The following is a 248,454-nucleotide window of genomic DNA, read 5'->3' on the forward strand; positions in this document are numbered from 1 at the left end:
AAAGTCCCTGTTATAATAATAACTTGCCCCTTTATGTGCTATAATTATTATACAGTCAACTTCGCTTATAACGACACCCGGGGGGGGGGGGGGGGGGGGGCGTCAAAAAGGTGTCCTTATTCGCGAAGTGTCGTTATACCCGAAGTCTCATTATATGTATTACAGTGGGATGGGACTTTGCTCTGGGCATGGAAATTCTGTCGTTACTCGCGAATTGTCGTTATACCCGCAGTCGTTATTAGCGAAGTGACTGTACTGGTAGTGGTTGGTCTGGTAGTGGTTGATACATTTATCTTGGTATGGCAATATTAAAGATGCATTACATCATTTTGAAGAAGAGGTTAGTGTGACTTCGGCGATAATTGAGGAATTGTGTGTTGCTCCCTACGTGGGAGCTTGTGCTACATGTATTTCTGCCGACTTGAATTCTCACTTGACTGACTCACGACTGCCATCCAGACCACACAAGAAGTCCATCGAACCGTCCACTCGGCAAACCTGCAAGAAAGCACCTCTCCCTGCTCAATACACGGTGTTTTGGGGAATTCACTGTGACCCCTCATCAGTTGAGCTTGAGTAGGCTGAGGAAGATTATGCCTGAAGAGCACCACTTATATAGCGCGGGCTTGCGAATTAGATGGTTTGGAGGCAACAACATTGTGAATGGCCAACGGTCCTCAGCATCTGTTCAGCACCTCCATGAGCGACACTGACTCACGCTGCTATCTGGTGTTCACGAGGTGTTTGTCGCGCTGGAAACGGAGCGTCTCTGTAAGTTTTGTATCCCTGGTGATGGTTTTGCCTGGAGAGCACTATATAAGTGGTACTCTTCAGGCATTATCTTCCTCAGCCTACTCAAGCTCAACTGATGAGGGGTGAATTCCACGAAACACTGTGTATTGAGCAGGGAGTGGTGCTTTCTTGCAGGTTTGCCGAGTGGACGGTTCGATGGACTTCTCGTGTGCTCTGGATGGCAGTCGTGAGTCAGTCAAGTGAGAATTCAAGTCGGCAGGAATAGCGCAAGCTCCCACGTAGGGAGCAACACACAATTACATCATTTTTTTAATGCCATATTAAATGAAATGTAAAAATGTGTCCAGCTGATTAGCATTGTTCCATGGGACAGCCTACACAGCCAATAAGTGAATTGCTACTCTGCCATATAAGCAAGAGCTTCCATTCAGTTCATCCTCCAATTCCTACCCGATTACTGTAATTTCACAAATGTTCGGTGTACTTTGATTTTCGGTACTTTCGGTGCGTCTGTTTCATACCTAAAATTTCTATACACCGAACAACCACTAACACACATAATCCAATAGGGAACTGCTTCTCTGTACCTAAAATTTCTGTTCACCTAACCTGGCCTTTTGCCCTCATACGGAAATATTGAGCACCTAAAACTTCTGAAATTAGACCTAACCAACACTGCTCTCCCGCTGACGCATGTAAGCGTGCATGGTGACAGCAGTTAGATGAATCACAGGGAGAATCAAGCATTGCCGTACACATCAACGGCTTGTCCAATGACATCCTCGCGTAGCTCTACACCAAGCCCAGCCTGGTCAGATGCTTCCATCGTGCCGTTTCGTCTCTGTGGAGCTCCAGTAGCTGTGCTCAGCGTGACATAGGAGTTGAAATCCGTTGATGCATACAAACAACGTGTTGGTGTTGAAGCAGCTAAGTGAGAAATAGCTGCCGTCACAACATCGCCACCCCAGCTATCCTCGATTGTCATGGCGTAACCAAGTCGTGCGCCGAGATCTCTAATTTGACGTGCACGCGTCAGTCCGCCCACCTTGCTAATCTTCAGGTTAAACGCATCCATTGCCTGATCAGCATGTGCTCTGAGGAATGCCTCAATCGAGTCAATACTTTCATCCAACACAAACGGATGTCGTGTTCGCTGACGAACCTTCAGGCATTCCTCATAGGTGTTGCATGGCTGTTCAATATAGATATCCAGATCCTGAACAGCGCGAACTACACGTGTTGCTTCTTCCGCCAACCAGCCTCGATTGGCATCAGCAACTAGGGTGTCTCCGCCAGCAATATCCAGCTTTGACACCGCCGCATGGATTCGCGCCTTGTCCAGGGTAGCATCGCCGCCAACTTTTAGCTGAAACTTGCGATAGCCCTCTTCTCTGTAGCCAGCCACTTTATCTGCCATACTTTCTGGACTTTCCTGGGAGATAGTCCGATAGAGAGGAATGGTTTGTGTGAATCTCCCACCCAGCAACACGCAAACGGGCAACTTGCTAAGTTTGCCAAATATATCCCAGCATGCCATGTCAATGGGAGATTTGCAGTAGTTGTGGCCCATCAGTACTTCGTCCATAGTTGCATTCAGTACCTCCAGCTGAGTGGGGTCCATGCCCAGGAGGTGTGGGGCCATGTGACGAATCCCCTCTCTTGCACCTGGTCCATATGCTGGCAGATAGAAAGGACCGAGTGGAGTAACCTCGCCTATGCCATGGACGCCGACATCTGTGCTGATCCTGACCAGTGTGCAGTCGAACACATCCACAAACTTTCCGCGTGCCCATGCATAGCGGCCTTCTTTCAAAGGCAAGTCAACTCGAAACACCTCAATTTTGGTGATGACCACCATGACTCACGTCGGAAGTAACACTTAGTTCCGATAATTATGGTCTAGTATAGGTAGTCCGGTTATCCACCAGAAGATAGCTTCAAGCCTTCAGCTCAGGTAGGTCAGACCATCTATTCACGGTGGTGCTCGTTGAAACAGGTAGATACATGTAGCTGCTGTTGCGGAAAAGGAGGACACGGCCGGTTGCATGCACATAATTATAGCGGCACAGCACTCGTGGCTCGACCAATCACGCAAAAACGTGACATACATGTAGTAGATCTACGTACTCGTACCAAGTACAATGTAGCAGATCTACTGTCTGTGCTTGGTCTGTGCACCCTGCTTGGTCCGTGCGGTTTGTCTGCACCAGGGAGCTCCGGAGTCGTACTTGACGACTTCGCATTGTCCTTCCTCATTTAGTGAGAAAATAAATTAAATAATTGCGCATCACCGGAGACTGTATACATGTAACGTAACGTAACTCGTTACATGATCTGCATCGGGGCTACCAGCCGCCGGTACCCTCCTTTTCCACCGTGAGCAGCAGCGACCACCCCAAGTACCGGTATGCGGTAGTACTGTGAGCACAATGCATCCGTATGACTGTAACAAGTGGTCCATTTCAGCTACACATGCCGTAGTCCATGGTAGTCTACGTAGTGTCAGCAGCACTACTCGTAGTCAGGCCTCAGGGCATCAGGGGTCATTTTCAGGTGATAACGACCACTCAGTTCAGTGGCTGCACTAATGTGTCACGCTAATCAATTATTTCCAATGTGGAAGTGGAGAGGTCCTGGAAGGAGTCGAACTGTCAAAAGGCTCTTCATCATGTTGCCTTTCTGTCACTGTATTCGTCACATTGCCTTCTTCATGCATTTCCGGCCAGCGCTGGGCAGACATGGAATGCTCTGCATACCCTACACAGGCCACAGCATACTGCAGAGACTTACCTCCCAGGGTGACACGTATTCTGTGTGAGTATTCATGTCCTAATCCTTCAACTACTAAGTACTAGTACTAGTAAGTAACTAAGTTACTTTCAAGTGTCAACATGTCCTGCCCCGCCCCCACCACCACCATGTACCACCACGTAACTCCAGTTGCAACACTGGAGCTGGGTGATTGAGAGCCTTGGCTCTGCATGGACCACTCCAACCCATTCCAGCTGAGTTTCAGCCTACATACAGTGTAACATCTAGGAGTAAGCCTACATCAAGAGTAGGGGGCTATGTACTCTAGCCTACATCATACATCATGTATAATGGTACATGTACATGTATGGTAGAGTCTACACCAGGGCCGTACCATCTGGCCTGACGGTGACCCATATTTCGAAAAAGGTTGACCCAGCCCATTTGTGATGTATGTAATCAAGCACGCTCAGGAGGTCATGATGGCTGAATCTTGCCCGAGCCTGCAGCCCAAGGGCCGTAGGCCCGAGGGCTGCAGGCAAGGGCAAGATTCAGCCATCATGACAGACAGAGCGTGCTTGATTTGATTTCTTACAGCGCGAAGCAACATATTACGGAAGGTGGAAAGGTCGAAACATTATTCTCGAAATGACGTCAAACGGTCCGAACATTCCCGAAATGACGTCAAACGGTCCTGAAACTCCCGAAATGACGTCAAACGGTCCTGATGGCCTGATTATGCCCGCGGCGGGAAGATCGCCTATTGGCCATGGCCCCGGCAACGATCACGTGTCATGTAAGAAAATGAGGTTTTCAATAATGGCAAGTACCCCATTTGGCCGGACCACCTGAAATCACAGTGCTACGGCCCTAGGCTGTACACTCACTCGCGGCGACTGCTCCCCCCCCCCCCCCCCCCCCTGAGACAGGCCTCTCCTCTAGCCCACATTATTATTATTATTATTATTATTAAATTTTGAATAGGGCAGTCCCACAGGCCTAGGGCCTTTTTACAGGGTACCCTATGAATTGTTGAATAGATGAACGGAAGTTTCTGAGCAAGGAGATTGTGCGAATATCAGCAGGAAGCGCGTTCCAACGATCGGAACCAAGAAAGCTAAGCGAGTATAAACCATAGCGGCGAGAAGCTAAAGGAAGACTAAGTGACAAAGTGGACTGTGAGCGTGTATGGGCTGAGGTTTGTGAAGTGGCAGTGCGAGGGAGGAAGCAGGTCGAGAGCAGTGGACTGCATAGCTTATGGAGGGCTCGAAACACCAGTACAAACAGGCGAAATTGATATCTAAGGGAAATAGCAGCGAGATAGTTCCTAGCTAGAACAAGAGAAGCATCGTAGTACTTCGGGTAGCCAAAGACAATCCGAACAGCACGGTTAGATATACGAGTAATGCGGTCCATTTGCGAGACTTGGAGGCTGTGCGCAAATGCATTAGAGCCGTATTCAAGTTGGGCCTGAATGAAGGAACAGTAAAAGACTCGTTTGGCAGCAGGTGTTAGATTGTGTTTGATTTTCCTGAACACAGCAAGTTTAGTGCCTATCTTGCGTTCCAGGAGCGTGATGTGATCTCGGTACGTAAGATGCTCGTCGAACAGGAGGCCGAGGTATTTTATTGTGGCTGAAGGCGGTATGCTAGTGCTATCAATTGACAATTGGAGATTAGCTGGGACAGCCTTGGACTTTGGGCGGAATATGATGAACTGTGTCTTTTCCGCGTTGAGTTTAAGGCCGTGGTCCCGGAGGAAGTTGCGGATTGACAGAACGTCTCTGGCCAAGTCTGCAGTGAGCTTCTGTGGATCCCTTCCGGATTTGTAGACAGAAACATCGTCAGCAAACTGACGGACCTTGGTACTAGCAACACACTCTGGCAGTTTGCGGACAGCAAGATTGAACAAGACAGGTCCAAGGATAGATCCTTGAGGTACACCTCTGGAGGCAGAATAACAGGCACCTCTGCTAGACTTGGTGACAACTCTCTGCTGGCGGTCAGTAAGGTATGATGCAAACCAACGCAGTGCAACCCCTCCCACACCAATCTCGAACAGTTCTTGGAGGAGCAAACTGTGGTTGACAGTGTCGAACGCTTTGGACATGTCGAGGAAAGCCGCAGCCACATACTCGTTCTGGTCTAGACTTTGACTCCAATCATTTGCCACCAGAGCGAGAAGATCGTCGCAGGAGTGGTTTTTGCGGTACGCAAACTGAACTGCAGGGAGGGATTCCATGTGACTGGCGCTATCCATGTATTGCGTAAGTTGCTCTAGCGCACACCTCTCGAGAAGTTTGGACATGAGAGGAAGGAGGGAGATGGGTCTGTAGTTGCGAGGGTCGGAAACGTCCCCACGTTTGTGGATCGGACGGACGTGTGCTAGCTTGTAGGGCGTTGGGAATTCACCAGTTTCAAGGGATATCGACAAGAGAGAGGCTAGCGTTGGTGCAATTTGGTCAGACACAAGTTTGTAGACGAGCGGGGGGATGGCGTCAGGACCGCTTGCTTTGCGACTGTCCATAGCACGGAGATGGAACTTAACATCCCCCGCTGTGATTCGGGTAAAAGAAACTAGAGTGCCGTCTGACTGGGGGCCACACGGCAGAGCAGGCGGAATGTTGGATGGATGATCAGGCACGGATGCCAGCGTCAGGGCGTCAGAAGTCTCTGTTGGCGGCAAAGGCCCAACTATTTCTGAGAATATAGATGTAATGTCTGCAATACTAGCTCCAGGCTCACGGCTGACTTTCGTTCTGCCAAGTAGGCTGTTCATAGCGCTCCACTGACGTCTAGGGTTCCGTCTGTTGTTAATAAACTCGGCCTGAAAGTAATTGGCTTTCTTTCGGCGCATGGTGATTTTGCACTCTCGCCGAAGCGCTCGGAACAACTGGATTCGTTGCTGGTCACCCGGCTGTTTCAGCAGGAGTCTATGAGCTCGTTTTCTGCGGTAGAGCAGTTTACGAAGCTCGTCGTCGACCCATGGTGCGGGTTTATACTTGGTGGAAAAGGTAACTATCCTCACGGGGCAATGATGATCAAGTGCTTCGGTGATGGAGCCCTGAAAAAGTTCAATATTTGCATTGAGGTCAGTTGGTTGGTTCTCGACGATTGACATCTTCGAAGTGATCTCTGTCTGGAATGTTTGTGCATTTATGGTTCTTATTGGAGGTTTCCGGGTTCTGACCGGTGGATTCTGCGGCGCAGAGTGCAATGTAGCCAACAGCTCTAAAACTACTAGTTGGTGATCGGAAGCGTCGCATGGCTTAACGGAACAGCCTTGGTAGATGATGCTCTGTCTCCCTGAGGAATAGGAGACACGTGCTGGTGGATAAATTGTACGGGGTAGTAAGATTAAGTCTAGCACCGATTGGCTCGGAAATCTGGTTGGGGACGTAACTATGTTCTGTAAGTTGGTAGCGTGGCAGAAGCTTAGGAAGTGCCTGTACTGCTGGTGTTGGTGGTCTGCGATGTTGACGTTGAGGTCGCCTAGCACAATGGTATGAGCTTCTCTCGTGTGTGATTCGATGTCATCAACGGTGTTGAGCAACTCCTCCCAATATGTGACGGGGGATGAAGGGGGTCTGTACGTGCATACTATGTTCATGGGATTGTGCGGCAATAATAACTGGATAGAAACGGCTTCGATATCTTGGAGGATATGTAATTGTCTGTGCTTAAGTTTGTCATTGATGTAGATACATACACCGCCTCCTGTCTTTAGCTTGCGGTCTCTTCTGTGTACTTCGTATCCAGGCAGTTTGATTAAGCCGTCAGGGATTGCTGTTTTCAGCCATGTCTCCGAAATTGCTAGGACGTCAATTTTATGTTTGAATAGAATGTATTCAACTTCATGCAGTTTATTTAAGAGGCTACAGATATTTATGTGGGCAATTAACAAAGGAGAATCTATTTTAGAAATGCATGCACGGGTGATACTTAGCTTTCTGTCGTTGGTGTCAGTGGGTGGTTGTATCACTGCGGTGTTTCTTATTGCGTGTGATGGAGGGACTGCCCGGGCTGATTCCTATTGATTGAGCAGATCCTCGATGTCTGCGTCAGTCAAAGGCTTGCCATTCATGACGATGACATCCTTAGGCAGGTGGCATGGGTTTCCCTTAGCTCTCAGGGCCTTGAACTTCGCCACCAGCGGGCGTCTCCTCTGTTGCTGCTGGCGTGTCAGATCGTGATTAACGTAGACCGGCTGCCCGTTAATCTTTGCGCGAGTTTTGTTGCGCATCAGGTGCGATTTCCCACTTGCCGTGAGGACAGCTCGTACAGGGCGTGGTGGGTCTGGTGGCTGAGTGCTAGCGCTAGCACTGGCGGAAGCAGAGGAATCTGCCACACGCTGCTTTCTCCCTTCGAGTCGTGAAACTTGGATAATGTCGTCCCGTTTGAAGTCGGGAACAAGTGCTGCAATAAGTGCGGGCAGGTCTTCGCGCGAGTTTTCCTTTAGGCCGCGAAGTATCACATTGTTGTCACGGGTGCGCTGATCCGCGATGTCGTCGACCATGCCACATATTTTCTTAGAGTCATGGGTGACCTCGATCTATGTAGTGGTGGCACATTAGCCCCCCCCCCCCCCCCCCCCCCCTTGTAGCCCTTGACGGATGTTCGGTAAGTCGCTGAATTTTGCTTTCCATTCATGATGCCCAAATTATGCCAGTGATTATGCTACATTATGCTGGAATTATGCCAATGATGGTGATACTCATGATGCTGCAGTCCAATCTAATGGTATGGTGAACTCAGTACAAACAATCTAATGGTATGGTGAACTCAGTACAAACAATCTAATGCCGTAATGGTATGGTGAACTCAGTACAGGTCCTCCCTCGTTAGTAGATAATCTCTGGGCCATCGAAAAAAGTTATCTTATAAGGCCATGGTAAAAAATAAAGTTGATTCTCAGGTCATGAGCCTGTGAAAATCGGTGCGAGCGAGCGATTTTTTATTTTAATTCCCACAATTTTTTTATTTCCAAAGATAGGGTCACACATGTGTACGTCAAAGGTTCATAATTAATTTATAATTATTTTATTATTCAGGCCAGGGAGTAGAAAAATACCGGTATTTTACTACTCCCGGATTCATGCCTTTCGCATTGACCGTTTTCATGCACGCATATGCGCATGCATAGAAATAAAAAAAATCGTCGGTGCGCCACCAAAAATCGATGCGCGCGTACTTGAGAATCAAAGATATTTTTTACCATGGCCTAACGAGACTTATCTTGTAGCAGGACTTGCAGCTAAAGGTGAAATAGGCACTACTTCGTACTTACCGGGGCTACCCTCGATACAACATAAATTATCGATGCTTCAACTCGTTATAAGATAATTGAAAATCTCCAAGTTACTCCAACATAACTCTTCCTTGGATGCAAAGGATCGTCCATATTCACGCATACATAGACATAATACGTTTCCTCTTTCTGCTTTATCCTACGTGTTTTGGCCTTGGTCCTGCATGGTCAATATTATCTTATACTGAGGGTTTGGCACTCCAGGGACCTGGGCAAAGGGTCGTTATAACGGATTTTATGTACAAACGGATTATGTTGTAACCGGACCTGTAAACAGTTGTATAGACCACGTTTTGCCAGGGGATTTCAGATTTCTATTTACAAACGGGGTTTATGTAGTAACCGGACTCGTTATAATGAGGGAGGACCTGTACAAACAATCTAATGGTATGGTGAACTCAGTACAAACAGCCCTTGGCGGATAATGCTCCATTTATGCCGCTTCCATTATGCCCAAATTATGCCAGTGATTATGCTACATTATACTGGAATTACGCCAATGATGGTGCTATACTGTACCTTTACACTCTTGTTGCACTTTGCAACATTACAACGACTCTGGCACCACAAAAACGTATGGTGTGATGTACAAGGACATAGTTGTGGGTTCGCGTATTCAAGGTATTCCACCATCTGCCGTCTCCTTGCGCAACCAAAGCGGCAGAAAGGTGCCACTTTAGGGACACCCTCCCCGAGAGACATGAGCTCTCGCTGCCTTGCTGTAAGGTTTACTGGAGTGAATGTGATCGGTGCTGAACAACATGGCCGTGAGGAAAATACTGAGAGACAAGACAAGGGAGTAAAGTTGCGACATTTCTGCATAGCATCCTTAGATCAACCTCCCCCCCCCCCCCCCCCCCGAGGAAACATGTACTAGTAACTGAAGACGGGTGACAGCAATGTACAGGTGTGTGTGTCTGTCTGTGTGCGTGCGCACACGCATGTGTGTGCATGCACGTGTGTGAGGTACGTGTATGCATGTGTCTGTGCTACGCTGAGTCGCTTTGATAGTGGGACCCCAGAACGTTGGAGCTGCACTTTCCTACGACATGTACTTAAATTAAAAAATCTAATTTAAATCTTACATGCTTGCATCAGCACAACAGGAGTCAGAGATTGGCAAACACCGAGTTCTCTTAGTGAACTCGTATAAACACAGTTACACAATGAATCGCTTCAAAGCAGACTGTATAATAAGCAAGCCAGGTGTAATCTGTCACTGGCTGGCGATAGCCACACGGCCAATACAGGTAAAATAACTCCTTAAAATAGACTTGTAATCTTCTCGCATACAATTTTAATTGATGAGCAGCCATTGGTGGGACTCAGTACAAGGATAGGAAGTATCATGTTCCAGACACAAGTTAAAACTTACTTCAACAGAGGCCAGCACACTGCAGCTGCACAGTGCTAATGTGCCCTTGCTTTAGTGGAATAGTCACATAGAGAATCAAGCATTGCCGTACACATCAACGGCTTGTCCAATGACATCCTCGCGTAGCTCTACACCAAGCCCAGCCTGGTCAGATGCTTCCATCGTGCCGTTTCGTCTCTGCGGAGCTCCAGTAGCCGTGCTCAGCGTGACATAGGAGTTGAAATCCGTCGATGCGTACAAACAACGTGTTGGTGTTGAAGCAGCTAGGTGAGAAATAGCTGCCGTTACAACATCGCCACCCCAGCTGTCCTCGATTGTCATGGCGTAACCAAGTCGTGCGCCGAGATCTCTAATTTGACGTGCACGCGTCAGTCCGCCCACCTTGCTAATCTTCAGGTTAAACGCATCCATTGCCTGATCAGCATGTGCTCTGAGGAATGCCTCAATCGAGTCAATACTTTCATCCAACACAAACGGATGTCGTGTTCGCTGACGAACCTTCAGGCATTCCTCATAGGTATTGCATGGCTGTTCAATATAGATATCCAGATCCTGAACAGCGCGAACTACGCGAGTTGCTTCTTCAGCCAACCAGCCACGATTGGCATCAGCAACTAGGGTGTCTCCGCCAGCAATATCCAGCTTCGAAGCCACGGCATGGATACGTGCCGCATCCAAGGTAGCATCGCCGCCAACTTTTAGCTGAAACTTGCGATAGCCCTCTTCTCTGTAACCAGCCACTTTATCTGCCATACTTTCTGGACTTTCCTGGGAGATAGCCCGGTAGAGAGGAATGGTTTGTGTGAATCTCCCACCCAGCAACACGCAAACCGGCAACTTGCAAAGTTTGCCAAATATATCCCAGCATGCCATGTCAATGGGAGATTTACAGTAGCTGTGGCCCATCAGTACTTCGTCCATAGTTGCATTCACCACCTCCAACTGAGTGGGGTCCTTGCCCAGGAGGTGTGGGGCCATGTGACGAATCCCCTCACGTGCACCCGGTCCATATGCTGGCAGATAGAACGGACCGAGTGGAGTAACCTCGCCTATGCCATGGACGCCGACATCTGTGCTGATCCTGACCAGTGTGCAGTCGAACACATCCACAAACTTTCCGCGTGCCCATGAGTAGCGGCCTTCTTTCAAAGGCAAGTCAGCTCGAAACACCTCGATTTTGGTGATGGCCACCATGACTCACGTCTTCCGATATGGTCTATGCTTACTTGCCGGTACAGTCCGGTTATCCACCCGAAGAGAGCTTCAACTAAGTCTAAAGGTAGGTTAGACAAGACTATTGGTGTTCGTAAATAGCTAGCAGCTGTTGTGGAAAATAAGAAAAGTACTTAGCCATTCAGAGATACACCATACGTACTACAAAAAGTATTGTGTACACGTGCAACATGTCGCCAGATCAAACTTCAAAGATAAAGATCAGCAGCTAGCTAGCTGTAAAATCAGCCAACCAAATTTGCAAAATAATTTTTAAATTCATTGCACTCGAAAAATCGTGGGTAAAAGTAACCAGGGAGTCGTATTTTACGACTCCCTGGTTGTAGTCTTGACTCTTGCCTTGGTAACATTACTTAGGCCACAACAAAAAGATTTCGTGTTTCCGGTCGGCACCCCCCGAAAAAATACGCCCGGTCGGTCGGAAAATTATTATTTTTTGGTTTGAAAGTTTATTTCCCTGCTGTATTCATAGACATGAGCCAAATTGAGAAAGTTTGGATCAGACACTGGTGATACACAATATATACATATTTACACATGGAATATGGAGTAGAATACCACCGCGGGACGCAGTAGCTGCTGCTCCCAGAAGCACATCGAATGCCGAGGGACGGTCAGGGCACGGTCGCTTGGCAGCAGGAGCTACGTCCACCAAGCGAAAATCCAGGAAACGGCATCCAAATTCGTATTACGACAACAAGGCCGACAGTTTCAGTTACCTCTACATCTTTCCACGTTCCTGCCCCACCATTGCTGCTTGCTGTAGCTGCGACAATCCACTCTAAAGACGTGACGTCCTCAGGCAAGCGAGGCTGCACTTCCTCACAAAACAACTCCTTCAAAGTGGTTTCATGGGAGACGCGAACTATCCTTTGCTGAAGAAGACACTTCGCACCCCGCCAGCACTGGACACAAAGCGGGCTGCTCTGAGCAGCCATCGTCAGCACTGGACACAAAGCGGGCTGCTCTAAGCAGCCATCGTTCTTGGCGACCTTTTCTCCAGCTCCGGAATTTTCGTCTCTGCATTCAGTCAAACTTTTATTTCGGTTCGAGCAAAGCACGCTTTCAGTGTTTTTGCTTGTTTTTCTTTGTTTTTTTGTACTTGTCGTAAACCAAAAAAATTCCATAATTTTTGAAAAAACGGACCCGGTCGGCCGACCGGAAACACGAAATCTTTTTGGTGTGGCCTTACAATACCGGTACTGAACATAATAATTATTACGGAGGATTAGCAAGACGAAATTCGTGTTCGCGTTCGCAAACATTTTTCAGGTCGCGAACTGTATTGCGAACTTTCGCCTTTTTCGTTCGGAAAAGTAGTCGGAACACGAATCGCGGATTCGTGTCAGAGCAGTCATAAATTTACCACGCTGTACCCGTACATCGTGTCAACGTCATGCATGTGCTGTTTGCTAATCCTTCTCATAACGCGAATTCCGTCACCGAGTTCGACTTTCCTTGTTTTGTTTGCTATGATTCCGTGATTTTCTGTTGGTTGCTTTTCTGCTGTGCGAATAAATGCAAAAAAAAAACTTTCCTGGGACTGTGGAGTGCGAACGCGAACGCGAATTTCGTCTTGCCAATCCTCCGTATTATTACACAGCAAAGAGTAACAGTTACTGGTCATTGAACTGTTCATGTACTCTTTGGAAGCAGAAAAATCAGGCAGTTAGAGTAAAAATCCTCGTTCTTGGATCAGTCTTTTTTCTCCGCATTGGAATTAGACAAAATTCTCTAGAACTATTAGCAAGAGCCCACAACCCCAGAGGTTATGGAGTCTTCGGTAAAGGTATAGTTTAGGGTCCCAAATTATTTTAGTGGGTCAGCATGCTCTACAGAGTCCCAGGCATGCACATTACACATAGGCCTTGGCCACAACTGACATCGATGTGGATGGACAACCATTGGTGTATGCAAAATCACCTTACGATGCGAACGAAGACGGCGCAAAGGACCATGAAAATCGCCTGAGTTTGAAGCTCGGTGACGGTGATGCCGTGCGTGTCTTGAACACCTCCATGGGCAAGGGATGGTGGTGGGTAGAAGTCGATGGCGAGTCTGGCTACGTTCCATCATCATTCCTTGGCACTGAGGATGACCTGCGCGGCGCGGAGGAAGCCTCCTGGCAGAACGACGAATATTTTGACTTCTACCCACCACCTTCCCTTGCCCATGGAGGTGTTCAAGACACGCACGGCATCACCGAGCTTCAAACTCAGGCAATTTTCATGGTCCTTTGCGCCGTCTTCGTTCGCATCGTAAGGTGATTTTGCATACACCAGTGGTTGTCCATCCACATCGTATTCGATGTCAGTTGTGGCCAAGGCCTATGTGTAATGTGCATGCCTGGGACTCTGTAGAGCATGCTGACCCACTAAAATAATTTGGGACCCTAAACTATACCTTTACCGAGTCTTCCTATTAGGAAATTAGGCCACCTGTCTTGTACTGCTCTTTCCCCGGTCTCCGAGACTCAACACTTGCACGCCAGATATGAAAGAAAGAAAAAATCAACTGAGTCACACCACCACGACTCGGACCAGGGACCTTACTATTTGCGAGCAATGCTAGAGAGGCTAACCAACTAGAATGACCAGGGAGTCATCAAATATTCGACGATTCCCTGGTTACGGTTAGAGCCTTGGAGTGCGGCGTTGTCTTCTCGCCTCTGCCTTAATATGCCGCACTTCTCTCACGCCCCTCACGCCGGGGGTCCGCCAATATCAACTGTGGTGATCAACAATCACTAATGACACAATACAAAGATCATTAGAATTTAGAATGAGACAATGCGCTACAAAGGAACATAAGAAAAAAAGAAACTCAACATCTTGAGTCTGAAGGATGAGCGCGAGCCTCTGCACGTGGGGTAGAAAACAAGCAGAATGTGGGGTCAAATGTAAAGCCAACAGGACCATGCATAAGCAACACCGATGATAAATCTGTCGACTCAGGCACACGGTACTGATTGCTGTAACTCAGCCGGGGAAAGTTCGGAGTTGCAACATATCGCAATGCACAATAAAATAGCGGTGGGCGTGAACAAACCTGCTCACGGCAAGGCAGAGGCCCGAGAAGAGTTGTAAACAATAGATATCCTGGTCAAGCAAACCATTATCGTCACGAATACAAATTAACTAACATGTTCAATTCCTGTGACTAGAAAAAAAGAGTATGTTGTCATGAATGTCACCACATCATGAAGACTACTTCATATCAATTTGAAGTTGCAAGTATAGACTCCCGCATTGCATGATCATATCGTAATTAATCAACAGACAGTCCAACTTGCCATAACATTTTATTATCATATTCCAAATACATTTGAGTTGGGACTTACGATGTCCAACGACGACTCTGATTACCCAGCTGATGGCACGCGTACATTGTGAATCCGAGTATTCCCAATGTCGCCTCCATCTCATCATATAATTATACTCTCCTGCATGTTTGTCTCTGCTGCTCATCACAAACTACTTAAATCTGAACTTGTTTTCTTCTTCTCTGAATGCACTCGTTGCTAGCTGCCGAGATTTGTTTTCTTGTAGTTGCATCATTGCATTCCGCTCCGCGCTTGCATGATGCACGCACGCACACACACATACGGGGGTGGTTGGCAAGTTTTTTGATTGTGGTTGAAGGTGAAGTTTTTAGAAAGGAAACTGTGGTATGAGAATGAGTCTGATGAGTCTGTCTTCCCCTACCGTTCTCGACATGGTGCTGTAGAGACCAGGATTTGGAACCAACGCGTCCAACAACTTTCGTTTTTTTACGATGGACGGAGAGGTTGAACAGACAACAACGAACGATGGAGAGGAGTCCTTGGATCAGACGACTGAGAAGCAAAGCACATCTCACGTCCTGGACCAAGTGGTTTACAACGACCTAGTCAAGAAGCGAGGCAGGGCCAAGGGAAGGGTGACGCGAGTAAGGAGGAGGATCGAACATGAACTCCGTAAAACGGAGGAGAAATTCGTTAGTCTGTTGTCACTTCAGAGTGATGTTGAGAAAATCCTACCCTTGATTGACACAGTGAACGACCTGTCCGAGCAGATTGGTACCCTGCTGGAGAACTGCGAGGCAGACGAGCGTGTGGAAGACGCACTAATTGATTTGGAAGCCTGGGATGATGGCTTTGACCACGAATGCACAAGTGTGTCGGACGCACGTGCACTACTCGACTATAGAGGGGTAGGGACACATTCACCAGTGGTGACGGAGCTTGCTGCAGAGGCAGCAACACCCCAGAAGGCCACCCGGCACGATACAACACAGGAGGTAGTGGTCGTGGACAGTGATGGGACGGACAGGCCCACGGGCGAACTGCTGGAATCAAAGGAATTGCCGGCAACAGGCACGGGCGACACGGAATCTGCTGCAGGCAGACTGGACAGCCCTAGCACGGGTGTGGAGGCAAGGCGTAGCACAATGTCCACAGGCACGGACATCAGTGCTACTACTCAGAACCCTGTGGCTCAGGCTCAGCATACGGATACAACACAGGCCCAGCCAACTGTCCCGACACCAACCAATTCCCCGGACATGATACAGGCCATGGCATTAGCGGCAGCCCACGCTGCAACCGCGGCAGCTGGCCTCAGTACTGCCCCACAGCCATCACGCCTCAATGTCCAGCTGCCAAAGCTGACTCTACCGTCCTTTTCTGGCAAGGTGATTGAGTGGCCAGAGTTTTGGGAGCGATTCCAGTCTTCCATCGACAACCAGCCCATTGCGGATGTCAGCAAGTTCTCATACCTGAAATCTTGCCTTTCCGGCGATGCGGCGAAGGCCATAGCGGGCATCTCATTGACAAGTGCAAACTATACCACCGTCAAGGATCTGTTGAAGACGAAGTATGGTTCAGCGGAGATCATCATTGCATCCCTGTACAGCCGTTTGGAAGCACTACCGGCACCACCCAACAGGCCCATGGAGATCCATCGAAGTTTCGAAACTGTGGAGTGTCTCCTTCGACAGCTGGAAACACAGGGAGAGAAGTTGGCAGATCAACGTCTCCTGTGCCAAAAGCTGTGGGGCAAGGTTCCACTCGAGGTTGCCACCAAGTTTGAGGAGTGGCGTGGTATCAGCAACGCCGGCCAGCCCTGGAAACTAACCACTCTACGAGAGTATATGGCCAAGTACACAACTCTACAAGAGCAACTCCGCCAGCGGACTGGCCAAGGCCCTCCGAACAAACCTGACGCTGTTGGAGTGCAGCCAAAGCAACTCTTTAGCACAGCGGATGCACTGGCAGCTCACCCTGATACCCAAGGACGACCACAACGTTCCCGTCGTGGTTGCATATTCTGCGATGGCCAACATATGGACAACGATTGCTCACGCTACACATCTTCTGCTGCCAGGAAACAACGATTAATGGAGCTACGTCGTTGCTTTATTTGCTTGGGTTCCGGTCACCGCAGCCAGGAATGTTACCGACGGCAAACACAGACCTGCCGGATGTGCAAGCGCCCAAGTCACCATCACCATACCATCTGCTCGCAGAGTCGCCAGCCATCTGGTGTAGGTTCACATTCCACCCGACGAGCTGACGGTTCATCTTCCACGGCAGCGGTGGCAGCTTCTGACACTACAACCGCTACGTGCACACCCACTCAGGTTCCAGGTCAGGCAGTTGCTTCGGACCAGACAGTTGCTTCGGACCAGTCATCGTGTCTCCTGCAAGCAACAGGATCAACTGTCACACTCCAAACCGCCACAACGAATGTGCAAGGCAACAATGGTACAATCACCACCGCTCGCGTTCTTCTTGATTCAGGCAGCCATCGCACGTACTTCACGGAGGCTTTGGCAAGGCAGCTCTCCCTGCGCCATACTCGCCATGAATGGCTGTCCGTGTCAACCTTTGGTGCCACCAAACACCACACAGCACAGGTACCGATCTCCGACCTGTTCATTCATCTCAAGGATGGTACAACGAAGGCCATCGAAGGCAGCGTCTTACCGCACATCACAAACCCGGTTCTCCGTCCTGCGGTTGCACACCCCGACATCACGACCTTGCAGCAACTGCAACACGACAACCAGTTAGCTGATGCGATTAACGCCGAAGATGAACGGCTAAAGATCGACATACTCATTGGGTCTGATTATCTGTGGGACTTCGTGCAGGGCCATGTGCAACCTCTACCATCAGGCCTCAACCTTCTGCCAACCTCCCTCGGCTACGTGGTCACCGGCAAGACGGACACCTCTCCCACCACTGCCCTACCGGCAACCACTCTGATCGCAGCCGCAGCCGACGTTTCACACGAGGAGGTTCTGCCTCTTAAGCAGTCCATTCCGGATTTGTGGAGCCTCGAAACGCTTGGGATAGAGCACCCGTCTCCCGTGAAAGACGATGACGTAGCCTTGCAACATTTCCACTCAACAGTGGAGTGCACCGATAATCGCTACATCGTTCGCTGGCCATGGAACGGCCAGCAGCAGTTTCTCCCGGACAACTACGGATTGACGTTGGGCCGGTTCCGGACTCTATCGCGGCGGCTAAGCACCGACTCGTCACTACTTGAGCAGTATGACAAGGTGATCCAGCAGCAAGCCGACATGGGCATCATTGAGCAGATGACACCGGATTCTGTCACTGGTCCGCAACTCCATTATCTACCCCACCAGCCAGTTCTAACTCCAACGAAGACGACGACCAAGTTGCGTGTCGTTTATGATGCCTCGGCCAAGGCACGGCGTCACAACAAGAGCTTGAACAACTGTCTGCTACGTGGACCCGTGTTGCTCCCCAACCTTGCCGGAGTTCTTATGCGACTCCGCATCACACCAATTCTGCTGGTAGCCGATATCGAGAAGGCATTCTTGCAACTTGACATCTGGCCGCCAGACCGGGACGTGACACGCTTCCTATGGTATCGCGATCCAACTAATCCCACAGCAACTCCGGACAACATCGCGGTCTATCGGTTTCGGAGAGTACCGTTCGGCATCGTGAGCAGTCCATTTCTGCTAGCGGCAACAATCCAACACCATCTAGCAAATGATGAAGATGCGGATGTCGGTCGCTTGGTGTCCCGCAATATCTACGTGGATAACGTATTCATCGGTGTCGACACCCCGGAAGAAGGGTACGATATGTGCAACCGAACTACATCCGTATTCTCTCGCTCGTCCATGCGGCTACGTGAGTGGGCATCTAACAACAGCCACGCTACGACAGCTATGGATGCCAAGGAAAGGGCACAGGGCGACAGTGTCAACGTTCTTGGAATCACGTGGCACACCAAGGATGACAGTCTACAGCTCGCTTGTCCTCGAACCCAACCCAGCACCGACCCGGTTTGGACTAAGCGCGCTGTCCTGAAGTATGCTGCATCATTGTACGATCCATTGGGACTGGTTGCTCCGGTCACATTTCGTATCAAGGTCTTCTTACGCTCTCTGTGGCAAGCTGGTATGGACTGGGACACTGTCTTGACTGGACACCTACTGGACACCTGGCTGACCCTCCATGCAGCCTCGAGCGAGGTCAGCTCGTTATCGTTCCCCAGGCAAATCAACCCAATTGCTAATGGAACCGATGCTACCTACCAGCTACACGTCTTCACCGATGCGTCACAACTGGGCTTTGCAACTGTGGTCTACCTCCGCACAACCATAGCCATGATGACAACCTGTGAGCTCCTCTTCGGCAAGACACGTCTTGCACCGCTGAAGTCCAAGGACGGCAAGCCTAACGGTCTCACCCTGCCACGGCTGGAACTACTTGGCGTGACGATTGGTTCACGGGCAGCCCGATTCTGCAAAGATGAACTCGATCTCCCACTTACCAGCATCACCCTATGGACGGACGCGCGTTGTGTTCTGCATTGGATCAAATCATCCAAGCCACTGTCCGTATTCGTGGCCAACCGTGTGTCAGAGATTCGTACTTGCGGCGAGTTCTTGTCCTTCCGCCATGTTCCTGGAGAGTGCAACCCTGCTGATGTCGCTAGCCGAGGCGGTTTGGTGGCCGATCTTCAGGAGTCATGGTGGCACGGTCCGGACTGGTTACGCACCACATCAGATCACTGGCCAGACGAGGACCTCACACTCTCAGCTGACGAATCCGACCTAGCCAGCAAGGAGGAGCAAGCACCAACGCTTCATACCGCAAGCCTGGTGACTGGTGGCAGCGATCGTGCTACTGACCAACCTAGTCCACACACCATTCCATCTGGTCTCGGCAGCGTGCTTACGAGAGCAAGCAGTTTGAGGAAGGTCCTGAGAATCACTGCTCTGTGCATGAAGTTCCTGAAGAAACTGCGTCCCAACTCACCACGTCTCTCTCAGATCAGCAACAGCTACGACATCGTGTCACAAGACATACAGGCTGCGCGAGATTGGTGGACTCGAATGGTACAACGCGAGGCCTTCCCTGACATCTTCAAAGCTATCAAGACCAATGCCAAGCACAGTTCAGTTGCTAACCTTGGTGTTGTGATCGACGACAACGGCATACTGCGATGCGCCGGAAGACTGAGCAACGCTGAACTACCAACTGACCAGAAACTACCGAAGCTGCTACCAACGTATCACGCGTTCACGAAGCATGTCATCAGCGAAGTCCATGGACGGCTTCTGCATGCAGGTGTTCGACACACCCTGGCCCAGACAAGGCAAGAGTTCTGGATCATACGTGGCCGTGCTATCGTTCGCCGTATCCTGGATCAGTGCTCGGTTTGCCGAAGACACGAAGGGCGTCCGTTCAAGTTGCCGTCCATGCCCCCATGGCCCAAGGAACGGATTACCAGAGCACTTCCATTCACGTACGTTGGTCTTGACTACCTCGGACCGCTATTGATCCGCACCGGCACGGAGAAAGGCAAGGTATGGATCAACCTAGTAACCTGCCTAACCACACGAGCTGTACACCTGGACATAGTCTCTGGCCTATCTGCAGCAGCCTTCTTGAACAGCATGAGACGGTTCGCGGCGAGACGAGGCAAGCCAAAGTCTATTGTGTGTGACAACGCACCCCAGTTCAAGTTGGTACGCTCTGTCCTGGACGATCATCTGAAGCTGATTCTTGCCAACCCAGACCTGCTATCGTATCTCTCAACGGAGAATATCGAATGGAGCTTCACAACAGAGTTTGCGCCATGGAAGGGCGGTGTGTACGAGAGGCTGGTGAGCATTGTCAAGAGAGCCTTGAGGAAGAGTCTTGGAAGGTGCCTCCTGACTCTAGACCAGCTCGCAACCCTGACAGCCGAAGTGGAAGGCATGATCAATACGAGGCCGCTCACATATGTTGACGACGACGATGTGTCCTCATTCTCACCCCTGACACCGTCACATTTCCTCTGTGGAGGAAGAACGGCAACCGGTTTTCAGACGGACAGCGACGAGGAGGACGGTCCGGAGACACCAGCAGCCAAGGTCACGAGGATGTGGAAACGGCAACAGATACAACTGGATGTAGCATGGAAGGTGTGGGAAGATGAATACCTCCCTGCTCTGCGCGAAGCATCAATGAGTCAACACCGACAGTCACGGAGTAGCATCTCTCGGACACCAACAGTCGGAGAAGTGGTCGTAATCCAAGAGACCGGCCAGCCACGTGGAAGTTGGAGACTCGGCAGAGTGGTAGAAATCTTACCTGGAGTCGATGGCCAAGTCAGAGCTGTCAAGCTGAAGACGGCTAAATCGAAGGCAGTGTTGTCGAGACCGATCAGCAAGCTCTATCCGCTCGAGCTGCACGTTGTGGATGACGTCGGAGCAGTGGAGGCTGGTGATATGGAACACCGCCCGGCACCGGCGACGGCTATGGAACAGGCAATGGCGGACGAAGCTGCTCCAACCATGTTCCAGCCTAGGCGGGCAAATCGCAAAGCAGCAGAGAAGGCCCGTGAGCGTATCGCAGAGTGGGTAAGATAACTTTCGTTGTCGGGAATGTCATGAATGTCACCACATCATGAAGACTACTTCATATCAATTTGAAGTTGCAAGTATAGACTCCCGCATTGCATGATCATATCGTAATTAATCAACAGACAGTCCAACTTGCCATAACATTTTATTATCATATTCCAAATACATTTGAGTTGGGACTTACGATGTCCAACGACGACTCTGATTACCCAGCTGATGGCACGCGTACATTGTGAATCCGAGTATTCCCAATGTCGCCTCCATCTCATCATATAATTATACTCTCCTGCATGTTTGTCTCTGCTGCTCATCACAAACTACTTAAATCTGAACTTGTTTTCTTCTTCTCTGAATGCACTCGTTGCTAGCTGCCGAGATTTGTTTTCTTGTAGTTGCATCATTGCATTCCGCTCCGCGCTTGCATGATGCACGCACGCACACACACATACGGGGGTGGTTGGCAAGTTTTTTGATTATGGTTGAAGGTGAAGTTTTTAGAAAGGAAACTGTGGTATGAGAATGAGTCTGATGAGTCTGTCTTCCCCTACCGTTCTCGACATATGTACTTGGGAATGTTGGGGTGAAAATTGCCTAAGAAAAAATAAGCCTAGAAATTGAGTGATTTGAGTCTAAATTTCATGAAAAGATAGATGGCACCAGAAAGGGCATGGAATTATAATGTGATGCAAATAATTTTAAGAAGCTGCAACAATTTTTCAAGGCAAATACGTATGATAAAAATCCACAAATTTGAAGCAGCTCGTGATGTTAAATTTGAAGCTCTCAAAAATCATCATCGTCACTCACTTCCCATACCTGGAGAAAGGAAAGCACAGTAATACGTGTCACTAATTCAATCCAAACACATCTGACTTGAATATTGAGCTTCAAACACAGTATGGTACCGAGAGGTTTTTTTAAATTTAAGATTGTTGTTTGTTTTCTTTTTCTTTTTCTTTAGTTGTTGTGTCAGGCCAGTGATATCATGTTCTGTGATTGCCGGTATCAGAGGCTTATTCAATCTAAAAACAAATGGTACCAAGAGGAACTAGCACGTAGGTATGGATTACTAAGTACTGGAGGGGCATGATCAGGATCCGGTATGAGGTGTGTGTGGGGGGGGGGGGGGGAGGGGGAGGGTTCCCAATTATTAACAAAAAAATACCAAAGGCATTATCCCCGCTATGTTTCGGGTGGTGCCAAGGCAGCGGATATCTTCATTGTTCAGCGTGCCATTTGCAAGGACATTAGGCATGTAGGGCCACTTCCACAGTACGGAGTACACAGGCATCAGTGAAAGATTTCCATTCACAGGGTACTGTAACTCTTGGTAGATCCGGTATCACGATCCGGTATCACGAAACCATATGCCTTGGCCAATGGATTCGAAGTACTAATAACAGTCCTACACAAATTGAAATGGCAAGAAGGAAAACTTCCAAGCATATATAGGAATGATTGAAAACGGTTCACCCATTTTCCCTTTTCTTTCTTTTTTTACATACGCTCGTGATCACTCAGTGGGTGACATCTTTCTTTCTCTTTTTAATTTGGACAAAAGAGAAAGACCAAAGGACTACAAGTTACGCTATACTGTCCACTAACACCACCAGTTACTAAACAATCAGCTCATGCGATAACATTGCACGACACTGACCGACGGTACAGACGTTCTACAACCAACTTCTCTTTTGTATAAATTAAACCTTGGCTCTCCATCTGAGTCCATTTTTAATTTGGCTTGACATTTATTTCAAAGATTCTCCAAAGGTAATTGGATTCCAAGGAAAGGGAGTCCCCTATGGAATAAGAGATGAGAGGGTTACTTGCTATGAGGGAGGGAAGAACGATATGCGATAAACAACCGGGGACAACCAATAGCGGAAAAAGAAGAAGCAAAGGCCTTCCCCAAAAGCCTTCTCCTGACCATTCATAAAGCACAGTCAAATAAGTTTACTTCAAGGACAGTTGGGGCCTAAGAAACCCATTGTTTTTTTACCATTCATGATGTCATTGAAATGGAAATGCAGCACTACTGTTGACTCGCCGGTCGGATGTCATTCGCCACCACTGTACACTGTTGAGATTTGAGGAGTGCTGTCAGACCTCGCTTATCCGATCCTCTTTTATCCGGATCCCTCGCCATCCGGAAGAAAATCGTTGGTCACCGATTTACAGCCTGAATTCTGTCTGGGCACATTGTATGTCACTCGGTCGATTATCATAAGTGACAGGCAAACAATTTCAGCTGGAAAAATGCTGCAGAGCCCATGCAAACAGTATGTGCGTGGGAAAGAGTCAGCTTCACGAATATCTTCTTTCAGATTTTGAGCAGAATGTAGTTTTCAAAGATCAAGTTCAATCACATTTTAGTGGCTAACCTCACTGAAGGCCTTTCAAATCGTTGAGCGCCATGGGTGCGTTGAGTTCATCTATGTCAAAACATGTGAGGGGTGCTTGAGTACGCCATTGAATGGAACGCACCGAACACAACCTGACCAGCATAGTGTCAAGCAGTGACTACTAAACACTGGTAAACAGTATACACGTACGTATACCTGTGTACATGTACACAATACCCCCAGCGAATGAAGAAAAGCTCCACACCCTAAGAATACTAAGATGGAGCTTGCTCACACAGCAGGGAGAGGCAATATATGCTGTTACACCTCTGAGTTTCATGCTTGGCCACTCAGCTTACATAGACATGAAGCAAGTACCATGAGAGAATATTTTAAAGGCATACCGTATTTCCCCGTAAGTAAGTTCTCCCCAATGACTTAGTACCCCCCTATAAAAAATACACTTTACACTGCCGAGGTTATCACCCCGAAAGACAGTTCCCCCCGAAAGATAGTAAGTTCGTACCCGCCCTACATGTACAGACACCGTACAGTACATACATCATATGCACGGACACTAGAGTTGCGCAGGCTTCCCACTGCGTGTCATTTACGATAAAAAAGTACTCCCCGAAAGATAGTACCACCCCCGAAAGTTAGTACTCATGTGGCTGCTAAGTTCGAAAGTTAGTACGTACTAACTTACGGGGAAATACGGTATTGTGCATCTTCTGGAACAAGACTTCATAGATTCTCCTCATTCTCTGTTGCCTTTGGTCCAGACAACATGGTCGTGCCGGAAAGTACCATTTCAACTTGATTCAGTAAGTGAGCATGCAGACGAGAATGCACATCTATGCGCACACACTTCAACATTCCCAATAGGACGCCACTATGCCACGAATTTGGCAGCACACACCGTCAAGTACACGCGCCTACCTCAGCATCCATCGTTTCTTTGTGCAATTCTGTCAGACCAGTGACGTCCTCTAAAAACGTTGGTGAATTGAACGCATTCAGAAGGAAAGAGAAACCTGCAGTGCACAAGATCAAGAGACTAGATGAGCCAAAAAAAAGAGAAGCACTGGCTATGTATCTGACCAGGCAGTGAGTTCAAGTAGATACAGACATCAATGGTTCTCAACACGGACAAAGCCTGCACTAAATATGGAGATAAGAAGGAACGACGACGACGGCGACGATGACGACAACAACAACAACAACAACAACAACAACAACAACAAACGACACTCTTCTTGAACAGGACAAAAGGACCAGAGGAACAGAACAATTACCTGTATTTCCATGTCCAGCTAAAATTTCGATATCACTTTTAAAACGTTAGCCAATCCCCGTATCTATACTAAGAAGTCTTCTTCTCTTATTGGCCACATGCCATCATGAATAAAAGATTTCGAACAAACAACAACAACAGCTCATATTGGCCATAGTGAGAATATAGATCGGAAATGAGAACAGATAAAGCACCAGCTACACTACTGAGTACTGAAATGTACCTTCAGCTTCATAGCGCTGGACTACAAGTGGTGAGCAGCCGGTGCACTTGGAGAAAGCTATGCTCGGAGGCAAGACGGTCTGGTAACGTGAAAGGAAGCCACGGATCTGCAGCCAGATGACATAATAACACAGTGCACTGGTCAGGAGATTGGCACTGAATAATACTGAACTTCAAAAATACAGTACTTGTACAAAGCTGCTCCGATATACACGCATTGAGATGTAATTGCCAGGGCTCTCTCTATCAGTCGATAGTCTACCCCATACTGCAAGTAGAATAGTCGTACGCATGCACTACAGTAACTCGCACAGTGGGAGAACTCTGCCATGCATACTCATCTCACGTGCGTTTTGATCAAAGATAACCAGCTGAGTGCATCCTCCATGATGGTACCTATGGGGAGTGATCAGTATTCCTACCTGGTGGGGTACAAGGCCGAGTGCCGACGTCAGCGGAGCTTCCAAATGGCCTTCATTGGCACTAGAGTCAGCCGCAGCATGTCCACTGTTCCACCAGCCAATGAACAAAACAGCCAAACAGACAGACACACAGACGCATACACAAAATAACTACACGAGTGGTAAACAATCATGTCCCATCCTTCTGAGAGATTAAAGTCACCAATCGGGCTCATGGCAGCATCACGCTGATTCATGAGTGGACCTACCATTCGCACAAGTAAGGGGTCGGCGCAAAAGTTTTGTCGTCCCGGAAACGAACATCGTTCATTTCGTACTCGGACCACCTCCCCTCCCTCTAAAACGAACACAGCTTGCAATGCTGGACGATGAAAATCGCATGCATGTACATGTCATATGTACAATGTTGGTCGACGTGCGTCTTTGCCCCCCCCCCCCCCCCCAACCAATGATGTTCGTTTCAGGGGACGACCCCCCCCCCCCCCAACCAATGATGTTCGTTTCAGGGGACGACCCCCAACCTTACACTGTGGCATGGGTAGTTGGACAGTGTAGGGTAGTGAAGAGCAAAGGCAATTTTCACAGCTCAATTCAGGCTGCACAGGGTCCTAGCTAAGACAGTGCAGCATCGAAGCAAATCACGATATCAGTGACCACCACCATTGCGGCACTGAGCTATTGCAACGCACGCACACTTACCCATCTGGATGCTGGAGAACCGAAACCATGAGCTCAACAGCTAGGGCGCTGGCAATCATAGACACGCCTGGCCTGGTTACTGTACATTGCTGATCAAGAGTGCGATCCCGCGTTGACTGCAGACAATACGTATGCGCACACAGTGACACACAGGCACACATGCCATTGGAGGGATGGTGTGGAGAATACGTGGATATATCGAAACAGTCATAAATAAAAAGAGACATCAACTGTAATAGAATATCAATATCCCAATATGATAGACAGCCACAGCAAGTACAGTGGACTTCTCAACACGGCAGATGTGTACAACACAGAAAACAGCCTGTGGATGTAGCACAACAGTGCATGTAATGAAGCTTGCCAAGCCCTCTCCCACAGCCAACATGGCAATGCGCCCATCTGCAAACAAAACAAGTACCGGTATGAACAGCAAGGACACAGGACTAGCAGAGAAATAGTTAGTCTTCAGTACAGGTACGAGTCATACAGGTACAGGTACAGGTACATACATTTCCTGGAGCCACAACATCATTGCAGAAGTAGCAGCCAAGATCGCCTCCACTGATCAGCTTGCCACTGAGCGCTTGCTCAGCGGCACTCAAGTTGGTGGCTGCAGATCCAGCGCCACCACTGTCTTCTGCTGTCTTGTCCGGCTTGGGACCACGGAAGCCATGCCGCAGGACCACATACGTGTCAAAGCCGAGCGCTGCATTCATAACGAGCTTAAGAGACATGCCCAAGCAGAAATATACGCACATACCAGAACAGCATTGGTACGGCAGTATAAATAGACCAGAGAGTCAGAGACACACTTCAGTGCAGTTTGAAAGCAATCACAACTTCCCCGCAAACACAATATGCAGTTGATGGCAGTTGGCTGCATTTTTTTCAATGGGCTGTGCTCCGAGGACTGCCCTAAATTGTGAAATACATTGCTGCTCTGCAAAACACAAACAGGGAGAGCGTGACCTGCATACCTTGCCCTTGGATGCTGCTACCACTGTTGGAAGCCAGCGACTCTCACGGGTGTCCATCAACAGGAAGACAACATCATGCTCATCAATCAGCTGCTCCAGAATTTGAACATCCTTGCGTACTTGCTCCTCATCCTGGCCTGTATCGAGAGAGCAATGGATCACCGTGATTTAGCTGCGGGCACTACAAGTTAGCCTACTTATAGACAGCCATCGCGCAATATGAGACACATGGCAATAAAACAACAAGCCCAATAGAAAAAACAACATTAATCTGTAAAGCAATTGAATGCTTCTTACCAGCAGCCACAGCATGTCCAGGCATGGGTACGGACAGAGACACACCCTTGGTTTGCTACAGCATGACACCATAGTGCAAGAAACAACAAGATAACAACAGTCTCAAGGGAAACATACATGTATGCATTGCACACAATAATTATACTAGTACCAGGAACAATAGGGCTTGAAAGTGATGACGTCAAAACGGCCAGGGAGTAGTAAGTTGACAGCAGATTTCTATTTTTGGATCCACTAAGGTGTGACTTTGCTATTGCCTAAGTATGTGGGTGCATAGCAACCCACTCATGTCGCATGCAGGTGTGACTTTTATTTCGCCACCAGTTGTAACCCCGCCCCCAGTAGCCAAATCAGTCAGTTTCACTGGCTACATCACCATGCTGTGGGTAAGACCGCTTGAAATGTGCTTGGATCCATACAAAAACTGGATCCAAGTGGATCCAGTTTTTGAATTTTTTGAAATTGTTGCTATGCTGTGACGTAGCACTTTCAAGCCCTATTCAGGAAGTTGGTTTGCTCCAGACAAAGAGATGCGAATGCTGGAGCACCCCAACCGCCTAAAATGAAGAGATCTTTTGGAAAGCTGCTTGTTTGGCTCCATACACCTCATTTAGAGATAGCTAAGCTCAGCAAAATTTCACCAAGGCTCCAAATAGAAGCACAACGAATGCCAGCATAGTTCTACTCTAGACTAACCATATAAAAAAAGGTTCTAGCAATGCCTTCATAAATGCTACACAGGAAAATTTCCTGACAGGGGTGAAATAGCACAAGTCACACCAAACGGGAACAGGGTGACTGTCGACCCAATCCTTCTAATTTCGGTAAAAGAGGAGAGTAGGCCTCAGACAGGGCTAGATAACGGGCCTGGGTGGCAAGGGCAAGTAGGAGGCGAGCTAGCTACCCTGGCCCACGGGACAGAAGGTACAATATGATGGGAAAGGGAGAGGCAGGAAGCTATGGCCTATGGGCACTGGTGGCCAGTGGTGGGGTCACTGGACTGTCGAGTACATACACGGAAAGAGATGCAGGCAGCTACGTGTACAGGGTCACTAATAGGGTGCCGCTGGCATGTAGGGATACATGGGAAGTCAGATGTGCAGGGTCACTAGAGTGCAGAAAGTAGGTTGCATATAGCGGAAAATAGTGCGTGGGTGGCCATGTACAGGACGTGGGAACCAAACACAAGGGCGGAAAGGACAATACCAAAGGCATGCAGAGGTAGGATCCTGGGAAGGCCACAGGCTCTGAATGACTCACAACGCCAGGAAAGATCTGTTTCAGTCTCTCAGCAGCTGTCTGCGCCTTTGGCTTGCCTCCATTGATGCAGTCCTCGAAGGTGAACAGGGTCTGCCGCACTGGGTTGCTGTACGACACTTTGCCATTGTCGACAAACGTGATCTGACGCACACCCCAAGCCTGCAAAGCACGACACACCAACATACGAAATACTACATCATCATTGACTTACTTCTCCTAGTATGATTGTGTCAGGGCGGTGAAATCTTCCAATACAATCTTCGTCTGGCACACAGTACTGTACTATTAAAGCACCAGCACATATCTCCATGTGGCTGCATGGAAACATATAGGGCATGTATGCATAGCAACAGCACACTTTTAACCGAAATTCACAGCTCTGGAGTGAGCAGACGACATCATGGACTGCAGCCAAACTATGAGAGAAACTTACCAGCAAGCTGCGAGCCACATTGCAGCCCAGTGTACCAGAGCCCAGAAGAAGACAGCGGGTGGATGCTATCTTCTCCAGGTTCAACGAGGGCAGCAGGCGCCACCGCATCAATTTCAGGTTCAAGTCAACAGCAGACTCAGCTAGCCTAAAGCCATCACGGCAGGAAAACAAGACGAAGGAAAGAAGGCAACAGAAGAGGACTTGAAGGAGCATGTACCAGTACTCCAGAGTCAAACGACCTGGATTACATGGTTTTCCCAATGCAGTGCTTTTTGGAGAAAACCTGGCCAATCCTATTCTTGCTATGGCTTGCTTTTTGGAGAAATAGACTTTAGAAACATCATCGGAAGAGCATTCCACAGGGAATTGCAAAAGAATTCTGAATAATTCAAAGTTGGACTCATTTACGGCCAAAAGAAAGAGGTATCATCTATGAACTGTAGTGGAAATATTCCAAAATTTCGTCATACCAACTGCCACGTTACCTCAAGAAGTTTGGCCAACAGACAAGTCCTTACCTGGCAGGGTCCATGCTTGTACTCAGGTTGACCATGCGCGGTCCCAGCTTGCCACGTTCATTCTTCTCCCACCCGACCACTTTGGGACACTCTGCAGGGTACCGAATAAAGCACCAGTAAGCCGAGAGAGGAACTCCCCTCCGAAAAAAAGAGAGCAGAAAAGATGACAAGAAAATACAGAGAGCAAGCCTGTCATACCTGTTGCTGTACTGTCTTGATCTAGCTTGGCCAGTTTCAGGTTTATCACCAAGCTGTGTGAGGTCTCTCGCTTGCCTTCTCGTGTCCGATCTCTGAAGCAAACCACGCGTAGCACTGTCACGGTGTCCCGCCTTACAACAAAACAACAAACAACCAAATATGTACGTGTAGACGATGAGGAATTTTAACACTATTGGCTCATACGTAACAAATCTTTTCACTCATTAATGCATTGATTCATTCAGTCATTGCCACCATTATTATACTTCAAGTACCTTAGCTTCCCTTCATGGATCAGGAATCAATCAGAACTGAGTCTACCACAAGTCAATGGACAGGTGCCCTGGACTTTCCCCCACTAAACAAAGCTAAATTCTGTGGCAATGCTGTACATCTTGTCTGTTTTCTTCCGTCTAGACAGTAGAGCAGGCTGCGTTGCACGTGTAGCTATCCAATGCACGGAGCTATTGCAGACTAATACTAATAATAATAATTGGCCCATGGCAACCTACCTACACATAACTACAGTCCACCAATAGAGAGGTTGCGCACAACGAAAATTCGTAGCACCGTAACGAAAATATTTAACGAAAAAAGCTATTCAACGAATATTCGTAAAACGTGAGGTTGCGCACAAGGTGTGAACTTTTTCGTAGTAGGTCGATGCAGGTACGAAGAGTCAAGAGAGGGGGTTGTAAAATATCAGTATTTTAGTACTCGACGCAACGAAAACTATTTTCGTATAAGGTTTGATCTGCTCTGTTTCGGTTGCATTCGGATGAATCTTCGCAGCAGCTTTCGTTACTCGAACCCGGACGGTCAAGCTCTTACGAGTTTTCGTTGTGCGGAACCTCCCTAATAAGACTTGACGACTTTCGCCCCTGCGGCTTTAAAGGGGAAGTTAAGGCAAAAATTAAAATTTCACCAGTTGTAGTCTTCGGGGTGCTGAGTCGAATGGTCTTGGTCCGAGAAAGCTGAGACGCTCCCTTCCTACTTGAATCCCAATCGAACTCGCGCACTTCCACCGAAACCGGGTGACTGCGCCCTACTAGATGGGGATTTGTATGCAAAATGTCACTAAAAGCGCCATTTCGTTCTTATAAAAGCACGGATGACCGCGATTGGCCCATATGTTGTAGTCTTTTGGACGCTGAGTCGACTGGTTTTGGTCCGAAAAGGCTGCGATGCAGCGTTCCTTCTTTATTCCCAATCGAACGTGGTTGAACAAGAGGTCACGTGCTCCTGGGTGCCCAAATCACCTGGTCACCACGCCAGCAGGCGACAACTTTCACACCAAGGTTCAACTCGAGTGACAGGACTGCACCCAAAAAAGGTCAAACAGGCTAGTAAGTTGTACCCTGCAGGCACGGTGACCAGGTGACTGGTGTACGCAGGAGCACGTGACCGCTTGTTCAACCATGTTCGATTGGGAATAAAGGAGGAACGCTGCATCGCAGCCTTTTCGGACCAAAACCAATCGACTCAGCGTCCAAAAGACTACAACATATGGGCCAATCGCGGTCATCCATGCTTTTATAAGAACGAAATGGCGCTTTTAGTGACATTTTGCATACAAATCCCCATCTAGTAGGGCGCAGTCACCCAGTTTCGGTGGAAGTGCGCGAGTTCGATTGGGATTCAAGTAGGAAGGGAGCGTCTCAGCTTCCTCGGACCACGACCATTCGACTCAGCACCCCGAAGACTACAACTGGTGAAATTTTAATTTTTGCCTTAACTTCCCCTTTAATAGGCTCCGAATGCTGGATGTGAATTGACCTGTTCTACAGCACTCTGTGCATATAACGCATGCTTGGTGTCATTCAGCTACGTTCCATGTACTGCAGTCTATCATTGTACTAGCGTGATGCTTCTACATGTTGTCAGTTCTGAGTGAAGGACAACCTAGGCAACTTTTGAGTTTTGTAGAACTTTAGTCGTGCCTCTCGCCTAGACCCCGGTACAGCTAACACACTGGAAAATGCGGTAAATGGGCCAACACTACGTGGACCTGGATGTGGACCTGGATGTGGACCTGGACGTGCATCGGTATGCACGCATGTACAGTACTGCTCAGCAGCTCAATGAAGTCCGATCAAGCGAGTGAATGTCACTTTGTAGACCTGCAAACACTGGGGAGGTAAACGGGTACAGGGCGCAACCTTGATTCACACGATCGGATTTCATTGAGCAGGACAGTGCATGCACGAGATGTTTTGTACGCACTTGACCTGGCCATACATGGCACTACCTGGTCTATCGCTTTTTCAACGATGGACATGTGCAGAACTTGAAGTTTCATCCCCTGCCTACTAGTGATGGATTTTGCTATGTCTGAGCTGATGTTTTGTCATCAATAGTGAAAAACAAGAAACACAGAGTAGTCCTCTGCTTCAACCAGGTGGCCGATGTCACGTTTGGACGGTGTGTATGTGTTGCAGGGCTGGCAGGAAACTGCAACCATGTAGCAGGTACTTTGTACGCCTTAGAAGAGTATATGAGGCTTGGTCTGCGAGACGAGGAGAGGCTTGCATGCGGCAGTAAACTCCAGAAATGGAACAAGCCACGGAAGCAGAAGGTTCCACCGTCCAAAGTCTGTGACATACGATATGTGAAGGAGGAGCCAGGCAAGAAGAAAATGCGCCGCACCCCAGCGATATTCGATCCAAGACCATCTAACCTTGCACTTCCCAATCCACAGCGCATCGATGGTGTCATTCAACATCTCCGTGCCGAGCATCACAAGCTAAAGGGAAAGGACAAGAACGGACTTGTTGATATGTACGGCGCCAGATGTCGGCTGAAGCTTCTTGAGAAAGACACCGACGATAGTGATGACGCTGACCAGGAGATGGATGATGAGCATGATGAAGCCATGCAAACGGATGGCAGCAGTTCTTCTGAAGGGGAAGATGACGAACGTAGCATATTATCACAAACCTATTCGCAATATGCCACGCCAGAGAACTACTATGAGGATCTGGTGACTGTTGACCTGGAGGGTAGAAACGCATTGAAGAGCAGACCAGGCAGCAATTTGATGACAAGAAGTGGCACAATGAGCGGAGGAAGCGGGTTACATCGACAATGGTGAAATCCGTCATTTCCCGCTGCTCCAGCAATTTCTTGCCGGTCGTGCAGAGGAAATTGTCGTCCGATTTCCGTGGAACAGCAGTCACCCGCTACGGGCAAAAGCATAAACAGGAAGTGCTGGATCTGTTCGCTGACCACTGTAAGGATTACGGCTACGCTCTGCCTTCAGAACATCTGAACACTCTCAGCACACTGGGTGCATCCTCCGGTGCTATTCCATAGCACATGATTTGTTTTGTAATAATCCATTGCAATCCATTGCAATCCATTGCACATTCCAATAACTAACAGAACAGCCAGGAACTTACCATTTAGCCAGAGCTAGTGCGAGAAGATTTCTCATTGGCCATCCAGGATTTAGCTCCAATGTGCAGGGGTCACAAAACCCAACAGTCAACTGCACACATATGCATGTACACAGACACACAGACACATAGATACACCTTGATCAGCATCCATTTGCCTTTGGAGAATCCTTGAAATAAAATGTCAACGTCAACATGCGCGAGTGTACAGAGTACGTTAGCCACCAAGTGACCACAAAGAAACGTCCCAAGTGACTTTACAAATGCAGGGTGCTTGTGGAAATGCCCTGCGGTCATGCCCTACTTGAACCTGGACAAGTTCGACAAGGATTTATGTCATTCTTGATCTAGCCGGAGATTCCTATGAAAAGCAGAGGGCGATGAGTATTGTGAGACAGGAAACCATGGAGAAAATACTTTCAAAATAGGTAGCAAGTTGGCAACACAATAAGTCAGAAGATCGTCAATACAAAGCATTCAAAGACTCAAACTCACACAGCCATCAACAATGGCAGATTCCCAGTTACTGAGAAGGTCAGCTTCAAGACTGGTATCACCGGAGGATCGAATCACAAAGTAGCTGTGCTGCACGCCTGACAACAACAAAACACAAAGCATATGTTTTGTGTCTCAATGTGCCGTGGCCATGCCTAAGATGATAACGTTGTGTGCGTGCGTGTGTGTGTGTGATCTCGTGCCGATCCCCAAGAAAGGGAACCTCGCCATTTGAGACAATTGGCGGGGGATCTCATTACTTGAGGTCGTGGGCAAGGCAGTGGCTTCTTTGATCCAGCAGCGATTGCAGATTCTTGCCGAGTCTATACTAACCACCCAGTGCGGTTTTTTCCGTCGTAGCTGATCGTGTGCCAACATGGTTTTCACAATAGGTCAAATTTCAGAGAAGTTGTATGAGCATCGATGCAAAGGGTTCCTGGTGTTTGTAGACCTACGTAAAGCCTATGACTCTCTGTCAATCGTGAAAGTCTGTGGTTCGTTTTGGGAAGAGCTGGTGTCCCCGATTGACTCGTCCACATCATTCAAGCTTTCACACCAAAATGGAGGCATCACTGGTACTGGCGGGAGCTGACGTTGACCCGATTGATGTGAACAATGGTTTGCGTCAAGGATGCTGCATGGTCAGCTACAGACTCACAGCACATGACCGCTTGCCTTTGGTGGTAGCAAGTGATGTTGTTGAGAGTGTGACTGACGTCAGGTATCTCGGCTCCATCGTACATCATCGTACATACGGATGGTCGATCGGCTCATGATATCAAATCACGCATTGCTGGAGCATCGAGGGCTTTTGGGGCACTGTGCCGTACAGTTTTCGTGGATCGCAACCTTTCGGTTGCCCCCAAGCGCCTGGTGTATGAGGCGTGTGTGATGTCCCTGTTGCTCTACTGCTCTGAGTGCTGGGTGCCGCTGAGCCGGGATGTAGCCACCCTCTCTACGCCACCAGCAAGCCAGTCTGGGTTTGTAATGCCCCTTTGGGCCGATGTACCTTGCATCGCATGATGCAAGACATTTCGCGAGTTGCGGAACGGACCACAATGTACACAAAATAATTGACTGAGGGCGACAGTGGTATCCATGCTGTCAGCGGAAGGAATCGAGGAACGCCAAATAATGGCTGTGACAGGTCACCCCAACGCCAGAAGCCTGTCCAGTTACTCCCGACCTACTTCAGCACAGCAAAGGCCAATGGCTGATATCCTGGACGGAAAGAAGTCATGTACTGCTGCTAGTAAGCCAGCAGATCCAGCAGTCACACCGGCTCCGATCTTCAGTGACAAAGAGATCGACTCGATTTTCAATGTAGACGACATGTTCAAGCCGGACGAGGTAGACATCGACTCCTTCCTGGAGACTGCATCGGAGCTGGAGCTCACCCAGCTGGAGCAGCCTCCACCAGCTCAGATTCACAGCAACAGCAGCAGCAGAAGCAACAGCAGACTATCGATTTTGGAAGTGCAAGTTTCTCCGGTGCTACAGTAACATTCAATTTCAATTTCTAGTGCTGTGCTACTTTATCAGATAACTGTTCAGTTTGATCACCACTGCACTCTCATGATTATCTACCTTACTTGCCCTTGTAGTTGTACTTTCTTGAGCTGGCCTCAGAAATTCGTGTACACAAGGTGAACTGATCCTAACTGAAGCTGGAAAACTGTGTGTAATGACTTACTGCATGCGTGCAAACCTGAACCACAATCATGGAGGGGTAGCATGACTTTATGGCTGAACCAAGCCCTCGTACGCGCTGCATCGGCGGCAGTCCTCGGCGCGTACATAAAGTCATGCTACACCTCCATGATTGTATACTTATGGCCGAAACAGCTTGCTGTCTACAGCATTGGGTATATATTTTAAATATTGGACCATTGGAATTTGGGGGAAATCAATGGTGTTTTGATTTCAGAGAACCATGACGTCATACACTTTCATGACAATAATTCAAAAACAAGGGAAGGGGCACAGCCATGGGGTCTTCTCCAAAAGAACACATGGAACCCGAAAGTCAGTTTTATTCCATAAAAAATGGGCGCCCGGGAAAACCGCAAACAAAACTTGGTATTATCTAGGGCTTAAACGGTCACAACTTTTGCACGACCAGGTATCCTCTAAAGTAACGGTCGGATAACCGGTTATAACCAGTTATTGCAGCACATGTACACGAACATGAACCACACACCATTTTTATTAAACACGATTGAGACCTATACATTGACATCAAAACTAGGCTTCCTCAACTTCAAGCTGAATTGTGGTGAAGACGGTTTCGTCTTCAGTGTCGAGCCGAAATTCTATAATTTCCTCCCCACTGGATCTACAACATGTAGCTGTCACTACACCTTTCTCCAAATCAAACGCTCCCGCCAGTGAAAAGACATAAGTCTTCATTGTAGACACGTGCCAACGGCTGATGAAAAAACCGTTTGAAACCGAAAACGTAACGGTTTCATAACCATTACATTCTAGCGGTCGGATAACCGGTTATCCGGTATAACCTTGTAAGCCCTAGTATTATCAATATGCAATGATACCCCATTTTCAGGGGCAGGGCATGTGTCTGTATCAAAACCGGCTTCATAGATACTACTGACACAAGCACCAGCACCGCCAACGCCACCACCACTGATGTTGTAGTTCTTCTTATTGCGGACAACATACCTTTGCCAGCATTGATTAGTGCATCCACTGAGGACTGCAGTGCAACAATCTGAACACAGAGAAAAAGAAGAAGAAAAGATCAGAGTTCCAACTGATTTGTTGCAGGCCTATCAAAACATGACAGTGCTGCAGAAAATGATGTCGTGAGTGCCCTGAAAGCCATCTTCCCAAATCAAGAACTCGCTCTGATCCGCGACAGGACACACATGGAACAATCCGTAATCAACAATCAACAGCTCGTGCACAATCAACAATCAACAGCTCGTGCACAATCAACATACCTGATCTGGGGAATAGACATCGACAAGCTTCTTCGGTGTGTCCGACTCAAATGTACCCTCCTCGGCAGCCAGTGCAGGAAAGGCAAACCAAAAGTAGTAGTAATACTTCTTCAAGTCCTGAAGGCAAGCAACACAAACCACCCAGTTGGCTTCCTGAAGATCTTTCTTGTTTTTTTGTTTTTTTTTAATCATAGAGGTACTAAATCTCTTATCATCGAGGTATCAAACTGTTTGGTTTCAATGTCAAGGTGCTGCAGTGGCCAACATGTAATTTCCAAAGGCTGGAAACACATGTGAATAAACTACTATACTTTTACCTGAGGATTGCATTGTGCATGAAACTCAACAAAAAGGTTCCGTTATGCTCTCTCAGCAAGGAATTGCCTGTAAACAAAGAATTGAAACTAAATTTCCTATCAGGTGTTGAAAATCTGCTCACTCCACTTAAGGAGTTGAAAAAAGTCAGTGTGTTCACTGGGAAAAGACGGACTCAATGGTAAGCAATAGAGCTGTTGCATATTTATCACATGACCATGCAGGGCACCCATCCGGTTCTAACATCACACAGCCCTGATCTATGAGTCACGTGATGTCGACCAGGTTGCTTCCAGCGTTCACATATGGTGTACAATTTCTACACAAATAGTCCCATGAAAAAGATGGGAAACAACGCTATCGGCGAGGAGACAGGCAGTGAAATATGGAAATGAGCAACTGTTGCTCTGTGAAGGTTGATGAGTGCATTGGCAGCAAAATCAGGCAGAAAAGGGTGTAATAGAGGTTACAGGTTTGCACACTGGGTTGGTGAGGGACTACCTTTCCGCTTCCGTGGGACGCCACCGGCCCATGATCTGGGGTGTAACCATTAACACGTATTCAAGAATAAACGACTCCCCAAGAGTGCACGATGATTGCACATAAACATCGATCATAACTCGCTTTCAGGATTACGTTCTTTTTCGTGATAATGATGGCATAACCTCCGTCACCTGACTGCACCCGGTCTATGTTGCATCTTGAACGTATGCATCGAGCTGGCTATATGGAAACGGTGTAAATTCTGAAAACGAGTCTTGACAGCAGCCGATCAGCAGTTGCACATTTTAAGGAGGTCTGTGCTCATGCCACATTATTATAAACATGTATAGGCTCGCGAGAACGCAGTTCAAGGTGCGCTAAAGAGACATCTAAAAAATGGCAACGTGTTGCTAGCTATGATGTGACACTCACTGCAAAGGTTAGGAGAGCAAACCGACTCAACAGACTGGGATTCTCAAGGACCGCTCCACTTTGGATGTCATCCCAAATCTGCAGAGCAACACAAATGATGATATGTATCAGACAAAACAGTGTGAAAAATCCAATGGTGGTACATTTTGTCGTCAGCATTAAAAAACAAAGAAAGCAAAGAAGAACAAAGTCTGAAAGTTACTAAAAAACTAAGGGTGCGTTCGTATGTCCTCTCCGAAATTTTGGGGAAGTGCTCTTACATCCTCTCTGAATATTAGGAGATTCTCCAAAGCTCTTAAAGCTCTCCGAGCATCAAAGGTGATTGAAACTTGAAGATTCGGAAGTTTGGGGTCCACGCATGCGAACTACTGCGAAAAGTCATGTGTTGCTCATGAGCGTATGACACTCCCTTTTTCGCATACGCACAGTGCACACTATATTCGAGTCACTCAAGATTGTTGGTGCTTCGCATGTGCGAAAGATCTCCAAATTCTTTGAGACCTGTTCCTAAATTATTCCAGTTTCTTCGACTTCCAGGATAAATTTCTCCAAGAAGCTAGAGAAAATTCGAACGCACCCTAAAATGACTGAACAGAAACTGCAACGAGAAGGGCGATTTTGATTCTGAAACCACCAGGTAAAGAGAAAAGAAAGAAAAACATCACCAAATTTGCACAATCGTCATGCTCTTGATTAGATTCCGGGGGGGGGGGGGGGCACTTTTCACTTTTCAAAAGAGGGCAGCATTTTTCTCAGGTACAGCTGCACTCGTACTGTGTATAGTGATGCTTCCGATTGCGAATGAGGGGGGGGGGGGGAGACCACATTTGAATGGGGGTGCAGTGCCACTTTGTGTTGCTTTTGTCTGTTAACTTAAAAGGCTGACTTACTTGCTTGCCAGCCTCCTCAATGATCTTCTTCTTGTCTGCTGACTTGAAATCATCCATAGTATTCTTCAGCAGAAGCATTCCGGGTGCCACTGATGCACGGCGTGGCACGGACCCATCACTTTGCCAAGAATAACAGAAGCAGCAGCAGCAACAGTAGCAGTAGTGGTATCACTGCCAGTCAAATGAAAACTGCAGAGGTTCAGTTTGCTCTCTTCGACTTCACAGCGCTGCTTGCTACATTCAGTAAGTAAAATTCCTGTGACGTGACCTCACAACAGCATGCATGCACACACACACACGCACGCACACCACACACGCACGCACGCATATGCCCCCCCCCCCCCATGCACACTTACCTCTCAAAGGCATCAAAATCGATGGACATTCGACACGGCAAACCTTGCTGGTCACCTACATGGACAAGTAACGTAAGGCGACAACAAACAAACACATATTGCCACAGTCATACCACTCTGGCTGAGCTAGTGTGGATCACAAGCTAACTACTGTTGTGGACATGGAAATCCGGTCGCACGTCTAGCTGCCCCAGGGCGCTGGCCATGCAGTCGTGGATAAGCAGTACACACATGCATTTATGCGCTGCAGCGCGCTGGTCGCATCGGATCAACATGTGCACTGCACGCAGCGTTCAGTACGCGCTGAGGGTGCCGGCCCCGGTCAATCGACTGGATTTGGATTTCCATGTCCGCTACAGTACATGACAATGTACAGTCATGTACTAGTATTGCATCCATTGGGTTGGTGCTCAGTGTTTTCATGCAATTAATTAGATTCTCAAACAGGTAAATTCCTGATGCTAGCTGCTGTGACTAGGGGAGGGCTATTTTCATCAGTGGAGCCTGTGAAGTCCAATTTCATAAAGTAGAGCTGGATTAGTTGCATAGTCCCCCCCCCCCCCCCCCCCTTCGGACGCCTGTGTTTGTGGTGATGGGGGCTACACAGCACTGGAGTTATTTTTGTTCATGTGGTCGGATTTCATTTGCTACCACTGCACTGTCCACTCTGCACTGTACACAGCCCGGTAGAGACCCAGGGAAATTCGTATTTTATCATACACAACACAAACAGCACTTGGCTTTTATTTTAAATTTGAAGAGCGGAAATGATTATATTCAGGGCTGAAACTATTGTACCGATAACTCCCATATTGGTCGATATGAGTGAAATCGATAACTGTTAGTGTTCAAAACGAGTGCTAACGATATTTATGCACGCATATCAGTGACAGTATTCTAGCCCTTGCACTCCATCCAATAGAGAATAATAGTGCAACCATGCACTTAAAAAAGAGAAAGAAACTTGACGTGTGGTTTCGAAAGAGATATGGAGAGAAGACTTTGTCTTTTCAGCCGATACGTGAGAGATGTCAGTGATGAGATTATTCCCTGTCCAGCGGCGTTTTTCCTACTGCCTGGAAATATGCTGTGGTTGTGCCCATATACAAGAACAAGGGAAGCAGACATGATCCTGGTAACTATCGCCCTATCTCTCTGCTGAACACCTGTTCCAAGATACTTGAGAGAATCGTCTATGATCGGCTGTACCATCATCTGGCACCTCTGCTCCATGATACGCAATGTGGGTTCCGCCATGGTGACTCTACCTCTACATCTAAACAAGCTTCTCCAGCGACTGTGCACCCTCCGAGACCACCGTCATTTACCTTGGCCTGTGTTTCTTCGACCTGGCGAAAGCGTTTGACTCAGTTTGGCATCGGGGGTTACTAGCCAAGCTGCATGCACATGGGGTCACCGGACGCCTGCAGTCATGGCTCACCTCCTATCTCAACAATAGGTCTCAATCAGTCAAGCTTCGTCCAGTCCTCTCGGATTCTATCCCTATTTGCTCCGGTGTACCGCAAGGGTCCACCCTAGGACCGCTACTTTTCCTGGCCTTCGTCAACGACCTCCCTGTCTTCAACCCTGGCGTGTCTCTGTTTGTAGACGGCACTTGTATGCTGCGCAGTAGTCCCTCTGTTTGCCGTCTTTTATTGGACCTCCAAGCGGGTATCACGGATATCACCTCGTGGATGACATTGTGGAAGCTAAAACCTAACGTTGGGAAGACCAAGGTAATGATCATTCCCCCACTGTCTACTACTCTCTACTACCCTCTCCCTCCCCTAGTATTCCATTTCTGCACCACTCCCATAGAATATGTAGATCATCACAGGCATCTTGGTGTCATTTTTGACACCAATCTCTCCTGGACTCACCATGTTGCCCACATATGTAAGAAGACTGGTCAAGCCATAGGTATAATATACTCACACCGCGCCCATCTTCCTGACAGCGTGCTCTTTTTTATAATGCCTATATCTTGCCGCATTTCGACTACTGCTGTACTGCCTGGACAAATCTATCTATTGCCCAACAGCAGAAACTGGAAATTCACAATCCTTTCCTCCTTCACTAGTTTGAGGGAAAGAGACAAACGGGAAAAGTCTGAAGAAAAAATTGACTGTCACCACCAGGACTCGAACCAGGGACCCTCGCTTGTAGCCTTTCCTCCTTAAGATTCTTTATCACATGCCCAAGTCCCTTTCCAGTGTCGCTCTCTATATGTTATCCTCGACCAGACCTCTCCTAGAAAGACGACGAATCATGATGTGCTGTCTTGTCCATCGTATTCGACTGTCCAAAATACCCCGCATCTTAAACCATTTGATTGGTTCCGACGGGATAGCCCCACTAGGAACCAACTCTCCCTTCCTCTAGCCCGCTCTTCTGCATTGCTACACTCCCCCCCCCCCTTTTCAATGGCTATTTGCAGTAGCTTTTGCTGCACCATGAGACAAAGGGCCTTTCTACTTTAGCAGCATTCAGGAACGCCTTGCTTTAGACCACAGCTTTAGTCCATATTTGCTTCAGGCTTTCTTCTTTTCCTTTTCTTTTTGACTTCTTACTCTTTTCCTTGTTAGCCGTGGTTGGCTATAAAAAACCCTGCAATCGCCACGCAAAGTGGTCATTGGCTACCCCAGCCATGTATTGCTTGGAATAAAAAATAAAAATGAGAGCTACAAGCCACAAAAACGTTGGCTACATAATTTCAGTCATAAATCACAAAGACGTTGGCTACATAAAGGAGTTGCCAGTCTGGGCGCATTTTAATGATGCTGGTCAGACATTCAACAACATAGCACCGCGTACACGCGACAAAATAGAGAAACACCGGACAGAACAGCTACGGGCTTGGCTTTGAAAGGAACGGATTCGACTCAATGGAGACGGGTGACAAGATTGGCAACGGCGGCAGCGGCATCTAAGGCACTGACAGAGTCAACAACTACGGCTGAGTTGACTACACGACGTAGCCATGTGATATCGCATGTGTCCACCGCCCATAGCGATTGTCTTGATGTTAGGTCTGATAAGTACGAGTCGTCCATTGCTAGTCATTCGTTGGAGCATCCTGAATGCCGTGCTGTGTATGCAGATGATCGTTTCTCTATTTTGGAAGCTGTATGTACTATATTTCACGCTTGTTAGGTTGCTACACGCTTGCACCTGTTCACCATTCTTTCTACGTGTATGGGTCACACACTTATCACTGTTGTGAAGAGAAGGCACGAAAGTAAGTTTACTCCTGAAAAACATTTCTAAGAATGATGTAGTAGAACCTGATGTTCGTGCAATGCAGCATGCACCTACTAAATGTTATAGATTTGTTGTCTCCGAGGAAACTTTCATTGGTTTGAATTATTTCTTTCATTCACGCTACTGCTGTAATAGCCGTTGTCCAGTCTATTCTCTGAATATACAAGTACAAATATTCAGAACACATAATGTATTATAATAGCTCTACAGGCTACGTGTTAAGTGTGTGAAGACTGTACCATTGCTGTAGCTGCCATGAATAACACGCGCCTCGTCACTCAAACGAAATTCTTCCAGCTTCTTGCGCGTCAGGACATGCCAAAAGCCGTGGTTCAGAGCACTTGAGAAGGGTGCGAATTGCAAACTGGCCATTCCTTTGAAAATACGGTACTAGTATAAAAATACTCGCAGTAAGGTGAACTGAATAAAAAAAGCACCACGCTTCAAAGACTATGCAAGCTGTCCAGGAAATGGCTTCAACGAATACTCGAGTACACACAATATTAAACAAGAGTACATATAAACCCCCCATGTACTCTTGACAATAATAATGCGTGATCGAATTTGTGCATTATTTGCCTGCTTTCAAATCTGTTTGAAATTTTCAGAGAATCACACTGCACTGTACTGCCTACTGGTCTTTCGGCGTTTCGTATATCTGATATGACCTGTGCATGTGACCAAGAGTCCATATTTATGCACTCTTGATGTGACATGACCGCATGACTTTATGAGCGCAAGATCTTAATTAAGACACGTCACGATGATGTCAGAGAAATACGGGATCACATAATTATTATAATAAACAGTAAAATCGTAGTTGTAGCGTGATTGCTGCGCGTGAAAGATGACAATCTCCCTCTACTGGCTCTAGCTCTGATGATGAGTCTGATCCGTTTGGCCACTTTGGGTTCGAAACTACTTTACAAGTAGTCTTGTCCGACTTTCACTTTCAGGTGATCGTGACTGTACATTTGCGGTACTAGTGTGGCGGTGTGAGTCACAGAGTGCAGAGTGCATGCAAGTGGTAGCCTGGAGTCGATTTATACAAGTAACAAACTTGAAAGTTAGTTCAACCTACTGTACAATATTTTGCAAGTAGCGAGTTGTGGGAACCAAGGCCAGGGCCTAGGGGCTGAACAGGGGATATTAGCTGGATTGGATATAGTAGCAGTACCAGTATATATGTACAACAACATTGAAATCGAGGCTTTACTTTTCCTCATGATCACGGACAATCTCTTGGGTTTACGACAGCAACACTACACGGTTTGTCTGGACGCCACTTGTCAGTAATTGGTGACTTCAAGCATGGTTTTCGGCAGAGAAAAGCAAGCTTACACGTCCTCCGACATACGCCGGCCAACATTCTTTAGGTCTGAGTCCGAGTCATCAGCGGAAGTGACGGATGTGGACCACCCAGCTGAAGACGCGACCACGCCAAGTAATATCAATTATGAGTGTGCCATGGAAATGGAGGACCTCGGCAGGAGACCAACCGATACCAAAAATGCAAATGGCATGCATAGCAGGGCACTGGAACCACTCTCTGACGTGAGTGAGACAGAGCAAGAAGTGGCATCACCAGGTCCAGCTGGGATGTACGAACTTGATAAAGATGCCGCTGAAGCTCCCACTCAAGAGCGTAGCTCTGTAACTAGTCACAAAGGGAAAAAGGACCAGACGACCAACTCAGAGCCTCCACCAACATACGCCGAGGCCAGTAGCTCTCATAATAAGATGTCATCATTCTTCATTGGTCTGCCAAGGTCACTGTCACTGACTCGTGTTGATGATACTCCTGAGTCGGTACCACTTTCCTCCAGCATGCATGGACCAACGAGTTCATGTACAGCTGAGATCCCTCAAAGACCCAGGGTCCCACAGCATTCAGATAATATTATAACAGCTGCAGCAGCCAACATGCGCTACCCTAGCAGCAGACCCGAGTATGACATCAAGAAAGTTCACGTTGCACCAGTAGCCAAGTTCTTCCTCTTCTTTTCGAACATGATAGCCTCCGTAAGTAATGGACAAGTGCAGAGGCCTTGGTGTGCTTGCATGTGTGTCTTGCATTGCTTGCAGCCTTGTAGGCAGCAATGCTGTGCTCGATAGTGTGCGATAGTCATGCCGCCATATATACATACATACATACATACATACATAGCAGACTCAGCGGAGGACGTTCAGGTTGGTACATACATACATATGTGCACGTGCGTGCCTGTGTCTATTTGTGTATGGGTGTAATTAGGTGTATGGGGAAGGGGAGTCCCCGAGGGAGGTGTTCATGTGATGGTTTCAGGTTTGTTGTATTAGAGCCGTTGTGCATAATGAAGGTTTCGTAGTGTTCAACTGGTCAGGCACCAATGAAAAAGGCTACTACAATTGGTTGATTCGGAGCTTGCCCAAACTGAGTGGAAACTTCAAGTTTCTCGGAGTACAGGAAATTGGTCTCGGCAGTAAGGCTTCCACAGTCCCAATGTGCAACAGTACGCAGTTGTCGTACATCATTGCTTGCTAGTACAGTACAGTGGTTGCAACGAAAGCAGTTTCCATTGTTGAGCTCTTTTTCCGTCGAAAGTTGTCGAAAGTTCATACGATTTTCGTTACTCAAGGCCGTAATGGCCAAATGTTACAGATCCTGCTGTGCACAACCTCTCTACTTTCTATTTCTAAGTGCCTGCAAGTAGAGACATCTGCAGTGAAACTTGTCTTAGGCGACCGCTCAAAGGACCTTATAAATGCGGTCTCCGTGTGCACATTGTCCCCGTATCCAGGGTAATTTGACTGGAAATAACATCTCTTGGTCCTATTTGTTGTGGTCCTCTGGGACAGGTGATCGCCTTATCATGGTGGTCGTCTTATCATAGTGGTCGTCTTATCATGGTGGTCGTCTTATCATGGTGGTCGTCTTATCATAGTGGTCGTCTTATCATAGTGGTCGCATTGATAGGTTTTACTGTATAATATGTACTGTCAGGGGCATCGGAGGGTATTTTTTTTTTGGGGGGGGGGGGGGGGGCACGGTCAGCCACCTCCTGAAGTGCAATTTACTCGTGGGGTTAGGGTGGCTCTTATGAAAAGTTTCGAAATTTAGACCCCAGATCACTGCTTTTGATTGATTCACAGGGTACCCGGGATGAAAAGTGGTACGGTCAGTACCGTAGTGACCGTAGCGTGTCCGACGCCCCTGACTCTCTATTTGAACTATGCGTGCCTGTTGACAGGTAGGCTTCTGGATAGCCTGAATCATATGCAGCAAATGATTTCAAGTATTAAAAGTAGATACAATATTCAGTTTGGTTAGAGTTAGAGCAATCCGTGCTTGTATCAAGTACCCTTCATTGGGGACGTAGGTAAATGCAACTGGATCCCAGGACGTGTGCCTTAGTGCTGGCAATCTCTTTTCTTGGGTAGACTGCAAGTACTTTGTAGTGCAGTCAATACTCTGTGTGTGTGTGTGTGTGTGTGTATGTGTGTGTGTGTGTGTGTGTGTGTGTGTGTGTGTGTGTGTGTGTGTGTGTGTGTGTGTGTGTGTGTGTGTGTGTGTGTGTGTGTCACTGCTTTGCAATAACTTATTTGCCCATATTTGCTCAGTGGAGCCTCCGCATATTGAAGAAGTTATTCGCCTATATTAAATATAAGATTTCATGGTGGTGTGTATGCGTGCATGTTTCTGCTTGGAACATTATGCAGTTTATTGGCCTGGCGACGGTAGCAGTTGGCACATATACATCGATCACGCAGGGCACATTCACTGACTTGAGTGGATTCGGTACAGATCCTGCGGCTTTGCTGATAGTTGCAGGGTGCCTAATACTTTTCGTCGGAATGTGCGGTCTAATCGGCTCCTTGAGGGAAAACTACATGCTACTTCGAATTGTGAGTTACTTTCGCATTGCACATGGTCTATTGACTCTATTTTGCATATTCTTCGAGAAGCCTTTCTTTTTTCTTGACTCTACTCTGGCAAGTGGCCAAAAAGGAACTCACACTACAGCACAGCGTTCTCCAATCTAAGTCAGTTGTGTCTGCACGGTAAATGCATTGGTTGCCTCCCAGTGACCCACTTCTAAATCATCACATTAAATTTCGAGGTATGGCAGTAAGTGCAATTGTAGGGCATATCTGCTGATTCATGTTTCAAAGCTTCCTCGGGCCAAGACCAGCTGACCCAGTGCCCGAAGAAGTACAGGTTCTGAATTGAGGCTGAAGTGTTCATCATTTATACCGAAGTTCCTCCTTTACTGTTTCCTACTGATGATAGCCAAGTGCATGTTGCTCGGGTGGGTCGAATGGCTTCTTGTAAATTAACCTCTAACATTCCTGAGGGCGTGTGCTAGCCTGGAGCGCGCCAACACGCTATGAGGCCTGAGCTGTCATACACTACTTTACAAGTAAAGTAGTTTTTAGGATGGGGTTAGTATTCCTTCAAACAGTCCGACACTCCAGAACAACCCCAGCATTATGACTACAATAATGAGCAATAATAATGGTGTTGAAACAGACAATGGGAGTGACCTCGTACTATAACATGTTCTCATAATGTTATTATGTTGTGTCCGCTCTTCTTTTTGGCGCAGTTTCACGGGACTTTGATGCTGATGCTGATGTTGCAACTTATTGGAGGACTCCTAATCTACTTCTTGCAGGCGCGGGTAAGGCTCCCTGTTGCTTTCTGACAAATCATACTTTGAAGTACTAGGAGGGGGTGGTGACGGCGGGGTTCTTTGCTAGTTTAGACGTTGTCTACTCTTTTGCACTCTCCGTGGCTAGTACTAGAGCTGCGCATTGGGGAAAAGTCTCTGCCAAAAGGAATGCTGTTTAGCGTAGCTGTTGTTTGTGTGGACTGCCCATTCATTGTGAGGCAGCTTGCCATGCGACCATGTTTGGATCGTTTGGTGCTATGTACTCTGCTGCAGGTGAAGAATGCAGCTGGCAAGGAGGTGGTTGATGCCATCAAAAAGTACCAGACCGCCCCGCTTCCAACTGCGCTAGATGATGCCATCATTCAAGTTCAGCTGAGAGTGAGTGTTGTTATGTGCACTGTTCATATCCGTCTGCAGACCTGCATGAATTGTGTTCATGTGTTGTTACTTGTACACGACATGCATGCCACCGCAGATGCATGTGCTTGTAGTCATTCAACGTTCCACACGGAGTATTGATACTTGACAGGTGGATCATCTACGCCATGCTCCTTTTGCGGACAAGTGAGCTGTCTCGGTGTTGTTGGACTATACAGCAAGGTGCTGAACCAATGCCTCGCAAGAAGTGACCAAAGCATCAGGACAGCTAAGCACACAGCAGACAGTGACAGGACAACTTTAGTTTGTTGATATTCCCAGTTTTGTGATAGGTGTATAAACGTCACACAACTATGGAAGTGAAATAGGTGCCCGGAGATGAAAATAACTGTATTCCTATAGTATGTTTGGCTGGTGTTGATTTTAGACACGCAGTGACACTTGTGTATGCTATGCACACTGTATTGTGTGTATGTGTGTGTGTGTGTGTGTGTGTGTGTGTGTGTGTGTGTGTGTGTGTGTGTGTGCGTGTGTGTACGTGTGTGTGTGTGTGTGTCAATCAGTTCCAGTGCTGTGGTGCAACGCAGGCAAGGGACTGGCGTGATAACAGCCCATACTTTGCCTGCAACAGCCAGGAGGTGTTCGAGACCCTCTACAGTGCCTGCAGCGTCCCAGCATCCTGTTGCCAGACAGATGTACGTCCACTTGTCAGTTAAATCCTTCCCCTCTCTCTCTCTCTATCTATATATTAACTGGTTTGAGGGAAAGAGACAAACGGGAAAAGTCTGAACCAAAAGTCTGATCTATATATCTATCTACAAAGGAGTGAGTTTGGCAATTGCCGGCGAAGTGCTGAGACTGAACTGTCAAACCATGTGTGGAACCTGAAGCGTACGGGGACGCCATTCTCTGTTCGGTGGCATATTCACACAAGGACACAGGCATACATGTATTCCAACAAGTCGAAAAGGTGCAACCTATGCAGAATCGAGAAGCTTACTATTGAACAATGCCAACAACCCGAAGAGCCTGAACAGAAGAAACGAACTAGTGTCAAAATACCGCCATGAAAACAAATATTACATTAAAAAACGGCGAGGAGACAATAATTTGATAACCGCAATCAATAAAATGAGCTGAACCGACATTTGTGTACTTTGTACTTTATTCATGCAATGTAAAAAAACAGTGGAGACCAGGGAGTCGTATTTGACGACTCCCTGGTGGAGACGATGTGCAATAAAACGATCGTTTTTTACATTGCATGAATAAAGTACACAAATGTCGGTTCAGCTCATTTTATTGATTGCGGTTATCACATATTAAAAAAACTTCACACCTAGCGTGACATAGTAGAACAAGTAGCAGCCAGTCGCAACTGCCCCACAAGGACAGTACCCGGCACAGTCATGACTGGTTTTGGCCAAGACTGGCTTAGCACACGTCAGTGCCAACATTATCCCTCATATTATCCATCACATCTGTGTGATATTGGCCTTCATTCGTGAATCGCGTAGAGTAATGACAATCTAAGCGCCAAGTATCAAGCATGATCTTATTAAATGATTAGTCTTAGGTTTTTATTATCAGTCGTCTGATGATTGCAGTGGCATGAAACTTTGAGTCACGACAAATCCAAACTGGACCTATTTCTCTTTTTTCGTATACTGTACATGTATCAGTGTCTGCTCCAGCGCCGGGTGAGCCGGGTAATCCACCTGGTTGGGCGGCGCTTGGACCCGGTTGAAAAAATAAAACCGGGTCACATGTGACCCGGTTGGTACTGTCGAACTTTGAAAGGACTGACTACATGGCTTGTATGTGTCAGATACTTCTTCTTCTTTCGTAATTTTCTAATTCCTGTCCTCTCTTTTCTAAATGCGGCTTATCCATTCGCCTTTATATCATTGGGCCTAGTTCCCGTTTATTGTCCGAATTAAAATAAACCAACCAACCAGTTAAAACATGTGACTCGGCTGGTGAGACAGCGCCAGGTACATGTGTACCCGGCTCCGAGCCGGTTGAAATGGTTGCGCCAGGTACACGTGTACCCGGCTGTCCTACAATCCTAGAGCAGACACTGATGTATATCTATCTCTCTCTATCTCTCTCTCTCTCTCTCTCTCTATCTATCTATCTATCTATCTATCTATCTTTCTGTCTCAGTCTGTGGGATGGTGTGTGTCTGGGAGGAGGCATGATTAATTTGGTTTCTTGATAACTGTTACATGTATCTCGCCAGCAGCTCTAGAGCTAGAAGCAATATTATACAATGTACTTTGATCTACATGTGCCTCTGTGGTGTATGCAGTTCTGTACCGATATTGAATGTTAATTGTTGTATGGCTGCCTACAGGCGTTGACCAATGCTCAGTGTGGCTACAAGGTGTTCGCCTACCCCAACATGACTGCAACTGAGATTGCAAAGTACCCGAGAATAGTAAGCCACCTTGCACAAAGAGACTGATTAGGATGTACTTTGCAGAGCTCTCAAGTAGTATGATTGTTTTCATGGTTTTAGTAGGCAGTATGCCTTGATCGTAATCTGAGGATTCTGTAGCCTTTGGTGACGTTACTTCTACACTCTTGATCTAGCCAATTGCTTCAGCTGAATCGGAGGAGAGAGGTGTTGTGGCGACCATATAGATGTGGTCACTATAATTATACTTCAGAAGTAGCAATGTTCCGTTCCTGTGTGTGTTGCGTGTTTGTGTATTCAGGGCGAGCGCAACACCATCATCTGGAGTACTGGCTGTGTGAATGCCGTGTACGACTGGCTGAAAACAAACTGGGTCACAATAGCTTGCGCCTGTGGCGGTGTATTCTTGTTTCAGGTGAGCTTGCTTGGATGGCACGTTGCCGACCTTGTGCTTGTGTGCTTTCGTGCCTATGTGCAGAACAATCTGTTGGCTTGGTGGTCAGAGGCAAGCGTAGTAGTACCGTAAAATCCCACCAGAACGCCCCTACTTCCGCGACCCTTCGAGTAGGTCCAGGTGGGGAGGGGCGGATGGGCGAGTCCTACTTGACGCATTCGATACTGCAGTATAACCTGGTGTAAGCGACCTCTGTGTTTAGCGACCACCTGCTCTTAAAGGGGAAGTTAAGGCTAAAATCAAAATTTCACCAGTTGTAGTCTTCGGGGTGCTGAGTCGAATGGTCTTGGTCCGAGAAAGCTGAGACGTTTCCCTTCCTACTTGAATCCCAATCGAACTCGCGCACTTCCACCGAAACTGGGTGACTGCGCCCTACTAGATGGGGATTTGTATGCAAAATGTCACTAAAAGCGCCATTTCGTTCTTATAAAAGCACGGATGACCGCGATTGGCCCATATGTTGTAGTCTTTTGGACGCTGAGTCGACTGGTTTTGGTCCGAAAAGGCTGCGATGCAGCGTTCCTCCTTTATTCCCAATCGAACATGGTTGAACAAGCGGTCACGTGCTCCTGGGTGCCAGCAGGCGACAACTTTCACACCAAGGTTCAACTCGAGTTCAACTCGAGTGACAGGACTGCACCCAAAAAAGGTCAAACAGGCTAGTAAGTTGTACCCTGCAGGCACGGTGACCGGGTGACTGGTGTACGCAGGAGGACGTGACCGCTTGTTCAACCATGTTCGATTGGGAATAAAGGAGGAACGCTGCATCGCAGCCTTTTCTGACCAAAACCAGTCGACTCAGCGTCCAAAAGACTACAACATATGGGCCAATCGCGGTCATCCGTGCTTTTATAAGAACGAAATGGCGCTTTTAGTGACATTTTGCATACAAATCCCCATCTAGTAGGGCACCGTCACCCAGTTTCGGTGGAAGTGCGCGAGTTCGATTGGGATTCAAGTAGGTAGGGAGCGCCTCAGCTTCCTCGGACCACGACCATTCGACTCAGCACCCCGAAGACTACAACTGGTGAAATTTCGATTTTAGCCTTAACTTCCCCTTTATTTTTCCATGCACCAACAGTTCTACACAGACTCTGTGGGACCTGCGCTTAAACCAGGTTTTACTGTACATAAAAAAAGTACTCACCCAACGAAAACTGTGTGTGCAACTCGTACACCCACCAAAGGTCAAGAGCAGGAGTTGTACAGACCCATCAAATCCCAGGGTTTGTGCGATCCCTGGTCAAGAGGGTGTGAACTGTTGCTTACATTTCCAACGGGGTAGAGCCCGCGGCTGCAGTGCAGTACAGCATCACACTTCACAGAGTCATACGAGGATTCTCACTTCCCTGACAAGAAGTCAGAGAGGGGCGCATGGGAGAGATGGGGCGCTCTGGCGGGATTTTATGGTAGTAGTAGTAGTAGTAGTAGTGACCTGCTGATTTGTACAGCCGTCGAGAGTCTGCATGTAAGATTGTGTTGCAATAGAAAGAGATCACTCAGTGCGCATACAATTGAACTCACCTACATGCAAGTATAGTGTGTACTCTGATATTAGACATACACTTCCTTACATTGTAGTGCCAACCTTAGAGTACGCGTGTATCGCCCAACGATGCAGTATGTTCAGATGAGAAATGCTTCGGATGCTAGTACACTGCTGTATCATGTACTGTACCTCACGGTGGTACATCTAATCAGGGTTCCACTATACCTAGTTAGATTGTCTGCGAGGACTGATGTGAATGGCACTGAATGCACCTTGCAGAGTCGCTGCACATCGTCAGCGCCCATGTGTCTTGATATTAAAGGGGAAGTTAAGGCAAAAATTAAAATTTCACCAGTTGTAGTCTTCGGGGTGCTGAGTCGAATGGTCGTGGTCCGAGGAAGCTGAGACGCTCCCTTCCTACTTGAATCCCAATCGAACTCGCGCACTTCCACCGAAACTGGGTGACTGCGCCCTACTAGATGGGGATTTGTATGCAAAATGTCACTAAAAGCGCCATTTCGTTCTTATAAAAGCACGGATGACCGCGATTGGCCCATATGTTGTAGTCTTTTGGACGCTGAGTCGACTGGTTTTGGTCCGAAAAGGCTGCGATGCAGCGTTCCTCCTTTATTCCCAATCGAACATGGTTGAACAAGCGGTCACGTGCTCCTGCGTACGCCAGTCACCTGGTCACCGTGCCTGCAGGGTACAACTTACTAGCCTGTTTGACCTTTTTTGGGTGCAGTCCTGTCACTCGAGTTGAACCTTGGTGTGAAAGTTGTCGCCTGCTGGCGTGGTGACCAGGTGATTTGGGAACCTAGGAGCACGTGACCACTTGTTCAACCATGTTCGATTGGGAATAAAGGAGGAACGCTGCATCGCAGCCTTTTCGGACCAAAACCAGTCGACTCAGCGTCCAAAAGACTACAACATATGGGCCAATCGCGGTCATCCGTGCTTTTATAAGAACGAAATGGCGCTTTTAGTGACATTTTGCATACAAATCCCCATCTAGTAGGGCGCAGTCACCCAGTTTCGGTGGAAGTGCGCGAGTTCGATTGGGATTCAAGTAGGAAGGGAGCGTCTCAGCTTTCTCGGACCAAGACCATTCGACTCAGCACCCCGAAGACTACAACTGGTGAAATTTTAATTTTTGCCTTAACTTCCCCTTTAAAGATGGGTGTGTGTGTGTGGGGGGGGGGGGGGGTGTAAACAGTTTCTGCGGCAAGCTGGCACAAGAAGGCAACTGGCGAGTAGTTTCGTGTTACCTTGCGAAGAGCAGTTTCTTTTGTGGTTCGACTCAGCACCCCGAAGACTACAACTGGTGAAATTTTAATTTTTGCCTTAACTTCCCCTTTAAAGATGGGTGTGTGTGTGGGGGGGGGGGGGGTGTAAACAGTTTCTGCGGCAAGCTGGCACAAGAAGGCAACTGGCGAGTAGTTTCGTGTTACCTTGCGAAGAGCAGTTTCTTTTGCGTTTGCATTGGATACAGCACCACAGCCTATAATGGTGTGCTGTACGTGCCCACATGCTCATAGCAAAGCCCCGGCACGGCAGGTGTGTATGAGTATGTAACCTGCCACCATGCTGGCACATGGCGAGTTGGCATAGCAGTGTATTGAGGGTGTCTTCCCGGCGGGAGACATTGCCCTGTGGCATGGCATGGTCCACGATGTAGCGTGGTTCGATCTCCACTTCACAACTGCATGACGGGCAATGCTGATGTGGATCACTCAGGTCTGGAAGTTCCCCCGCACAGGACCCCTATCTCCCCATACAGTTTGGGTATGGTGTATAAGACTTGTATGCTCTCGTGCTCTTTTTCAAATGTCATGTCATGCTCCTTTCTGCTCCTCCCTCTCATATTTCTCCCTCTTTGTCTCCTGTGACTCAATGCTGCAGATACTTGGACTAGAAGCCTCCAGGAAGCTCATTGACTCCTTGAAGTGCATAAAAACAAAGGGGCACTTGATTTAGTGATATTGCCCTGTGAAATAAACTAGACACTTCAGTATGATTTATTGGATGTATTGCGCAACTGTTCAACACACGAAACACACTCAGCGTCCCGGTCTTGACCTTTTTGATGTGTGAATTTTATCTCTACACTGTGCTTCACAGTTGTTTTCTGTGAGTTGTATGGTTTTCCATTGAGTGTTTGAGTGTTTAAGCGCTCTTGATTGTATTGCTTTACTGTATTGAGCTGAGTTATGAGCCACCTGTTTTTGTCTGCGTCATAACAATTTGACTGATTCAACTTCAGTACTCTTTTCCTGCCAACTTCCTGCACATTCATCCCATACTTTTTTGCTCATATTTACTTTTACTCCGAGCTGGGCTTGTGACAAAATTAATATTATTTTTCCTTTGCCTGTATCTGCTCTTTACCACCACCCACTCCCCCCCCCCCCCCCCCCCGCCCGAGTTTCATGCTGAGTGCAATCATTTTCGCAATCATTTTCATAAAGACAACAGTTGATTCTCGACATTCGAACACTCTTGAGCATCAAACTTATTTACTTGTTGTGGCCAGGGAGTCCCTCTTTATGTCGTGGCCAAAGAAATACGCCCCTGCAAAGTAACAAAGTGGTTCCCCGTTTCCATTCCTGTGCCTGTGCCAGTGTGTACACTTATATTTTTATAAAGGTCAAAGTGATTATAAGTCCAGTCAGTTCAAAGTTCAAGCACCATGCAGGGGCGTAGGAGGGTTTTTGGAAGTGGTACGACCGAAGGTCGGAGCGGCCAAAGGCCCTGTTGGAGGGGGGGGGTCCAGGGGACCTCCCCGCGGGAAAATTTTGTAAAAAAGACACAAAATCCTGCGTTCTGGGAACTTCTGGCACACTTCTGGCGCAGTGTGCAGTCGAGTCGAGTACAGTACTCAGTACAACTGCAGATGCATGGCAGATCTACGAGTACGAGTCTAGAAAAAGATCAAAGTCTGATACGCTTATATGCATCGATGGATCCTGATTTTTTTATTACGGTTTTGCACGTTCCGGACGGACCACACTTTTTTAAAAGTGATACGGCCATGGTCGTACCAGTCGTAGCGGGTGCTACGCCCCTGCCATGCATAATATAAGCACTGTACCAAGAGTTTATCTACTCTTGCGATCTTGACCATACAGATCTACCGTACATGTACGAAGTAACACTACACAGGTGAGCATGAGTCATCAAAGACTCATCATGTCAGTTCTTACCATTCTTACGTCAACTATTACCGGTACTTGTAGTTTCGAAGTTTCATAATCGTGGATTTGGATTTGCATACTAGTATTGCGATTGATCGAGGAATCAACTATCTGGTAGTTGTAATAAGTATTGACTACGTCTTCAGCTACTGTATTGAGCCTTTGAGGTACTCACTTCCCGTGGTAATTCCTTATCAGGAGCCTTATAATCAATTTGCACAAGGCATGGGCACCCGACAGTCTCCGTCGATCTCCTTTCCAGCATGGACTTCGCTCCGCAGTCTCCGGCCTGACGAAGGTGTGTATTCTGTAGAAACTCAGACATATACCGGTGTGGTACATATACAGTACATGTTTTCTTGGTTACCGGTATACAGCTACAGCCAAGCCGGCCAATATGGCAATAATAATGATGTATTTAAAATGTTACTTCTGGACCCATAGATACCGGTATGCTGTATATAGACTATTGTACAAATTATGTACAGTTAAAACCTGTAATGGCGACCACTCGGATATGGCGACCATGGCGACCACTTTTCCTTGTCACGGACGCATTCACATTCAAAACAGCTCGGATTAGGCGACCACTCGCTCAATGCGACCGGCGGCCATGGCCACCCACCCGCGACCGCGTTGCACCATGCATGGTAGATCTACACATCAGCTCGGGAAGTGTAGATGTACATGGTGCATGCACACACAGGTCTGAGGACCCCAGGCACATGGGTCGTGCTAGAGTAGCATAGGTGTGTGCAGTGTGATACACTGATCAAAATGATTATCATAATGTATTATGAAGTGGATATGGTCACGTGACCCACTGAACCTGGATAAGAAGACCACCTGGCCAAGGCAACCACTTTTTCTCGGCCCTTGAGTGGTCGCCTTAGACAGGTTTCACTGTACAGTCGAATGTCACTTATCCGAGCACGTCGGTTATCCGACAAGCCCGGGAGTGGTAATTTTATGACTCTCAACAGTAAAATTCTGAATTTGTATTATTCGGTGTAATATGCATTTATTTGAAGTAGATGTGGTCAAGTATGCTAACATTGGATTGGATTGGTTTATTTAACGTCGAATAACAAACAGGCAGTGTTGCCTTATTACATGAGATCGACTAACATGTATGTGTACATAGAGCAATTCATGAATATATTTGGGTATTGTGTACATAAATCAGTGAAATCCAGCCGTATATGCACATAAAAATGATATCAGTTATCCAACATATCCAGTTATCCAACATGCCTGATTCCCGAAGTGGTCGGATAAGCAGTGCTGCCAAACCGTCCGATTTTTCGGACAGTGTCCGATTTTGAAGGCTCTTCCGAAAACCGGTCCGAAAAAGGAAACGTCCGAAAAGCAGCCAAAAATGTCAGGGATTAGTACTTTCCTATGCAGAAGTCCTGTATATTCACTTTTCAGCGCAACTGAAGGCACAAATCACAGTACCTGTACAGTAAAAAGGCTAGCGCTTACTCATGCATTACAAAGTTCATGACAACTTCGGGGGTGCCATATCGGTTACCATGGCAGCGGAGCAAATTTTCATGGTATTGTGGGCGTTACTTTGAATTCTTTGGAAAAAATTTGCTGAGGAGAAAAATTCGCACCATGTGGCCAGCCTTGGCGGTGAACATGGTGCAGGGTGTCCGATTTGGGGCGAAAATTATTTGGCAGCACTGGATAAGGGGTCGTCCATAATTATCGAACTTTTTTCACAAAACGAAATAATTTCGTTATGGGGTGGGAGGGGGTTGACCAATTTCGTTTCAAAAAACATTGATACATGTGCATGCCCATAGGAGCAGTTACACACTTGCAACTTTTGTTGTATTATGCATGCATATGTCAAACTTTTTTTACGTTCTGAGGGGGAGGGAGGGAGGGGTTGGGTCTAAACTAAAATAATTCGTTTGGTGAAAAACGTTCGATAATTACGGACGGCCCCTAAGTGACATTCGACTGTATACGTATGTAGGCCAGGGCCCAGTGCTTGAAGGTGATGACGTCAGAAGTCAATAAATAATGACTTTTAGAGCCAAGCTGACCATTGCGAAGTGCAGTAAACATGTAAAGCATCATGAAAGTCGCTGCCGGTTTCGCATACATTTTTTGGTTTGCGAACAGGACCGCAAACTTTCGCATTTTTCATTCCGAAAAGCAGTCGGAACCCGAATCGTGGATTTGCCTCAGGCCAAGACAGTCATGAATCTACTACGCTGTACTGTCTGTACATAAGTTAGTACAACCTGTCAACATCATGCAAGCATGAATTCTGTTTGTTGATTCTCTCTGAATGCGAATTTTGTGACCGAGTTCGACTTTCCTTGGAGTGCAAACCCGAACGTGAACTTCGCTTTGCTACAAGTTGAACTCAGCCTACAACCCCGTAGTATCTGGTGGGTAGGCCCTCATGTCGCATGCTGGTGTGGCAGTTCTCTCTACCAGCAGTATAGGTCCCCAGCAAGAGTGTGCAACTCTAGCATGCAGTGCTGTCCCTGGATAGTGGTACAGTCAAACCTCGTTAGGACGAACTTCAAGGGACTGAGCAAATTTGTTTGTCTTATCGGGAGTTCTTCTTATCCAGATCTGACAAAAGATCGATATGCATATCATAATTATGGATTGTATTTACGTGAAGGTGCATGCTGTGGTACATGGGAAGCATTTCATTCTTAGCATACGCCAGAAACAGGTAAGTACAATGACAATGTGCAATGAATCACAACTGTGCCGAAAGTTCGAACAACACACTGATTATTTGTTCAAAACACGCTTGAAAACAATTTTCACTGTACGTACAATATTATAGCCTCGACTATTGAAAAAAAAGAAAGGAAAAAAGGCAGCCAGCGCACACGCACGCTCTCCCGGACAGAAAGTTCGTACTACATGTACATGACCACACTGATTTTGTTCAAATCACACTTGAAATAATAGTTCGTCTTCGCGAAAGTTCGCTGTACAGAAGTTCGTCGTAAACGAATAATTTTGACTTGAATTGATGCCTGGCCAACCATAGGATTGGCCCTAGTTCGTACTAATGGAAAGTTCGCCTTATCAGTGTTCGTCCTAACGAGGTTTGACTGTATTTTAAATATTTTTGCACCCCCATGCACTGTTACTACTACTGTTGTTGCTAGCACCTGCAATTACATGTATGCACGCATGTACATAATAGTATGATAATACTACATACTGTAAAAGCAGAAATTTTCGGTGGTGTTTTATTTTCGGTAACTTCGGTGCCGACAATTTTTACCGAAAATAAGACGCACCGAAAATTGCGGTACTACCGATACTGTATACATGTAGTATTAGTGCACTTACCCTGGAAAACGGGTTTTACCGAAAATTTCCCTCCACCGAACTGCCAAGTTTGGAGAATGCCAAAATATTACACCACCGAACATTTCTGCTTTTACAGTATTCTGTTTGGTGCCTGTGGCATATTTAGAGTTGTCGCGTATTGTGTTATTTCTATACCAGGTTTTTTGTTTGGTTGTGATGTTTTTTTAACCTCTTTTCTCTCTCTCGTAATACAGTGGTCCCTCTATAATCCGGCACCATTTGTGCCACGAAAATCTGCTGGATTAGGGAGGGTGCTGGATTAACAAATCTGATTTACTGCTGCAATGTGCATGAAGGGGACATTTTGGCTACTGAAAATTGTGCTGGTTTATCGAGGGTGCTGGATTATAAAGTGCCGGATTAGAGAGGGACGACTGTAGTAGTGTGTGAATTGCTATCTCCTCGCAGCACTCCTCATTTATTAACCCATCCTAACCAATGTGCCCACTTCACTCCTGACGATGGTTATTTTATGACCGAAACGTTGAATTTTTTTCCTGAAATGAATTTGTGAAAAGCAGTGATTGTGTGTGAGCCGGCCTAGCCAGTGCTGCTCACAAGCCAAGTCATTGTTCTTGTTTTCCTTTCTGTATGCTGTTGGTAATTCAAAATATGTAGGTTACTGGTACAGTTTAACATGTCATGTCACATGCATACAGATTCAGAAGAAGCACTAAGCACCCGAGAATGGTTTCGCGGATCATCGTGTCACTGAGGCAAGTATCATGGTGAGATTTGCCAGGAGCATTGTGGTTTTGTCTACGTGGAATGAATTGTCAAGGCAATGCTCGTACTGTCCTACTCATAGTCTGACTGAGCTGTAATTTAGTACATCACAACTCGAATCTAATATGGCATCAATGGAATAAATTAAATAAATTCTCCATCAATATTTCGGCCTTGGGCCGAAATATCAATCCTGATGATGGCCCAGGGCCGAAATATTGATGGAATTTTTTAAATTTTTTTAAATTGCGGTTCAGGAACCGTATAATGTGTGTGTTTTGAGTGATCTTTTAAAATGAAGTGGCCGCAGTGGAGTCTGCGCACTTGGAGAGAGAGAGAGAGAGAGAGAGGGGGGGGGGGGGGGGGGGGCTGTTGGGCAGTATGTTGGCGCTAGAATTAAGCACTGGAGAATCTGTGTGAGCTTCAATTTTTTAAGCAAAGTCACAACTTATGATCCAAACCTGCGGAATCAAAGTAGATTGTGTAAACCATGCCTATTCCCACCGATGATGCATTTCTCGCTTCCCCTCAATGCACAGTCATGATTTTAGCTCTAATTTTGGCTCTTCTCCTGTGTGAGAACCACGGAGTAGCACAGTACTGGAGAATATCAGTATACCTTAGTGTGTATCTTCCACAGTCCCTGCCTTATTGCCTGATACAGTGGAGATTGGATATAACGACCTTGGGTATAACGACAAATCGAGTTTAGCGACACAATTCTGTTGCCCAAGTCGTTTAGCAAGTCCTTTCTGTACATTATAGATCGGGTATAACGACCTCGAAAATAACGACAGATCGAATTTACTGACACTTTTTTGGTGCCCGAAGACCTGAAAAACAGTGAAAATACATCGGATATAACGACTTTCCTCTTGTATCAGGCAGACTGGCATGTCTGGAATATGGTATATTATGGCTGTGCCACATGCCCGGACCTCCGGGTCACTCATGTGTGCTTTACACTGCACGTCGTTGTAGCCGCAGTGCAGCGGTGCGGGATGACTTTACCTTGAACAATGCATGCAAGACACATGACTGTACAATCATACACATCTATTATCCACATGTACAATCATGTACATGTATATCTACAATACATTTCTGTCAAAAGAATTCGGGTGGACACACCCATTCCCATAGCGCTGCACATCACATCCGAACCAGTTCCGTTATTTTGACAACGTTTCGGCACTTGGCCATCGTCAGGTAATAACAATGAATACCGTGGAAGCCACACAACAGCAGTATATACGCAGAGTGTAGCGCCAAAAAAGATGCGAATTATGTCACCTAGTATGCAGAAGGGGGGGGGGGGGGGACAGAGAGAGAGAGAGAGAGAGAGAGAAAAGGCGCAACTAGCACATCACGGAGGAGAAGCATCAGAAGGTAGCGCGCATTGTGCTCTGTGAATGGCGTTACGCAGAGTGTAGCGCCAAAAAATAAAATGATGCGAGTTATGTCACCTCTATACAGAGGGGGGAGAGAAGGTGCAACTGTGCACATCACGGAGAAGAAGAGCGCGCTGTTGTGCTCTACGAAGTGAGGGTACATGCCAAATAATTATGGTGTTAATTCTTGTTAATTTTTTTATTACCTGACGATGGCCAAGTGCCGAAACGTTGTAAAAATAACGGAACTGGTTCGGATGTGATGTGCAGCGCTATGGGAATGGGTGTGTCCACCCGAATTCTTTTCACAGATGAAGCTGCAGGAAGCCTCAGCCCTTCTTCAAACATTTCTGTCATTTTGATATACATATTGCATACTAAATGTGAAGATCGGGTTTAGCTTCAGATCGAATATAGCGACATTTTGCTTTCTCCCGAAAGAGTGTCGTTATATCCAATCTCCACTGTATACACCATGTATATAAAATGATGTATACCCAGTTTGTGCCAAATCACTATTTTGATTGCCTATGCCTTGCTCTCTATATGCAGGCCACCTGTTTTTTATCCATCATTTGCCTGATGATTGTGTACAGGTCTACCCTTGTTAGTACGACACCGGTTACAAGGCAAACCTCATTAGTAGACAACGATACAAATTCCCAGGCTGACGCCTGAAATGCATACATTCAAGTCCGGATAGTAGATATAGTATCGGTACTCGTTTGAAGACAAAGTGTCTGAGGTCCTTGCTGCAAATAGTGCTCGTTATAAGACAAAGAATTTGAACCCTCGCCCCGGGGTTGTCTAGGGTTGTCTACTAACAAGGGCAGACCTGGACTATGTAGTATCTACTACCATAAGACATGTCATTATAACGAATCGCAAATTTAACATTGGTCCAAAATTCATGAGTCTAACGGGAAGATGATTATGTTAAAGGGGAAGTATACCCTAAAAATATTTTCACCAGTTGTAGTCTTCGGGGTGCTGAGTCGAATGGTCTTGGTCCGAGGAAGCTGAGATGCTCCCTTCCTCCTTTATTCCCAATCGAACTCGCCACTTCCACCGAGACTGGGTGACTGCGCCCTACTAGATGGGCTTTTGTATGCAAAATGTCACTAAAAGCGCCATTTTGTTCTTATAAAAGCACTGATGACCGCGATTGGCCCATTGTTTTAGTCTTTTGGACGCTGAGTCAACTGGTTTTGGTCCGAAAAGGCTGCGATGCAGCATTCGGCCCTTTTTCCCAATCGAACATGGTTGAGTAAGCTGTCACGTGCTCGTGCGTTCACCAGTCGCCTGGTCACCGTGCCTGCAGGCTACAACTTTCACGCCAAGGTTCAACTCAAGTGACAGGAACTTGCCCAAACAGGCTGTAAGGCTGTGTTTACATGAGGCGTTTCAACCCGGGTCAAGTTTCAACCCACCATGAACACAGATTGATTGGCGCGTTTACATGACGCATTGTGCTAGACCCTGGTTGAAATTTCGCCCGGGTTGAAATCGAGAAATCGTACTGCTGTACTTCTGTGTGTATCTCGCGGCAGGTTTGAACAGCACTGCACAGACAATTTCGCGCGAAAGTATTCACGTGACGATACAGGACTCTAGAAGTGGACTTTTGGCGGCATATAATTGACCCGGGTCAACTGTCTTCATGTAAACATTCACCTACTTTTCTACTATACAGACGCTTACTGGACAGTGTTCGATTGGGAATAGGGGCCAAACGCTGCATCGCAGCCCTTTCGCCCCAAAACAAGTCGGTGTCCAAAAGACTACAACATATGGACCAATCGCGGTCATCCGTGCTTTTATAAGAACGAAATGGCGCTTTAGTGCCATTTTCCATACAAATCCCCATCTAGTAGGGTGCAGTCACCCAGTTTCGGGGAAGTGGCAAGTTTGATTGGGAATAGGGCTTGAAAGTGATGACGTCAAAATGGCCAGGAAGTAGTAAGTTCACATCAGATTTCTACTTTTGGATCCACTAAGGTGTGACTTTGCTATTGCCTCAATGTGTGGGTGAATAGCAACCCACGCATGTCGTGTACAGGTTTGACTTTTACTTCGCCACCAGTTGTCACCCCAGCCCCATTAGCCAAGTCAGTCAATTTCACCGGTTACATCACCTTGCTGTGAGTGAGACCGCTTGAAATGTGCTTGGATCCCACATGGATCCAGTTTTTGAATTTTGAAATTGTTGCTATGCTGTGACGTAGCACTTTGAAGCCCGATAAAGGAGGGAGGGAGCGTCTCAGCTTCCTCGGACCAAGACCATTCCACTCAGCACCCCGAAAACTACAACTGGTGAAAATCTTACAACCTCGACAGACCAATTATCGAAGAAATGTCAAGCGTTTAAAAAACGTTAGATTTACTTCATCGATATCATGGTTATTGAATAATAATTAATATTGAACTCAGATGGTGAGCCAAGTTCCAATTTCCATGTTGCAAATTAATAATGAGTAAATTTTACATGATGCGTACATTTTACGTGATGCATGGTACTATTGGTAGATGTAGTCTTCTAGATTACATGACGCTCGTGCACTGCATACAGCCTACCGCATGTAGCGAAGCCGTGGCAAGGCATGGATGGCAATGCACTACAGTCAACCGTTTGCGTATAACAGCACTCGGCGGGGCATCAGAAAAGTGCCCTTATTCGCGAAGTGTCCTTATACCCAAAGTCTCATTATATGATTCAGGGTTCTAGCCAGGTCAAAATAGTAGGGGGGGGGGGGGGTGGTGGGCATGGGAAACAGTTACCCCGTATCCCATTTTTCCACTTTCCAAAATTGTCTTGCCACGCTAAATGCAGCGTATGGGGCGAATCCCCGACGTCGCCCCAGACTCATGTGCCTTTATGAACCATCTAATAGTGACTTTCGGCTCCATTTTCGTTGAATTGCATGAAAAACACGAAAATCGGAAAATGAGTAGGGGGGGCGACACTTTTTCACAGGGGGGGGGGGGGGCTCAAACAGAGTAGGGAGTAGGGGGGGGGGGGGGGGCGCTGCGCCCCCCTAATCCCCTTTGGCTAGAACCCTGTGATTGCATTACAGTTAGATGGGACTTTGCTCTGGGCATGGGAATTCTGTCGTTATTCGTGAATTGTCGTTATATCCGCAGCCGTTACTTGCGAAGTTGACTGTACAAGTTGTATTGGGCTGTGCACTAGTGCGGTATACGCATAGTTAGGCAAAGCCCGATTTTGCCCGTGAGGCTTTGAAATTTTGCCGCAAAATTTTGCTGGCTCATCGTCGATATTTTGCTTTCATTTTGCCAGGCCACTCGATATTTTGCTCCCTTTTTGCTTCAAGATTTGTGTCGCGTGTGGGAAAACTGACCGAAAGTGAGTCACGTGTTAAAGGGGAAGTATACCCTAAAATCAAATTTTCACCAGTTGTAGTCTTCTGGGTGCTGAGTCGAATGGTCTTGGTCCGAGGAAGCTGCGACGCTCCCTTCCTACTTGAATCCCAATCGAACTCGCGCACTTCCACCGAAACTGGGTGACTGCGCCCTACTAGATGGGGATTTGTATGCAAAATGTCACTAAAAGCGCCATTTCGTTCTTATAAAAGCACGGATGACCGCGATTGGCCCATATGTTGTAGTCTTTTGGACGCTGAGTCGACTGGTTTTGGTCCGAAAAGGCTGCGATGCAGCGTTCCTCCTAAGTTTATTCCCAATCGAACATGGTTGAAGAAGCGGTCACGTGCTCCTGGGTGCCCAAATCACCTGGTCACCGCGCCAGCAGGCGACAACTTTCACACCAAGGTTCAACTCGAGTTCAACTCGAGTGACAGGACTGCACCCAAAAAAGGTCAAACAGGCTAGTAAGTTGTACCCTGCAGGCACGGTGACCAGGTGACTGGTGTACGCAGGAGCACGTGACCGCTTGTTCAACCATGTTCGATTGGGAATAAAGGAGGAACGCTGCATCGCAGCCTTTTCGGACCAAAACCAGTCGACTCAGCGTCCAAAAGACTACAACATATGGGCCAATCGCGGTCATCCGCGCTTTTATAAGAACGAAATGGCGCTTTTAGTGACATTTTGCATACAAATCCCCATCTAGTAGGGCGCAGTCACCCAGTTTCGGTGGAAGTGCGCAAGTTCGATTGGGATTCAAGTCGGAAGGGAGCGTCTCAGCTTCCTCGGACCAAGACCATTCGACTCAGCACCCCGAAGACTACAACTGGTGAAAATTTGATTTAAGGGTATACTTCCCCTTTAACGTGTTGCATGTTGGCAAAAATGGGAAAAAGGAAGTCACGTACGTGTGGGTAAAACTGTGCGAAATGAGTCACGTGCACCGCATACGTGTAAAATCTCCCAATTTTCAGTGAACACACTGATATTTTACTCCTTTTTGCCAGCAATTTCCCTTTCGAAATTCTTCGATATTCTGCTGGCAGCTAGCAAAATCAGGCTATGCATAGCTAGCCGTAGTGGAGACTCGTACAGCTAGCTGTATGATTGACTGACGTCTAGTCTGTCGACATGCTCTCTGTACTGTAGATCTACTCGGTGTAGATCTAGACGTGTACATAGTCACTATGATTGTGTTAGTATGTCTCATTGTCTGTGCAGTGTGCACTAACTAGTAATAAGGAGCTCGAGCTTGTCCGAGGGTGGCTACGACACCGAATAAGTACACTGCACTGCACTATGCAGAGTGTACGAGATCAGTGGCTGAGTGTGTGCACTGGAGCGCGCGCTACCGATAACACTAACAGGATGGATGGACTTGGCCAGTTGGGGCTCGATCGTGACAGTTTGGAGATCGGTTGTGGTCGAATGTCAACCATTTCTTGGTCTTGTTTATTTACTTGTATTCTTCGTTTGACGAGATTTTGTTTGTCCGTCGTGGCCAAGCGCCGAAGCCTCGTCCGTTCAAAGTGTCGGTGCGTGTATTGGATGAACGAGGAGGTGTGATATACGTGCGGCCGGCCCTGCTAAACGGGCCTTGGCTCTGGGTCCGTCCAGAATGCCAGACTCCGGTCCGTGTTGGCGCTCAGCTTCCAACAATGCTCGTCTGGGAGCAGGTAATTTCGGCCTGATCTATTGCTAGTAGTTCGTTTGAAGTTTTGTTGTGTCCGAATTGACGTGGAAGCTATTATTTCTGCCATTTCGCGTGGCTGGGTGAATTCAGTTCCTTTGCTTCCACGTTTGTGGGTAACAGGAGCACGTGCCCTCGAGAAAATGCAACCCAGAAGTATGCAATTATTCCACCCTGGGCCATAGTGGCTATTGTCGAGAGTCCTTTTGGTCACGCGTATTTTGTGCTCTTATTTGTAGCAGCGGCATAGTGGATGAGGACGTGCGTGCAATTATGTCTTGTATTTGTAATCTAAAGAACCGTGACCGCGAGCGATGCGCTTTATTTTGTAGCGAAATAAACATACTGCGGCATGTGGATATTCTTGGCGCGTACACGGGTACAAGCAGTAGCAGGAATTCAGAGCGCATGTCCAGACTCGTGGGGCTAGCTAGGGTTTGCTACATAATGCACAATTGTACAGTAATGTGTATTGACCTGGCCACTCGGTATTGTATTGGAACTATTGATGTAGTAAATAACATTGCATTCCACAATTATTATCCTGTTGGTTTTCAGTTATCCATGATTACCAAGCTCGGGCGACCAGCCATCTGTCTCTACAAATCGGGGATACTGTGCACATCCTGGAAGAGTGTAGAGGTGAGTGGCAGACCGCCACTGCTGTTCCTATGCCTGCCACACAAGGGTTTTCAAGTGTGCATGAAACCCCTCTACAACCTACACTCTGTCTGTTCTCATAATGCAATGCATCCATCTGTGTTTGATCCAATCACATGGCACATCTCTGCTCCTTTATTAGAAAATTCACACCCAATTTGTCATGTTACCAGCAAAGTGACACCTTCTACATGATTGTATGTATGTCAATGTTTAGCTAAGGGCGTAATGCACAAGACCATTGGGAAATCTTTGCTGGAGGGAGACTTGGGCTGGCTTGTATGGTGGATGTCTTTTCCTTTGCGGGCTGCCGCATGCACTACTTATAGACTTGGTAAATAGTACAAGCATGGTGATTCCGGTCCCGTAACAAGCTTATTATTCCCCTGTAGCCTTAGGTGAAAGCAAGTCAAAGCGTCTCTCAGGATGTATTCTGGACTGGATAAATTCTTTCATCCATGCATCTTTGTGTTTTAGTACTTGACATCAGAAATGGTCAATACACGAGAAATGCGAGAAATCCATACGTGGAAACGAGTAACTAATTATGGCAAGCGTAACAAATTACTCTTCACCTTCTCCAGTCTCTGAAGAAAGGATATTCGACTTTCCGTGTTCTGGGACCATGTACACAACGCACTGTGAGGAAGCGGCATTTATGTGAGCATTTGAGCAGTGCCCATGTTGCTTCAGTCCAAGCACATGCACCTACTTTGTAGCCTATGTTGTGGCGTTGCGTTTTACTCATAGGTAGATTGAATGTCTTTGCAAAGTGGCCAGTCCTTTTATGGCGGAACTTTGTCCTGGCATGTATATTCTTCTCCATTGATCAATCCAGCATCTCCATATAGAGGACCTAGGACCTTGTCCTATTTCCCTGTTTGTGTGTTTGTGCAGGCTGGTATCGCGGCACACTATTGAAGAATCGCTTGACAGTGAGTTGAAGTGATTGCCAGATTAGCTCACTGGTCACTGGTCACTGTGCATGTATGCTGGCCTGCAGGCCATTGTAATGTGTGTTTCCTGTCCATCTGTACTGTGCAAACTCACCCACAAGTAGGGCAGCTATGAGTATAATCAGTGTATGCAGCATTACCATGTGCGGCACATACTTTGCATGCAATGAACACGCTGGAGTATCTGGTCAAGTGGTGGATAAGTGGTCTCTGGCTTGGTGGCCTATGGCCCAGTAGTGGCATTCTTGGGAAATGTTTCATTGTTTACTCATTTCAAGTGCTTGGAACTAAGTACCTGAGAGGCAAGGCACAACATAACTGTGTAGGTACTAGGTAGGTTGCATGCATGGCTGGGGGAGGGGGGGGGGGGGGAGATACATGTATATACTGAAGAAATGCAGTCTTAACTCTATTAATTAATTGGGTTCTGTTTGTATTGTTTGTTGGAGGGCAGGGGACTCTGTTATTACTGTGTTTTGTTTGCTGTCTTGATGGTACTTGCAATGGAATGTGTGTCATCATTGTGACATTGTGATATCATGGGCTTTTTTTACCCTTTGCTGTGGGGTAAATCACTGCACATGAGCTTCTTTTGATTATATTTTAAAATTAACTTGTGTGATCAATAACTTTGGTAAATGTTCCTTTGGATGCCTTCCATGAGCTAGGGCATCCTGGAAAGCTCCTGATGAGAGGAACGAGCTTTGAGCGTAAAGCAGATGCCAGTGCTGTAGCCCCCTGTCCTCACTGGAGCCATTCGCAGGGACAGAGATTAATCTTCTTTAAAACCCTTTACTTTCTGAACTCAATGTATGCAGACTTGCAGAGAATTGCAGTTATTGTACCCTCTAAAACTTACGTTGAATTGGACGTAGCTTCTTGATTTCCCTTGGACAATTGTAATCATCTTGGGCATCCTGGAAAGCTCATCACAAGAGGAACAGTATGAACCCAAACGCAATACCATAGGATGCGCTGAAACAATCTTCATAACTGAGATAAGGCATGTGTTTTTTTCCTGAAATGGTGGTCCTACGAGTCTCTCAGGCTCCTGCTTGGCATAGTGGTAATAGTGAAGTAGAACTACATGTGCATGTTATGATGGAAACTCGAACAACTAAGATGCTAATATCACTGTGTGGTAGTACTGTGTCAGCACCACATTCTTTTCTCAAACTGAAGGCTGCATGAGGTTTTGTTTGTTGCTACTGTACTAGTATTCTGGTAGTCCTCTTGTGTACGGTGAACAGGTTTCAGGTATATTGGTTTGCTTGTGCAGGGGATATTCCCAGCTAGCTTCATTCACCTGGCAGATTCTACACCTATCAGCTCCACTGGGTAAGCTGCATAGCACTCAGCACCGCAGGATTACCATGTGATTGCAGTTCTTTTTCAGTGATGTTTGAAACACTGCAGTTGAATACACAGACGTCCTATCCAATAGTCTATTATATTAATTACCGTAAAGTACCGTTGATCCGCCCCCTCTCTAATTCCCGCCCCCTGTCAATTTTCTCCTTGTGAAGCGACTTCGGGGTATACAACGAAATACGATGTTGAACCGACGCATGCACTGCTGTACACAATACTTGCCAATCCAGGATCAAAATGTGCACAATCCAGCACATTGAGTCTGATCCTCTATGTTGTTGTACATCGTACTGCACTTGACAGCCTTGATCTAATTCCCGCCCCCCTGCCGAAAACTCAGCTGGGAAGCGACATGGCCTGGGGGCGGATCAACGGTACTTTACGGTATTCTTACTTCAAAGTATCTTTTTACATCTTTCCCTGGAGTGGGTCTATTGTTCTTAGGCAATTGTCTGTTATAGTCACCACTATAAATAAATCCAATCCAATCCAATCCATGTCACGGGCCCCTTTGTCACCTGTCCATTTCAGTTCAGTGCATTCTCATATGCATGAAAAGCAGGGATGCATCTTGAACCATGTTCATTGCTATCTAAGTACATGTATGGCACATTTGTAATGCTACTTGAAGTATAGGTTCCTATCATTATTGTGGATTATGGAAAATGTAGGAAGCAGCAATGGGTTGAGTGATCCTGTTCTTTGTTTGCTGACCATTACTGCTATGTACAGTGTATATGCATTTCCCAATGGGCTTTAATACATATCATTATACTTCTACATGTATGTGTGTCAAGGGACCTAGCTCTTTACAGTTGTAGCAATGTCACTGTGCATGTCTACCTCCACCCTCATCCCCTCCCTTCTCTTGTGTATATGTGACAACAGAAATGAAGTACCGCGTCGACTTGATCCGTTGGAACATGAGCTCAGTACCGTGCTGCCACGATGGCGTCAGCTTCTTCTCAACAAGTTCTATGTGGTACGACTTGCCTTGTAGAGGAAATGATTGTTTTGATGAACGTTCGAATCCTTGTCATGTCCTAATGATTATTGGTGCAGTGTACGTGAAGAAGTAATGAACTATGTGCTTGCGCATGTGTGACTGTTGGCATAGAGAGAGAGAGGTCCATCACCAAGTATGTTTGGCGGTGGTGACCATAAAGATTTCCCATGTTTCATGAATTGCTGGGTGTATTTTCTGCATGCTGCAGGAGAAGCACGAGATGTTTGGGAAGCTGCACGATGCTGTGCTGGAAATCCTGTCCATTCGCAAGCAGCTTGCCACCCGGTCTTTATCCTTGGTAGGGAGTTGTGACACAATCCTGCTTGCCTTTTATTGTCCTTGTTTTCTTTCATGCGCACACATAGTCATGTAGCAATGTACCTGACTTACGGATAAAACGGTCTGGGTAAAGAACTGGCTTTGTATTGAAACCGATCTTCCATTCAGCTATAGGTGTCCAAAGTCTGAATCGTGAACTCGTCGAGCCAAAGAGTACAGAAAACCATGACTTTACGTGCTACTGCCCTGATGTCCTTTTAAAAACTTGCACTGCATGGACTGTCAATTGGGGTAACATGATGATAATTATGATACTGAAATTTTCAGTTTTCGTACTAAGCACAGCAATGTAATTTGCTGTTGCAGTAGTACACTATATCGCAAGAATACAGCATAACTCCATGCACTAGTGTCTTGTTAGCCCTTTGTGTACCCCCCATCTCTAGTTAGTGTTGTGTGATTGTGTGGATTTCCGTTGTCTAATTGTCCGAGTAGATCACTGCAGCTCAAATGTGTTTCCAAGCCGATAGAACTATAGTTTGTCTGGCAATACCGGGACTCTGCCATGTATTGTTTTGATTGTCTCTAGCTGCCAGACGATGACAGAGGCTAAGCTGCACTGTAGTTTTGCAGAGGATTGGGCCTGATTTGACCAGCAGTTTCTCAGGTTCCATGCTTCATACAAAGCTTCATTTCCCCGTATATACATGTATGCGGGCAAAAACGTGCAGTTGGCAATGCTGGCAGCTGACAATGCTGGGTACTTATGAAGGTACTTGCTGTTTGCTTGCCACTACACAAGGAAGTTGAAATTAAGATTATTATTATTATTATTACACCTTCCAGTGGCTAAAGATGAATCAGTGCCAATATAGATGAGGAGGGGGCGTTTGCCAGCCAGGGCGTAGAAAGAAAGATAAGAAGTGTGGTGGTGCACCACTACCATTGTAAATAACAGAGGAAAGGGAGCAATACAGCCGACGTGAGACGACCGAGACTAAACAGGTATATTGACTATTGAATGGGAATGTTGAAATGCTGCTTTGCAAGATTGCGAAATGAGGGAAGCGACTTTGCCTGACGGACATGAAGGGGCAACGCCAGCCATTTAGTATAAGAGCTGAAAAAGGGGGAAGATACAAACAGAGATGTGGTAGCTCGGGGGAGACGGACTTTACTACGTGTGGGGGAGTTCGAAACAAACCAATTAAGTTGCTGTAGGTGCGGGGGGAATATGCCAAGGTAAATTGCGTGCACAAGACAGCACATTAGATGAATGCATGACATTGACATCATTGTGTTGATGTTGGGTAGTAGCATTGCAATAGTCTGATATGATCAATACAGGTGTAGCTGGTTAAGATGCCACAGGGACAAGGCCGGGTCTATTGTATGATGCTTGTTGGAACTCCGACTCTGCTTTTCCTGGCGCCACTCATCTCGGCCATGGGTCTACTTCTTCCGTTTGACTGCAGGATGAGCAGCGGCAACTTCGACACAGAGCCACCTTTCTTATAGACTGGGGACATAAGTGAGTTTAATAACCATATTAGCATCTCATGACACTGCCTGACATCCCATGTGGCCAATTGCCAATTGGTCTCCGCATGGATGCTTTCAAAATTTGTATCCCCATGGCTCCTTGCACATTGACTGCCACATGCCAGGTTTGTTCATGCCTTGACTTGTAGGTTGCATCCTAATTGTGGGATAGTATATTCAAGTGACTGTGTACATGTGCACACCTGCCAGGTTCGCCCTCTTGTGGATATACTACACCTGTCACCATATTAGCTGCATGGTGTTACTACGTGACTCACTGGAGAAGCACAGCACAGGATTCTTTTTCTGAGGGGTGTCATGACATAGCCCCCCCCCCCCCCCCCCCCACACACACACAGCTTTTAGGTGTTTTCTCAAGAATCCCGAGCTTCTCTTATGGCCAGTTTCTCTCTTTTGACACGTGGTGGCCCTTAGTTTTGAGTAAGATTAGGTCTGTGAAGGATAGTCATTACGGTATTCTTGAGTTCTTGAGTGAGATCCTTATCCATGCCCTTGACACACCTGACACAGATGCATTGTAATTGTACTGCTTAGGAATGAAGCAAAGTACTAAGGTGTGCCTCTACGTTTAGCCCTTCCTATTGTTTCCTATGATAATGAGAATATTGGAAGTCACATATTGCACCTGCCCATGCGGGAAGACATGGACAGACGTGGGTAACGGGGAGTCTAGCTGCTATAGAGGTTATGTGGATCAAATCATTATAATCATATGGTTTGTATTGAGTGGCAGACCGGTGCTTGTGCAGTTATGTTGCCTCCCCTTCTCAGCTCATGTATCACTTCTGAAGTGATTATGTGATACACAATATGACATACCTGCTGTTCACTTGTACACATGTGCTCGTCATTTACTTGCACACCTTTACTACTACTTACCGGTATTTTAGTCTGTGCTCCCCAGATCTAAATTCCATTGATTGTGCGACTGGCCTGCCCTATGCAGCCGCGCATGCTGATTATTATGTATAAGCCTGCTGCTGTCTGCTGCTTGTATCATGTTCAGGATCATGAGCTTGCCACTGACACCTCGAAACAAGGACAAGGAAGTCGTTGATGAGCGCTCTGTTCCTCTCATTGATCTACATCGCATGGTATGCATTGTGATAGTCTAAGTAGAATGGCACCATTCTTCACCAAACACTGCAGTCCTATCCTTAATCTGCTCCTTCACTTGTTATTGGGCAACATACCTCCTTGGTACATGTATGTGACGTATAATATAACAACGACTGCAGCAGCAACAACAACCACAACAACAGCAACAGCAGCAAAAACAACAACAACAACAACAGCAGCAACAACAACAACAACAGCAACAGCAGCAACATCAACAGCAACAATAACAGCAACAGCAAGAGCAACAATAACAGCGACAGCAACAGCAATAGGTACAGATGTAAAAACATTGAAGGTATCATGGCAGTCAATGTGAACACTCTATATGCACTGAATCTGGATTCGATTTTGGCACCACAGACTATGGCCTTGGCATTTTTGCTGTGGATATGAACTAAAAGAAGCCAGGGTTTTCAAGCACCTTGAGTCTTGCTGATAATAGGAGTAGCAACGACTAAGGCTGGTTGTTGCAGTGATGATGTGATACAGTACTGTCGGTCGCCGAAGAACTGGGGGATCAGCCTCCTAGCCTAGACCGTTCTTATTTTCATGTATTGCAGTCTATGCACATCTTATTTTCATGTATTGCAGTCTGTGCACCGTTGATTCACCATGTATACATTGCTATGCTGGGCTTGGTGAAATTCTAGCCTGGCAGTTCTTCGGCGCTCCGTTCTTCGGCGCTCCGTTCTTCAGCGCCCGACAGTACTGTAGTCCGGCATATAATTTTCATTTACCTTTTTAAAAGTTGTTTTGTACTGACAACTTGCAAAGCTATTTGCTGCGAGGGGAAGTATAAGTACCGTTAAAAATACCGTTGATCCCCCCGCACTGTGTCGCTTTCCAGTTGGATTTTCAGCAGGGTGCGGGAGTTAGATCAAGGCTGCCAAGTGCAGTACTACTTCCTTCGTTAAGCAAAACTTCGTTGCGTTTTTACAGTTCAGTCCAAATCATTCTATGGCTACGTACACGCTTTGAAAAGTGGAAAACAAGGCAGCATATGAAAGATATTTATTTACAGATGTCACACAGCTCGTTTCAAAGCAGTCCAGCTTCACTCTTCGTCTGAATCTGATGACGACTCACTCCCTGATGACATCGAGTCTGCATCCTCGCTGACTGTCGCCGCCAGCGCTGCCAGCTTTTGTTCCGCAGCCTTTTCAAGTTTCCAAGACACGATTATTTTGATCGTGGAGATCGCCAAGTTCTTCGCTTGAACTGTGCCCTTGACGACCTCCCCGGTGGCGCTGATAGTTGTGGCCACTCTCTGGACCGCCATGGAAGGAGGCATACAGACCCAAACAAACGCTCGCCATTTTCGCAGCGGTGTGTCGTGCCAGCACGTCTCCACACCCTGCAGAAGCTCCTTTCTGGTTTCCTTCGCCACGAGTGACACGTCTGTCTACAGGCTGTGGAAGAACGCCAAGTCGTCGCCGTTGAGATCAGGATTTTGCGCCGACTGAACGACAACCTGATTGTCGAACGCTTTTGATTTCCCCTGCTCTGCAAACACAAGTGCATTGCTTTTGGCTGTGTGCGGATGCGCACCATCGACTCGTGCTAGTACCATGAGTACAGCAGTGCCTGAGCGCTGGCCGGCTCCTGGACACTTCTTCAAGCCACGCGGTCTTTCAAACTGTTTCTCATTTTCGCACTTTGGTGTCATGCGCGCGCGCCTGGGGTTGTGTTCTGGTGACATCCTGTCGAGAAACGGTTCTGCTTCGCCGATTTTTTCAAAGGACTCCACGTTTTTTGGAGGTTCAAAAGCCTGTCAGAACAATGGACGACAACTCAGCTACTCTATGTAGGGGATAGATCACTGACATGTATGTCTAATGCCGACAGAAATACCATGACAAGAACACTAAAAACGCAACGAAGTTTTGCTTAACGGAGGAAGTATGTGCGTGTACAGCTATACGGAAGATCAAACTTGTGCTGGAAAGTGCACAATTTCATCCACAGGCGTACTGCACTGGCAAGTATTGCGTACTACATAGCAGTGCATGCGTTTAGGTCAACACCGTATTTTGACCTATATGCTGAAGTCGCTTGACAGGTAGAAACTCGATAGGGTGGCGGAAATTGGAGAGGGGGGGGGGGGGGGGCAATGATACTTTATGGTATATACATAGTATTGATTCTCACAAACACTGGAGGCGAAAGGCTGTGGAGCTGTAGCTTCAAATTTCACGCGTTTCAGCGATCATCAGACAGCGGCAGACAGCTCCTCAGCCCTTCGCCTCCGGTGTTTTGTGTATACGGCTCTGCACGTTTGTGCATCGAGCACTCTAGTCTACTTTGTTGTGCATCGAGCACTCTAGTCTACTTTGTTGTGCATCGAGCACTCTAGTCTACTTTGTTGTGCATCGAGCACTCTAGTCTACTTTGTTGTGCATCGAGCACTCTAGTCTACTTTGTTGTGCATCGAGCACTCTAGTCTACTTTGAGCTGCCTCGACCAGCCCTGTTTGTGTAGTATTGATACTTTGTGTTCATGATGGTCCACCCTTGTGAAGGAGGTAATTTCCATGTTCTTGTTCATTATTTCAGCATCAGCAATCAGCGCAGGAAATGGCGGTAAGGATGCTTGGCTAACGTGCACGAATACCTTCTCAGTTACGTATAATAGATCTTCTAGTTGTGTCTGTGTGCTTGCGTGTGTGAGGGATACTCAGTGTGTGTGTGGGGGGGGGGGGGGAGGGGTGCAGTGCATGTGGGGGAGGGAGGGAGGGAGGGAGGGAGAGAGAGAGAGAGAGAGAGAGAGAGAGAGAGAGAGAGAGAGAGAGAGAGAGAGAACTGGGTAAGAGGTAGCACATTGTGTGGCATGACTGCAAATTGTCTTTTGTTGGTTGTTGTACTTGTAGAAAGGAGACTCGACTATCCGTACCCTCTCGGTGTCAGTCATAACTTCTGCCGTTCGGAAGGGAACTGATATCAGCGAGAAGCTTCACCATCTCTACTTCAGGCTCTGTTCGTTGGAGTGCCAAGTACCTGGAGAGTTTGAGCTTCATGCTTCTCTGTATGACATGCGCGATGACTCATTCTTCAGGTAAGCGGCGTTGTGTTCTAGCAGTTCTGTCACTTATGTTGTGTGTGATCACGATGGGCATGTATTATACAGTGTAGTTACGTCTAGTCGGGCGCCACAGCAGAGTGGAATTCGGCATTTCCTTTTCCCGCAGTTGACTCCTCATGGGTTCAGGGCTGACGTGCGTCTAATCAGGATGAACAGCACATACACGGCTGGTACGCGCGTGCCACCTAACAATATGGCGCCATCTAAGCTGGTTTTCAGCGAGGTTTGTAAACCCGTTCGAATATGTTTTGATACGATCAGATTTACAAAGTATATGGGTGAAACCGTGGTATTCAGGCATCACTTCGATTTACAACGCCAGGCACACTAAAATAATTCCACTTTACTAATCACGATAAAATTATTGTTTCACAAAGTATTCTGCTTGTTCTCACCTGGTGGTGCACTACTCCTCTAGTGCTAGTGCTTTTCTCTTCCTGGTACTGCGTTGGGGACGAAGATTACTCATTTCCATAACGCAGGAGAGCAGATGCTGATCAGCGATGGTCTTCAGACGCTGACTCGCGACGGGGATATTTTTGAAGTCCTTCTCGTAATTGTTCAACGCAGAATGGATACTTTCTGCTCCGTGTTCCCCAAGCAAGCCAATGCCGACACCGAGACGACGCATCATGGGCAACGTATGGTGCTCAAGCAGGTGCAGCTTCGGCGTTACATGCGCCAAGCCTCCGGCCACGATCTCGGTCCTGCAAGCAGCAAGGAACGTTTTGATGCAAGCCTCCAGTTTGGTGAGAGCATCGTCGTCGACTGCAGATGACTTGCTGAAAATGCTGCTGCAATCAGCATACATAGTGATCAATTTGCCATAGCGCTCCGCAATGGCTTGTGTGTCTGCAAGCAGACTGGGCTGTCTGGCTGAGATGATGGCCACAGGAGCTTGTGTAATGGCAGTTACAACAGCGGGTCTCATGGCGACACGGATGTGATTGCCATTGAACGCTCCACCATGATACACCTGACACTGGATTTTGTTGGCCTGCAGAACAGGATCCAAAGACTGCTGGCAAGGACCATGCATGTCTTTACAGCCGCTCAGCTTTTCTATGTCAGATGTTAGGCGAGCCACCTCTACACGCTTCTTGTCTCGCTTTGCCGTTATCAGCGTGAAACCAACTTGAAGCTGCTCAACAAGTGCTTGCCATCGACTGTCATTGTCATCGACCTGCTGATTCTACACCGAGATCGTCAGGAATTGAAGTTGGTGCTGGTACGTGGTGCATTCTTGCTCGGTCTCTTCAAGGCTCGTGCTTGCCGTCTGCAGCTCCTGGTGAAGTGTGGTTAGCCGAGTGAACCCGTCACCGTCGCTAGATGCTATAGCGCAGTGCGCCGCTAGCTTCAGATCGAGCTGGTGCAGTTCCTTTTCCAAGAGCTCATATATCCACACAAATATGCCGAGGTCCAAGTGGAGGGCTGGTATTACAGCGTCGGCTACTGGGATTGGCAGGATGGTGGGCCGAATGACATTATTGAATAGCTTCGCCCTGCTGAGGCGAGAGCCAAGAGCTGGCAAGCGAATAATAGTGGTGAAATGAATATACCGAATATTCGAATATTCGTTCGGTTTGGCACATTCAAACGAATATTTCTCATGGCGAATATTCGTTAACCCGGTATGCAGAGTTTACCGGGCGACTTCAAACTTTCGTAACTTCGCGAATACTTGACCGAATTGCTTCATCGAAAGGTCTATCGGCATTAGAAAACTCTCAGCTGTCATCTAGAAGCAACCCGAACGCAATCCGAGGTCCTGGAGTGGAGTTATGGCGCTTGAACGAAAAATCACGTCTCAAGATGTTTTTGAGCCTGTGAAATGCACTTCAGCTGGGATTTTGTGAAAATTAACCTAGAAATGATGGAGAAATATGTGCCTTCGTTTGTCATGCCTAATAATAGAGACAATGTCCAAAAATATGACTGAGAGGAGGGCATGTGATGTCATCCGTCTTAACGAAAGAATATTCGTTCGTTCGTTAAGCCAAAGAATATTCGGCTACTGGGTTTTGATATTCGTTTCACCACTAGCGAATAACTCCAAATATTTAGGGCAAGCAGGCCAGAATCGATCCAAATCGATCTGAGAACGTACCGTATGGCAACCGAAAATTGAATAAATTGTCTAAATATCTGGCCCTGTCACGCGATCACGATGCCAAAATTCAAAAATTCTAATTTTGTGCCGCCATATTTTTGGCCGCAGAGCGCATGCATGAAACAGCCGTGCATATGGCATGTCGTGTTGTATGTGATTGCTGTGTGTACTGTTTTACTGTCACAACCCCTCTGTAGTGAGAGGTGCACAATGAAGTATGACAAAAACGGAGAGCCAACCTCCTACGGTGGAGCCGATAACTTGCGCTTCATTTTCACGGTATGTGCTGTGAATGTCAAGCTTGGTGTTTGTGTGTGATTGCTACTCTGCGCATTCTTGTCAGGTGTAGGAGTATTGTGATAAATACTGAGCATAGAGCTTCTTGAGAGACTGTTGTCATCAGAAGCGGGGCTTTTTGTTTTTAAGTCTGTCGCAACTTCCTCTTTTCAGGCTGTGTTTATACGAGAATTTTCAACCCGGCTACTTTGGTGCAAAGTTCCCATGTGCAGTGCTGTGCAATCCTGGCGCGAAATACACACTAACGTACAGTAGTACGTTTTCTCGATTTCAACCCACCTCCTAGGGGGAGGGTTGATCAACCCGGGCAAAGCACCGTGTATCTTGTAGACACTCCAGTCGATCTGTGTTCACAGCAGGCTGTAACTCAAGCCTGGGTTGATACTGCCATGGAAACACAGCCTGAGATAACTTTGTTCTTGTTGCTGGTTTACGCCATGATGTTGCCGTTCATGTCTAGGACTTGGGTGCGTTTGAGCAGCTGAGGAAAGAGCCATATATGTACCTCGTCTTTCATGTGATTCGAATCGGTAAGGATGTCCTGGTAAATGGCAGTCACTTTTTTCTGCAGACTTGTCCTGTTTAAAGTCCCTCAAACTTTTGAATTTGTTATGGTATTGGGGCTCCCTGCATGTTTGTGTGTTTGTGTGTGAGGTGTTTGGGTACAGCGAGGGCTGTGTCCCGCCACCCTGTGTAGATTCACAGGAGGCGTGAGTTTCTGAGTCTAGGAAAATGTTGAATGGTTGCTGCTCGGATGGCAACTACACCATAGCATAGTGGGAGAGCATCACTGGCCATAAGCGAGAGTCCCTGGTTCGAGCCCTGTTGGTGGCAGTCAAATGTTTCTTCAGAGTTTTCCTGTTTCAACCCCCTCAAACTTATGAATACTATATTTGTTGTACTACGATATAATGTGCTTGTTCATGCAGCATCATCAACTGCAACAACTGAGTTGCTGCTTGATATCAGGGTTTTTTTCTGTTTCTCTTGGGGCGACTTCAATGTTGACACCCTGCTATTTGTTTGCATATCTATGTTCTTACTTGTAGGAGACATGATGGTCGATCAGAAGCCATCGAAGGAAGCGTTTCGCTTCCGTCGACCATATGCATGTGCTGGTATGTAGCGGAACTCTGATTGATGCCTTCTTCTCTGGGGTGGATGTGTCTTGTTGTTGTAGGCCTGTATTTCCAGAGTGTTGGATGGGTTGAGTCTTGAATAATTCCTCTTGTTTTGGCTGCTTATTTAGTTTTCCCCGTGGACAGCATTTTGCAGAAGCCAATCCAGCCTCAGCCGGAGGCAGAAGTCTTCACAGCTGAGTTGTACCAGTAAGTGTGATAGTAAGCGATTGTCTTTGTTCTCTGCGGCAGTGTTGTGCTGGTTCATCCGTCTTGCATGTTGTTTAGTCTGGCCCGCTTGTTCGCAGACTGTTAGACAACAAATCGATCGACAGGTGGGTTCTGAGTCTTATCTCTCACTTAGAAAATCACGATCCCAGACCACATTACAAGCCACAAGCAAAAAGGAAACCCCACTTCGAAACGAACTCCCGCCACCCCAACTCTCTCTCTCTCTCTCTCTCTCTCTCTCTCTCTCTCTCTCTCTCTCTCTCTCTCTCTCTCTCTCTCTCTCTCTCTCTCTCTCCTATCTCTTTCTCTCTCTCTCTCTCTCTCTCTCTCCAGAACTCTCTCAGCAAATAGTAACAGAAGGGAAAAGCCCGCGCAAAGCAATCAGCATGTGGCGCGCAGGCACAGTGCGAAACTAAACACAGCTAGCAGTGCACTACATGTAGGATACTGACGACGATACAAAGTCAGATGCATGGTAGCTAGTATCCTGTAAAGATCAGTAGCAGTTCAGTTAGTTGAGGTCAAACCTCAACATCCCTTCCCTTCTTTGAAAGCAGGAGGGACTAGCAGTTTACTGATTGAGTCAAGCAAGCTGTTTCTTGGGTTGGTTAGATGCTGACCTCATCGGCATTGTGCATGGGGAGCAGCGTAGCTAACTTTTACTTCCTTGGCCGACGCCTGGCGGGCCAACACAACTGCTTGTGCTCGCATGGCTGCAGCTGTCAGATCCTTGCCTCCCTCTTGCAGCACACACTTCCGGGCCGCTTTGACGGACAGGCTATGTGCAAATAAATGTACGGCGATTGTGCCGAGCACATCCTTTACGTCCGCTCCTGGAGTGAGATTGCACACTCGCATCTCCTTTTCAATTCGGACACGAAACGCCTGGATCGACTCCACAGGCTGCTACTCAGTCTAGAACAGCTCAGCAAGCCTCGCATCCGTGCTAGGGTGGATGCCGAAATACTCGTCGAAGAGTCCAATCAGGTCCGCGACCGGGTTGTCTCCCTCACGGATTGCGGGGAATTTCTGCCACAAATAGTAGCTGGCATTTTCTCCCAGGTTTGCCGCCGCGGCCAGGTCCTGCTTCTTACTGTTTGTCACCTCGTGGAGCTGGAAGTCAATGTCCAGTTGACTTCTCCACGTTTGGTAGTGGTCAGGACCGAGTCCGTGGTCTAAATGCAGCTTTACAGATACGTGGACTTTCCATGCCATTGTTGTCACCGTCGTCAGTCAAGTTTTCGGAATGAGTGCCAAATCCTGTTCACTGCACCAATGTTGAGTCGGGCCCGCTCGTTCGCAGACTGGTAGAAAACAACTCAATCGGCAGGCGGGTTCTGAGTCTTATCTCTCATTTAGAACATGACAATCTCAGTCCATATTACCAGCCACAAGCAAAAAGGGAAAACCACTCCTAGACATCGTCCGTCATTTCAATTCTCTCTCCAGAACTCCTTCAGCAAAACTAACGGTAGGGAAAAGCCCGCGCAAAACAATTAGCACATGATGCGCAGGTACTGCATGAAACTAAACACAGCTAGTAGTGCAGTACATGTAGGGTAGTGACGACAGTACAAAGTCAGAAGGATGGTAGATAATATGGGCCAGTGCATGCAATACCGTGTCTATAGTCTGTTTCAAAAAGATTTACAATCAGGTTTGGGTCTTAAAAAGTATGAAGATAAGGGAAATTTGGACAACAAAGTACATAGAATGGCTTGTTAGGACACGGCAAATTGTTCTGTGAAGGTTTCGGAACAATTGGACCAACCGTTTAGGAGTTAGAATTTCGGCCAGGTTTCCGGCCTTTTCCCATGGTTTACAATTTGCCCAGGAAGCCAGTATCGATTTTTTATCAAAACCCACGATTTATCCTTTCCTTTTTGGCCTTGTGGTTATGAATGCTGTCTGCTGACCATGAAGTTGTGAGTTCAAATCCCAACCTATCCTCAAGTCAAACTTTTTTTCATTGTTTTGGTGATCAAGCTGGTACAAGACAAAGAAGAGGGCTGCACCAAACGACTTGTTGTTGGAGCTCGCGCTTCCTGCCGAACTGACTGACACTTGACTGGCTCACGCCATGTGAACACACCCACAACACTGCAATGGTGTGAGTGAATTATAATCCGGGAAGTCATCGCGCTGTAGCTTTTTGAGATTTATTTTAGTATTTCAAGATCGCCAATTTATTGGAATTTAGCAGTCAACGCCGTCTTCTATCAGCGTTCACAAGCGTCTGCTTTTCTCAAAATGTCGTCGAAGTCACACGGATAGCTTTGCCAAGTCATGGCCTTGGGAATGAGTCCGTGTCGATGTCGTTTTCGTCACACGGTGAGTAAATTGCATCGCAGCTCAAAGAAACTATTTTGGTCACAAAACGGACCCATGCAGCTCGTCAACATTTACAACACTTTCGTTTCGACATGTCCTCTCTGACTCCATTATCGATACGAGGAAGAACTCGTTTGTTGTAAACCAGACGTACATGACTGTGTCAACGTGAGTGAGTTGTCATTTTTCCTGCTTTCGCGCGGAATATTTCTTCGAGTTCACAGTGAGTTTTTCCAGGCAGCGCTCGAGTGCTCATACGGTAAGACGCCAAACTCCGCGGGCGATCGCCAGGATTGTAAATCTTTTTGAAACGGACTGTAAGGGCAAATTTTTGGAAATTTTTTTCTTTCTTGAAAATCAATCACAGGGGTCTAGAGAACACCTCTGTGGAAGATAAAGTTGGATATCACATTTGAAAGTACATAGAGACCATGATTTCTATGGCATTGTCCAAAATAGAATATGCCTTGTATAATGCATTATCTACAGTGTCGTTGAAAGCAGCAACAGTTTTGCGTGTCAGCCTTTAGTATTGGCCTAGACATTCAATGAAGGCTGCCTTGTTCTCCAGTCAAAACTGGGCAACATTGTCCAGCAAGTTCTTGCGGCGTTGAGCTAACAAGAACTCGCGTTCTTTTTGTGCAAAGACAACATGGTCACGGAGTGGTTCCGTTGCAGAATTCTTTTCATCCTATGCACGAGGAGAACGAATATCGTCCCGGAGCAGCTCACACTTGTTGCACACATCCATCCGTCGCGTCATGAACTCCATGGACTTGCACTTCTTAGTCCACACTGTGACAGATACAAAAATATACAGTAACCCAGGGTTTGCGCTTCACAAGACTGCTCCACAAGTTCCGAAAGGGCAAACTTGTAGGCGACAGATATAGGTAAGTTTATGGGAGATTCCTCACCTCTCCCTCTTGGTGCAGTAGACAGCAGGAGACTGAACACTAAGCTGTAGGTCAGAATAAACTGCTGCGCTCTGTCTCCCACTTCTGCACTAAATTTATTCCAAGGCACATTGCCAGATTTCCATGTGCACCAGGGTGACAGCTATTGTTCTCCTTGTCCACTTGCACAGTCATGTTCTGCCAACCACATGGAGCTGCACAAACGCGGTTCCACACACGATGTATCCCATCACAGTTTATCCAAACGTGATGCGCGTCCGTTCCGTTGCGGAAGCTGTCGACTGATGCGCGACAGTCGACAGGATCGTCATGAGTGCAGCGCAGCCAGCACACCAATATAAAAAATGCCGAGGTCCTTCGATTTGATCGCCGAGATTTAGTCGTCGTAATGTAGGATTGCGCTCAGCGTGAAGCTGCTGATATGGTAGTTCCAAACGCAGCCACAGCCTTCGAGGATCAGTGAGTCCACAGCGGCAATGCTCTGAAGCGCGTCTTGCTCATCGTCGCTTGCAGAGTCCACAGAATCTCCGCCTAATTCATCCGCTCTCGACTCCCCTTCAACCTCAACGCAGGAGTCTTTCACTCCCGGACGCTTAGCTGGGGCTTCGTCAGAGTTACTGTGAGCAGTACAGCTGCTAGTTGCCGATTGCTCGCCAAATAAATTGTCGTCTTCCTCCTCGATAGTAAACCTTGCCGATCTCTACGGACGCACCGACGATAATCACGCGAGCGGTGCAGCTCAACCGACGTGCTGCTCGGTGTCTGCCGCGAGTGTGTCTACTCAGAGGCCCTTCCTCAAGTGCTACTTCCAACTCCTCCTGCGCCGCCACGTCCATGATGATTGCTGCAAGTCGATCGCTTGTCGCTTCTCTTGTCGTCTTGAGATCGATTAGGAATGACAAGATCCGCGATCGAGGCACAAACAAATATAACTCTTCTTTCCGAGCGATTTTCTCAAAATTTTGAAAGAAATCGGTTTCCCCCGAAGACACGTTTTCGCATGCACTGGCCCATCATGTAAAGATCAGTAGCAGTTCAGTTAGTTGAGGTTGAACCTCAGCACATAATTATACATGTAACTGACATACTTGATGTGCACTGCGTAAACGATCTGCTTGCGGTTACATGTATTGGATTGGATGCTTGATTTCATGGTTACACTGCATTATGTACACTTCAAGTGAGTTGCGGTGGCTCAAGAGAGTGCTTGATAACGTTACACCGGAGAGAAGAACATTATACTCGTACACATACAGAGAAGGCCAGACACCGTGTCTTTCTGCAACTCGGAGTTTATCGTGTCACAACTAGACAGTTTGATTGCCCTCCTCTGTATGTGCTGGACATGAGCATGTGCATGTACACTGCTGACTTTGTGAGACGACCTGGGAGGTGTAGGATAAGTGTGAGGTACTGATCAGTGTGTTGTTGCACTGAGAAAGAGATCATACCAAATGCGGTATGATCTGTTCCCAGTGTATTTGGCTAGAAACAGTCGGTGATGAGCGAAGGAAGTATTGAATTCTTTGAGCACTGGCGAATGGTGAAAGTATTAATCGAAACATATCAGGCTGGACTCGCCCTACCTAATTGATGTTATTAGAGAGTGCTCAGCCATGACCTCAGAGCATGTCCGAGGTGTGTGTGTGTGTGTGTGTGTGTGTGTGTGTGTGTGTGTGTGTGTGTGTGTGTGTGTGCGTGCGTGCGTGCGTTCGTGCGTTCGTGTGCATGTGTGTGTATCCATGACTCATTCCATGTTCTTTTATTCTTCATCAGGTGTTCCAATGACCAGGATTTTGCAGCTGTACACACCAGTATCATCAAGAAGCAAGCAGGAAACTACAAGCCATTGCTTGCCCGTATGTCACCCTGTTGTGTTCGATTTCGGAGTTTTTATTGCCCTTCATACTCCATGCTGTGCGAGCAAGTTACTTGCTTGCCAAATTGTAGACTATCTAGACTCACAGTAGCTGTGAAAGCGCTAATCAATTTAGCTGCATCAAGCATGGACTGGAGTCATACGTTGCACATGACAGAGGAGTGTAGCGTGCAGGTGCAGATTTGTAACGGTACAACCTCGCTTGCCAAGCTTGTTCCAACCCTGATTGGCTTTCGCTTTGATAATGCATATCGACTATCTACATTGTCATCTTTTAGTACTACACTCAAGGGAACTTTTATCTTTCTTACCGGTCACTTGCTGTCGTGAGAATCACGACCGAGTTTCTACTGTAAAACATTGTAACTATTGAATCATACAGTGACCGATCTCTCTTTGCGTTTGCTGCCCACTCACTCAGGTCTGGATTTTAGTCTTCAATCGTTCCATGGCCTTCTGACACGGGTAAGCACTGCTGCTTGTGGACACCACCACATAGGCTAGGTGACATGCTAGCTATTCTTTTGAGCCAGCATGAGTGAAGGCCCAGATAATGGTTGTTTGTACCGTTTTGTTGCCAACCGCTGGACAAGCCGTTGGTCCAGTGGAGCAAGTCTATGGCAATTATCTTGCAATGTATCGTGTTCTTAGTTTTCTGCCCCATTGCCTAGCCAAAGCCTGACTCAATCCCAAGAAATGGCACAATTATGGCATATTGTCTGGACTTATGTAACATCTTTGAAAGGAATTTCTCCGCCAAACACGCCAAGCCATTCGCCGATTCATGATCTAGATTCGTTGTCAGGTTTTCACGTGTGCAGGCTCGTTGTCTGGACCACTCTTCCTAAGCAGTAGCAGCAATAGTAGCGGCTGTACACAACCAGAGAACTGGTATTAGAGAGGTTCTGTGACTCATTTGTTTCACTGAAAGGATTCATTGGGTCAGGCTTGGGTTGCAATCATGTTTTGTAAATCGGATTCATTTACACGAGTCATAGCTGTTTGACTCATAAAGAGCTCCCAGATTGCGCTACTCCAAGTCAGGAATCAACCTATCTAGAAAGGAAGTAGTAATTCAAAATCAACTCATTTATTTTGTTTCTAAATAACCGACGAGGAGACAACAGTCGTAAAATAGCAATGAAAAATATCAATTGTGCACTCATAACCATGTATAAACAATTAAAATGAAACAATTCCAGAACGTTTTCGTGTGACCATCATCAGTGGAACATCGTCACATAGTAAGAATCACTAAAACAACCAGTTATATAGCTAGAGTAATATGAAAAGAAGCGTGAGAATGCAGCACAGCTAGCGGTTATGCATAAGGAGGAAAGCAAGGGTGAGCAGGAACAGGAAGTGGAGGATGAGAGTGATACGGACGAGGAGGGGTTCGACATCGACAAGAGCAAGTCTGCCATCTACAAGCATTTGGTGTCCAGTCCGGATTGTCGTAAGTTGTTTGACGATTCCTGGTTTAGTGTTATTTGTCGCGCGCGTTTCTTTAAGCAGTTGCAGGTGTTGGAAGCTGTATATATTCGCACACGTGACCCTGTTCTATGCAAGCAAAAAGAAAATGTTGTAGCACTCACACTTTTTAAATAATACGCACTCACCATTTTTTGTTCACACGCACTCACAGCTGCCACATTCATCTACTGCTACCATTCTCAGATACACTGCAAAGGTTCACACTACACGCGTTATGCATAACCGCTAGCTGTGCTGCATTCTCACGCTTCTTTTCATATTACTCTAGCTATATAACTGGTTGTTTTAGTGATTCTTACTATGTGACGATGTTCCACTGATGATGGTCACACGAAAACGTTCTGGAATTGTTTCATTTTAATTGTTTATACATGGTTATGAGTGCACAATTGATATTTTTCATTGCTATTATTTTGTTTCGTTCTTGATTTTGCGAAGAGGCACTGAAACTTTCGTTTAGCTGTCTGTTGCTCTTCTCTCTTCTCTCTTCTCTCTCTTTCTCTCTCTCTCTCTCTCTCTCTCTCTCTCCCTCTCTCTCTCCCTCTCTCTCCCTCCCTCTCTCTCTCCCTCTCTCTCTCCCTCTCTTTAGGTGCGTGAGGGGTATCCTCACCTATTTCAAAAGCCAGTACCAGTTTGTCGCAAGCTTGGTTTCCCAGAAGTCATCATGCCGGGTAGGTAGTGCTGTGGAGTGACTATGGAGCTGTAGCACGATGCAATCCTTGTGTTTGTTTTCAATCACCTTGCAGCTCATGTGGCCACCATAGTGCATCGCTTTTTTTTCAATCAGGTAATTGTCTTTTTTTTCCTTTTCTTATGAAGGCGATGCTCGGAACGACGTGTTTGTTTCCCTGCTGTCGGGTGATTTCCGTGGCAAGGATAATAAGACTGCAGAGAAGAACATGGAATGTACAGTGTCAGTGCTGCTCAAGTCTGGTGATGTTGTCGAGGTTGGTGGTCCATGTTATTTATAAGTTTACCCACATGCTTGCATTCATGTGCAACAAGTAGGTGGATAAAGTGACAGTGTGGCTCTTCTCAGACCCTTGTGTTATTCCTGTTCTTTCTACCGTAGTGTAGCTGTAACGTCTACGCTTTAGTCCAGAGTTTGTTGTTGGTAGTGGGCGTTTAGGTCCTGTTTGTACATGGTACTTGTCTCTGCTTTAGCTAGGCGAGTTCTCCTCTCAACTGATGGCTTTTCTGTTATCTACACATTTATCCTTGCAGGGTGGCATTGTTCCAGGAGTTTCTCAAGACAGTGCCTCTTGTTACAAGAGTTACATTGTGCGGCACACCAACACTCCACAATGGGGCGAGATCATCAAGCTGGACGTTCCGCACGACTTGTTTGCAACGGCCCATGTTCGCTTTTGCGCCGCCCACCGCTCCACCAACAAGAAAGGTAGCTCTTAGTCTTGTGTACTTTTTTGCTAGTCGACATTGGCAGCTATTATATAATATAAGTGAAAACTTTCGGCTTCCGTATTATCTATAAACCAATCCTCTATTCTGTTGGTGAAAGCTGTACGTGCCAGAAATGCTCCAGCATGCGGTCATGGTCGGAAAGAGGCATGCTCGGCAGCATGGAGTCATGAAGTGTACAACCTACTGAAAAACCAAAACAATCACGGCTCGCAGGAGACTCAGTGAGACTGAAGTGAGACTGTGAATAACCTATGGGCCCAGGTTTGGTGAATGCATTGTAGCATGATGGCCGAGTGTTGCAGATGTGCACCCTCATGGATCGCTGACCTGTTCATTGCTGTTATTACTGCCATGTCGGTGTGTTGTTTTGAACATGCAGGTTTCCACAGCTTCATGCTTGCCTTCCTGCCGCTTGTGCACTTACAAGGAACAGCGCTCGCCGACGATGAGTACAACCTGATAGTGTACAAGGTACTGCTGCCTACCCGTATGAACCATAGGCGACTGTGGTCTATGTGTAGAGTAGTGTTGTGTATCCTGCTATGGGCGTATTGCCATAGGATTTCAGAGGAGCTGCTCCCCCCGCCCCATTTTAATGAAGCATCAACGCACTGCCAGGGTTTCCCACTAAGTAACTGTTAGTGGCCAATCCACGACTGGGCCACCGGAAGAAGAGGAGAGGGACATCTGTTACAACTCTTGAGTTGTTTGCTTTTCGTTTCCTGTTCATCCTGTAGTGTTGTGCCAGGCATGTTCCCATAGCAAGGCTCTGCGGTGGACATTTGATTAGCTTCTCATAGCATGTGGTATCTCAGGCATGGTGGTGGCCTGGCACACACGAAACTTCCTAAGCTGGTTGTGTTTCTCAATACAATCGTATAGCCGGTTGTAACGCGGACGTGCAAACTTTACTTTCTCATAGCATGTGATCATGAACACGTAAATAGAGATTTCATTCTGTGTTTGTGATTGTGTTGCTGTCCTTATTCACAGTGCGATGCATCAATCTTCAACCACCTTGAACCAGCGCAGTATCTTGGACTGCCTTGGAATGCCAACATAGATGAAGCACCTCCCAACAACCACCTGCCTCGTTCAATGTCTTCATCGAAGACACTGCGACTGAAAGTGCGCTCAACAATCTGCTCCACTAAACTAACTCAGAACTGTTAGTAATTGATGCCAGTTTGATGGTTCAAGTGTTTTTTGTTTTATTTTTCATGGGTAAAAGTATTATATTTGCAGTGATGTAGCTGGTCCGCTTTTTTGCTGGGGGGGGGGGGGGGAGGAGGGGGGGTGCACTGTCGACTTACTCTTGAAGCAGTTCGAGCAGTAGGTTTGAATTGAACTTGCAGTTTGCAGACATACAGCTATACTGCTACAGCTAGCTCTAAGCACAAGTGGACTTTGCAGATTGGCATTCGATTCTGGCTTCAAAACAGGCACTGGACTGCGCAACCTCTAGGCCATGCGGGCCAACATGCACATGCTGAACAAAGGTCGAAAGATTTTTCTTGGAGGGGGGGGGGGTGCATGCCCCCTGTCTGGTCGGGTAACTGAGGATTGCACTTCTCAGTTTGCGTCCCATCCTTTCACTAGTGTTCCCATATATTGATTTCTGTGCTGGCCTGATATGTTGTTGCCTGGGTGACAGATGACTTGTTGAAGTTCCTCAAGTGGCGAAGTTTGCCGGATATGCTGCATTCCTGCCTGCGTGGGCTCATGGATGTCAGTGGCTATGAAGTTGTCAAGGTAGGTTGCCGTGTTCTTTTTGCTGCAAACTGGTATACATAGTGCAGCAGTGTCCATGGGTTACCAATGAATATTGTTTATTAAATGTGAGCTGATGGCTTTGACATTGTATCCCTGCATGCATGGTTCAATTATAGGAGCTAGGGCAAGGCAAAGTACACGTCAGGTCGTTGAATGTCTCAATACTCCTTGTCAGTTTTGTGCTCTGGTGTCGCACTTGCTGACTGTATATTATCTGGTTACATTGGTGGACAGTTGGTCATAACACGTAACATTTTGTCCTTCCTTTAGTTATCAAAGGACAAGTATCCGAATACCCTGGGAATGCTTTGCTTTTGGTTTACTGAATGCTTGGAAAAGCCACTTTGGGATGTTTCATTTGTATGGAGAGAGAGACAGAGACAGAGGGACAGAGAGCCAGAGACAGAGAGAGTTGTATGAGTGTCTCAGTGATCATCGATCATCCGTGATCATTGTCTCAGTGATCATCAATCATCCGTGATCATTGTCTCAGTGATCATCAATCATCCGTGATCGTTGTGTGGATGTTGTACTGTGTACTTTACTTTGCAGTTCCTGCGCGACACGCTCGATGCACTGTTCGCTATTCTGAATGAACACTCTGCAGACTGTGGCCAGCTTGTTTTTCAGTGCCTGGTGAGGTGGAGGTCTAATGATAGCTTGCATAGACCTCGGTCCTACCGGTAGGACCATCATACACAGACATGCTGCATGGCCTCTGTTCTAACATTGACCTAAAAATTGACCCTAAACTGTTGCTCAGGGGCTAATGAAGGAGTCCACAAATTTTAGACATGATGGCACAAGGCATAGTATGAAATTCCATGGTAACAGCAAATGGTAACCATGGAAACGGTGTATGGAATTATGCATTCCACTGCCTTGGCAGACTAATAAAAACATTAGTACCTCACCACGATTGATGTGCCATGGTCAAAATTCACTTTGGACAGAGTTGCTAGCGCTCCGACAGGAGTATGTGCGGCCATTTTGACAATTGATTAAATTGCGCGTATGCAATGCACTGGACATAGTCTTGCATTTTGCGCCATTACTTTGCCTGACAAAGACCTCATCTCAACAATTGTTTCAAGAAATTTCTCAACCAAAAGCACTTTTGCAGCGCGATTTCTTGGGTCCTACCGGTAGGACCCGTGGTCCTACCGGTAGGACGGCATGCAAGCTATCACTAAAGAAATTGGATTATGTACAACTTAGTTCACTCAAGCTGTATGTTTAGCATTGTTATTTTTGTTTAGTATTTACAATGTAGTTAGGCCTTGTAGTGGAAACATGGATGCAGCGAATAGGAATTTCTGTCATTGACCACTTGTTGGTGGGTGTACGTGTACTCACCTCCCACCACTTTAGGAGCTGCGTCTGCGCCTTGATCCTAGATGGCGGTGGTGTTCATGCGGATGCGGAAAACTTGGTCTAACTTTGTCTCACATGAACCGTGATATTTTTTTAGTCCTTGTAACTGAGGAAAAAGTCACTAGTGATTGGTGTGGTGACTTGTTGCTTCTGTCCAAAACTGTGTTTGTAGGAATCTTGAATGTGTTCAAAGAAGTAAGAACCTGAACGTTCGCTTTAGAAAAGTAGTGCATGGCATGTGTACGTGTGTGATAACTGTAAGGTTGATACCAAGTGGGACATTGTACAGAGAGCTTTAGTTAGAGAGCTTCGGAGAATATCCAAAAATCAGATCCATCGCAGGTCGCACCGTGGGAAGTGGAGCCGAATTCAACGTCTGCGACCAGCATAAATGCAAACACGCTTACATGAACCCACTGTGATTACTGCCTGTTCCCCTATCGAGGCATACATGTACACGCTCACTGTCCACTTTTCAATGAACTCTGCGTCTCCCGATCTGCTATGGATTATATTATGCAGGTACACATCATTAAGCTGCTCAATGAGACTAAGTTCGAGAACTTTCGCACCGTCCTCAACTCCTACATTGAAGACCATTTCTCAGGAAGCAAGATTTATGAGTAAGCAGCACATCTCCTCAAGAAGTCTTTAGAAGAGGTCATCCGTAATTTTCAAAAAATTAAAAAAATCGGTCCTCGTGCAAAAAGGGGGTGGGTGGTGAAGAACGCCGGCAGAATTTTATTTTTTGATTTATCGTACCTTTATTGCACTGTGTTGCATGTGGTCGCACTACGTGTGTGTTTCAGGATAGGCATGCAATCATGTAGGTATCGGCTGACTAGGAAAAATCAAAAAATAATAATTATGAAAAATTGGGGGGAGGGGGGGGGGGGTGGCGGGTGGGTCAGAGAAAATTTAGCCCGAGGACGGATTTTTTAATTCTTCGATAGTTACGGACGACCCCTAACAGCTACACAAGGCGGCCTGTTTGGGAGTTCTTACACATTGTATTATCAGTATGCCTGTTATGCCTATTTTGGCTATTGCCAAACCTAGTATGGCAAAAAACAATGTGTGTTAGTATAACCATTAGGAAATTAGAGGCCACATGCCACGTACTGCTCTTTTCTCTCCGAAACTCAACACTTGCAAGCCAGATATGAAAGAAAGAAAAAATCATCAGTCACACCACCGGGACTCGAACCAGGGACCTTTGCTATTCGTTCGAGTCCCGGTGGTGTGACTGATGATTTTTTCTTTCTTTCATATCTGGCTTGCAAGTGTGGAGTTTCGGAGAGAAAAGAGCAGTACGTGGCATGTGGCCTCTAATTTCCTAACACTGAAATTCTCCGTGAAGTCCAAATTTGAAATTGCAATTAGTATAACCATTGTCGAAGCTACTGGGAGACAGAAATTACCCTTTGAGAATTCAGGCATGGCAATACATGAGAATGTGATACGGATGCTCTTGTGAGCAAATGTAGCCACACTGGACAAAGTGCCAGCCTCACCCATGATCCCTATCCTTCTCCCTTTTGTAATGCCTTTGGAATTTTGGATAGAATTATGCGTAAAGATGATATGATGGGTGGTGGTGATCGGAACGATTGTCCAGTTTGTCAAAAGCCGTTCTGCAAAGAGCAGGCAACAACAAGTGCTGAAAGTAATGTGCATGCTCTGAGCACTCGTCTTCCCAACATGCAGGAATTCAGAATGCGTGGCATGCACGTGTTAGGCTAGGGGAAACCTCTAGGGCATGTACGTTGATGGGTTTCTAACTCTAGTTACCGTGCCATGCATGGAGTCTCATACTGAGCAATCTCACAGAAAGGCGACTGTTTGGAAGCTATTACAAGTTGTATTACATGTATCAGGACATTGGGAACAATTGCCGCACACAGTGTGCATTATTATGGCCAATGTAAAACTAACGTTAGTATTGCAAGCAGCAAGGTGCTTTAGTAAGTATGGCCAATGCCAAAGGAGGCAACAATTGCCAGCAAAATTTCAGACGTGACAAATTGAGAATACAGTGGAGAAGGGGAGGGGGGGGGGAGAGGAGTGGGAGTGCAGATGCGAGCATCTGGTTATAGTATTGAAGCAAGCGTATGACTCCGCTTGGAGCCGCTAGATGGCTCCCAGCTGAGCCGCCAAATGACTCCACATGGAGCCGCCAAATGATTGTGAATAGAGCTGCCAAATGCTAAATATACAGGTATGTACAATATACTGTTGGGACGAAAAGGGCACAGAAACGCTGGTGGGTGCAGTAAGCTGCACTGCTGGCAGGCCTGCCTGCCTGAAGGCATGCCTTCCCGGTGAAGCACAGTTGCCCCAAGTCAATATCGATAACATCCATCCAGTTTCTTACCAGGTTGTGATACCATGGCTGTACGGAGCTGACGATCGTACAACAGCCATGCTTCGGGCAAGATCTGGCGATTGGCCACGGCAATCATGGCCTGATACGACAGCCATGCTTCGGGCAAGAACTGGTGATTGGCCGCGGCCATCATGGCCTGGTACGACATGCACTCATGAAGGCGGTGAGGAGCAGCGGAACACAGGCTATTCATGATCACTGTCCAGACCTCAACCCAAGTGCTAAAGTCATACACCCTGCAACAAACAGTTCTGGGCTCGGATTCCAAAGATTCTCCATGGCGCCGAATAAGCAACCGGAGCTACCGAGTTGGAACGCCACCGGTGCTGCACTTGAACTGGCTGCAATCGTATCAGGCAGCAATCAATCAAAATCCACGGTCTCACCTCTCTGGATGAGATCGAGGGAGTCCGTGGGACAGTCAGCTTTGCCTGCTGTTGGTGCTGTGTGGCAGTCGTCACTGCGTTCACAGCAGGGTCCGGGTTGCCGGCGGCAAGCGGCGATGCGGAGCCAGGCAGGGAGAGAAGAAGCTGGACGGCGTTGGTGACGGCAGTGGACACGGTGCGTTGAACCGCTTGTGCGATCAAGGCCTGCAGGTTGGAGGTGTCCGTGCTGTCCGGGGCTCGGCTAGGGTTGGTAGCTGCGCAGGCGGCAGTAGTTGTGCGGGATCTCTTTTGGCACGCCAAATGAAGCTGCAGCCACCGCTGTAGAAAGGAGAAAAATAGTCATGCAGACATTGGAGAAGGTATAATGTTCTTCATTCTTCTAACACATGAAAGTGTTGACCAGGATCTCTTTCTCGATACGTCGTAGATCTGTGACGATTCGGAAGCCTGAATCCTCACGAGCGGGTCGATCCAATCATCTGTGTTGTTCTCGGGCTGCGCAACTACTGCACAAATTGTGGAGCTCCTCATACCCCTCACTGTCACTGCTTGCTTGCTTGTTGACTTTGCAGGAAGTTGATCCATGAGTTGAAGCAATCACTGCACAATGCTCAGAACTGCTCGGTTGTGGATCAGACTTACATTCGCACCGTGCAGGTAATTTCATATGTGATCATTTTATGCCATCCTGTGCAGATTGATATTACGGTTCTTCTTCTTTTCTAGTTGAGCGAGTTGAGTAGGCCAGTGCACATGTGCGTTACGCTGGTGATTTCACAAAGGATGAAGTGAGCCTGTCTGCAGATTGATGAGGCTGTGCAGTAATATTGTGTAATGCCGTTCAGTGCTGCTCTTTGTATTGGAGAGGCTACTATGAACCCAGCTGGGATGGAGTAGGCTGCCAAGTAAAACCCATTAGTAGGCATGCTTTCTGCTTTTGTAGCATTATGTAGGGCTGGTTTGGTCATGCAAAACCTCTGTCAGAATACTTACAAGCACCAAGCACTGGTGTTCACTGACCCATATTCAATTTGTGCAAACCCTGTGTGTCTCTCTGCTCACTCTGTTCTCTCTGTTCTCCCTCTGTCTCTCTGTCCACTCTGTGTCTCTCTGTGTCTCTCTGTTCTCCCTGTTCTCCCTCTGTCTCTCTGCCCACTCTGTGTCTCTCTGTGTGTCTCTGTTCTCCTTGTGTGTCTCTCTGTTCTCCCTGTGGCTCTCTGTTCTCCTTGTGTCTCTCTGTTCACTCTGTTTTATGACAGTCTCTACAGTATATCTTCAGGTTCATAGTGATGTCGAGATTGCTCCATACCCGGTGAGAAACGTGACCTCGCCACCCCGTTTCTATTGTGCTGTTGTGTGTCTATTTTGGGGGAAAGTGGCTATATGCCGAAAAGATGCTCTTCCTGAAAAATAGTGACTGGTGAAAACTACTTCTTTGAAGCAATGCTCTGATACTTGGCATCTGTGTTGGTAACATTGAGGCCGTGCCAGATTGCATTTTGCCCGAGATCTGCGTGAAATTTCAGCATCAAGTGTGTAGCCATCCAAGAATAGTGTATAGAGACCCTCAAGAGCACATATGTGTATGTCCCTTCTTTGTTTTGTTTTCTTATGTGTTTCGGTCATTGGTCATTGCTCCGTGACATGATGGCTATGTTGGCGTATGATCTGCAGCTCATCACCAGAAAACGACGAGGAAATGTTCCAAGCCGACCTGCTGGGCGTGTTTGACAGCTTTGTTGCTATTCTGGAGCAAGACAAGTCAAATACAAACACTGCCTTGCAGGCCTCCTTGCTGCAGTCTTTCCCAACCATCTTTCTGGAAGTCTTGCAAGTTCTCCAGCCTGATGATTTCTCGTGAGTAAACTGGATACTCTTTAGTGTTGTGTAGCTTCCATGTGTCGTGACTCGTGACATGCTTACGAGTCGCAAACCAACGGACATGAAAGACACTTTAAAATAATTTCCAAACCATTTTTTTTTCATTTTGAAAGTTTGTTCTTTTTCTCAACAAGATAAGAATCCCAAAGAAAGCGGGTGTACTCACGGTCAGGTTCATCGAGGCTCACTTGAAGGAATACCTTTTCGATGTTGCTGGTTATTCCGACTGGAAAGATGCGAAAACGAACCAGCATGCCGCCCAAGTCGGGAAGCAGGCTTGGACCACTGTGGAGACAGTCGTCGAGGCTGTTTCCAGCTTTGTCCGTCTTTACTGAAGCACTGTAAACAATGCAGACCTTGGCAGTTGTCCTGGACTGACACTGTATGTCGTGACTCGTGACATGATTTTCATCCCGAACCAACGGACATGAAAGACAATTCAACAACGTTTCTTCATTTGGAAAGTTTCTTTCTTTCTCAAGCAAGATCAAAATTGAACGGGAAAAAAGGCAGCTGCGTCCACAGGCAGCTGCGCACAGAGATCATGCATTAAAATGGCGACCACGACTTTCATTGACGTGGCATGGTGGAAAAAGGAACTAGTGCAACGACAAAATAGAAACGGAGAAGAAGTGAACAGCAAGGAGAGCGAATGGCTGAAGTGCACTAGCCTACTGTCGGTAGTTAGAGAACACGTAGTCACGTAGTCACGTACACATATACATCATACCAATACATCATCATGGTCATGCATAACAAAAAGAAAGGAAAGGAAAGTCACGCGTGAGCAAAACAAATCTAGAGCGCGAAACTACTCACGGTACGAAAACATCACGAAGAATTTTTTTGTGAACAAAATGCAAAGAATAGAGAAACGAAGAATTCTTTCGAAGCTACTTCGAAGTAGAATGGAATCAATCACTAGAAAAGACGATAGGGAACTAGACTTCGGCTAACCCAAGCATGGAATCAGCCACAACGTAAGAAAGTAAGAGAGTACAAATCATCGTCATGTAAATGCAAATACAAATTGGTTATTCCGAATTCATTTTCATGTACATGCATTTCATCGCGACGTTCGCAACACTCCCCACAACAGAGAAGAAAAACGATTGCAACGGCAGTAGTGTAGACAAAGTGTAAATGAGTGTGTGGTGATTGCTTAGTGTTCAACAAGAGAGTGCACTGTGTATGAATACATACATGCAGACTATTTCACAGAGTTCACAGAGTTATACTGCACCTTAGCTTATTAGGTTCTTCAGATTAGCACGGGAACCAGCGGCTGCACGGCGTGTCGGTCGAGCTGGTTGTTGCTGTGCAGGCTGTGCAGGTTTTGCAGGCCGTGTAGGTTGTGCGAGCGGCGGGTCATCGTGCGCTGCATCGTGATTCTCCGCTTGCACCATTGGGTACAACAGACATAGTGGACGTTGGATCTGCCTCTTGGATGGCAGAACAACTGTTGCAGATCTGATTTCACCATCATTACTGTTGTGCAGTTTGTCGATTCGTCCAATTAACCAAGAGCCGCGTGGCATCTTTTCTTCCTTGACCAGGACAACAGTATCCACAGCAGGTTGATCATGTGCTTGCAATCTTCCATGCGGAAGTGCGGTCTGACCACGTTCCACGTAGCGTGGGTAGATACGAATACTGCCATTCTGACCAAAAGGTCTGTAGTAGGCGTTGACCATCTGTCCAGGCAGTTAGCAGTGTGTTAGCCAATGACGTGTCAGGCTCAAACTTCGGGTCATTACCAAAGTCTCCCTCCATACCAGGAGTGCCCAACTTTGGGTTTAGAGACAAGAAATGGTTGGGAGTAAGAACATTCCCAAAATCCTATTCATTTCCAACGTAGACCAGTGGACGTGCATTAAGTATCTCCTCCACCTCCATTAGGAATGTATTTAGCATATCACGGTTTGGAATTGAAGTGCCCACTGTCTTTCGCAGGACCCTTTTCACTGATTGTACTAAGCGCTCGTATGCGCCGCCCATCCATGGAGAGAGCTGTACTATGAATTTCCATTGTATTCCATTCGTAGCACAGAACGAAATAAAGTCATCGGTGTGGTTCACGTCATTCCAAACTTCACCGATGATGTTCGAGGCAGTGTGAAATTGTTTTGCATTATCTGACAAAACTTCAATAGGCGTACCTCTACAGGCAATATATCTCCGAAAGCCCAGTAGAAATGAGGCTGTGGTCATGTCTTCCATTAGCTCGAGGTGGATTGCGCGAGTGGTCAAACGAGTGAACTTGCAAACCCATACCTTGCATTTCTCGCTATCTTTGGTCATTGTCATTGGGCCGAAGTAATCAATGCCAGTGTAAGAGAATGGGATGCATCTGTTGACACGCTTGCTCGGCAGTGGAGCAAAATCCGGCATTGGGTATGGCTTCGCTTCCCATCTCTTGCAGTGGTAGCAGCTGTGCAATATTGTCTGCACGGTGGCTCGCCCACGAGTGATCCAGAAACGCTTACGTACCTCCATGAGCGTCTGACTAGTACCGGAGTGCCGAACGCGAGCGTGGCACAGTTGCACGATTAGCCTCGTCGCAGGATGTTTCCGTGGTAACAGTATTGGACCAGATTCTGGAAACCTAGCATTCTTCATGCGCCCTGCGCACCGAATTAGACCGTTTGCATCAATGAGTAGACCGAGTTTGGTAACGAGTTCCATTTTTTGTTTTTTCTGAATTGCATTTTTTAATTTCACCAAATTCTTGACATTGGATAATTCGTACACATTCCATTTCAGCTTCCTTGATATTGGTTGTGGTTAGTCGTGTTTGTTGTTTGCATTTGCCTTGCAGCTTCTATACTGCCAGTTTCACATAAGCCATTACGCGTACCGCTTTCGATCAAGAAGAATACCTTTCGATCGAGACGAAAGGACCCTCCCCAGGGCAAGAGTTGATTGTGACAGATACCTCAGTGGTCGGTTCTGAGACCATTGCTGCAGCTGTGGCAGGTGAAGGGGATGGTAGGGGAGGGTAGGTCAGCAGGATTACGATCAGTATTGACATATTTATTGAATTCGATTGTCGGATTCGACCGGATTTCCGTTAGTTGCCGCTGGACAAACACAGATTGCTGGTTTGTGCCATTGATCCAGTGTAAGACACAAGTTGAGTCGGACCGCAGAACAGTGCGGTAGAGATCGAATGACAGTGTGTCCTGTAGGAACTTGATCAGCCGAGAACCGATTAGCGCTGCCATTAACTCCAAACAAGGAATTGTCATTGGTTTGAGAGAAGCTATCTTCGTCTTGTTGACGAGCGGGACTGTGGCCAAGGGATTTTTGTGTCCCTGATCACGTCAAAGCTGCCGAGTCCTGCCATGTTTCAACTGGAATTAGCTAAAGGCGAGGAGACGTGGTCCGCCGTGGAAGCCGCTTTGCTAGAGAGAGTAGTTGACCTTTGGTCAGCTCATAGATAACTTGCTGAGCTTTCTCTTTCCAAGACCAGTTGACAGTGTAGCGACTATTCTCTTTTCAGTCGCGTTGAAGTAGTCACGTACCATGTCATTTTCGGTTGTGTTTGGGTCGTCATTGATGCCCAGACTCTCAATGCTCCACCAGCAAGGACGATCCATGTCGTGACTCCTGACATGTTTACGCGTTGTGAACCAACTGAAAGACTCTTTAATAATTTGCAAACCCATTTTTTCTTCATTTGGAAAGTATTTTTCAAACGACCCATGTGCCTTTTGCTAGGATACGACCATTCAGCAGCCTCGGAGGGCGGGATTTGATTTGCCATCAAAGCCCACTGTCAGAGGCAACCTGTGCGGGGAAACCATCAAAGCCCGCTGCCATTGGCAACTGTACAGGAAATTCATCAAAGCCCTGATCATGCCCAATCTCATTCTTTTCAAGGTGGTCTGGCTATAAGAACAAGAAACTGATAGGGGTGGTGGTCGGGGATGTTGTGGCTCTCAACTTGTGGAGTTTGAAATCTAGCTCCAGAACTGCAGAACTCTCAGCATGAACAAGGTGTATGTGGTCGAGGTGAAAATACTTCAGCCAGGTCTGTCTCTATTCAAGCGAAGTGCAGTCGGGCTTGATGACTGATCAAAGCCCAAGGGACCAGCCCAAGGGATTTGATCAGCCATCAAGCCCTCCGTACCTCGTTTGATTATCTACTTCTCTCCCACCAAGATAAAATTAACGGGGAAAAGAGCAGGTGCACATCAAGAACATGCATAAAGATGGCGACCACGTCGTTCATCAGCGTGGAAAGATGTAAAAGAGACTATTGCAGCGACTGAAGAGAGAAAACAGAGAGGAAGAAACAACAAGGAGAGTGGATGGCTGCTATCGCTAAAGTGCACTAGCCTAGTGTACAGTTTGTGTGTGAGCATGCAGTCACGTAATCACGTGATGAGTACGTGCATGTCATATGGCATACATAACAAAGAAAAGAAAGCAAAATCAAGCACGAGTCCAACGAATCTAGAGCGCGAAAATAAATACGACGAAGAATTTCTTTGAGAACAAGAAATTCACAGAATCAGACTATGAAGTCAGTTCGAAGCTAGAATCTCCGTGTGTCTTTAAGTATGGATTCATTCGTGGAGAAAGCTAGCGAGACAGAAATCGGGTAGCTATCTCTTACACAAGACTGGAACCATACAGCTGCGAAGTATTTAAAAAGACATGTTAGGAGAACACATGTGCAAATACAAGCACAGCGGTCCCTTTATAATTCGGCACCATTTCGTGCTACGGAAATCCTGCTGGATTAATTTAGGGACACGAAAAGGATATTTTGGTTGCTGAAAATTATGCTTACCGTATTTCCGCAAATAAAAGGCCGTCCTCGTCTACAAGGCCGGGGCAGGGGGCCATTGAAAAATAAAAGACCGTCTCCGATTAGAAGACCGGGCCTACTAAATGAGTCTTTGTTCTTGTGTTAAAAATAGAAGACCGTGCTCAAACTGTGGGAAAAAAATAGAAGACCGTGCTCAAACTGTGTAGAAGAAAATGGAAGAACGGGGGTAAAACTGTGTGGCGAGAAATAGAAGACCGGGGTCAAACTGGGTTGAAAGAATAAAAGGCCGTCCTCGAATACAAGACCGTCCTCGATTATAAGGCCGGGTTAGGACGAGGTTGAAAAAATAGTAGACCGGCCTACTATTTGTGGAAATACGGTATTTATAGAGGGTGCTGGTTTATAAAGTGCTGACAACTGTAGTTATTTCGAATGCAAATTGGTGTTTCATCGCGACGTTCGCGACACCATGATAGGTTTTTGTCAAGCACTGCATCCTTCCTGCCTTTTGGTTTAGATACGAGTGCGTGTTCTGTAAATGAGTTATCTGCCTGTGTGTGGGTGGGTGTGGGTATATGTGTGTGTGTGGGTGGGTGGGTGTGGGTGAAATTGTAGGCGAGTGATCCAACGCGTGCTGGACTGCGTGCCTACCAATCGCCTCAACAATCAGAAGCTGCACTGCATTGGCCGTATCGTCAGTAGTGATCTCTGGCGCAATGAAGGTGGGTTTTGGCGGTGGCAACCTTGTGTGCTTTTGTCGACAGCTGTGCAAAGGGTCTGTTCGACCAATGGAAATTTGATGTTTACAGTTCTTCACATGGAACCCTATATATTTTTTGGTTTCCTGTCCTTGCTAAGTACGACACTGGATGTCAGTACACGGTTTACGCGGTTCAGTGTTTGACAGGGATCCATACTTGACGTGAACCTTACTTTCATGCCACCCTAAGTATAATTATTTCATTATGTTCAACGCTGTCTGTGAGCTTTTGTTATCTTTGTAAGAATTCACATCATCCATGATCTCTCATCGTTATTCGACATTTCTTTATGGACTTTGTTCTTAGATGCCCGCACAATTCTCTTGCCAACGCTATTGTACCACTTGAAGTCACTCATGCAACAAGGAGAGCTGGAGGCTGCGAAGTGTCTGGAAATCGAAGGCGATTTACTGAGGGTTCTGAAGCAAGATGATGTAGTAAGCAACGTGAATTGTACTTTGCAATGCTTGTTCTGATCTTGTGCGATATGCATACCTGTACTTGGAACCACTGTTCACTTCCTAATGCAGTGCAACTCTCGAATCGTCTGTTCTGAGTCAGTCATTGCCCTGGACGTAAAATGTGTTTGGCAAAGTGATGCTTGACAAGGTGTGCTTTTATATAAAATAAAGAAACGGAAACAAGGAGGTACCAATTTCATGCCTGCCACTAGTGTAGGATGACTTTCTGGCAGCAATGAGGCACTACTTGATTCTTACACTCTCATATACTTATGATGTGTTGTGTGTGATGTGTGTAATGTGTGTGCCGCAGGGTGCAATCCATGATAATACATCGATTATTTCCAAGTCATTTCTTGCTGTGTTGATGCGCCTATCTGGTCAACGTGGCAAGTCATCTCAGACAGCGGTGAGTGTACCCTACACTTAATCTCCCCCTGTCCTTGGTTCTCTATTACGCACACCGTTTGCTGTCTTCCATGATTGTCTCTGCTTGCCACTAGTATTCTGCACACTGGGATCTCATTCACAACCATTGTGACTTGCCTGGGGAACTGGTGTTGCTGGCAACTGCTAGTTAGAAGTGTAGTGTTATCAAGTTGAATGTTTTCTTTGCATTATGTTTGTACCATCACCAATCATCGCTGTGTATGTGTGGGCACTGGGCACCGTCACGAACCATCGCTTTGTGTGTGTTTACGCGATCACCAATCATCCCTGCGCTGTTTCTATTGCTCTGTTGCGTCAGACTGCCGCTACACTTTTCTCGTCACTCCTCGACCTGATGACGGAAAGCCACTATCAACAATACCTGGTTGATTTTGATAGCTGGGAGAAGGCCGAGGTAAGGGGATCAAGCCCACTCTGGCCTAAGTGGGATGGCAATAGTCAGTTCATGCATGCACTGCTGGCTTGCTGGTGTTGGGATGAATCAGGATGATAGGGCCTGTAGCCCAGCTTTTGTGCGAGTGCTATACTAAGTCCACTGACGGCCAGTAAATAGCACGTGCCAGGGAGCCGTAATTTTACGACTCCCTGGTGCACGCTGATCTGCCTTCGCCTTCATTAATTATCTGCAGTTGTCCACCAGTAGTATGACCAATTTACTGAAGTTACTGTACTTTCTGGAGTATAACCCAGGTTTGTTACGAAATACAGACATTTACCTTATTCATCACCGTTCATTTCACCATCGTATTATAAACCGCACCGATTTTTTGGGTGAATTACTGGTGTTTAATCATATGTTTTCCTTGTGGTGTATGTGCGTGCGTGCTTCTTTGTGTGTACATGTATGTCCATATGCGTGTGCGTGCATGGGTGGATGGCAATGCAGGGGTTCTTGACGGAGTTCTTTGACGCCCTGCGCAAAGTTCTGGAGAAGAGTCCGTTTCCAAACGACTGGGCAGCTATGCAGATTGCTGTGTGCAAGTATGGCTAGCCACCTGCACTACACACTTGCTTTCGCCATACCGCGTTTAATACTTTGTCTTAGCAAACATGGATACAGATGTGTTGTGTATGTATGCTAAGCCACATACAGTGTTGCAAGTGAGATGTCACGGCACTGAAATAGATGCCTCATGACTCCATGTACTTTTTTCCCCAGTAGAAGTGGGGTTTTTTTTTCCTGTGTCGGAGTGCACCGTCCTGGTGGCAGTGTGCTGCTTGCTGGTACATGCTTCACAGCTGACTTGGCACAGCAGTGTGTCATGCGTATGCACACAACTGACCTGTTGCTTTGTGTCTGTGATCGTGTCAAATTTGTTGGCTGGCTGCGCAGGGTGTTTTTGAAAGCTACCAAGTGCTTCTCGACATCCATGCAAGAAGTCTTGCACCGTGAAAGGAAATTCTCCGTTTCGGTATGGCCCGCCACACTGCACCCGTAGCAATGCTCTCTGTTGTTTACGGGGAAGTTTTTTAAGATTGTAGCTACATGTGTGTGTGTGTTACATATTATATCTTCCTGCAATGCCGGTGAACTCGTTAATCACCTGTGTGTTGTCATTTCTAAAGTATGGGACATGTGCAGTATGCTTCCACAGCCACATTTGCTTGTATATCCCCCCCCCCCTTCCCCCCCCCCCCCCCCCCCCCACCTTCCTCGTGTCAAGTGTGATGATAGTACTTCATTTTATTTCATCAGAAGTAAATCCACATCACAAGATAGTAGTAGCGACTTCGACGATGATTTCATGCGAAAAGATGGTCCCCCGCCGGAACTTGCGCTTTTCCGCCGACTGAATTGCCACATGGCAGAAAAGCGCGAGCTCCGGTATGGGGAGCAACTTTCCTATGTAAATCCACATCATTGTAAGAAGTAAATCCAGTGGCCACACCATTGTGAGAAATAAATCCAGAAGAGACAAGCGAGACTAGAACATCGAAAAGTAATAAAAAGAAAAGAGGTGAAAGAATAAACAAGAACTGGTCTGAGTATACTTGAGAGCTGTTGTAAATGCTTATGGACTTCTGAGCTCTATCTCCCCCTCCCCCCCCCCAGGAGAGACCCACGTTATCAATTTATCACTTTCTGCCAGGAGTGAGTACGAATGGGCATGTGTGCATGTGTGCGTGTATGTGTGTGTGCGTGTGTGTGTGTGTTTTTGTATTATGTTCAGCTATGGACATCTCTGTTCAACTTGCTCATGGACATTGCATGCGCACCGGCCCTGCAGTTGGATAAGTTACCAGCAGCCCAGCAATATGACTTCCTGGCTAAGTATGTTCTTAGACTGGATGGTGGGAATTGTTACCCAGCAGCTACAGATTGCTGCTAACACTTAGCCGGTGATTCACAAGTGACGCCAGGAGTAAAGGGCACGCCATACTTCTAGAACCATAGGTGTAAATGACATGTGCAGCATTCGGCTTGCCCGATCTGATGGGTGTGTGCGATGGTTTTGGATCCACATGCGCTGATTATTTTCATAATGCCCAAAGTTCGTAGCAGCATACCATGGGTAGCAAATGTGTGCAGTACAAGTACTGGCGCTTTACTGTTGTTAGAGCCGTCTTTGTAAAATAGAGGTTCTTTAAAGTACTGTGGATTCATTGAGCCGCGAAACGTAGACAATCTGCCATAATGCACAGCCGAGCGGAGTGGCCAACCCGTGACTAAAGTAGAGGCTTACTAGTATACGGGACTGTACTCATTGCTGGGTGGGGATGTTTCTCAAGAGTCCTCTTTGCAGCCAGTGTTGTCAACTTTTTCTCAACATCTTGTGACCGAATGCAGGCATGGCGACATCCGTGTGGAAGTTGGCAAGGAGGTAGTGGACAAGTGGCAGCAATTCGGTAAGCCAGACTGGGCACGCTTGTCGCACACAATGGATCGTTTATAATTATTATGGCGTTCACTGTACAAAACTTCACACACTCGCCGAAAAGTTGCGAAAATGTTTAATTTGTCATTTCTATGCCGAAACAGAAGTAAAACGTGGTGCAGCCCCCTTGGCCGCGCCGCGGTGATGAACGCTTTGAAGTGATGCTAGCAAGGGAGCCTTGAGCTAGCTGCCCTTGTTGAAGAAAGGAAATACTTCGAGAGAGGGTGAGAACTACATCTACATTTAGCAGGGCTGGAATTATACTGTCAGCAACAACCACTGGAAGAATCGCAGGCATCAAGACTATATTGAACTCCTTCACTCTGTTATACACATCTCTAGCTGTAGCAAATGCCGGATGGTCGGCAGCTAGTGTTTCCAGTGTTCAAACTTGCTCACCATCGGACGGCTTTCCAGGTGGAGTGTCCATGTTACGCTTGGGGCACAGGCAATGGAGACTGAACTCCGCTGGAACCAGCCAAACCCTACGACTTTGTCTGAAAATCGTAGTCCCCGAAGAAAAACACAAGAAATGTGTGGCCCTTTCAAGGGCAAAGAAGGTGATGCGACTTACAAGCGGCTGTGACATCCTCCTTATATGCATGACAATGTGACTCAAACCTGAAAGTGGGGGTGCGACTCATGATCGAGTGCGCCTTATAATCGGGGATAATACGGTAATTCTCATTCTCTATTTTCTTGATTCTTTTGTTGACGGAATAATGTTCATCTTCCTACCTCTTGTCTGGCATTCTATTATCCACAATTTGCATTCTAACTCTGTGAGACCCCCGATAAGCATCCATTTGCTTTTGGAGAACCCGTCAAATTTAAAAACAACGACGAAATAGCAACACACATTCTTTGTGCCCCAACGGCCTTGTGCCATGGGACAGTAATAAAAAAATAGTGCTGCTGCTGCCTTTCTTCTGATTTCATAGACATGACCCAGAAGTTGTCATTCGTGCCATCTCTGGCCGGTGTTTTCCTGAAGATCTCACTGCTAAAGCAGCATGGTAAGCACAGGGTATTCACATCCACATCCGAACTTCTACATTGCGCATTCTGCGCCATTGGCGGAAGAAGTATTCTGTTGGTCCAGCTTACATCACAGGTCACGAAGTGTGTATCCTATTGTTACGAATCTCTTTTTCTTTGCCTGCGTAGCACTTCTCTAACATTCTTGCTATTGTTGGATTTTTATCTGACTAAACACATGCCATGATTCGAATATCCGATTGCGGGTGTGTGTGTTTGTTCATTGCTCATGGTGTCTGGTCAGAGCTGCGGAGACTGGTGATACCGCTCTTCATCAACATGATATCGTGTGAACTTGCGGCTACCGGAGATTTCCAGCAGGTGAGTCAAGTCCCTTTTAGACTTGTTTATGATTTGGTTCTATTTTTGAAAGCTGAAAGATGTGGATCGAGATTGGAGAGTGGACGTACATGTATGTGAGGCCAAACGAAGTCCATGCACACCGTTACAAGTCGGTGACTATAGTATGCAACAGTATTACTTCTGGAATTAAGAGAGCATGTCCGAAAAAAACAAAGCAAAGTGTGCAAGTCGACCTCCCCGGTTTTGCTCTAATTTCCAGATAGATTTCCTTTGGGGTGTAGATCGACTGTGCAAAGCCCTTGAAATAGTTTCTGAAGGAAACATTGAACTGGCATACCCCTCGAATATGGCCCAAGAATCACATGATTTATGGGTCTACAAACGAGCCACGCACGGCTGTTCGTACGCGGCCAATAAACAATAATGGCTGCGATTTTTGTCGAAAATCGGGTTTATGGGATTGTACACAGGAAATTGCAAATATAAGTGGAATTGTTGGAAAACGGAGGGAATAATGAAAAACACAGGGTAAAGCAGGTAAGAGAGCATGTCTGAGAATACCAAAGTATGTGTGCAAATCGATCTCTCCGATTTCACTCAAAATTTGCAGGTAGGTTCCCTTTGGGGTGTAGGTCGACTGTGTAAAGCCCTTGAAAAAGTTTCTGAAGGAAACCTTGAAACTGGCATACCCCTAAAAAATGGTCGAATAATCACATGATTATTGGGTCTACAAACTAGTCACACCACATCGTCACACCACATCGTACACGAGCGAGCTACAAACAAAACTCCATCAAGCCAACATTGCCTCGCCTTAAAAAAGTTCCTGGTGCAGTACCGCTTAGCCATGCCAGCATCCCAGAAGACGAGGGTCATCAGCCTCTGATACCACGAATGATCGTCTTGAAAATAGCCAATTTACAGGCGCTGATAAAACAGCAAGCTACGTCCCCACCTCTTCTTGCACTGAGGACTTGTCCCCCATCTTCGTTCTTGGTTTTCTTGAAATATTTTTTTTGGAATTTTTCCACTCCACCATGCTAAAATACTCATACCTGCGCAGGAAAGCTCGCCCCTCCGCGACGTCTCCTCAGCAATTTCTACTCCAACACTACTCCCAACGCTACGGAACAAAGTGTATTGTTGACTCTGATAAGGAAAAGCAACGGTGATCACTTGTCACTCCAAACAATAAGCTTCTCCTTGCGCCACCAACAACTTTTGGTGCAACCGTTGATGCAAACGTGACTGAAGTCCTGAGTGCAGTTTTTGAATTTTACTGCGAGAGGCACGGTGAAATCGCGTGCTGAATGGACCTTGCTAGCCAAGAGCTTGTCCAGCTCACGGAAGTCCTTTAGCATAGCTTCAAACATCCAGCCGAATATACCCAAGTTCAGATGGAGGACTGGCACGATGGCATTGGGCAGTGGTACAAATAGTGGCGGTCAATTCATCAGCCTTGCAAGCTGTTGAATGGTGTAATCCCAGCACAAGTTGCTATGTCTAACATAACTGTTTGCTATCATCGCTTCCGCGATGGGCAGGTCTGAGGTCTGAGGTGTGCGTGTGCGTGTGTGTGTGCTTGCTTGTGTGTGTGCCTGTGTGTGTGCCTGTGTGTGTGCCTGTGTGTCCCTGTGTGTGTGTGCCTGTGTCTGTGTCTGTGGGTGGGTGTCTGTGTGGGTGTGTGTGTGTCTGTGTGTCTGTGGCTGTGTCTGTGTGTCTGTGTGTCTGTGGCTGTGTCTGTGTGTCTGTGTGTGTGTGCTGTATACCATTTGTATGTGTTAGGTATGCGCTGAGCTGGTGGACAAACTGGACGACTTTGTCAGTATCCATGATATGGGCGACAACAGCTACAGAGAACATATGCACAACATGTGAGTTGAATATTAGTCTTTTCTTTGGGCTTTGCTTTTGCTATGCTAAGCAATGCTGCCGTTATTGCCATTGTCATGTTAAATTCATCTCTCTTCCTCCACCTGCCTGCACAGTTCATCTGCCTGCACAGTTCATCTGCCTGCACAGTTCATCTGCCTGCACAGTCCATCTGACTATGTTGAATTTAGAAGAGGGTACACGTAGTTCTATTGGGTGATATGATGTCGCCTGCTTCTGCTTGCACTTTGTAGCTGCTCGGATAGCTTGTTGTACATGTGTTGGGTGTGTGCGTGCGTGTGTGCGTGTGTGCGTGTGTGTGTGTGTGTGTGTGTGTGTGTGTGTGTGTGTGTGTGTGTGTGTGTGTGTGTGTGTGTGTGTGTGCGTGCAATGCAGCTGTCTGACGTCTGGTGGTGTTTGCAGATAGGTCATCGCACGGCTGCACGTGGTAGCTCAATTTGAAGTCGATATAATCTTATCTCGCGCTTTAGTGAGCATATCACCAGTGTTTTTAAACCAACAAACATAGATTTTCTTTCAATATCTGCAATAAGAACTTGGCACAAAAGCATCAACACCAACATCAGAGGTTGCATTCGAAATTTAAAGCAGGCAGAAATGGATGCGCTGTAAGTTGACTGCATGGCTGGCATTGTGCACTTACCGGTATGGTATCAACCTTGCATCATCTCAGTTTCATCACTTCTTGTAACTTTACTGTGTGGCTGTGTTTTAGAATGGAGGAGTGCTGCCTACAGGATGCGGCATTGCGTGACGCTGGTGGCATGGAATTTGTTGACTACAGCACTATGCTGTTAGAGCGGCTACTTGATCTTCGGTAAGCCACTCTGACTAGTTTTTGTTTTCTCCAGTTTCTGATGAAAACAGTGTGCAAAGTGTCTGGTTGTTTGAGCAGGAATTTCTAGTACTTTTCTGCTAATTAATCTCTCTCTCTCTCTCTATCTATCTATCTCTCCTCTCCTCTCCTCTCTTCTTGTCTCGTGAATTTGTGCCATGTCGTAGCAATATCCCGGACGGAGACGAGCACATGATTCCAAGGATGCAAGCAATTATCAACTTGATGGTTCGTGTAATAAATGGAAAAAACCCAGCTGCTTGTATTGCAGGAGTGCCTGTGCATACATGTTTGTATACATATTTGCATGTATACCAATCACGAAGAAGGCAGAACCATGTTTTGCAAATTCCTTGCAGTACATATAAGAGCCTATTTCCACGGCGTTTGCTGTTTTAAAATGTTAGAATTTTTACTGAGGATTGCATAGCATGAAACTTGGGTTGCATGCAAAACCTCGTTCTGCCTTCTTTGCTCTGCCCAGTGTGGTATTGATCACTGTGTGGATAGAGGGAGAATTCACATGTGTGTATCAGTCATGCATGTTTCATCATTTTCCTAGTACTGTAAAAACCATTATTCTAACGAGGCGCATATATAACGATTTCCTAAAATTGACTACAGTCAACTTCGCTAATAACGACTGCGGATATAACGACAATTCGCGAATAACGACAGAATTTCCATGCCCAGAGCAAAGTCCCATCCAACTGTAATACATATGATGAGACTTCGGGTATAACGACACTTCGCGAATAAGGACACATTTGTGATGCCCCGCCGCCGAGTGTCGTTATAAGCGAAGTTGACTGTAGTTTACGTGTACCAAAGGTAACGATTCTCACTAATTCTCAACGCTCAATAGGACAGTATATGTATCGATTCCTGTATAACAACTATTTTAACGACAGATTTCTCCTCGTTAACTCGTTAGAGTTAGCACTTCGTTATATATTATATGATATGGCTTTTACCAGTGTATAATCCATTTCTTAGCCCTTACCGACTGTGTGTGTGTGTGCTTTTTTGCACATGCATGTACGGTGTTCAGCAATACTACAAGCAGATGCAGCGGGATGCTATGTACATCAGGTAGGGTATTGCTGCTAACCTTCACTGTCTCTATCATGTGATCAGTGTTTGTTGGTGTGGTGCTTGTTATGCTTGTTATGCTTGCCGCCGTCTTCAGCTGTAATGTCGGCAATGTCGTTGTAACAAACACCTCAGCTAGGATTTGCAAACTTTTTTATTTTTATGAAAACAAACGACAGCTAGTAGAAGAAGAAAGAAGCGAAGAGAGAAGAGCTGCAACAAGCAACGTATGGCCGAGTACCCAGGCACTGGGTCCGTGTATGGAAGGATGGAAGGTGTGGAGAAAGCATATTTGCACGGCGGTGCACCGACAGGCATACCAAGGGCGTGTAAACACGATGCGCATAGGCCAAAAGCAGCACTCGCGTATAGTTCATGCACAGGTATGAAAGCACCTCTCGCATATATTTATGAATACAAGAGAGAGAGAGAGAGAGAGAGAGAGAGAGAGAGAGAGAGAGAGAGAGAGAGAGAGAGAGAGAGAGAGAGAGAGAGAGAGAGAGAGAGAGAGAGAGATAACTCCTTCGAGTATGCCACGGCGAGCTCTTCTTTGACAGCAATTTCCAGCACCGTTTCGAAACTCTTCATCTCCGGCTCCGCAGTGCTCATCAACTTCTTGAATTCCCGTGATGAGCTGGTCCTTCAGAGCTCGGTCTCTGTGTGAGCCGAACTCACAATCGACTGCCAAACATTTCAGACGGTTTCCATAATCGATGACAGATTCCGTAGGGAGTTGAACAGACTGACGAAACTGAAATGCTGCAGTTGTAGGAGTACTCTTCTTGAAATAGCCTCCCAGGAGTGTGCAAATCTCCTCAAACTTCTTCGAATTAATTGCCTCGGGCAAGCACAGCGATTTCGATGTAGTGTAGACAGATCAAGAGAGAAGAGCAACCAGGTGAGCTGCCATCAATTTGTCAGCTGCTTTCTTCTCCGCACTCGAAGGTGAAGACACTAACACACGCCAACACCATTCGCCAGGAAATAAAACTCTAAATGTTCCTGATACCTGTATTCAGCAAAATCTCCCGTCAAAAGGAGAGAGGGGGGGGGGGGGGGGAAGCTGCGTACAGTTATGAGTATCATGGCTACAGTCTTCACTAGCGGTCCAATCGAGCAGTGCATGCACAGTTTCAAGCACAGCTTGTCTTGCATTGTGTGCCTTCACCGGTGTTTACAACTGATATGACTGATGGGTTTCTTTTGTGCCTTACTCATGTCAGGTACATCTATCGTTTAGCCAAGTTCCACTTGGCTGCCCACAACTACTCCGAGGCGGCATTTTCCTTGCTCAACCATGCTAAGATACTAAAGGTATGGTACTAGTACGTGTTCAAGTGTGCACATGTGCGTGCATGCTGCATGCCTTCTGGCGTAAACCATGACTGTTGTGACACAGTATGTCAGGTTTGCTTTGTGCATTGTCATACATTGTCATACATTGTCATACATTGTCATACATTGTCATACATTGTCATACAGGAGTAGCCAGTGCCAGGGTCGTAGAGGTGCAGCTCAGTCCTGGGTTTGTTTCTCTGTTTGTGTGGCGACCATTGTCTTAGTGGGAAGACATTGCAGTGACAGTCAAATGCGACTTTCCTGATTTGCCACCAGCGAAGACGGAGCTAGAGCTGAAGATCCATCTTTACAAGATGATCATTGATTTCTTTGACAAGGCCAAGGTAAGTCGCCTACTCACTTTTTTTAAATACACTGCATATGTAATAATGGACGATACACGTCCACACACAGGCCCGCGGGAACCGGTCCAATTGGTCAGGTCAACACCAGATCAACTTGTTGGCTATCAACGCGTGTTTACTGCTGAGGAGGTTACCGGGTATGTGTACCCGTTACCGTACACTAGTTATGAAAGGGCTAGCTACGGTGTGACCGGCGGACCAATCAAAAACTGCTTCCAGCAGTCCTGTCCTGACCCACCACTACTGATTACCTATTTACCTTGAGTAGCTTTCACTCGAGTTATTCAAGGGCTAAAGAAGATCTGTAGCTAAACCTGTGGGCTAATGAGAACTTAAGCTGTGCAGATGTAATTGATAATTGATATGGATCGGGCGCTAGGATTGTAGAAGGTGTTTGCAAGCGTTCTTCTGTCTAAGTCTCCTGCACTTTGTTCCCGTATTGTGCTGATATACCAACATACTCAAGCAAGATTTGACCTTGTTCTGACAGGCACGATCAGCACAGAGACCGAAAAGGTCAAACGGTAGATACATCTGCTTGTTGAAGACTCGCTTGCCGCTTCAAAGAGGAACAGAGGTCTGCGTAGTAATAACGTTACCTTGTACTGCTAAGTAGCTCTTCCGGGACAAATGTTTCACTTGTTTGGTTGTGTACATGTGCCGATGGTTGCTTGCCAGGTCTACGAAGAGGCTATACCGCTCTGCAAAGAACTAGCCGATCAGTATGAACTTGTCACCTTCCAGTACAAAGATTTGATTCCAATCTACGTGAGTATGCATGTGATCATACTGCCAGTGCACACTTGTATGAATGCTATTCTATTATACCCGTACATAATAGTTCTTCCAAATTGCCCCTGCAGTCTGCTGCCACGGCTTTTCTTATGTACACTCAGCAGTCGAGTAGTATACGCACTTACTGACATCGCAGTGTTGACCTGCAGTTCTGTTGCATCCGCCAGTCATGTTTCCGCCTTCAGCACTTCTGTTCAGAGACCGGGGACATGCTTCTAGCTAGCAACAGTCTCAAGCATTTAGTCTCAAACGGCACAAACACGATTCGGGATTTTCCAGATCCGTGCATACTGGTCTGTCAATGTGTCACAAGATACCTGTGTTTTGTGCTGTTCATAGTCAGTCAGTAAAATATATTTTTCTGACTGACCAGCACAAAACGACTTTTAAAAAGCCCTCATGACTAATATCACATCAGGTGCATACCAGCTGCCAGTGCACCTCTATTTTGGAGGTTTTTGATTTAGCAGACTGAATCATATTAATTTCAATGAACTGTGAGTGGCTATAGCAAGGAAAGCCAATATGCTAAATGCTCTTCACTCTTCACTGCTAGTGGTGGTGGTGAACAATGCTCCCCTTGTCCGCAGTAATTTGCACGCCCACGCGCAAACACCCACATTGTTAATGTCCCTTTCTCTTTTCGCTTGCCTCTATTGTGAACAGCAAAGAATAGCAGATCTGTTTGGCAAGATTGTGGAGGAGGTCCGTCCAGTCAGTGAATTCTTCCGCGTCGGCTTCTACGGTACAAAGGCGCCATCATTCATGAAGGTAGGTTTGCATCAGAGGAGGCTGCTTGTCTTCTGCTAGCTGCAATTACATGCAACTGTTACTCACATGCTGTGTTGGAAATAGTACTGCTGGTGTTATCGTTATAATGATTATAAGTATAACAGACTTGATCCCTTTCGGATTCCACCGCTTATGATTAAATTTGTTACTGTCTGGGCACTTATTTGCTGCTGATGCGGTACCAGTAATCGGAATCACAAACAACACGATGGCTTTTCGTTTGTGTGTGTGTGCTGCTCAGGGCAAGCAATTCATATTTCGTGGACGCGAGTTTCAGCATGTGTCCGACTTCACGCACCTGCTACTTGCCAGCTTCCCAAGTGCCTCGGTCAGTGTAGTGACATTGAGCCTGTCTATTCATTGTAATAGTTCGCGAACAGCAGGATAATGTATTTCAAAGTGCACGCATGAACGGCAAGATAAGGAAGAGCAATAAGGTAGTGGAGCAACCAGCAGATAACAGGTTATGGGGAAGCAGGAGGAAATACTGTTCATGGGCCGTATGAAGGCATGCATGTGCAAAGATCAAGCACATCAGGTAAACTGAGGTAATACATCAGGATACAGGTCATACGCATCTGTGCTACTTTTTTGGGTGAAGATCCCACGGCTGTCTGCGCCCCAACCACTTCTCGATACGGTGGTGGTTGACCCGAACAACATCAATGGCATGTTGTATTCAAGAGCCGGGCTGGCCATGCACAAACATACAATGGGCACATTAGGTTGGGAGTTGCCATGACTTCTTTTGGACAATTCAACTATTCAAGAATATGCTCTTTGATAATAATCGATTGAGTGATTGAGTAAAGATGCATGCCTGCGATGAAAGAACAGACCCGCGTAAGGACAGGCTCGCCGCGGTCTACGCCGCATTGCCCACCAAGGGCTATATCATCCAGCCCGCCGCGAGCCAACCACATACTTCCCACCGAGGGCGTATTTCACGGTTCATTTGGCCATCGTAACGTAAGCCGCACCAGCTTTTTTGGGTGAATTATGATTGTTTAAGCCTTTAAGGTACAGCTTATTCTCCAGAAAATACGGTCTATTCTTAGTCGTTCCTGTATTTACCCATCGCAACATTCTTGAAATGTGTTCACATGTACATGTACCATCTTGTGTCCTGTTTCAACTGCTGTCTCTGTAGATACTGAACTTCAACACAGAGCCAGATGCCGAGTATGAATACAAGGAAGGCATGTGTATCCTCTTCCCATTGTCAATCACAGCGAACCCCTCCTCTTGTGATGTTGTGATGTTGTGTGTACATTAGTGGTTGGTGGTTGAATGATCCAGTGTTGTGCATGTAGGAGTGGACGGTGATCCAGCAATTTGTAGGGCTGGAGAATGGTTAGGATTCCAACCGAACGATTATTTTGTCCTGCTGATCAATCAGCCCATTTCTATCTTCAGGAACAGCACACGGCTTATATCATTATAAACCTCAGTTTATACGTAGTATTAACTGTAGTTAACACGCACGTAACGCTCTCTCAGCGCGTGCCCGCCTGCGTTTACTGCACGTAGCACTCCATATATACCCGTAGCGATGCCGCTACTTCACACTGCATTCCACATCTACCCGTAGCGCTATCGTTGAGCTGCCCACGCACACCGCTGTGCACGTGACACGGGCACGGTTCGCGCCACGCGGAAGCGTGTTCCCCCTCTAGCTCTGTCGGCAGCTGAACCTACCAGCGCATCTGATCCCATATGTGCATGCACTCGTGTTCTTTGTTCCTGTTGTTGCTTACCACTCTCACTTGCTGTTTGCTCCAACACTAGCTCTTTGCCAAATTTTCCCCATCCCAACCCACCCAATTTGGCGTGGTACTAGTATCACAGTACTCATTACTACATACTATCCGAGTCACAAATAAATAAGGAACTCACGGAAAGGGTGGCATTCACATGGAGTGGGTGGCTGCAAAGCACCCCGTAAGCCTTTGAGCTGACACCCAACTCCAGGTTACCAGCCCCTCTGCATTCGTCCTACCATGCAGATGTCCGGGTGTAAGCGTAACCCCGTTAGCAGCCTACTTCCACATCTGTCCTACCATGTGGAAGTGCGGTGTAAGCCTAACCTTGTTAGCGGCCCCCTCCACATTCGTCCTACCATGTAGTGGCCTGGGTGTAAGCCTAACCCCATTTCCCCCGCGTGAGTTCCAGTCTAGCCCAAACCTTGTCTTCAATGTCTGTGCGTGCAGTGGGATGTTAAATATTAATAATGATCGGTTCGCGGCAGACTCGGCTAGAGGCCGAGTTTTCCGCATCCGTAGGAACGCCACCACCCTTCAAGGATCAAGGCACAGACGCGGCTCCAAAAGCGGTGGGAGGTGAGAAGATCAGACCCAGCAAAGTGGTCAAAGACTGAACATCCCATTCACTGCATCCATGCTTCCCTCGTGCCAGGCCACGAGTTCCCAATTAACTGTGGGTCGCAGCACGGCTGGAAAAAATCCTTCCGCTTCCAAGCAGGACTTGAACCTGGTACCCTCTTTTTCTCAATTCTGGTCTTAGACCATCCCACAATGCCTGCCTGCCTGCCTGCATGTTTTAAAATCGAGTAATCGCGTAATTGGTAGTAGGAGATTCCGTCCTACTGGAGGTCGCTGATTTCCTTGACATTCCACTCATTCAGTTATTCAACTGTCAAAGGTTGAGCCCAACATCCAGCTCAGAGATCTGGAGCGTGCGTCAGTGTATGCAAGGTGAGTGTGTGTAGTATAACTGCTATGGCGGCAATACTGCATGGCTCCAGCGTATGCCTACTGGGCGAGTCGGAATGCCTACTGCTTGTATGAATAGTTCATTACCCATCTGTGCATACAACTCCAGATCGGTGCGTAGTGAGTGCAAACGTGCCTGGAGTTGAGTGGCATTGAAATCCAGTCTGCCTATGCCATGCTTACTGGCACAGTCGGTTCACCTGTACTGAGTGCCTGCGTTTGGGGAACGGGATCTGAACATACATGTAGGTGACGTGTACAAACGTCTCGCTTCTGTTCAGGGGACCAAGCAACCTAAGAAGGAATCCTCAGAAGAACCTTGATTACGGGCCAAAGTGCTGGATGCATGACATGCAGAGCTTCAATCGAATCAATGCGAACAAACACCCGGTGGAACAAAAAAAACATATCTCGACTCAGAGCTTCATGCTGAAAAACAATCACCAGGAGACTAGCACTTGGAGTACACGTGAAGTACATGTGCAGTAACTCAAGTCAATAAACACAGCTCCTACAGAAGCTTATGGCCTTGACTGAAGAGAATGCATCAACCTGAGTTTGTTTGTCTCCGTGTTCAACATGCCTGCTTTGGCCGTTGAGTGTATCACAGCTGGAAATGATAGCAGAGGTAATGGATATGTAAATTATGTACACGTCTTCAACCCTCACTCTTTGCTGTGCACCTCTGACTGCAGCCAACCGCCTGCTAACAATGTGGAGACGTTCACTCTCAATCGGCCTGTGCAAAAGGGCGAAAAGAAAGGTTTTGCGGTATGTACTTCATTGTGTAGACTTGTGTACTGTAAGACATGGTATTATACTGAGTCGCAATGTACCGATTTTCCGAAATTCATAGGTTAATGAGAAGATACGCCAACAATCGTGCAGTCTTCAGGCATATCCGCACATAACACATGAGGCATTACAGCCCCAGCAGAACATTTATATTTGTGCAGTGGCATGCATTGTTACACTAGCCTTGTCAGCCTTGCGTTCCTGGTTCATGGTTGACTGGTGCACTATCTGTGCCTGTGCAGGACATGTGGATTGAACGTACAATCTACACCACTGAGCTACCATTGCCTGGACTTCTTCATTGGTCTCCTGTCAGCCATAGAGAAACTGTAAGTCAATGGCAGTACGCCTTCTCTGGTTGGTGGTTCAGAGGCTTGCTTGCTGTGTTTGCAACCGGTTCATAAAACTGACCTAATAATATCTCTGATGAGATCCTGAGAGTCAAATACCGTATTTTACCGGTTTTAAGTCGACCCCAATACTCAGGGCCTCGATTTACCGGCTCCATATACTTCCTCCGCGTCATTAAAATTGTCACTTCCCAGAGCGATTTTCGAATTCATTTTGTCCACTCGAAGGGCAAAGAAATCAGCTAGAAATTGAGGCAGAGCATTGTCGACGGACCAAGCTTTACAGTCCATTCAGAAAAAAATGAACTTCTAGCTTTTGGCCATAAATGGGTCAAACGTTGAGTTTTTTTAGAATTTTTTTCTGCAATCCCATATGGAATCCTCTTCCAATTATGTTTCTGAAGTTTTTTTGTCCAAAAAGCAAGCCATAGCAAGAATAGGATTTCGGCCAGGTTTTGCCCCAAAAGCACTGAATTGGGAAAAACCATCAAAATCCAGGCCGTTTGACCCCGCCTGCAACAGTGCATTCTGCGGTTCGAACCCCAGTTCAGGCACCCTTTTTGGACCCTTTTTCAAATTTCAAAGTTCGCAGCACTGCACTGTGTACGATGAAATCACGAAAAATCGCCAAATACGGGAGCTCGCCAGAGCCAGGACCCATTTTTTTATGAATGGACTGTAGTTTGTGGCCTCCCGCTTCGCTGCACTTGCAGCTAAGGTTGACGTCTTCATCAGACTTTGAGGCAGGCCCTTCAGCACTCAACAATACGCTGAAGAAGGCGCACGTTCAAATTCAGGTCAAGAAACTTCGTTTTCAAGCGATCCATGCCTCCAGGTGGCAGGCGATGAAGGCAAGCTAGCATTTTTCAAGTACACTGTAACGACCTTCCAGTGGGATAGGGTAAGCAGTTCCGCACCTTCTTTCCTTGGCAAGCGCTTCGCTGATTTTGTCGGTGTTTTCAGACCTGCTACCTTCGCAGCAACATGCGCCACAAGTAGCGCATTTTAGGAATTTGAGACCACTTTGTTCTTGCCATCGTCAACTTCAGCATTTCGTATTCAGGAGAGATACCAGGGTTCTTATACCCGAGCTTTCAGTCTTGATAAAAGCCCACTCGAATGATGTGGGACAGCACGAACTCCAGAAAACGAAATGGGCTCTGGGGCGGAATAGTGCGGAGCGCGATGAATTTGCTTGGTGCGGAAGAGAGCTCCGACAAAGGCCGAGACCACCACGGCTTCAGTAACAAGTAGACATTGCGCAGGAAGGGTCGCACCAGTGTTTGAACACAGAAAACAGCGATTCCGACAGTCTGACTGAAACGAGCCAAGTAACAAATATTGCGATGTGCGAAGCGACAATTTTAATGACGCGGAGGAAGTACAATATGACGCGGAGGAAGTACAATATGATCAATAGCGGCGGTTCTACATGTACTTGATGGGTTGAACAGAAAGGTTCCAGGCTGTACTTGATGGATAGAACAGAAAGGTTCCAGGCTGTACTTGATGGATAGAACAGAAAGGTTCCAGGCTGTACTTGATGGGTTGAACAGAAAGGTTCCAGGCTGTACTTGATGGATAGAACAGAAAGGTTCCAGGCTGTACTTGATGGATAGAACAGAAAGGTTCCAGGCTGTACTTGATGGGTTGAACAGAAAGGTTCCAGGCTGTACTTGATGGATAGAACAGAAAGGTTCCAGGCTGTACTTGATGGATAGAACAGAAAGGTTCCAGGCTGTACTTGATGGGTTGAACAGAAAGGTTCCAGGCTGTACTTGATGGATAGAACAGAAAGGTTCCAGGCTGTACTTGATGGATAGAACAGAAAGGTTCCAGGCTGTACTTGATGGGTTGAACAGTAGCTTTGTTCCATATGATTGTATTACTTGACTCTCTCTAACTCTGGCCTCCTTGTGTTGTTCTGCGCAGTTTGACATTTCTCCTCTTGCAAATGCGGTAGAGTGCATAGCGCTCAAGAACAGAGAGATCCGAGAATGCAAGACGAGGGCAGAGAAGAACGCCGAGCAGCTTAACCCGCTTAGCATGATCTTGAATGGTGTGATTGACGCTGCGGTGATGGGCGGACTGGCTGTTTATGAAGAGGTTGGTATCTAGGACAGTATAACAAGCAGGAGAGGGAGATCGTACGCTTATTTTCAGAACTGGGGGTTGTCGGCCATGGGGCGGTTGAATAGTCGAATGAGTCATCTTTCCCAGGTTTCTTGTAAATCTTTCCCCTCTCCCAACACAAGACCAACATGATCAGTTTCTGGCAGTGGTGTGTGTGTGTATGCGTGTGCGTGTGTGTGTGTGTGTGCGTGCGTGCGTGTGTGTGTGTGACAGGTACAGTGCGCGAAAAGACAGCAGCATGGGGTTAAGTGCATGTGCATGAGTAAATGCGTATGTAGCTCTACAGTGCAAACACGGTCGGTGTCCAGGTCACACCATCGAGGATTGTGAGCCGTCCCAGTGACTGAGCACCATGGACATGACTCACAGGGCCAATGTAGATTAGCTAGATTTCATTCACTGCTGATGTATGTGCTTTGCATGTCTGTTTGCCCCTGCTGTGTTGTAGGCATTCTTGTCGAAAGAGTACGAGGAATCAAACCCACAGGACTCAAAGCTTGTGGAAAGGCTGAAAGAATTGATCAAGGAGCAGGTATGACCTTCGCTATGGTATTGACCTATGCAGTGAGGGTAACAACGATGTGCTCTATGGCGTGATTGGGCCAGTGCACACCAGTGGGCTGAGGGAGCCCCCCCCCCCCCCCCCCCCCCCCCAGAAATCACGTGTGCTCCGCATCTTCCACTAGGGAGTCGGGCGTAGTGGTGGCCCGCTGGTGGCAAGGGCGTTAAAGTGTTTCTCAACACTTGGGTCTTACTAAACTCGAATCGGGCTAACTTTACTTTGCTTTTATGTGCAGTGCTGCTAGAAGCAGGTCCTGGCAAAGCAATGCGAGATGGGGGAGGGGGATGCTGTACAATTAGTGGATTGGGACCCAGAGTCAGTCATTTTCATTTGGGTTTCTGTTACTACTGCTGATTGTCTGCTGTAGATCATCATTCTGGGTGATGGCCTGGTAGTGCATGCACGCCTTGCTCCAGAGGCCGTGCGCCCGCTGCATGAGAAAATGGAGGAGAGGTACTTGGAGATGCAGCAAAAGTACTACCCGGAGAGCATAGTGCATTCGACCAAGGTAAGCTGGATGGCTCTTTGCATGTCTCCCAGCACACTATACTCCATCATGTGTGGACAATACATGTGTACATGTGTGGGCGCGTGAAGTTAGGGCCGTTTCACACGAGGTACAAAATCGCGTACATGTCACGTTTCCGGTTATGTTCCCTAGGAGATGGAGCACCTTTGGCGCGAAATGTGAAACGCATCGTGTACGTTTTCAGCAAGACCAGGAGGGGTGTAGAAAGCAGGATATACCCAGCGTTCTACTGACAAACTTCGTTTTCCTTGCATTGTGATCTGTCGTCGTGTTTGCTTTTTTTGCTTCTGTTTGCTTTCATTGCTGGTTGCTGGTTGTGCCTTCCGTTTCGGACAATGCCTCGCCAAATATTCTCTGATGACCTGGAGGCTAGACTTATTGAGTTGTGGGCCGACTAAGTCAAAAAGTGGCCAGATGGTGAAGCGTATTGTGAGGGAAAGGGAGATCGCCGAGAAACTCAATGCTGCGTTCCGCTCAGGATGGTTGAATCCAGAGAAAAACTTGAAATTACACTTTGAACAAGCGAGGGCAATGCAGTCCTTCTACGCCTCGCCATCCTTTGCAACCTCTCTCGTCCGTTCATCTTTCTCTCCTTGTGGCGATCAAAGAAAACGAGAATCAGGGAGAGAACATCTCCTTGCCAAACTAATAATTATTATTATTATTTTGTGTTCAAAACTCCCGCGTTCGCGTGCGGATTCCGTATTTTACGACTTCTGTGCGAGGCAGGTCAAAGCTGCCATGGCAACTGCTGCTTGAAAAGCATGTTGCGACACTCGTGTGAAATCACGCGCTGTGTACTGTGCCTAGACACCCATTCGTGAAAAGCCATGTATACCTCGTGTGAAACGGCCCTTACAGTGCATTTCAAAACTATAGACTCTTAGGGTTTTTGAAATATTTCAAATTTGGTTGGAACTTTTTGAGAATAGTTTTCGGAATATTGCTCAGGATCGCTCCACAATTACTCTCATATAGTTCCTAAAGGATTGGATAACAGACGCCCAATTTGGAAAAATTTATGCACAAAGTGATCACAGATTTTATGTGGTATAGATGCTGGCATAACAGTTTTTGCCTAGGTACGCGTCTATAGTTTTGAAATGGACTGTAGGTATTCCACACTGCGCTATACGTCAAGAGCCATGTGGACGGATAGAACAAAATTATGATTTACGTCCTGTAGAGCAACGCACTACCGCTACTGCCTCTGCCAATCTCAAAAGTACAGCTGTAGTCTAGTATTGGCGAAAAAGAAAAGAAGAAAATGTTCGCCTTGGAGAACCCGGGTATCGATCCCGGTACCTCTCGCATGCTAAGCGAGCGCTCTACCATGTGAGCTAGTCCCCCTGCACATGATATTTGTAGATATAATGTAGTCAACTGCTGTGTGGTGTGTATACGTGTGCAACAAACAGACACACTGTAATAAGATGGTGTGATGCTGACTCATGCCTGGCAGAGCATTGCAGTAGGTATAGTGCGATCTGAGTTCAATGGCTTGGCATGTCGCAACAAGGTTCTGCAGGTACGGGCATGTCAATTCTGCCGCTCAAGGATATCAAAAAAATTGGAGAGCTGTGTCACGCCTAGCAGCCCCGAAGAATCCAGTCTGTTGCCGTGTGCGTGTGTATGTGATAATTTATCTTCTGTGCACAGACGAATTTCATCAGTCCCTCGCCAGCAACCTCAATGAATGATTTGTCCAGGACAGCAGCACTCAATGGAGACGGGTATGATTGTGTTCTGCCAACCGGCTTTTGTACACATTCTTTTGACCGCTGTATTGACCTTGTTGGGCATCTTCCCATGTCAGACATTGCACAGCTCGAGAAGAGGGACCAGATACATTTGTGACATTCTGATGTACAGTCACTCCTACCCCGGTAATCCGAATCAGTATGACTGTGCAAGTCGCTTTAAGTGTGTGTTCTGATAATCCTCATTATTCTCCTAGTCCCATTCACCCTTTGGTCCCCGTACTGAGGAAGGCCAAATAATGGCAAATAGTGTCTCTTTATTGATGTGAAATAATACTGCTGGCAAGGTGTACAAGTATAGCTAAGTACAAAGTGATTCAGTAAGCTTTAAGCCAAACCTTCGAAAGCAATCGTTGAGAAATCAGCAAGAACGCATGTTGGCAACACATAACATGCACATTCTGTCCCAAAGCGAAGCCTCATTTTGCACAGCATTTGCCCTATGGTATGACTTCAGAAATTGCAATCCAAGCCACTGAAACAAGTGCTCCGAGCCTGCCGAGCCTGTTGTACTAACTAATGAATGGTATACCTAACCCACCCCCACCAAGCGTCTGTGCCAGTTTATTGGGGAGTTGTGTCACGGTGAGAATATGGTGTTCTGCATTCTGGCAGGTCATAGAGGCGGCGAGGATGAGAGGATAATTGTGTGCTTATCATTTCTTTGCTTGGTTTTCTTCTCCAGCAGCTCACCCGGATCTGCACGAAGACCAACAGTGAGTGATACATTCTGCGTAGCACTTTTCTCTATCCAGAAATTGCACGCTTTTTAAAATGGGTGTGACTATTAAGTTGTCATCCCCGAGTCTCCAGTTTTCGCTCCACTGTTTCATTGTACAACAAACGTACACCACCTCTCCTTTCTCTCAATCTCTGGTGTTCCACTTGAAATATATCCGGTGTGTGTATGTCCTGTGTGAGCATGTGGGATCAGCCACATATGCTGTAATCTAACTCGGACAAAAATTAAAAAGAAATTGCAGCACGTGGACGGCCTTCTTTGGTTTTGCCAACCACGTGTGAAGCAAGAGCTCATTGCCGAAGCTGCGCCGCGAATAGCGTGGAGCTTTGGTGCCTGTTGTTCCACTCCTCTCCTGCTCTTTCTAAAATGTATGCACAGCTTTGAGTATGTGCTATGCACGGTCTTTAAGTACGAGTGTGCTATGCACAGTCTTTAAATACGTGCTCTATCCCTCGACTTATCGCGCCGTCCACTTCTTTTTCAAATAGAACATATGCCAGACAACAAGCAACGAGCGACTTTTTTCATCGACCACTTTTGGCATGAAAACAGAAGTGCAACCTTGGATCTGCCGGGCAACTTGCGTTGTGAATTTACTCAGGAGAACGAAGTTAGTCCAGAAGAGGACAACGCTGAGTTGTAATGGGTGACACGCTGTGCAGCATCTGATGGTACTGTGGTATTCAGTAAAAAAAAACAAAAAAAACATTGCTAATGTATATAATGGATGATGTAAAGAATGGTGTAATGGATGATGAAATGGATGATGTAATGGATGGTGTAACAGATGATGTAATGGCTGATGGCATCGTTTATAACCTTGTGCACACGCAGGTTTCTGTCGTAGCGCCTGCCAAGGCTGCTACCTCCAAGGCACCAAAGGCAACCACTAACCTTGCTGCAATGACACTGGCTATGTTTGGCGGTCTGGAGATGGCACCAGCTCCCAGCACCACCAAGTCAAAGCCACAATCAACACCTGATAACAAAGTAATTATCATCAGCTCGCTTGCTGTTGCTGCCTGTAGTCAATATCGCTTGCTAATGATAATAACCAACAGCACTTACTTCACGACACTGGCGCAATGTCTGAATGTGCTATTGACATCTGCTGACCATCACATGCCTGCTGCTAATATACTTGCTTTCTATCCGGCATGCAGGTGTAGGTAAACACTTAAAACCGGGGCTAATTGTAGTATGGCCGCTGCCAGTAGCGCTCAGTAACAGCTAATGGCACTGAGTGTACCTTGATGGTTCTAACTCAGGACATGCCCTAACTGAACTGAAGGACTAATGGACAGAATCATACTGTGCTATGCTAGATGCTGATTGACACACCACTTGTTTGATGTGATGTGGCGGTCCTCATCTCTCTGACTCCGAGGTGCGGTGTTTCTATCTAAACTGTTACCGAGTGCTGATCAACCCCAGTACGATGGTGCAATACAATGGTGCAATACAATGGAGCAATAATTGTGTAATGCTGGTAGTGTTTCTAAATGATCTCAATGCTAACTAGGAGCAAACATCTTAGCTCACAGGAGCAAACATGACTGGAATAATGATAATGTTTAATGACTATGAGTGCAAGTGGACTTATAATGGAATGGTGATATTCAGACGGGCCTACACACTCCTTGGCCCTGTATGATAGTAATTCCAATGATTGATTGATGATGATGCTGCTGCTGCACTCAGCACTAACTAACTACAGCATATTTTAAAACACTTGATCTGCTGATACAGGCTAATGAAAGCGCGACAGCAACGACAGGGAAGAGTGCAGAGAAAAACGGGGTACACAGCAGTGAGCAGAAGCTGACTAGGAGACAGAGTGGGATTGAGAGCGAGATTCTAAAGTCATCTTCTGCTACGCGGGACACGTTACTGGAGATCACGACTGGTCACAGACGCCGGTTCTACACGTTTGGGACTAAGCCTGGTGGTGGTGGTGGGGGTGGTGGTGGTGGACGAAATAAGCGGAGCATGTCGCTGGCGCACTTGTCACTGGACCAGGATGCCCCTCCGCGGCGTGCTACTCTATCACCGACTGCTGCGCAGCACTCGCCAGGCCCCGTTCCGCATAACCAGAGCCTTTCACTCCCCACTGATCTGGATCCCAGGGCAATGTTATCCAGGCCACGGGCAATGTCCTTTGTACCGAAACCAGGCTTCTCTGAAGGCGGCGGCAGTGTGTTTCGCAGCAATCGACGCTCTCGACTTTGCCGCCCGCGCTCTGCTATCCTAAATGGTGGTGGCAACGACGGCAAAGCTACCGGTGAGTATGCAGAAGGTGATGGTGACGATGATGATGACGACGACGATGATGTTGCTGGCAATCTTTTGCTTGCCAGCTCTCCTGTCATAATCAAAAGTAGCCCGCGGTTCACCAGGTCTCGCAACAGCAAGACATCACTGCAGTCGTTGGATGAAGATGGCGAACCTAGCAAGGTATGAACTTGTCTATCCCACTGTGTTGAGCTGTGAGGGGGGGGGGGGGGGAGGCATGTCTTTCTTGCAGACCATTGCATGACGCACGGCAATGGGATTTCTCTCCTGCTCGCCGAATCAATAGAAGTATCATTAATTCATTGTCATACTTGCCCGTTGTTGCGTTGCCGGGAGCTATTGCATGCCCTGCATCTGACAGTGACCTGGCTGCAGTTCACTATGCATTGTGCATTGTGCCGTTGAAAACAATCCCTGCTAGACCAGGGAGTCGGCTGCATTGGAGTGGGGCTACTTTACTGATTACTGAAGTAGTGTAGCCAGCACACACATATACTTGTATTTATTCCGGGGGGGGGGGGGATTGTTTGATTTGGCCGTGCACAACAACCTGCGGGTAGTCCCCCAACCACTGGTATCTGGCATCAAATGTACGTCTAAAGATTGAAGACGCTACTCGCTAAGGGTGCAATTCACGAATCTCTCATGCATAACTTGCTCGCATCATCTTATGGTAGCCTTGTGTACGTGCACTCACCTATTTTTGTTGTGTGCATGCATGGCCACTGTCTTGTGTATGCAGGATCAGCTCACGACTGTGCTTGATACTGAGACTAATGGAACAAGCAATCCGTCGGTCATGCTGTTTGCTGCTGATACTGATGCTGACTCTGGTCTGGGTATGGTTTCCACATCCTTACCGGCCCACCTCGGTCGAAGCAGTTCTGAAAATGTCACGTCGACTGGTACAATACTCTTAGCGAACAGGTATGATCCTCGGGAGAAGGACTTGCAAGGATATGAGGCTGGTGACAGGAGTTCACCACCGGTGACACAGTTGTCAATTGTATAGGCGGCGTGCAGCTAGTGGAAGCGGAAGAGATTTGCGATGCTGTACACATCTGCACAGTTTGTAATACTCTTGAGCCGGCTATCAAGTTTGCTTGTTGAAGAGTAGTTTCATTCTTTTGGGCAAGCATAGTGTGGTAAACTGACATGCATGCCGCCGGTTCAGTCACTGTTATAAACACTGCTCTACGTGGCTGCTCAGTGCTCACACATGCTGCCTGCCTAGTGTGGGCACGCTGTAGTGAACACTAACAATAGTATGTCGGTGTTCACTACACCGCTACAACGTCGCTGTATTAAGTTATTACAGGGGTGTCGGACACGCTACGGTCACTGCAGTATTGACCGTACCACTTCTTGCCCCAGGTACCGCGTGAATCATAAAAATACACTGATCTGGCTCTAGATTTCCAACATTTTCGGCTCAGCAACCCCTCCCCTCGAGTAAATTGTACTGTAAGTTCAAATTGCTGACCGTACCACACTAAAAATACCTTCCAACGCCCCTGTATTATATTGTACACTGCTGTTCTGCTCCAACAGTGAAGTGTAGTGCAAAGTTGGGCTGTGCATCTTGATTTCTATGTTGTTAGTATTTACTTTTGCGCCTTTCTTCTGCATAGGTAGTTTATGAGACGAGAGTTTTCTTGACTAATTGGTCAGTTGCATCACACAGCTGGTAGTTGGTTGTGGATGTACACGTATTTATCACACACATTTATCACACACACGCCTAGCTGACCTGCTTTAACACAATCTATGTGTGTTTTGGCAACTTTTTGCCCATATGCACCATGTTTTGTTAGTTTATAACTTAGGTGTTTGTTTCAGAATTTCGCTTGTATAAGTGAAATTCTGCTCTCTTTTTGTGTTGGCGGAAGTTCAATGTCTCAATGCCACGTCCTTACTCGGTGACCGTCGGTGACATCATCTGCCAACCAAGCTTGTACACTGTAGTTTGACACCCGTTGACTCTCGCTGATTCCCTCTACCAGTCAAGGTTGTAGCTTGACTCCGCCATGCCGGTTACTTTCAAGTTTCTAATGACATTCATGTTTACCTTTGCTGCACTGTGAGCTGTTCTCAGTGCTCGTTGAGTTGAGTTAGGCAATATGAAATCTGATCAGGTGTCACAGGGCCGGAGGCGGCTTCCGCGGAGTGGTGCGGCCGAAGGGCCATCTTTAAGTGGGGTCTGGGGGTCCTTATGGTTGATAAATATGGTGGTAAAGACACACCTGGCAGTATGGCGGTAAACACACGCCTGCCCACACACGCTCTCTAGGCTGCAAAGTTCTGGCACAGAGCTCTCCTTCTCACCACCACCACCATCAGTTCGCGCCTGGCGCCTGGTCGATGCATGGCTGGCGGTATCCGGCATAGCAGGCTGGTACATCAAGTAGCGCATGGCACATAGATGATGACACAGCAACGACATAGCTCGATTGCGACGTACGTTTCGTCCCCGCTGGACTCATCAGGCAATCTTCTTCTTGGATGTCTTTGCAGCCTAGAGAGCGTGTGTGGGCAGGCGTGTGTTTACCGCCATACTGCCAGGTGTGTCTTTACCACCATATTTATCAACCATAAGTACAGCTGCAGTGGTGTCTTCAACTTTATTCTTCTGGGGGTCCTCCCGCAGAAATTTTTTGGATTTAGACGGCAAATCCTGCACTCTAGGCGACTCCCTGTACAAAATCATACATCGAAACTTTTTCTCCCCGGTTTTGGACGTTCCACGTGGACCAACTTTTTGGAAAGTTGGTACGGCCATGGCCGTACCAGTGGCGCCGGCCCTGTGTCATGATGGTCAGCTACATCCAACACCACTTTCATTCCCCAGAATGATTGTGTATTATTTTCATCTTCGTTTTTAGCTTAAAAAGGAGCTGCGCCTGCGCCTTCATCGTTGAGACTCAGGGTGGTGGCGTTCCTGCGAATGCAGAAACTCAGTCTAACTGAGTCTCAGGCGAACCGTGATTTCTTTCAAATTGAGTGAATTGCAGTGCATGCTGATATGTAGTTAACCCATGACTACATGTAGACATACACTACACGTACATGTTGTAATTGTTAAGTAGTCAAGTAATTGTTTATACATATGTGACAGGGTCCTGTTCTGTGTTTCTGTGTTTCATCCCGTCCACATCGGGGATCATCATGCAATGTCTGCAAGGATATCATGCTGTGTATGGTTGCTGTGAAAAACAACAATGTGCAGCCTAGGCTTAGTGTCAGTAGCTTTGCAACAGTGTTCGAATTCTATGCCAAGTTTCATAGCCACCACGTAGAAGCTGGTAGTGAGCACTTAGGGGCTGTCGCGAAGGTTTTGTCACCCCTGAAACGAACATTGTTCATTTCTCACTCAGTCATATCCCGCCTTCCGAAATGAACGCAGCTTGCTATGCTGGATAATGCAAATCGCATGCACATGTACGGTGTTGGTTGACTTGCGATTTTGGCTCCCCCCCCCCCCCCGGAACGATGTTCGTTTCAGGGATGACAATAAACTTTGTGACAACCCCTTGTTATTGGGCTTATAAATACAGTGCGTATCGGTTATAGCTTAGCGTGGTCGTGTAAAAGAGTATACTGCCTACCACAATGAACTCTCATGTTTTCATAATCATAACATGGGTTTCAAGTACTCATTTATTCTTACAAGCAATTTTATCGTACAGTAGAATATATCGGTCCTAAGAATGGACTTTGTGTAGCGAAACATGCCAGATTAGTACAAAGTATATCGCCTGTAGTAATAACACCTGTCCAATGCTGTTCTGATCTGACTCGCGTTGGGTTGTACTTGTAGTGCTGCAGGTTCAACTGTTGTGGTCATGTAACTCCTGTTGCATAGCCACATGGTAAGCCTATGGGACCGTAACCAGCCGCGTGCACAGTAGCACTACGTTGCATGTACGATGATCTTCCTCCCGCTGCGCTGCGCACATGCACATAATATGTCACACTTGATTTATCGTGCGTAAGAAATATCGGAAATAAGAATAGAAACAAACACCCACGCTATAACCAATACCTACTGTACTATCTTTCAGTGTTGTGATACCGTATAGTCTCTATTACAAGCACAGGTCTCCATTACTAGCACAGTCTCTAATACTAGCACACTGTGAGCACCTTTCGAAACATTATAAGCACAGTCTCTATTATTAGCACGGTCTTGGTGGAAATCAATGCTGCATGCATGATATCTAGCATGTATTTCTTCTTGCTCTGTATGGATGTATTGGTTGAAGAAATATAAGCACGGTCTCCAATATAAGCACGGGGTAGAGGGGTGTTGAAAAAATATAAGCACAGCGCTTATAATAGAGAATATACGGTAAATGTAATCCAGGGCAGGGTTTTGAAGTCTAGTACATGTACATTGTACTTTGGCGGATATCATGACATATCACCAGCACCAGGCAAAACGAACAATGTTCCCATGTGTATGCCCTAGCTGGATAGCCTGGGCGCTGTAGTCTTGTGTGCACACATACATGTACGTTCCGTGCAACTTCAAGTGCATGCCATACAGTTGAAGGAAGTACTTCGCATAAACACTTTGACGGAAGTAAAGTGTATTGGGTTTCCTTGATCCGAACAATCAAACACCGTCTTTTTGCTGCAGACGTAATTTAAAGGACTCGCCAGATTTTCGGACCTGGCCCATCATCAGGCTGAACCAGTAAATGAAGGAAGTGTAAACATGGTTGTACTTCCTTCAACTGCATGACATGCACTTGACTGTCCCTCCAGGAACTTGCGATTCCGCGGCCGCGTTGTTTTCCGCGATTTGAACAAAAGTCCGTGATATCCGCGATATTTGAAAAATCATCCGCGTTATTGTAGAAAACTGTCCTTGATACTTGAAAAGCACCGCGATATTTCGAAAAGCAACCGCGATATTCGAGTCTTTCTTCGATGTTGTTTAGTTCTTGAAGCTCGTCAGTAGTTTACTTGTGAGATCGACACCAAAATGGAGAAGTTTCTGGGCAAATCAGCGGCTGACAAGTCACAAAATAAGGCTCGCGTCGAGTTTTGTCCGAGGATGGAGGAAAACTGTCTTGCAAGCTCCTGTCAGGCAGTTGAACACAGTCAGCGCAGCACACGTTCTGTTTTGTCATGCATGATTTATGCTGTACGACTCGTACATCGCACACCACTACAGTACAAGTACCAAATCGGCCGCAATTTCCGCAATTTTACCACAATAATCCCGCAATATTTGACAAAATCCGCAATATTCCCCGCAATTTGTGGCATTTTACCTCGCAACTTTTTCCGCGATATTTCCGAAATGTCTCCGCAAGTTTCTGGAGGGACAGACTTGAAGTTGCGTGGAACGCATGTGCGCAAACAAGACTTTAGCACCAAGGCTATCCAGTTAGAGCGTACACAAGTGAATGTTGTTTAGCGCTGGTGAAATAATTATTATTTGATTTGCTTAGTAGTAAAGTGTCTGACTCTACTCAACTCACCACTGGCATATCTGGCTAGCTCTGCTATCTTCAAGTCTCGATTTCCTGATGTCGTTTAGCATCCGTTGCCACGCATGACACAGTTGTCTCTTTATTGACGGAAACTGGTTTGATTTTGCTATATATGTGCACCCCTTCCAGATTGCAACAAAAGCATTCCGTAACAGTCTTCTTTCCCTGGACCCAGTTGCCCTTGCTGCCGCTGAGAAGGCTGCTGCTGAAAAGGCTGAAAAGTCACCACGCCCTGGCCGATCTGGCACCAATGTGGCTGTGCGGCCCTTTAGGCGCATCTTCAGTCACAGCAATGCATCGGAGCGTGGCTCACCACCATCAGGACAGCCACGGCCGTTGTCCATGTCTCTGTCTGAGAACAGCTACTACGCAGTAGCATCCTCGCCCCAGACTAAAGTCTCACCGGCATCTTCTCACGAGGTGATTGTCGAGGATGCTACCCCTACTCCATTGACTGAGGACGATTTTGCTCCGTCATTATTCCGTGGCGCGCGTACGCCCACAATGGACGCGTTGGCTCGCCCAGGTTCTCCATTCCACCATCACCGTCAAGGCGCCACCCGAGCAAGCAGCAAGCCACATAAGCAGTCCAGGCAGTCCACATGCTCAGCAGATGGTGATGAAGGTGCAAGCGATGCCAAGAGGGCTCCACTGCGTGAGGTCAGAGACACAGCTCTATAGTATGTAAAACTGATGCCATTTTCTCCCAATGTGCATCTGATAGTTGTTTAGGGCTAATGAAATAACAATTATTAGTGCCTTTGATGCCTGCACTGCCTTGTTAGAGGTCTATCATGACCTTGGTATTCTGCAACACTGCCTATCCCACAACTCCTCTTTTCCGAACTAGCATTCCACCGGAACCCTCTCATGCTTCGTTCTCGTTGTCCTGCGTTGTGTGCTCATGTCTCACGTGTTGCATATGCTCTCTCTCTCTCTCTCCTCCCTCCCTCCCTCCCTCTTGCCCTTCCTCTTGCTCTCCTCCCCCCCCCCCCCCCCTCCTATCCCCATCACATATGTAGTGGGGTGTACATGTAGTTGCAGGTTGTTTTTTCCCCTTGTAAGTGGAAGCGCCTTTTTTCAGTTTCCGTCCATATTCGAATCCCGGTGGCTGAACATGTCCTGACTATTGTCTCTTTTGCATTTTCGGGGAGGTGTGTGCGTACATGTGTGCATGTATAAGCGTATGTGAGCGTATTGCCACTGCTGCCACTGTTGACATGATTGTGTTGCCGTGATCATTGCAAACTGCAACATCCCAGACCGGCACAATTGTGACAGTCATATCAATTTCTTATCTCAGCGCTATTATCTTGTTATTTGTTTGACACTTCACTATTGGCCACCGGGGCTGCCCGCGAGTTCTCCTTCTTTCCTTAGTTTAGCCACTTACTAGTACATAGCCAGTTTTGCCTAGTCATGATATGCTTTGGCGATTGAATTCAATTGAAACAGTCTATCCAGGTCCCTGTCTTGTTCTTTAGCATCAACTCAGTTTTAACATCACTTGGCATCTTCTACTAGTATCATTGCTGTGAAAGTGTGAATACAATAATGACCGGTATAGTAGAGCCTGCCTGTTTGGTGGTGCCTGAGCATGCATACGCTATGTGCTACATCATGCTGTGCTTGGATAATCGTGTGTGCCGTTGTACCGTCTTCGAATCTGGGTCTCTCCAGCAGGTGTTTGTTGTTGTTTCAAGTCTCTATCCTTACGATGGTTCTTTTGTTCTTGTTGGTGGTGGTGGTGTTGTTGTTGTTGTTGTTGTTGTTGTTGTTGTTGTTGTTGTTGTTGTTGTTGTTGTTGTTGTTGTTGTTGTTGTTGTTGTTGTTGTTGTTGTTGTTGTTGTTGTCGTTGCTGTTGTTGCTGTTGTTGTTTCACGTCTTCATTCTCACGGTGTTTTTGCTGGTGCTGCCACCGTCGTCGTCATTGTTGTTACTAACTACTACTAACTAGTAATATGAGAATCCTGCATAGGTATCCTCAAGAGTGCATAAACCAGAGTGTGCAACTCGGGATGGTTCCTGTTTGAGCCTAATTCGTGCAGTACGTCATTTCTGACGGCATGGTAAGCCACAGGTACGGTGAAAAGTTGCGTAACCAGTCGCGGTGGTGCAGGTCACTGAGTTTGGCCTGATTTCGGTTTTTTGATACGGATAGCCTGGTGACTTTACTTGTCGGTGGATGTACGCAGCGTCCGCAGTCACACAAAACACCGAAATCCTGAAACAGGACGTCTAAAATCAAGCAAACTTGGCTGATTTCCGGGCTATGAAACATGAATATTTGAGCTGTACGCAAGTCGCGGCTTGGCTGACCTCATCAGGGTGACGTAGTGCATGAACTGCGCTGTTTCAGATCTGATATGCACAGTTGCACACTCTGGTTTATGTACTCTTGGTATCCTGCATAGGTAAAGGGAGCTTGTCTGTCCCTCCAGGAAATCGCGATTCCACGGATGCAACAAATTTCGCGATATTGGTCCAAACCCGCGATTTTCAGCCAAATCCGCGATTTCCCGCGTTTTTTGTTGTTTTCTGCACTATATGAGTATATCTCACATGTTTCATGCACTGTTCACACAGTGCTTTCCATGATCCTGTAGGTTATTTGCACAGTATGACTCGTACTACTCCGGAGTAGATATACGATGCAACAAATTTCGAGATTTGGCCCAAATCCGCAATTTTCTGCAAATAATTCCGCGAATTCCTGGCAAGTTCTGCATCAATCCGCACTTTTCGTCGCATTTTTTGTTGTTTTCTGCCGCAATTTCTTGCGCAAGTTTTCCAGAGTTTTTTCCGCAAATTCCCGCAGGGACAGGCTTGTGCGGATGCGATTCATGCATGAAAATAATCAGTCCATCCTCAAGCGTGCAAAAAACATATCTCTGCCACTAATCGAGACTTACACTGATTTTTGCGCTTTTGGGCCCAAATAAGTCTTGATGACGGCAAAAAATAATTGTCAACTGAATACGGAAGTGAACGAATTTGGTCGAAAGTGTCGAACCACCTTCATGACGAGCAACCGTTTGTGGCCACTGTTTGTGAACTTGGAGCTTGTTATGGTGTGTGTCGGCAGGAATTTTTTTATGGCGATCAGCAAACGTTTTTCACATCGAAATCAGTGGTTACCCTTTGAAATTGAGATGTTCAAACAGCGAATTTTCTACGTCGAAATGAAGTTGGAGCACCATCGAGTTTGATTATTCCGATTTCCTTGGTGGGCTAAGGTAAGGGTAATTAACAGCTAGACATAAAAATCTCACCTGTTCACGCCCTGTATAATCCAACTTCGACCTTCAAAGTGGGCGTACTCAAGCAACATAAATCATACATGCCGTATACATAAACCTTTGAAGGGAGCATGAAAACACGCAAACGCATAGCTGTGTATACATGTACATGTACATTGTAGACCCTAGTTTGTGTTCCTCTGTGTGTCTCGGTGTGTCGTCAATGCTGTATTCGACAACCGTAAGCATAAGGAGAAAGTTGCCGCTGTACGCGCTCTTGTGTGTAGTATGTGTGCCGCGTTCAGTTGCTGTCTAGTATGAGATATCGGTACATGTAGCTGGGCTGGTGGTGCGTATTGCCTTGATGTGGATCACCTAACTCGTGGCCTTCTAAAGCCTGTCGAAACGCATGCCGTTTCAGATGTATGGTCTCGTGGTGTGTGTGTGTGTGTTGTGTGTGTGACTGTGTGTGTGTGTGTGTGCGTGTGTGTGTCAAAATGCATGCCGTTTCAGATTTATGGTCTCGTGGTGTGTGTCTGTGGTAGGAACCGGTGGATTCTGCTCGAAAAGGTGGCAGATTCTGCTCGAAAAGCAGTGAAATTGGCAGAACCATACAAACCTAATGGCGGGCAATTCCTCGAATTCTGCTCCATTTCTTTATCCACATACCAAACATGCATGAAACTTACCAGAAAAAGTACCGAATTCTGCCAATTTTCTGCCGGCAGAATCCGCCGGACCCTAGTCTGTGGGGGGGGGGGGGGGGGGGGGTTGTGTGTGCGCGTGTGTGTGCGCGCGCGCGCGCGCGTGTGTGTGTGAGTCTGTCGCGCTCACAGTATCTCGTTTTCTGCTTATGAAGCTACATGTATATGTATGTGTTATTTGTAGGAGATTACAATGTAGAGGTGATTGTCTGCTTTGCGTTCCTCTCTGCTTGGCCTGCATTATCAATTTATCAGTACTGGTTTTTGCTCTTCACACGTACACGTACACGTACCCCCCCCCCCCCCCCCCGCACACAAACAAACACACACACACGCACGCATGCTTATGTATACGGTTTCAGTTTGAAAAATGCAAAGTGTCCTGTACATGTGTGCGTCTGATGCATTCACACGAACTTCAACGGTCTATGATGCACGCGTCACTTCTCCTTTGACTCTGAGTTTGAGGAAAGAAAACCAAAGCATATCAATGCAATCACATACATGTATACAAACTTTTAAAAGTGTGTGAATGTACAACGTACGTTTGTCTTGTTTATGCTGTGTGTCACTTTGCTCTGGGCATGGAAATTCTGTCGTATTTGCGAATTGTCGTTATATACGCAGTGGTTATTAGAGAAGTTGACTGTGTGAATGTAAAAAATACGTTTGTCTTGTTTATGCTGTATGTCACTTGCTCGGCCACCCGTGTTGCGTTCTATCTGTTTCGGCTATTGCTACTGCACTGTTCTAGCCAGAAATTATTGTTGATAGGGAAACCGAGTGCGAACCTGGCTAGGCTTTGTTGGTGAGGTACTCTCATGTGTGCGTATCCGTGCTCGTTTGTATTCCTCCGACGGTGTGGCACGTGCGCACACACATGTGATGTATGCGAAGTGTATCCGGCATGTACGAACAATGTGTGTGCATCCGCGGCACGCATGTTTGACATGTTTGTGCTCCACGTGTGCATGTAGGATCTAAACGTGTGTAACGCAAGCGTGTGGGGCACGCCCATTACGTCTGCGGCACCGTGACATGGCCAGTATGTGATGTCCGACACGGGTGTGCAGGAGTGGCGCGTGGGCGTGTCCGCAGTGTGCACGTCTATACTCCAGCGTATTGTCCACTTTCCTGGTCCCAGGAGGGTTTTGGATCTGTGGAAAACACGTGAACTGAATACAGTGGAGTTAGTTTGAACTCTTGTGTGCTTTCTGTGCACAGATTTATCTACGGAATTGAGTATGGTCAAGAAATGCGTCTGAAAAACCTGGAGCACCATCGATTTTGCCATAACCATTACTCGAATGTCCGAGAGCAGGGTCGAGGGCAACCACATTGTCGAAAATAATTACACCTGTTCACGCCCTCCTTTCAGGTTACTGGCTCGTTTTCGCCGACTGCTCTGAATCGTACGAAAAATTCAAATGTTCTCCGCCGAATGGCACCATCACAAAGTCTTTCGGATCATTTTCGATATGCACCTCGCGAACATACCACCTTCCTGCACCCATACACCACAAACGATGCATGCTCCATTCGACGAGGTGGGTGTCATGAGTGTTCTTTCACGTCAGTCGCCGAAAGTCATTTCAGGGTGAGAATCGTTCTCAAGAAAAAGATCGCAAAAATCAGTGTAAGTCTCGATGGAACGCTTGAGGATGGACTGAATGTATTGAAATCTGTATAGAATAAACACCGATGTCGTAGTGTTTATGGGAATATAAACACTGACTGTCTATAAAAACCTCGGCGTAGTGTTTATGGGAATATAAACACTGCTATAAAAACCGAGGCGTAGCCGAGGTTTTTATAGACAGTGTTTATATTCCCATAAACACAAGACAGAGGTGTTTATTCTATTTATACCTAGCTTCGTTTTTGGACTGAAATACTGGTCCGAAATAGCTATTTTAGTATCCCAGTATACTATATTAGTATACTATTATGTGTAGGTAGCATTGCGTGTTCCAGACCTAAGACCTATCTTTCAACCAACATCTGTGTCAACACCCTGGTGGCTGGGTGGTCAAGATAGGTGCTTGGGAATCTTATGGTTGCAGGTTCGATTCCTGCTGAAACTTCTTTCTTATCTTCAATTTTTTCTTTTTAATTGGAGAGAAAATTTCTAAGTCCCTTGAAAGTTGAAAAGTTACAACCTCTAAGTGGGTAATGGGGCTGTTAAGTGTGACGTCACGGCCCCTTCGATACGCATAGCAACGGAGAGTACTGGGGACAAACAAAAGTCGCGTCCTCTGGATGGAACCAGTTGTCAAAGGCAACAGCATCTAAATGACTGGAGAGAGAGCAGTTTTTCTTTGCTTTTTCTTCAAGCGATTGTTGTCGCTCTTTACTCCTTGTTCTTTCCTCTACAAATCTCCTGTAGTCGTCGAGGGCCTTCATAATGGCTGTGAAATTGGCTGCACACTGTAAAACTCCGTGTTTGAGAGTGCTTTGAAGATTCTTCGCGTCCTGATGGATCAAAGTACGAGCGCTCCCTGTGGATTCGATTATATGTAGGTGAGTTGTTCAAGAAATCAGTGTCTTCTTTCTGTCTCTGCCCTCACGCTGGCACAATAATATCAGCCTCTATATCCATGACAGCTCGCACCTCCCGTTAACTGCATGACTTAGATATATTCTCGCCCTCCGTGGTGATTGAAGACCATGGAAGAAGAGTTATTATGTTCAGAATGATGTCCTGAGAATATAAAATAAAATAATTCTAGGGAATTGTTACAGGGTATTTTGGAAGGATGGAGAGCGAGAGAGAGAGAGAGAGAGAGAGAGAGAGCACTGAAGTGTTTGTCTCACTGTAATTACTCCAGATTATTGAATGGTGTATGATCTACTCGATATTTTCCACAATGGTTTTTCCTGATTTGCGGGATCTCTTCTTTTGCTGTTTGCGTGTTTACAGGAAGTGACTGTCTGGTGTATCTGCACCAGATCCTGGGGACATGAAGTCAGATGCAGAGGCAGGGTCGTCCAGTGATGCAACACTGCCGTTCTATGTACAACGTCACCGCTAATTCCCCCGGCGAAAACACAAAAAGACAAACACGTCAAGAGAATACAGTATTGACCGTTCTGGTATTGAATCGTGACTGCTCGGACAGTCGATAATCGAAACACAGAGCACCAGCATGATGTTTTGATATTGGGAACCACACACCAGCTCGATTCTCAAGGCCAAAAATTGATGAATACAAAACACAGAGCGACGCAACAAGAGATCATCCGGCAACCAAACCAACCTGGGTCTAATGCACTCAATAGTCCTGAAATACGCAGGCCACACAAAGCAGTGCAAGCACATACTGTTACAAGGTACATGCATTGCAGAACAAAGTGTAACCAAAGATACACGGGGTTATAGCTGCACACTCGTACATGTGCTCGCTCAGCCCAAGAACACGCATGATAGAAATAATCCGGGGGAAACACGCTAGCACCGAAGTAAGCATCAAGACGTAAATAGTCATCACAAGCCCTAAGGCCGTCGCGGCGTCACAGAGCAAGTATGAACAAGCGAGCGCCATGAAAATCGATCGCGTGCAGCAGCGAGCAGGGACTGCACGTCAAGTGCAGTCCATGAAATAATATTATCAAGCCATGACATTCTGGGCCTGCCTCAGCCACGACCTCAACCAACACAACCCTGAAGAACAGTCAATGACAAACAGCCGGAACGAACAATATGACCAATTTAATTGCAGTTTCCTTTTACGAACAGAAACAATAAGTGGGACTTGTTTGTGAATACTATTTATTTCCTCTCTAACAGACACATTCGTCCGTAAATAGTGCAGCTCTGAAAAAGTAAAAATTACATTGACATGTACATTGGTGTGCCGAGTAGTATCATCCTTGATCACCCATCCAACCAAGACGTTATCAGGTCCCAGACGCCGAGATCGCACGCCGAATGTGAAGTGCATCTAGCCTTGAACCTGTTGCACAAGGCACACACATATGACAAAAATGACATCCACTCCGATTATTTCCAGAGGCCAATTATAACAGAACACAGAAATGAAACCACGGGCTCAACAAAGTACATGTAAACGCAAAGGAAATTAGTTAAAATAATCCATGAAGTGTTATTTTAATTCCAGCGCTGACTGCAGTGTGGCGTCGTGGCCCGATACCCGCTGATACTCGCTGAGCATAGACACAAACTCCATTTGACAGGGGCAAGACATACTATTTTGGAATAAAGTCATAAAGTACAGCATTCCAATGACATGACGGACACCTCGTGCAAATGCGTGGTCTGCTCATCCGGCCAACTCGGCCACGCATGAGAGTGTGTGCATGTACGCGCGCACGCAAGCGCGCGCGCGTGCACACACACCATGTATTCGGTGCGTATGGCGTACCTGTTGCGGAGATATGAAGATGGAATCATTATCGTGATGTTACATGTACAGTGGATGTTTGAGTGTAAAGTAAATTTTATTTTAAATTTTACACATTTCTTCGACACAACTTACTCCACATCTTCGCATTTCTCATAATCCGTCCACCTACACTCCGTCTCAGTTGAGGAAAAACTCTCCCAGGTACAGGTATACACTAGTCACCACAGCCATGTGATGACATTGGGATGGGTCCCAAGCACGATTGCACTCTCCAGTTAGTGTACAATATAATTTATTTGTCCAGATTATCTGTGAAGACAAAATGCAATGCATAGCGGCAATCGATGGATGAAGAGAGAATTTGTAAATACACATATCTTTCGACTTGTTCAGGAGCTTACCTTTTGGAGTTCACATCGTTTACACGATCTCTTATGCTGTCTTGCACCTTGGCTTTGTTGACCATGGATACGCCATCCCAAAAGACATTCTACAGGAGCTACTAATGCAGAGCGTTTTTCACGCTCGATCTCGGCGATCTACCTCGTCACGCCAATAAAATCCTCCGTGACACTGGCTACAGTCACAAGAGACGTCTCAGTAAGGTAATGAGCACGACAACACCGTCGAGATCAAGGACAAAGAGAAAACAAAACACTCACTGAAAACTGCAAAGAAGAACGAAGAAATGTACACGATTCCTATATGTTGCCACTGACAACTGGTTCGGTGGAGACGACGCTACTTTTGTTTGTCCCCAGTGGGATCGTTGCTATGCGTATCGAAGGAACTGTGACGTCATCACTTAACAGCCCCATAGGCCTTATGCACATTGTACAGATGCACGAAATCCCGTATAATCTTGTAGAGTCCCGTAGACCCGGTTGGGTGTTGAATGTGCAGGACCCTATTGTATTTACTGCTATTTCCACTATGAAATGGGCCATGAAGGCATTTCATACGAAATCTTTTTCCGTCAGAGATCTAGCTAGTCGTTAGTTCAATCCCAAAGTGAAGAAGGCTTGAAAAGTGATCGTTTGCCATGAATTGTGAGGCTAAATGGGTCAAGCGCGCATGTATAGCACACAATGAACACCCAACCGGGTATGTACACACCTACGGCCATAGTACAGAACTTCGTACATCTGTACAATGTGCATAAGGACTATATAGCAAAGTATATACCCCAAGTTAAAGTGGTGAATATGATTTCTGAGATGAAGCAAGAACGCAATCGCATTTCACACCAGATTCGGCGGGAATGCCTCAAGATGGCATCGAGCAGGCTTGATGAACGAGTGGGAGAAATAGGAAGAATAAAGAATGACGCAAAGATGTTCAAAGCAACCCAGCTACTCCGTCGTCAGAAACAATCACCGGTTATCGTTGAGGATGCTGAAGGCAAAATTATATCTCAACCTGCGGAATCGGTGGAAGCGGTCAAGGAACACTTCAGAACTATATTCTGCGACCAGGCACTAGCAACAACTATGTTGGAGAGGAGTGAAATGCCACTGAACCGATCCATAACGACTGAGGAGGTGTCCAAGGCTGCAAAACGTTTAAATAACGGCAGAGCATCCGGCCCCGATGGAATCCCGGCTGAGCTCCTGAAGTATGGGACGCAATCACTGCATAGCCACATTATTCAATAACTACGCTAAAGATCAACGCATCCAGCTTGGTGATGGTATATTGGTCCCGTTGCCGAAACCGGGCAAGAAGAGAGGTCCTCCTGCAAATTTGCGGCCAGTTACCCTTCTAAATACACTACGCAAGCTACTGTCTCTAATCGTATTGACGCGTATTAAGCCGGCAGTTGATCAATACCTCTCGCCCTGCCAGAGCGGATTTCGCAGCGGGAGAAGTACAGCGGATGCTGTGTACTCCTACAGATGGTTGGCAGCAAGATGCCAAAGAGTAAAGGAAGATATCGCCATTTTGGGAATTGATATGTCGACAGCCTTTGACACTATTTCAAGACCAAAGCTCATGAACGTGCTGGAGACTATTGTGAACCGGGACGAATTACATCTTATTCAGTGCTTACTTACGGATACCACCATTAAAGTACGGCTAAACAACATCCTGAGCCAGCCACTTGAAACATACAATGGGACTCCACAGGGAGATTCTCTGTCGCCGGTATTGTTTACGATATACCTGGAAGCTGCGTTAAGAGAGGTACGAAACCGTCTACCGCCGCGACCAGACCGAGACGTCCAGCTGCTTCTGCCCGGAGAGTCGGAATATGCAGATGATGTGGACTTCATCAGTACCGACCAAAAGTATCTAAAAGATTGCCTTCCTACAATATCATCTTCGTTAGCAGAGTGGAACTTGAAGATGAATGAGGGGAAGACGGAACACACCATGATAAGCAGACAAAAGGATCGAATAGAGGAACAGTGGCGACACACAATAAAGCTGGGCTCGATGCTTGGAGTGGATGAGGACATAGGCAGACGAAAGCGGTTGGCTACAAGCGCACTTCACCGGATGTGGGTGATATGGCTGAGAGGGCAACACATCAGAGAGTCTCTACGAGTGCGCCTCTATAATAGCTTCATTCTACCAATCCTGCTTTATAACTGTGGCACGTGGAGTCTCACGGGGACACAGGAGCGGAAATTGGACTCGTTCCACAGGCAGCAGCTGCGAACAGTGATAGGCATTAAATACCCGCTCATAATAAAGAACACTTCCCTGTATAAACGCACAGAATCTCGCCCCGTGAGCCAAATCATCAGAGATGCTAGATGGAGGCTGTTTGGTCATGTGCTGCTTTTGGAAGAGGCAGCCCCAGCCAGACGTGCCATGGGAGCTTACTTCTTAGGGGGTAACGGCCCCAGCTTTAGGGGACGCCCAAGAACAACGCTCCCGCGAACGCTCAATAATGATCTCAAAAAGCTGAAAAATAAAACCGCCCTAGAGACTGGCGATGACTTGAACATGCTGCAGCAGCTTGCCCAAGACCGTCGACAGTGGCGGGAACTGGTGAAGGCTGTATGTAGCTGCTAATGAAACAATGGACATAATTTATACCTTTATATATAGATAATGGAGATGACTGCAACAGCCGGGCTGCAGCAGCTCGCCCAGGATCGCCCTCAGTGACAGGACCTGGTGAAGGTTGTATGTAGCCGCTAATGCAACAATGGACATAACTTTGCGTTTCCATCTTGTCTTTTTTGTGATTGTGATGCTTGATGTGCACTGTGCTTCCTCGCATTCACTTGCTCCTTCTTGCAGCTTGTCTCTTTTTTCTGTTTTTTTGTTTTTTGTTTTGTTTTGACGCTCTGTGTGCATTGCGCTTCCTCGCGCTCACTTGCTCCTTCTTGCGGCTTAAGCGAAGGCTATATGTGAGCTTTATAAGCTCACTGATGCTAACGCGAATAGAGCATAATAATAATAAATAATATGGAGATATATTCACCCGTGACATGAATTAGTGGGGGTTAATATGAGCTGGGTATAAATGGTGATATCCTGAGTTTAGCATCTTACGGTTGCAGTAACAGTTACTGGGGGGGGGGGGGGGGGCACTTTGCGACGGCTGCACTGGCGTTATGATGCAGACAGCTACATAGTCCCTTTTTTTTTAAATGTTTTAGAGCCATTTGTATAGTACGGGCAAAATACCACTAATGTACTGGAACTGGAAGAATCATAATATCAGTGGAAGTGCAATGGTATCTGCAAAGAAACTTGGTGGCTAACATGATACATAACAAGTCTGCCCGAAGAATCTCTGTTTTGCAGCTTCAATGTCAAGTCACACCTTTGCAATTATTTGGTGAGCAGGAAAATGAAAGATTATGGGGAATTAATGGGGAATTAATTATTTTTTTGCGACGGCTGCACTGGCGTTATGATGCAGACAGCTACATAGTCCCTTTTTTTTAAATGTTTTAGAGCCATTTGTATAGTACGGGCAAAATACCACTAATGTACTGGAACTGGAAGAATCATAATATCAGTGGAAGTGCAATGGTATCTGCAAAGAAACTTGGTGGCTAACATGATGCATAACAAGTCTGCCCGAAGAATCTCTGTTTTGCAGCTTCAATGTCAAGTCACACCTTTGCAATTATTTGGTGAGCAGGAAAATGAAAGATTATGGGGAATTATTTGGGCAAACTCCTACTAAAGCGTCATTTCTCTTCGGAAATAGTGTTTTCAGTCAGAAATATTTCAAATATTTGACGACTCCCTGAATTTAGTCCTACCAAGAGTACATAACCAACTAACGTTATGTACTCTTGGTCCTACCCATGCATGGCCCAGGGAGTCGTACCCAAACTACCAAGAGTAGATCTACTCTTGAAACTGTACTTGTAATATAAGGGTATGTTCGATTGTACGCGGCCCCAGACCCGGATTCGCCAAATAATTCGTACATGTTTGATTGTACGAATCCGGATCCCGAGAGCACGGATTCGGATCCAGTCAACCCACCTCCGGAGCTCCCGCGGAATTGGGTACGACTCCCTGGTCCTACCCCTTCCCTGGTCAAGGGCAAGGGGCCTCGAACCCATGAGGGGCGGAAAGTCATAATGATTCCACTCACGAGTCACGACTCCCCAGCTCCTACGTGTACACTGTACGTGTAGCTCCTACAACTTACAAGGGTACATTTTGTAGCTCCGATATCGATGCATGCAGCAGACTAGACCTACATCTACACGTGTACAAAACGTGACAGAAGTCGTCATCCGGGATATCCAGCAATTCACATGATTCAGGAGCCTAGCCAGGCTAGCTACACTTCTGTACGAGACATGTAATGGACATACAGGGATTCCGGGAGTTGACACGTCGTACCAAGAGTAGATAACCCCCCGGGGGGTTATGTACTCTTGGTCGTACTCGTACAATAATTATGTAGATCTACGTCGTCCCGGATCGATCCCTGGCTCTGGCTCTGAATAGTGACATGTCAACAATCGATCATGCATCTTTGATCTTTCTGCATTCAAAATCCTCACAAAAGCAAAAAATGCTTTCCTCTTTCATTAGTTTTTTCCTTTGATCTTGACCTTGAGAGCTTGTCGCTTTGCGCCGTTTGGTCGCTGTCTTCTAGTTGATTGCATTGTAAACGAGTTTGGGTATGGCGGCACCTGTGGCTGCAGGGATGATAGCTTGGCCTGGCTTGAAGGATGCATACGAATTGGAAGATGTTATTGGTAAGTGGTGTAAAACTGTGTACGTAGAGAAATTGTATGGTTTGTGTGACGCACAATTTGCTGTGTGCCACAATGTCTGTTGATCTGAAGGTGAGGGTGCTACGGCAGTCGTCCAGACGGCCATGTGCAAGCCCCTCAACCAGAGAGTCGCCATCAAGAGGATAAATCTGGAAAATTGTTCTGCTGGAATCGATGAAATTCAGGTGTGACTTGTGGTTCAATGATCCCCTCACTTCTTCTGAAATATCTTTTGTCACGATCTGCATTAGCGGAGCGCTAAATAATGCTTGTAAAGCTGTGAGCTTGATTTCGGCATGGACGTGCAAGTACATTGTATACGTACAATAGCTACATTACAGAACAATAATTATGACATGTACATTTGAAGGGTTTTTTCAGTCACAATGCACTACATTGTAGCTGCTAATGTACATGTATTTAAGCAAACGGCGAGGAGACAATCAGTTTAAAATTACAGTCAAAAGGACCAACTTACACGAGATTGGACTCAGATGGAGAGCCAATGTTTAATTTATACAAAAGAGAACGACCAAGGAACTACAAGTTACGCTATACTGTCCACCAACACTACCAGTTACTAAACAATCAGCTCAGTTAGTTGTAGAACGTCAGTACCGTCGGTCAGTGTCGTGCAATGTTATCGCACGAGCTGATTGTTTAGTAACTGGTGGTGTTAGTGGACAGTATAGCGTAACTTGTAGTTCCTTGGTCTTTCTCTTTTGTATAAATTACAAGAGATTATTTATTCATAAGGTGTTAAGTTGTTAAGTAAATGTTAACCTATGGAAACAATAATCTACGTGGAGATAAAAGTTTAATAATAGCTATGAAAAGTATGAATGCCGCAGACATCACCACGCAACATGACAATTTGTTCAAGGTTTAAGATTGTGTGTTTCCAGAATCGATTTTCAAGCTCCGATCATCAGTGGAAATACAGAACACACAATCTTAAACCTTGAACAAATTGTCATGTTGTGTGGTGATGTCTGCGGCATTCGTACTTTTCATAGCTATTATGGAAACAATGTGCAACAATAAAAATATAAAAGAAGGTGAAAGAGGAAACAGTGAAAATATGGCCGAAAGCTCTGTCGCAATATTTAGTTCTGTAGTGAAGGAAGCGATAATAATAAAAAAAAAGATTCGAACACGTTTGGGAATTGTGTGTCGCTCCCTACATGGGAGCTCGCGCTATTCCTGCCGACTTGAATTTTCACTTGAGTCAGTATTGCCGAAGTCACACCAACCTCTTCTTCGAACAAGTTTGCGAGTTAAAAGCACTCATCAAACGGACACGAAACTCAGAGTTACGGAAAGGGTGTTTGGTCTCTGTTGTTCTGCCTTTGTGTAGCTTTCCATGCATTCATCTATCTGTCTTGTAATTATGGGCTTGGAAGGGACACTTCACCTCCACCATGGCATGCGTACTGCATGGAGGAATCGTGGAGAGGCGGCGAGCCAGTAGTCGCTGGGGTCAATGACAATACCCGACTTCCGCAACTTCCTCCTGCCCCGATATTGGTCGGACAGTCCTACCAGTGGCTAGGCCTCGCAGCGCGCACGCACGCACATACACACACGCTTGCGCGCACTCATACACAAACACACACACTTACCTCAATAAGGCTACTCACCGACACAGATTTTGGGGGCATTCGGGGTTTGGTCTCATTCCTAGCTTGTTGGAAGCCGGCTTGAGCTTTCCAAGGTTGCTATGGCAATGTGCAGCCATGTGCAGGGCTATCCAACTTGCAGTTTTGGAGCCCAGGAAAGCTGGAATAAATGCGTCGCTAAGCAACGGAAAAACCGCTTGGCAAGTATCACGCTACTCATGCAATACAGCGTGTACATTTGTGTTGGGTATCATGCTACCCTTTGTGCTGTGGGGCACCACATTGCCCCTCACTAGAATCAGACCCATGCCCCGGATACCTTGTGTTGGCCTCCTGACGGCCAAACTCAATATATGATGAGTTCCGCCAATGTGTGCTGACTCTCAACCAGCCGTGCTAACCAGGGTAGCCACCCAGGGTGCATGATCATTACATTAGGCCTAATGATCATAGTTCATGATCATTAGGCCTAATAATCATAGTTCGCAGGCTCTACCGTCCATGCAGCAGTCGGGTTAATGAATCTCATGGCACATTGTAGATCGGTGAACTTCTTGTTGGTGATTTGTGCCATAGCCTCGGCATAGGCATGTGTAACACCAAAAACTACTTGCATACATGGTATCATTTGGGAACCCCTACCCCGTAGCATCCAGATAACATTTCAGCATTGATTGTATCTTATCATCAGATTGACTGTTCATGTTGATCATTGTCTTTGTCTCTTGTTCCTCTACATCTCTTTGTTGAACGTATGTACATGTAGAAAGAGATCCAGGCCATGTACCATTGTCGGCACCCGAATGTTGTCAATTACTACACGTCGTTTGTGGTGCGCGAAGAACTGTGGCTGGTGATGAAACTGCTGAGCTGTGGTAAGTGTAGCAACGACAATGGTGTGCACGCATGGCTGATCTTCATACCCTGTGGGTTTTTTAGTGCCGGTAGCTTGAATCCATCTTGCAACAGAAGGCTTTCTTCTGCCACTGATTTCCCGCAAACAAAGCCATCGGGACACTTGTAGGGAATAATTCTTTCCTTCTGTGTTCAAGTCTTCTACATGTGCTCAATAGATGATGAGAACCCATGATTTCAAAAAGTGACTTCTTTTTTCTTTCTTTTTTCCATGCAGGGTCTGCTCTTGACATCCTCAAACACCAGAGGAGTCTTGGCCGTGTCAATGGCATATTTGACGAGACCATTGTTGCGTCGATTCTCAGCGAGGTCCTGAAGGGCCTGGAGTACTTCCACTCTCAAGGTCAAATGCACAGGTAAACAAGGGCTGCTAGTGGAGACTTTTTGTACATACCCCCCCCCCCAGAGTGTGCAACTCTACTATGGGTGCCGTCCCGACAGAATTTCAAGTTGGCGTCATTTTTTATGATGCAGTGCGCCACACGTATTATCAGACGTATCCCTGAACCTGCGGGGGACAAAGCCATGCTTGATCCTGTACGAACTAGTTCAAAGAAAACGTGTGATGTGTTGACACCCCGTACGAATGTCGTAAATCACTGGTGCAAGGAGCATTGCATCATAAGAATGACGTTGACTTGAAATTCTGTCGGGACAACAGGGTATGCAGGAGTTGCACACTCTGGGGGAGGGGGGGGTATGTACTCTTGGCATTACTAAACCGTCCCTGTGTTATTTTTCATGGGTAAAATTTTAGAAGCCGCACCAGGACGAACGAGAGAGCTTGGAAGCTCAGGGCCCTACGCTATGCTTTTTTGCCTTGATGACCTAGACAAAAAAAAGCATAGGGATGTTATAAATTTTCTTATAAATTTCTCCTATTTTTTTCAAGACATAACCTGGGAACGAACCCGCACTATCGCCCTGCATGCATCCCCCGATACACTTCGCATACATACTAATACTTCTAAGTTGCTTCACGTTATGATCTTGCATTTGAAAGCCCTATTTGAATATTGTGGCCAGCCGTCTTTGATGGTACGATATGGTACAGGACAGGTACGGTCGAGGGTAATACGACACCGTCTACCGCCTTGACCAGGCAAAAAAAGCATAGGATGTTATAAATTTTTCAATTCTCCTCTTCTTTTTTCAAGGCATAATCTGGGATTCGAACCCGCACTATTGCCCTACATGCATTCCCCGATACACTTCGCATTCATACTCATTCTTCCAAGTTGCTTCACCTTATGATCTTGCGTTTGAAAGCCCTATTTGAATATTGTGGCCAGCTGTTTATGGCCAGCTGTCTTTGATGGTACGGTACGGGACAGATATGGGATAGCGCCAGGCGTGACACAAACAAACAAACGAATACCAAATTAAAGCTGTGTGGACCCTGGCTAGCGCCAGACGTTACTGAAGTAACGTCTTCTGCATAGCAACGGGAATAAAGTAGAATAATGGGTGTGCTGGTACGAGAGGTCGTGGGTTTGAGTGCACACATACAAGGCGTGTTAGTCGAGTTACGTAATGAAGGCACCGCGCACTGGCCCATTATCTCACTTACGTAGTCTCGACAATCGAATCTTGCTGGCAGTCTGCCAGATATTCAGGGAAACTGGGCTAGACTTACTAAGGAAACTGGTAAGTGTGCCATGCCTCTCCTCTCTTTATTCACTATCCTGTGTGTGTGTGTGTGTGTGTGTGTGTGTGTGTGTGTGTGTGTGTGTGTGTGTGTGTGTGTGTGTGTGTGTGTGTGTGTGTGTGTGTGTGTGTGTGTGTGTGTGTGTGTGTGTGTATGGCTCTGTTTGTAGGGATTTGAAGGCCGGAAATATTCTAGTGGGTGAAGATGGCTCTATCCAGATTGCAGGTACAGTGTAGGTGTGTGGCTATACCTTTAGCTCCGGCTCACAAACCAGCCTACCTTTTTTCCTATGCTTGTGAAGTCATAACTGTATGCAAGATAACTTCAGTGTTTAATACTCTGTTTATGCTATTCATTTATTCACTCGCGACTCGTTTTCTCCCTCTATGTGTTCATTTTGCACACAACTTGCTCAGACTTTGGCGTAAGTGCCTGGTTGTTTGACTTTGGTGATCGGCGAAAGAAGATGAGGAACACATTTGTTGGTACACCTTGCTGGATGGCACCAGAAGTCATGGATCAGGTTAGTGTCTCAGTCTCTTTCTCCCTCTCTCTCTCTCTCTTTCTATCTCTGTCTCTCTCCCTCCCTCTCTCCCTTCCCTTCCTCCCTAAAAAGCTCAAGTCCAAGCTTACTTTCATAGAGTTCTTGTAATGAGATCATTGCACATGCTTTGCATCGAGTGGCCAACTCAGTGCTTGTGATGTCACTGAATACAAAATAGCTATGATAAAAAGGATACGTTTCATGGGATCCAGCCAGACTGAGTTTTCCGCATCCGTAGGAACGCCATCGCCCTCAAGGATCAAGGCGCAGATGCGGCTTCTGAAGTGGTGGGAGGTGAGTAGGTCAGACCCACCACAAAGACCAAAAATCCCATCCTCTGCATCCGTGTTTCCCTCGTGCTTGGTCACAAGTTCCCAGTTAGCTGTAGGTCGCAGCAAGGCCGGGAAAATCCTTACTCTTCCAAGCCGTGCTTGAACCTGGTGCCCTCTGTTTTTCGTTCAGTATCTTATACCATCCCACTATGCCTGCCTACCTCAAGCAGTGACATAACTGCATAACCCACTGTAGCTGTTGAATGTGCATTGAACGCACACTAATCTCACTAGACCACCTGTTTATCTGTATGCTTATCTGTATGCTGCTGCTGTGTTCTGTCTTGTATGCAGTCAGTTGGCTATGATGCGAAGGCTGACATGTGGAGCTTTGGAATTCTGGCACTGGAGCTAGCCACAGGCACAGCACCGTACGCCAAGTTTCCTCCCATGAAGGTGAGTGCTGTGCTGTGTATTGTTTAGTGGGTGGTTCCTTTGCACCGTTGCTTGAAGCATTGAAATGTGCACGGTTGTAGAAGTGCAGACAAAGCCAAAGCAGATCAAACCAGCATACTAGTAGTGTTGTTCTCTTCATTCTCTCTTATACGTGCATAGTGTTGTTCTCTGCATTCTTTTACGTGCCTAGATTCTGATGCTGACCATGCAAGAGCCACCGCCAACCCTGGAGACATGTGAGGAACAACACAAGCAGGATTTCAGCAAGTATTCTAAGCAATTTCGGAAGATGGTGGACTGCTGCTTGAAGAAAGATCCACAGCAACGGTTGGTGTCATGTACTGCATGGAAATGACCAGTTACTATTTGCTTTTCTTTCTTTTTGCGCTTTGTCAAGAGTACATAACTCCCCAAGTGTGCCAATCCACACGAAAATCCTCTTGTCACAACTTTTTCAGAATTACGTCATTTTCATGATGCAGTCCACTTGACTGCACATAAAGCCGCATTGTGCAGACAGTACAGTGTACAGCCTACAGGCCAAGCTTGCATGCATAGAGCTGGCTGCATCAGGACAGGCGGTGTAAATCTAAAACCAGTCATGGCAGCTACGTACTCTTGGGAGTTATACGCTTGGATTTATATTATTTGTGGCTACAGGCAAAGTGTACTGGCCATGTCTGTCATGCACACCCATGTTCCCTACCTTTTGTTCAAGCTTTGTCTGGAATCTGTCCAGGTGATCAGTCTGATACTGGAGATGAAACAACTGTCCCTTGTCTCTTTTTCCTTCTGTTCAGGTCAACTGCAGCGGCACTTCTGAAGAATAGTTTCTTCAAGAAGGCCAAGGTATTTTGTAATTCAGCTTTTGACGTCCTCTTTTCTTTAGTCATAGAGGTTTTCATCATTGTTCAAGGTATCCGTAACTTTCTTTTCCATTCTCGCTTTGTCCTTCTTGAGGTTGGACATGTCTGACTCGTCGCCTCATCTGTGGGCCAAGAAATGTTGCCTCTGTCGCCAACCCATATTGCACTGTATGTAATTTGCCACGTCTTGTGTTTTGTGTGCAGAATGCTGACTATCTTGCTGAGAAGCTAGTACCTCAAGCGCCGTCGTTCAAGAGCCGTGCAAAGACAGTGCGCCGGGTTCCTGGCGCAAGTGGCCGACTGAAGCGAACAGAGGACGGTCACTGGGAGTGGTCGGATGAAGAGTGTGATACAGATGGCAAGGATGCTGTAAGTATCCACCTGTACACTGCCGTGTATGTGTAGCTGTGTGCGTTCCATTGTGCATGTAAGCTCTTTTATTGAGCACTATGGTAATACATTTACGGCCCCGCAAGGTGAAGTCCAACCTGAAGTGCGTATTTTGAACCCGGAATTAGCACTGCTATGAACACCATGGAGTTGTGCGAACTCACGTTGTACGTACATTATACTAGATTGTGGAGTAAAGCTGTAGTCAAGCTGTAGTTTTTCTCACCATTCGATTGGCAGTGAGGTCTACACTACCATCAGCTGGTACAGGGTCAAGTGTGGCCGGCCCTAGTGCACTCAGGTTCTTACATCGTGTGACCTTTGTTGCACTCGGCCCATGCTACGATTTCCCTTTCCCTGGCTTTAACACACAATTGTGTTGTCGTTTTCGGCATGACCCTTGCGCTGCTGCATGCAGCGAAGTGCTATCTATCACTTGTGTTCTTAGTATCTTCATACATGCGTTCATAATATTATTTTATCTTCTATTTCTCTCTACTCAGGTGGCACCCAGTGAATCAGCGGCCCGTTTGTCTGCTGAGAATGCTGGCATGGCCAGCAAGCCAGATTCAGTTGATGAATCCACCCCAGCAGCATCAGTGGCTGTTCCTCAAGCATGTACAGCTGCTGCCTCGTCGGGAGCATCATCACCTTCGGCCACAGTGCGCAATACAACCGCAGCTGCAACAAACAGCCCTACTGTGACGCCAGCCACTTCTGCCTCCCCGACAGCAGCTGCATCTACAGCTGCATCTACTGCTGCATCTACTGCGACCGCTGCTTCTCCATCAAGTACCTCTGGTGTTGCTGCATCTACTGCTGCTGCCAGAGCATCGCCTACTCCTGTTGCTGCTGCTGCTGCTGCAGCTGCGCCTGCCAGTGCAGGAATCAAGTTGGCACTGCGTATGAGGTACGTGCCTGGTAACTTAGTTTTTATTCAATACGACATGGAAAGAAGGAAGAACACCAAAGATCCTTGTACCTGTACATGTTGTTGGTTGGGTTTACCAGAGGGTTTGGTGCACGGAGTCAACTCTCAGTGCAGGGTGCAGTCATTGGCCGAATATCCTGATACTAGTATTAGGCTGGGATATGTCAAGTAAAGCTTTTCGCAAAGTGTTGTGTTGGTGCTTTTCCTCCCCCTACTGGCCAATAGGAATGCTGAGAACAACTTGAAAGACATCAAATTTGAATTTCACGCCGGCAAAGGTGAGCTTGTATTTCGTCCTCTACCCGTTTCTGCATTGGCACCAGTAAGACTGCCTTTGACTACGTGTCATTCCATAGCGTTGACGTAGTTCATTCACTGGCAGTGAGTGCTATACAATGTAGAAAAACAGACCTTTACATGGTGCTCGTTTTGTATTACGAGGCCCACTGTCTAAGAGGCTGCTGTTTGGAGCTCTTTAGTCCTTGTTATACCGCACTGCTAAACAATAACCGTAAGGCGAGACCAAAAAAAATAGAGATTCCCGGGCCCTCCCGCACCAAAATCGAGCCAAAGCCATTTTTTTTTAAACAGTTCATACATGTACAGTACTGATCATGTGAGTCGATCTGTGACGTGGAGCAGGCGCGTGCACCGTATGAGTTTTTTGGTGTCTGGAAACCACCTTTTATCGGGCAATCTTGCCAAAGGAAAAGCGTGCCTACTGGATTGGTTATCCTGCATACTCGTCGACTGACGGGCAGTTTACATTACAGTGACTATGTCCTTATTTCGAAGTGAAAGAGAGTTGCTTTGCATGCAGTTCAAAATACATTATTCTCTCTTTCTTCAGTGGAGAGTAGCCACAGAGAGATCGATCTCGAGCTCTGGTTCGCTCCTGGATTGGCGATGACGTGCAAGAAATCCGTTTTCTCTCGAAATTTGAGTCAAGCACGCGCAATGCAAGTCAGTTCAAGGATATGATTGACGATATCTCCTTCCAAACTGTTGACTCAAATCAAGATCTCCACAGCCTTTCGTTCTCGCTCATGTGCGCAGCAGAGATGTTCGTCAAAAACATTGTCGACTGGAAGACGTAAAAATGTGTGTCCATGATCCACTTGCGCTGCTTCAGAACGAAGCGCTGCTCCAGCCGCGACTCCAGGACGCGGGGCTTCGCTTTTCTTCCGCGAGCTTCCATCGAAGCAAGGTCGATAACTCTTTATTGAAATCATGTGGAACATTGCCAATACATGCTGAGAACTTCGTCATAAGAACAGAAAGAAAGTTACGTCGAATGTAAGCAGTGTTTTGATGGAACAAACATGCCTGGAGTGGAGTGGACTACCGGTAGTGAAGTACCATAGACTGTAGTGTAGCCTGCAGGGCGGCTAGGCCTATCAGTATCAAACATTTACGTGTTCAATATATTATTATTATATGACAAACATGTACAGTACATTGACTTTTGTACCCTCTTTGCAAATACTTTTTGAAGTGCTGGTATGTAAAAGGTAACCCGTTTTATCCTGCTACCGGTCATACATGTACCAACATTTCCATCGTCCTCTCCCTCCATTCCTCATTACTCTTATTTCTGTCCTTTCTACCCCTGTACCTGGTTCCCTCTCAGACGCTTTTGTGCCGGCATGATCTGATGATAGCAGTCGGACGAACCCCGCATCTCATCAGCACCAGTGTTCATTGGTGCCCTGCACCCCTGATCTTGAGTCCCCCCCCCCCCCCCCTCCCTAGCCCTCGCCGTTATCTCCGACGGGATGTTCGGGGGATGCGCATGTGCACAAATACAGAATTATACACTGGGTCTCCAGAAAAAAATTTCCAACTCTAGGAACCCCCCTTTCAAGACTCGGTGCACGCCACTGTGGAGTCACACAAACCCGAGCTTGTACGACTCCCTGATGTACAGATCAGGGCCATCGTTGGCCGAAATATAGAAAAATATAACGGGTAAGTCGCGTACCTGTTGTCTGCAAAACAAATTGAATAAAAATTACCGGAAAATGCTGGAAAAAGTTCAACATGGCATGCACACATACAGTCCATTTCAAAACTACGCGTGAACTCATACGTACGAGCCGTACGTACTGTAGCGCACGACAGCCGTGAGTTTTGCATGAGTGTTTTCTGGTTTTCAGATGGGTTTTTCAGGTTTTTCTTCGTCGCCGCGGGAAATACAAAAGATGCAAAACACGCAAAGTCGCAAATGAAAAGGTGTGAGGAAAGTCTCAAAAGAAATGAAAGTCCCAAATGAATCTTCTTCTTGCTTGCATTTTCTGAGTGCCTGACTGTAATGGCTTCCAAGGCCCGTAAGAATCTCAGTGATGCCGAGAAAGATATGATTAGTCGTGTTCATTGTTTCTTCGAACAAGAGCTGGATTTTGATTGACGCTTGAGTATCCGAAATCCTCGTCGTCGAACTCACCTTGCAACTGGCGTGAGTGAAACCACTGTCACTCGTTGTGTCAGGCGAAGGGAACAGGGAGGCTCAAATCAAATCAAAAAGAGAAAATATAATTATCATCTCTACTCACCGTATTTCACCCAACAAGATCCGAAACATGCAGAAAAGAAGAGAAAAAAAGGCAGGAGGCGTGATGGGATTCGAATGCCCCACACTTGTACTGGAAATCACGGATCGAAACCACGAGGCTACCAGGACCCGTTCAAAAATGCACCCGCGATGGTCTGGGCGCAGCACTGTCTCAGCAGGAGCAAAAATCCGAAACAAACTGGTCAAACCCTTCAAAACAGAAATTATATGTAAAACCGGAAAACCTGGCCTAAAAATAAACTTCAATTGTAGCGAAAACAAAGTATATAGCCAGAATTGTGAAGCGATGCAGAGACGGAATCTGGAGAAAAAACTAAAAATATTTAAATAAATCCCATCGAATTTTGCAAAACACTACGCGTCTATAGTTTTGAAATGGACTGTAGTCATGTACATACACAGGGAAAACATAAAAAAATAAAATTCGCCCGCCCGCACCAATTTCACATGGGTCCTGCCCGGGAATCTCGATTCTATTTTGGTCTCACCTAATGCTGCATATTTCCACCAATCTGAGAATTCTGAGATGTAGCCTACACTGGACTCATATCGTATGTTGAAAAGTTGGTGAGAAATTTGGTTTAATGCCAGGTGGATGTAGGTTTGTTGGTGGTGGTGGTGCCCACTTCGCATAGAAGAATGTCAGGGAAGATGGATCAGTGAGAAAAGATAGTCTACTCAGTCTTGTAGATGATTCAGTGCTGATTCAGTGCTATCCGTATTTGAAAAATTCCGTGTAATGCGGCTTGGCAAGCTCAGGTTTCCGCCCTGTCGGTCACCACACATTCCTGCATGCTAGCCATACTTTTAGTTCTGCTTGCAGAACTGTACTGCATGGCATGAGCTGCAAGGTGCCAGCAGCATTCCAATTGGGCACCAGCAGCATTCCAATAGGGCACCAGCAGCATGCCGATAGGGCACCAGCAGCTCAGGTACAGGTGCATTCTCACTTTAACAGCATGTTGTTTGCCTGCAACTACAACCGCAGATACGGCGGATGGTATTGCGTCAGAACTCGTCACCGCCGGACTCCTGCACAAAGAAAACCATGGTGCAGGTGAGAGCTATAAGTTTATTCTTTGCTCAATCATTACTATTCATTGGCCGCTTGATAGTGATTGGAAAGAACCTTTGCACACTCGTTTTGTGCTGTGGACTATTATGGTATAGTATGGTACTGTCTCTGCTCATAGAATGTGTTAGATCGCGTACTCATCTCACAAAGCCGTTTTCAAATGTGAAATTGCCGGAAGTTGTGCATGTGTGTATGTGATGGGGGGGGGGGGGTCATTGTAACCCTGCCTTCGCTACTAGTACTACATGGTGAACCTGGGACAAAGGGCATCGCGGTTCTAACACCACGAGGTTAGTAAGATACTGTTTTTACTATCCTGGCTGTCATGGCCACACGCACAGTAGGATCATCTTGGTGTCATTTCAAGTGTAGATACGTTATCATGGTCACGATGGAGGTAAAAACACGAGCATTGGGCTGTGCACTTGATTGTTGCTGCGATGGTGTATCCACAGCCGCGGTTCACCACACTCAACCATGTTTTGTGATTTCTATGGTTGCATCCATGTGTTCAGTGGCAGAAAGTATCCAACAAATGTCCATCCATCCACCGGAGTCCAAGAAACTCGTCTTCGCACTGGTGAGTCATGCAGACATAGACAGTGGCTTTAGACAGCCGTGGCGCTATTGACCGAGCAGGCTAGAATCTCATCAAACACATCCTACCGATATAGAGGTTATGCATGTGACGTCATGGGCCAGGCGCCAAGGGGACTTACATGACCTAGTGGCAAAAAGCTAAACGAGTAGTAGACTATTATAGTACTCAGTACTACTTCGAAGTAGTAGTGAAGAGAAGCGCTCTTTCTTTCTCGAGTTCATGGAGTTCCTAACCCCTGGGGGTTAGGAACTTGATGAGCTCTGAACTCTTGGCTTAACAATCTCCGAACAGCTAGTTGTCTCCATCTTCTAGATTGTGATGGTTGCTGCATTTCCGTTCTTTCCTGTTTTCACTCTCGCAGTCGAAGTCAATATGCCGAAAAGCTGCTGTGCTGTTGGGTGTACTAATTGTTACTATGTGGGGTTTGGTCTGAGTTTCTATCGTATTCCTGCTGAGTCCCGCGATCCGCAGAGGAGACAATGCTGGCTTTATGCTATCAGTCGTAAAACTTGGAAGCCAACTTCCCGGTTTCCCAGCTGTCGCATCGTGTATCGCATCGCAAAAATCCTTCTGTGAATCCCGCTTTACCCATTCAACGCCAGTACAATGTGTTGTTGTTGCTGCTGCTTCTGCTGTTTACCTTGTTTGCAGCCCTACTACAAGTCAAGTCATGCCGTGGATGAGAAGGCGCTGTATGGTTTTGGCCAGCTGTCCATTACTTGAAGCGCTGTACTGCGTGGCGTGGTGTTCAGCGATTTGAGTAGTTTGTTTTCCGTTGTTTATTTAACCATTTACCATTCTGATCCGGCCTCTTGATGCTACCTTGTTTCAGAATTTCCCGGATAGGTTTCTTACGGCTCAAGCTCTCTTAGCCCCTGGTGCATGTTTATTTTAGAGGTTTATTGTAAATTTAGACGATTTACCCGCTCCGTGAGTACGTTTTCGAATTTGACACAGGTTGTGAGTTGCAGATCTACAGTCTACCCATTGTTGGTGCTTTCACAAGCCTGTTTCGTTTGCTTTCACTGCTCTCCTTTTTTTTTATCCACTTGTATCTATTTTAGCTTTACTCCAGATGAGTGTTTTGTTTTCGTTCTCTGCCCACGTCCTGGTAGAATTTACTTGAAATATTTATATATTTTCTACTTCAAGCATTTTCTGTCCAGAGAGATTTGTCTGTTGTGCAGCGTGCATATCAAATAAGAGCCAAAAATGAAACCTCCTAGTTTCTCTGTAAGCATCTGTTATGCATCATTGGCATTGCACATTACCATAGCAGCCACATACATGTACCAAGGGATTCACACTTTTTGCACATGGACTTCCAAGTGCCGCAGAAGTTGGCTTTGCACTAAAAGAAAAAAAAGCAGGTCTGCTGACTGTAACCGCAGGACCGGAGGAAGCAGTTTTTGATTGGTCCGGCGATACCCTCCTAGCCTTTCATACTTTGTAGGACCTAGTAGTGGGTATGCATGACCCAACCAGCAGTAAACACACACTGGTTTCCAAAAGGTTGGTCCGACCATGGCCAGAACCAGTTCCAGGACAACATACTGTATGGGAGGGGGTGCCCAACTTATGGCCAGACCAACTGGACTAGTTCCACCGGGCCAGAACCAGTTCCAGGACAACATACTAGGGAGGTTTAGTCCCACGTAATCCGTTGGTACTTTACGTGTGTGTACCACGTGATACTCAGTGACCCACGTACAGACGTTTTCTGATTCACGACATACCGTGTATGGAGGCTCATCCACGTTCCGCCAGAACGTGGGTGAAAATCAAAATGGAGCGCATTGTGAGAGCTGTGAGGGTGCTCAGCCGAAGAAGTTTCCGAAGCACGAAATCAAAATATTGGATGAGCTTCTTAGGCCCGGGTAGCTTCGTCTTTGACCAGGTTTGGGCCTTTCGCTTCATGCTTTTGTTTGTTCCGTGTGACTAAACACAACATTGCAACGTGGGTGCCCTTCATCCACTTTAGGGGTCGTCGCAAAAGTTTTTTGTCGTCTCTGAAACGAACATGATTCATTTGGGGAGGGGGTGCGAGCCAAAATCGCAAGTCGACGGACACTGTACATATGACATGTACATGCCTGCGATTTTCGTCGTCCAGCATAGCAAGCTGTGTTCGTTTCAGAGGGAGGGGAGGGGGTCCAAGTACGAAACGAACGATGTTCGTTTCAGGGACGACAGAAAACTTTTGCGACGACCCCTTACGTGGATCACCCACGTACGCGTTTCCGTTACGTGGGAACTAAACCTCCCTACTGTATGGGAGGGGGTACCCAACTAATTACTTATGGCCAGACCAACCGGACTAGTTCCGCCGGGCCAGAACCAGTTCCAGGACAACATACTGTATGGGAGGGGGTACCCAGTGTATGACCTGATGGAGTGTATCAGCCCAAGATGAAACTGGAATTAGATTTCCATTCTCATTATAGAATGATCTTCACAGCCACACTATAATGCCGATAACCCAGAAGCGTCAACTGCCGCACCCGAAATCTGATAGGCAGGTAGAGCCTACACTGTAGCTGCTGAATGCCAGGTTTCAATGCCGTGCAGCAATCTGGGTCGTTGGCACTCGCACAATGCTGCCACAATCATCTACAAGTCAATGTAGTAGCCATACGCCAGTGCGGGGGGGGGGGGGGGGGGGTAACAATACATCACCGCTCCGGGTGCGGCACTGACTCAGGCTGCTTCCTGCTGCTCACGAGATGTTTGGCTCGAGGGAGCAGCATGACTGTAATCAAGGCTTGATTCAAGTGCATTCCGAGAGTGTGCAACTGCCTGCATAACCTCTATAATATAGAGGTTATGCAGGCAGTTGCACTATATTGTAGTGCTGTGGCGGGTTCACATCATGGGACATGGTTCAAAAGGTTACACTGGCAAACAGTGCAAAGTCACACCATGAGAGAGGTGAACCCAAAGCAGGGTTGTGTTTGGCCCTGTATATCATGCAAAGGGTGCAAATAATGTGTACGGGTTTGTCGTGCGATGTGAAATTCTGCTGCCGCAGACCCCCTAGCTGGACTTGCACACTCTTGGGGGTTATGTACTCTTCTTATACATGTAATGCAGGGCTCTCAGAGCACAAATTTCATTTGCCTACTTCAAGTTCAACGGCGCATGATGGGTAAATTCCCCGAAACACGAGTATTGAGCGGGGGGGGGGGGGGGGGGGGTGGGGGTGCTTTGTTGCAGGTTTTAAAACCCTATTGTAACCGGAGAAGTACGTGCAGAGGATGTTGGTTGCTATGTTGATTGTCTCACTGGAATTTCATGGACATCAGACCAAGTTCTGTGAATGAGGAAAGACTTACCTTGGTCGAATGCACACCATCCATTGTCGTCTGGGCTGGGGATCTCAGGCAGGTGATAGCCAACACGTGACTGCTGTTTCCTACTTAGCACACAATACAATGAATATATACATGCATCCACAATGCATCACGTGATTGTAGCATTCTGTGGTGTGCTGGAATTGCATAGCAGCAGGAGCAGCAAGCTTACATTTGTCTGCGGCACGACCATGACCATGAAGCCACTGCACTGGCTACAGTACAAGACTGCAGACGATGGCAACTAAACTGGCTACAACAGGACTACATTGTACTCTGAATTAATACCCTGGCGCATGGCTGAGGATGAATCCACATCCATAATCAGCCTAGGACGTTGCCCCCTGGGCCTTGGCCCTGTCCTACACGAGTACTTGTAAGCCAAAAAGAAAGTATGACTGTTTGTACAATAGTCTAGTACCAAAAGTCCATAACCCCCCAGGGAGGTTATGCTGATTGTACTTTCCCAGCATTGTGCAGTCAGAATTTGAAAATTCAGACGGTTCTTCGAGCTTCTTCCAAGTAAAGGCCTTGCAGGTCTGACCTGCTCAAAATGTCCACTTATATGGAAGTACGTATGCGTACCCAGTGCTCATATCCTTTTGTAGCCTGGCGCATGGCAGGAACATGGCCCGTCAATGGGCCGTCATGGGCTTCTCAAGGAGCTGTACATGTGGTAATCATGGTAATGTTTTTGGTAAAAGTGTCCAACAGATATATCGGGACAAATATAGAATGATCACGTAACTAAATGAGCTACAGCTACGGAGTTTGACATAATTTGGCAGCTGTACTACTCCGGTTCGAGCGGGTGCATGGCACATAATTTTTTAGGCAAGACCCATAAAAAGTCAGAGGAATTTCCGGTCGTTCATACTTTTTCACACCAGAAGAAGGAGATCACCAGTCGGCGCTTCATGCCTCTGCTGTCCAGTTGGTCAGCTGGCGTCGTCTACCTGATAATAGTAGGAAGAGAGAAATTCCTCGAAACGCCTCTTGTATAATAATTATTGTTGTTAGCTGAAGCTCAACCCGCACGCAGTTATGGACTCTTCGAGCCAAATTGAAAAGAGGGCCGACGCCCGAAAAAAAGTGCGGTGACCTTTCAGTGTGTGATTTTATGGTCGGCTGGTACGTATATGGGTTTTGTGGATGGTGTTTTGTTTCTTGCATCAGATGGATCTCTCCTTCATTGCGTGGGGCCCTGAGCCAGGCATACCATCGCCCTGTTCTCAGACATCATTGGAGGTACAGTTGCAGTGATGCATGCTGGCAGGCCAATTATCCTTTCACTGATGTCGCGTGGCATTTTATGTTTTTTTCTGGCTTCGCTTGTCACGCGCATGGTCTCGTCGTCGATCGAAAATTCGACTGAATTGATCAAATGAGTAGTCCACGAGGTTGAGTACTGATTACAACATGAGCTTGATCATTGATAATAATGACTGGCATCATCTTGTGGAGAATGTGATACACACTCAAACATACCTGCATCTATCAACAACAAAATCAATAATGACATCATCGTTAGCTGTATGCTTAGGGTGGTTGCAAAATTTTATTTTATCGTCCCAGAAACAGACATTGTTCTGTCCCCATGGAAATGTGCGCAAGAAGTTGCAGAGAAAAGTAGGCAAACATGGGCCAAGTACAGTACTAGTAAATTTGCGGAAACTGCAGTATCAAAGTTCAGTCCTGGAGAAAACAGACAGTTCAAGGGCATGGTATTTTCGATTGTGCCTGAGATCCACCTACCGTGCCACAGAATAATGCCGACACAATCCTCAGATTAAGCGTGTAATCACTGGTACAACTTTTAAAAGCGTACATTCTCGTGCATATAGAGCTTTTTCAAGGACGCGACACCGTGCCCACCAGCGGCGCTCACCCTGAGATCGTGGTGAACAGGTCGCACATTGAAATGTATACGAAATGCGACAGGTCCGTCTCCACCAGCGCATGGAGCGATTCTGAAGCTTGTTCTTTTTTGCCCAAGCCATGGAAGGGCTTCCTGGCAACTGCTCTGACTCAACACGAGTGTCGGATATAAAGTTGAGCACCATCCTAGTGCTTCTTTCACCTCCACGCATCCATTCCCACACAAAATGAACGTGAACTGCGCTTCACCTGTTCACCAGCGATTAAAAAAATTCTTGCAGCTGATCCCAAAAAAGTGACTGTTGGTCCGTCCTTAGAAAAGCTCTATACACCTTTGTCGTGCAAACTCATGGGAAGGTGCAGTGTTGTACATTTTTGCCATTGCATACTATTTTCTTGTACATTCCCATGGATTGCACGGGTTTATGCAAAATTCTCAAAAACGCAGATGAAAGCCACTAACGCGGAAAACTGCGCGTCCGCGGAATCGCATTATCCTGTGGGGACAGCTTGTGTGGTTAGCTTCGCATACAATGTTACGTAAGCGCACAGAACACAGGCACGGTACCAGTATACAGCCTACCGGGCAGGCTCAAAGATCCACTGACAACCAATGAAAAATGAATAAAATTGCAATGTTTTCACGGATGATGCTAGATTCATGGAATTTGTTGCGGCTGTGGAATCGCGATTTTCCAAGGGGGACAGATTATTCATTTCATATGCTGATCCCTTCTCTTCCCCCCCCCCCCCCCCCCCCCACAAACGCACACACCTTCCGAAATGAACACAGGTTGTTGTGCAGGACGACACAGATCTGCCATTCAGTAGTATGCACGCTCGCACAGCACCATTGCATGCCTGTACAGTGTTGGTCGACTTGCGATTTTGGCTCCCCCCCCCCCCCCCCCCAATGAGCGGTGTTTGTTCATGAATGACGAACTTTTGCGACGGGTCGGTGCATATTCGTGTACACTGGTGTAGAAAGGAAACGTGAAAAGGAGACAGAGTGGCTACACATCGACTTGCCTGTTTGACTCCGTAACCTCCAAGAGTGTGCAGCTCCTCTCATCGAGCTACGGGAGCTCTAAACTGACATTTAACCTTTCCTATGGCACTAGAAGACCGCTTTGTACTTTGCTTGGCGTACGGGAAACGCGTCATCGCGAAAAAGTTGACTTCGATTTGTGTGGCCCACTGCACGGCTGTTGCGCTATGTATTTCCCGTGCGCGAAATGAAGTAATTGTATCTCAATCTGTCAAATCCTACCGTATTTCCCCGAATGTAAGTCGCACCTTTTTTACACTAAACTTCAAGAGCAAAGAGGGGTGTGCAAAGAGGGGTGTGCAAAGAGGGGTGTGCAAAGAGGGGTGTGCAAAGAGGGGTGTGCGACTTAAAATCCAGTGGGACTTCCTACTTATGTGAATGTATTGAAATAATTGGCTCAGACCTGAAAATGGGTTGTGACATAATCAAGTGCGTCTTATAATCGGGGAAATACGGTACTAGTATATTTAATATAAGATTTTTTTCAACACTCTGGTCATACTACTGCCTGGGATGAGTTGTGTGCCTAAATTGCCCTGTACATGTTATGAGTTTGGAGCAGCATCAGTTGGCTCTCTTCAAAAGTTTTCAAGAGTCCCAGTATTTCCCCTTGACCCATAGAGATGTTTTAGTGAGGACATGTCAGTGTTTTGGCAGATCCTGTATCTAGGATTCGAGTGTTCTGCATTACTCAGAGTGTTGTAATGGATGCCGATGATGATATAACTGGCAGGGAAAGAAATACAATTGCTGTATGCTGAATAAGTACAAAAATTAATGATGTCTGTGATTGATTGATTGAAGAGTGTCGCCACAGCTTAGCATATCCAGTGCTTTAAACAGTATTAGAACGAGGTCTGTCTCGTTGTCCAGGAAATGACCAATCAGCGACATTCCCGCCAAGGGCCTTTCAAAGTTTAAAGCCCGCTCAATTGTAATTTACTGCTCTTGATGGCACGTCGAGGGCCTTGGATTAGTTTAAAGCCCGCTGAATATACTCTAAACAGGTGCGTACAACTTCCTGTACGCATTATAGCAAGAGTACATAACCCCCCAGAGCGAGCAACGCCTGATCCAGCTCTGCATAGGGTCTTGGCCGAGCGTAATCGGATCTTTGCGTCATAATACCGTACACACCTGAGGGGAACCCGGGGAGTCGTGGGTACTCTATGATCAAAAACAACGGTGCCCTGCCTCGAGACCGGCCTTACGCTGGTGTGGAGTGCACGCATGACATCAGAGATCCGATTACGCTCGACCAGGACCCTATGCAGAGCTGGATCAGGTGTTGCACACTCTGGGGGGGGGGGGGGGGCTCTTGATTATAGTATGGTGCAGATAATGAACTCTGCATGAAATGTACGGTGTACTACTTAAAAGCTACGCATTTCAGAAGTGTGTACAGTTTCTGCCTCCCGTACTCTTTAATCTGTACGATTTTCCTTTGTCAACAGCTGGCGGAACCCTATAAAACCGAAGATCAAAGTCATTGTGGGTATCGAAAAGGGCCTCTCGAAGCCCCTAAAGGAACGTAGCTCCCCAAGCTATGAATGAGAATGAAGCTCGCAAGAAGAGCCCAGCATTTCATTTGTTTCTATTCTACTTTTAGTAGTCCTCAGTGGTGCTGAGTTACCAGAAGAAAATATTCTATCATACCACACCAATTCTCTCTGCACACAAACCACCAAACTACCCAATATACCGTACTCACTTGATTAGAAGCCCCTCTCGAATAAAAGCCCCTCTTGAACAATAGCCCCCCCCCCCCCCACAAGGACTGTTTGAAAAAATACAATCCCCTCTCGAATAGAAGCCCGGACTACTGTTCGCAAAGCATGGGGTGACCAGGTAGTGCCATGTATGAAGGTCAAGTGTGCTAAAAACATCTCGTGCATGTTCATATTGGTACATGTCTTGGTCGTCGTAGTGTGTGCAAACTAACTCGGGGCTGAGTTGCTGTGAATATGAAAGTTTTAGAGATTCGATTGGAATACTGTTATGGAATGAAACAATAAAAGCCCCTCTTGAATAGAAGCCTCCTCAAAATTGGTATTGAAAAAATAGAAGCCCCCCGCTTCTAATCGAATGAGTACGGTAGGCCCTCAGGCTGGAAATTGGCTGACCAGCTAGCAATTCTTACGGAAGTGTTTGGAAAGCATCTAATGAAACTCATTTCATCAATTTGTATAGGTTACTCATCAACATAATTTTAGCCAGAAACCAAATCCTACATTATAGGCTTTGCTTGTGACAGATTAAGGGATAAATCAAGCTTTAGGCTTGTGGGTACATGTGAAACCCCGCCAGAGCGCCCCTACCTCGGCACCCTTCGAGTAGGTCCACGTGGGGAGGGGCGGTTGGGCGAGTCCTACTTGCCGCATTCGGTACTGCATTAAAAAGTACTCACCCTACGAAAACTGTGCGTGCGTCTCGTACACCGGCCAAAGGTCAAGAGCAGAGAGTCGTACAGACGTATCAAAACCCAGGGTTTGTGAGATCCCTCGTCAAGAGGGTGTGAACTGTTACGTACATTTCCAACCGGGTCGAGCACACGACGACTAGCCAAGCTTGCTTGGTGATGTCAACGCGGACAAGCGTATAATAATAATAATAATAATAATAATAATAATATAAGGTTGACATGCAAATCCGTATTCAGTATGTTCATCTGTTGTTTGATCTACTGTTCTTCGTCTGATAACTCAAGGGCTTGAGCATGGACAGTTGCGACTCAACAAGTGTTGATTCCTCACCAGATGACAGTCGTCCCGTGAGTGCCTGCACCCTTTTAAATGCAACCTGTTTGTTTTGAACCCCCCCCCCCCCCCACACACACACACCACACACACACACAAATATGCGCACACCCACACATTCACTCACGCTTTGCGCTCATTAGGGAGCATCTCATAAGTTCGCATTTTTTTCTAAACGTAACGCATACGGGGGTAGGTGGTAGCGCCCTTTTCGAATAGACAAATGACAGTTGGCACATATTCTGGATGTGTGCTGTGCATGTGCTATATATACTGGACAGTACTACAATCATGTAGTTGAGCAGGGTGTGTTTAGGTGTACTAGTAATGTAGATCTACCTGTGTTTGCAGATCAGCTAAACCCTGCACTGCATGCAAGCGATCAATCATGCAGGCTACTCAAATGTCACACCAGCATTATCAAACCGTGTACCTTGCCAGCTTTCACAGTACAGCCCACTAGTCGTTGTGGAGGAACTCTGTTTATGTGCGTCTACATGTCATTGATTGTACTTGTACTCAGTAGATGCGGTATTACCGTATGCCGTTCACTTCGACACTAGCAAAACATTCCATGCACATGATGTACATGTACATGTGCATACCATGGCGTGCATGGGCATGGGCATGGACATATACAGTAGTACAACACTGAAAATGTGCGATAAGACTTTCTAATACTGGGGGGAGGTAGGGGGTAAAGTCTATTCGAAATGCGTTACTTTTACAAAAAAGTGCGAACTTATGAGGTGCTCCCTTATTTGACACGAGGTTCCTCACCACAGAGACTGCTTTGCTGGTGCTGTTTCCCACTCTTGGTATGGTTCAATTGCCCAGAAAACTGTCTTGGGTTGATTGGTTGGATCAAGAGTACTTTGAAGTACACACACACACCCCAACAGTGTGCAACTCCACTATGGGTGCTATCCTGACAGAATTTCAAGTTCACGTCATTTTATGATTCAATGTTTATTATACTTGTACACATCTCCTGGACCTGCGGTGGGCAAAGCTCCTTTTGATCCTGCTGTGCAAACTAGTCCAAGGAAACACAAGTGATGCGTTAACACAAAATTAATGTCATAAATCACTGGTGCAAGGAGCGTTGCATCATAAAAATGACGTCAACTTGAAATTCTGCCGGGACAACAGGGTATGCAGGAGTTGTACACTCTTGGGGGTTTATGTACCGGTACTCTTGGTTCGATCAAGAGTACATATCTGATATCAAGAGTACATATCTGATATGCATGCAGCACACATTGCCTTAACTGCATGCAGCAATGTTCCAAGTGCTTCACCTCTTCTGTGTTCTTGTCCAGGCCATGTTCAGAAGAGAAGGCAAAAAGGTGAGGAAATGGGTGTCCTGTAAGGCCACACCAAGTTATTTCTATGTTTCGCGTTTCCGCGCTTGTACCTTTTCGAATCTTTGACAAGAATAGAAAGCACTCAGGCGAGTCAATTGATGACTATTCTGGCGAACATCCTCTAGCCAGTATGGCAGATCAGCTTCTCGATACTCTTTCATTCTAGACAATGGTACGTAGAAATTGCGAGCGATGAAAATTCTTTCCAAGCCGTCCGGGAGGGCCTGCTCACCAAGCGAGCGCAAGCGAAGATTCCATTTGTCAAGGACTCCGAGATTTTCCAGGATCGTCGTGATGGAGAGGAATTCCACTCGACTCATGTCAAAGTGCAGAAGGAGCCATCCATGAAATTTGTTGCGGTATCGCTCCAGCCCAGTCTACCAGTTGTCCTGTAGCGGCTTGTCGTTTTGGATATAAGTGACAGTTTAGACTATTCTGTGTACAACATAGCTCAGTGCAGTACACATAGAATGGATTTTTGCACAAAGCCACGTGAAATTACATTACCCCCGAAGGAAGCAAGTGTCTTCTTCTCCCGAAACCTAATTCCGAGATGGGTAAAGGGGTGGCGGTTGCCTACCTTGTATGCGATTGTTTCGGCGAAAACCAGAAACAGCTGGCTGACTGGAAGCACATAATTATAATTATGTATTACCATGGCCGACCTGGTATGTTCCACTGTATGTTTATGCCGATGCATAGCATGCGGTCAAGAGGGACCAGGTGCCCGAGGCAATTAGTTTGTTGACCAAAAACGAATAGGTGTACTTCAGTATACTTGCATGCTAACTGTGCCGTCTGACCCGTAATGTGGTTTGTTTCTCTACAGCTGGCTTTGCTGCCAAGACTGTCAAGCAGCATTGATGAAGAGCTCATACCCTCCGAAACGTCTCGCTCAGCTATCGTACGTTTTCCCTCTGATTGACCCATCCACTTGCATTCTCCGCTGGAGAGAGAGAGGGGAGGGCGGGAGGGAGAGAGAGAGAGAGAGAGAGAGAGAGAGAGAGAGAGAGAGAGAGAGAGAGAGAGAGAGAGAGAGAGAGAGAGAGAGAGAGAGAGAGGGGAGGGCGGGAGGGAGAGAGCAGCTATACCACTGCCATGCCCTACACTCAGAAAATTGAAATGCTGCCTACTCTAAGTTCACTCAAGGAGAATGAGCCCTCGGCAAGTTTTGGCTTAGGTCATGGTGGCTCGGAGCATAGATGTGGGGTTGCACACTCTGGTTCATGTCCTGGTGCTGTGCATGCGCAAAAAACTCGCCCCAACTTCCGTGCATGCATTACCAACATTGGACATCAACGGACAAGAAAGGAGAAGGAGGCCGCCTCCGTTATCTGCAAGAACGAAGCAATCATGGTCGAACCATCTGGCAAGAGTGAGGGATTTGTTGTAAAATCTCGAAATAGTTACAAAAAGCTAATGCTTTTTTGTAGTGTCAGGATAGCTACACGGCTGCGAGGTGAAGATCGAGGACCTTAACCCTTTATTGGCTGGCCTATCTCTTAATTTGCTAAATCCTATATACAGGACTTTGGTCATATTTTTCAACTCAAAATGGGTGTGGCATGAGAATAGCAAAAAGTATGTGACCAATTCTTCCTTGCTAGGTCTTAGTAGATATCGAGAGTTGAATAAGATAATTTTTTCAAACACTAATGTAGTGATGCTTTATGCACTCACCTTATTTAGTATACACATTACCCGTATGGGGTTACCCGCACATCCAGAGTGCATGACCTGGTGACCCTAACTGGGCCTACTTGGTGCCCGTAATGGCTTGGTCACCTTGCCTCTCTGGCATGCATGGATATCTTGCTGTTCATCTTTAGTTTCAGGGTTCTTTGTCTAAACGAGACATCCGAGTGGTAATGGACTGAGTGTGCTGGTGACTGTGTAGTCACTACATGGTGTCAGAAGTGGCAGACGATAAGTCCTCATGGCGGCTTTGCGTTTTTCCCCACCTTCTGCGTTCGACTTTACCCATCCTGGGCAATGGACTGCGTGGAAGCTGCGATTCAATCGGTTTCGAATCGCCAGCAAACTAGACGAGTCCTCGGATGAGGTACAGGTAGCTACTCTAGTGTACACCATGGGCATGGACGCTGATCAGGTGTTTGAGCACCAGCTTGGACTATCGGACGACCAGAAGAAGGATTTTGATGAAGTTTTGAAGGCGTTCGACACGTACTTCACCCCATCCGTCAACATAGTTCACGAACGCTCCAAGTTCGAGCAAATTATCCAGCAGCCCGGCCAGAGTCTTGACGAGTTTGTGCGTGCCTTGTATAAAGGTGCGGAGCATTGTGCGTTTCAAGCAGAAACAGACAACCGGATTCGAGATCGACTGATCGCACACATGCGTGACAAACGTGTCAGCCGAGAATTGCAGATGAAAGCCCCCTCGGAGCAAACACTTGCCAAGTCTCTCGAGTTTGCACGACAGGCAGAGCGTGTTGCACAGCAGGTTGCAGAGCAGTCGTCAGATAGTCGTGGTGCATCCTCTGTTGGACCTGGTGGACTCGCAGCTGCTGGTGTACACCAAAAGAAACGACCCGACAGCAGGCAATGGCATCGCGAACAAGAAACGCATGCTGCTCCATCCTCATCGTGCTGCCCCAACTGCGGCGGTAGGACGCATCCAAGAGATCGATGTCCAGCTCGAGGCAAGTCGTGCCGGTCGTGTGGAAAGAAAAACCATTTTGCGAAAGTTTGCAGGGCGACCCGTCAATCGTCTGCCGTCGGCATGAACTCAGTTGGCTTTGCACCGGACGAATCTGACGACCCAGAGCAGTTTTTTGTTGGCACTACCGCTGCGGACAACTCAGACACCTCGCCTTGGTTTGCAGAGTTGCAAGTTGGCACAACGATGGTACGCTTCAAGCTGGACACAGGGGCGGATGTGTCAACGATGTCCAAGACTGTATGGCTCAGCATTAGTCCACAACCCACACTCCAATCAACAAAGGTACAATTGCGTGGTGCCGATGACCAGCTTCTACCTGTGTGTGGCGTTTTTTCAGCTAGCCTGAAGTACAAGGGCAAGGCCACCGATGTTCGAATGTACGTGTTGGAGCGTGCAAGTGGTTGCCTACTCAGCCGCTCTGCATGTGATGAACTTGGACTTGTCAAGCGCGTGAGTGCCACCCGTGCTCAGGTCCAACCTCCATCTGGAAAGCCGCTGGTCGGATGCATGGAGGGACCGCCTGCACATATCCACCTGCAGTCCGATGCGACGCCATACCGTTGTGTGACAGCCCGACGAGTCCCACACCACCTTTTTGGTAAGGTGCGCGAAGAGCTCGCGAGAATGGAGGATGGTGGCATCATAACAAAAGTCAAGGAGCCCACAGAATGGTGCTCGCCAATGGTTCCGGTACTGAAGCCGAATGGAAAGGTTCGGATATGCGTCGACCTGAAACGGCTAAATGCATCCGTGAAGCGGGAAGCGTTCCAGCTACCGACCATTGAGGACACATTGGCCACGCTGTCGAACTCGACCGTATTTACCACTCTTGACACAGCCAATGGGTTTTGGCAGATTCCACTGTCGTCGGACTCTGCCAAGCTAACGACGTTCATTACGCCTTTTGGAAGGTACCACTTCAACCGGTTGCCATTCGGCATAACATCAGCGCCCGAGATTTTCCAGGCCCGAGTCTCCGGTCTCCTGGATGGTCTCCCCGGCGTGTCAGTGTACATGGATGACATCATCGTCTACGGCCGCACAATGGAGGAACATGACCGTCACTTGGCAGAAGTCATGCGGGTTCTGGATGCCGCACACATTACGCTCAACAAGGAGAAGTGCCGGTTCAGACAGAGCCAAGTGAAGTTCCTGGGTCACCTGATCACCAACAAGGGAGTATTGCCGAACCCTGCCAAGATCTCAGCTATCACCAGCCTAAAGCCACCCAAAGATGTCTCTGACCTGAGACGCCTGCTTGGAATGTTCAATTTCCTGGCCCGTTTCATACCCAACCTTTCCGAGGTGAGCTCTCCTCTGCGGACCTTACTTCGCGACGACACTGTCTGGAATTGGGCCGAGCCACAGCAGGAAGCATTCAATCGTCTGAAGCAGTTGGCCACAGAGGCCCCGTGTCTGGCGTTCTATGACCCAAGCCGCCCAACAGTTGTCAGTGCCGACGCAAGCAGCTATGGCCTTGGCGCAGTTCTGCTTCAGCAACACGGTACAGACTACCGAGCAGTTGCCTATGCATCTCGTTCTCTCACCGATACCGAACGCGAGTACGCCCAGATAGAGAAAGAATGTCTGGCAGTCGTGTGGGCATGTGAGCGTTTCCACAGCTTCGTATACGGGTGTCCATCTCTCGTCGTGCATACGGACCACAAGCCGTTGATTCCGTTGATTAATACCCGTGACCTCAACAGAGTTCCACTCCGCTGCCAACGTCTGCTGATGAGACTGATGGCATACAACCCCACAGCAGTCCACATACCAGGGAAGAACCTCGTTGTGGCGGATGCTCTGTCACGATCACCTGAGCCATGCACGGAGACACCGTCACTCGATGCCGAGATTACGATCAACGTTGCGGCTTCCATTCAATCCATCGTGTCATCCGGAAAGTCCCGGGAGATTGCCTCTGCCACTGCTGCCGACCCAGTCCTGAACCGTGTCCTGCAGTACATCCGCACCGGATGGCCTAGCTCAGCGAAAGGTCTCGAGCAGGACATACAGTCGTACTACCACGAACGTCAGTTGTTGTCGTGTGTGGACGGAGTGGTCTACCATGGCCCACGTATCGTCATTCCACCCAGCATGCGCTCCGCTGTTCTCGCTTCCCTGCATGACGGGCATCTGGGAGTGTCCAAATGCAAGGCACGCGCCAAAGATTCCATCTGGTGGTCTGGCCTCAGCAAGCAGATTGAGAACATGGTTGCCACGTGCCCCACCTGCACGAAACACCGCACACAGCACCGGGAGCCCCTCAAGCCGGTTCCACGCCCAGCTCTGCCCTGGAGCACGATTGGCTGTGACCTCATGGAGCACAGAGGAAAGTCGTACCTTGTCGTCGTTGACTACCTATCTCGCTACCTAGACGTAATCCCCATGACGTCCACCACATCTGCTCGTGTCATCGCACACTTGCACAGTCTATTTGCCGTTCACGGGATTCCAGACACAGTGGTCTCCGACAACGGGCCGCAATTCGGCAGTGCCGAATTTCGAAGTTTTGCCACATCGTATGGTTTCACACACCGAACGTCAAGCCCGCAGTACCCGCAATCTAACGGCGAAGCGGAACGAGCTGTACGCACCGCCAAGGGTCTTCTGGAGAAGAATACCAGCTTAGCAGACGCACTCCTCGCTTACCGTGCTACGCCATTAGCAAACGGGTTCGCACCAGCTCAGCTTCTATTCGGTCGCCGCCTCCGGACAACACTGCCAGTCACTGCAGAGCAGCTAAAACCGGAATGGCCTGATCTGACCGCCGTCGCTGAGAAAGAAGCAACTCAACAAGACCGTCAGAAAGCAGACTTTGATCGGAGGCATGCAACACTCCCCCTCCCTGTGTTGCAACCAGGAGACAAGGTTTGGCTAGCTGACACTGGTGCGGAAGGCACTGTGCTGGAACAGCTCAGTGACCGCTCGTATCGTGTACGCATCGGGTCTTCGGGAGCAACGCTTCGAAGGAATCGGCACCATTTGATCCAGCAACCATCAGCACCACCGGTCGACACTGATGGCCCTGTGTGTAATGCCCAGCCAAATGCAGCCGAGCCAGATCGACCAATTCGTCACAATCGTGGCCAGCCAGCGCGGCGTCTCATCGAAGAGTGTTGACTCTCTACAGCTGACGTATCCCGGCTACTGTGCACATAGACAACCTATTGCACATGTATCATTCCGACTACCTACATTATTTGTTTTGTTGCACCTACCTTTCTCTTCTCCTTTCCCTCTTTCTTCTTTTAGGTTACTTTGTATGAGCCTTTTGTCTCAGAAGGGAGATGTAGTGATGCTTTATGCACTCACCTTATTTAGTATACACATTACCCGTATGGGGTTACCCGCACATCCAGAGTGCATGACCTGGTGACCCTAACTGGGCCTACTTGGTGCCCGTAATGGCTTGGTCACCTTGCCTCTCTGGCATGCATGGATATCTTGCTGTTCATCTTTAGTTTCAGGGTTCTTTGTCTAAACGAGACATCCGAGTGGTAATGGACTGAGTGTGCTGGTGACTGTGTAGTCACTACAACTAACATCTCAGGCTCATCTCCTTGCCCAATATTACTAAGGCCTGTGCCCTATTTTACGATTCCTATATATAGGATTTGAGATTTTATTGGACCTTGTTTTATCCTTAAAACTGGTAGTTTCATGACGGCATGTGCGATATGTCGTCAAGAAACCACCCCGTGCCACACCTGCAATGTTTCTCTGCACATTCACTGCTTCAGTCCTTTCCATGACAGCAGCTGAACAATTATGCTCAAATTTCCAATTATTGCTGAAAATGGGTATTCATCAGAAATATTATCGCCCTATGAATCTAAAATGTAAACATTCATGCCTCAAACATACTTACAACTTCCATGAAAACCATTATGCCGTTATTATTGGTCGTGATGACCAATAACAACAGCATAAAAGGCACACATTTTCAAATCCTATATTATAGGATTTTTGGCCAGCAAATTAAGAGATACATTGATCGAACACCGATGTTCGATGGGGTAGGCATTTTCAAATTATCGTAACTTTGTCAAATCGTGGTCTTTCGGAGAGATCAAAATATGTAGGTCGAAGAGAAAACTCTCAGCCGTTGCCTCGAACAATTTGCAAAGCGATACGAAGAGCGGTTCTTGAGTTACAGCACTCGTAATGTTGGTCCCGGGAAATTTGCGCTCAGAGCGCGATGCGTGGGTCAACGGCCGGGATTTTCCCTGCTTACGTCACCTGTTGAGAAGACTACACCGATTCAACTTCGAAAGCAGGTTCCCGGAAGTCTCTACGAAAATTTTTGAGTTTGATACGAGCAACAGGAGTGAAATGGTGGATAGAGATAGATATCGAGCGTGGGCCCAGCGCTGGTGGGCCTTCCCTGGCTTGCAGAGCTGGGCCAGTGCATCCCGTGGAGTCGAGTGTACACTCATTGCGCTCCTCTCGCCAAGGCCTTTCCAGGATGCCCAAGATTGTGGAATTTGTCCAATGCAAACTAAAGTTACGTCCAATTTAGGTACAGGTTTGGTGATCGTGTGGGCTTGTTTGATTAAAAAAGGCCAATAAAGGGTTAACAAGCAGACATGAAGAAATTCACAGACATCACCCATCACGAAAACTCCCACAACCACTTGCTAAGGGACCATCGCAAAAGTTCGCAGAAGCCCCTGAAACGAAGAGCATACGTTTGGGGGGGGGGGGAGGGAGTCGGTGTCGAAAATCGCAAACCGGGCTTCAATTCAAAAAAGTATTGACGACATGTAGGAGCTGATATAGATTAGCATGCTCAAAGGATACAACTGCATAGCTCTAGCTGTTCTCGTTCTTAGATCACCCACTGCAAGGTGATATCATCGTAGCATTTATAAAGTGCTGTACATTGTTACACACTGATACAACAATGCTTGTGTAGTATATTATAATAATTATTATGTGTGAGCATCCAAGTGAAATAATGAAGCCCATATTGTGACTGTCGTTTCGTTTGAGGGGGGAGGGAGGGGGGTCAGGCCCGAAACTAACGGTCTTCGTTTCGGGGGCTTCTGCGAACTTTTGCGATGGTCCCTAAAGTCATACCTCGACACAATTCACGGTTCAGTAAGGTTTACGGATTTCCCAATGATCATTGTCCAGGTCTTCCGCTATACCGCGTTGTGGCAACGAACGAGCGAGCGGATCTTCTTTCGTTATCAAATCACCGACGGCCAACAAAGTGTGCACGGATCGACTCCACACTCAAGATCACCTAATATAAAAGTGGGCTCAGAACCAAAATGAGTGAGGTGTTGTCTGAAGGATATTCGGAGAGGTACAGTCAGGCTTGTTAGATAATCACGACCGCCCCAACTCACTCCCGGACACGCACTCACAACAACGTCCACAACGAGTTCTTTGGCGAACAGTGTTCATATAATTATTGGAGAAGAAGCAGAGAATGTGGGAGAGCGAAAAACACAAGTTTGTTCCACGGCCAACTCTAAAACTAACTGGAACTGATGTAGTTCTTCGTTGTACGCACTGTACGCATGAGAGCACGCCAGTTGCATGCCAGCGCGCAAGCGAGCAATGAACATGAAACGGACACCAGAAGTAAAAGGATCTGGCGGTGACACAAAGTCAAAGGGAATGTATTACATGTCGGGAGACCATCAATGAGCCATGGTAGCCGGCGGGTGCAACAAGGAATGTAAGATAGAAGTTAGAGCAACGAATACCATCAAGAGTACATAACCCCCCAGAGTGTGCAACTCCCACATACCCTGTTGTCCCGACAGAATTTCAAGTTGACGTCATTATTTATGACGCAATGCTCCTTGCAGCAGTGATTTACAACATGTGTACGGGTGTCAACGCATCACACGTTTTTCTTTGCAATAATTTGTACAGGATCGATCGGCTTCGGTCAACCACAGGTTCCGGATTCGTCTGATAATCCGTGTACAGTGCGCATTGCATCATCAAAATGACGTCAACTTGAAATTCTGTCGGGACAGCACCCATAGTGGAGTTGCACACTCTGGGGGGTTATGTACTCTTGATACCATGCATACTCTCACATCACCCCTTAGTGACTCATGTCACTACCGAATAGCTACAACATAGTCATGAATATCGAGCAGGTCGCACGAGCGTAGACCGGTCGCGCAATGATGGGCCTGCAGCAGGCGGCGGCGTGACCGGGTCAACGCTCAATACCAGAGACGGAACAGGGCCCGACTCGGCTTCATCGCTGGCACCCGGAGCGACGGGCGGCGGGGGCGGCAGATCGTCCTCGGCGGCACGCCTTAATAAGTCGACATTCACGATCTTGTCACGGCCGGTGCCGTCGACCCGATGAACCACCACCGTCGAGGGGCCCACGATCGACATAACTTGCCAACCAGGCTCGTACGGGGTTAGGCGCTTCTGGCAGCGCTGAGGCCGGCGAAGCATGACAGCATCGCCAACAGTCAAGCGGCTTGGTGTCGGCTCGTCGATGAAGTCGAAGCGGCCGAGCGCAGACTCGATGTAGTCTCGCATCGCCGCTGCTGGAGGTCGTCTACCCATGAGCCAGCTGAATACGAGTGCTGAGGCCGATCCACGACCAAGGCACGGGGATGCCAACCATGGCCTCCATCGGGGAGACGTTGGTGGCGCTGTGTGGCCGGATCCGATAGTAGTACAGGAGCATCGCCAGCTCCTGTTCCCAGTCGTGCGCCTCATCCAGAACCTTCCGCACGAGGGTCAACAGGGTTTGGTTGAACCTCTCAGCCACGCCTTGCGACTGGGGATGACGTGCCGCGCCGTAGCAGACATGAACGCCGAACGCCTCGTAGACGGAAGACATGACAGCGTTCTTGAACTCTGTGCCGTTGTCGGATCGAACCACGCGAGGAGGACCCCACCGAGAGCACACGTCGACGAAAGCTCTAGCCACACAGATGCCGTCATGACGCTTGAGGGGAACCACCTCGACCCACTTGGTGAATGCATCCACGCATACCAACACGCAGTGGTAACGCCCGGACCGGTTAACGCCGAGCTCGAGGGTATCGATGTGCACCACATCCCAGGGGCCGTTGGCTGATACCGGACGAGTGGGCTCGGTCGCCTCTCCGCGGCGTGGGTTGGCGGCTTGACAGCTGCTGCATCCGGACACAAACGCTTGGCAGCGCTGTCCCATGCCCAAGAAATGGCACTGGGATCGAAGCAACTGCCACGTCGCCTCCCAGCCACTATGGCCAGACACCTGGTGGGCTGCACGCACGGCCCGCTCCTCCAGCGCAGCAGGAAGCACAGGAACGCACTTGACGTCGTTCGGCGGAAGCTTGACGCTGCGCTGTAAGACGCCGTCTTGAACTTGCAGCTGACCGCGGATGTTCCGGAAGCCGCTGTCAGGCGGGAGGTCGTCCCCAGCGATCACTGCGGCCTTCACTGCCTGGAGTGCACCATCGTCCTCCTGCCCGGCCAGGATCTCGGCCATCGACAGACTCGGCATGATGGCGAGGCTGGCAGCAACATCCGTCACGCTGTTATCCGATGTGCAGGCCAGCCAGGACGTCGGAACGCGCGTGAGCTGGTCGGAGAGGTTCTGTTCTGACGGAACCCAGTCCACCTCCACGTCAAGGCGAGCTGGTGCGACGATGTCGTCAATGATCTGCAACCGACGCTTGACGAGCAGCTCGTGGAGCCCGCCAACCTTCACGCGGCGCTCGTTCCCGAGGATCTGACGAAGCCAGCCATGCACGGTCTTGGAATCCGTGTGGAGGCGGATCTTCCGCGCAGGCCAATTGGCAGCCGCGTTGAGGCCCTTGATGACGGCGTCCAACTCAGCGATGTTGATATGCCGTTTGTCGTCAGCCGGGCGCAGCCAGCTGCGGTCCTCGATGACCTCGCCGTTGACTTGCACCACGACACCCAGCGCGATTCCCGACGCATCGCACCACACGTGCCACTCCGTTGCGTCGTCATGCTGCACCGACCATACGCCACGCACCGGATCGTGCTCGTTGACTTGGGTCTGGATGTCGCGGCAGAGCTGCAGCAGACGAGGTGGCACGGCGATATCCCAGCCGACGGATTCGCCGATCATCCGCTTCAGCCAATTCGTCGTCGGTCGCAGCCACGCACAGACGGGGTAATGGCTGACGAGCTTGCCACACCAGCTGAACACGGCGCGCTTGGTGGGCGCCTCCGGTAGCTGCAGGCAGACGTCACGGCGACGTTGCCAGTTGATCGTGCCGTCTTGAGTCGAGAGCTGGAGGCCCAGCACCCGAGCAGTAGGGAGCTTCTCGGCAGGCTTGCACTTCAGGCCGTAGCGCTCGAGCTGCTGGGTCGTGGCCACCACTTGGGAGTCCGGCACACGCAAGTCGTCGACATAGTTGTCCACGCCGTCGAGGTCTTTGGTCACCCACTTCACGACCATGTCGAGGATCTTCGGCGCGACGTTGAGGCCGAACCCCATGCGCGTCATGGCAAACAACTCTCCTTGCCACACGATCGCTTGATAGCGGTACAGACGGGGAGCCATCCGGATCTGGAGGTACGCCTTGCTCAGATCAAGGAGGGCGCTATCACCGTCCCCGAGTCGCCACTCGCGCAGCTTCTGGCCGCAAGCCGGCGCATCCAGGCCTGGGTGCGACACGAGACACTCATTCAGAGCGCGGTAGTCTAAGCACGGCCGCACGGGAGTTGACGCCTTGTGAGCCTGGTCGACAGCCATCAGTGGAAGAACACAGGCCGGTTCACCGAACGCTTCACGGTCGTACGGGACCAGCCAGCCGTTCTCGCGCCACATCTGGACCTCCTTGACGAACTGCTGCTCTTGCTCTGGGTTGAGTTTCTTGCGCGGATATTCTCCAACACCAGAACCAAGAGGAAGAGACGGCTCCGTGTCGGCTTTCCATCGCCAGGTGGCTTCCCAGAAGCCTAGGTCGTCGCGCCAGGTTGCCTCAATGTCGTCCATCCGCAGCGTGACCTGACCATCGCCGTCGCTGACCGAGATATGCCGTGACAGCTTCTCCGTGGCAGCCGCCACGCCGGCCGAGGCGACGTCACGTGCGGGGCCGAATACAACAGACGATAACTGGCCTCCCGGCTGATCATGGGAGATGCTGACACCACCAACTTGGGACACGATGTCCGATCCGATCACGATATCGGTGTTGAGGGCGTCGAGGTTCGGCACGACGAGCAACGAAACCTTGATCGTCGGTAGGTAGACCGAGCCATCCTCGCGCTTCAGCGTCATGTCCACGCTGCCGGTGACGTCCAAGGGTGTGCCGTCCACCGTGATCAGCCGGTCGCTGGTCTCCTTCAGGCTGGACTGCATACCCAGCTGCTGGACAACTGGCCACTCGATCAGGGACCGAGTGCAACCCGTGTCGACAACCGACGCTTGGCGGCTCCAATGCGCGTTTTCGACCTGCACCTCCACTGCAACTCGAATCAGCTGCGACGAAGGCCGGGGCATAGCCAGGCAGAAATCCGTCCGCGGGTGCGACGCTGCCGGGGCTGGTGCTGTGGCGGCCACACGTCCAGAATCTGACCTCTGAGGACAGTCTTTCCTCAGGTGGCCCACCTGATGACAGCGATAGCACGTGGGTCCACTCCTCTTGGCTGGAGCATCCGTGGTCGTCCTTGGCCAAGTCGACTGCGGGGGCCCACCACCGCCACCTCGCTGTCCACCGCCACGACGCTGCTGATTCGGGCAGCTACGGCGCATGTGACCCACTTGGCCACAGCCATAGCACATCAGCGACTGACTCTGGGGCGGGGGACCAGATCGGGCTGCAGCCACCGCCTGAGCGACCCCTGCCGCTGACTGCATCGTCCTCACCTGTCCAGGCAGCTCCGCGACGGTAAGGCTCTTCATGGCGTTGGCCAGCCGGACGGTTTTCCCATACTCGTGTGGTAGACCGCTGATCAACTGCTCCACGAGCAACGGGTCTTTCCCATCCGCAGCAACCTTGTGGCCTGACAATGTCAGCAGGCGCGTCAGGTCTGCTACGTAGGCGTTGACAGGCTCATCCAGGGCCAGCTGCCGCCCTACGAATAGATGGTAGGACTCCGCCGGGCTGGGCGCGAACGCCGCCTCCAAAGCAGCCTTCACCGCCGCGGTCTTCTTCCGATCCTCTGCGGACAACTGGTCAAACACCAGGAACGCCGGACCATCCAGCAACAATGGCAGATGCGCCATCTGTTTTTCCTCCGAGTCCCATTTGTGCAGTTCTCCAAGGACCAGGAACTTAGACCAAAACGCAGCAAGGTTATCACCTTTTCCACGAAACGGCCGAACAAAACTATCAAACTTCAACGTCGACATCGTATTGCACACTGCTACTCCACCAAACCGGGTTTCGGCACCAAGCTGTTAGATAATCACGACCGCCCCAACTCACTCCCGGACACGCACTCACAACAACGTCCACAACGAGTTCTTTGGCGAACAGTGTTCATATAATTATTGGAGAAGAAGCAGAGAATGTGGGAGAGCGAAAAACACAAGTTTGTTCCACGGCCAACTCTAAAACTAACTGGAACTGATGTAGTTCTTCGTTGTACGCACTGTACGCATGATATGAGAGCACGCCAGTTGCATGCCAGCGCGCAAGCGAGCAATGAACATGAAACGGACACCAGAAGTAAAAGGATCTGGCGGTGACACAAAGTCAAAGGGAATGTATTACATGTCGGGAGACCATCAATGAGCCATGGTAGCCGGCGGGTGCAACAAGGAATGTAAGATAGAAGTTAGAGCAACGAATACCATGCATACTCTCACAGGCTTGATGATTGCAAAGGTGCCAAATCTCCCGATCAGCTGGGAGATCTCCCGATTTTTGTTATTTTTAAACATCTCCTGATCTCCCACCGAATATAATAAACCTCCCGATTCGCTGCCGTTTTTTCGTTAACTCCGTCAAGCATACACACACAGACCCCAGCACGGGGAAAAAGAAGAAGAAAAAGAGCAAGCACGCATGCAGTAGAACCAGCTACGTAGTGCACGTACATGTAGATCTACGTAGTGCACTTACATACAGTGTAGCTGTGCAGGTTGTAGTGCAGTGCAGCTAGTGCCTCTACTGCGTCACATGCGAGTCCCCGCGCGTGCAAGTAAAAATGAACCTGCATGCGGTACATGCAGTCGTCTGCACTCGTACTCGAATGCCGTTAGGTGTTCTGAAGGCGCGTGGGTGCATCTGCATTTTTGACAAAACAGTTGGGTACGGCTTATAGGCTGCTCGTACTACGTTGCAAGTCGCGTTTTGGTATTCAACGTACTGGCACGCCCTCGTTTTCACGCAAGTGCATTCACACAGGCACGTACACGCTGTTCGTACAGCTGTGTGTAAACGTTTTGTGGACACAAGCGACAGAACGAGTCTCAATACAGGGTCTGGATACGCCATCTACGGTTTCATATCAAGAGTTCGATTTTCCCGCCACGTTCCATGTAACGTCTTTTGCAAAGCTGCGGGGAATTAAAGCCCATGGTACCTTGCTTGATTATATTAGCTACTACTACATGGCATAAGAGTTCATGTGGAAAGTATCTGGAAGAAGTAAAAGGAAAGCCTTGTATACCGTATTTCCCCGATTATAAGTCGCACTTTTTTGCACTAAAATTCAGGGTAAAAAAGGGGGTGCGACTTACAATCAAGCATGACTTACTACTGAAGTGAATATATCGAAACCATATTGCTCAAACCTGAAAATGGGGGTGCGACTTATAATCGAGTGCGACTTTTAATCGGGGAAATACGGTACATGTTGGTTCTGGAAAAGAGAGGGAAGACAAGAATAGATCATTGCATGTGCTTGCTGCAAGAACCGGAACTTCATGCATCTACAACTCTACTTTCACTAGTTTGAGGGAGTTGCAAACGTTGCATGCGTCTACATTATCAGATAGTAAACACAGCTTCCTAGTACACTCCATTTTCAGGAGGATACGGGGACCATGATTACGGGGAGCATGATTACGGGGACCATGCTTACGGGGACCATGATGCTGCGTGGGTACAGACTACACTCATGCACCTGAACAAAATGGGTCGCGTGAAGCAACGCTAGCGAGTTACAAGCACAGCACCCTGCTGCAATGCAGGTTCATGCTAGCTATATTATGAGTGCGGCAGATCATGCTGTAAGAAGCATTCACGAGTGCAGTGATCACAGCTCATCACTCCTGCCTCCTCTTTCTGCCAACAGATGATGTTCAATAACCTACGTGAAACAATACCGTCGCCAGTCAGCGATGGATCTGATCTTGACTGCTTCCTGGGCAATATGGAGGTAAGGTCTTTCTTCATGCACTCCTCTGTGGCTCCTGCTATACAGCTTTTTCAAGGACGGGGTGCCGTGCCCGCCAGCAGTGCTCACCCCGAGATTGTGGTGAACAGGTCAATTGTCAAAAATGCATTGAAAAGTACACGAAATGTGACAGGTTCATCTCCATCAGCGCTTGGAGCGATTCTGATGCTTGTTCTTTTTTGCCCAAGCCATGGAAGGGCTTCCTGGCAACTGCTCTGACTCAACACGGGTGTCGGATATCAAGTTGAACGCTGTCCTAGTGCTTCTTTCACCTCCATGCATCCATTCCCGCACAAAGTGAATGTGACCTGGGCTTCACCTGTTCACCAGCGATTCAAACATTCTCGTGCGTGATCCCAAAAAGTGACCGTTTGACCAATCTTGCAAAAGCTCTTTAGTACAATATAAATACCAAGAGCCTGCTGATTGCACACGTGTGTAACTCAGAGTCGCAATAAAAGTTCGTTCCGCCTTGCTTGCAATACCAAGAGTAAATAGCCCCCTCCCCCTCAGAGTGTGAAACTCTGCATGGGTTCCGTATGGGGTCCGTTGATGGTGAAGACTCGCATCACGTGGTATAGTGTTCACGCTGTACATTCCCAACGTCCCAGCCCAAAGTCCCAGCCTGCTTCTAGAGAGTGGGGGATACTGTAAACTAGGAAACTTTTGCGCCGGTTTTGGTTAGCGATTTGTGAGTGCAGACCAATTTGCGCCTGGAAATGTTTGCGATTCGAGTCCATTTCATTAGGGTTTCATGGCTACAGTGCTGTGCTTGGCAGCACAGGTTTACTGTTGCCATTTCATACCCACGTTATTTCTGCATTCATAGTCATAGTGATTGATTTTCCGCGCCGAATTTCTGACGCTGCATGCATGCCCCATGCGCGTCAACAGTACTTCACACCTTCCCTTTCCCGCGTTATCACCTCAGCTATGCCAGTTTTGTATGTGGAAACCTTATATAATAGCAGTTTGGTCTATATTTTAATCATTCAACATCTACCTTCACTGATGAGCTATGTATTAGCGAAACAGCTGTCTGAAGGAGTTTATCAATGTCGTCTACGGAAGTGTCCTCGCAATGGTGATGGTTGTGTGCAGGAGGGTCTAGTCGGCTAAAGAGCGCAGTGTACTGGTGGAGGTGACTCAACGATTTCATACCCATCGCGAAAATTGCAAAAGTGCCCAGATCGCATGGGTTCCCTCCCAGTTTACAGTATACAGTGTAGTAAATAGCACTCCCTGAAAGAAACTCACTCAGCTTATGTGATGCATCACTTGATGATGACGGATATCCAGGCTGCGCGAATCCTGGCCTTTGCTGTACATATTTTTCCGTGAGTTTTCGCCGTCGTAAACTCCATATGCAGCTGTGTACACTCTTGGGGGCTTATACTCTTGATAATACGGTAAGTAATACTAGGAAGTATTTGAACGTAAAGTGACATCTGCAGCAGAGAGACCGTGTGTTGTGTGTTTGGATTGAGGAAAGTATGGCAAGTGTCGGATTTCGCTTGCCACGACTGTACACGCACAGAGCAGTTTGCGGCGATTTATATTCGCGAATGTGGGATGGTGACGAAAATAACGAAAATTAATCTCCAGCGAAAGTTCCTCACTTTACAGTATCTGTCCTGGCGAGATATGCGGATTACATCATGCAGTACCACCAGGCGCCGAAGAACACCCAAGCTAGGACATCACCAAAATTCAAGAACATTTTGGCCTCAAGCGAAGGTCCCTGGTTCGAGTCCTGGTGGTGACAGTCAGTTTTTTCTTCAGACTTTTCCCTCAAAACGATGAAAAATATTTTTAACAACACAATTCAGGTGCCGGACTGGAAGCAAAGATGTTAAAGATCGAAGTTCTTAGTGTGTGTGTGTGTGTGTGTTTCATGTGTCACTGTAACACTGCATGCACAGTGTACCTGTACAGTCAGTGCTGCCCAATGAACTCCGATCGAGTCACTCAAGTACGCGCCGGGCATTGCGCAGCCCTGCATAGACCTGCAAACACTGGGCTGCGAAATGGTGCAAAGGCGCAAACCTGACTCACGCGATCGGATTCCATTGAGCAGCACTGTATGATTGTGAATGTACCCGCCACGAATAACAACGATGCTGGAATTTTGAAAATTAGAACGTCACTTGTCTAAAGAGTCTAGTAGCCCCCCCCCCCCCCCTTAAAACTGTTGGGAAATCTGAATAACGACAATTCACGAATAGCGACATGCTTTTAGTGCCCCGGGGTCATATTCACTGCTTGAATAACGACTTTCTGGGTTTTTGACAGCTATTTCAAGTACCTGTCATGCAGAAGTACCAGAACCCATGGCGATGGATAAAGACACACGTGCAAGAAGATGCAGCCAGGGGGGGGGGGGGGAGGCTTTTATTATATTTTATTTTATTTTACTTCTAAATAGTTGGAGTGATCAGCACAACTACACACATGTACAGTAGTTATACATATGATTGTACACTAATCATCATACATGTACATGACGATTGTACATTGTACATGTATGATGGCTCCAAAAGGCTAATTTTTCAATCTATTTCCCTTACATATTGATTATGGTGAAAAAAGGAGGACAAAATGTCACGAGTTATGACTAACTCCGAGTTAAACTAACACATTGGCATAGAGCATGATTGGATTGGGGATTGGTTTATTTAACGTCGAATAACAAACAGGCAGTGTTGCCTTATTACATGAGATCGACTAAAGTTACAGGCACACAAATGTAAGGAAAAGATTAAAAAGAAAAAAAGAAAATAGAAAAAGAGTAGGATTTAAGACAGCAGCTAGCTAGCAGAGGAAAGATTGCATAATTATTTGATCAGTGAGCAACGTAAGTCGATGAAAAGAGCTTCATTTTGATATGCATGTCATACTATACAAAATATGGGTTCACATACATTCAAATGGGACTTCAGGTATAAGGACACTTCGCGAATAAGGACACTTTTCTGACGCCCCGCCGAATGTCGTTATTCGCAAAGTTGACTATAGTCCAGGACTTTCGCCGTGCTGGTAACCCATTTCGGCGTTGCGAACTCTTGGTTCGCCTGATCACCAAAAAAACAGCCACCTCAATCATGTGGGTATCGACCACCTTTGGCTGGCTGTTACAGTCCCATTTAGGGCAGGGCTGATTTATACAGACTCGCATATGACACCGCTTGTCTGGGCCGTGCTTGGGGTCAGCAGGTCAAGGCCGCTATCGGGAGTTGCATAGACCGCCGATCACGCAGGTCTTCCAAATCCGGGGTCGAAACCCGCATCAGTTTCGTTACTTCGCAGTACTATGATCTTGTGTCGTTTCTCTGCACGACTCGAAACCCGCATCAGTTTCGTTACTTCGCAGTACTATACTATGATCTTGTGTCGTTTCTCTGCACGTATGCTACGAGTACGACTCCCTGGAGAATGAGCCTATCGAACATCGAAGCGCTGAGAACAAGTTCGGAAGATGGTGTAAAGACAAGTCCCTACCTGCAGCCACTGTAGTCTGTAGCTCGCTGGTCCGCCTGTCTGATCGAGTTCTCTCACGAATCACAGTCGCGCTTGTTTCTGACGGCTCGTCACTTCCACTGCCGTAATAATGGTCGATTTTCTACAAACAAATACAGCTCTCGCGTAAATACTTGATTGACAGATTGTCATGCATGATCGATGAGCCAATTTCTCGCCGTCTACTATAGTACTACTACTGGCGTAAAATAGGTCGAGTCATATTTTGAGGAGTCATTTTCAGATTGTATCTAGCCGCTGTCCGATCGGCTTATGCCCAATATAAACCGCCTGCGTCCTGTGGAAGTCACGGAAAGGTCAGCAAAACCAAATATGTAAAGAACTGAGAAGCCTCCACTCCAGATCCAGTGCTATTGCAGTGACAGCGAAGCTCTGAACTGAAGCTGAAAAGAGAAAGCCAAAGGGCCCAGCCCAATCCCAACACTGGCAACAGACCAATCCCGAAAAGATTGTCTGGGTTCGTGAAAGGGTCAACACAAGTCAAGTCACTGTCATTTTCCCGTTTGTCTCTGGAGTAGTTGTGTGCACGTAAGCCCATGGCGGAGGAGAAAGAGAGTCTTTCGCTCTCGGAGCTGGAGCTCATGAATTTGATGGAGTCCTACCGCCAGCTATTCAACGGACTGTCGGTAAGCTCAGGCAGAACCTGACGGATTGTGGGGGCCAAGTAGCTAATTACTGTAGCTTTCGGCGATGAAATAATTATTAGCCGGCTTGGCGATCGACCTTCGGTACAAATAATAAGCTAACTACTTACCGCAACACCCACGACTTCAACTCCTCGATCTTCTGCTTCACGATATCCAACTATTCACTAGTCCTGAGGCTGACTGCTGTACAATACGCAATAGTCTCCTGATCACGGAAAGCTAGAGTTTTATCGATGACCTGCAGAAACGTTTTGGGGCTGGATTTTCCGACTCGGATTGTTTTCTCCAACTCTCGCAACTAAGTAACTACAGTGCCAGTGTTTCCGCACACTCGTACTCGTCACCTATGTACACGTACCGGAAAAGCTTCATGATCTCCACTGACTCCAACCTAGCCTCCTACACATTGTAGGTTACCGAAGGCCCGTTCTTGCCTCAGTCCTGCAGTTCTGATCGCGGTAGGCATTCTCCTCGTCCTAACTGCGCCTAGTTACTCGCTCGACTCGTGATATTCGTCATCGGAGCTCTTTTGCAGTGTGTGGCAAGGCGATTGGCCACGGCGGGGCACTGGCCCAGGAAAACCGCAATCATTTGTGCCTTGGAACAGTGGTTGGATCAGTTCTGTTGAGTATAGTCGCTGGTCCTAGAGGAGGAAAACTTGCACGAAAGACCAGAACTCCTCGAAGATAAAGCGATCGCAGCAAACAATAGAAGATTGTAATCTACTACTAGTAATCGACTTGAAAGCTTTGGAAACGTCGCTTTGAACCACCGCCCGCAGCCTTTCCAGCTTCCTGTTTAGTGAAGTGAGTCCTACATGTTCGGTTCGTTGATCGCCTCGCATTACACAGAAGAGCGAAAAAAATGATTGTGGCCTGTCGTTTTGCCTCCAATGCTGCTATAGCAGAACATAACTACATCAGCATAAATGCAAAAATGTCATGCACTACTCGTAGTAGCTCCAAGTGGAAAACCCAAACTGTCCACCTTTTCTTCGTTCTCTTTCGTGCCCTCTCTCTTGGCTTGCATGCAACCAACAAGAAACCTTTGTACTGCCCCCCCCCCCCCCCCCACACACACACGCACACATAGGGGCCGCATTCATACCCAAACATGAAACAGTCAAGCACGTCATTGTAATACTGAAGGTCACACTAGTAGTAGTCATGCAGTACATGCATGGTACCAGGGGCGTAGCACCCACTACGACTGGTACGACCATGGCCGTACCACTTTTCGAAAAGTGTGGTCCGTCCGGAACGTGCAAAACCGTGATAAAAAAATCAGGATCCATCGATGCATATGCGCATCAGACTTTGACCTTTTCTAGACTCGTAGATCTGTTATGCATCTGCAGTCGGACTGAGTCTACTGTACTCGACTCGACTGCATGCACACTGCGCCAGAAGTGTGTGTGAAGTGTGCCAGAAGTTCCCAGAACGCAGGATTTTGTGTCTTTTTTACAAAAATTTCCCGCAGGAGGTCCCCCCGGACCCCCCTCCAACACGGCCTTCAGCCGCGCCGACCTTTGGTCGTACCACTTCCAAAACCCCTCCTACGCCCCTGGGTACAGTGTACTCTCAGTTGACATGCCCCCACCAACCCCCAGGACCGGCCATGCTAGCACCCCTGGAGAGAAAAAGGAGCAGCCAAGCCCCCTTCCCCCCTCCCCCCCCCCCTCCTGAAGGAACACAACACACGGCCAACCCTGTCACCGATAAACTCTTCATTAGCACCCAGCACCCAACACGACCCTGCTAATGCGGAATCCGTCTTTTCATTGTTTTGCCCTGCATCTGGCTGTAGCATCTGTGCTTACAAGAGTGCACGGCCCCCGCGAGTGTGCAGCTGCCTGTGCAACCTCTATCCAGTGATGGATTGGCCGGATTTCACATCATGTGACATGGTTCAGAAGGTTATGCTGACAAACAGTGCGAAGTGACCACCAGAGAGGCGTGCCCTCGCAGGGTTGCATACAACCCCCGCCTAGCGCCTGTAGCTGTGATTCACAGGGCGCAAATAATGTGTACAAGGGTGTTACGTGATGTGAAGGTCTGCCCCCCCCCCCCCAGCCCATAGACTGGAGCTGCATACTCTTGGGGGTTATGTACTGCTGGTGCTTGTCAGTCCTTGCGGTCAAAATGACGTAGGCGACGAAGGCGCTTTCCTTAGCTGGTGTGCAGATTAGTAGCACACTCTGGTTTACGTACTCTTGGTATGGAGAGTACAGACCCCCGGGAGTGTACAACTACCTGTAGAACCTCTATCCAGTGATCATGGTGATGGGACGGCAGAACTTCACAGCACATGACATGGTTCAAGAGGTCATGCTGGTGCACAGTGCACAGAGACCACCGGAGAGTTGTACCCCAAAGCAGGGCTGCTTACAATCCTGTAGCTGTCATGCACAGGGTGCAAATAATGTGTACGGGTTTGTCACATGATGTGAAGTTCTGCCATCGCAGACCCTATACACTTGAGTTGCATCCCTTTTTCAGGGCGGGGAGGGGGGGGGGGGCTTTGTGCTCTCGGTGTCAACCTGAGTCGAATAAGATCCACCGGTACCTCTTTTCCTGGGTTGGTACGACTCCCTGGGCATGCCAAGTAGCTGTTGACTGCTTTTGTTGTTTTCTGGTAGCTGGCAGTTGCAGGCAACCACTTGAACAATGTCTCATATTAGTGCCCATCTTATTGGCTGGTTTCTCCAACAGAGTCCAACTGAAGTGTTTGGCTGCGAGGAAGGCAATGACACTATCATTCTGGACTCTGAGCCAGTAAGTGGCATGCTGTACACATTGTGACATCCCATGCTGTACACAACCATGCATTTGTTTACATTCAGCAGAATTCGATATTGCACATTAATTTTTTGTCAGCTTGTGGTAAGTATAGAACAACTGTCAAGACCTTTATTTTATTTGACCCATCTGATGAGAGTATACAACTGTGATTGTGGGCCAGTGAGTGTCTTGCTACCTTCAATACGTAACTTGCCTGCATTGCACCCTGTACGCATGCACTCAAACTCTATGATCTCTTGTACTAGCCCCCCAGTTTTTGCTTGATATTCATTCTAGTCCTGGCAAAGTCCCTAATTTTTTTAAATTTTGGTTTTCAAACTCCAGTTCCGTCTGACAGTTGGCTTCAAGCCACAGGGAAATATGTTTTTGATTCTCTGCACTGATGGGGCTGTATGATGAAGTGAAGGCAGAGCGCCACACAGCTGGCCTATGGAAAGGGGTCACGGTTGCATACTCTTGGTTGTGGACACGTACTGCCACTGCAGTGGCACATGTACTGTAGAAGGAAAACGAAGAAGAAAGAATGCTGGGCCAGTTTTCTCCTCTCGTTTGGCAACCTATCCGTAGAAATCCAGTGGCAGTGATGAGGCTGTTCACATCGGACTTTCGCCTGTTGTAGCAGAAGGGTTGCCTTCAAGCTTGGTCAATTTTGTGTGCAACAGTTTGTTTTGGCTTGCCACATTGTACCTTTCTAGAACTTGATGATTTCATCAGGAGCAAGTTGGTTGACTGACTAACGCCACTCTTGACACTGACATTGTTCTTTCTTTTCTTTTTGTTCTCATCAGGAACAGGACTTTGCACAGGTGAAAATGGACCAAATGGAGTTGTCTTCATCCACACTACCTGACATATTCGAGTGCGATCTTATGCCCCCTCCGGTATGTAAGAATTGCTGTTTTCCCTTTGGCGTTACCGGTATTTCCCTTTTAAGGACAATGCATCAGCCATTACTTAAACCCTTTGTCACCCCACGGATCGATATCAATTGAAGGGTATACATGTACATTGGCACTAAAAAGATTTTCATAAAGAAGGAAGGAGTCTACGTTTCGAAGAGAATCTTGGCTACCATGTCAAAGCTATCCAAAGTCACTAGGACATACAGCACAGCTGAGGTGAGCCTCAAAGTCTGAAGCAAACTGTACTCTGCTCGAAAAATTGAAATTTAATTTTACTCTCCGTGCAATCAGGTCTTGCTGATTGCGTGCATGATGTGGTTTCCCTGGTCTATTTCCACAGTGGTTCTAGCTAGCAATTTACAGAGGAATGCAATACATGTACCAGAACGCACCAAAAGCTGCGGCGGAATCATCAAATGCTCCCATTTCCATAGGTCTTGACTTGATGTGTGATCATCCTCTATCTAATTAGCTCCTCTGGAGCTGGATTTTGATTGCGTGATTCTTCTACCACTCTTATGTTCGTGTACTGAGTGACAGGATAAGCCAGGCTTCTTTCTGTGCGAACTAGTTTAGAATGTGAATATTGGTTTATGCGGTTTATTGACCCAATGTTTTATTGCGTTCCTTTGCCAGACTGCCAATGAGACATGTCGACGTTCAAGCAGGGACCTTCAGAAAGACATCCGACGCATGCCAATCCAGGTCAGTGGATGGCCAAGTAGAGGAGCAATGCATCACTTCGGACACTGCCTTATCCATAGACAAGACTTGATTGTTACTGTAAAGCGTGAAATTTTCGCGGCGTTTTTAGTTCGCATTTTCAGAATCCGGACAGGTTTGCGAGGTTTTAATTTTGCGATTGCAGAATGGCATTCTTGCTAAACCTGTGGCATTCTTGCTAAACCTTTCATGGATCTCCTTTTCGCGCTGTCTAAATTTCGCGATTTACACGCGGTCGCGAATCCGCGATATTCATGTTAAAACAAAATGGCGTCACGATTTATTGAAAGTGGTATAGTTGGTGGTACGAGTGTTCAAAACCATTTGAACTTCATACTGTTCGTCTTCTTTTTGACATGCTCTCTTTCCATCGTCCTTAGCTTTTGTTTGTTGAGAGCTGTTTTGGCTTTCTCCTTTACCTCTGGGGGATGCCAAGTGATGGTTTTGAGAGGCTGGTGATGGCTGTGAGCGAGAGTTTGCCGATCGGCGTCGTCCTCGCTATAGCGATGAAAATACTAGTTACTGCGCACCTGGCAGATATCACAACACGTCGGAGCGTCCAGGAGCAAAGGAATCTTGGGTTTTCACTGGAATCTAGTTCCTCCAGCATCGTGTAGCCCACCGTCGGTGAATGGCGGTCCAGAAAGGTCGAACCTGGTCTTCTGCAGCATCTCGCAGTCCTGCGAGGCACACTGAATACGCCTGTCATGTATTCTACAAATAAAAATCACGAAGTAGTGGACTTTACAGTGATGAGTCTATCCTGTATGCTGCAAAAGACGCAGGAAATGTGACTGGTGTCTGTACACTCAGTGACTGGACGCCAACACCCCAGTCTTCTCCTGCAGGATCTGTTTGACATTGACATTATGCAGTAGGTCGGCATTGACCTGGTTTGGCAGCTATCGTAATAGTATCTGCCTGGTTGGATGTAGCAGGTTGGTGTTTGCTCGTCGTCCAGTCCGGAATTTTCTTGTAACTCACGGTGGAGTACGCGCAGGGTTTGTGATCATCCCTGTTCACTTCAATATTATCAAACACAACGTTCCCTTTGTCACTCATCTTATCCTGAGTACTGAATTTGCTGACAATATTGCACCACACTTGTCACAACCTACCGCCACTGCTGGCGGTGGCGACTGGTTCGTCAATGGCGGTGACCAGGCTGACTGACTAGCTTCGAGACAGCGGCCTCGTTGTCAACCCCGCGGCAGCCTAAAGGTTGATTTTATCGATCCAGCCTCAGCGCCATGTTGACGATGCCCTAGTGACTGTGTGTCATGTATTGCCTTGCGATCAGCGGTCATTGCCGTCCACCTTGATGCAGCCCTCAACAACTGGCTCAGCCCGTGGGAGTCTCAAGTGGACAAAGTTGTTGCCAAAGCAGCTCAGAAGATTGGTGCATCGTGGTGTAGGTGAGCACATAACTAGGACTTCCCAGCGCCTATTTGTCCAGGCTGCGATACTATGTGACATGCTGTACTGCACATTCATTTCAGCACTGCAAGGCCGGCAGCTGGACCGACTGCAGGGGCCGCGCACATGCAGGCCGCCTGTTGCCAGTGCAGCATTCTGGAACGTTCCTTCCTTCTGAGATCCGTGGAATAATAACTTTCTTTGCTTCAAAGCAAGTTGCCTACCTTTCTGTTGTGCTCCCAGTGTCCTTACAACAATAACCTACAGCAATGTTTTATTTTCCTTTCCTTTCCCCAACCAATGAATACTACGATGTCGATTCTATTTCTTCATACTTTGGTGTGTGCCCGCGCACGCACGTGTGTGTGTGTATACCTCACTCGCCACTCGAAGTTCTGTTCCCCATCACTGCAACACTGCCTGTTCTTTCAGGACCTGCCATCATCTGCGGATGGGCATTCAATGATTGTATTGTGTGTGTGTTTCATTCAGAATCAGATCCGCTATCGTTGCTATTAGAGAAAATCTGTGGGTTCACATCCAGTGCATTTTTAGATTTGCGTGCTTTTCTCGCCACGGGCGCATACATGGGACATTGTGTGTGTGTGCGTCTGTGTGTATGGGGATATTGTCTGTATCGGCTTTTGGTACTTATGTTCAGGTCTGTGCTTGCATGTGTGAACATGAAATTGTTCGGTTCTGTGCATGCTATTGCTATGTTGTATATTATTGTATGTATGTGTGCATTTCCACGAACAGTGTAGACGAGCGTGGAGAGTGCATTCATCCCTCATCAACCACTTCCCCTTGGGCTTACGAGAGTTTTTTCTGCGTACCTCTCATTTTTGTTTGTTTCTCTCTGATACTGTATTGATGCCGGTACCTGTACCTCGATGTGTTCCTCTATCTGCAGTCGCCTTTAACCTTCGGTCAAGTTAACGTTTATTGTGCTCTATTTATCGTGCGAATCAAAATAAACAATAATAACACAAGTCGTGCTAGAGTGACGACATGTGCGTGTAGTAGGGTTAATGCGATTGGACGTTATAATTAGGTGGAACAGAACACACATTGGCCAGATTGATTGGGCATCATTGATTGTGCTCAGTCTAAACAGTGAACATAATAATTATCTCCAGTGACAGACTGTAGCGGCTAGCCTCCAATAGGTAGCTGGCACTAGTCGCTACTGCTTGTTTGACAGGTGCCACCAGAACCCCTGTTGTGTCATGCTATAGATGCACATGCCCTGTTCTGGGGCATGCTGAGGTACTTTGATTTTGTTGACTGCATGTAGACAGCATCCAATAGCAGTACTCGTAGACCTTGGCTCTTTGTAGGTCAATCACCATCGCATGGATCGCCGGATCGGTGACTATGCACTTGGAGGTTGGAATAGCCCGCGCTGAACAGATCTTGCCATGGCCCAGGGAGTGAACTCGCTTACTCGACTATCCCGGTTTTAGTTAACCAGCATGAGTGGTGCAATTTGTCCATACCATGTTACGAGCTCACAGTTGTTTGGGCAGGTTTTGAGCTGCACCACGAAACAAAGCGAAATAACGGCGTGACTGTAGAGCAAGGAAGCGGCGAGACGGCACTTCCAGGACGAGACAGGCAGTAGAGATGTGTTCACAGCACGAGCAACCTCTCAAACCCTGCCGGTACTCCACAGTTACAAGAAAATGTCGGACTGGACGACGCGCCAATGCAAACCTGCTACATCCAACCAGGCAGATACTATTACGATAGCTGCCAAACCAGGTCAATGCCGACCTACTGCATAATGTCAATGTCAAACAGATCCTGCAGGAGAAGACTGGGGTGTTGGCGTCCAGTCACTGAGTGTACAGACACCAGTCACATTTCCTGCGTCTTTTGCAGCATACAGGATAGACTCATCACTGTAAAGTCCACTACTTCGTGATTTTTATTTGTAGAATACATGACAGGCGTATTCAGTGTGCCTCGCAGGACTGCGAGATGCTGCAGAAGACCAGGTTCGACCTTTCTGGACCGCCATTCACCGACGGTGGGCTACACGATGCTGGAGGAACTAGATTCCAGTGAAAACCCAAGATTCCTTTGCTCCTGGACGCTCCGACGTGTTGTGATATCTGCCAGGTGCGCAGTAACTAGTATTTTCATCGCTATAGCGAGGACGACGCCGATCGGCAAACTCTCGCTCACAGCCATCACCAGCCTCTCAAAACCATCACTTGGCATCCCCCAGAGGTAAAGGAGAAAGCCAAAACAGCTCTCAACAAACAAAAGCTAAGGACGATGGAAAGAGAGCATGTCAAAAAGAAGACGAACAGTATGAAGTTCAAATGGGTTTGAACACTCGTTCCACCAACTATACCACTTTCAATAAATCGTGACGCCATTTTGTTTTAACACGCATACGGTCCATTTCGCAGAAATTAGACCATCGCAATAATTTCACGGTTTACAGTACTTTTAAAAGTATCTACTACGCACACGATGCATTCTCATTGTATGCTGAAATACGAGTCTGAACTTCAACAAATGCACAGGTCTAGGATGCACAAAATTGCTAACATACTACGTTTCGGCCAGGAGACAGTCGGGTCACGGGCAGTCCCTTCCACAGAGAGTGTCCCTTACCTAGCTAGCCATAGCTGCAGGTTGCATTGTCAGCCAGTAAATGGACCTGGGATTGAACAGTGGACAGCTGGAATTGATGGAGAATGAATACCCACAATGTTCATGCTGGTCACCGAGAAAGCGAAAGCAAGTCAACACGCCGTCTTGTCCGGAGTATTAGATAATGTAGGTAGTGTATGTCGTCATCTGTCCCGGCCTGTGGCATTCCCCGGTAGTTTCACAACCTGTGTACATGTACCTGTATGCCACTATTCCTTCTCAGGACATCAGCAATGTTATATTGGGAAGTACCCTGAAAAGCAAGTGCGTCTTTCCGCCGGTTGCACCCACAACGAACCATGGAGAACACTCACGATCTAACTATTCACCACTGGAACTGTCATCAAATCATCAACGGTTTGACTTCACTTCGCCCACTGTTCCTATTTCATTCGCACCACCACACTCGAAGGTGAGGCATTCAGCATTTTCTTGCATAAGGTCATGCAGTTTATTGCATTGAAAAAGAACTAGCCTCCTGGCTACAACCTGAGCAGCCATCTACCCCTGCTTCCTGAATTTTAACAGTCAAAATGTGCTTATTCAATGTACCCCTCAGCGTCTGCGATATCGACGTCGCAGGGAATCTTCGTCCGCATCACCGTTCAATTGTACTGTTGAGGAGTCACCACAGAGTTGGGCCTTCAGCAGTGGGTTAGTTTGTTCTCTCTCTCTCGCTCTCTCTTGCTCTCTCGCTCTCTCTCTCTCTCTCTCTCTCTCTCTCTCTCTCCCTCTCTCTCTCTCTCTCTCTCTCTCTCTCTCTCTCTCTCTCTCTCTCTCTCTCTCTCTCTCTCTCTGTCCCTGTCTGTCTCTCTCTCTCTCTCTCTCTCTCTCTCTCTCTCTCTCTCTCTCTCGCTCTCGCTCTCGCTCTCGCTCTCTCTCTCGCTCGCTCTCTCTCTCTCTCTCTCTCTCTCTCTCTCTCTCTCTCTCTCTCTCTCTCTCTCTCTCTCTCTCTCTCTCTCTCACACACACACACACACACACACACACACACACACACACACGTGACACAAACACACACACACACACACACACACACACACACACACACACACACACACACACACGTGACACACAATGTCACACAGCCCTGAACATCTAATGTCCGTATTTTTCAATTGTGTTTTTGTGCGTTTGTTGCACTTAGCCTTTCACATTGGAGGCATCGCGCCAATTCTGCGGCTGCAATGGAATCACCAAGGTACTTAACTAGTAACCACTCTAGGCTTCAGTAGGCATGGAACGACTGGTTTGTATGTACCAGTCTACGTGTACATGATGTGTATCGTTGGTCTCCATTCAACGCCTATCTCAAGCTGTGATGGGGTCAACCACGGTGGAATGTTTTATTGTTTCATCTTTTGGCAGAAGTATGGTGATGTGTGCATGCCTACCGGCGCTTGTCCTGTAGATATGGTGTTGGTTTATCAAGTTCAGGATGCATGGATCTTCCGTCCTTTGTTCTGCTTCGACTACCGTAGCTGCGATGTACAAAGTCTTTATACTTTGATCTCTGGCTATGCATATGATAATGGCTTCAGTGAGTCGAATGGCCGCTAAAGACTGATGTCAATAAAAATTGTGCCGTGAGCTGGGGGATCGTCAAGTTGCACACTCTTGCTTACATACTCTTGCTACTACCGTAAAAGTCCATAAATAAGTACCTGCCCATTCTTTTGGCTCTGTCTGTTGAAGTCAAGTCAAGCCCGATAAACATACTGCCCGAAATAATCACGTAGCATGTACATCTACATGAAAATGACCTCTCCACTACACACAAGGCAGGTCCGAAAGTTAGTTCGTGCCCGAAAGTCAGTACCCGCCCGAAAGTTAGTACGGGTGTGGTCACTAAATTCGAAAGTAAATACGTACTTATTTACGGACCTTTACGGTATTCTCTTAACCCATGCCAGGGTCCTTGTGATAAGTTGGCCTGTTTTCGCACCAGACAGAATGCCCGTATATGTGCCCGTGTCTTGACAGCCACCTCAACCCCAGTACCGTATCACCATTCAAGTCAACGCCAGTGAAAAGCAATCATGCGAAGCGCCGGTCGTCTTTCAAGTCACCATTCAAACAGGCCATTGCTAGCTCTCCGTTCGTATCACCTGCTTTGGTAAGCCAAAGTCGGGGCATTTACTGTGTGGACTGGACGTGCTGGTGCTCCTGCAGCAGACATACATGCACATGTTTCTCAGCCTGGATCATTTATTGCGTGGAAAGCGATGGTTTATGTACGGGGTGTTTCCAGTAACAAGTTGCGGCTTGGCTTAGGAGCTATGCCCGTCCTCAATGTATATTGCAGCAAGTATAATTGGTTTACTTTCGCACGGGACACTCGCGATGGCATAGTACTTCCCAGAGCTTTGTCAGCTATGTTTACCAAATCTCCTATCCTTTCTGCATATTCGTATTGGCTCAAGCTGCCCATGGAAATGAAGATAATATCCAATATTAGACAGTTCATAGACCATGTTAAATGTCATGCCACGTTGTAGGCTCGCTCGCCTCTTTTGCTAGCTTATCTCGTCGCTCTCCACCATGGTCAACATAGTAATAAATTTCACCCCGCTGATGCATTCTTTTCTTCCGATTATCATATTCTTTCCTTCTTTCTTTCTTTTTCTTCTCTTGCCATGGCTGGCTAACGCCCCCTCCTTTGCATTGGCTTCTGCCATTGGACGGTGAAATAAAATAAAAATAAAATAAAAAATATTATGTAGCATGATAAATAATTGCTTTTCATTACGCAATTGTGTATTGCTGTGGCTTACGCTAGTCCACACATGCAGTGACCTAGATAGATGATTATCGTATATAGATTATAGCTGTCAGTGTGTCACTTTGTGTGCCTTGCTGTTCTTCTCTTCTTGTGTTCTTCTCTTCTTGTGTAGGTGCGGCGCCATACCGTGACGGATGTGTCTAGTCCCTTTCTTGACAAAGCATTGCTAAGCTCAGGTCAGCTGTCAATAGCTAGCATCATGGCTGGAACGGTTGTGAATAGTAACAATGGCGGTGATTTGTTTTCATGGACTTGTTTTACTGTTGTGAGGGGAATATTGCCTATTTAGAAGTAACAATGTGATGCAAAGACAAGTCGCATGTCTACTGCAGCTTGCAAGCTTATCATGCAGCAGCAGTAGCTCTGCTTTGGTGGTGTTGCCATTTTCGGTTGCGTGGCAGATGTGTGCTAATCTCGTCTTCTACTTACAGTTCCTATACATGACACTCTGTTTGGCGGGAGTATCTTGGTCTTTGACATGGTTGTGGTGTGCCCGATGCTTGTGTTGCTGGTGTGCAGATTGCTTTGGCAACCCCGGAGATCTCATAGGCGATATGAGTAGGGTAAGCAGTCTGCATGGACAACTTGTTAAGTAAAATACTCAGTGACACTAAAAAATAGTGTAAATACAAAATGCAAGTGCGCACAGTCAAGTCAACATGGATTTCAGGGGTTGTATTGACATCATTGGTGTGTATGAGGGTACGCTAGCATTATAGCATTCACCTATCCTCGTACGCAGCATGCGTTTTCCTGCCCGACTAGTCCAAGCTCAGTGCTGCAATGGCGAACCTTTGTTTGTGACGACAGCTACATCTGCTCTCTACTGGCTACACAAGAGAGGATTGTAAAATGTTGAGAGCTTTGTCCATGTGCCAAGCTCATCTCCTTTAGCTCCGTTCCCCTGTACTGGGTCAGTTGCACTGTACAGTGCTGGCCCGTGCATTTTGCCCTATGAATACAATTTGATAAAGTGCCGCACCCTGCATAGGCCTAGCACTGTGGACACTGGACTGCTGGACGGTGCACTAGACGGTTGGACTGCTGGGGACTGTTAGACTGTGCACTGGACTGAAGCACTGGTACATTCCGTGGCGGCGAAATTTCATTGGGCAGCGCTATATTTTGTTAGTGCCAAGTAGGCTCTAGACTCTCTTTTCTTTCTGCAATCAGACGCAAAAATCGGATGTCATGTCGTTCGCCTAGCTTAGCTGCAGGATAATAACAAAATGCTCTCACTCTTCCACTATGCTGTTCATGCGCTCAGCCATATGCTTTACCTATTCTGCCGGGGATCAGCAATGACGACCGCAAGTATATCCATCCGAAGACGGTATGTCACAGTGTAGCGTTTGTGTGTCTGTCGTGGTTCTACAAGCATGCCCAATGTTGCGTCATGCATTGACACGTACACTACACTTACTTCACATTGCACTCTCTGCATTGACACGTACAGTACACTTGCTTCACATTGCACTCTCTGCATTGACACGTACAGTACACTTACTTCACATTGCACTCTCTGCATTGACATGTACAGTACACTTGCTTCACATTGCACTCTCTGCACCTATACTAATTTCATTCTCACCTACCTGACCCTGTGCCAGTGAGGCTTTGTGTTGGGACTGCAGAGTATGTTGGTCATGTAGTCCGCTGCATCTTTACTATCGTTTTATTCCTTGTGAATCCCAAACGGGGTAAGGGGGGAGAAAGTAAGAGAGAGGGAGGGGGGGGGGGGCGTGAGAGAGACACACACACAGGAAATGCCAGCCGTAAGCCAGGAAATGCATGTACCATATATTTTATATGGGAATGGGTGCGTATATGAGGGTACGAGGGTGTGTCCAGCAAGCCGACCATAGCCTCCCTCAGCACGTGAAAATTCAAATTGTTCAATGTAGATCGGATGCATTGCAAGTCCAGTAATCCCACCCAACATGCAGAGCCGGCACCCTGGACTAGTTACCCTTACATGTACTCCATTCTACACTCATATCTCTCTTATTTGGACCTCGAAGTTGTGGGCACTTTGGTCTACCTGACACACTGAAGTGTAGGCGAGTATTAGTGAACTGCTCTGTTGGCAACTTTTGTGACGTCATATACCAGATCTCTGGGGGACTTCCCCATCGAAACATGTGATTCAGAGTTGCGGACTTTTCCAAGTTACGGGCGGTGCCCAGTCCCGGACCGCCTAAGATAAGAGCGATACGAGTGTATTTGTATGTGTGCTTCCAGCCGCATTCACGTCGAGGGCTGTGCAAGTCTGGGGCGCGAAATATGCACTTTTGGTCGGATTTCAACTAGCACAATTGCAGTATCCAGACTTGCTTTCTCCTTTTGTGGCGTGAGTCTGCCGGCTTTATCCTCCTCTTGAGGGACAGGTTGGAGCAGTACCCTGCAGCAATTTGCAATAACCAATCGTTGTGCGAATCCCGCACTTTTTGCCTTCCCGAAGAGCAGGGAGATTCGGATATGCATGTAACGTGTTTTCACTGACTGTGAGAGGTGCTTCTGCAAGTGTAGTCATTTCTCCTGCCTTTAGACCTCTGATATTCTCAGTTTATGATGCGCGCGGGGGGGGGGGGGGGGGAGTATTGAGACGACTGAGAAGTCATGGCTGATCAGAGTTGTAAGATATTTTCGCCCAGCTTGACACAGCTGCTGTTTTATTTCACCTTTGAGAACTGGGGAGACCAGCCATGATTACATCAGCTGTGCTTGGCTCTAGCTATCAGCATCACAGCAACGGACCCAGAAAAGCTTAGTGTTCTGAGAAAAACGGCAATTATCACCATGATATACCTGCAGATTACTGCATGATCTGTGCGGAGCAAGGGGACGCTAAGTGTGTGCCTACGGGCATGCATTGTCAAAATGGCCGTTGGGTCGTCACTTCCGACCCACCTACAGTACTACAGAAAAGGGAAAACTCAAAAAGCTCTCAACAGCCTGACGAGAAAGGAAAGAATGGCCCACAATGTTCGTTCAGGAAATATTGCCATTCTTGGTTTTGCGTGTTGTCGCCGTGATAAATCACCTTCCATCATGCCGTGTTGTGAAATAATAATGGGTGATATTTGTTATTCTCTCCCACAGCTTCACGATCTGATTGATGGCAAATATCCCAGCGTAAAACATTTCAAAATTATCGACTGCCGCTTCCCATACGAATATGAGGGTGGGCACATACAGGTGAGCTTGCACACAGTACGTTCACAGTACCGGTACATTGTGCACCAGTGATTTTGTTCTTATGTGGCAGGCTTGACCAGGGAGTGAACTGTCTGAACGTCCATTGAATTTCCCGGTTACCAGCTTACCACGAGGCCAGAGCGGAACAAAGTGATGATTGTAGTAGGCATGTCTATTTTACTGTAGTCCGTTCGGACTGTATGCTTCGTGAACGCCTTGTTGTGATCATTCGCACGCGATATATATAGGCAACGGGAAAATGGTAAACTTTAACCTTGGCTGTCCACTCCACATAGTATTTCAGGTACCAGATGTGTACTGGTTTGAAAGTTGCTTTTCAAATTGCCGATATTGTATGGATTCTTCATCAGTTTAGGTGATCGGGGAGGGGAGGAGGGCATACACTCTTGGAGCAATCATTAGCATCACATTTGGGCTCTAGTGTGTCTGCTCTAGTTTTATTCTTTGAACGTGTTTGCATTATTATTGTTTCATTGCATTGTATGGTGTTTCATTGCATTGTATGGTGTTTCATTGCATTGTATGGTGTTGCATTGCATCCGCTAGGGTGCTATGAACCAATATAACCACAAGGAGGCAGTGAAGTTCTTACTCGACGGATCGAAAGATCTCCTCGATGAAGATGGCACTGCACCCGTGCTGATTTTCCACTGCGAGTTCTCGTTGCACCGTGGACCGGACATGTGAGTAGCAGGGCCATTCTCTGATTTACACCCTGATCTCCATTTTCCACTCGTATGCTCTCCAGTGCCCTGTATTCTGTTCGGCGCAAACGTTTTTTGGCGTCCCTGAAACGAACATCGTTCATTTGGGCTAGCGTGGGGGGGGGGGGGAGGTGTGAGCCAAAATCGCCAGTCGACCAACACCGTACATGTATAGAATATAAGCTTCGCCCTCGTGTCTACGGGGGAAAAAACCCGTAAACACGAGGGCAAAGCTTATATTCTATTTAAATTATAGTATAAAAAACTCCAGTCATTTTCCTAAAAAGTGGTTTCTTATAGCACCAGGTTTTTTATGTGAGTGATTACCAGGAATATTAACTGCTTATTACTGTAATTTAAGCACATGTACATGCATGCGATTTCCGTCGTCCTCAAAAGTACTTCAGTAAGTTGTGTTCTTTTTTCAAGGTGTCAAAGTACAACATGAACAATGTTTGTTTCACAGACGATAAAAACACTTTGTGACGACCTCTTACTCAGATAAGGACTTGATTCGCTGCACTGTGTGGCAGGTGTGAAGTGCATTGCGTTGCATGGTAGTGCTGTGATCTGCGATCAAAACTTCAAGAATTAACTTATGTGAAGTCAATGCGGAACTTCTGCCAGACTGCGAGCAAGAGTACATTAGACCACACATTTTTATTTCTATGTTTCTCGTCACCTGAAAATCTAAAAACGTATGCGAGAGGTGGAAAAAAATAAAAAAATGACCGAAAAACAAAAAAGCTTATTAGACCTTTGTTCACACTAAAATCCACCAATACACCATGCAAAATAGCATCCATAGTTAGCAACTAGTAATAGTACTAGTATGTGGTAGGAGCTTCTGTCACAATCTGTGCATTTGCAGCTAGATTGCGCACAAAAAATGCCGTCCTTGCATCATGTGTCGCGCAGGCCAGGCCAAATTATGTACATGTGCATGAGTGTGCTGGTCCCCACATGCACAGTCACTGCAGCACAGTTTTTTTTAGTTTTTTCTTCCAGACTCCTGAATCGTATGCGCGCGGGTGACGAGAAACATAGAAATAAAAACGTGTGGCCTTACCTCCAAGAGTGTGCAACTCCAGCTATGGGGTCTGCGATGGTAGAACTTCACATCACGTGAAAACTCGTGCAAGTTGTTTGCATGCTAGATACAGTGTTTGCACCCTGTGCATGCTAGATACAGTGTTTGCACCCTGCGCATGATAGATACAGGGTTGTGTACAACCCTGCTTTGGGTTCAACTCTCTTGTGGCCATTGTGCACTGTTTGCCTGCGCGACCTTTTGAACCATGTCACGTGATATGAAGGTCTGCCTTTGCAGCACTGCACTGCATAATAGAGGTTGTGCAGGGGCAGTTGCACACTCTTAGGGTAATGTACTCATGCTGTGAGTGGCAGGTGATTCTACAAGAAATTGTGGCCGCATAATCGCATAATCCAGGGGGGGGGGGCAGAATTGTGGCAGCAGTCGTGTTAATTGCAATGGTGCCCTGGCGTATTGAGAACAACTGGGTGACTCCATGGCTGAGTGATAAGCCGCATATGCACACGTAGCCGAAGTTCAGCTGACGTGCAGCGCTCTTCAATGTGCTTATAGGTATCGCTTCATTCGCAGCATGGACCGAGAGCGAGCACTTGAGCGCTACCCACAGCTGTGTTACCCGGAGATGTACATCATGCGTGGTGGCTACAAGGAGTTCCATGCACAATATAAGGTATGCTGCTTGTGCACTACTTGTCATCTAGTAGTATAGGCTTTGTAGCGATCAGTACCAGTAATGGGAACCATGCTATATTTGTGTGTGTGTGTGTGCACTCGCGTGGGTGTGGGTGTGTGGGTGGGTGTGGGTGGGCGCGTGCATGTGTGTGTGTGTGGGTGTGTGGGTGGGTGGGTGGGTGGGTGGGTGGGTGTGTTCACTTCTAACCTGGCTGCTCCCGGAATGTTCGTATTGGTATATGTTCACAGGGTCACTGTGAGCCGCAAAACTACATTGAGATGAATGATCAGCGCTACACTAAGCAGTTGGATGACTACTGTGGCAAATGCCACTTCAAGTTCCGCAAGGGGGGCGGAGCGAAGCTTCCTCGTCGCCTGACGCTACGTTTCTGATGATAATGATGATCATGATGATGTTCATGATGGATGGATGGATAAAACAGAAAGCTGCCAGTATGTGCTGCTATCCTGTGCTTACACAGGACATGGGGTGGTCCCTTCATGCGTCGACTACGCGTGAAGTATTCCACCTACCTGGCTTCTTTCGTATGCGAACAATACTGTCGTCGTGTTAAACCGTATTAATGGCATGGTACTCGAACCGACATTGCAATCACAACTTTCTCATTTAGCAATATATACACGCTCTCTAATACTCTATGGCTGAAGAGCCGCCCATTCTGCAATGTGAGCGTGCCTCCGCCGCCACATTGCTCTGCTTTCCCGGATCTCTGCAGCTGACTGGCCAGATGTAGCACATCATCTCATGCCATGTACTGGTTCTACCCCCCTACGCTCTTCGACTGCTCGGAGTGAGGAGATCAAGACGAGACCAGACACTTGAGATGCCTAGCCCTCAGTATGCAGATCTGTTTACTAAACCCCAGCTGTTTCTTTACACGCCTGCTGCCTCCAATCGAATGGGACATGAAAAATTTAAAAAAAAATTAAATGGAGGAATTAAACTGGCTGCATGGCTTGTCCGCCTGCTGGCTCTGCGTTGTCCCAGTACTGTTACTGTCACACTTCACATACTCGTGCGCGTGCACACACACACACACACACACACACACACACACATACAGACAGACATGCACACATACACAAACATACACATATGCACACACATGTGTGTGTGTGCGTTCTGTCATCATGCAACCTAGTGTCTCACACGCTGTTGCTGCCGCCGCCGCTGTTGCTGCTGCTGTGCTATTCGGGCTGCACACGGTGATGTGATCCAATAACTAGATTTCAATACGCAATTAGGAACACAATATTCAACATTCATTCTGTTTATTAACGCCTGCCTTGGCTCATTCGCCTTTCACATGGTATGGTTGATGCTGGTTTATGCTGTATCATGCAAGACTCCCACCACTACCGGTAACGCATCTGAACCAAGGACCAATTCACAACATGGTGCCTTTTTGATTTGCTGGCCATCCTACCTGCCATGGAACATGTTGCTGGCATACAGCCAGCTACTCTGTTAGCTCGCACATTGTTAACGTGCAGCCCACATGCTCTTCAGTTATCAAGACTTAGTGATTCCTGGAGCAACCGGCTCAGATACGACATCAGTCGCAAGATGCGTTAATCACATCGATGAGTATGCCTATTATGGAGCAAGGAAGCTGCGAATGTGCAAGTGTTGGCAAGCAATGCAAAACCAGTGTGTTTGCTTGTATCCACCTAGCTTCTTCATGTTGCCAATGAACACTCGCAGCCACGTAGCAAGCAGCCTAATATATATCCTGAACCGCCCCGGCGACGGAGCAATGGTCAAGCCCTGCTGCACTGTCACCTGTGAGCTGATCGCATCAATGTCACCAGTATGCTGATCTCCCATCAATGTCACCAGTATGCTGATCTCGCATCAATATCACCAGAATGCTGATCTCCCATCAATGTCACCAGTGAGCTGATCTCGCTTCACCGTCACCAAGTATGCTGATCTCGCTTCACCGTCACCAAGTATGCTGATCTCGCGTCACCGTCACCAAGTATGCTGATCTCCCATCACTGTCACCAGTATGCTGATCTCCCATCAATATCACCAGAATGCTGATCTCGCATCACAGTGATGGCTGTTTGCTTGACCAGCAGCAGTAGATAGGCACCTGCCTTCTTGACCAGTACTGCAGTACAGCATTGCTGCTACCTTTGCCAGTGCATTGCCACCAGCAAGGGTCTTCTCTTTATTTTTGTCTCTCTTCACACTTTCACGATGCATGATGTTTTGCGGCACCAAATGCGTTGTATCTATTTTCCAATTGCATTCATATGCGCACTAGCATTCATTAGAAATGTGCTTGGAGTCAAGATATCTGCTCCCCCAACAAATACGCATGCTTGCATCATTTGTGTGTATGTGCACGTGTGTGCACATGTGCGTGTGTGTGTGTGTGTGTGTGTGTGTGTGTGTGTGTGTGTGTGTGTGTGTGTGTGTGTGTGTGTGTGTGTGTGAAAAATGGAAAAATGAAAATAGGGATTCACTGGCCAGAAAAAGTCACTTCAATCAGCTGTGTGGTGGATACCAGGCTAAAAATAGTGGCGGTCAATTCATCAGCCTTGCAAGCTGTTGAATGGTGTAATCCCAGCACAAGTTGCTATGTCTAACATAGCTGTTCGCTATCATCGCTTCCGCGATGGGCAGGTCTGAGGTCTGAGGTGTGTGTGAAAATAAAATAAAAAAGACCAAAAAGTAGGGATTCACTGGCCAGAAAAAGCCACTTCATAGCTGTGTGGTGTAGACCAGGCTGAATAGTGGCGGTCAATTCTTCAGCCTTGCAAGCTGTTGAATGGTGCAATCCCAGCATAAGCTGCTATGGCTTCTGCTGTAGCATCGCTATCATCGCCTCCGGCGATGGGCGTCCAATGGTCCAATGGTGTGTGTGTGTGTGTGGGTGTGTGTGTGTGTGTCTGCTGCTGGCTACGGTTGCGCCTGCGGCCGCATGTTCCGTCGAAGCGGCGACCTGAAACGCCATCAGTCATTCTGTCGTGGACTGGAGAAATAACAATGCGCTATCATTGCTACGCAATGGACAAGGTCAAGGTGTGTGTGTGTGTGTGTGTGTGTGTGTGTGTGTGTGTGTGTGTGTGTGTGTGTGTGTGTGTGTGTGTGCGTGCGTGTGACAGACAGACAGACATAGAGACAGACAGACATAGAGACAGGGACAGACAGAGAGACAAAGACAGACAGAGACAGACAGATACAGATAGAGAGCATGGTGGGGTTCCGGGGCAAAGTCTCCTTTTTCTATACCATAATTATACTACATGTAGTACATACATGGCCGTATCGTCTGAACGTCTCCCTACATGTAATTCTGGCAGTTGACCTGGTCATATCACTGTAATCACACACACACGTACACACATATACATTATGTTTGGCAGGCCAAACCGATGCCCTGATCACCGGGATAAGTTGCTCTTGAAAGTCGTTATATCTGTACACTTGGATCAGGTCTTGCCGTCCTCGTGTTGCTTGTGTAGTGTAGGCAGATCAGCAGTAGCGATTGCCTCTCAGAGTGAGCCGGCATTGCTGAAAGCAGCAGCTGGGGAGATGTCATTAATGTCATGTCCGCATGTGCTGGGTGGTAATGATGAGTCGCAAGCCCCATCCTTACTTCTTAACCACTGGCAACAACTGGGTACTGTGTTGAACCATGCTATTGTAACAATAGCTGCTGCGGAAACAGGATCCCGGCGGTAAAAAGGTGCTCAGGCTGGGAGTAGGGGAAAAGGGATTTTGAAATCCCTTCTCAGTACCGCGGTGAGAGCTGCACAAGGAACGTTAGTTTACCGGTAGTGCGAATGTCCTTCACTGTTTATCGCCATTCACGGTTTGACGGGGTTCTCGGTAGTCTGACCGCGCCCTTACAAGAAAGGGTGTAACACATAGCAAGTGCACACACTCCAGGTTTTTCAACAACATTCTGAAAGTTCTTCACAAGTGAACTTTGTCCTTCTCTTCAGGTAATGTACCGACAAGAGCATTTTTAACTTAACAGTATAACAGAAAGAGTAACAAAGAAATAGGAAAGAAGTGGGTTGTGAGCAGCACTGGCTCACATTCACAACCCACTTTTACTAATGAAGCTGCGTGATGCGTCGTCCTACAGGATCCTAACAGAAATAGGAAATAGAATAAATCCATGAAAAACCAGGGTGGCAAAATGTCATAAAAACGGTTGATATTAAAACTGGAAATTTAGGAATGCAGAGAAAGCGTGTGTCTAAAACTGAAGATGAGTATCAACCAGAGCAGATCATACACAGAAAAAGCAGCAGCCTGTGCAAGCCTGGGCATTTGAATGGTCAGTTTGTGCACTACCGCACCCAACGCCCTAAACACGTAAATGTGAAGAGAAACCACCAGGCGGTGCTATGGTTGCACAAGCTCACAACTACTTCAATATCATTGTCAGATTCACAAGCAGGCACATGCCTCAAAAGTTCTTCCAGTGCTGCTCGTCAGTTTTCGCCAGGGCGAGCAACTCGGTGGCACAGGCGTCGGGGAACCGTGACACCCACGACTCCACCATTCCCGCGGTAGTCGGCTCAAAGTTCTGCAGTTTCACGGTACCTGCAGACAACACGCAAGGTGGGACGGCAGATGCACAGAAAGCAGAAGACAGTTCACATACGGAAAGCACCGCAACTCATTTAGTAACACTACAGCAGATGGCGTGACTATGTCAAGTGGATTCTACCAACAGAGCAGGTCTACCAACAAGCATTGGGTATGGGTGCTGCTTGTCAATGGCTCGATTTCAGGCAGCGTTGTACACTCTACTGTAAGTGTACAAATATCCGGCCTCCCAGGCTAAAACACATTTCCGGCCTCCCAGGCTAAAACACATTTCCGGCCTCCCAGGCTAAAACACATTTCCGGCCTCCCAGGCTAAAACACATTTCCGGCCTCCCAGGGCTAAAACACATTTCCGGCCTCCCAGGGCTAAAACACATTTCCGGCCTCGCAGGGCTAAAACACATTTCCGGCCTCCCAGGGCTAAAACACATTTCTGGCCTCCCAGGGCTAAAACACATTTCCGGCCTCCCAGAGCTAAAACACATTTCCGGCCTCCCAGGGCTAAAACACATTTCCGGCCTCCCAGGGCTAAAACACATTTCCGGCCTCCCAGGGCTAAAACACATTTCCGGCCGCATTAAATTTTCGACCTGTACTACTGCTGACTCTATACACTGTGACACTGAACCTTGCAAAACAAAATTTCGGCGGGCAGATACGACCAGGCGGAAATAGCCGAAAAAATATGCGCTGAATATTTGCTGACTTTAATACAGTAAGCAGAAAATTTAGTCGGTAAATAATTTCGTCAAACGCCAAAGGAAGAGAGTTTGTCGGGTGGAAAATCCGTCCATGGATGTTGAAACATAGCGAAAGGTAGAACATCGACATTCAGTCCTGCATTTTTAATTCAGTCCGAAAATTCTTTGGACGAAAATGACGAACCAAAATTGCCAACGAATATTTCTGCCTGTATAGTACTAGCGGGTAGTTGTGAGGTTTACACCCAGTGTTACACAGTGTTACACAGTGTTACACAGTGTTACAAAGTGTTACACAGTGTTACACAGTGTTACACAGTGTTACACAGTGTTACACAGTGTTACACAGTGTTACACAGTGTTACACAGTGTTACACAGTGTTACACAGTGTTACACAGTGTTACACAGTGTTACACAGTGTTACACAGTGTTACACAGTGTTACTAGTTGTGAGGTTGCTGCTGTACACAGTGTTACTAGTTGTGAGGTTGCTGCTGTACGCAGTGTTACTAGTTGTGAGGTTGCTGCTGTACGCAGTGTTACTAGTTGTGAGGTTGCTGCTGTACACAGTGTTACTAGTTGTGAGGGTGCTGCTGTACGCAGTGTTACTAGTTGTGAGGTTGCTGCTGTACACAGTGTTACTAGTTGTGAGGTTGCTGCTGTACGCAGTGTTACTAGTTGTGAGGTTGCTGCTGTACGCAGTGTTACTAGTTGTGAGGTTGCTGCTGTACGCAGTGTTACTAGTTGTGAGGTTGCTGCTGTACACAGTGTTACTAGTTGTGAGGTTGCTGCTGTACGCAGTGTTACTAGTTGTGAGGTTGCTGCTGTACACAGTGTTACTAGTTGTGAGGTTGCTGCTGTACACAGTGTTACTAGTTGTGAGGTTGCTGCTGTACGCAGTGCAGGGAGTCGTACTCAAACTAGGGAGGTGACACGGCACAGAAATCCGTGTCACAGGGGTTGACTCGCACCCGTGACCCCTCGTTGTTATTTTTGGAATAGTTCAGTCCAGTCCAGTCCGAAAGGTCATACTCGGATCGACTCGCCTTCTGTACTTCACCTCCAAGCGTGCAACGCAAGACCCGCAAAGTATGATTTTTCTGTGGGGAACGATTTTGCCATTGATCAAGTTTTTATAGGAGTGCTCAAGCATACTACGATTGCTGAGACGTCCCGAGCACGCTTGTTCAGGTTCTCTATTTTTGACGAGCCGGTCCTACAGCCCCCTACATTGTATCTAACGACGTAGGAGCTGACAATGTAAGAGGATTTCCCTGGAAATAATGATGATGGTGGTGTGACTGCTGCAGGAAAAATGCTGGCTGTTTATGACAGTATGACTAGATGTACAATGTAGCTCTCTTGTATGGTACTTAACCCCTGCTAGAAATGTGTTGTTTAGGAAGACTGGTGTATTGTGCAAGTCATAAAGAAGAAATGGGGCAGATACACGACTTACAATTTTCAAAAACCAGCTTCGTGTTATGTCTAATTTGTGTCAAAATTGTAATATTTAGACATGACAATATCATTGGCTGTACTTCTCTAATATGGTACATAACCCCTGCTATAAATGTGTTATTTAGGCAGACTGGACCATTGTGCAAGTCATAAAGAAGAAATGGGGCAGATATACGACTTGCATTTTTCAAAACCTGGCTTCGTGTTATGTGTAATTTGTGTCAAAATTGTAGTATTTCAACATGACAATATCACTGGCTGTACTTCTCTTATATGGTACTTAACCCCTGCTAGAAATGTGTTGTTTAGGAAGACTGGTGTATTGTGCAAGTCATAAAGAAGAAATGGGGCAGATACACGACTTACAATTTTCAAAAACCAGCTTCGTGTTATGTGCAATTTGGGTCAATTTTTAGTATTCGGATTAACCTAGGATACGACTCTGAACAGTTCTGAACAGTTACCGTAACACTACACGCTGTCTCATAACTAATGCTGTTGCCATCACTGCTATCAAGTAGTTCGGACATGGCAGGAGGTAAACAAATTGCTGGTAGTCTTTCAAAGAATACTGGCGAGTGATGGGCTGTAAACGAAATGTGCTGCCTCAATAATTTCAAAAACTAGACACCCATGCTGCACGCTTGGAGGTGAAGTACAGAAGGCGAGTCGATCCGAGTATGACCTTTCGGACTGGACTATACTGAACTATTCCAAAAACAACAACGAGGGGTCACGGGTGCGAGTCAACCCCTGTGACACGGATTTCTGTGCCGTGTCACCTCCCTAGTTTGAGTACGACTCCCTGACGCAGTGTTACTAGTTGTGAGGTTGCTGCTGTACACAGTGTTACTAGTTGTGAGGTTGCTGCTGTACACAGTGTTACTAGTTGTGAGGTTGCTGCTGTACGCAGTGTTACTAGTTGTGAGGTTGCTGCTGTACGCAGTGTTACTAGTTGTGAGGTTGCTGCTGTACGCAGTGTTACTAGTTGTGAGGTTGCTGCTGTACGCAGTGTTACTAGTTGTGAGGTTGCTGCTGTACACAGTGTTACTAGTTGTGAGGTTGCTGCTGTACGCAGTGTTACTAGTTGTGAGGTTGCTGCTGTACACAGTGTTACTAGTTGTGAGGTTGCTGCTGTACACAGTGTTACTAGTTGTGAGGTTGCTGCTGTACACAGTGTTACTCTGCTTACCATTGTCCTCGGCGGTGGTATGTGCTTGGACAAATACCTGCCTTGGCTTCTTCCTGGCCAGGACAATGTTGCGGATTTCGTACCAGAACTGCTGAACCTCACTGGGGAATCCAGTGTAGTGGTTGTACATGCCGCGTGCAGCATCCACATCCGCTGTGGACTTGTACACCTGCAAGCGGTGGAAAAAAGAAAAAGAAAACATGGCGTCACAAACACACAGGTGCACGTGAGGACACATGGACATGTCGACATGCGCACAAACTCTCAGCAAACGTCCAATTAACGCATGCAAGAACGGCAAGGTATGGTAGCATTCCACTGCATGACGTAACTACCTGATCAATGCTACCAGGTTGGACCCCGCCAGGACACAGACAATACAACTCACTTGTGACACAAGTAATGCTCTCTAAGCAACCCATGAGGAGGTCCAGTACATGAACGTATTCATCCGTCTATTCAGTTGTCTTCACTCCAGAGGACATGGCAATGCTTGTGACCCAAAGTGCAGTAAGTACTTTGTGCAGATATGTACACTGACCTCAGCATTACCAGCAAGTACATGACCACTGTACACTGACCTCAGCATTACCAGCAAGTACACGGCAACTGTACACTGCACCACCATGACAACTATACACTTGCTGCAAATGAAGGATCCATGAGCGGGATTGGAACCCAGCACCCCCGTCTTTCCGCGACAGTGCCCTACCGATTAGGCTACTGGGGATCACACACACACACACACTCTTGCTACACAATGTGTCACCAAAACAACTTATAAGCCATGGCCAGTAAGTGAGGAATCGGGCAAGATGGGTGCCGGCAGACAATACACGTCCATATATGGAATGATTATGTGTACTAGTGACGGTACCTGCAGCTTTTGCAAGAAGGCAGCAATGGCAGGCTTTCCCAGCAAGTAGATGAGAGAGCGGTCCAAACGAACGACGACATCCGGCTTGCCATCCTCCCCCGTGACCTTCTCGATACGCACTATGTCCGGGTGAGCTTCCAGCAGCACTCTCAGAATGGCATGGCGAGCCTGCATGTGAGCCTGTAATCACAGGAGAAAGAAAGTAGAGCAACAAGGCTATACATATACAATTCAAGCTGGTACTCCAATGACACGAGAGAACACTGCGCATACAGTACAGTACTGCCTGTGAGAGATACCAACAAAAAATACTCTACTTAATGTGCAACTCTAGGCTTTCATCGCTTGTGTTACTACCAGTAATCACACAGAGAGAAAACCAGAAGGAATGATGTCATTCTCATCAATGTACCTGTCGCCATGACTCTGTCTCGGGAGTGTAGACTTCCAGTGCGCAAAGGCCAGCACGCACCATGAGCAGCCAGTTCACATACAGAATATCACTGGCAGCCCTGCCTTCGTGTCCAAAGATCCTACACAGCCAGATGCATACCAGAAGTGGACACACACGCACACATGCCCACCCACCCACCCGTCCGCATACCCACCCACCCACACACATGCACACACACATGGACACATGCACACACACATGTACACACACACACACACACATGGACACACACACACACACACACACACACACAAGCACAAACACGAATAGTACACACACATTAAACAGAGCATCATCCGGTCCACTCAACACCATCAGCACGAAGCGCCATCGTTGTTAGTCCACTAGCACAGCGTGGTCGTTTCAGCACTTACTGTAAACCGCCCACTAAATTTTCGCGATTTCTTAGAACCAGCGAGTTTACGATGGCAAAATTTCGCGAAGCACCGGGGCCACCTACATACACCCACTGTTGAAGTTTGAATTCACGCTGGTTAATATTCGCGTTCCGGTCTTCTCGCGAAAATAGCGAACATTAAACCGTCGCGAATAATAGGCAGTTTACAGTATTCAGCAGTGCACTGCACAGTGGTGGACATGAGAACATCTAACCATGCTCACTGAGACAAGTTGTGCTGGCAAAGCATCCATGCAGCCCAGAGCAGCATTGCTAGCTCTATCTGATGCTAGAATCATCAGGCGCATAGCCCACATGGGGCACGTGCACCCCCCTAAAAATTTCGACCTTGGTTCAGCATGTACATAATGACCATGAATGACATGTACCAGCCATCCTACACATATGCGGCTATGCACCCCCCCCCCCCCCCCTAAAAGGGGGACCAGCTACGCCCCTGATCATGATGTTCACAACAATAAGATGCTGGGCAAGCAGCTGACCACTTGTGCTACTTACTTCAGAATGTCCTTATCCAGACACAAGTAAATGCCCACGCACTCAGCACGGCACTCCTCGTACGAAGACGACATTGTCGAGAACTTGGTGTCCCACGTATCCAAAGGCCCATACCACGTCTTGACCTGCAGAAACAGTATGTACGCAAGGCATTGAAAGCACTCGGCGCTAGAGCGAACACGGAGTGATACCGCCAATCCCAGGACACCAAGCTGCTGTTTTCATCACGTTTATATGTCTCACCAGGAAAGCTCAGAACTGTGAGAAATACAGTGGAACTTCAGTCCCGTATAATCCAGGACGAAACAATCTGCACTTCATAACAGACGTACTGTATATCGATATTAAAGGCCAAATGACTGGGAGGCATTGAGCAGGGTCCAAACAAGTATGTTATATGCGATGCAAAGAGAACAGTATGTTATAACGATAGCACAGTCCCCTGGTCTGTCTGCCTACTCCCTTCCTCTCGTACACAAGCACATGCACAACTGGCTAGTGTAACTGTCGGTAGCTCACCTTCTCATTGGTCAAGGGATCAATAACACTGTCAATGTCGAAGTTAAACTTGCCCTCCGCATCCTGCAGCACACAGACAAAATCATCAAGGCAAGCGAGCACACACATTCTTTAAAAAAAGAGAATAGATGATCATGGTCCCTCCTTGGTCACCTGTACCTGTACGTACAGTTGTCACCTGAGTCCTCACACTAGTCACAAAGACATACATCATTATACTCTTCACCCCTTCCCTCCTATTTCTCTATTTCTTCCGAGAAATCATGTTCGACTCGCCGACTCTCTATGCGAGTCCACGATTGTACACATACAGGTACGTTGTGCTTCTTTCTGCGTTCCTTTTCCGCATTTTCTGTACGGTTTCTGGCCAGCTTCTGTACAGCTTCTGAGTCGTGTACGGTGGCACGTCGGAACGGCTAACCAAGCTGAAGAACAAAGTGACCAAGACTCAGGTGATGGCAGAGTAGTTGAGTTGACAGGTCCAAGTATTAGGAAATTAGAGGCCACATACCTCGTACTGCTCTTTTCTCTCCTAAACCCAACACTTGCAAGCCAGATACGAAAGAAACTTTCAACTCAAGATAGAAAAAATCAATGTCCAAGTAGCAAGAACAATATTAGACACTCGACCACCAATACACACTTGGATAAGAGCAGGATAAAAATAGGATGTTATGAACTTCTAGTAGAGGAACAATGGCAGTGACTGGTTTGCCACACTGGCATGGACCTACACGCAGCCTGAAGAGTAACAGCATGGTTCAAGCCAAAGGAGGGTAGGGGTACAGCCCCCCCCCCCTCTGATTGAGCGCCCCCTCCCCCTAATCATTTGCCGATTTTTGTGTTTTTTCAGGCAATTCAACAAAAATGCAGTCGATAGTCACTAACAGAGGGTTCATAAAGGCACATTTGTCTGGGGTGAAGTCGGGGGTTCACCCCGTATGTTGCATTTTGCACGGCAAGACAATTTTGAAAAATGGAAAATCAGTTACAGGGTATCTATTTCCCCTGCCCTACTATTTTTGACCTGGCTAGAACCCTGAACAGGAAAGTCAACGTTTACTGATCAACACTTTCCTTTTGTTCTTTAAAATTTAATTTCTTGCTACCATGCCAGCATTTCTCTTCTATGGCAACAGCCATTTTGCAGTAACACCGCTGTTATCAGTGAGAACAGCTAACTGCTTAAACATGTTTTCAAGTCTTAGATGAAGCAACAGACAGCAAACAGCAAACAAGACCGACCTTCTGGAAGTGTTTACCACTGCCGTGGCCAAGCAGCTCATGCAGACCAACTTGAACATCAAAAGATGGTGCCTTGAGAGCCTTGACGAGCTCCTGAAATACACAGTCATAGAGTGCACACCACACGCTTGCGGATAGACACTGTACACAAGCTACAAGGATCCTGGATAAAGGATAGTACTACTGGTAGTCAAAAGAGCCTCACAAGACCAACATGTATTGGTTAGGGAGCCAACTAGCTGAAAGCCTGAAACGCTGCATTCACTGACCGCCATACTGCATCACATAGTGCACATAGATGTACAGTTGTGGCAAGTGAAATCCGACACTTGCCATAGGGGACAGCGCCACAAATGGACACCAATGATGTAAAGCACTGCACCTAATTTGTACTATAGAGCTGTATGCATCCCAAACAGACCAAAAGGTCACAGCGTAGATACACACAGTTCACAAACATGGTACACATAAGGAGTATTGGTACATGGAATCCAATCCCCATTCATTTTTGCCAGCACCTTTTGAACCTTGACTGTGATGAGTACGAGTTTTGTCATGAAACAGATAAAGTTGTATGGAACACATGTACTGTACGTATGCAGGGCTGCAGGGGCTGCAGACTGCATGGTGCAGTCCCTTATGCCAAGAGTTGGATTTCACTTGCCACAACTGTACATAGAAGCATCAACATACACCACTACAACAGAGTGTTCATTACACACACCACTACAACAGAGTGTTCATTTCAAAAGTACACATCACACTGTACAGTACATAAGCACACAATTCCAAAAGCAGAGTTCAATACTGTCTCTTCTGAGCGCCACTTGTAAAAAAAAAACAAAAAAAACAACAACACTTCTAAGCAGAGTACAGTACTGTCGGGTTGTGAAGAACAGAGGGATCAGAGGGATCAGAGGGATCAGCCTCGTAGCCCAGGCCGTTCTTATTTTCATGTACTACAGTCTATGCACAGTTCAGTCACCGTGTATACATTGGTATGCTGTGCTTGGCACCCGGCAGTAGTGCATGATTATTACAACGTGAGAATGTCCTTACTTGATCATCATCATGAACAAACGTGATCTTGCCGTCTGCAGTGCGGGCAGACAGCACGTTACCAAGAGAAACATTCTTGAATCCTTCCGACTGGCGAATGTCATCATCTAAACGAAAGGAAGTCAAAGGGGCAAGGAGGAACATAGATCATGGGACAGCATAACGCGACATTCATTCACCGTCAGCTCCAACATGAAGTGTTTTAACACTTTAAGAAAAAACGAGAGAAGGTTCCGAAAGACTATAACATGTACCCTTAGCAGACATGCAGCAGCGCACACGCACACGTTCACTATCAGCAGACATGCAGCAGCGCACACACACACGTTCACTATCAGCAGACATGCAGCAGCGCACACGCACACGTTCACTATCAGCAGACATGCAGCAGCGCACACGCACACGTTCACTATCAGCAGACATGCAGCAGCGCACACGCACACGTTCACTATCAGCAGACATGCAGCAGCGCACACGCACACGTTCACTATCAGCAGACATGCAGCAGCGCACACGCACACGTTCACTATCAGCAGACATGCAGCAGCGCACACGCACACGTTCACTATCAGCAGACATGCAGCAGCGCACACGCACACGTTCACTATCAGCAGACATGCAGCAGCGCACACGCACACGTTTACTATCAGCAGACATGCAGCAGCGCACACGCTCACTATCAGCAGACATGCAGCAGCGCACACGTTCACTATCAGCAGACATGCAGCAGCGCACACGTTCACTATCAGCAGACATGCAGCAGCGCACACGTTCACTATCAGCAGACATGCAGCAGCGCACATGTTCATTCTCAGCAGACATGCAGCAGCGCACATGTTCACTATCAGCAGACATGCAGCAGCGCACATGTTCACTATCAGCAGACATGCAGCAGCGCACACGTTCACTATCAGCAGACATGCAGCGCACACGTTCACTATCAGCAGACATGCAGCAGCGCACACGTTCACTATCAGCAGACATGCAGCAGCGCACACGTTCACTATCAGCAGACATGCAGCAGCGCACACGTTCACTATCAGCAGACATGCAGCAGCGCACACGTTCACTATCAGCAGACATGCAGCAGCGCACACGCTCACTATCAGCAGACATGCAGCAGCGCACACGTTCACTATCAGCAGACATGCAGCAGCGCACACGTTCACTATCAGCAGACATGCAGCAGCGCACACGTTCACTATCAGCAGACATGCAGCAGCGCACATGTTCATTCTCAGCAGACATGCAGCAGCGCACATGTTCACTATCAGCAGACATGCAGCAGCGCACATGTTCACTATCAGCAGACATGCAGCAGCGCACACGTTCACTATCAGCAGACATGCAGCGCACACGTTCACTATCAGCAGACATGCAGCAGCGCACACGTTCACTATCAGCAGACATGCAGCAGCGCACACGTTCACTATCAGCAGACATGCAGCAGCGCACACGTTCACTATCAGCAGACATGCAGCAGCGCACACGTTCACTATCAGCAGACATGCAGCAGCGCACACGTTCACTATCAGCAGACATGCAGCGCACACGTTCACTATCAGCAGACATGCAGCAGCGCACACGCTCACTATCAGCAGACATGCAGCAGCGCACACGTTCACTATCAGCAGACATGCAGCAGCGCACACGTTCACTATCAGCAGACATGCAGCAGCGCACACGTTCACTATCAGCAGACATGCAGCAGCGCACATGTTCATTCTCAGCAGACATGCAGCAGCGCACATGTTCACTATCAGCAGACATGCAGCAGCGCACATGTTCACTATCAGCAGACATGCAGCAGCGCACACGTTCACTATCAGCAGACATGCAGCGCACACGTTCACTATCAGCAGACATGCAGCAGCGCACACGTTCACTATCAGCAGACATGCAGCAGCGCACACGTTCACTATCAGCAGACATGCAGCAGCGCACACGTTCACTATCAGCAGACATGCAGCGCACACGTTCACTATCAGCAGACATGCAGCAGCGCACACGTTTACTATCAGCTTACAGTTGGGTATGTTGATACCAGCTGGTATTCCACTACCACCGAATGCCAGTACATCCAGCGAGGTGAAGTCTGGCCGCAAGAAAGTGTCCTTCTCGAATGTGGCTGGCCAAGGCAGCATTGGCAAGAGCTGCGGTGCCATTTCGACAAGCTGGCCAAACTGTGCACTTTTGGCCTTGTCTACAACAGCCACGAAACCTGTGCAAGAACAAGACAAAGAGACAGAAAAGGAGAAAGGTAATGGAAAAGTGAGACTACGACGTACCCAATGAAATATGAAATCTAGCAAGAGTGCACTTTCAGCTTCTACAGCTTCTGACCCACCGTTTGTTAGACACAGCCTGGCTGTCAATGTGGCTTATCCAAGGAGGTGGCATAGTCAATTGTAGGACTATGTGAAATTCGAAGCTTAGTCATAGCTGATAGCGTTCGCATGATAGTGAGATTCCATATACCATTCCTACATGTGTAGTGTGTATGTCCTGTATATTATCGTCTTGATCACTATGTGTGTGTGTGTGTACTGTAGCGGACATGGAAATCCAGTCGATTGACCGGGGACGGCACCCTCAGCGCGCGTACAGAACGCTGCGTGCAGTGCACATGTTGATCTGTTGCGACGAGCGCGCTGACCAGTTTTGGCAGTGAGCAACAAGTACAAGTACAAGTGTGTGTATGTGTGTGTATGTGTGTGTGTGTGTGTGTGTGTGTGTGTGTGTGTGTGTGTGTGTGTGTCTTTTTGACTGGCCAGAAAAAAGCCACTTCATAGCTGTGTGGTGTAGACCAGGCTGCATAGTGGCGGTCAATTCTTCAGCCTTGCAAGCCATTGAATGGTGCAATCCCAGTACAAGTTGCTATGGCTTCCGCTGTAGCATCACTATCATTGCCTCCGGCGATGGGCGTCAAAGGTCAAAGGCGTGTGTGTGTGTGTGTGTGTGTGTGTGTGTGTGTGTGTGTGTGTGTGTGTGTGTGTGTGTGTGTGTGAGAGGCAGTACTAGTAATCTCCGTACTAAGCAAGAGTATGTATTATCAGAGTACGTAATGGGCGAGTTCCACTGTACCTTCAAACTCTCCTCGCACTCCAAATGGATCACGATAGCTCTCGATGAACCCGATGTAGCTGCAACAAAAAAGAAAAAAATCGCAGCTTGACCTTCTCCATGGGTAGAGAGTGGCAAATGTATGTCGCACAACGCACTTGCAAATATGGTCCAGCAGCAAATTGCCAGAGCACCCCTATCATGAAAGCGCCATGCCAAAAAGGGCACATTCCAGGCTGGGTAATTCCCTCGGCAGGCTCGGTGGCGTCCCGTTCAGCCAGCTCCTGAAAGACTACAGGCACAGGTGGTACAGGGGATTCCCCTCACACCATAGCACATGCACTCACACGCCGTCAAGCAAACAGTACCTCACCCATGTGCTGACCACTGTTCACCATTGCACTGTACCTTTCCACCACTGGACCCTTGTCGGCAATCCAAGACCGTGACCCTTGCTTATGCCATGGGATGGAGCCACACTGGAAGCTGTTGATGTAGCCCGTAAGCGCCAGCACCTCGTTCTCATTGGCTGCATACTCCTGCAAACAAATGTAAAGTATCAAACAGGCAGAGAGCAATATGTAAGTACAACTATGCAAAGAACGCATTGATATTCAACCCAAGACGTGAAAGTGGAGAACTAAAATGCAATGTGCATTGTGCATGCTTCGGCGATTGTTGCATCGGAAAGTAGACTTCTTTGGGATTGTTGCATCGGAAAGTAGACTTCTTTGGGATTGTTGCATCGGAAAGTAGACTTCTTTAGGATTGTTGCATCGGAAAGTAGACTTCTTTGGGATTGTTGCATCGGAAAGTAGACTTCTTTGGGATTGTTGCATCGGAAAGTAGACTTCTTTGGGATTGTTGCATCGGAAAGTAGACTTCTTTGGGATTGTTGCATCGGAAAGTAGACTTCTTTGGGATTGTTGCATCGGAAAGTAGACTTCTTTGGCTTCTTCCAAAGTACATGTACTTTGATTGTGATATTCCTCAAGATTTGAATGAGCAAGAAACACTTGAGTGCATTGAACCCCATTGGTAAATTTAGGTATAGTCAGATGTAAGGAATTAAAAGGCCACATGCCACGTACTGCTCTTTTCTCTCCGAAAGTCAGATGTAAGTTTGTGAAACCAATACTCAGGCAGTTACAAGAGTATGTCCATGTGGTCATGGTCCACTGCACAGTGCAGCATTCATTGCATGACTGGGCTGCACCAGACCCTATGATAGTGTACTCATGTGCGCAAGGCCCACACCAGCTCGTTTGAGTACGCCGGTTTTTTGCTTTATTCGTTCAAGTCACGGGCTGGTCCCTGAGTTTGGGGGTTACAAACTACCGGTCTGTGAAACTTGAGAGGCATCGTAAAATTCGAAATTGACTCGTGCAGCCATAAATCACTAAATCAGAGCAAACATGCGACTCATTAGAGTTACCTTGGCCTTTGTCAAGCTGTCGACGACGCGCTGCATGAGCGGTGCATAGTCACCGCGTACCACGTTGATCTGCACACCATTGTACTCATAGGACTTCAGCTTGGCATGCATATCATCATCAGGACCAGCTTGCTCACCTGAAAATTGAACGGCACGGGCGGATTGCAACACAAGGCAATGTCTGGCCAATGCTATCAAAATGAACAGATTAGCAATTTTAGACTATTGTACGTGTACTTGCTGGACAGAATGGACAGCAAGATGTTCCAATGTGGAATGGAGCAAGAAAAGAAAAGAAGTGATCATCCTGGAAAGATGAAGAACCTACATGTATAGGCTACATCATTCGGTCCTTCATTCACAGGTGGGTAGCCCGGGAGGGACACAGGGGCATACGCACCCTCTCCCTCCCGGTCCTACATTCACAGGTGGGTAGCCCGGGAGGGACGCAGGGGCATACGCACCCTCTCCCTCCCGGTCCTACATTCACAGGTGGGTAGCCCCGGAGGCACACAGGGGCATACGCACCCTCTCCCTCCCGGTCCTACATTCACAGGTGGGTAGCCCCGGAGGCACACAGGGGCATACGCACCCTCTCCCTCCCGGTCCTACATTCACAGGTGGGTAGCCCGGGAGGGACGCAGGGGCATACGCACCCTCTCCCTCCCCTAACATCTTTCGACATTCGTTCAGCCTGTGCATGCTTGGGCCAAATGGCCTAGGGACCGCAGTTCTGTGGCTGCTGTAAAGCCAGAGGGCCAGTATGCAAAGTACACTTGTCCTTGTATCAGACTGCAGCTGTATACATGTACCTGTACAGTGCAATTTCAATCAGAAACCGACTACTGGTATAACTGTACGAGTAAGTACGAACGGCTTCAAGAATATTTCGACTACTGTAAACTGCCTAATATTCGCGACGGATTAATGTTCGCTATTTTCGCGAGAAGAGAGTAACGCGAATATTAGCCACCATGAAATCTAACTTCAACAGTGGGTGGATGTAAGTGGCCCCAGTGTTTCGCGAACTTTTACCATCGCAAACCCGCTGGTTCTAAGAAATCGTGAAAATTTAGTATTGGGCGGTTTACAGTATGCACCCCCCCCCCCCCCCCCCCCTCCCTGAAAGGTACCAGCTACACCACAGCTACACCACTGATTCACCACTGATACACCACAGCTACACCACTGATTCACCACAGCTACACCACTGATTCACCACTGATTCACCAGTATGTAACCAGATTGCACCTTACACAACCACTACGTACTAAGCAACAACAGCAAAGTCTTTCTCGAACATTCTCTACTCAACAATAATAAGCTCACATGCCCAACCAACCTGAAGTGACAGCTGATGCTAAACGAAGTTCATAGGTGACCTTTGAGGCACCATCTACAGTCTTGAAAACGCGAGTGTTGTACGGACTGAGGTCCTTCAGGTACACAGACGCCACACAGAATAAATGCAAACAAGCACACGCACACACACACACCCATGCACACACCCATGCACACACCCATGCACACACACACACACACACACACACACACACACACACACACACACACACACACACATGCACACACGCACACACACACGCACGCGCACACACACGCACGCTCACACACACACACACGCACGCACGCGCACACACACGCACGCGCACACACACACACACACAAAACATCAGGACTTCGAGAGCCCATCGGTAAATGCAAATCAGGAGACAAAATAATAGCATTGCAACTTGCAACACGTACTCAGCATCCAGCTTACCTCAGATTGCATAAAGGTCTGGATCAGCTCAGCGTCAGATGTAGCACAATTTGATGAATAGTAAGTAGTCAAGCCCTGCCAAGTTGATCAGTCATCGATGAGAACCAACACACACATACACATGCAAGGTCACTCACACACACAAACACACACACACACGCGTGCACGCGCACACACACACACGCGTGCACACACACGCACACACACAAACACCATAATGCATGCACCCATAAACACAATACTGGATTAGCTCACCACCAAAAAGTTACGACATGAACCTTGTCGAGCAAACAGACTAAAGAAAATGCAACATACCAACAGGTTAAAGGGGAAGTTAAGGCAAAAATTAAAATTTCACCAGTTGTAGTCTTCGGGGTGCTGAGTCGAATGGTCTTGGTCCGAGGTCTATCTCCGCAGCTGGCTCATTTCAATCACTACCGGTCGCAGCTCCTACCCACGGCAGGCCGACCGTCTCTCGTTCACACTCTGTGTGCTCCAGGTCACAGCTCCTGCGCAGAGCAGGCCGACCTGTCTGTCTCTCTCTCTCACACACACTCTGTGTGCTCCAGGTCACAGCTCCTGCGCAGAGCAGGCCGACCTGTCTGTCTCTCTCTCTCACACACACTATGTGTGCACCGGGTCACAGCTCCTGCGCAGAGCAGGCCGACCTGTCTTTCTCATGCACGCCAGCTGCTCCGCCCAATATCCCTGATATGCCAACCAGAAAACAATGTGTTCTGAGCCGGGTGCATGCCTGTATGTGGAGAGTGCGTTAATAGGGGAAGTTAAGGCAAAAATTAAAATTTCACCAGTTGTAGTCTTCGGGGTGCTGAGTCGAATGGTCTTGGTCCGAGAAAGCTGAGACGCTCCCTTCCTACTTGAATCCCAATCGAACTCGCGCACTTCCACCGAAACTGGGTGACTGCGCCCCACTAGATGGGGATTTGTATGCAAAATGTCACTAAAAGCGCCATTTCGTTCTTATAAAAGCACGGATGACCGCGATTGGCCCATATGTTGTAGTCTTTTGGACGCTGAGTCGACTGGTTTTGGTCCGAAAAGGCTGCGATGCAGCGTTCCTCCTTTATTCCCAATCGAACATGGTTGAACAAGCGGTCACGTGCTCCTGCGTACACCAGTCACCTGGTCACCGTGCCTGCAGGGTACAACTTACTAGCCTGTTTGACCTTTTTTGGGTGCAGTCCTGTCACTCGAGTTGAACCTTGGTGTGAAAGTTGTCGCCTGCTGGCACCCAGGAGCACGTGACCGCTTGTTCAACCATGTTCGATTGGGAATAAAGGAGGAACGCTGCATCGCAGCCTTTTCGGACCAAAACCAGTCGACTCAGCGTCCAAAAGACTACAACATATGGGCCAATCGCGGTCATCCGTGCTTTTATAAGAACGAAATGGCGCTTTTAGTGACATTTTGCATACAAATCCCCATCTAGTAGGGCGCAGTCACCCAGTTTCGGTGGAAGTGCGCGAGTTCGATTGGGATTCAAGTAGGAAGGGAGCGTCTCAGCTTTCTCGGACCAAGACCATTCGACTCAGCACCCCGAAGACTACAACTGGTGAAATTTTAATTTTTGCCTTAACTTCCCCTTTAACCAGGTCTCCTGCTACCTGTGGATGGTCAACTACATGGCAAGATCTGAGGCTGCTTCTTCACCCATAAAAGTGTGCAATGAAAAGATACGGAACGACATAGAACAAGACTAGTTAGTAGAGTCGGGTGATCGGTGCCCGGACACTTTTGTGTACGCATTTTCTGGGAGACATTTTTGTAGTAAAATCCATTGCCAAGTAGTAAAAGTCCGCACATGGGTCAAGCAGACGTGGATTATTCCTCTCACTGAGTGTTTTTTTGAAATTCTAACTCCTATCTCGCTGGACACTGTCACTGAAAAGCAAGCCAATTTTCACGAGGATTTACGTTCGAGTTGATGGTGTTCAATGCCCGGACACTTTACATTTTTGCTCCGCAGCAGCGACTAGTGTCGATATTCATTGATTGAAAGCTATTTTCCCCGCATTCAACATGTCTTCGGTTCACACCAGCAGCCGTGGACAGTCTGAATAAGGTAGGCCCGAGTGACAGCCATGATCATTATTGTCCTCTTGAATGGCATTATTGGGATATGGTAATTTTGAGTAGCCTTTGAGAATTTGCGAATTGAACACGTTCAGCATGAAATGGTGTCAACACTGAACTGGGCATATGATATTCAGTAATAGTACAACAGTATTATACGAGCTGAGCCTGTTACAGAAGCGCTCATGCCTGGGATTTCAATGTGAAGTTTCAGGTGAAATTGCTTGAAAGAATTTCAAAAATCAAGATTTTATACAATTCATGAAAGAGGCATTAGAAATTTATACAATATATACATGGTTTGACGTGCCTTTGTCATTTGTACAAGTACCTGTCAACACTCACAGTGTATCAGGCACACAGTTCACACATTTACCATCAGGATGCACAGCTTCCAAACATGCAGTGTGCAGTGATGCAAAACAGTCGGCACAGTTGTCGTTGCAGCCTTCACCGCAGATCAAACATGTCTGAGGATAAGTAGGAGTTGGCTGTGCTGCCAGTGCTGCTGTTGCTACTGTTACTGCTGTTGCTGCTTCTGCCTCTGCTGCTGATGATGATGTATGTGCACTGGAGGTACTGCTCCTGCGTTGCTCTCGTTGCCTCCTGTTGGCCTCCTTGGCATCTTCTTTCTTTTGTCTTTCTTCTTCAACTCGCTGCAGGGCTGTGAAGAACTCGTCGCTTGTCAAGGTACGAGCCTGGCTCGCTGCAGATGGAAGGCGTCTCGGTGTCACAGCTGGAGTCATGAAAATTGATGCAGTGCTGGGACCCGGCAGTAACCAAGCTGGTCGCCAGTTGCATTTCAACGAATCCCGTGTCCTGTGCTGGTGCTGCTCTAGCTGCTTTCCACATGTCGTATCGTGCATCCGGCACATCGTATCCCTCAGCTAGGCGCCTCTGGAACAGTGTTTCCTCTTCTGGGCTGAGTGGTTCCATACCTGATTCAGCGCGATGAAGTTCAGATGGTGCGAGGACATGCTGAGGAATAACCCTTCGGTCCGTAGGCCGGTATACCCCCCCCCCCCCCGTTACTTTAAAACTTGCCGCCATGATGTTGGCGGGGGTGACGTATTTCGTGAATGTGTCAGCAAATATCGGCAGAAAGTCTGACAGGGCGAGACTATGGCTGGGCTTTAACAAGCGGGCAGCTGCACTGGTGCTCTGGTGGTGTGCTCCCATTGCACTGAAGACAGTCTTGTCGAGTGGCTGCAGGATGTGGGTAGTCTTGGATGGAAGCGCAATGAAAACAACATTAGACTTCCTCGCCAGCTCGAGTATCTCCACGCTAGTGTGGGAGGAATGATTGTCCATCAGTATCAACTGGGTCTTCTCCCGGGATGTTGACGCCAAGAAGAGATCCTTGAACCAGCTCTGAAAAAGCTCTCTGTCCATGGACCCAGTCTTGGATGTGCAGTAAATTGCACCTGGTGGTCCATTCTCCACCAGGCGTGTGGTAAGCTGCGCACGGTTGTAGATAAACTGAGGGGGCAGATGGCTACATGTTAGTACTGCTGGCTTCAGTATATTGCATCCAGCGGTATCTGTCCTGAGGTAATAAGGTAATAAGCAGTTGAAATTCGACCTAGAAACCCAATTGGCCGTTATGCGGCGTGTCTCTATGTCTAATGTAGAGGCACGCCTGTGCTGTCTCTTGTATACACCCAGTTCTAGGAAAGTAAAAGACAATCACAGGCCCGGAGCCAGCTCCTGGGGGGGGGGGGGGGGGGGGTACGGCCCCAGGTCGGCTACAGGACCGACTATTTCTACATGCCTAATTTCAAAATCCTAGGAGGATGCATCTCTACCTCTATGCATTGTCTGTTTGTTTCGGCTGCACACTTCCTCTAGCAACAGATCATGTCAGCTAGCACAGTAGACTCCTCTGGACAGGAAGAACAGTTGAGGAGGTAGAGACTCTAGACTAGGAAGGAGTGTATGAGGCTTATTACTGGTGCTTGCAGATAATCAAGTGCGCACTGAGCAGCCCGTGAACGCTGGAGTTGGTGAAAACTGGTACGGCCATGGCCGCACCAGCCGTACCAGTGGCGCCGGCCCTGAAACATCAAGGTACATTGGGTGCGGTTTAAAATGTTAGTGCTCTGAGGATTCGCCTTGAGGTAGGTCTTTGTCCAGAATTACCCTTTCTTATTCTTGCCTAGAAGTGACCAACGTTACCAATGGCGACAAAGGAAAGCATGGACCTGGCTTTGGTTGGTTATGAGGAGCTGATCAAGATGGGCGAACAGATGTCTGTGGACAAAGCTTCGAACCTCTTCTGGCCGGATCTGGTGAGCGAGCTGACGAAGCAAGGAGTGGACGTGCTGGCGCAAATGAGTTCGGTGCTTACATCGGAGCTTCAACTTGCAATCGTAAGCCTTACCGAGTCAATTAGTAGTATATCCCAGGAAATTGTCTCCTTGAGACAGGATAGAGCCGATAAAATCCTGAGTCTGGAATTAGAAGTACACCAACTCAGGCGGGAAGTTCTGGGGCTCCATCAACCGAAAACTCATGCACAACCTGTCGAACAAGAAGCAAAGCCAACTTGGGGGGGGGGGGGGGGGGCAAGGCCGATTCAAGCAAGCTGACATATGGTGTCGGTGAACTGGGGCATGTTTGGGGTCAGCACCTGAAGACTGCGATCGCCATCACAAGTTGTGTAGACCATGGATCAAGAATAACTTCCAAATCCGCGGTCCAACCACTGATCGTTTAGTGTACTATGATCTCATGTTGTCTCCCTGTACGCTACACCTCCCTGGTGTGCATATACTGATGATATGCGAATAGAAGCATCTGGGAACTAGCGCTCAGACAACTCCGCACAAAGTTGATAGCCCGGTGTGGCTTATCCAGTTATCAACCACGATATCAGACAAGCTTGAGGATTGCCAACGAAACGAAAGTTTAAAATATTCTATTTTTCTTGCCTCGTGATCACTCCTCTGCACGACTTTACGATCTCGCTCATGTTTGGCCCCTTTCTATTCGACGCAGTCTCCACGGCAACTTGCCACATGCTGATTCAACAAAATAAAACCTAAAGAGGTCTCAAGGCATCTTTTGCCCTACGACTGGTTTGTGCGGAGCCGATCAGCAAGGGCACAAGTCTCGCTACCTGCAACTCGTACTGTCCAGAGATGGGCACACTAGCTACATGTGTGTTCAGCGATCGAACTCTTTGAACTTCTACAATTGTACCGTAGTTCCGCACATATAAGCGGGTTAAGCGCATGGACTTATGTCTGGACATAAGCGCACCAATAAAGGTGCCAAAAAAGGTTGATTTGCGAAAAGGATCTGTTGGATCCGACAACCCTGCTCCCCGAGGTGGGTTGACCGGATTCAAATCCGTTGGATCCGAATCCGGATTCGACCAATCGAAAGGGTTAAAAAAATTCAAATCCATTGGATCCGGTTGATCCAGATCCTACCAATCGAACATGCCCTATAAAGTCTCTGCCTGAAAAACAAACAAAAGACAAAACCAATGATTCCGAAGGTGTATAGAACGTATAGAATGTATACAGTAATTCCTGACAATACCTTATCACCAAGACCCAGCTGTCGCCGGCGTGGCGACATGTCGAAAATGGCGCAGTGACATGCGTCCCACAGACGCTGGACTTCATCCTTGTCCTGGGCAAACGCCTTACTCTTCGAGATTATAAGCCAGAATTTATCCTGAAATAAAATAGCAGCAGGAAACACATATCAATGATCGAACTCAAGAGGATGTAGTAGAAGCAACACGCCGGCACGGGGGTCTTATTCGAGTGCTAATACATGCACCGCGCCTCATCAGTAATGGCATACATCCCGTACTTGATTATCGATCTAATTGCTGGAAATAAACTACAATGTGAGAACGTGATGGGCACATGTTCACATGCACACAGCACTGAGCACTCAGAACTATTCACTCAAAACTCAACCAGTCAGCGATGGCTAAGGCGGCGCCAACCATGCACACGCACATGCTACCAGCAAGTCCAGCAAAGCACCTTCTCTTGTCTCTTGACATATGTCGTATGCTACTGTTTCGTTTTATATGCAATTTATAGAAGTTTTATTATTCCTTCAAGCACACTCAGAAAGAAGTCAGAAATACCTCTGTTATGTCCGGCACGATCTTGGAGTCGCCAAATGACTTGTAGTTACCCATGTTACTGAAGAACACAGCTGCATATTCAAGAAACAGCTGCAATAACAAGAACGGCAAAAAAAGTTACTATAATAGTAAATTGTATTATAAGTATTCTCGGTATACTCAGTGTGTGTGTGCGTAAAACTCCAAATTTGGACGTGAGCAGCAGGTCACTCGCGTTGATTTTTCGACGTGCGAGCCAAATAACGCGAGCTGAACTTTCGCGTCACGTCAGAAATAACGTGCATCTTAACCTCTCTATTACGCACATCTGCTCCAACTTCAAAAACACACACTTCACCATACACTCTAAGAAGTTACTGTAATTTCCGGTGTACTTTTATTTTCGGTACAGGTGGAATCCTGATAATTCGAATATGGCTTAATTCGAACATACCGCTTAATTAGAAGTTTTTCCAGGACCGATTTCTATCAATACGAGTCCCGCATAAAAAATTCTGATAATTCGAACCTCGAACTGGATATGTCCGGTTAATTCGAAGTCCCACAGATTCCACTTACATAGAAAATGTGTGGGATTTGTGCTGATAATTCGAAGTTAGCAAATTGTAATTCGAAGTTCACTGTACATTGTACTGGTCAGTTCAGTTTGCATGAGCAGACTGTGCCGGTCAGTTCAGTATCCGCGAAATCTGTGTCTAAGGTCCATAGCGCAACTCTGCGTGACCATGAGAGCATTTTGACATACATATTGTGTTGTGGGTTCATGTTTGGATAATTCGTAGGGCTGAAATGATCGTGGATTTTCACGTATCGATTACCGATTATAATCGTTAGCAAATAGTGTCATAATTCTGTGCAAACATTACTCTGTTTCCACAAACTATGCCTTCATAATACCAACAAATCTGCATTAGTGAAAGGGTAGCTCCGAAACATGGCAGTTTTGAAGTCAATTTAACCTCAGAACATGAACCATACCCCTGGCACCTGCATACTCCCAGCGGAAACTGATTCAAACTTCGCAAAACGAGAGTTCACAGAACTTTCTGGACACAAATTTAAAAAATGCAAAATAATCGTAATCGGTAATCTAAACGATTGCTCGATCGAGTTATCAAACGAGTACCGTATTTTCCGGGGTATAAGCCGCACTTTTTTCGCTAAAAATCGGACCAAAATCGCCCCTGCGGCTTATACACCGAATATGCTTGCGCGAATGAATGCTTAGCATACATCAGTATGCATGCTGACGTCATGTGACATGTCATTCGACTCAGCTTCGCGCCTGTGTTGCTGATCAACATCAATGGCAGCGAGATTGAAGATAGTGCAGATGACATGGAGTGATCTGTAGTCAACACAGCAATACACCAACATCTCTGCAGCAACCTGTGGTGCACTAACACTTCATAATCTGATCTAACATGGTATTTAGCTCCATAACCATAATAAATTTGTAGAAAGGCCATTTGTCAATGAGTGTGAAAAATCTTGGTTTGTGGGTGCGGCTTATACTCCGAATACCAACTTTTAGTCAATATTTTGCCTCAAAAAGGGGGGTGCGGCTTATACCCCGGTGCGGCTTATACCCCGGAAAATACGGTACTCGATTATTCGGTATAATCGTTTCAGCCCTAATAATTAGAATGTCCGGATAATTAGAAGTTTTTTCCTGGCATTTTGAGGTTCGAATTATCAGGATTCCACCTGTACTTTCGGTGCGTCTGTTTCATACCTAAAATTTTCAATACACCGAACAAACACTAACACACGTAATCCAATAGGGAACTGCTTCTCTGCACCTAAATTTTCTGTTCACCTAACCTGGCCTTTTGCCCTCATACCGAAAATATTGAGCACCTAAAATTTCTGAAATTAGAGGACTCTCTCCATATGAACTCTAGGACCAAACAGTATTACCACAAAAGCCCGTAGTAAGGCCCTGGGCAGAAACATTACTGAAGGTCCAGAACATGGACGTCAATTTGGGCCTGGGCGGAACCGATCCAGTTGATCAGGCCATGGCCGGACCAACTTTTTGCCCACCGACGTGTGTTTACTGCTGGTTTGGTCGTGTGTACCCACTAGGTCATACACAAAGTATGAAAGGCTGGGGTATGACCAGACCAATCAAAAACTAAGTCCGCCGGTCCTCTGTACAGGCAGTGAACATCTCGCGGAGTAGGCAAGATACGAGGTCGCTCACGCGTGACCTACGCCTCTTGGCCGCTCACATGTACATGATCACTTGGTCACGCGGTATATGAGAACAACGCTCGCCCACCTGTACATGCACACACACACACGTGTGCATGCGAGCACGTAAGCACTAAAGGGTGCGGGAACCTGGAAAAAAGTTCACGGTTCGCGTTATACTCGGTTAGACTGAGCTTTCCGCATCCGTAGGAATGCCACCACCCTCATAGGACCATAGCATGTATATCAGCCCCCTTTATATACAGCCAATCCCTGATCTGATCTTCGTCCCAATCAAGCCTCCTCCACACTCCTCTAAGCCGAAATACACACATACATTGCACAAAGCCTTTTCAGGCACAAATAATTCAGTGTCACCTCATAACAAGAAAGCCATTGACTCAATGGTAGGCCAATCAAATACCAAAAGCTGAGCTGCAATGGTCAAGAAAATCTCCAGTTCTTTTCAATTATAAATCACCTCCTGCCACATAATTATGTAACCACACGCTTAATTTATTACAATCATGTAGATCTACCTCAAAATCTCCAGTGGAAACTCCATCATCACCTTCTGTACACGACGCTTTCAGGCTTGCCTGGCTCTCAACGGAAAACAATTTCCTCAACAAGACAAAAACTAGTGGTGACTCGGGGGACGTCTGAAGTAGCACGATCAAGCCGCCATTGAAGCTTGCCTCGGCAACGTAATGCGCGTATAGTTTTTCTGAATCATGGAGCAACTCGAACGCTTGAGAGCAGTCCAGCACGCTCACAGGTGTTGGTATATGGGCACTCATCTTTCCACTTCCAGAAAACTACTTGAACAGCAAAGGGCTAGGGAACTATCTGTTTGCAGATGCACAGTGTTTGCCTTTTGTTCAGTTTTCAAACATTTTTGAATTCACAATCACATGCACAATCATTGTCAATCTCTCTGCAGATCTGCAGGGAAATCCCCTGAGCAAGCTGTACAAATCAAGACAAGATTCAAAGACAAAGGTCACAGCGTCAGTACAGCCTGGTGTTCTATGGTGCAGATGTTCTGACTTTGACTTTTTGTTTGAGTTTGACCATTCCCCAGGCTTTGGAGTATCGAGATTTTGTTTGGAGCGGACTAACTGCGATCCTGGACTTTTGTACACGCTGTATTCTAATCTGCAACGTCACCCAGTGCTGTAGTATTACACACACGTGGATGACGAGGGCGTTGGTCAGCGCTGGATGGTTTTCTTATGAAAATTTCTTCTGAGGAGGCGGTGAAAGCAGGTGGTTGGTCAGACATACGTGATTTATTTTACGTCGGTGGGGCACGGTACGTCTGTAGATATGGACTAAAAAAAAGAAAAGTCAGTGTATAAACACAGTAGCAGTCAGTCACACTATCAGTATTACAACTCTACAGTACATGAGTGCATTTCAAAAGTCCAGACCTCAGACTTTTTCAAAAAATTCAAATTTGGTTTGAAAGAAGAGAAATTTTTGGGATATTGGCTGTTGCTCATGCTCAGACAGTTCCCCAAAAATTTCTCATAGATATCTGAGTGATTGGATAACAAACGCCCAGTTTCGGAAATTTCATGCACAAAGTGATCACAGATTTGATGTGGTATAGATGCTGGCCGTATGGCCTTTTGAAACCAGAGGTCTATACTTTTGAAACACACTGTAGCTCTCTCCTGAGGCTGCCCAGCTTAGTATTCCTCTTCTCATTCTGGCATTAAGTTTGCACCCTGCACCATTTCGCAGCCCAGTGTTCACAGGTCTAGGGCTGCGTAGCACCCGGCACGAACTTGAGTGACACGACTGGATTTCATTGAGCAGCACTGTATTTACAAGTTAACCCTTATCCTCCTACTGAAATGAAATTTCAGGGCCCGTAGAATTTAGGGTGCCAAGTCGAATGGTCTGACTAGGCTGCGATTCATCATTCGTCACATATTCCTGTCGACTTCACCCTCACAATGGACTACTTTTCAGTGAGGATGTAACCGATACTGGCCAGATACACACACATATACCGGTATTTTGATTGCAGCAATGGCCGATTTCGGAGGCCATTCAATTGGAAAGCGACGTGTTGCAGTGCTCTTGGGCCGAGATCATTCAGCTCGGCACCCCGCACAGTACAGTACTACAACCATGTTCTGGAAACTCTCTGTAGAATGTGAAACAATGTGACCTTCCTTCTTGGGCTGCGTTCTAGTCACCCCTGGGGCAGGGCCGATTTAGGCACTCTCGCACATGGCTTCCCTGGCCTGGGGCGCAGTTAGGGCCAGCAGATCACAGCTGCCAGTGTGGTTACGTAGACCACAGATCACAGGCTAATTCCAAATCCAAGGTTGAACTGCACATCGTGTTGAGTACTACAGTCTTGTGTCGTCTCCATAGATACTACAACTCCCTGCTCACCATGTACCGTAATACTCCTGCCACTACAGGACACGTATATGTACCAGTAATTGAACTAACTTGAAGACTACACTCACCGATTTGTGTTCTATTTCAATTATAGGTCCTGAGCACGAAAACCAAGACAGTGACCATTCAAGCATGTGGAAAGCCGCTCGAAACACCGTGCGCTTGACGTGCTCTGCGTGCCGGTCTGTTGCTCATGCCAGCTGCCAGGCTCGTGTTAGTGCTCCGCGTGTCATCAGCTCTGCTACACCATGTCCAACGGGATGCAGGGCTCTATCCTCTTCATCGACTTCTAGCACTGCTGTGACGTCGACAAGTAGCGACGGGCGGTTTCTGACGGTTGCGTGGCAAGCGGGCGGGGAAAGTCGCTATCCGTTCATCTACTTACGAGACAACTGCACTTGTTCGGAATGTTTTCACGAGCTCTCCAGTATGAGGACGGTGGAAATAATGGCCGACGGTATTGATGCTGACATAAGCCCGTCTGGTGTTGAGGTAAATCTCACTTGTTATTTTCAGTTTTATCACACCTTTATTGCCAACCTTTGGTCTAAACAGTGGAACCGGATCATAAGAGACACACTTTTGCTTCAGAAGAGCTACAGTGTAGTGTTCCTGGCTCTGTTGGACACATCACTGTCTATTCGCTGTGTATGTAGCACATTTGTGGCTAAGAACTTCCACTGTGACAAACAAATTCATCTGTCTCTTGGTGTTTGTCCTGAAGAGGCTAGACTGTACATGTACATAGTTATACTTTGAAGTGCATTGCAGAAAGCAAATTCTGAGTTGACGTGCGTGCATTTGTGTTAGATACATGTGCATTGTTTTTCTTGTTCACCCTGAGGACGGGCCATGCCCTAATGGCAAAGTTTGGTGTGTGTCAAGCATTGAGAGAGTCTTCGACTGGGAAGAGACCATACCTAAGTAGTGTCACTGTGTGCATTGTACTCCTTCCTTTCAGAGCACTGCTACTGGGGTGAGAATCACCTGGCCCAATGGCCACGTTAGTGACTTTACCAATGCCTGGCTACGTGAGCATACGCTGAGCACCCAGCCCAAGGACCATGGGCTTGGCAGGTTCCAGCGGCCTGCTGCTCAGCCTTGGTTGGCGAGCACGTTTTCACCTCCGGTCTTTGGACTTGATGCGATGATGAGCAATGAGAATGTGCAGTATGATATACTGGATAACCTGTACAAATCTGGCATTGTGGTGGTTAAAGGATGCGGCACTGAGCCTATGCCGAATGAAGTTTACGAGAAACTGGGCATGCTGCAAGACACGGCTTTTGGGTAAGTTGTCCGAGAATCAATCAACCACTTCTTTTAGCTTTCCTGAGCCTTGTCAAGTATTGGGAGTAAGTGGTGCCGTGAACAAGTTCTAGAGACAATATTGTTGCCTGGTCTTTCCTCTCTCCTTCATCTCTCCTCCTCCTCCCCCCCCCCCCCCCTCATTCTTTCTCTCTCTCTCTCAGGCATAAAAATCTGTTGTAGATGCCTCAGTCCTCAATACTCGCTTGTCTTTACGAACTGAGATGTTGCGACTTTGGCGGTAATTGTAGAAGAAGGTGGCTGCTCTCCAAGTTTTGGACCTCGTGCTTCCTGCGGACTGACTGACACTTGACTAACTCACGACTGCCATCTGGAGCACACGAAAGAATGCCAGAGCGTCTCGGTAAGTTTGTATTCCTGGTGGTGTTTGTATCTGGAAAGCACTATATAAGTGGTGCTCTTCAGGCACAATCTTCCTCAGGCTTCTGAAGCTCAACTGATGAGGGGTGAATTGCCCGAAACACTGTGTATTGAGCAAGGAGTGGTGCTTTCTTGCAGTTTTGCAGAGTGGACGGCCCGGCATTCTTCTCATGTGCTCCTGATGGCAGTCGTGAGTCAGTCAAGCATCAGTCAGTTGAGCACGAGCTCCAACATTTGGAGCAGCCACCTTCTTTTACTTGTCTTTATAACTGTTAAGTGCTCTCTCTCTCTCTCTCTTTCTCTCTCTCTCTCTCTCTCCATATATCTATCTTTCTTTCTTTCACACAAAAGGCTCAAGGGAGGCTTACAGATTTATCGCAACTCAGGAGTTTCTTGCACAATGCAGTCATCGGGCGACGTATGCCATGTTCAGTGGGACTTGGCCAATGTACAGCATAGTTTGGTGATAGCTAGTGGGTATTGATTCAGCACAGAAATATTGCCATGATGGCCGTGTGGATGGTCACTTGGGCAAGGGAGCTATTAGCGCAGAAAGTGTAGATTGTTAGTGAATGTAGAAGTGGAAGGTGTGAATTTGTAAACAGTAGCCAGGGTGTGAAGGTAGTCCTTCCTACAGAACTGTTTTTAAAAGTATTTTGGTGATGCTGAGAGCTCTAGGCTCACGCGGGTGTACGCGCTTCAAATCATGTCACAGCATGTTGCTTTTGCAAGTGCATGCAAGTGTTTATGTGCATGTACATGATTGTATGTGTGCATGCATAGTGTGCATGTGCGTGCATTGGGGTGGCTGCACACCTGTGATTATGTCACGGCTGCACTGAGGTTCTTGAGTAGGAATTTGTTGGTGTGTCGACATTTAGATACAAGCTCACTCCTCTTGATCTATCTTTCTTTATATTTCTACTAGGATCCGCAAAGCCCTTCAAAAATACCCTTAACTGTACCAAAAGATTTCCCTGCAAAGAATACCGGTACATGTATACTGGAACCTAAATCTTTTGAAAATATATCGTTATATACCTGAATTATCTTTAAAAAATCTGTAGGTGCACATGACGTCGTATTCATATGTGGTGACAGTGTGCCAGACCAGGGTATCCCGTGCACTTTCCGTACCATCAAACACATGCCGTCGAGGACACTAGAACATCTGACGGCTCCATTACGTTGTCTGTACCCCTTGCATGTCCCATACCACCAAGTGCAACTCTTGAAAGAAGTTCGAATAACTTACAGGTACATGACTAGCATAGCGAGGGCCCAAAGCAGAAACTCACTTGTCCGTGTGTGTGTGTGTGTACCCGGTATCAGTGCGGGCGTTGTTCACAAATATCACATGGCCGACTGAGCATGTGGTCCGTTTATTGTGCGCAGGTTACGTGTGAGCAGCCGCTCGCGTTCCCTACTTATATTATAGTGAAGGATTTTCACCATGCACACAGTGCACACCATTGGACCTTTGGACGCCCATCGCCGGAGGCGATGATAGCGATGCTACAGCAGAAGCCATAGCAGCTTGTGCTGGGATTGCACCATTCAACAGCTTGCAAGGCTGAAGAATTGACCACCACTATTCAGCCTGGTCTACACCACACAGCTATGAAGTGGCTTTTTCTGGCCAGTGAATCGTGTGTCCCATATGGTGCAGAAACCTTAGGGCCGGGTTCCACTGCGGCTCCGCTGCTCCGCTGCTCGTCTTTCGCGGCTTGAAACGTCATCATTACCATAGTGACCGCGGCTCGAGCTGGAGCAGCGAGTCCGCGGCTCACCGCGAGCTTTTGCTACGATTCTTGACCAAAAACTGCGAGCCGCGGTCGCGGCTTGACCTGTTTCCCGTACTTTGCATTGTTTTGTACGCCAGAATTTTAAAATTCAAATTTTAATTCGTTGCGCAGGCCAGAACACGAGGATTTGTTTGATTTCGCGCGCGCAGGCAGGTGAAACGTCATCAAAAAGTGTGGACCACGACCGCGGTACCCTCATGTGCGAGTGACAGTGGAACCGCGCTGCTCCGCTGCATGCAGCCAAGTGCCGCGGAGCAGCGGAGCCGCGGAGCCGCAGTGGAACCCGGCCCTTACCCCCTACTGTGCTGTTTCCCCTAATGTGCTGTTTTATTTGTATCCCATGGGAAATGGCGACATATTGTGTGGGCGATTCCTGACGTGTGCGTTTATGTATCTTATCCTGTTCTTTGCTGTCACCTTGCAGCTTGTTTTGGTTGGTCGAGGCACGAGCGGATCCAAACAACTTGGCCTACTCACCAAAGGCCTTCCCGCTGCATACAGACCTCCCGTATCTCAAAAATACCCCTGGGGTAAGCACTTGGCTCCTTTTTTTCTTTTCTTTTTTTAGATCGGGAGCTTGTGAGTGGAAAAGTCAGTGCTCAGCAGCATGGCAATCGGGGCTTTTTCATCAGCTGTGCTTCTTCGGCTTTAGTGTGCTTGCACTTTAGCACTTCTTTAGTATGGGAAGCAAGTAGATCGGAGAGGCAGCCATTGCTACAGCTTATCACAGGGGAAATGCACACTGCAAACTCATGTGAGCGCATCCATTGCATTTACAGAATACTGCACTTGCTGTACCATGGAAGTCTGAACAGTTTGTTCCAACAAGCCGTTCTGACTTGTGGGTTAAAAAGGTTCTCCCCGCGCCAGTACGGAGCCGGAGCACTGTGTGAGTGGTGGAAGTCGCTAACTCTACATGTACTGTAAAGTACCGTTGATCCCCCCCACACACACACACGCCGTGTCGCTTCCTACCTGGTTTTGCGGCAGAGGGGTGGGAATTAGATCAAGTCAGTCAAGCACAGCACGTGTTGTGTCTCTAACCGAGAGATCGTGGGTACACACATTATGACATAGAACTCACATGCAAGTTTATTCTACGATTGCAAAGCAAGAAGAACGTTGAGGTATGATTGTGCTGGAGGATATCGAAGTTGTATCCCAGGTGCGGGGGTGCGCCGGGTGTTGGGTGGCAGTACGATGAATCGCTATAGAGTGTTCATGTCTAAGACGTTGTGGTTTTGAGGTGGATCAATAGTACTTGCAACTACTTCGAAGTAAGTAGATGAATACGTGTCTGGTACTAGTACATACATCACAGTACTATGTACAACAAAGCAGAAGATCAGACTTGGCATGCTGGACTGTGCACATTCTCATTCTCTTGATGGTGTGTTTCTTCTGTTCAGACACTTCTTCTGCACTGCTTGCGGCAGGCTCCAACCGGTGGCCACACATTCCTTACTGACGGATTTGCTGTTGCAGCCAAGCTACGAGAGGAGAATCCACTTTGGTATGATCTCTTTTCCCGAGTACCTGTCACCTGGCATCAGCTGGGCTATGACCCGACCAGTGATCGGCATTATCACTACGAGTTTGCTCAGCCGATATTAAAGTGAGTCCACTGTCCTGTGCTGGTTTGCACCATGGTGAATACAGAATTCTGTCTGCAATGTCTCTCTCTCTCTCTCTCTCTCTCTCTCTCTCTCTCTCTCTCTCTCTCTCTCTCTTCCTCCCTCCCTGCCTCCCTCTCTCTCTCTCTCTCTCTCTCTCTCTCTCTCTCTCTCTCTCTCTCTCTCTCTCTCTCTCTCTCTCTCTCTCTCTCTCTCTCTCCCTGAGTTGACTCTGAGTTGACTCTGAGTTGCACACACAAGTACATGTAGTAGGTGATCCCCAGACAACACTCAACTAATACTTGCAATGATTTCTTGGGCATCAACAAGCAAATCCAAGCAAACATGGATGCAGTGAATGGGATTTTCGGTCTTTGACCACTTGCTGGTGAGCTGATCTACTCACCTCCCACCGCTTTAGGAGCTGCATCTGCGCCTTGATCCTTGAAGGGTGGTGGCGTTCCTACGGATGCGGAAAACTTGGTTTCCAGCTGAGTCTCACGCGAACCGTGAAAAACCCAAGCAAATTTTGAAATTTTCTCTCACTTGGCTGCTGGTGTTTTCATTCAGCAGTATTCCATTTTGCTGTTGCTGCTGCTGCTGTCAACCTTCATGTCTCCTGGGTATTGCCCATTGCCAGTGCTGCTCTTGTTTCTATGGTATATGCAAGCCTTGCTTGATGGGTTAACATGTTTTTGCTTCTCTGCCCGTACTGTGTTTCCACCTCGCAGTGTTGACAGACATGGAGAGTTGTACAAGGTCTGCTTTAGTGTAGCTGCCCGCGGTAGCTTTCTATCCATAAAGGAGGACGATGTGCATGACTTCTACCATGGCTACCTTCGCTGGATGCAATTGTGCAAGAGCCCAGAGCATCGATACGAAGTCCGCTTGGAGCCGGGCGACATGCTGATCATTAATGATCAACGCATAGCACATGGCCGTGATGCCATCAGTGACACACGTGAGAAAGGTCGGTGTTTGCGAGGCTGCTATCTGTCCTGGGACGATGTGGACTCTCGGTTTCGCCACCTCTATTACAAATTGAAGAAAGCATGAGAAGGCACTCGTCATACGTGATTGTCTAGCTACTCAGAAATGGACCTTGCCATGCGGATTTAGAATTGTACAAGCAGCTGGTCCACATGTCCTTCCCTTGAAGGGTTGTCATTTGGATGGTGAATTCTAATACTAGTACATGTACTCATTTTCTCTTATACCCTGTCGATTTCTGTATTGCCCCACTCATAGTTTGCGGAAATAATTTCTTACCCTTTAGATTCTGGCGATTCGTGACTGCCATCCGGAGCACATGAGGGACATGCCTGATTGTCGAAGTTTCCACTTGACAAACCAAGAAAGCACCGGTCCCTATGTGAGTCAGTCAAGTGCCAAATTCGCCAGGAAGCATAAGCTCCACACAGGAGCTGCCAGCTTTGGTCTACTATCTTATCGACATGTCATCAGTACGAGCATAATGATTATGACTTGGGATTGTGTGAACATGAAGATATCTTTCCTCGGTCATATTTGCAGGTTGCTCCCCGCATGTGAACTTGTAGTGATTTTTTCTCACAGTAGAGATTAGGGACTTCATAGGAATGTTGGGGGTTCTCCTCCGCCGACCTTACGAGCCCTCTTGTAATCAACTAGGCCATGTGTAGACTTGCACGTGCGGATACAGTGTACACAGTCTATGCACCATCTCTTAATTAAACAATTGTTTGTCATGCTGCTTGTTTACGCACTGGCAAGCATGTATTGTATTTGTATTTTGACTATTTTCACTTGGTATCAATTGAGTTCCATATCGTATTCCAACTACAACGCGGTAGCATAATGTGTTTGAGTCAATGGAGATGGGTGATTTTTTCTCCACTTTGGAACGTGGAGAGTTCCGACTTATTGATGCAATATGATTGGACTACCCTCAAGTTCAGACAATGCCACCTTTCGGGTCCCCATGTTACCATAAAAGGACAATCCCAGTGTGAGCATCACAACGAGGAAGTCTGTACATAGCCAATTGTTGTGTGCTACATTATTATTTCAGTACTTCTACAGTACGCTTGGCATGATGGCAAGAGCCGCAGCTGTCCTGCACACTGCCCACGCACATTTCAAATCTGCGGGAAGAGCTAAACCCCGTGATCACGCTAGTTTTTCGGCAACAAATTCGCCACCACCTAACTATACACTGATACCAGTGTTTTCCGTGTATTCAAGCAAGTAAAGGCAGATCATGCCTTTGAGAAAGCTGAGTGACAATGTTAGGAGAGACAAAGCTTGGGTAAAGTGGAAAGCAGATACTGCACCAGCAAGCATCACATAGTTTACAAAGTAGCCCATTCGGATGACCAGTCTGAGCCACTCCCAGTGGCTTCTCCAGTGGCTTCTCCACTGACACCTCCACTGACATCACTACTGTCAGGGGAGTTAGCACGAATTAGTGCTGCTTGCCTTTCCATAGCCAGGTCAGCGTTCACCAAATCAGACGGCATAGATATCAAGGTCTCCGCTGGAAAAAGCTTCGGTGATAGGTCAAGATCTAGCACGGAGAATAAGTATGCCAGCTTGGCATGATTACTCGCTGACAACGTACCAGTAGACAACTCAAATTGGCTCTGCAGGCGTTGACCCAACTTCCGCACGACCGGGTGGCTGCGCAACTGAAGCAGACATTGACTCCTTGCTAAAATGTCCTCACAGGAACAGTCCAAGTCAGGCTGCTCACATAGCTCTGAGATGCGCTGCAGTAATGCACTTACACGTTCCCTGAACTCACTCGGGCTAACAGAACCCCTTTCAAACGTGGACAGTGCACGCTCCAACAGAGACAATGAAGCAGCAAGAGACAGATCAGAGGCATTCAGAACGATCGACCTCCAAACCATGCTTTCTGACTCAAAGGAGATCGAGACTTCCAAAAGAGTACAACAAGAGCCGGTACTTAGGCCCTTGGCAATGTCTTCTGTGAGGCCGCGGGCAGCCAATTGACCGAACGAGACGGAAACCCTGCATAAACCCGCCAGCGACTCGCGCAGCTGTATTTGACTGTCGGTCTGCACAGCCTCAGCTATGCACTGCTCGGCCCGCGCCAACAAGTGCTTTGCAATCCATGGGTCAACAATGCTATCAAGAGCATGCAACAAATGCAGCATCTTTATCAAATCTGGCAAGGACGGGTTGGCCTGTAAAGCGGTCTTCCCAAAGACGGTTCTGATCGCAGACTGCCGGAGGGCCTTCTTCTCCTTGAAGTGGCACAGATACATCAGCAGCATCAGGCAGACGTTATGCAGTTCGTTGCCCAGACTCTCTGCAAAATCCAAAGATTCCAGCAACCGCACGGTGTTGTATACAAGGATAGGAATAAGCTTGTGGCGCTTCACCAAGTGTTCACACTCGGGCCTTTCTTGCAGTGCTTGCAGCACAGCTAGCTGGTCATGTGCCAGAACTCGGCATGCCTTAATTTTCCCAGAAAACTCCTCGTTCAGCATACAGTCTAGGAAAACTTCCAACACAACTGGATGCGTCGACAGCAAATCCGTCTGTCGCAGGCCACAGACAGACCGCCAGCTATTCACAACCAAGTTATTCTTGTCCCGGAACAATCGGGCTGCTCCACGCTTAGACAAATCTCCGGCATCCACAGCTTGGCTACAATTCTCCAGTAGATCACGTAGTGTTCGTGACTTCTGGAGGTCAGTGTTACTAGTAATCGACTGGGATGCGGCATAGCGCACCTGCTGACTATACAGATTCGTCTTAAACCTTGCACAGTGATGGCACCTGGAGCTCTCGACATCTGTGAGTACTCTGCAACTTGGCAATGAAGAGGAAGTCGCCACTACACTCCATAGCTGACTGCTATACCTTCCAGCTTGACGTATTCGACTCATCAGCAGCCAGCTGTCCTTGTTTGATCCAAGGAGCGACCGGGGTCAGACCCTCACCTCGTTCAAGTATGTAGAGGGATAAAACAAAGTTGCATTACATCCCCACGTTTATTTTGGGCTCATACATCACTCCAGAATGAGATTTCACACTACTTGATCAGCGACAAGACCACCTCTTTCTACAGAATCTGCACAAACCAATGCAAGATGTATTCTAGAGCCGAAGCTTGTAGTAGTCCTGGGAAAGTTTGTTTTTGAGACCAACATTGGCAACAGCAACTGCAAATAAATTTCAAGGAGTCAACATTCAAAAATGTCCAAAAACACTTTCGTGCATGCAGTGCACGCCGCGGCCCGCAGCCGGCGCGGCGTCTTCTTCTTCTATTTTTCAAGATCAACTCGTACTGCGGTTTCTTTTGGTGTAGATCAGGGAGTCGTCAAATACCGGTATTTGACGACTCCCTGGTGTAGATCTACGAGCGAATTTTTCCGCACATTTTTCAATGCTCCACTATCATGATTACACTTCGGAGCTTCGGCTTCGAATGTGACAGTGTGTTTGGCCTCAAATCGCTCTAGTTTTCCATAAATTTCCAGCGGTTTAAAGATAAAAATGCAAATGCACGCCTTGATTGCACCTAGCACCTCTTGCTTTCTTTGGGCCTTTTCTTTCGCTTCTTTGCTGATAGGTTACCTTTTTCCTTTGTCTAGTATCCTTGAGACTTCAGTCTTCTACTGCCGCTATGGCAGTGTCTATTGTCTAATGATGACTCCGAAGCTGAAGCTCGCAGTCCAAGCCTAGGACTAGTAAGAGTTCCTACCGGATCGTCGTGCTGTCCGTGTAGGTAAGTGCTGAAGTAACTAGTTAGTGCCGATATGGAAATTTCGGCCTTTTCGGCGGCCAATGCTGATGGCGACGCTGCGATGGTTCCGTGGGTTTGCAAACACCGACGAGTGCCTTGTTTCATGCCCCGAGTCACGATTTCCCTGTTGGGTCAGGGCGGCCTTCACGAGTTCGGCAGGCTCTTTCGAGTGCCTTGCCAAGGCTCTGCGCTTAGCGCGTAGCAACATCAACAGACGGCTTCCGTCACGTCATTGGGCAGGCCCTGACGAGTGCCTTGCCAATCTCTGTACCTACAAGTAACTGGTATCCAACCCCATCGATGGACGACGCGGACATGGCGGATATGCGGCGGCTGCTGTCACGGCAGTGGGCAGGCCCTGTCGCGTGTCTTGCCACACTCAAACCATCCGTCCACTGTTGATGGACGACGGTCTCACCAGTGGGCAGGCCCTGTCGCGTGCCTTGCCACACTCTAGCCATCCATCCACTGTCGATGGACGATGGTCACACCACTGGGCAGGCCCTGTCGTGTGCCTTGCCGCACTCTAACCATACGTCAACTGTCCATGGACGATAGTCTACAGTGAGCAGGCCCTGTCGCGTGCCTTGCCACACTCTAGCCATTCTAACCATCCATCCACTGCGGATGGACGATGGTCGAACCAGTGGGCAGGCCCTGTCGCGTGCCTTGCTACACTCTAACCATCCGTCCACTGTCGATGGACGATGGTCTCTACAGTGGGCAGGCCCTGTCGCGTGCCTTGCCGCACTCTAACCACTCTATCCATCCATCCACTATCCATGGACGATGGTCTCGTGGGTTTGCAAGCTCCAGCGAGTGCTTTGTTTCTTGCCCTGAGTCGTGCCTTCCTGGTGTGGTCAGGGCAATTTCATGAAAAGCAGGAGTGCCTTTCCAATGTCTGTGCCTAACTCGCATCCACCCATGTCGGTGGACTGTGCGGTCATTGTAGATATGGTGGCTTCCGTCACGCCAGTGGGCAGGCCCTGTCGGGGGCCTTGGCACACTCTAACCATTAGTCCATTGGTGATGAACGATGGTCTCGTGGCTTTGCAAGCACCGGCGAGTGTTTTCCAAGTTTGTTTCATGCCCAGTGTCACGCCCATAACTTAATGCCGTTCTGCCATGCTCATATTGTTGTTTCGCAAGTACAGTTCTACCTGTGTTTGCTTGCTCCTATACCAAGCAGAATTCCGTATTGACCGGGAAATGTTCCTGCATCAAAGGGCTGTGGATGGAACGTGCATCCCTGTGTCAAGCGGAATAATGTCATATCAGACCAGTTTCCGCTGCACCACGGGCGTCCGGTTAAGGCAGGTTTACCTGTATGTAGATACATGGTTCTGGAAGCATGATCACGATGTCAGAGGTGGCTGATGCACCTCTGTGAGCAATGAAAAATAAACATCAAATGGTTGCCATTTGTGCAGTGCCAACAATGTACTGCCACTCCTATTGCTCAAGCACCTTTTGTGATAGCAACCTCGAAGTGGTGAAGCATATACTGTATAACACCTTTATTTCGGTGTAATTTAAATTTCGGTAACTTCGGTACTGGTCCTGGATCACCTAATTTAACATTACACCTAAATTTTCCGAAATACCAAAAATATGTAAAAATCATGAAAATCACTGTCAAATTAAAAAAATCAACTTGTATACTGGTATACCGGTAGTACATTGTACATACATGTACATAACATGTACCGGTATACATATGTGGAGCTTTTTGGCCTTGCTTGGCGGAGATATTAGTGCAAGAGCGTTTTTTTTTTTTTTTTTTTTTTTTTTTTTTTTTTTTTTTTTTTGGGTGCCATGCACACCGAATTTATCCTTACACCGAAAGGTCAGGGGTTGGCTTTTACCGAAATTTTACAACACCGAAAATAAGGTGATATACAGTAACACTTTTACTGTTGCCATACCTCAGTCTGACCTTCGGTGGCTGGAGCACGTACGGACACGGGCACTCCAGCTATCTGCTGAGCGTAGTGCCAAGAGTGCAATGTCATGTACACTTGCCTTTGTGTACGCTATGACTTGTGGTGTACTGCCTTCCACTACTCATGTTAGTGCCCATCTCGGGCACCGCGAGGGACCACCCCCTTCTTGGTCTGGCCAGCCAAGGCCTTGCACGATTACTGCCGCATCCATAACTGGGATCAATTTCATTGCCCATGTGATATGTGCATATCAGCGCGGCCCTTTCCGTACAACGGCAGGTCCAAGTAACCATATCTGTAATTTACTACTGTGGATAGCATTTCATCGTACGTATCCTGGAATATCTACGCACCCAGAAGGAATCTACTTATATTATAGCTAGCAACCATAGCTAGCAACCAGATCAGTCTCGTACTGTTTAGTACTGATATGGCGGATACGCCGGTACTGCATGCATGTGTGCCTTGTGCCCGACCCACCATGTACCAGGCTTTCGTTACCAACAAGGGCTTGGCAGACGAGCTGAAGGCGAGTGAAGCAGCTGGATGCATGTCGTGCCAATCCCGTAATGGTGCAGCCAATGGTCCACACTACCAGCCTGCTCGGCTGTCGGTGGCCTTTCACAGTGTGCCTTACTTGGTACGCTTACGAGTACATTTGCATAAATGTACTTCAAGTATAAAATATATACAGAACAGATACACAAAGGGCACACGGAGGTCTTAGAGTTTGTTGCAACTCTGAGTTCCTCACTCAATGAAATCATCATAGTGCTCCGCATCGTGTTGAGCCCTCTACCCTCGAAAAGACGCCTCTTTGTAAACAAATGACGCCTCTTTGTAAACAAATATACAGTTATGTATATTGTATAGAAAACTGCTTTCCTAGCGCAGAAGGAAATCAGTGAATATGCGATGTCTTTGTGTTCTCACCGTGGAGGAAGAACTTGATGACCTACATGTACATTCACCTTTGTCTTGCCGTAGACGTCCTGTGCACTCCCAAGGTCCATGACCATGTTGTGCAATAGCTGAGTAAGCTGTACATATACCTGAGATCTACGGATATAAACTATGTCCAGTTCAAATGACCATCCAAGCAGCCATTGGCTCCGCATCCTGCGTCATCTCTACCATCGCTGAGCACCCGAATATGACGATTTTATCACCACAGGTCCCTGCAAGCTGGAGACCCGGTACGGCCACTGACGATGTTGCCAGCCTCATGGAGCCAATGTGCTATTTGGCCATGCAGGACATGTGTCACTCGACCGGCATCCATCCGGCCATCCGGAAGTGGCTGGCGGTACACATGTCTACCGTTCGGCATGTGTTATTCACTCCGCACATGCACCAAGTGTCTGCATCGATCGTCTGCATTTTCCGGACATGGGCGGTGAAGGTAGTGATGTGCATTGCCACCTGCCTCATTATTGTGTGCGGTCTGGTTGCGGCACACCACAGTGCAAGCAACGATCCGCCTCCTGGAGCATCTCGAGCTCCAAGTGAACCTGCACAAGTCCGGCTTGTAGCTGGTGCAGTCCCTGGAATGTATGAGGCTCACCATCTCTACCATCACCAAGCCACTTGAGTCGCCTGAACGTGAAGCGTCCGGAATTGAGGAAGGCGTTCCCGCTAGCCCAGCTTCACAGTCGATCAATTCATTACAGAATATAGTGCTTGCAGGATAGAGGTCCACAGCCTGGGCTGTGCAACCTCAATTATGGTCTAGTGATTCAATTGACAAGTCTCCATTACTGGGTCTGTCACTTTTCAGTCGGGGATGGCCAGCCAGTCACCTCACAGGTGCCATCGCTGCGCTACGAGAGCCCGTCAGTTCAGGACCCATGCACAGCAGCCACCCATAACCACATGACTCTGCAGGAGTTAAACTCCATTCATCTACTGCTTGTGAGCGGAGTGCCTTGGTCTGCAAGCCCCAGTGCATGGCATAACGGGAGTACCTTTGCATGTCGAGATTGATCATGTGATGGCTGTTGCTTACGTATCCAAGGAAAGAAACATTGGATAACTATGTGTCTGTTAGGGCTACCAAGAGTACATAACTATTACTATTGGCGCGACCCCACTGGCTCCACCTAGTCGCCGTCAATGTTCGGGACATCGTCCACGACCCAAACGACCGTCACGGTCTGCAGACAGCGGCAACTGCCTGTTGGCCAGGTAGGTCCTTACAAAGTTACATCATTAGTACAGCCCACTTGACCTATTTGTGGCCAGCCATACCCGCTAACTGGATCAGTATGTGAGTTAGCGCTCAGATCCTGAGGCCGAGGGCCAGGCTTCCTTGGTCCTTCCGGCAGACCAGACCGGTGGGAGAATGCACCCGGCTCCATTCTGCCTCATCCTGATGGTTAGCGCTATTCACCACATATAGCAAGTGCTCTTGGTGGGTCCGGTCTGGAGTTCATCGCAGTCGGACCAACTCCTTAGCCACCCAGTGCGATGTAGGGAGGCAGTATAGACCAATTACCAATGCATCTTTCTCCTCTCTCGTCGACACTCCAGCTACGTGTTCAGGGCCTCTTGGAGTATTGGTCAGGCTGATGTAGCGACCACCCATTTGATGCCCAATGTCTATTACTGCTGGCCTGCCAGCACATGGAGTGTCATCAATGTTCTGGAGGTTCTGCAGGCTTGGGGACCCAATCCCGCCTCGGAAACGTCTGACGCGGCACGTTCCCATGTAGATGGTTTTGACTCAGGCTCTCCGTTCACCTCGGAGCTTCGCAGTCTCACGGTCCGTATTCCACTGCCATCAACTCCCGAAGGTACGTGTTGTGTTCGCCCTTGCCTCCGTCAGCAAGGCAAATGTCTAGGGTTCCAGATCTAAGACCTTCCTGGTTCCCTGGTTTGCAAGGGACAAACTTCTTTGTCCACATTCCTGGCTCGAGGAGTACTGTGACATTCCATATTTTGACACAGCCTCGCCATGGTGTCGCAGTATTTTTATCTGTGTCCGGTGCTAGTCGCTTTTAATTGACTGTCACCCTTTTCTCCCTTCATGTCTCCGACTTGAAGGGCACCTGTACATATGGTGTATCCTCGATACATAGAGACATTTTTACTGTATATCAGGCGCAAGATGCCTGTTCCTTCACTCCACATGCGCGCTTCTCTTTCGCGCATAATGCTTGGCTACGCCCTTGCCTTGGTTGAGGTGGTGGATCACTTTAAAAGTCACACTGTCACATTCGAAGCCGAAGCTCCGAAGTGTAATCGTAGATTCTGCTAGGACCCGCAGGGTCCGACGTGGAATCGGGGTTACACGAGGAGTGAAGGCGAAGAATGTGACAGTGTGTTCCCGCCCATTGTGCTGGTGTCACCCACCCCTCACTGTCACTACTCTTGATTGCACTATCATTTTGGTCGCTCAGAAAAGGCCAAAGAAAGCAAGAGGTGCTAGGTGCAATCAAGGCGTGCATTTGCATTTTTATCTTTAACCGCTGGAAATTTATGGAAAACTAGGGCGATTTGAGGCCAAGCACACTGTCACATTCTTCGCCTTCACTCCTCGTGTAACCCCGATTCCACGTCGGACCCTGCGGGTCCTAGCGGAATCTACGACTATCAAGCCAACTCTGATCCAGTCCATGTAGTATTATCAGTGATTATGCCTACACGTACACTGACCATACACAATAAATTGAATAATAATTATTATTATTATTTTAAAACGAAGGTAAGTTATGGGTCGCAAGTATCCACGCAAACACACATCCAGTCATAATAAGGCACTTGTCATAAGTATCCGAACGTTTTCGGTCCCTTCTCATCAAGGATTATCAGGGAATGGCTCAAGTTGGAAAGACTAAAACTTATATAGCGTAAAGATAATTAGATAACAACACTCGTGACAAGGTGGAAAATTATCAAGTTTAGCACGACACAAAACTCGAAGGAAAATAATAATAGTGACAACAACATAGTGAGCAAATTTAAAAGTAAGTTACATTGTTACCACCTCGACGAGGAGTAACACCAAACAATTGTAAAATATTAACTGGTTTTGAGGGAAAGAGACAAACGGGAAAAGTCTGAAGAAAAAATTGACTGTCACCACCAGGACTCGAACCAGGGACCCTCGCTTGTAGCCAGCGATGCTC

General features: G+C 47.3%; 10 protein-coding genes, 2 long non-coding RNA genes and 1 other non-coding gene across 18 annotated transcripts; 7 read left to right on the forward strand and 6 right to left on the reverse strand.

Annotated features, from left to right (window-relative positions):
• Positions 1-1,054: 1,054 nt before the first annotated feature.
• Positions 1,055-2,932, reverse strand: LOC135805624 (cis-3-hydroxy-L-proline dehydratase-like). The gene has a single exon (XM_065319692.1). It carries the CDS (start codon positions 2,609-2,611, stop codon positions 1,493-1,495), a length of 1,119 nt encoding a protein of 372 aa, XP_065175764.1. The 5' UTR covers positions 2,612-2,932; the 3' UTR covers positions 1,055-1,492.
• Positions 2,933-9,927: 6,995 nt separating this feature from the next.
• On the reverse strand, positions 9,928-11,628 carry LOC135805626 (cis-3-hydroxy-L-proline dehydratase-like). The gene has a single exon (XM_065319693.1). The coding sequence runs from the start codon at positions 11,378-11,380 to the stop codon at positions 10,262-10,264; it is 1,119 nt and encodes a 372-aa protein (XP_065175765.1). The 5' UTR covers positions 11,381-11,628; the 3' UTR covers positions 9,928-10,261.
• A 3,565-nt stretch (positions 11,629-15,193) lies between these two features.
• On the forward strand, positions 15,194-21,304 carry LOC135807649 (uncharacterized). Its single transcript, XM_065321246.1, has one exon. The coding sequence runs from the start codon at positions 15,194-15,196 to the stop codon at positions 21,302-21,304; it is 6,111 nt and encodes a 2,036-aa protein (XP_065177318.1).
• A 398-nt stretch (positions 21,305-21,702) lies between these two features.
• LOC135805627 (ubiquitin-like modifier-activating enzyme ATG7) lies at positions 21,703-43,122 on the reverse strand. The gene is made up of 20 exons (XM_065319694.1): positions 42,790-43,122; positions 39,290-39,344; positions 38,934-39,051; positions 38,044-38,121; positions 36,814-36,930; positions 36,533-36,581; positions 33,854-33,951; positions 33,362-33,450; positions 29,964-30,094; positions 29,766-29,856; positions 29,248-29,392; positions 28,815-28,973; positions 27,555-27,609; positions 27,258-27,394; positions 26,790-27,002; positions 26,278-26,393; positions 25,579-25,663; positions 25,158-25,263; positions 24,580-24,674; positions 21,703-22,114 (listed from the first exon to the last, which is right to left on the reverse strand). The coding sequence occupies exons 1-20, from the start codon at positions 42,920-42,922 to the stop codon at positions 22,082-22,084; spliced, it is 2,103 nt and encodes a 700-aa protein (XP_065175766.1). The 5' UTR covers positions 42,923-43,122; the 3' UTR covers positions 21,703-22,081.
• Positions 43,123-43,409: 287 nt separating this feature from the next.
• Positions 43,410-54,337, forward strand: LOC135807123 (tetraspanin-33-like). The gene is made up of 8 exons (XM_065321164.1): positions 43,410-44,572; positions 46,250-46,435; positions 47,137-47,211; positions 47,476-47,580; positions 48,144-48,275; positions 49,937-50,020; positions 50,301-50,414; positions 53,845-54,337. Exons 1-8 carry the CDS (start codon positions 43,862-43,864, stop codon positions 53,917-53,919), a joined length of 1,482 nt encoding a protein of 493 aa, XP_065177236.1. The 5' UTR covers positions 43,410-43,861; the 3' UTR covers positions 53,920-54,337.
• An 865-nt stretch (positions 54,338-55,202) lies between these two features.
• On the forward strand, positions 55,203-62,940 carry LOC135805644 (uncharacterized). The gene is made up of 3 exons (XR_010551162.1): positions 55,203-55,434; positions 59,156-59,224; positions 62,650-62,940. It is a non-coding gene; the product is annotated as an uncharacterized LOC135805644 (long non-coding RNA).
• Positions 62,941-65,361: 2,421 nt separating this feature from the next.
• Positions 65,362-132,059, forward strand: LOC135805637 (dedicator of cytokinesis protein 3-like). Of its 4 annotated transcripts, none has more exons than XM_065319705.1 (58): positions 65,362-65,673; positions 66,246-66,329; positions 67,245-67,282; positions 68,583-68,641; positions 69,563-69,656; positions 69,889-69,978; positions 71,435-71,490; positions 72,529-72,616; positions 75,194-75,220; positions 75,508-75,692; positions 78,027-78,108; positions 78,587-78,656; positions 79,176-79,244; positions 79,376-79,454; positions 84,500-84,582; positions 85,024-85,067; positions 86,686-86,767; positions 86,916-87,043; positions 87,321-87,495; positions 87,898-87,989; positions 88,512-88,686; positions 89,173-89,270; positions 89,844-89,927; positions 91,188-91,288; positions 94,010-94,094; positions 94,697-94,749; positions 95,112-95,294; positions 100,711-100,817; positions 101,163-101,293; positions 101,631-101,726; positions 102,066-102,161; positions 102,654-102,748; positions 103,101-103,179; positions 103,939-104,039; positions 104,556-104,614; positions 105,585-105,659; positions 105,926-106,002; positions 107,770-107,858; positions 108,593-108,694; positions 108,880-108,940; positions 109,764-109,804; positions 111,028-111,118; positions 111,367-111,486; positions 112,186-112,275; positions 112,969-113,073; positions 113,336-113,422; positions 114,245-114,299; positions 115,739-115,808; positions 116,522-116,597; positions 116,864-116,950; positions 118,904-119,077; positions 119,553-119,636; positions 120,034-120,174; positions 121,855-121,928; positions 122,641-122,671; positions 123,532-123,687; positions 124,447-125,151; positions 125,732-127,130. In XM_065319705.1, the coding sequence occupies exons 1-58, from the start codon at positions 65,616-65,618 to the stop codon at positions 125,999-126,001; spliced, it is 6,087 nt and encodes a 2,028-aa protein (XP_065175777.1). In that variant the 5' UTR covers positions 65,362-65,615; the 3' UTR covers positions 126,002-127,130. The 4 variants fall into 4 exon arrangements, with proteins under 4 accessions (XP_065175777.1, XP_065175778.1, XP_065175781.1 ...); XM_065319706.1 differs by having other exon boundaries at positions 122,644-122,671; XM_065319709.1 differs by lacking the exons at positions 123,532-123,687; positions 124,447-125,151; positions 125,732-127,130 and adding an exon at positions 130,620-132,059 and having other exon boundaries at positions 65,367-65,673; positions 122,644-122,671.
• Trnaa-agc (transfer RNA alanine (anticodon AGC)) lies at positions 121,473-121,545 on the reverse strand. Its single transcript has one exon. It is a non-coding gene; the product is annotated as a tRNA-Ala (tRNA).
• Positions 132,060-137,507: 5,448 nt separating the features above from the next.
• Positions 137,508-139,488, reverse strand: LOC135805628 (uncharacterized). Its single transcript, XR_010551161.1, has 3 exons — positions 139,199-139,488; positions 138,930-139,106; positions 137,508-138,386 (listed from the first exon to the last, which is right to left on the reverse strand). It is a non-coding gene; the product is annotated as an uncharacterized LOC135805628 (long non-coding RNA).
• A 4,280-nt stretch (positions 139,489-143,768) lies between these two features.
• LOC135805629 (serine/threonine-protein kinase OSR1-like) lies at positions 143,769-157,127 on the forward strand. Of its 2 annotated transcripts, XM_065319696.1 has the most exons (15): positions 143,769-143,983; positions 144,074-144,186; positions 146,387-146,495; positions 146,753-146,891; positions 148,353-148,408; positions 148,600-148,706; positions 149,354-149,455; positions 149,646-149,782; positions 150,256-150,304; positions 150,526-150,690; positions 151,215-151,621; positions 151,868-151,920; positions 155,203-155,271; positions 155,805-155,869; positions 156,542-157,127. In XM_065319696.1, the coding sequence occupies exons 1-15, from the start codon at positions 143,908-143,910 to the stop codon at positions 156,611-156,613; spliced, it is 1,719 nt and encodes a 572-aa protein (XP_065175768.1). In that variant the 5' UTR covers positions 143,769-143,907; the 3' UTR covers positions 156,614-157,127. The 2 variants fall into 2 exon arrangements, with proteins under 2 accessions (XP_065175768.1, XP_065175769.1); XM_065319697.1 differs by lacking the exon at positions 144,074-144,186 and having other exon boundaries at positions 143,770-143,983.
• Positions 157,128-160,114: 2,987 nt separating this feature from the next.
• On the forward strand, positions 160,115-203,967 carry LOC135805640 (M-phase inducer phosphatase 1-like). Of its 2 annotated transcripts, XM_065319712.1 has the most exons (20): positions 160,115-160,332; positions 160,417-160,488; positions 164,874-164,936; positions 166,245-166,271; positions 167,119-167,193; positions 181,174-181,257; positions 188,171-188,233; positions 189,049-189,141; positions 189,799-189,867; positions 194,192-194,380; positions 194,528-194,622; positions 195,116-195,169; positions 195,952-196,084; positions 196,863-196,926; positions 197,270-197,313; positions 198,018-198,083; positions 199,853-199,948; positions 200,516-200,652; positions 202,280-202,397; positions 202,649-203,967. In XM_065319712.1, the coding sequence occupies exons 1-20, from the start codon at positions 160,285-160,287 to the stop codon at positions 202,790-202,792; spliced, it is 1,734 nt and encodes a 577-aa protein (XP_065175784.1). In that variant the 5' UTR covers positions 160,115-160,284; the 3' UTR covers positions 202,793-203,967. The 2 variants fall into 2 exon arrangements, with proteins under 2 accessions (XP_065175784.1, XP_065175785.1); XM_065319713.1 differs by lacking the exons at positions 160,115-160,332; positions 160,417-160,488; positions 164,874-164,936; ... (1 more) ...; positions 167,119-167,193; positions 181,174-181,257 and adding an exon at positions 185,195-185,438.
• A 2,380-nt stretch (positions 203,968-206,347) lies between these two features.
• Positions 206,348-231,078, reverse strand: LOC135805630 (dipeptidyl peptidase 3-like). Its single transcript, XM_065319698.1, has 17 exons — positions 230,640-231,078; positions 227,905-227,994; positions 227,340-227,477; positions 221,700-221,774; positions 221,262-221,355; positions 219,920-220,056; positions 218,893-219,023; positions 218,506-218,564; positions 217,448-217,642; positions 215,422-215,528; positions 214,363-214,455; positions 213,118-213,180; positions 212,599-212,723; positions 211,641-211,761; positions 211,229-211,408; positions 210,352-210,520; positions 206,348-206,990 (listed from the first exon to the last, which is right to left on the reverse strand). The coding sequence occupies exons 1-17, from the start codon at positions 230,898-230,900 to the stop codon at positions 206,854-206,856; spliced, it is 2,175 nt and encodes a 724-aa protein (XP_065175770.1). The 5' UTR covers positions 230,901-231,078; the 3' UTR covers positions 206,348-206,853.
• Positions 231,079-231,164: 86 nt separating this feature from the next.
• Positions 231,165-239,446, forward strand: LOC135805631 (gamma-butyrobetaine dioxygenase-like). Its single transcript, XM_065319699.1, has 6 exons — positions 231,165-231,415; positions 232,616-233,013; positions 233,483-233,811; positions 236,440-236,545; positions 237,425-237,630; positions 238,360-239,446. Exons 2-6 carry the CDS (start codon positions 232,654-232,656, stop codon positions 238,682-238,684), a joined length of 1,326 nt encoding a protein of 441 aa, XP_065175771.1. The 5' UTR covers positions 231,165-231,415; positions 232,616-232,653; the 3' UTR covers positions 238,685-239,446.
• Positions 239,447-248,454: the final 9,008 nt, after the last annotated feature.

The sequence above is a fragment of the Sycon ciliatum genome, chromosome 1 (genome assembly GCF_964019385.1).
Source record: "Sycon ciliatum chromosome 1, ocSycCili1.1, whole genome shotgun sequence".
NCBI lineage: Eukaryota > Metazoa > Porifera > Calcarea > Leucosolenida > Sycettidae > Sycon > Sycon ciliatum.

Bases quoted from the DNA above. Each gene is read 5' to 3' on its own strand.
- LOC135805624 (XM_065319692.1), bottom strand. From the start codon at position 2,611: ATGGTGGTCATCACCAAAATTGAGGTGTTTCGAGTTGACTTGCCTTTG.
- LOC135807649 (XM_065321246.1), top strand. From the start codon at position 15,194: ATGGACGGAGAGGTTGAACAGACAACAACGAACGATGGAGAGGAGTCC.
- LOC135807123 (XM_065321164.1), top strand. From the start codon at position 43,862: ATGGTTTTCGGCAGAGAAAAGCAAGCTTACACGTCCTCCGACATACGC. The intron at 47,212-47,475 runs GTAAGGCTCCCT...ACTCTGCTGCAG, and splicing joins TCTACTTCTTGCAGGCGCGG to GTGAAGAATGCAGCTGGCAA. The intron at 48,276-49,936 runs GTACGTCCACTT...GGCTGCCTACAG, and splicing joins CATCCTGTTGCCAGACAGAT to GCGTTGACCAATGCTCAGTG.
- LOC135805630 (XM_065319698.1), bottom strand. From the start codon at position 230,900: ATGAGTGCCCATATACCAACACCTGTGAGCGTGCTGGACTGCTCTCAA. The intron at 220,057-221,261 runs GTTGGTTGGGCA...TTCAATTTTCAG, and splicing joins AGCATCAGCTGTCACTTCAG to GTGAGCAAGCTGGTCCTGAT. The intron at 215,529-217,447 runs GTAAGCTGATAG...CCTTTCGTTTAG, and splicing joins TGGTATCAACATACCCAACT to ATGATGACATTCGCCAGTCG.
- LOC135805629 (XM_065319696.1), top strand. From the start codon at position 143,908: ATGGCGGCACCTGTGGCTGCAGGGATGATAGCTTGGCCTGGCTTGAAG. The intron at 143,984-144,073 runs GTAAGTGGTGTA...GTTGATCTGAAG, and splicing joins CGAATTGGAAGATGTTATTG to GTGAGGGTGCTACGGCAGTC. The intron at 149,456-149,645 runs GTGAGTGCTGTG...TTACGTGCCTAG, and splicing joins CCAAGTTTCCTCCCATGAAG to ATTCTGATGCTGACCATGCA.
- LOC135805627 (XM_065319694.1), bottom strand. From the start codon at position 42,922: ATGGCCAGTTTGCAATTCGCACCCTTCTCAAGTGCTCTGAACCACGGC. The intron at 36,931-38,043 runs GTGAGTGTCACA...GCTTGCCTTCAG, and splicing joins TTGCTCTCCTAACCTTTGCA to GACTTGAAGAAGTATTACTA. The intron at 27,003-27,257 runs GTATGCAGGTCA...ATGTCTCTTAAG, and splicing joins TAGCAGCATCCAAGGGCAAG to CTCGTTATGAATGCAGCGCT.
- LOC135805640 (XM_065319712.1), top strand. From the start codon at position 160,285: ATGGACTCTTCGAGCCAAATTGAAAAGAGGGCCGACGCCCGAAAAAAA. The intron at 194,623-195,115 runs GTTAGTTTGTTC...TGTTGCACTTAG, and splicing joins AGTTGGGCCTTCAGCAGTGG to CCTTTCACATTGGAGGCATC. The intron at 202,398-202,648 runs GTATGCTGCTTG...ATATGTTCACAG, and splicing joins AGTTCCATGCACAATATAAG to GGTCACTGTGAGCCGCAAAA.
- LOC135805631 (XM_065319699.1), top strand. From the start codon at position 232,654: ATGTGGAAAGCCGCTCGAAACACCGTGCGCTTGACGTGCTCTGCGTGC. The intron at 233,014-233,482 runs GTAAATCTCACT...CCTTCCTTTCAG, and splicing joins TAAGCCCGTCTGGTGTTGAG to AGCACTGCTACTGGGGTGAG. The intron at 237,631-238,359 runs GTGAGTCCACTG...TCCACCTCGCAG, and splicing joins TTTGCTCAGCCGATATTAAA to TGTTGACAGACATGGAGAGT.
- LOC135805637 (XM_065319705.1), top strand. From the start codon at position 65,616: ATGCCAGACTCCGGTCCGTGTTGGCGCTCAGCTTCCAACAATGCTCGT. The intron at 75,221-75,507 runs GTAAGGATGCTT...TTGTACTTGTAG, and splicing joins AATCAGCGCAGGAAATGGCG to AAAGGAGACTCGACTATCCG. The intron at 79,455-84,499 runs GTAAGTGTGATA...ATTCTTCATCAG, and splicing joins TTCACAGCTGAGTTGTACCA to GTGTTCCAATGACCAGGATT.
- LOC135805626 (XM_065319693.1), bottom strand. From the start codon at position 11,380: ATGGTGGCCATCACCAAAATCGAGGTGTTTCGAGCTGACTTGCCTTTG.